The following is a 280923-nucleotide window of genomic DNA, read 5'->3' on the forward strand; positions in this document are numbered from 1 at the left end:
TCCCGCCTGCGGCTGAAGTATCTGGATGCTTGGGCTTTGGATCTGTTTGCCAGAAGGTCCATGTCCGATGTCCCCCACCGATCCACTATCATCTTGAAGGCTATGGACGACAGCCTCCATTCTCCTGGGTCTAGACTTTCCCTGCTGAGGAAGTCTGCCTTGATATTGTCTTTCCCGGCGATGTGGACGGCAGAGATCTCCTGGAGGTTTGCATCCGCCCACGCCATCAGGGCGTCTATTTCTAGGGACACCTGTTGGTTTCTGGTTCCCCCCTGCCGGTTGATGTAGGCCACTGTCGTGGCGTTGTCAGACATTACTCTGACCGCTTTGTTTTGAAGTCTGTGAGCGAACTGCAGGCAGGCTAGCCTGACTGCCCGTGCTTCTAGGCGGTTGATGTTCCATCCCACCTCTTCTGCGTTCCACTGCTCTTGGGCGGTTAGCTCCTCGCAGTGTGCTCCCCATCCTTGTAGACTGGCATCTGTGGTGAGTAGGGTCCAGGTTGGGGAGGATAGTCTTGATCCCCGGCTCATGTGGCTGGCCTGCAGGCACCACCGTAGCTGGGTCCGAACTCTGCCCGGGAGTGATAGATGTAGTGTGTAGTTCTGGGACAGTGGGCTCCACCATGATAGGAGTGAGCGCAGTGGCCTTATGTGGGCTCGCGCCCATGGCACAACTTCCAGTGTGGATGCCATCAGTCCGAGGACTTGCAGGTAATCCCATGCTGTGGGACGAGGATCGTTCGAGCAAGGTTTGCAGTCTGTTCCACAATTTTGATCTCCTTGTGGGGGTCAGGCTGACCTTGTCCTCTTTGGTGTGGAATCGGACTCCTAGGTATTCCAGCGACTGTGAGGGCTGTAGGGAACTTTTGTTTGTGTTGACTACCCATCCTAGGCTTTCCAGTAGAGTTATGACTCTGCTGGTTGCTTGGCAGCTTTCCTCCGGTGACTTTGCTCTGATCAGCCAATCGTCCAGGTAAGGGTGAACGAGGATTCATTCCTTCCTTCCTCAGTGTTGCTGCCACCACCACTATTACCTTGGTGAACGTCCGGGGTGCTGTGGCTAACCCGAAGGGTAGTGACGGTTCAGGACTTTGAAGCGTAGGTAGCGCTGATGTTCCTGATGAATGGGGATGTGCAGGTAGGCCTCCGCAAGATCCAGGGATGTAAGAAACTCTCCTGGTTATATTGCCCTTATAACAGATTGTAGGGTTTCCATGCGGAAGCGAGGGATCCTGAGGTGGCGGTTGACAGACTTGAGGTCCAGGATGGGCCTGAATGTTCCCTCTTTCTTGGGAATGATAAAATAAATGGAATAATGGCCAGTATTTAATTCCTGTGGAGGCACTGGGGTTATGGCCTCGAGGGCCAGTAATCTGGACAGTGTAACTTCCACTGCCGCCCGCTTGGAGGGGTCGTGGCAGGGGGACTCTACGAACTTGTCCGGAGGAGTTCATAGGAGATCCAGGTAGTACCCCTCCCGAATGATGGCTAGGACCCACTTGTCTGAGGTTATTTCGACCCATCTGCGGTAAAATAGGGCTAGTCTGCCCCCTATGGCTTCTTCCCTTGGATGGGTCGGCTGAATCTCATTGTGGGGTGCGGCTGGGCCCATACTAGAGCTGGTTCCCCTCTTGTTGTGCTTGGTCCGAAAGGACTGGTTCCTGCCTGTAGGGCAGGGCGCTTGATCGTTGCTCCTGTAAGGATTGAAGTGCTGCGAATTTCTGCCCCTGGAGGACCTGGGGAAGGGACGCTGGTTTCTCTTCGTCTTATCTTCCGGTAGTCGTGGCAGTGGGGACTCGCCCCATTTGTCGGCCAATTTCTCTAGTTCACTGCCGAACAGGAGGGATCCTTTGAAGGGCATCCTTGTGAGACGCGTTTTGAAAGATGCATCGGCCGACCAGCTTCGGAGCCAGAGTTGCCTCCTGGCAGCCACTGCAGATTACACTCCTCTGGCCGCTGTGTGCACTAGGTTGGAGGCAGCGTCCGCTAGGAATGATACTGCTGGTTCCATGTCTTCTCCCGGGGTGTTGTTCCTGGTTTGTGATAAGCAAGCACGTGTCACCACGGTGCAGCAGGCCGCAATTTGTAGAGACATAGCGGCAACTTCAAATGACTGTTTATGGACTCCAGGCGTCGGTCATGTGCATTCTTGAGCGCAGCTCCTCCCTCCACTGGGATAGTGGTGCGCTTAGAGACCGCGCAGACCATGGCATCCACTCTTGGGCATGCAAGAAGATCTTTGGTTGCTGGGTACAGGGGGTACAGGGCTGCCAAGGCTAGTCCCCCTTTGAATGCGGACTCCGGAGCATTCCATTCCAGGTCAATCAGCTGTTGTGCTGCTTGTAACAGAGGGAAGTAGCGAGGAGACTGTCGAAGACCCTCCAGCAGGGGGTTTGGTTTAGGTTCCCCCGAAGTACCTGGGCCCGGGATAGCGAGCTCCATCAGACATTGATTGACCAGGTCTGGGAGCTCATCCTTTGTGAAGAAGTGTCTCATGGTTCGGTGAGGCTCTGTCCCGGGGGGGGGGGGAGCTCCCCCTCTTCTAGGGGTTCGGCTTCCTCCTCAGAGATGTCCGAGTCCCCATAGGTGGGGCTTCTGGGTAATGGAAGCCTGTGCCTAGGTCTTGAAGGGCCTGGGGCATGTGGCTGGTCAGCCAGAGGTTCAGTTTGCAAAGGCATGAATCCCCTTGAAGAACTTCACTCATGATTTGGATGCTGGGTCAAAGCCGAGGAGCGCTGGTTCCTTGGGGGCCCCAGTCTGTGGAGTGTCCCCCGGGCTAGGTCCAGGGTGCCCCCTGAGGAGCTAGAACTCTTCCCCTGGGTGAGACTGGCCCTGAGCTGGATCTCCCAGGGCCTCCTCGCACTGCGCGCACAGGGTGTCAGCCTCCTCGCTTTGTGTGGCTCTGATGTGGCATGCTGGGCAGAGGCCTTGTGCTTTAATTTCTGTTCCTGGGGGTGCCATGGCTGTCGGCATGTAAATCTTATGTGCTCCGGTGCGCTTAAAATGAGCACGTAAGTTGTGCGTGCGGCTGTGCCGTAGATATGCGCTTGGCTCTGTGCGTGCAAGTTAAGTGTGCAAGGATTTATTCGCACGTAAGTCTATGCGCACAAGTGCTTTGTGCGCCTGACTCGGAGATGTGCGCTTGGGGGCGAACGGCACGGCGAGTAGGCCAAGATGGCGATGGCGAGCACGCGGGCCATATGGCGACCCCCTCGGAGAGTCTCCACATTGGTAGACTCTTGGAATAGCCGGGGCCTGGCCCTGCTAGGGCGGATCAACCCAGTGGCACTGGTCCCGGTCGGTGACCTGTGCTCCTCCTCGATCCTCGGAGACTGGATTCAAGTGGAAGATTTCTACCTTACCTTGTCTTCGGCGCTTCCGGTTTCGTCCCGATTGGTCTCCGGCTGCAGGGGGAGAGGGCAAATACCTTCACCGCTACACTCGAGGGATCGGGGACTAGGTCCTCGCCGCGATTCGGCCGCCGGACCGAGGCTCACCTCCGAGGGACCACGGAAGTCACCTCGGGAATCTCAACTGGGGAAGGGCCCCAAGGGTATCACCACAGGAGAGCAGGGCTCGTCTTCAGGTAGGTTTTCTTCTTTAAATTTTGGATTTTCTTCTTTGAATTTGATCTAACGTTTGAGAGCGTGCAGATAGTCCCTAACTGCTATGGAGACAGAAAATACTGAAGAGCTGCACTTCCTGCAGGGGTATATGTACTAGGGGCTGACGTCAGATTGAAATCTGATCAGTCTCCAACTGCTAGCAGGAGTACACTATACCCATTGGTCCTGAGTCCATCTGCTACACGCTAGGAAACAGAAATTGAGAGACTCTGCCTGGGGGGCAGGGTGATAACTATAGCTGCACATGCTATGTAGGGCATGTTTGAAAGTTCTAGAATCTTTGAGATCAAAGTTCCAGGCTCCATTCGATGATATCCCCCATGTGAGGACTACCATTCTGCTTGTCCTGGGAAAAATGGTGGCATACCCCAGAACATCTCTGGGGCAGAGTTCCTTTTTTTTTTTTTTTACACAAGCAAAGTTGCTCCCAGACTGCGATTTACAGGTGCATGCGGTGGTTTAGAAAACAGCACGTTTTCACATATGTACTATTTTATGCATGCAAGTGCTAAATATACACATGTACAGTTTGAAAATTCACCTTTATATTGGGAAGGATAGTGGCCGGCCAGCTTCAGGCCTTCTCTTGCAGCACCTAGATTGGTCCGGTTAAGTTAGCTGACTAGCATTACAAATCAATGCTAGCCCCATCCTAATCTCATCCCCAAGCCCACCCAGATTTTAAATCTGCTAAATGATTCTGGCTGGCCCAGTCAATTCGCAAAGACTTTGGTCTAACCAGGTAAGTCCTTACTTACCTGGTTAGATCTGTTTTAAATATTGACCTCTTAATATCTGGACTGATGAAATAAAGAACTTTAGTTGTAATGGAATGAAAGTGAGTTAAGGATGGATTTGGGGAGGGACAAGAAGGGTGCAAAACTGACATCTTTCAAAAAGAAATGCATGGGGGTATTGAATTGAGCCTATCTACAATGGCACACTTTCAAGGTGTGTGGTTATAATTAAAAAGCAATACATAAATTGTAAATTTATTTGATAGCTCTTTCATCTCATTTGCCTAATGATTTTTTTTTTTGGTTACTTTACTTGTACGTGAAGTGTCTGTAGTTCCAAACCCAGGTAAGAGGTAAATCCCACCCTTGATCACACTTTATTCATTGTAATAGTGCTATGCAATAATACAATGAAGAAAAATACTCTCACATTAAATCACTGACCCCCACTTTACACAATATGCAGCCATCTTGTGTTGGAAAATTCCACTCTAACACAAATAAGCAGGAACTGGTTACTGAACCCTAGAACCAAACATTTAATTGAAAATAATGAACTTATGATAAAAAAAAAATCTAGTGTTGTTTATGCCATCTATGTGGAAGTTCAGCTAACTCCCTAATCCATGCCAGAAATAATTCTCTCTTCAGGCTGTCTGGAATAAAGCCAGCATTATACATTGTCACACAGTAAAATTATATATATGAAATACCTGCATGATATTGCAGAAATAAAATAAATTACTACGAAGTGCTTTAAAACACTCAAGGTCATTTAATAAAATTAATATAAAACATGATTTAAGGAATTTTTATGTACAAAAACTTTACTACATTTTGAGGCATAGTAATTCATCAGGACACTAAAATCCAGACAGAAACATAGACAATTTTGTATGGGCTGCACAATATTCATCAGTGCTGCATGTTGCCCTGTCATTGTAGTTCTTCCCTTGAGCAATTAAGAGTGGTGCCTTTGCTGAGTGAATTCACATTTTGGCTTTTTTTTTTTTTTTTTTTTAATAGGGGTGGCGTTCTTTTTAGGTGTGACTATTTTTTACATTTGAGGGGGGTTTTTTTTTCACTCTTCTTGTAATTTATATCATTCAGTTTAAATTTGTCGCCCCACAAAAATTCACACAAACTCTGGTACCCATATCAACCTGTGATGGGGATAAAAACATCTGCACTATCAAAATTGAATAACTAGGGCCCCTTTTAAGCAAATGAAAAGTATGCAAACCAACCCCATCAGTTAACCCTGCAATACTTATTAGATGGCAGCTGTGTCTTACAGCTTTTAGCATTGTGATGAGACTATTCCAAACTAGCTAACATGGTGACTGACACAGATGTTTACACCTAGATTTGACTGTTTCCTTCCAGATTGAACAGTAGCTCATACCTATTATAGAGATTTCATGGTCCTCTGCTGTCATCCAGAGGAAAAGCTCCACTGCAGGCTGCTAAAGTGTTCCACATCTGGCTACACCTGAATGCAGTTATGAATTTACTATCGTCATTTCTAAAATAAGGTGTACTTCATTTTCAGTAATTTGTAAGCATAAAGTAATTACCCTGCACCCAAAAAATATTAAACCAAGATTTGGTAGCATTTACAGAGAGCCAGTGAAGGAATAGGATTGCTACTAGGTTTTGGAAGGGGCAAAGGGAATAATGTGCAACAATGTTCATTGTCCAGTCAATCTTGCATGGTTTTAAATTCTTCAAGCATCTGTCGAAGTATAAAAACATGTGCTCGGAAAGAATCCATCTTCATCGCTTTGCCATCCGATTTACTTCCTTGCGAATGGATCAGACCACACTTTTAAGCCTACAGACAATACAATGCAAAATAGTTGTGGATTACAGTAAATTATACAAAAAAAACCCAAAATTAAAATAAAATATCAGTATTACACATATAAATGACTACTGGAATTTAACACCCTCTTTCATCCATATGAAATCCTGATGGGCTTCATAATTTAATGGTCTGGCAACATATAGCTCTGGAATAAATAGCCAGGCAGCATACTTCTAGTGGCAGGTCTACATGAAAGATTCCAATGGGGACTGAACAGAGGGAACAAAGCTATTATTTATTAGCAAGTTACAGTTGAATAAACTGGATGGAGTACAGTGACTTTTCCATGGGTGACACAGCAGCTAAGTGGAGAAGAAGTCAAGATGCAGGTTTTCTCTAACACTCTGGTTCAGTGCTCTAAGCACAAGCCTACATTCAATCTCAGAATATATTCAAATACCCTTTACTGCTTAGGAAAGCACAAACCATTAATGTTAAGCTGTTGATCACAGAGAGTTTCTAGTACACAAACCCCGTCCAATGGGGTATATATCAGTCACAAAAGGCAGAATATAAATACATTTCCTTAATTTTTTATATTTAAACACTGGAGGATAACAGACAGCAGGAACAGGACTCAAGATTTCCTGTATTATTTAAAGCTGTCTGATAAAATGTATACAGTTTGCAAACCAAATGGCATGGAATTTGTGTGTTCTGTATATCTTGCTCTAAGATTTAGATTTAAAACCACCTAGGAATTGGATTCAGATGGACAGCCAACATTAGGCCCTGACTTTTACAGTCTGTGATACTGATAAGCAGACCGAAGGGAAAAGCACAGAACTGCTTCTATGACCAAGACCAAAAGCAAAGCACATCAAGCAGCATTGTCTGAATTATCAAGGCTGCTCACCCCATAAAAATGTTGTCAGTAGTATTACTACCCTTCACAAAGTTTGAGGGTAACCTGCACAGAGCGGCAGTCACTACCATAAGATACCTGCTGGGTAGATTGGATAGACCATTTGGTCTTTTTCTGCCGACATTACTTTGTTATTATGGGTCTTTGTCACACCTAGAAGAACTTTTAAAGGGGCGGGGAGTCAAAAAAAAAAAAAAAACCCAAAAAGGAGTACCAAAACCCATAGGGGTAGATTTTAAAAAAGTGCGCCTTCGCGTACTTTTGTTGGCGCACCAGGCGCAAACAAAAGTACGCTGGATTTTAGTAGATACGTGCGTAGCCGCGCGTATCTGCTAAAATCCAGGATCGGCGCGCGCAAGGCTGCCGATTTTGTGCAGCCGGCGTGCGCCGAGCCGCGCAGCCTGCCTCCATTCCCTCCGAGGCCGCTCCGAAATCGGAGCGGCCTCGGAGGGAACTCGCTTTCGCCCTCCCCTCACCTTCCCCTCCCTTCCTCTATCTAACCCACCCCCCCGGCCCTATCTAAACCCCCCCCTACCTTTGTCGGGGGATTTACGCCTCCCGGAGGGAGAAGTAAATCCCCGTGCGCCAGCGGGCCGCTAGCGCGCCGAGACGCGACCTGGGGGCGGTTCCGGAGGGCGCGGCCACACCCCCGGCCGAAACCACGCCCCCCTGCCCCCGAAATGCCGCGCCGATCGGCCCCGCCCCCGACACTTATGCGAGTCCCGGGGGCTCTGCGCGCGCCGGCAGGCCTATGGAAAATAGGCCTGCCGGCGCGCAAGGCCCTGCTCGCGTAAATCCGCCCGGATTTACGCGAGCAGGGCTTTTAAAACCCGCCCCTTAAGGAATAAGGCAGACCTATCACAAGCATATACAGATTGCTGGTGAAACCCCATTTTGAGAACTTTGGTCAGTTCTGGAAACCACATCTACAAAAGGACATTGAAAAGGTGGAGACAATGCACTACAAGCCATACGTAGACAAAACTTAAGAGTTAAGCAAATATTCTCTAGAAGAAAGGCGGGAAGGGGTAACTGTGCTAAACACATGCAAATACATTCAAATATTTACAAGAAGGTGGAATTTTAAGCTCAAAAGGAAAATAAATGTCTTCATTGAGATGGGGTGGTGGGCACCTAGAATGGACTTCCAGCAGAGGTGGTACGAATCAAAAATGGCAAAATGCAAACAGGCTTGGGACAAACACAAAATAATCTTATATCTTTTGTTCCTCCATCCCCTTCTCCTATTTTTGTGAATTACTGAGAGTTTGTGCTGTGTGCTTTTACTAATCTTATTTTAGAGTGCATCTTGCTGAAAGAACTAGCCAAAAGTATGATCATGGGCACTTGTCCCAGAGACAATAACACCGCCTTATTCAATTACCAGCATTTTTCTTCTTTTAAGGCATCTTAAAAGTGCCTGGTGATCACAGACTGGAAAGTCTCATCTGTAGCATGTGTAAAATTCTCAGCTGACCATGAAAAATATTTGTGAATTTAAGATGACTAAAAAGCATAAACAGTTTCTGAAGAGCTCTTCCAATTACTAGAGATCCACTTTGTATTTGTGTATATAAATACACACACACAAATTTCAACATCTGCATATCAGTAATGGAGATATCGCTAAACTGGTAGAGTGCGCAGCCACCATGGAAAGGAAACTGGTAGGACTGCCAATGACAATTGTGCCAAGGCTGCTGGGGGAGTAGTGCTAGTAGGCTGCAGGAGCTCTGTTGGGTCCCACTAGATGGTGTGGTGGGACAGCTGTGGGGCTGGTGCAGTGGAGATTGTGTGGCTAGGGAAGTGGTGCAGGTGAATCAAAGGGGATGCAACAGGTGCAATGTTGGGCAGCCAAAGGAATAACCCCTAACTATATGCCTCAGATTTAAAATGTAGAGATTACTTACCTGATAATCTCGTTTTCCTTAGTGTATGCAGATGGACTCAAAACAAGTGGGTATTGTGTGCTCGTGCTAGCAGTTTGGAGACGGATCTGACGTCAGCACGGGTACATATACCCCCGCAGGACGTGCAGCAATTCAGTAATCTTCCTTGCAAAAGCTTTATGGATATGTGTGTAACTGACCGATCGATTAAATGAACAGGATTACCCTGACCGATTGATAGTAGCTGGAGACTGCCAGTATTCTCAACCGGAAGGCGTCGACACCCGGCAGGTGGATGCCCTATTATAAGAAAAACATGGCTTACCATGAGTCTGTGAATCCCCATGTATGTCGGCAGCCGGGCGGGATGCTGAGTCCATCTGCATACACTAAAGAAAACGAGATTATCAGGTAAGTAATCTCTACATTTCCTAGCGTGTAGCAGATGGACGCAAAACAAGTGGGATGTACAAAAGCTACTCCCGGACTAGGCGGGAGGCTGCCTGAGGTCCGTTCAGGATTGCCCTCGCGAATGCTGTGTCTTCCCTGGCCTGGACGTCCAGACGGTAGAATCTGGAGAAGGTATGGAGGGAGGACCACGTCGCCGCTTTACATATCTCTGCAGGCGACAGCATCCTAGTTTCTGCCCAAGAGGCTGCTTGCGCTCTGGTAGAGTGAGCCTTGACCTGTAGAGGCGGTGGTTTCCCTGCTTCTACGTAGGCTGCCTTGATAACTTCTTTGATCCAGCGGGCGATGGTTGCCCGTGAGGCCGCTTCCCCTTGCTTCTTCCTGCTTCTGACATTTCCAGGTATCTGGACAACAGCCTGCCGATGTAGAGATGGCGCAGTATTCGACCTTCTTCCAACTTCTTCAAACCTTCCGTGGTTGGCAAGGATATGGTTTGGTTGAGGTGAAAGTGTGAGACTACTTTGGGTAAGAAGGAAGGAACCGTGCGAAGATGGATAGCCTCTGGAGTGATTCTGAGAAACGGATCACGGCAGGACAGTGCTCTGAGATGTGGCGTGCTGAACACACAGCCAGCAAGAACACCAAGGTTAACACATGGAGAGACAGGCCTCAAAGGGGTCTGAAGGCGGATCCCGCTAGAAATTCCAACACTAGGTTGAGGTTCCACAGGGGCACTGGCCACTTCAGTGGCGGACGAATGTGTTTGACTCCTTTCAGGAAAAGTGAGACGTCTGGGTGTTTGGCAATGGTGTTGCCGTCACTCCTGGGACCGTAACAAGACAGCGCTGCCACCTGAACCTTGATGGAGCTGAGGGACAGACCCTTCTGAAGTCCATCTTGCAGGAAATCCAAAATGATAGGGATTTTAGTGGCATGTGGATTGGTGCTGTGAGTGTCGCACCAGGCTTCAAAAACTCTCCAGACCCTTATATATGTGAGTGATGTGGAGAACTTGCGTGCTCGGAGAAGTGTATCTATTACCGGCTCCGAGTATCCCCTTTTCTTCAGTCTAGCCCTCTCAATGGCCAGACCGTAAGAGAGAATTGAGCTGGATCCTCGTGTAGGATGGGACCTTGCTGCAGCAGGTCCCTGTGTGGAGGCAGGGGTAGTGGATTCCCTGCCAGTAGTCTTCTCATGTCTGTGTACCAGGGTCTTCTTGGCCAATCCGGGGCCACTAGAAGAACTAGGCCTCTGTGCCGCCCAGCAGGGGCCATGGGGGAAAGGCATATAGCAGGATCCCCTGAGGCCATGGCTGTACCAGGGCATCGATCCCCTGGGATAGCGGATCCCGCCTGCGGCTGAAATATCTGGGTACTTGAGCGTTGGACCTGTCTGCTAATAGGTCCATGCCCGGCGTCCCCCCACTGATCCACAATCATCTGGAAAGCTGTGGGCGACAGCTGCCATTCCCCTGGATTTAGGCTTTCTGTGCTGAGGAAGTCTGCCGTGGTGTTGTCCTTCCCGGTGATGTGAACGGCGGAGATGTCCTGGAGAGTCGCTTCCGCCCAAGTCATCAGGGGGGCTATTTCTAGGGATACCTGTCGGCTTCTGGTTCCGCCCTGTCGGTTGATGTATGCCACCGTGGTGGCGTTGTCTGACATCACTCTGACCGCTCTGTTGCGAAGTCTGTGGGCAAATCGCAGGCACGCTAGACTGACTGCCCGTGCCTCTAGTCGGTTGATGTTCCACCTCGACACTTCTCTGTTCCACCGCCCTTGGGTGGTGAGTTCTTCACAGTTTGCTCCCCATCCGTTCAGGCTGGCATCTGTAGTGAGCAGGGTCCAGGTTGGGGAGGACATTCTTGACCCCTGGCTCATGTGGCCGGGCTGCGACCATCACCGTATCTGATTCCGCACTCTGGCTGGTAGAGGTAGGTGTGTGGTGTAGTTCTGTGATCGTGGGCTCCACCGAGATAGGAGGGCGCGTTGTAATGGTCTCATATGAGCCCGCGCCCATGGTATCACCTCCAGAGTGGATGCCATAAGGCCGAGGACCTGTAGGTAATCCCAAGCTGTGGGCCGGATGGCGCTCAGCAGGGCCTGCAGACGATTCCGGAGCTTTAATTTTCTCTTGGAGGTCAGGCTGACCATTTCTTCCTGGGTGTCGAATCGGACCCCTAGGTATTCCAGCGACTGAGAAGGCTGTAGGGAACTCTTGTTCAAGTTTACTACCCATCCTAGGCTTTCCAGAAGAGCAATAACTCTGTTGGTTGCCTGGTGGCTCTCCTCCGGTGACTTTGCCCTGATCAGCCAATCGTCCAGGTAGGGATGGACGAGGATTCCTTCCGTCCTGAGTGCCGCTGCCACTACTACTATGACCTTGGTAAAGATCCGCTGCGCGGTGGTTAACCCGAAGGGTAAAGCTTGGAACTGGAAGTGCTGATTCAGGACTTTGAAGCATAAATAGCACTGGTGATCCCGATGGATTGGGATATGCAAATAGGCTTCCGACAGATCTAGGGAGGTGAGAAACTCCCCTGGCTGTACCGCATTCTTGACAGACCGCAGAGTTTCCATGCGAAAGCTGGAGACCGTAGGTGTCGGTTGACTGACTTGAGGTCCAGGACGGGCCTGAAAGTGCCCTCCTTCTTGGGTACTATGAAATAAATGGAATAATGCCCAGAATTTATCTCCCCTGCAGGCACTGGGATTATGGCTTTTAGGGCCAGGAGCCTCTGCAAGGTAACTTCTAGTGCTGCCTTCTTGAGAGGTGAACAAGGAGATTCCACAAACTTGGCCGGCGGAAGCCGAAGAAAATCCAGGTAATACCCTTCTCGGATGATGGCGAGGACCCACTGGTCCGAGGTAATCTCGATCCAACTGCGGTAGAAGAGGGTTAGCCTGCCCCCTATGGCTGCTACCCCCAGATGGGTCAGTTGATTGTCATTGTGGATTGCGGCCGGGACCAGAACCAGAGCCGGTTCTCCTCTTGCTGTGCTTAGCCCGAAAGGGCTGGTTTCTGGCCTGAGAACGAGGTGCTTGGTAGCGAGCCCTGTAAGGGTTGAAGCGCTGAGAGCTTCTACCTCTGGATGGTCTAGAAAAAGAACGCTGGCTCCTCCTCGACCTGTCTTCTGGTAGACGAGGTAATGGAGAGGCACCCCATTTATTAGCCAATTTCTCGAGATCGTTGCCGAACAGTAGGGCTCCCTTAAAGGGCATTCTTGTGAGGTGCGTCTTGGAGGAAGAGTCGGCCGCCCAATTACGTAGCCAGAGCTGTCTCCTGGCTGCCACTGAGGATGACACTCCCTTGGCTGCCGTACGGACGAGGTCGGAGGCTGCGTCAGTGAGGAATGCGAGAGCTGATTCCATGTCTTCTCCAGGGGTGTTGTTCCTAGCTTGTGATAAACAGGAACGCGTCACCACGGTGCAGCAGGTCGCGATTCGTAGGGACATGGCTGCTACCTCAAAGGCTTGTTTCAGAATGGTGTCCATGCGCCGGTCATGTGCATCCTTGAGGGCCGCTCCCCCCCTCAACCGGAATGGTGGTGCGCTTCACAATTGCGTTAACTATGGCGTCTACCTTGGGGCACGCCAGCAGCTCCTTGGACGCCAGGTCCAGAGGGTACATGCCTGACAAGGCCCGACCCCCTTTAAATGCGGCCTCCGGCGCAGTCCATTCCAGATCGATTAGCTGCTGTGCTGCTTGTAGGAGGGGAAAATGGTGAGCCGTTTGGCGCAGGCCCTCTAACAGGGGGTTCATTTTAGGGTCCCCTGGGGTGTCCTGGCCCGGAAGAGCCAGTTCTGATAGGCATTGTGAGACCAGGCCTGGAAGATCCTCTTTCCGAAAGAAGCGTCTCATGGTCCAATATGGTTCTATCTCCGAGGGAAGAGCTCCCTCCTCGGGGGGCTCCTCATCTTCCTCGGAGCAATCCGAATCCCCAAAGTGGGGCTTCCGGGTGGCGAATGGCCGTGCCTAGGTCTCGAGGGTCCAGGGGCCGGATCATCCGGAACAGAAAAGGCCATTCGAGGAGCAGATTGCATCTGGACAAAGGCGTGGATCCCCTTGAATAATTCCACCCAGGAGAGTGAGGCCGGATCTGGCCTTAGGGGCACCAGGTCTCTCGGGTTCCCTGGCTGCTCACCGCGGCCTGCTAAGTCCGGAGTGTTCCCTGAGGAACCGCTGGGCTGGGACCGGTCCTGTCCTGGAACTCCCATGGCCTCCTCACATTGGGCACATAGTGAGTCTGCTTCCTCGCTCTGTGTGGCTCTGAGGTTGCATGCTGAGCAGAGGCTTAGAGCTCTTATGCCTGATTCTGAAGGTGCTGGCTCTGCGGGCGTATGGGCTCTCTTATGCTCCATATGCTTTGCAATATGTATCGCCTAGTAATATGCGCTTGTCTTATGAGTGTGCGCTTATCAACCTGCGCTTAGCTGCATGCGCCTATGAACAGGCGTTTTATGGACGTGCGCCTACAAACGGGCGTCTTATGGACGTGCGCCTACAAACGGGCGCCTACCAACGGCGTCTTATGAACGTGCGCCTATGAACGTGTGCCTACCGATGGGCGTCTTATGAACGTGCGCCTATGAATGTGCGCCTAACCTAGCGGCGTGCGCTTAGCCAGCCTGCGCCTATCCGCATGCGCTTAGCGACGGGCGCCTATCTCAGCGTGCGTACAACAACATGCGTCTAGGTGGCGAAGGCGAGTAGGCAGGTAAATGGCGACCTCCTTGGCGGGCTGCCACGTAGGCAGGCCCCGCAAATCCTCACTTCCTCGGAGACCACAGTAAAGATGTACGCCTTACCTTGTCTTCGGCGCTTCCCGGCTGCGACCCGGGCGGTCTCTGGCTGTGGGGGGAGAGGGTAAGTACCTTCACCGCCGCGCTCGAGGAAGTGCACCCGCTGCTTCTAGGCCACGCCCAAACTCGTCTCGCTCTGGGGCCAAGTCCTCGCCGGGACCGAGGCTGCCTCTATGCCACGCCCGAGCCCTTCTCACTCAGGGGCTAGGTCCCTGCCGCAAGTCGGCCACCGGACCGAGGCTCCTACCTCCAAGGGACCACGGAAGTCAGCTTGGGAAACTCAACTGGGGAGGGACCGAATGGTATCACCGCAGGAGTGCGGGGCTCGTCTTCAGTAGGTTTCTTCTAGGAATTTAGTCGTTTAGAATTTGGAAACACGCTCAGTGAGCGTGAGGTAGCTCCAAGCTTTGGAGACGGAAATTACTGAATTGCTGCACTTCCTGCGGGGGTATATGTACCCGTGCTGACGTCAGATCCGTCTCCAACTGCTAGCACGAGCACACTATACCCACTTGTTTTGAGTCCATCTGCTACACGCTAGGAAAATATATTTTTGTAATCTGAAAGAGCAAGATAAGACACTTCATACCTCAAAGCATATAGTAAACAAGCAAACAGAATCACAAGCAGAGATGCCAAGTGTAGAGGTGGAAGTTAAATTCCAGGGGCTGCTAACATTACTTGCAGGACAGTTCAGGAAAGGCAAGGACTTTGGCAGGTCTCATTTCTTTCAACAGATACCAGAGGCTACCACCAACTGAAGGATGGTTGGGAAAACATGGTATCATCAGAGCTGTCACCACTTCTACTGCTGTCCAAATAGATTTCCTGATCCACAGTGAGGAACCGGTTTAGTGTGAAAGATTATGCAGATCAATTCTCTCAGGAAGCAGGTGGCAGAACTCAGAAAGGAGGTGGCAAGACTGAGAAGCATCCAGAAGAATGAGGACTACATGGATGAAGTGCTTACCAAGGCATCGAAGATGGAGAGCTCAAGCAGAGGGGGAAGGTCAAACTGGACCACGAGATGACAGCTAGACCCAGATTACTACAGTTACTAGACCCTATACCATGGCTCAGATTTCCCTTGAACTGAAGAACTGGTATGCAATCCTAGAAATGGAGGAGGAACCAAAACATGCAAACCCCCAAACTGCGGGCTCAACAACCACGACACTTAAGAGATGGAGGGTAGTGGTGGTTGGTGACTCGCTTAGGAGGGGCATAGAGGCATCCACCTGCCAACCAGACATGGTGTCCCAGGAAATGTGATGTCTGCCAGGTGCCAAAATCCAAGACATTACAGAGAGAATGCCGAAAATCCTCAAGCCTACTGACTACACTCAGCTGCTGCTCATCTATTTTGGCATGCACAATACTAAAACAAAATTAAACATGCAATGTTAATTAGTAACTTAAGAATCATGCTGTGATAATATGAACACGAGTTTCTTTTCGTACAAGGACCATCATAACACCCTTGCCAGATTACTTAGAAATTTTTCACCTTATGACAAATTTTAGGTCTGTTTTAATCATTGGTCCCACCTTAGTCCTTTTTGTTAATTTTTTTATATTGCACATAAAAGCAAAGAAGCACTTCCTTGTATTTCTGAAAGATGGAAGTGCCCATCAAATTCCTTGATAAGAAGGACATTTCCATCTATTTAGGTTTTACTGCTAGAGGATTTCAATCAACTGGATGCTGATTGGTACGTGCCGGCTGCAGTGTCTTCCAGAAGCAGGGATAGCCTGGATTCTCTGCAAGGAGAACTGTTGTGTCAGCTGGTAAGGAAACCCATACAGGAGGGGGAATACTAGATCTGGTGCTTATCAACAGGGATGGTATCTCTGATATAAAGGATGTCATCTGGCATCTAGTGATCACCGGATAATATGGTTCAGTATAAGGGTGCAAGAGATGAAGATTCATTCAAAGGCGAGGGGCCTAGACTTCAGGAAAACTAACTTTCTTAAAAAAAAAAAAAGGGGGGAGGGGGAGGCCAGAGTACCTCAAGCAGTCATTAATTGGATGGGGAAATCCTAGGGAAGATGTCCAATGAGCAAAACTAAAAAGATTTTATAAGGGCAACTAATCTTTTTGTTAGGAAAACAGGAAAGAGGCTGCTATGGTTTTTTGGGGGTTTTTTTGTAAAGAAGAACCTGAAAAGGTGAGGGAGAAAAGAATCATAGAATGAGGACGACAAGTGACAATACCTGGGAAAATTAAGAGAAACTGGGAAAGTAGTCATGAAAGCCAAAACTGAAATAGAAATAGAAACATAGAAACATAGAAATGACGGCAGAAGAAGACCAAACGGCCCATCCAGTCTGCCCAGCAAGCTTCACACGTTTTTTTCTCTCATACTTATCTGTTTCTCTTAGCTCTTGGTTCTATTTCCCTTCCACCCCCACCATTGAAATATCTAGCTTGATTAGTTAGGGGTAGTAGGGGTAGTAACCGCCGCAATAAGCAAGCTACACCCATGCTTATTTGTTTTACCCAGACTATGTTATACAGTCCTTATTGGTTGTTTTTCTTCTCCCCTGCTGTTGAAGCAGGGAGCTATGCTGGAAATGCATGATGTATCAGTCTTCTCCCATGCTGTTGAAGCAGAGAGCCATGCTGGATATGCATCGAAAGTGAAGTATCGGATACAATTGGTTTGGGGTAGTAACCGCCGTAACAAGCCAGCTACTCCCCACTTTGTGAGTGCGAACCCTTTTTTCTTCTCCCCTGCCGTTGAAGCAGAGAACTATGCTGTATATGCATTGAAGGTGAAGCATCAGGCTTATTTGGTTTGGGGTAGTAACCGCCGTAACAAGCCAGCTACTCCCCTCTTTGTGAGTGTAAATCCATTTTACCACATTTCCTCTTGCTGTTGAAGCTTAGAGCGATGTTGGAGTCACAGTAAGCATGTGTATGTTTATTGAATAAGGGTATTGTCTCCAGGCAGTAGCCGTCATTCTGGCGAGTCACCCACTCTTCATTGGCGGCCTCTTATATATTAGTGATAGATATATATATTAGTGATAGATATATTAGTGATAGAAGGAAGTGTAAAAGAAGCAGTGTGAGACTGTTAAAGGGGAGGAATATGTAGACACTGATAAGGAAAAGGCAAAATTGCTTAACAAATTTCTATTCGGTGTTCACTGTGGAAGGAGGCCTGGATCAGGACCACATAAAACAAACATAAATAAGACTGAAAGCAAGGTAAACCTCAAATGATTTTCGGAACAGTGTGTTTGTGAGGAGCTAATTAAACTTAAAGTAGATAAGGCAATGGGTACTAGGGGAACTTAGAGATGTCCTGGCAGCTCCGCTGACCTTTTCAATGCTTCTTTAGAGTCAGGAGTATTTTCCAGAGGACTGGAGATGGGTGGATGTGGTTCCAATTCATGAAAGTAGAAGTAAGGAGAAGGCTGGGAACTACAGACCAGTCAGTTTGATCTCTGTGAAGCAAATTAAGGAAATTGCTGCTAAAACACAGGACAGTGAAGTTTTTGGAACCCGCTGGTTTGCAAGATCCAAGGCAACATGGTTTTATCAGAAGTAAATCTTGCCAAACGAATCTGATCAATTTTTTTGATTGGGTGACCAGAATGTTGGATTAAGGAAGAACACTGGATGTAATATACTTGGATTTTAGTAAGGCCTTTGATACGGTTCTGCAAAAGAGACAAACTGAACATGCTTGGTATGGGACCTAAAGTGACTGACTGGGTTAGAATCTGGCTGAGTGGTAGGTAACAAAGTACAAAGGATTGTCAGGAAAGGTGAAATTCTTTTAGGCACAAAAAAAACAAAACAAAACTGGATCTTAGGGTGATTATAGCTGATAATGGCCAAACAGGTGGATAAAGTGATGGCAAAAGCCAGAAAGATGCTTGGCTGCATAGGGAGAGGAATGGTCAGCAGAAAAAGGGAGGTGATATTGGCCCCTCTGTAGATCCGTGGTGGGACCTCACTTGGAATACTGTGTGCAATTCTGGAAACCGCACCTTCAAAAGGATATAAACAAGATGGAATCAGTCCAGAGAGCGGTTACTAAAATTAGCAGTGGTCTTCATTCTAAAGCATATGGGGACAGAAAGATCTAAACATCTAAACTCTAGGGGAAAGTTGAAATAGTGGAGATATGATCGAGATATTCAGATATCTCAAAGGTGCACAGGAGGTGAGCCTGGTTTGGATGGATGACAAAAGGTTAAACTTTAGAGAGCCAATGAGGAAAATACATGCCAAAGGACAGAATGGTGGATGACTGCATCAGGCTTTTAAAATGGTGTGTGAAAAGGGTATATAGCAACCATTGTTACAACTCTTAACATCAGTGGTTATAGCCGCTTTAGAATTACACAAAAATCTAGGGTAACCAGTATGGAACAGTCATGGTTACAACTAACGATGACGATTTTTGGGATACAGAGAGGACAGTGGTGGGAAAAAGGGTTGAGAAGATGGGTAGAAGATATTACGAGTGCTGATAATTTAAGTATAAGAATTTATATGCTCATCTATCCAAAGATATAAAAACACAAAAAAATTCAGGTGGGCAGACAATGGGCTAAATGGCCCCACTTCCTCCCCCCTCCCCTCACTCTCTCCTCCCTCCCTCCTCTCCTCCCTCCCTCCCACCTCGCCTGGTGCGCGAACAAAAGTACGAGATCACGCAAATTTATAAAATCTACCCCTATATATTGCAAACCAGTATGCTCTTGAAGTAAATTTTCAAAGTCACAATTCATTATTTCTCTGCAGTTTTGTAAAGTAAAATTAAAAATGGAAAAATGCTACTTGCATAACTATTCAATTCCTGGGTTGTAGAAGGTACAAATTCACATAGATGAAAGATTTTGCCCTAACAATTGGCCTCTACCTGTGAATCATTAAAAAAAAAGAAGTCACCTTTTCTGGATAAAAGACCCCTAAATTCCAGAACCATTGGTCAGATTGTGAATCTGAAGGAAAGCTGTGAAAATGAAAACCAAAAAGCATTCTAAGGAAATTAAAGATAAAGTTACAGACATTAACAAGAGAGGAAAAGGCTACAAAATAATATCCAAATGCTTCAATATCCCAGTGAGCACTGTTAGATAAATTGTGAGGAAATGGAAGTTGCATCATACCACCCAGACACAGCCTAGACAAGGCAGTCCCTTAAAACTCAGCGGCGGAGCAAGGAGACCTATGATGGAAGCCACATAGAGGCCAACAATCACGTTGAAGGAGCTACAGAGTTGGTTGGTTTTTATATACCGTTGTTTGGTGCGAGCCTTCACAACGGTTTACAGAAATAACAGATTACATAAAACATAGCAAAACTGATTAAATAAACTGATTACATTATGACAAAAACTTCAATGGTGTATAGAAAAACATCCGTTTACAACAAAACTAGAGTACTGAATACATTATGACAGCAAATTAGGAAGGTTATGGAATGGGGAACATTATAGGTAGTGCAAGGGGATATGGGTAATTTGTAGGTTTGTCGAAACTATAAGGGGAGTAATAAGTAGAGGGGAGAGAATTATACTCTAATGTAGTAGTCCATGTTAATTGATGGGGGGGTTTGGGAGGGTGTAGATCTGTGCTAGTGGTGATTTTTTTTATCCTATGCCGTTTATATAAGTTTGCTCGAAGAGTTTTCTAAATAGTTTTATGTTGCTCTGCTTTCATAAGTTTTCTGGTAGAGTGTTCCATAAGCTTGGTCCTGCTAGAGAGATTGCTCTGTCCCATACTGAGGTAAGTCCGGCAGAAGTGATTGTGGGTATTGCTAGTAGTGCTTTAGTAGTTGATCTTGTGTTGTGCTGTGGGGTGTATATTTGGATTACAGAGTTTAGCCAGTCGATTTCTTTTCCATAAATTGACTTGTGTAATATGGATATTTATTTAGTGGCTGAGACTGGCGTGGAGGTGCACCAGTCATCCATATCAAGAGCTCTGCATACAACTGGCCTGCATGGGAGGATGGCTAGAAGGAAGCTATTACTGAAGAAAAGCATGCCTTAAGTTTGCCAGAAAGCATCAGAGTGACCCAGCTAAAATATGGGATAAGATTTTGTGGTCAGATGAGACAAAAATGGAGCTTTTTGGCCAAAATTCCAAATACTATATATGTGCCACAAACCTAACACTGCCCATTCCTCAGCAAACACCATGCCAATGGTAAAGATTGGGGGTGGCAGCATCATGTTGTGTGGATGCTTTTCCTCAGCAGGGATTGGGCATCTTGTTAAAATTGAAGGACGGCTGGATGGTGCAACATACAAGGGATACTGCATGATAACCAACCTCAGTCTACTAAAAAACTAAAACTTGGGAGAAAGTTCACCTTTCAGCAAGACAGTGATCCCAAGCACAAGGCCAAAGCAAGACAGGAGTGGTTGAACAACAAAAAGGTGAATGTTCTACAATGGCCAAGTCAAAGACCACATCTCAATCCAATTGAGAATCTGTGGCACCATTTGAAAATTGCAGTCTGTACGCATCATCCAACCAACCTGAATAACCTGGAGCAAATCTGCCAGGAAAAAAATGGCCAAAAATCACTCTGAAAGCTGGTAGAAACTTACCCCAACAGCTTAAAGATGTTATTGCAGCAAATGGCAGGTCTACCAAGTACTACTCTGAAGGAGTTGAATACTTATGCAAGCAGTTTTCAAGTAGGATTTCAATACATTGCCATAGACAAAATAAGATTCTATTGGCCTTCATTTTTACATCTGAAGAATATGAGCATCAGAAAATTCTTAGCTTGTCAATTTGCAGATGATAGAGCAAGGTGCTTAGTATTAAAGAAAACTTTCCTTTAAAAAAAAAAAAAAAAGTTTCACACATCACATAATTAAAGTTGCCATATTTAATTAAAATGGGGGAAGAAAATTAGAGAGTATTTTCTGCTTCATAACAGCACCAGCAAAATATTTAGATTTTAGTGAGTGAGTTGCAAGGTTATAATGTCTGTCAGAATCCCTGATAAATTATGAATGATCACCCAAAACAGAGAACTAGCTTGTTTTCTGATCAATGGCTAGACAAATACATCCTTGTTAACTTTACCTGGTGGCTGAACATTTTCTTGAATTATACCAGATCGATTTTCTGCCTGTTCTTTTTCTGATAGGAAAAAAATGTAAAAACACAAATAAGCATTTGTAGTTTTTGTATTTCAAGCCTGTGGAGCTGCAAATTAAACAGTTGATATAGGTCAGCCCTGTATTTTAAATCCAAAATAACCCACTCAATTCTGTAAATTCATAGACTGGACAGGTTCTGTAGTATTACATTGAGAATGAGCAGACTAGAGGGGCTTTGGTGTCCTTATCTGCTGTAATTTTCTCTGTTTAACTGTTGCTGTCCAACATTCTTGCACCTAAGGATCCTCCGGATCTCTCCCAGGCTTTCTGGAATGCCGTTACTATTTTGGATTCCACCATTCCCACTGGGAGCCTGTTCCATGTATCCATCACTCTGTGAAGAAGTATTTCCCGAGTCTAAATCCTTGACCCAGGTGGACTTGGCAAAGGCCCCGCTAATTCATGGGAATAAACAACAAGGAATTGGATCTGCTCTTTGGGAACTGCCAGGCACTCCCTAAAGACCTGGATTGGCCATTTTTGGAGATAGGATGCTGGGCTTGATGGACCTTTGCTCTGACCCAACATGGCACATTTTATGTTTTTATATACCTCTTCTACAATTTCCTTTTATTTGAAAAATGTTTATTTTTTGCAATATTTATAACTTTCAAATATCTGAATATATAATTCTGTCATCTCTTTCAGAGTACATAAATTCAGATCCTTAAGTCTCATGTGCAGACTCTTCTGCTCTGTCATAGATTACCATATTTTAATACAACCTCCAGACCTAGACACAGTTATAGAGGCACCTGTACAGAGGCATTATTTTAGCTACAGGTAATACTTATGCACCCTAGCATTCCCCTGGCTGTTGTCCCAGAGTCTCGTCAACCACACAGCTAGCACTGTTGATTGGTTCATGATGTTGCTTTATCAGAAGACTTGGACACAGCCACTATACATTTATGAATTAGTCTTACAATGTTGTGTATATTTTGTCCATTGCTCATTTTCCTGAGACAGCATCATCATCACAAACTACCATTGGGTCTATTTTTAGTGGCTGGTTGGCACTACTGCATTGCAAAACTGGCAAATTTCCCAGTAGGCTGGTGCAGAAATTCAACTCTGCTGTCTACTTTCTCTCCTTCCTCTTTGCAGCACTGTCAGAAGCTACTTTTCTGCCCACACTCTCTCCCATTCCATATGGCGGTGAAAAGCCACTTCACTCTCACTGTTGGAACTTAGTGACCATAATATGCAGATCCTGCTTCCAGCAGGAGATGGGAAACAACCCATGGAAAGATAAACAGTGCCTGTAGGGTAGGATGGGAGGGCCAGAGAAGCAATCAAAAGCAGACTTGCAGGAATGAGTTTTCTGGGATGGATTGTGAAAGCAGTTCAAAAGCCAGTTACTTCTTAATCTGGTTTTTACCACATCCAGTTGAAATACATGTACATACTTTAAATTTGTAAATATGAGTGATCCTAATGATGATGATGGTTCAGGTCGGCTCTAAGTAATATAAAAAACTGGTAGGGATCACATAGTTTTGCCTTGAACATCGCCAAGACAAATATTGTGTGGGTAGAGAAACTAGCACCCTCCCCCGCCGGTCTCCAAATAATATGGGAAGATTACAATATACCCGTGCAGTCTGAAGTTAGAAATAATATTAGATTCTGGCCTCACTTTGCAGTCCCATGTAAAGTTAGTAGCCAGGACAGCATTTTTTAAATTGAAAATGCTGAAACCTTTAAAATGTCTTCCTCCCACAGATTTGTTTAAATCTATTCTCTAGTCTAGACTTTAGTACTGGGGCAGCTTGACTACTGTAACCGTCTATGGGTTGGTTTACTAGGTAAGCTGTTTCGGGTACTGCAGCTCGTTCAGTATGAACCTGCTAAACTTGTTAGTGGAAGGAGATCTTGGGAGCGTATCACCCCTGCATTAAAGGAGTTCCTTTGGCTCCCTGTTAAGACCCGCTCTCATTTTAAACTAATGGTTTTACTGCATAAATTGTCATACATAGGGAATGACTGCATAGTAGGCAGCAAATTTCTGAAATATGAGCCCTCTGTACACTGCACTCTGAAGGGATAGGGCAACTGATACTGGGACGGAGTATACAGACAACTCCCTCTATTCTACCTTAAGGTGCTCAGTTCAAGGTTTTAACCTCCTTAAGGCAGAACCCAGGCCTAGAAAGGCTTGAGGAGGCCCCAGGGAGCTGATAGGACCTCGCAATACACCAAATCAGTGGACGTTTACCTGTTAAGTTGTGTCAGACGCAAGGTGAGCTATTATCTTGATTCTTGTATCTTTGAAGCACTGTAAATAACTATCTGCACCATAACTAAGTTGGTCCAGTTTTAATATATTCATGAACTATTCCTGCAGCCACAGCAGACCTGAATATGCTACTTGTGATGTTAGGAAGTGGGATTTTTTTTTGTGCTTAAGTGGGAAGCACAAGTGAAAAGCTTCCAAGAAGAAGCTTGCTTGCAGAGTTTTTTTTTCCTGGGGCTTTCTGAATTCAAATTTCTACTACAGCAGGCCAAGGGGGCTATCCACTGGGCAGAAGGGATCAAGAAGTAAGTTAGTGCCAGACAGGCCAGCAGGTGTTTTTTTGTTTTCTCTGCCTTGTATAAGTTATCTGTTTGGGAGCTGGTACCTAAAGGGAGATAAAATGGTCACAGAACAGCAATAGCTGTTTGGGAGCTGGTACCTAAAGGGAGATAAAATGGTCACAGAACAGCAATAGCTGCAAAACACTGTACTAACACAAATAAATAGACAGTAGCGGCTACAAGCCCAACTGACACAAGCTGCAGTCTTGACTCAGCTGGCTGAGGCCCTGAAATTGGCTATGTTCAGTGGAATGAACGCAAACCTAACAAAGCAACTGATGCTCAGCATCCACAAATGCAATTGTGATAACCTTCTTAATCCAGCAGACTATTGTAACCTGCGATGCCAGCTCACCCTGTTTACTCCAACCATAGAGTATAAACAGCCGGTCTTTCTTCCTGAAAGGTTTAGAAACCTCCAATACCTCATCATATGTCATTTGATACCCTAGGTCCGTAACAGGCGCTATTCATCCACATCTCTCTCCCTGTCCAGAGTTGGCAGGGAACTGATTGATTCAAGTGACAATCTGAGACAACTTTGGCCAAAAAGACGGAAATGTTTGCATCTGGGCTACCTCCCGGAGACGCTCACAGAGATGGTTCCCGGAAAGACAGAACCAGAAGTTCAGAAACTCTACACTCAGAACACCATCCTCTGGTAAGTAACTTCAAGAAGAGGTTACATAGTCGTTGAAAGGTGGGACCCACCAGAAATCCAGAACCAGATTAAAACTCCACAGGGCACTGCCAGCTACAAGGGGGGATGAAGATGCTTCACCCCTTTCAAGAACCAGGCCATAACTGGATGAGCCAACAAGGGTTCACCATTCACATGACCTCAGAAACAGGCAAGAGCCATCACCTATACCTTCAAGGAATTAAGGGTCAAGTCCTTAAACAACCCCATCCTGCAAAAATCCAACTCAGTGGGATTTAACCAAACAAGGATGAACCCCTCGTTCCTCACACCAAGGCTCAAATACTGGCCAAATGTGAACATAGGCTAAGGAAGTTAATAACTTTTGCGCTCTAAGCAAGGTGAAAATCACAGTAGTGGACTACCCATGCTTCAGCAACTGAGCCCTCTCAAGGACCACATTGTAAGACAAAAATAACCTTTGAGAAGAATAGGCCCTTGTCATAACAGATCCCTTGTAGGCCTGTAATCGGAGAGGAGAGTCCATTAGAAGCCTCCGCAGATCTGCATACCACAGCCACAGAAACGGGCAGTCCCAGCGCCCACCATGAGCTGGAATGCTTTGTTATACAATCATCTTTCTCCTGGTCTCCGTCTCCTGCTTTGGGAGCATGCTTGCTAGTGGCTGTTTACCTTTGTGCTGCTTGCTGTATTAAGGTATATTAGCTTGGCATTCCCCCTAACTTGTGTCAGCGCTGCTTGGAGGCTCAGGGAGAGTTATCTCTGAATGCTTTTACTGAGCCTGCCCTTCCCAGCATGATGGGGGAATGGGCCAGTCAGAGGTTTTGCATGGTTTTGGGGCTTCCCCTAACTGGATCATCAGCAGGGGAAGGCTTCTCAGTGGGCACCGGACAGACACCCCCTGGTTTTGGTATGGACCATGGCAGCATTCACGTGCTTTTCTTCACCAAGTCTGCCGCAAAACAATTTGGTGGCTTGAGCAGCCTTTTGGCTAGGCCCCGCTCGCAGGTTTTGCTCAGTCACCAACGTGGTAGGCCTAAGAGTTCAGGATTGCAAACTGTGGATCCCTGCATGCCTGGTGCCACAGGTAAGCATCTGAGTACGTCTACACCTGCTGCAGGTCACGCTGATAGGGACCCAGTTGGCACGGACTGTGAAGGTGGCCCTTACTCCCAGGAGGATGGGAAATTCCTCCGGGGTTAAAGCTGTATAGAGAAGTGTTGCGCTTCTTTCATAGAGATGAGTTGCCAGCTTGGATCACCCAGGCACTGAAGATGCTGGGGGTGCCGGATGCTGAAGCCAAATAAGAATTCCATTTAGATTCCGTACATAAAGCATTATGGATGCTATTCAAGAATTGATTGATCCTGAATGGGGTGCCCCGGAAGCTAATTTTAAAGGGAGATGAGCCTTGGTAGCGCTGTACTGCCTGGAGAGAGAGCAGTTGCGCTTTTTGAAAGTGGATGCACTGGTGTCTACTGTTACCAAACTCCCTGTGGAAGGGCGAGTGTCTTAAAGGATGTGCAGGATAGGAGAACTGAGGCTATCCCTTAAGCAGGTCTTGAGGCGGTGGCAATGAATTGCAGATAGCCTCTTGCTGCTCCCTGGTGGATCGCTTTTGCTTATGCTCTCTTAGAAAGTTGATGAGTCTGGAATGTCAGGGCAGTGCCCTACGGCTTCACCACCCTGGATACGCCCGATCTCGTCTGATCTTGGAAGTTAAGCAGGGTTGAGCATCAGCCATAGCTGATTAATTGGTGCTGAGACAATTTCAAAGGCTAATCTTACGAAATGGACTTTTAAATGATCACTCTTGTTTGGGAGTGAGTTAAAAAAATAAAAAATGGCCAATAAGTGGTTACCAGAGGATTTAAAGCAGGAGCCGCGCTTCTTCGGCACGATATGTCATGCTAGGGGTGTTCAAACATTTTCGACCTTACAGAGGAGTGACTTTGGGTAGGTCTCCGTCCTTCATCCCAGGCAGCCCAGATGGGGTGCGGCCTTGAGTGGTGGTGTCCCCCACCCCCCGATCCCCTCAATAAGGGTGTGCTGAACCACTCCCAGGAACAGGAGGATAGGGGGTCGCCTGTCTCTCCTTTAACTCAGTGGTGGATCAAGATCACGTCAGACCATTGCGTTCTGGAGAGAAGAGATGGCTATGTTCTGGAGTTTCTGGTGTCTCCCTTCAGCTCTCCATAGAAGAGAGAGAGGAGTGTCATTGTCAAGACTCCTCAGTCTGCAGGCTGTGATCCCAGTTCCCATGTCACAAGATAAAGCAGGCCAATAATCCAATTACTTCATTGTACCCGTGAAAGGCAGATCCTTTCGCCCATCCTGAATCTCAAGGGAGTCAACCGGCTTTTGCAAGTGACTCGTTCCCACATGGAAACCTTATGCTAGATGATAATGGCAGTACAGCCGGGGGAGTTTCTTAAGTCTCTGGATTGTCAGAGGCATATCGGCATATTCCCATTTGGCTGGAGCATCAACAGTTTTCTGCGTTTCGCTGTTTTGGGTGACATTATCAGTTTTGAGCATTACCCTTCGGTTTGAACACCATGCCCTGAACCTTCTCCAAGGTCATGGTGGTGGTAATGGCAGTGTTGAGAGAGGATGGCATTCTGATCCACGTGTACTTCAACGATTGGCTAATTTGGGCAGAGAGCCATGAAAGAGAGTTTTCAGGCCTCACACAAGGTGATTTCCTTGCTGCAGGAACTAGGTTGGGTGAACTTGGTCAAGAGTAATCTGCAGTCATCCCAGACACTGGAATATCGCAACGTTCGTTTTTGACACAAAGCAAGAAAGGGTGTTCCTGCCGGGGGGGGGGGGGGGGGGGGGGGAGAGGGTTGTTTGCATTCAGAACCGATGGTGCAGGTGCCACTACTGACAGAAACAATAAACCCAGTGGTGTGGTCTTATGGTGCATGGGTTGAGGGCAACCACCCGAGAGGTGGTTCTGTGAGCAAGGGCGCATGTGTGTCCTCTTCAGTGCACACTATTTGCACATTAGAGTCCACAGTCTCAGGTCTACTTGATACAACTTCAGTTACCAGTGGAGATCAGCATACATTACAATGGCTGTTGCAAGGCATCATCTAATGAAGGATGTTCCCCCTACGAACACCAAACGTGCTACTACGCATGACAGATGCAAGCCGCCAGGATGGGGGGCTCACAGTCAGGAGTTGACAGTGCAGGAATGCTGGAGAACAGAGGAGTTCATCTGAAGCATCAATCAGCTGGAAGCCTGTGCTGTTCGGTTGGAATGCTTGTGAACTGTCAACCACTTGCAGGGTCGAGTGGTCCAAAAGATGTTGGACAATGCGATGACGATGGCTTGCATCAATCGCTAGGGAGAAGCCAAGAGCCAGGAAGTGTTGCAGGAAATAGCCCAACTCATGGAATAGGTGGAAGTACATCTTCAGGAGGTCTCAGCCTCATACATTGCAGGAACAGACAATGTAAGAGCTTTCTCAGCAGACAGTCTTTAGGAGCATGCTGCTTTGTGCTTTTGCATGCCACATAAACAAGCGTGGACAGAGCACCCAAAAACTAGGCCTGTCCAATAAGCATCCAAAATATAGGTGCACAATACATGTACAGGTAGGCATCCACCTAAGCGCACGCTGCCAGACACTGTTTCGTGGCAGACTTGTGCGCAGGAAAGCGCACAAATGCCACTTTGGCCTACCAGGCGGTGTCTAAGCAAAGCCTGACAGTGGAGCCTAGCCAAAAGTCTGCTCAACCCGCCAAGCTGCCACGACTCCCCAAGCTCCCTTGGAAGAGGGAAGGGATGTTGGATCGGCGAGTCAAGGCTCAGAGACCAGAAGAGGAATGTAAACCCCCTTTTTTTTTAATTTATTTTTTTTTTTAACTCTTTACCTGAGCTTTACCTGTCCTAGTACAAAGTCAGGGCCTTCATTGCTGCACTCAGCTTCCTGCACCCACTAGCCTCTCAGCTGATTCTTTCTCTACAGCTAAGTCCATGCCAGAAAACCAGCTATCAGACAGAGGGACTCATCTGAGGGAAGGAACCGCAGATATCATCTCAGGAAAACTTGACTGAGGGAGGGACAACAATGTATCACCACAGGAGACCAGGGCAAACTAATGTCCTTCTTTTCTCCGTTCATTTTCTATTTTTTTTTTTTTTTTAAGCAATCTCCAGTAGGGAGATGCACTTGCACCATCTGCTGGAGCCAGAGTATACTGGCGGGCTGATGTCAGTGCAGGGTTATATATACCGTGACATCAACTTTGCTCCTTCTCCATCTGCTAGTTGATTAACCTGTCTGAAACTGATACTGTGCAGTAGACTGGGGGTGCAAAAAGAGAGGGGGCTGCTGATAATGCTGGCAGGGGTGTGTGGGAGAGAGGGAACTTCCATTGCTGAGCAGATAGGGTAGGTGAGGATTAAAAGGGGATGGAGGACAAGCAGTGGGAGGAGGGGTCAAGTAGAGAAAGAAGAAGACATAGGGCAAGAGGAAGGGGTGATGCAGGGCAAGGAGTATGGGGAGAAAGAGGACACAGAGTCGATTGGGGGTGCAGGGCAAGGTGTGGGGGAGAAATAGAAGAATTCAGGGCACACAGTGGAGGGGAGGAAAGGGATTACTGGACATGGGTTGGGGGAAGAGAGAGACGGATACTAGAGAGAGGGGTACTTTATTGAAGCTACCACCACTATAAGGACAGTTGTGCCTTTGCTACTAAAGAAGATAGTACTGTCAGAGAAGACACTGGTAAATGAAAAGGGGTGAGGGAGGAGGCTAATTCTGTATATCTCCCCCGTGCAGAAAAAGCTAGTCCCAGCTCTGCATATTCTTAGAATGCAAACTCCTTGGGGCAGAGACGCTGAAACGGGGTCAATTTATTTGGTACAATGCTCTGCACAAGTGGGGATAATAATCAATTGATCCAGCCTTTTCCAGCACATAACTCTCTACTATGAAGAAACACTTTTGTGGACAAGTCTGAGCCGGTCATTAAAATGTCTCCCATTCTGTGCCCATGAAAACTCAATCAGCACACACTAATAGAAACTTAACGGGACAATTTCCTTTGATCAGTTCAGTGCCTTCTAACATCTTCTTAGGTGGTAGGAACTTTTTTTTTCCCCACTTAACACACACACACACACACAAACAAAATCCAGATATACTTTTCAGAAGCAAATTCTATTTCAGTTGTTAAACTCCTTAAGTTTGAACTAATCAGTTCTTCCGTGCATCCAGGTTTAAAGAACAAAAAGTGACTGCCACTTACTGTATTCTTCTATGTACATCTTAGGACGAAAAAATATTGGGTAAAACACAGCTGCTACAGCTGCCGTAAAACCACCAAAAATCAGCACCCCTCTGATATTCCGTGACATCATGAAGCACCAGATCGGAGTCCCGGAGCTCTAAAGCGGGGCGATTAATAGCAGCAGTGGGGAAGCATGGGCTAGCCGCGCCCCCTCACGTCCTATGTAAACTAGCTTCTGATTGGTCAGCTGGGTCCGTGAGTGGTACATTCTGATTGGCCGGTACTATTGTGCTACCGGGTTCTCGTTCTCTTCCTGTTTGCACAGGACCTGGTCTGTGTCTGTCTGCAGCTGGTGCAAGCTTAAACTCTTAAGGGGCTGTTTCAGGTGGAGGGCTATTCATGTCAAATCACTGAATTACTGTTACATTAAAAAAAAGATTTGTTAGGATTTCCAGCTAAAAATATTTTGTCATACTGGATCCTTGTGTTTCTCTATTTTACGGGGCGAAGGATCAGTTGGTAAATGACGGGGCGCAAGGAGAAGTAACAGCGCTGGTGTTTTTAGGAATACATTTTTTTAGGGCTTCATTTGTAGTTAAAAAGGAAGTAGAACAGTGGGGTGGGGGTGAGGGATGAACTCTCTCACACACACATATATGCAAACTCATTCTTCATACTCTTCCTCATCTCAGTGATTCTCCAAACCCAGCTCCCAATAGTGCTCAACCCTTTGTCATTCTTCGCTCACCAGTGGTCAATAAGCACTGGTGGGTGAAGGACAACTGGGTCACTGAGATAAGGAGTGTATAGGGACATTCCACATCAAGTGGACCAGTTTTTAAAATCGTCCCCACTCGACCATCTCTGATTTTGCTGAAAATTTATAAGGATGTACATGTATGTTTGAAACGAGGTTCTGTAAAGTTTTAGGGCCAGATATCAAATACTTGGGGCACTGTTGCCCTTTCACTGGAGGTCCCACCAAGCCCCGCGGCTTCAGCTACGAGGATTTTGCAAACTTTGGCACATAGCCATTATAGAAATATAGTGGCTATGATGCTGAAATTGGACATACTAGCTCAACTTTTGCTGGTGAACACGAAAAAATTAGTACCAGCAATCACAAAACATGTCGGTCTTAATTTAGTGTCAAAGTGGCTTAAAAATCACGCGACATGACATTTAAGCCATACTTTGACCAAGTATAACTCAAAACCAAAAACCACTAGTAACTGGTGCTTTACCCTGTATACCAAACAGCTACATGACTTTGCATTGCTGCAATATCAGGGTCAAAGCATATGTATTTGTGGAGATATTCACACCCACATATGATGAAAAACGTTTAATGATCAAATCTGACCTATTTTCAAGGTCAAATATCTCAAAAAGGGTACCCCTAAAATCTATTTATTTTGATATCAGTGGAAAGAGCAAATTTTTCTCTACAAGGATCATCATTTTCTTTTTTGGAGTCTCTCAGTTTAAGAAAAGAAAAATGCCACTGAACATGGCGTTTTTTAATCATATGCAATGAATGGTAACTGCACTATTTAAACCCTTGCGTTGGTCCATGGTGGTTATACCACTACCAATTCCCTAAGAATTGGTATTATAATCCTATTAAGAATTGTAATAATGCCAAGTCTTTTGAGAATTGGCAGCCCCATCGCCTAGGGGCCACGCCCAATAGCCGTGCAAGGCCAGCCACGGGCGGTCTCTTTATCGCAGGTTCCGAAGCCTCAGGAGCCTCCCATTCCCGCAGGATAAGGAGCTTAAGCATGGGGTGGAAGGGAAAGGCCGAGCCCGGAGCCCTCCCAGAACCGGGTTCATATCCTTAGGGAGCGAGGCCATGAGATTATCCACGGAGGGACTCTCCAGACCCAGCTCCTGCAAAACAAAAGGGAGGAGGGGCTCTAATTCCTCCTTACGAAAAAGACGGAGGGCTCTAGGGTCATCCCCTTCTGGGGGGGGGCATCCGCCGAATCCGAGGAAGCAGCGGGGTCCAAGGACACGGGAGACACCGGGGGAGGGGGGGAGGAGCACCCCCGGGACCACCCGCACCAGTCCCTGGGGCTCCGCGGCCGGTCCAGTGGTCAACGGCGCTGAGTGAGGGATTTTTGGTGGGGGGGGCAAGGGGGGGGCTTTTGTCCAGCTCATGCAGGCTAGCTAGATAAGATTTGTGCATGAGGAGGACAAAATCCGCTGAAAAAGGGACGCTGGATTTGGCGGGGGGGGGGGGGGGGAGAGGGAAGGTCAGGACCCCCCTCCTGGGCACTTTATGGCTTGGGAACCAACAAAAGATACCCAATATTAGGCTTGGGATCCTAGGCTAAGACACCCACCCTCAGGCTTCGGAACCTGCGATAAAGAGACCGCCCGTGACTGGCCTTGCAAGGCTATCGGGCGTGGCCCCTAGGCAATGGGGCTGCCAATTCTCAAAAGACTTGGCATTATTACAATTCTTAATAGGATTATAATACCAATTCTTAGGGAATTGGTAGTGGTATAACCACCATGGACCAACGCAAGGGTTTAAATAGTGCAGTTACCATTCATTGCATATGATTAAAAAACGCCATGTTCAGTGGCATTTTTCTTTTCTTAAACTGAGAGACTCCAAAAAAGAAAATGATGATCCTTGTAGAGAAAAATTTGCTCTTTCCACTGATATCAAAATAAATAGATTTTAGGGGTACCCTTTTTGAGATATTTGACCTTGAAAATAGGTCAGATTTGATCATTAAACGTTTTTCATCATATGTGGGTGTGAATATCTCCACAAATACATATGCTTTGACCCTGATATTGCAGCAATGCAAAGTCATGTAGCTGTTTGGTATACAGGGTAAAGCACCAGTTACTAGTGGTTTTTGGTTTTGAGTTATACTTGGTCAAAGTATGGCTTAAATGTCATGTCGCGTGATTTTTAAGCCACTTTGACACTAAATTAAGACAGACATGTTGTTTTGTGATTGCTGGTACTAATTTTTTCGTGTTCACCAGCAAAAGTTGAGCTAGTATGTCCAATTTCAGCATCATAGCCACTATATTTCTATAATGGCTATGTGCCAAAGTTTGCAAAATCCTCGTAGCTGAAGCCGCGGGCTTGGTGGGACCTCCAGTGAAAGGGCAACAGTGCCCCAAGTATTTGATATCTGGCCCTAAAACTTTACAGAACCTCGTTTCAAACATACATGTACATCCTTATAAATTTTCAGCAAAATCAGAGATGGTCGAGTGGGGACCACTGGTCCACTTGACATGGAATGACCCTATAGAGAATGGGATTCTCTCTCCATGCTCTTCCTCTTTTGCCCTGGTGATCCTGCTTTTCCATGCTAAGTGCCTTCCAATGAGTCCCCCAGTGGTCATCTCAATTACACCTCACAGTCCCTCCGATCCTCTCACTCACACCCCAGAACACCCTCACTCAGTTTTTCCCTTCCACATACAACCTATAGCCCCTAATGACTTCATTCACTCTTTTGTCCCCTACTCCTCACTTGTCCTTCCCCCTTCTGATTGCTTCACTCATTTTTTCCCTCCAGATCCCCTCGCCCATTCTTGCCCATCACTCCACCCTTCTCTTCCCTCTGATCTATTTATTTATTTTATTTTTTTAAAAATGTGTATACTGTCATTCATAAAAATACATCATAACGGTTAAAAGAAAGGTCACATAGAACACGAGGTATACATTGAAAAATATAAATACAATAAAATTCTTACATTAAAAGGGGAGACAATTTAAAAACAAAACAAAACAGAATAGGCATAAAAACAAGCTTTATATCTTAATATGGTATTTATTTATTTAGTGATTTTTATATACCACGGCACGTATAGATATACATCACCTCGGTTTAAAGTAAACAAATTAGCAACAGGCTTTACATACAACAGGCTTTACAGGAAGTAAACAAATGACAGCAACAGGCTTTACATAAATAATGGATTTCAGGAGTGCCTAATATAACTCCTTTAACTATTAAGAACAAATGCATATTCTAATTCAATAACGAAGCAGGAGAGATAATAAGCAATTAACCTGCTACAGGCCCATTCCATTAGTTAATATCAAGTATTATTATTAGTATTATTATTATTATGGTATTATTATTAGTCTTGTCCTAGATAGGCTGAGTAAGCTTGTTCGAAAAGCCAGATCTTCAAAGCTTTTTAAACCCATTTTCGAGTCTTAGTTCGGCTGGCAAAGTGTTCCAGAGTGTGGGTCCTGCAATGGAGATAATTCTTTCACGTACTAATGTAAGATGGGCAGTATTTACGGATGGAATCTGGAGTAGTCCTTTATTCGCAGATCTTAAAGTTCTGTGAGGGGTATGTAATCAAATGGTAAAATTCAGCCAGTCGTTTTTCTGGCCGTAAATTGCTTTATGGAGCAAACAGCAAGTTTTATAATATATTCTTTGTGTGATTGGGAGCCAGTGCAAATTTATCAGAATGGGCGTAATATGGTCACGTTTTCTGCAGTTTGTCAGTACCTGTAGCGGATGTAAGGTGGTTTGTGGGAGAGCCAAAAGTAAGGAATTGCAATAATCCAAGGAGGAAAAAATTAAGGCCTGTAGTACAGAGCGAAAGTCATTCATCTCAAGTAGTGGTTTTAATCTTCTAAGAACCAGCAATTTATAGTAGCCTTCATTGAAATGTGTTTCTTGAAGTTTAGCTGACAATCAATGATTGTCCCTAAATCTATACACTCACTCTCCTTTACACAACATGCCATCATTTTCTCTTGCTCCTTTCCCCCTTCACCATAGTAGTTATCAGTGGCAGTGATGGTGGAGCCAAGGAAGCCAGTTTAAGTAGCAATTAGGATAAGAAACAGATACACCCGGTAGTGGCAGAAGCATTGGGGCCAACAAGCATTCACCTTGTTCAAAATGGAGCCACTAGAATGAGCAACCCTGGATGATCCACATTTCTCCTTAGTACCTTCTCCACCATTGGCCAAGAAGGGAACATGTAGAGTAGCAACCTCCCTGGCCACATTTTTGCCAGCATGACTATACCATTGGAACTCCATTCCTTTCTTTGGCTAAAGGGCTGTTTTGCCTTTGTTGCCATTAGATCCGAATGTTGGAGATCCCACCTGGCTACTATTTGATTGAAAGCTTCCTCAGCCAATTCCCACTTTACTGAATCTAGTAATTGGTGACTTAGGTAGTCTGAGTGCTGACTGAGTGTTCCTGCTTTGTGAATTGTTTTGTCTTATCAGATATTCATCTGCCCATCTTAAGAGATGACTTGCTTCCTTTGCCACTTGCCAGCTTCTTGTTCCTCCTTGGCTGTTAACATATGCTATTGCCATAGTATTGTCTGAATAAACTTTGCTTTCCTTTTCCACATCAGCAGAAAGCTTTTTAATGATAATCTGATTGCTTGTGTTTCCAGATGGTTCTCGAGAAAGACTCTTCCGTGTTCCACCATCTCCCTTGTGCCACTTCTCCTATGCAGTGTGTTCTGCATCCTATTCTGCTCACATTTGTGGCCACCTTCTCTGCCTGAGGAGGCTCTGGATTGTTTCCTCTTAGCAGATTGGCCTTGACTAACCACCAGTCCAGGCTTTCCCTAGCTTATCTGCTTAATGGTACTGTTCTGTTGAGTTCCTAGCTTTGTGGTGATAATTTGGACAACAGATTCTGTTGTAGAGGGTGCAAGTGAGCCCTTTTTGTTGCTTTCATTGAGCCTAGACATTGGAGATGGTCACATGCTCGTGGGAAAGCTGAAATCTGCATGGCCCTTTCATGGGCTTGCAGCTTGTGGATTCTTTTGTCTGGTAAGAATACTCTCCCTTTGAATTGAATTGAATTGGAGTCTGAAGTAGGTTAAAAACCGGATGGTCTTTATTTACTACCCATCCTAACCTCTCTAGGGTTTGGATTATTCTTGTAGTTACCTGGCACCTTTCCTATAAGAAGTCAGCTCTTATCAGCCAGTCATCCATATATAGATGTAATCTTACTCCCTCTCTGCGCAGTGCCACTGCTACTACTACCATTATCATTGCAAAGGTTCTGGGAGCTGTGGCTAGAACAAAATAAATACAGAAGGAAGATGCGGCCGCGCGCCTAGGGAGAGTGCAGGAAGCTGTGCAGGACCGCGGACAGCGGCCTGCACCGTCGTCATCGCAGAAGACGTCAGAAGAGGCAGGGCTGGCCTGGGACGCAGGCCCAACGTCGGCAGCGGCTCCAGCCGCTGCAGGAGGCCCCAGGGGCGACTCCAGCCGCTACTCCAGCCCGGGGCTGCGGCCTTAGCGCCGCAAAGAAGGAAGTCAGCGTCGGGGGCGGTCCCAGCCCCGAAGAAGGCCGCGGCTCTGGTCGAGGGAGCCAGAGGAAGCACGGGTGGCCTCTGGGCCGCGAGGGCAGGTCGACGACGGCATCCTGCCGTGTCGGCAAAAACGGCAGCGTGGGTAAGTGAGCGGGGGGACCCGCGGGCAGCATTATTCATGACACCTCCTATCTTCCGGGAACCTTCAACACGCTGATGAATCATCTCAACAGAATATTCCGACCTTGTGAGTAGTCCTTATAACAATCATCAACCAATGAACCATTCATTTTAGGAGATCAGCCGTCGTTTGACCTGTGTGTGCCACTATAGAGCAGATAACTAGGTTGTTTTGTTCTTATTTCTACACAGCAATCTCTGACTGGCTTAGGTGGCTTTCATTTTCGATTGGGGGACAAGCCTCACGGTCTCTTTTCCACCATTTCCGCTGATTGCCAGGATAATGTGAAGAACATAAAATGTAATACTGAATCAGAGCAAGGGTCCATCAAGCCCAGTATCCTGTTTCCAGTAGTGGCCAATCCAAGTCACAAGTACCTGGCTAGTACACAAACAATAAAAAGATACCAGGCTACTAATGCTGGTAATAAGCAGTGGTTATACCTTATTGATTTATAGCAGTTTATGGATTTCTACAGAACTTATGCAAACCTCTGTTAAACCCAGCTACACTAATTGTCTTAACCAGATCCACTAGCAACGAATTGTAGAGCTTAACTGTGCGTTTAGTGAAATAAAACTCACTACGTCCTAGCTTCATGGAGTGCCCCCCAGTTCTTCTATTACCTGAAAGAGTAAATAACCAATTCACATTTATCTGTTCAAGTCCTTTCATGATTTTGTAGACCTCTATCATATCCCCCCTCAACCGTCTCTCTCCAAGCTGAACAGTCCTAATCTCTTTAGCCTTTCCTCATAGGGGAGCCGAACCATGTCCTTTATCATTTTGGTCACTCTTCTCTTTACTTTCTCCAGTGCAACTATATCTTTTTTGAGATGTGGTGACTAGAATTGCACACAGTATTCAAGATTAGGGATGTGAATCGTTTTTTGACGATTTAAAATATCGTCAGATATATTTTAAATCGTCAAAAATCGTTAGAAGCGCGATACAATAGGAATTCCCCCGATTTATCGTCAAAAATCATAAATCGGGGGAAGGGGGAGGGCGGAAAAACCGGCACACTAAAACAACCCTAAAACCCACCCCGACCCTTTAGAATAAATCCCCCACCCTCCCGAACCCCCCCAAAATGCCTTAAATTACCTGGGGTCCAGAGCGGGGGTCCCGGTGTGATCTTTTACTCTCGGGCCTGCGGTGCGTTGTAGAAATGGAGCCAGCGCCATTTTGTTTTTTGTCCCCCTACGTCAGGAGCGTAGGAGATCGCTCCCGGATCCCCGCTGGACCCCCAGGGACTTTTGGCCAGCTTGGGGGGGCCTCCTGACCCCCACAAGACTTGCCAAAAGTCCAGCGGGGGTCCGGAACGACCTCCTGCAGTCGAATTGTTTTGCCGGCCGTGGGAGATGAGCCGGTGCAGGCATGGTGAGCCAGGCGAGTACAGACGCAGGGGGTAAGGAGCGGAGTCTGACCCTCAGCGGAGTCTGACCCTCAGCCGGACCTGCACGCCCATGGCAACCAACACTGGGATGTTGATTGATGAACGGTCCTCCGACTGTTCCAAGCCCTTTCGGACCTGCCGCTGGGTACGGCATAGGGCGGCAGGCCAGACAGAGGCGAGGGCAGACAGTCCTTAGCATACTGAAGACATCAGACGGGGGCTGAAGCAGACATCCAAGACAGGGCTGAAACAAGACATCAAGGCAAGGGCTGAAGCAAGATACGGGCACTGTCTCTCAGGGCACCCTACACAGCCAGCACGGCTGGACTGGTCACGGACCACCCTGTCCTACAATCGCGGGAGTGGACACGTGCAGGGAAGAGGAAGCGGTGGGTTACTGCACTCCTGGCAGTCAAGGCAGGGTAGGTTGCTGCACTCCTGGCAGCCTAAAGCAGGTTTTGCTGCACTCCCGGCAGCCTAAAGCAGGAAGGAAAAGCAGGAACTGGATCAGGCACTGGATCAGGAACAGACATCAGGCAACATCAGGAACAGACATCAAGGCAGAGACAGGACGAGGCGCCATCAAAGCAAGCAAGACCACGGAGGACCTGGATTGAGGAAGAGGTTACAGGCAACTGTAGAACCCAATCCGAAGGCAAACTGGAACTGAAGAGGAAGTCCTTTTATACAGCTGATGTGGGCAACTCCCTGGGAGGAGTTTACCTGGACCGCCCCTCACTGGCCCTATAACTGAGGTGGAGAGCTGCGGGCCGGCCCCTAGGGAGAAGGGCGTGGCCAACCAGGAAGTCCAAACAACCAAGCAAGCCACAGGCAGGCCTCAGGAACAGCTAGGCCTCCCAGGCCCTGGAGCAAATCCTGGATGGTACACAGGCGAGGCCCTGGCTTCCAAGCAGCCTCCAGTGGAAGGTGAGATACCACCTGTAGCGCAGCAACAGGGGGGATCATAACAGCCAGGTTCTTGTGGCCTGGTTTGGCCTCTGTTGGAAACAGGATGCTGGGCATGATGGACCCTTGGTCTGACCCAGCATGGCAATTTCTTATGTTCTTATGTTCTAATACAGAGGCATTATGACATCCACTGTTTTATCGCCATTCCCTTCCTAATAATTCCTAACATTCTGTTTGCTTTTTTGACCACCACAGCACATTGAACCGAAAATTTCAATATAGAAACATAGAAATGACGGCAGAAAAAGACCAATCTGCCCATCTAGTCTGCCCAGCAAGCTTCCACACTTATTTTCCCATACTTATCTGTTTCACCAACCACCAACTTCAGGGTTCTTGTTGGTAACTGTTTGATTCAAATTTCCTGCCATCCCCTATCATTGATGCAGAGAGTAATGTTGGAGTTGCATCAAAGGTGAGCATAAGCTTATGGTTAAGAGTTATAAGCGCCACATCAAGCAAGTTATCCCGATGCTTGTTCACCCAGATTGCACAGATCGATGCCTTGTTGGATGATGTCTGAATGTAAATCCTGTTTTCCTCTCTTCCCCCCTACCATTGAAGCAGATAGCAACGCTGTATATGCTTTCAAACTGATGTATCAGGCTTAATTGATTTAGGGTATTAACCGCCGTAATAAGCAGCTACCCCCACGATTGTTTACCCAGATTGTGAAGTTCAGTCCTTGTTGGTTGTTGCCTGAATGTAAATCCTGTTTTCCACTTTTCCTCCTGCTGTAGAAGCACTGTATATGTATTCAAAGTGATATAGCAGGCTTAATTGGTTTAGGGTAGTAACTGCCGTAATAAGCAAGCTACCCCCACGCTTATTTGTTTACCTAGATTTTGAAGTTTAGTCCTTGCTGGTTATTGTCTGAATGCTAATCCTCTTTTCCACATTACCCCCTGCCATAGAAGCAGAGAGCAATGCTGTGTATGCATTCAAAGTGATGTATCAGGCTTAATTGGTTTAGGGTAGTAACCGCCGTAAAAAGCAAGCTACCCCCACGTTTATTTGTTTACCTAGATTGTGAAGTATTATCCTCCATGACGCCTAGATTTCTTTCCTGGGTGGTAGCTCCTAATATGGAAACTAACATTGTGTAACTACAGCAAGGGTTATTTTTCCCTATATGCATCACCTTGTACTTGTCCACATTAAATTTCATCTGCCATTTGAACGCCCAACCTTCCAGTCTCACAAGGTCCTCCTGCAATTTATCACAGTCCACTTGAGATTTAACTACTATGAATAATTGTGTCATTTGTAAATTTGATCACCTCACTTGTCATATCCCTTTCCAGATCATTTATAAATATATTAAAAAAAAACACTAGTCCAAGTACAGATCCCTGAGGCACTCCACTGTTTACCTTTTTCGTCTGTGAAACAGATCATTTACTCCTACTGTCTGTTTCCTGTCTTTTAATCAGTTTGCAGTCCACAAAAGGATATCTCCTATTTCATGACTTTTTAGTTTTCTTAGAAGCCTCTCATGAAGACTGCAAGACTGTGCTCCCTTACTTATAACTCCAGCATGGCCTGGACAAACCCAGCATGCATATTCTATACAACTTTCCAGCACTGCCCCCCTTATATCTGGGGATAGACTCTACTAGGGATGTGAATTGTGTCCTCGATCGTCTTAACGATCGATTTCGGCTGGGAGGGGGAGGGAATCGTATTGTTGCCGTTTGGGGGGGTAAAATATCGTGAAAAATCGTGAAAAATCTAAAAATCGAAAAATCGCAAAACCGGCACATTAAAACCTCCTAAAACCCACCCCCGACCCTTTAAATTAAATCCCCCACCCTCCCGAACCCCCCCCAAATGACTTAAATAACCTGCGGGTCCAGCGGCGGTCCGGAACGGCAGCGGTCCGGAACGGGCTCCTGCTCCTCAATCTTGTTGTCTTCAGCCGGCGCCATTTTCCAAAATGGCGGCGAAAAATGGCGGCGGCCATAGACGAACACGATTGGACGGCAGGAGGTCCTTCCGGACCCCCGCTGGACTTTTGGCAAGTCTCGTGGGGGTCAGGAGGCCCCCCACAAGCTGGCCAAAAGTTCCTGGAGGTCCAGCGGGGGTCAGGGAGCGATTTCCCGCCGCGAATCGTTTTCGTACGGAAAATGGCGCCGGCAGGAGATCGACTGCAGGAGGTCGTTCAGCGAGGGTTCCGGCGCCTCGCTGAACAACCTCCTGCAGTCGATCTCCTGCCGGCGCCATTTTCCGTACGAAAACGATTCGCGGCGGGAAATCGCTCCCTGACCCCCGCTGGACCTCCAGGAACTTTTGGCCAGCTTGTGGGGGGCCTCCTGACCCCCACGAGACTTGCCAAAAGTCCAGCGGGGGTCCGGAAGGACCTCCTGCCGTCCAATCGTGTTCGTCTATGGCCGCCGCCATTTTCGCCGCCATTTTGGAAAATGGCGCCGGCTGAAGACAACAAGATTGAGGAGCAGGAGCCCGTTCCGGACCGCTGCTGTTCCGGACCGCCGCTGGACCCGCAGGTTATTTAAGTCATTTGGGGGGGTTCGGGAGGGTGGGGGATTTAATTTAAAGGGTCGGGGGTGGGTTTTAGGGGGTTTTAGTGTGCCGGCTCACGATTCTAACAATTTATAACGATAAATTGTTAGAATCTCTATTGTATTGTGTTCCATAACGGTTTAAGACGATATTAAAATTATCGGACGATAATTTTAATCGTCCTAAAACGATTCACATCCCTAGACTCTACATTGTTAACTCAAGACAAAATTTTCTTCTCACTCAAGTCTACTGTACCTCAACCCAATGGGTTGAATATTGAATGCTCAGTACTTGATCATCTTTCCTTGTCTAAAGTGATTGAGGACTTTTGGTTCCAGAGCACAATTCACCAGGGAGTGTTATATCTTCCCATGGATCAGACAGTCCAAACAGTACCAACTGAAATTTTTCAACCCATTTTCTTATGAGTTTGGGCTCTTGATACCGTATTTGCTCCTCCTCTCTCATTCAGACTTGCCACACCACTGGTGAAACTACATTTCAATGCCTTATTGTCTTCTCTGTTCATCCATGGGTATCTAGCATTATCCCTCCCCCTCCATATTCCGTGGGACTTGACTGTTGTCCTTTTTCAACTCATGGGGTTGCCATTTCAGTTCACTGCAGAAAGATTCTCTTCTTCAGTGTATTATATGGGAAGTAGCATTCTTCACTGCTTGTACCTTAGCTCAAAGAATCTGCAAGCTTCAAGCTCATACCTGGTATAGACCAAACATACAATTTTTCCCAGGGTCAGGTGGTTCTTTCCACTCAACAAAAATTTCTACCAAAGGTTGTCTCAGCTTTCTATATCAGTGAATCCATTGTATTGTCTACCCTTTTTGCTGAGATTGCGTGTCCATGAAGGAGAAAGAGCCCTTCATACCTTAGATTATAAGAAAATAACTCAATTGCATCCCCAGACTTCTCATCTGTTGGTCGTATGCAATACTAACCAACGATGTAAAAGTCGAACCTCCTCAGCTCAGAGCTCTGGCTTCTCCTATTATACTCTTAAGGTACTATGCTAAGATGAACATTTGCAAAGCTGCAACTTGGTCACAAATTTGCACCTGTATGTCCCGTTGCTTCCTGAATAACCTCTCAAGGACTGGCAATAACTTTGGACAAGTGGTTTTTGCTTAACCTGTTCTTGCAGTAGTCTACCTTCCATGAGGGATCACTGGTTGCTTACTCAGTAATCCCTAAGCTGCAACCCTCAGCTTGGGACACCCTATAAATCATGGCTAATTCAACCCTGCTTATCAAGGGAAAAAGCAAGTTTGCTTACCATAAACTGTGTTTTCCATAGTTAGCAGAATGATTTAGCCATGAGATGCAGCCCGCCTTCCTGAAGAGTCAACTATCTAGTTTTATATTTAGCTATGATATAGACTGAAGAGGTTCTCGAGGCAACTCCCACACATGCTCAGTAAAGCTCAAAGTTCTATTAGCTTGGAGAGACAAGTTTGTTTGGTGCCGCCACATGACACCACCCACAGATAATGGCTAATTCATCCCATTTACAGAAAACACCATTTACAATAAGCAGACTTGCTTTACAGTTACTCCATTTCTTCATTTCTATCCTTTAGCCACTAGAGATCCTCATTTGTTTATCCCATGCCCTTTTGAATTCCATTATTATTGTTTTCACTGCTTTCTCTGGGAGGACATTCCATACCTCCCCTACCCTTTCTATGGAGAAATACTTCCTGACATTGCTCCTTAGGTTTACCCCCTTGGAGTTTCATAGCATGATCTCTAGTTCTGCAACTTTCCATCGGAAAAGGTTTGATTTTTGTACATCAATTCCTTTCAGGATTTTGAAAGCCTGTATTATATCTCCCCTTTCCCTCCTCTCCTCCAGGGTATACTTATTTAGGTCCTCTCAGTCTCCTCTCATAAGTTTTCCAGTGCAGACCCCACACCATTTTGGTTGCCTTTCTCAATTGTGTTAATCCTCTTTTTATCCTTTTTGAGATATGGTCTCTAGGACTGAACACAGTATTCCATGTGAGGCCTCACCAAAGATCTAGTCAGGGGCATTATCTGTACAGGTCTTTGGTGATGCCTCATCTGGAGTACAGGGAGATTGCAGCATACCAGAGAGTGACACATATTGGGGTCTAGGAAATGCTTGGCAGTGCTGGATTTGGTGGTAGTAAATGTACTGGTGATACCTAGAGAATAAGTAGTACAGGGCAGGGCAATATTGCACAACATGTAGTGAGTAGGTAAGATAATCACAGTCTGTGCATTAGCTGAAGTATAAAGCATAGGTAGATACAGAGCAGGTGCAACAGGTGATGGATAGATATACTGGGGGATAAGGTATAGAAGCAATATGATCAACCAGTAGTAGCCAATGCAATACTTACATCAAGGAGGTACTTGGGTAATGAATACTCCTTGTAGTGCTACACTAATGTGGGTTGGCTGCAGTCTCAGTGGCTCAAGAAGATCAAGCAAAGGAGTATGCTCCTTTGATGCACAATACCCTACCCAGTGATACCCCACTGAATTTGCTAGGCTACTTCTTCAGGAGGCAGCCTGGTGATGTCAGTTGGAGATGGAACTTCCTGTGAAGTTGATCCAGAGACTCGGATCCTTCCCAGCTTCCTCATTTGGATTTGTGTCCTACTGGACAAGTGCAGGTTCACCAGGGGGATACATGGTCTCGGGCAGCAGCAGGTGCACAAGAGGCCAGCAAGCAACTTGGTGCCCCTTAAAAGCTGCCAGGCCGCTTCTTCAAGGAGCAGCCCAGTGATGATCATTGGAAAGTGGATCTTTCTACGAGGACCATTCCGGAGGCAACAGCAGCCAGCACAGGTTCATCATGAGGTGGAGGTTTAAATGTCCTGATGAATGACTAAACAAAAAGAAATATATAGCTGATAATGCAAATAGTCCTAGCTATATTGATTAAATGCTGCAGGGAAGTGCTGCACATACCTGTGTTACATAACTAATACAAGTAGAGGGCAAGTAGTGTGCAACTCTGCCTTAGTAAAAACGACATAGAAGTTGGTAGCATCTGCTAGACTAACATTCAAAGAGGTATAAGCTTTTGAGGATAAGACTCCACTTTATCAGATGCTTGAAGAGTAAGGGAGGAGGTAGTTACTGTATATCTACTATACTTGAAAATGATGGGGGAAGGATACAATTTGTCAATATCCACTTCCTCCACTAAACATGAATTCAGTGGGTTGCAGGATTCAAAGCAGCATGATTGCACCAGAGGAAAATCATAATCAAGCAAACCCGATCACTGGGTTTTTTTATTAGATGACCAAAGAATGTCTGAGGCAAGCACTGGTTGTGGATTGCTTGGATTTAAGTAAAACCTTTGCCATTATCCCACATAGGAAATTCATAACTATATTGAGCAGCCAAAGAATGGGCTAACATAACATAAAACATCTAAAAGATACCTGTATTTTTGCTTTGTTTGGCAGAGCTTACCAATACATGCCCAAAGTGTCAAATATTTCTTTGCTGAAATCCACTTTCACAAAGAGTAAATTTTGTCCATATTTGATGACAGAGTTTAAAAATATGTGGTGAAACTTGTACTGCAGTTTGCATTCTGCAATGTTTGACCTCATTATAGTTTGAAGGCAGGTCTCATAGTATCAATCTCCAAACCATCAAAAACATTTTCTCTGGGTCTTAACCAATGCTCTGTCTAATTTTTTGTGGACTGTGGGCACTATTTACTAAAGGTTTTCTCCCATTCTGTATCTATGGAAAAAAATGCTTAGTAAATGATCTCTATTTGCAAAAAAAGTTCATGTGTGCAATGTTCTCTGAAACATCATTCTATTTTAATTTTCTTGTTAGTGCTGTGTTATCCTATGTGCAGTAACTTCATGACTTGTATCTGTGCCCACATCTTAAAAAAGCATTGGTCCTAACAAATTGCCTGTGTAAAATTGCAGAACATTCTTTTGTTTTCAGCTTGCCTGTTCATAAAAAAATAAAATCAGTCAAGCTGGTTTACTCATCCCCAAGCACCACCACAAATACTCATAGCTTTCCCTGTACGTACCAGGATCAGTCCAGACTGCTGGGTTATGTCTCTCTTCCAGCAGGTGGAGTCAGAGAGAAAAGTTCTTGGCACCTCCTAATATCCCAGGGTGCCTCCTGCGATCCTCCAGTATTTCTCTGACTCCAGCAGGTGAAGGAAGACATCCCCTGCGGTCCTGATCCTTTTGTTAGCTGAGTGAATTTACTTTTTCTGTTCAGTCAAGGGATTTTTGTTCCCGGCTGATCTTTGACTAGACCTACTTTGTGTTTAAAAAAAAGTGAAGCAGTTGCTGTGTCTGCAAGCCTTGTCACCCGGAGGACCCCTCTAATTACCGGGTAGGGGGGATTTATCGGTGGGCCGGTCCCTCCCCCCTTCAATTCCAGAGAAGTTAAATTCCTCTGAAGGGAGCTGAATTGTTTACTATATTCCAGGGAGGTTGTTATTCCCCTGAAGAGAAGGATCCATTGACTATGTGAAAGATTTTAATAACAGGCTGAATTTAAGCTACAAGGCAAAATTGGTTTTCACTGGGACACAAGTGAGTAATTAATTAAATTATTGTAATTTAGTTTGGATTTTCAGAGTTTTCCTCAGACCTTTTCTTGTTGTTTCTTCTTTCCTCTGTTATGCCGCGGGGCTCCCGGTGTTCTGCCTATGGAGAGCCGGCAGCGCGGCTCTCCAGGGACAGTCTTTGTTTTTGCTGCCTCCCTGGGGGTGAGGGGCCATCAGAAATGCCTCTTGCAGGTAGAAAACGGCCATTACCGTGTGCGTGCGGCTCGAATAAATCTCAGCCTGCCCCCTGCATTGGCCGGCCCCGTCCCCGATTTGCGCGGGAAAGGCGGCCATTTTGGATTTCCCCGACGATTACGTTGATCAGCCGTTGGGGGGAGGGGCGCTTCCTCCGGTGTTGTCCCCCCCCTGCATTAAGTCCAGAGCACCCGATTTTGCAGGAAACCGAGCCTCTTTATCCTCCTTTACCCCCCCCGGGGGGGGGGGGTTTAAGATATCCATTTTCCTCTCAATTTATTTTGTTAATGCACAAGCCATATTTGGAGGCTGAAGCAGATGCTGGGGGTCAGCAGCCACTGCCAGCTAAGGTACCCAGACCTACCGAGGGGCCTATTCCACATCTTCAGCCTATGTCTCAGGACACTGGCTTACAAGACCCTCTCCTGGGAACCTCGGGGGATGCGGCGGATGAGGAGGTTACGGAATCGGCTCTGGTGGAAGGGGATGATCCCCAAGTGCTGCGCTTGTTCTGCAAAGAGGAGTTAGATCCTCTTATTCCTTTTGTTCTCGAAGAGCTTGCAATTCCAGTGTCACAGCCAGTGGCGGACTCTACTCCCGGGGACCCTGTTCTTGCAGGGCTTAGAGCCCCACCTAGGGCTTTCCCCTTTCATCCTAAACTTCGTCAGTTGCTTACTCGGGAATGGGATGTTCTGGAGGTCAGCCTTAGAGTTACTAGGGCAATGGACAAGTTCTACCCACTCCCACAGGAATCTCTGGACTTGCTGAAGGTCCCTCAAGTGGATTCTGCAGTTTCTGCCATCGCCAAGCACACCACTATTCTTGAGCCAGTTCAAAACATCCTTCTCGCAGCAAGGAAACCACCCACCAGACTGAATTACAGTTTCAAATGGTGCTGCTACTCCAATTGGTACACACAGAATGTTCTAGGCCCCTTTACGTGTGAGCTCCTACGCTTACTTTTGTATCTACCCTACCTAATATGGGACTCACAGCCACGTTGGTAAGAGTACATCTAAGTGCAATAGCAGCAAATCATCATTGAGAAGATGAAGCATCATTCACCACACACCCACTAATCTCCCGATTCATGTGGGGTCGTCTTCACCTACAGCCTCAGTTGAAGCAACCCCCTGTTCCATGGGCCATAAACATTGTCCTGGCATCTGTAATGAAAACTACTTTTGAACCCTTTGAATCAGCATCTTTAAAATTCCTCACCTGGAAAATCCTTTTCTGAGTAGCAGTGACCTTGGCTCGAAGAATAAGTGAGATAAAGGCTCTAGTAAATTTTCCACCTTATCTCCATTTCTTTCACCACAAGGTTTCCCCTCCATCTCCACTCAAAGTTCTTACCAAAAATAGTATCACCATTCCATTTGAACCAGAACATCTCACTGCTGAGGAATCCACGAGGTAGGGATTCAATATACCAGTTAAATTACAGGAAACAGTTTTGGATCTTTCACCTCAATACTGTAAAACCTGATGGCCTCAATAATGAGATAGACTGGTACTCGTTATTGTGACGTGACAGAGAGCCTCGTTTGATAGCCTGTAACGGTGCTTGATTGACAGGTTGGGGCCTTCAAAATAACTGGTCACTCTGACGATAAAGTTTGATGTCATTTCCGATTTAAAACCACTATGCGAACGAGTTTCCTGAATGGCACTAAAATAATTTTTAATGGCATTCTTTAATAATAAGTAAGAGATTGATTACAATTTTGTTTTTACACCGGTATCTGATGAAGAACTATTGTTCAAAACACGGTCCTGTATTGCACTGAGAAGAGATGGGCGATTTGAATTGAGAACAGTTTGGTGTTTTATGCAAATGAATCAGCCTGCAAAAGAATCATTCTGTGGTGGCTATTTGATATTTATCCATATATGATAAGCCATTGGACTATTATCATTTGTTTTGAAAAATCAGCATTTATTTGATATACATTTTAAAAGTGCATAACAAAAAAAAAAATAAGTGGGACATTATGGTAGACCAATGATTATATATAAGGCAGAAGATAGTCAAAATGTTTGATTACATATTTCTGATGATGCCTATTATGATGGTCTAACATAATATTTTGATTAGTTGATGAGGGGGATTATCTAGGCACATTTGCTAAACAATAACATCAAACAGCATGTCCATTTAGGTGATATACGTAGTTCCTAGAACATTCAGCTTGAAGTAGTCCAGATGTGTTTTGTATAATAACAAGACATCAAGCGAAGGTTGGCATTCTGTTTGTAAAACAGCTTGATATCAGACCAAACACAAAATATTTTCAAGACAGAATAAGAGAGAACAGAGAGCAATATGAAAGAAAGATACCCTTTCCATTAAAGTTCTATTGTTCAGACATAAAATATATAAGCTCTGATCTGTAATTATGCAAGGATGTCCCGCAAAAGTGGGCATTATCAAGACAATTTTCCATACTAATATTCTGATGTCCCACATTGAACTGAAGGTGAGGGTACTTGCTGTTAGGGCATACTAGATAATCGGGGCAGATATCCTAATAGTCAAAGTAGATAATTGCTTATGGGCGACTACCCCAAGGGGGAGGAAGGAGAGAGTGAGATCAGCTGCTCTGCCTCTATTTCTATTGGCATGGCACAGACAAATTCCAGCACACACGTGCTCCCAATCAGTTTATAAAGAGGAGTTTGAGCAATCCCAGTATTCTAAGAAACAGAGAAACATGATGGCAGAAAAAGACTGTATGGTGCTTCCAGTCTGCTGCTCTGTCCAATTAATTTAGCATTATAATTCTCATCACTTCCTTAGAGATCCCTTGTATTTATCCCATGCTTTCTTGAATTCAGATACTGTTTTTGTCCCCACTGCTTCCACTGGGAGGCTGTTCCACATATCCACCACCCTCTCTATAAAGAAATATTTCCTAAGATTACTCCTGAGTCTAGCCACTTTCAAGCTCATCTCAGGACCCTGCATATTAGAGCCTCCTTTCCATTTTTCCTGGGCAGGGAAAAATGTTAGGGATGGTCTTAGAATGTACAACACCCCCCTTCTTCGAAATTTTTGAAATTTAAAACACAAGGGCCGATTTTAAATTTTACGCGTGCGGGGTACATTTGTGCGAGCTACCCAGCACGCACAAATGTACACCTGATTTTATAACATGCGCGCGCTGCCGCGTAAGTTATAAAATTTGGGGTCAGCGCACACAAGGGGGTGCACACTTGTGCACCTTGCGCGCGCCAAGCCCAAGGGGAGTCCCAATGGCTTTCCCCGTTCCCTCCAAGGCCGCTCCGAAATCGGTGCGGCCTCGGAGGGAACTTTTCTACTGCTTCCCGCCCCCCCCCCACCTTTGTTGCAGAAGTTACATCTGCCCGAGGCAGGCTTAACCTGCACGCGCTGGCCGGTTGCCAGCGTGCCATCCCCAGTACAGGCCCCGCCCCGGACCGCCCATTTTTGAAAGCCCCGGGACATATGCGCGTCCTGGGGCTTGCACCACCGAGCCTATGCAAAATAGGCTCGGCGCGCGCACGGGTAGGTTTTCGGGGGTTACGCGAGTAACCCTTTGAAAATCTACCCCAAAGGAAATAAAAAGAAATCCTTATAAAATAAGTTCCCAAAACAGTAGGACTTCAGGATGTAAATAATTATCTGTAAATTTCCAAACAAAATCATTATAAAGAAAGAGGGTTGATAGCATTAAAGAATCATTATAACTCCTAGCGTTCATAACTATCTTATCACCAATAAACCCCATGGATCAGAAGTAGAAGATTTGAAGGAAGAGAAGCTGAATATTGGAATCCTGGCACAGGCTGTGAGAACCCAGAAACCAGGTCAGCCTGTAGACCTTTTTGTCCACATACAATTCTATATTTACAGTGAAAGTGAAAAGGAAAAAACAGTCACAATATGGTGTAGATTTTCAAAGGGTTACGCGTGTAACCCCGAAAACCTGCTCCTGTGCGTGCCAAGCCTATTTTGAGGCGCGCGCAAGTCCTGGGATGTGTGTATGTCCCAGGGCTTTGAAAAAGGGGCGGGAAGGGGGCGTGGGCATGGTGCTTGGCAGCGGTCCGGGGGCGGGACCGAGGCCTCCGGCACAGCAGCTGTGCCAGGGGATGGTGCGCCGGGCAGCCGGCCAGCGCGCAAGATGGCAGGCGTAAATACTTGAAACAAGGTGGGGGGGGGATTTAGGTAGGGCTTGGGGGTGGGAGGAGTGGAAGAAAAGTTCCCTCTGAGGCCGCTCCGATTTCGGAGCGGCCTCGGAGGGAACGAGGAAAGCCATCTGGGCTCCCCTAGGGCTCGGTGTGCGCAAGGTGCACAAGTGTGCACCCCCTTGAGCGCGCCGATCCCGGATTTTACAACATGCGCACGGCAGCGTGCGCATGTTGTAAAATTGGGTGTACATTTGTGCGCCCCCGGTAGCGCGCACAAATGTACCCCGCGCGCGCTTCTTTTAAAATTCACCCCTATATCATTATGATAATTAGAAAGTCTTTTGCTATGGGACTGGGCAGTTTGAGTCACATCTGGGTAAATTGTAATATTTAAACCAAGAAAATGTTGATGATTGATTCTGAAATAAATCTCAAGATTCTAAAACGAAGGGCACTAGTAATGCAGCCTTTTCTACTGAGGTAGGCACGAAATACTGTGGTGGCTCAAGTCTGCTCTCTTCAGCAGGTATTCAATGCGTTTGGCACAGTCTCCTGGTAAACATGAGGTTTTCCAGGCAGAAAATGCCCTTCTACTAAAACGGAAGAACAGAAGCTTCAAGAGCCTGATGTATTTCTTCTGCATAACTTTTAAACAGAGCAACTGGGCAATTTCGGAAAATTCACACGATGCACATATTTTGATTTTCTGGAGTCCTCAACATTTTCTGCTGGTTTTCTCAAAGTGATAGTAGCAGAAGAAAGTGAACCAGAGTAGCTTGTAAAGTTAATGTAAGCCAGAAGCATAAGATGCTGCTCTTGCTCTGACTAGCAAAGGTGAATTAAATTGCAAAGAGAAGAACAGTAAAGGCAAATGATGACATGTGAATTACTTGGCAGGACCTCTGTTGATTGAGACAGAGAGGGACCAATGCAAATTCTTTCCTTTGAAGTCTATAGAAGTCCTTCTCACTTATGAAAATGTTAAATTTCCCTCTGGCTCCACTACAGGGGGGGGGGGGTAGGGGTGCCATGGCTGGAAGCCAGTGATAGTATCCCCTGACACCAAGTGGACCTGATTACAATTTTTAGGATTAAATAGATATTTCCGCAGAGGGAAAGTTTTGAGTTGAATGGACCTATGGCATTTCTTGGAATCAGAACTTGGGGTGTAATCCCAGACCAGAGCCAATGAGAAGCAGGGGATCTATTGCTACTGAACTTTTTTTTAAAAATAGGTATAAAAGAAAGGTTGTCTTATGTGTACAGACAGGCAGAGCAAGGAAAAGACAGAAGGACATAGTAATGAGGTGAGGTTCCTACCCCAAGCTACTACAAAGGAAAGAACAGTTGCAGATATATGGGAACGTTCCTCATGGCCATAGTCTGTAGAATAGTAATTATATAGCAGGTTTGAGAAAGCAGGGGTTTGTTATTTTCCAATGTGGAAAAGGGTATTTTCTGACATTTTGTTTCATTTATAGCTAGAACGATAGTATTTAGAATTCAGTATCAGGCTGACTTAGTTGCAGGAAAATTTGAAAGATTTATCACGATTTTATATAGAATAGAGAGGGAATTTTTTTTTTTTTTGTGAGGACCTGGACTTCCAATCTCCTGCAGCAAGTGGATCATGCATCCACAGGAACTCAAGCTTCTGCATCGGTTTCATCAAGCACACAGTGGAGCAGCATGTCTAAAAAATAGGAAAACAGAACTCATGTGAGATTTAACTGAGAACTTATGTTATTATTCTGGCCAGAATGGAGGTGGGAGTTTGAAGTATTTTGTATGTTAACTGAACTGAGAAAGAGAGAAGGGTTAGTGATTTTTCTTTTATTTTTTGCGCTGTCCCTATGACTCATGTGCCGCAATTTACTTCAACTTGGTGCACGAAGTAAGTAAAAAAAAAAAAAAAAGGGATAGCTAGGATAGATTTAGGAGTCGGGATAGAGAGGGGAAGAGGTAGGAAGGGTAGGGTGAGGGATAGGAAAGTTTCCTCCCAGTCCGCTCCTTAATTGGAGCAGACTGGGAGGGAACTGGGAAGAAGCACTAATGCATCCCTGTGCGTAACTGAAAAAATCCACCCCCCCTACGCACGGAGGCCACCCACCCATATATGCATGTGCAGACATTAAAATCTGGTGCTCATGTATGTGCAGGAAACGTATTTTATAACATATGCGTGTTGATGCGCGCACGTTATAAAATCGGTGCATCCATGTGTGTGCACTGGGAACCGCGCGGGTCTTAAAATGGACACCTAACTGGTTTGAAATATTTATTCTTTTTACAGATATGATTTTGCTATTATGATTGTTTTATATTTCTTGATTTTATTATTTAATGTTTTATGAAGAATGGTAATGTTTCTGTTTTTCCATTGTTGCTCTGCCTGTAGAGCCTGGCGTTTTGTGGGTTCCAGTTCAGTTCTTCTCAGCACATTTGTTTATAGTTTCTGATCTCTTCATTCTGAATTTGGTGAGGTTCTGTTTGTGTTCTGTATATGTGACTGAGGTGAGTGGATGGGGACATATAAGTTTTTAAAAATATAGATCGCAGGAGGGAACTGGGCTTTATTTGATGAGCGGGGACAGAGCCTGAATAACTTGGGGGGGGGGGGGGGGGGGAAAGCACAGTAATTGTTCAAATAGGGCAGCAAAAAACTTAGCACCGGCCCTCTATCTGCTGCAAATAAAATGGGCCCTCTACACTAAAGTTTTTCTTCAGTTCTGGGTCTATGGGTAAAATGCTAGGGCCTGGTTTTAAAAAGCATTTAATGGCTTAAAATTCGGTTTTATATATAAATGCAGTTTATCTATGAAAGAAAGCTTTTAAAACTGCTACAATATATGCTATTGAACTGTCAATAGGATAGGCACGTGTATAGTTTTACATATGTAAATTTTTTTAAATTGCTAAAATAGTATGTTACATGTATGCTTGTAAATCCTTTTAAAAACTACCTCCTTAGTGAATTAGGGCCAAGGCTGATTAAATGTTTTATTACAAGTTAAATGGACATCATCTTCTATTTTTGGATGTTTATAGATACAAATGAGGCACAAAACTTAGTAGCCATATGTTACTGTGGCTGTGTGCATGTTTCTGAAAAAGCAGGATTAGAAAGCATATTTGAAAGGTCATATACAAAGTTATTATAATAATCTAACAGACACTTATCTCCAGAGGACCATCTCTTACAATTCAGATAATCAATACAAAAATGAAAACATATTTTAAGTCTCTCTATCCATTCTCCTAGTGTACAAACCCGAAGTCCCGTCAACAAGTTTATTTATTAGTTCTTTAAACCTGCTAAATCATACAAGTCTGCCGAAGCAGTGTATATAATTTAAAATACTGTATTTGGTTTTATTGCTTGTAACAAAAAACATTCAAATTACATAACATCTATCTTAAAACAGCTTTCCTCACTAATGCACAAGAATCCCTAGTACTCAAATTCAGCACATAAAAAAAAAAAAAAAAGACACCAGAGAAAATTAATTTGTGGTTATTAAAATGTTTGCTTTTCATAATGTTTTCAGGTCTGTATGTAGTATTCTGCCATTTATTTTTTAGAATATTAGAATAAAGTTCGTTTTGAAAATGTTTCACATTCCACATGAAAAAGGCTAGGCAGAAAGTAAAACACATTCAAAGTGAACTTTATTTTAACAACGACCTAAAAAGTAAATGGCAAAATGCTACAGCCCAGAAAAAGAAATAGCTTGGTTACTAAAATGTTTATTATTTTAATTCTAACATCAAACACTACGTATTGATACAGCGTTTTAAAAAGCCTCCCAATTCCCTTCAAAAACATTCAAGATACCGCGGGCAGAATCACCTCAATCTTGGAAAAGCTTTTAGCTGCAAACATGGCCATATCTTCCTCAAGCAGCTTAAGCGATATTCGGGCAGGGCTGACGAGATTTGGCTCTGCCTTGTACCCATTTTTTTTTTTTTTGCAGGACATACCAATATGGATAAAGCCCCGAAGCAGAACAGGAAATGTGTCCACATTACAAACTATAAAATTGACAGCCCCCTCCCTCTTTCCCTGCACCTAGCAGGGCGTGCGAATTCAAGAAAGTTCCTTAAGACCTTGACTCTTTATACATGTGCTGCCAAAATGATCAATTTGAAGTGGCTTATGTTTAGCTATACCTAAAGTTAAAATTACAAAGCACAGGAAGGCCAGATGCGGTATTCTTTTCCGCGATTTAAAAGCAAAAAACTGGAGCCAAGGTCAATCCACGTAAGAAAGCAAACGCCCACACCCACACCCTGCTCGGGCCGCAGGCTGCCTACGCCGCGCAGGTAACACCTTCCCGGTCGGCGGCGGCCCCTGGAGGAGGAAGCGGATCCGAGCCCCGGGCACAGCGGCACTGGATTAGAGGAGGATGTCCCCGCCGCCCCGGTGCGATCTGGGCCGCCGGCTCCGGCACCTGCTCCTCCTCCTCCTGACCGGCCTGGTGAGGATCTTTCCTTTCCGCTCTGAGCCCTTCTCCTGCCCTCCCCGGCTGCTCGGTGGCCGTGGGGCTGCGTTCAGTCCCCTCCCCCGTGCTCTGGAAGGAAGCTTAGCCTGCCCTATGGGCTTTCTCCCCTTTGGAGCGCCTCGGTTGCTTGCACGTGAAATTCCCTCTTTCTGCTGAGCTTCCGACTGGGTAACCCGGCGCTCTCCGTCGATCAGGAAGGAAGTTGGTTAATGAACGCGTCGAGTCCTCGCCAAGCGTGTGCGAGACCCGGCAGAAGAATTGGTGGTAGCCCGTACACGGGGGTTATGTATTTATGCTCTCGGCCTGTGGAGGGCAGATCCAAAATAATGGGGTAGCATCGCAAATTAAAGGCGTTATGGGAGCAATTTTGAAACCTCCATAGACAGCTTGCAGGTCCCTGGATAGTGCAAACTAATTTTCAAAGTGAAACTTCCTGTACATATATTCTGTCAAAATTCAGGAGTGGGGACTGCGCATTCAAAAGTACCCCTGAATTTTGCAGCTGCTTTTTAGCAGGTGTAAAGTATGTGTGATGAGGCAGGGGCAAGGATTTCAAAATGAAATTGCCACATGAGCCTGCTCGGGGTCCTGGCCTTTTTTCACCATAGCTGGAAGTAGATGTACTGTGAAAAAGCCTTAGTAGCTGGAGAAAGGCAATTATCAGCCCATGGAATCTGCCTGACTAATGCTTAGTTCCCTGGGCAAATCCCTTTTGAAAATAGTCTTTATACTTTTGGGCATCTAGCTACCAGAACACAAACCTACATTCTGGCTGAATACCTAAACAACCCTCCCCACTAAGGGCCAATTTACTAAAGCTCTTTTCCCATTCCCATTTATAAGCAGACTAGATGGGCATCATAGTCCTTATCTGCTGTCATATTCTCATGTTCTATTCTGTGTCTTGGGGAAAAAGCTTAATACATTAGTTGTTTGATTCTGAAACTGAAGAACACTGCTGTCTTGTGATGCATTTGGCTGGCGTCAAGTACATGAGACTCAGTAGATGTGTTGAGTCAAACAGTGTTGGTTCCACAGTTTCAGACACATCAGCCATATTTTAGTAATTTTGTTTTAACAATACTTTTCACTATGTTACCTGGCACAGATGTCAGATATATTAGTCTGCAGTTACTTAGGTCACCCCGGAGCTCCTTTTGAAATTTAGCATTGCATTACCCTGGCCCCGGTTTAAATCAGGGTACTCACAGTTCTGTCCTTCTTGCGGTTGCCCGTGTTGTCCATGAGCTGTCTGTTGACGTGCTGGTGTCTGGGTGTTGCCAGCTGAACTGTTGGAGCTGCCCGCTGCACCGTGCTGTGGACCGATGGGCACTGAGCCAGGGGATGGGCTAGTGGTATGCGTTAAGGCATCCAGCATTGCCTTCACCCTGTCCGTGCCATGGATAGCAGCCGCTGACAAGGTTTGGTCCATGAGCTGACGCAGCTGTCGTTCGGTAACATTGCCGAAGTTCTCTCGTGGCGGTGCTGCAGGGGTCGGTGCTGCAGGGGTCATGCCCCGTGGAGGGGGCTGCTCCGGTACATAGCAGCCCAAATGGCTGATGCTACGCGGTTGTCGTGTGCTTGCGGATTTCCTCTTCTTATTCCTCTGTGTCTTGGTCTTACGTTTTTCGACTTCTGGCGTTGCCGCGAAGTTTTCCTGCAATTTGCTTGGCTTCCGACGTGCTCGCTTGGCTGGAGCCTGAGCCTGGTCCGGCATAAGTGCGGACGGGGCAGAAGCCATAGCAAACTGAGTGGTAGCCATGCTGTGTAGACATATTAAATGGTTAGATCCCGCACAGTTTTGGGGGGGGGGCATATGAATAGGTAGCCAAACGTGGGTGTGCGCACACCTGCTAAGGGGGTGGGTGGGGGAGGGGGCAGCCGGGGTACGGGGGGGCGCACGTTTGGGCCCGGCAAGTTTGGGGGGGCTGGACGGGAATAGGATGGGGGTGGGGGCAGCTGAGGAAGGTGGGGGGGGGGAGGGGCGGCCGGACTCTGTGGGGAGGCGGGAGTGCCGGCGCATGGGGGGGGGGCCTGGGGAGTAAAAGAAAAGTAATAGTAAAAGAAAATCCTGAAAGTCCATGTGCTGACCTCCAAAATGGCCGCTGCCATGTGCTGACCTCCCAAAATGGCCGCAGCCATGTGCTGACCTCCCAAAATGGCCGCTGCCATGTGCTGACCTCTGCTGGCAAGCCCTTCCCATGAGAACCACAATACCATGCTAAGATGTAAGCCGACCTTTCATTAATATTTTAATTTACTTTGTATAGAGCTGCATAGCGCAGCCTAAATCATATCTATCAAGCTGAGGGTCCTGTACCCCTTATAATTCAGTATAAACGTGCACATGGGACAGCTGTCCCTTTAAATGGTAACCGAATACTAAATATCACCTTTAGGATTAATATAAAAAACATCCTGTTAACCTGGCTGAGCACTCAAATGCCATACCGCTGTCCCATAGACATATCATCAGAATTCCCAACTACGGGATGCTGGCTACTTTTTAATTGTCAGATTACTTAGGTATAACAAAGCACATCCACAGGTTGTTGAGGTAGCATGGTAGACATGAAGCCTGCCCACTTCCTAGCAATTTAGAGAGCGAGGGGTAAAGCAATACATAGAAAACGTCGATTTTAAAGTAAAGCAAGCCTACAAGATCAGTGCTCTAACCACTGAGCTACCAAGCCTGCTACTGCCAGCCATGTGCTCTAACCACCTATGCATTCACCATGTGTAGACCCCTTCAATGGCGTTTCTTAAGAGGCTACAAGTGAAAGATAACCAGCCCTGCACTCGCTGCCCTTTCAATAAATACAGCAACATGCAGAGCAAGCATTGTGCTGAAAGCCAGCCATGAGTTCATAAAATATATATATAATAACAGGTAAAGTGTGGCCATGTGCCCATGGCGTTTCACTAAATATATATTAGTTAAAATATATATAACCAGCCATGTGCTAAGGCATTTCCTTAAATAAAATAACATTCCAGGCAGAAGCAGCCCTGCATTCAAAGCCTTTTCATTAAATAAAGTACTGGAAATGCAGAGCCAGTTCAATGCAAAAGGGGGGAGGGGGTGAGCATACCTTCCAGACCTTAGCAACACAAAATTACCATTAATATTCTCAACATTTTGCCTATAAGCCACAAAATCTATGTACTTTACCCAATGATGTAATCAAAGAAATCGTTCCTGCTCCTTTAGCTGATCTGCTCCTCTTACAGCACAGCCGTGCTGGAGGCAAAGTGAAAGTAAAAGCAAAACTGTTGTAGCACAGCCCTGCTGAGGTCAGCCTGTTGCTCTCGCTTCCAGGCTGCAAATGTGCTCCCCCCACCCCGCCCTACCTCTAAGTACCCGAGCTCATGCCCAGGTTTGAACTGGCCCCTAATCCCATTGTCCGCCCCTCTCCGCACCTAGGCTGTGCCCCCCTCCCTCTTGCCTGCCGCACGTCTGCCCAGTTATACGGCCCATGCCTCGAGAGGCGGGCCTCCTAAAGTTAAAATTACAAAGCGCAGGAAGGCCAGTTGCGGTATTCTTTTCCGCGATTTAAAAGCAAAAAACTGGAGCCAAGGTCAATCCACGTAAGAAAGCAAACGCCCACACCCACACCCTGCTCGGGCCGCAGGCTGCCTACGCCGCGCAGGTAACACCTTCCCGGTCGGCGGCGGCCCCTGGAGGAGGAAGCGGATCCGAGCCCCGGGCACAGCGGCACTGGACTGGAGGAGGATGTCCCCGCCGCCCCGGTGCGATCTGGGCCGCCGGCTCCGGCACCTGCTCCTCCTCCTCCTGACTGGCCTGGTGAGGATCTTTCCTTTCCGCTCTGAGCCCTTCTCCTGCCCTCCCCGGCTGCTCGGTGTCCGTGGGGCTGCGTTCAGTCCCCTCCCCCGTGCTCTGGAAGGAAGCTTAGCCTGCCCTATGGGCTTTCTCCCCTTTGGAGCGCCTCGGTTGCTTGCACGTGAAATTCCCTCTTTCTGCTGAGCTTCCGACTGGGTAACCCGGCGCTCTCCGTCGATCAGGAAGGAAGTTGGTTAATGAACACGTCGAGTCCTCGCCAAGCGTGTGCGAGACCCGGCAGAAGAATTGGTGGTAGCCCGTACACGGGGGTTATGTATTTATGCTCTCGGCCTGTGGAGGGCAGATCCAAAATAATGGGGTAGCATCGCAAATTAAAGGCGTTATGGGAGCAATTTTGAAACCTCCATAGATAGCTTGCAGGTCCCTGGATAGTGCAAACTAATTTTCAAAGTGAAACTTCCTGTACATATATTCTGTCAAAATTCAGGAGTGGGGACTGCGCATTCAAAAGTACCCCTGAATTTTGCAGCTGCTTTTTAGCAGGTGTAAAGTATGTGTGATGAGGCAGGGGCAAGGATTTCAAAATGAAATTGCCACATGAGCCTGCTCGGGGTCCTGGCCTTTTTTCACCATAGCTGGAAGTAGATGTACTGTGAAAAAGCCTTAGTAGCTGGAGAAAGGCAATTATCAGCCCATGGAATCTGCCTGACTAATGCTTAGTTCCCTGGGCAAATCCCTTTTGAAAATAGTCTTTATACTTTTGGGCATCTAGCTACCAGAACACAAACCTACATTCTGGCTGAATACCTAAACAACCCTCCCCAGTAAGGGCCAATTTACTAAAGCTCTTTTCCCATTCCCATTTATAAGCAGACTGGATGGGCATCATAGTCCTTATCTGCTGTCATATTCTCATGTTCTATTCTGTGTCTTGGGGAAAAAGCTTAATACATTAGTTGTTTGATTCTGAAACTGAAGAACACTGCTGTCTTGTGATGCATTTGGCTGGCGTCAAGTACATGAGACTCAGTAGATGTGTTGAGTCAAACAGTGTTGGTTCCACAGTTTCAGACACATCAGCCATATTTTAGTAATTTTGTTTTAACAATACTTTTCACTATGTTACCTGGCACAGATGTCAGATATATTAGTCTGCAGTTACTTAGGTCACCCCGGAGCTCCTTTTGAAATTTAGCATTACATTGGCTATCCTCCAGTTCTCAGGTACACAAGCATATTAGAATGATAAATTACAGACTACCGGTAAAAGGTCTGCAGTTTTATTTTTTAGTTCCTTTAGAACTTTGGGGTGAATACTGTCAGGTCCTAGTGGTTTGCTACTATTTAGTTTGGAAATTTCCTTTAGCCCCTCTTCAAGATTCACATTTATTTGTTTTAGTTCCCCCCTGATTATCACCTATAAAGAATGGTTTCAGTGGCCTTATTCTCCTTCAGTACCCCTTTTACCATGGGCCATCTAATGTACTGTTTTGCCTTATTCTCCTTCAGTACCCCTTTTACCATGGGCCATCTAATGTACTGTTTTGCAAGCCAGTCGAGATTTTCAGGATATCCTTAATGTTTGGTTAGGACTCAATGCATTCATTAACCATTTTCCTTCCTGATCGACAGAGAAAAGGTACAGAGAAGGGCGATGAAAATGATAAAGGAACGATTTCTCTATGAGGAAAGACTAAAGAGGTTAGGACTCTTCAGCTTGGAGAAGAGATGGCTGAGGGGAGATATGATAGAGGTTTATAAAATGAGTGGAATGGAGCGAGTAAACAATCAGTTGTTAACTCCTTCAAAAAGTACAAATACTTTCATTGAAATTCCATTGAAGTTACTAGGTAATACATTTAAAACTAATAAGAGAAAATATTTTTTTATTCAACGCATTCGTTGCCAGATGATGTGGTGAAAGCTATTAGTGTAGTTGCGTTTAAACATGGTTTGGACAAGTTCCTGGAGGAAACATCCATAAACCATGACTAGGGTGGAGTTGCAGATATCCACTGCTTATTCTTGGGATAAGGAGCTTGGAATCTATCTACCACTTGAGATTCTGCCAAGTATTTGTGACTTGGATTGGCTACTGTTGGAAACAGGATAGTGAGCTTTATGGACCCTTGGTTTGACTCAGAATGCAAGTCTTATGTTCTTATAATATTCATGAGATAGATTTGCAAACATTGGAGACATTGTATGCATATCTATCTGATGCATATTCATTGTATTCATATCTATCTGATGCATATTCATTGTGAAATCTTGAGAATTTGACTGGATAGGTATACCTTGAAGAGAGATGTGAGAAGCACTGAGCTAATGATCCAACTAATTTCCTCACTGATTTTCTGTTTTCAGTTTACTTGAAAAACATTATTTTAAATTAGTTTTGCCTCCTTTCAAGCCTCTTCTCAAATTTTCTCTTAGCCTGCTTTATTAGTGTTTTACCTCTAACTTGCCAATGCTTATGTGCTGCCTTATTTTCCTCATTAGATTCTGCTTTCCATTTTGACTTTAATGGTTTCTTTTATAGCAGCATTTAACCATCCTGGCAGATGCTTGCTCTTCTTTCACCCTTTTTAAATTTGTGGAATACATTTTATCTGGGCTTCCAAGGTAGTATTTTTAAACAATTCCCATGCTTCAAGCAGACTTTTAACCCTTGTAACTGATTCTTTTATTTTGTTTCTAACTAGTTACCTAATTTTATCCCTGTCTCCCTTTTTAAAGTCCTATATTACTGCAATAGTTTTATTATTTTTTCTCCGGTGATTATCTCAAATTGTATTGCATTATGGTCAGTATTACCAAGCAACTTTAACACCATTACCCTTTGTACCAGACCCTGTATTCCACCGAAAGCTATATTGTTTATAGAGCTAGTTGCTCCATGAATCAATCATTTATGGTGACTTGGACTTCCTTGATATGGCCTGGTGAGACATTTACCCAATCGATATCAAGGTAATTGAAATCTTCCATTATTATTGTGTTTGCATGTTTGGTAGCTCATCTTATCTCCATTAGCATTTCACAATCTGTTCGACCATCCTTGTTGGGTGGATAACAGTAAACCCCCACTACTAAACTCCTTGTCTCTCATGGAATTTCTGTCCATAGAGTTTCCAGGAACAGTTTGTTTTCTGCAGAATTTGTATCCTGCTTGACTCTATGGAATCCTTAACATATGATGCCATGCCACCACCACTTTTCTCTGCTGTGTCATTTCAGTATATTTTATGCCCTTGTTTCACTGTGTCCCATTGGTTGTCCTTTTCACACAAGGTCTCTGAGATGGCTGTTATGTCAATATCCACAAAACAAATGCAGGAGCGAGGAACTGCACTTCAAGCATTCAGCAACAACAAATCAGGAAATGCAGTAGGATTTAATGATTTGCAAATCATAATATTTACAAGCGCAGTGCTGTCAAGCTTATGAACTCTGCTTTAAATACGTCCCTCCCGATGCAGCCGCGTTTGGCGAAGGGGGACTCTGTCTAAAACTGTGCCTTTTCAAAGCAATGGAGTTGCCGCCAATAAAAAGTTAATTTTACAACTATTCTTATGTTGTTTGGGACTCATTAAACCCTACTGCATTTCCTGATTTGTTGTTATGTCAATATCTTCATCTATTGGCATGCATTCTAACTCTCCCATCTTTTTTGTATACATCTTGCATTTGCATAGAGACACCTAAATGCATTCTTTTTCATCACTCACTTATTAGTTGATTAAGATAATTTGGAATCAACTTTTCCCACATCCTGTTAGGACATGCTGATTTTCCTTTCTAATGGTATCCTTTGTAGATACTCTCTTCTGAACTTGTGTGCTCTTGAGTGACTGTCAGCTTTTCCCCGATCTAATTTAAAAGCTACTTTTTATCTCTCTTTTTAATTGCTAGCATTAGCAGCAGGGTTCCATTTGCTAAGGTGGAATCTAGCCTCAAGATTAGGCTTCCCCCCCCTTCCCGAAAAATTCCCCATTTAATAACAAATCTGAAGCCCCACTCCAAGCAACATTGTATTATCATACATTGAGACTCCAGAGCTCAGCTTGCTTCTGGGATCCTGCGCGTGAAACAGCTGCAAGAATTCTGACTGGTAAAAATAAAAGAGAACACATCACTGAAAGCCTAATGGAATTATATTGGTTACCAATTGAGCAAAGAATACATTATAAAACACTATGTACCATACATAAATTAATACATAATGATAAAGCCGATTGGCTAAACACAGCACTACACGTGCACGAACCTAACAGAAACCTAAGATCAGCTAATAAAGCTTTACTGACCATCCCCTCAATCAAAACAGCCAAACTAACCCAGGTAAGAGAGAGAGCACGTTCCTTAGCAGGTCCTATGCTATGGAACTCCATGCCTGTCAAGATCCGCTTGCAAAGAGACATCAAAGCCTTCAGAAAACATTTAAAAACATGATTATTCAAACAAGCGTACAACAAAGGGAAAGGTGAGTAGAACACAGGGATAAAATGGCGACTGGCATTTTACACCCAAACTCAATAGCCAATTATACCCAGGTATTTTGCTCCATTTTTTATTTTTTATTATTATCTCTATTCTAAATCCGGTTCTATAAATACGGACAAGATACAACACGCTCTTCTAAGTATATATAAAGATCTTTGTTACCGTAAAGTCTTGGCACATGTTTAATGATAGAATTTTTGATCTATTCCTAATAGTAATATTTGTGCCTTATTGTAAACTGTTATGATGGTACCCAACTGAATGACAGTATAGAAAAGTTTTAAAATAAATAAATTATGAGAATACTACTCTGGAAGTTCTAGATTGTAGTTTACTATGTAGCATCTCCCTCCTGTACCTCTGTGATTGATATACAAATGGACTACTATAGATGGCTCCTACCTAGCACTGTCTAAAATCCTATCTAGGTGATGTGTGAGGTCTACTAACTTTGCCCCAGGCAGGCAAGTTACCAAGTAATCCTGACTGCTGCCAACCACCCAGCTATCTATATTCCTATTAATTGAATTGCTAATAACAATGGCAGTCCTATCCCTATCCTCCTGGTCATATAAATTTGAAGATGCATCCTCAATGCAAGAGGTTAAGACCTTCTGAAGAGCAATCCTAGCTACATGATCTCTTCCTGGTACTGACAGGTGATGCTCCCTTTCCTGGCCACCTTGCTCCTACAAAGCTGCACAGGGGCAACCGGAGTGGAGATAAATTTGCTCTACTATGTCCCTGAAGGTCTCTTCTGTATACCCCTCTGTCTGCCTCAGCTCCTGCAGGACAACAACTCTATCTTCCAGAGACTGTATTTGTTCTCTAAGTGTTAGGAGCTCTTTGGACCATGTACACACATCTGCGATTGTGCGACTGGGAGAATCCACACAATTAGCCAGTTGCCGCACAATTTACACTCTGCCTCATAATCAGCATTCCTGAAACTTCTCCATTTCTTAATTCATTCATTTTAAGAAAGCTACAAGGTGCATACTTTCAGTCTCAGTTCTCTCTCTACTTCTCTTTACCCTTGCAAACAACCTGCAGGGAACAGGAGGGGGAGATGAGGATGAGGCTGGAGCAAACAGAGCAGATGAAAGAAGAAATTCTCTAATCCATCCCCTCTCCTCCTGCTGTTCCCCTCTTCCCTTCTCTTGTCCTGAAGGAAACAGGAGGGGAAGGGTGAAGTTGGAGTGAACAGAGGAAGTTTGTGTTCTCAAAGATCTTATATCATACCTGATGATTTTGATAGAGTAATATCCATTTAGAAGAATGTCATCTTTATACAAAGGTTCTTACAACTCCATATATGGCCAAGAATACACCAGCTACAAAGACTTGCATGTGTTTTTGGAAGTCTGCAAATGATAGTGTCTCACAACTGGTAAAGAGGGCATTAATTTCAATTCATAGAAGCCTTGATGTTTGGAATTACTGCTGACAAGTTTTAAACTTGGGTTATTTCAATCCCTTTTTGTGTCTGTTACCGTATGTCAAATATATGCTCACATTATCTGTGTAACTAACAGCGTGACAAACTGTTGATTATGTCGGCATTTTTAGATACTCTGAAAGACAAGGTCTTTTTCAAGAAATGGATGGTTGCACTATTTCATTTCAGAACAAAAGTGACATTTTACAGTTAAAAGTTGGTAAACATTTCTTGGTAAATTGTACATTTTTGTACTTGGTAAATTCTGTATTTGTATATAGTTTGAATATTGTTCAAAAACAACATGAATGGTTTTCATTAAAAGTTGATTTTTTTTTCTAAAGTCATGCAAATTATGAAGATTTGACACATAGTTGCCACAGAATCTTGAACAATCTGCAGCAGGAAATGGGGGCTCTGTATATAATCTCTCCAACAGGAAGATAATTGTACATGTAGCACTCTGTTCAAAAGAATGGATAGCCCCCATCTTGCTAATGAACTGCATATTTCTTTTTTTTCCCCTCAAATTGGAGTTCTAGGTAAACTCAGCAAATACAAGAGTTCTGGCATCACTTTGATTTTTATATTTGTGTATTTTTTATTCTGTTTTGTAATTTTATACTGTTCGCTGTTGCTGTACACCACTTCGAGTGGCATGTTCAATGAAGTGGTATAGTAACATTTAAAATTAATAAATAAGGGTTTGATTTTCAAAGCATTTTATGCACATAAAGCCCTATTTTATGGGTGTAAATCCTGTTTAGAAAATCAGTTGGAAGAAAGGTGTGGTCTTGGTGGAAGAGGTCCATAAATAGTAGTTCTGCGGTGTCACCCTTTCAGACTTGGATCGGGAATTTGGATTTTTTTGCCTGGCTTGGGTAACTCAGATTCTCAGGGGTGGTCTAAAAAAGGGATCCATAATTTGGCTTATGTGGTCGATTCAGAAGCTTCTTGTTTGTATGTGTTTGTACAAATGCGGGAGGATTGGGACATACTGCAAGCTCGTCATTACTGTTCAAATGTACATGCAGGTGACATTTCCCAGATTATACCGGCTGATGGAGAGGAAAGCTTTTTGGAAACACCTGCTAAATTTAATAAAATTGCTATATGATCAAGATAATTGGTAAGTAACTTGCCTGTGCCACACATTTCGCGCTTGGCGGTGCTGTGGATTGAGGATCTGGGAGCCGCAATTCAGGATGAGCTACTGCTTCAGGCTTTTCCAAAGCTATATCGCCATTATGTATTGGCTAATATGAGGGAGATTCAATTTAAAATTCTTCACATATATCTCTGGTTCTGGAGGTGAAAAAGTGGGACACAGATCTTTGTTTGAAATGCAAAGTACTCCTTGCTAGTTTCTGTCACATGTTTATAGAGTGTCAAAAGCTTCAACCCTTTTGGATCCTAGGCTATGAAGTTCCTTGGTCTGGAGCAGTTGTTTATCTGGGTATTTAGGCAGGCAGATTTGTTTTACCTCAGGGAGGGAGGAAATTTCTTACTGGGGTTCTCCCCTTGGTTAAAAAATCTGTGCTGGCGACTGGAAGAAGTCCCAACCTTTGGTCAATGGAAAACTCTGATTCAATAGAATGCACAGTTGGAAATGGTAAAGAAAATGGAAGCCGCTACCAGGAGGTCATTCCTCTATACGAGGGGATACTGTGAATTGTGGTCGAAATAAGGTTTTATTTCTCTTTTAAAATTCTATGGCTGTATTAGACTAGGATCTAGGCAGAGCTCTAATATGACCAATGAGTGGAATGCAAGTGGGTGTGACTGAGTATGGCTGTGTGTTATGGGAGCGCTGAGGGAGCGGTCCCACTCGAGGGGATTGTGTGCCCTTGAGCCTCTGCACAGTCCCAGATGAATCCAAGAAGCACCGAGGGTAGGCGAAGCACGTCCCAGCATGGGTGGAAGCTGACAGTCCAACCCTCTGCCGGACCTGCATGCTTCTGGAACCAACAATCATGATGCTGGTAATGAACGCCGACTGTTCCCGGCCCTTTCAGACCTGCCGCTGGAATGGCAAGAAGCAGCAGGCCGGACTCCGGACGAGGGCAGACGAAGGCTCAGGACAAAGCACTGGAAACGAAGACACAGGAACAAGGCACTGAAGACAAGGACTCAAACGAGGCAAGGTTCAAGGTATTCAAGAAATTCAGGCAAGGATTCAGAAGCAAGCGAAGTACTGGGTTGAGGCTGCCACGCAGCGCGCCCTACACAGCCCACCATAAACGGGCAGACCCAATGGGCTGGTCACAGACCATGCTTGAATGAGAAGCAGGCTCTAGACGAGGTGTGGAATAGCTGAAGCTGGAACATGGCGAAGATACTGTAGAAGCCTGTACCAAGGCGCGCCCTACACAGCCCATCCTAGGCTGGTCGCAGACTACGTGGGAATGGCACAGGTTCAGTCAGAGTCTTAGGCATGGACGGAGCAAGCTCAAGTATCCGAGGGCGAGACAGAGTTCAAAACACAGGACCAAGACGGAACTTGGCTTCAGGCAAGGATACAGGACCAAGACGGGACTTGGCTTCAGACAGGAGGGTCCTTCCAGAGGCTTGAGCTGCGGACAAGAAGAAGGATGGCGAAGGAGGAACCAAGGGTAGGAGGCATCAGGACAGGATCACGGACATCAGGAACAGAACTGGAACATGAACATCGGGAACAGGTAACACAGGACATGAAGCTCCAATGAAGAACATGGACCTGATGGAGCGCTGGAAGGCAAGACTTCCAGGAGCAGGAAACTCTGATGCAAGCAAGGCAGAACTGAAAGTGAAGCCCTTTTATAAGCTAGAAAGCAGGCAACTCCCTGGGAGGAGTTCTGATGGGCCACACCTGGCTGGCCCTATAAGTATAGAGAGAGACTGCGGGCCGACCCCTTAGAGAGAAGGGCGGGGCCCAAACAAAGTCCAAGCTGAGACTGGAGCAGGCTTCAGGAGGCCCCGATGACATCGAAGGCCTCCCAGGCCGTGGAGCAAAATCTGGAAAGCCAGTTCAGGTGAGGTCCCAGCTTTGGAGCGGCCTCCAGAGAAAGGTGAGAGGCCTCCCGTGGCTCCAGCTACGGGAGGAATTGTAACACTGTGTGTGTGAAAGGGAGGTTCATATTTGTTGATGTTAAAGAAAAATTGCTAGGTTGATACTTGCGGTTTGGGAGAACTTTTGATTAATACTGTTGATTTGATGGCTTAGAGCTATTATGTGTATTGACTCAATAAAGAGAATTAAAAAAAAAGAAGAAAGTTGCGGCTTTGTGGGTAAATGTATGCCCGAATGCTGATTTCACGTATACTTTTATTCTCACTTGTATGAGCAGTCTGGGCAGGGAAAGGTATACTTTTGATTTTTAAAAGTCTGCAGATAAAGGGACATACAGAAAGTTACAGCCAGCTACAAGTTGTTGTCTGCACCTGTATTGACAATAGTGGAATTCAAAATTCACCAGTACTTCATAGACCCATCATTGTGAAACAAACATATGTGACCATCATATAAAAGACATTATTGTCTACTTATTAGTAGAAAAAGTGGTCTTAAGTTATAATCATTGGTCATATGAAGGTGCTTTTTTTGTTTTTTTTAAGAATTTTTCTGTATGCAATTTTTAAGAAGAATAGAAAGTATGAGAACTTAACTTCAAACTCCTCTTGTTCTAAAAGGAGAGCCGCCGTCTTTTATATGATGGCCATATATGTTTGCTTCATAGACCTGAATTCCACTTTTGTTCGACTATTTACCCTTCGGTTTCATTTCCACCTATACTGAGACAGCCAACAGATTTTCAAAGCGGACTTATGTGCACAAGTTCGCTTTGAAAATTCAGACTAAAGTCTGCAGGTACAAAAAACACACTGACTTTAGACTTACACAGGCTGCTTGAGGAGAAGTTACAGCCAGTGAAGATCCTTACAGAAAGGGAAAGCCCGCCGATTACAAACAGAAACAGTGTCATGGGTGGGAGGGAGGGAGAGGACAAAAGACTGGCTCAAATTCCAGGTTGCACATTCAATCCAGCCCCAACAGATAACTGAAAACAAATATATAGTTTAAACTAGCAAGGTAACACACACCAGCACATTTTAAACAAATGAAAAATTCAGATAGATCTAGGCAACAGCAGAATGAGAAACTCAAAAGATATAATCAGGAGATTTAACCTTCCTCTCGCTTTTTTCAGAAATGGGAGGTTGATGTCATACTTAATGTGGGGACAAATGACATGGCTAGGAGAAGTTAGTGTAGTGAAGGAGAGGCTCAGGAAATTAGGGGAGGGTTCTAGGCAGTGGATAGAGACAATTTTCTGAGTGTCATGTCACTACCCTCCGAGTATTTAAGGGGCCAGGCATGTCCCATGCACAGGGGCACAAGTCCGGAGCGGGCATGCTCAGACCAGTTCAGGCACCGGGTGACATCTGCATGGACCTGTGGATTACTAGTAAGGATGAGTGGATAACAAGAGCTTGCAGTTTACTAGCAGATGGGGCCTGGAACTGTATCTTAAAAGAGAAACTGGTAACAGGAAGGCTGGAGCAGGAGCTAGCAGCGAAAACTGACAAGAAGTCTGAAACCAGGGAATCTTGGCCATAGGGTCTTGGCAGCAGGAGATTCAGTAGTGAGTAGGTTTGGTAACTTTTCGGTTGCTGGGAACTCCTTCCTGGTTCCTAGCCACCCCATTTAACTGAGTTCCAGCCAATCCGAGGGGCGTGGCCATAAGGGCTATTCAATGTAGTCTATTCTTTTACGTTGAAATGCTCCATGTCGGTAATTAGTCCAATGGCAAACTTGTCTTGCCTCCCTAACTGGCCTCCGTTCAAGCTTCAGTTGGTGGCATGCCTTGACACGGAGGTATCTCCTGTGTATGAAAAAGGAGGAGGACAGGCTATGTTGCACCAGGATCTTCAATGTATGACCGAAGAAATGGGGTGAAGAAGGGTGTTTTGTATATTTTGCTGGGCTAGTACATGACAAGATAATCTATCAAGTCAAAAAGTGGGAAAACACACCTTCTTATATGATTTAAAAACCACCAACTAATCTGCAACTAAAGACCTTTTGTTTAAAAAAAAATGGTGTGATTGTGTTGGCATCAGCAGCAGAGACTGGGCACTCTGACCAGTGCTAAGCATTTAAGAAGCAGCCCGATGCCAGCGGCATGCTCTGAAGGTGTACAGCAAAGGCGTGTTCCTTTACATTCCAGCTTTGCTGTCTAATTCTGTGACATAACTGGTTTTTTTTTTTTTTTATGCTGCAGTTTTGGTGACTGTGAACTGCCGCATATGATTTATTTTTGACTACTTTGCTATTTGTGAATTCCACCTGTTGATCTCTGCTACCTGCCTATGTTTTGTTAAGCACATTTCTTGCTGCAGTGGTTGAAGTGCCTTGTTTGGCACCTTCTATGTTTTTAAGCAATTTGTTAGTTTTGTTTTATTGTTTTTAATTTGATCTGTATCTATTTTTTTTACAGTTTGATATGTGTTCAATTGTAGGTATGTCTGTGAAGGATTTTAAGATTCCATTATATGGTGTTCAATGTTCCATGATATATCTCATCCTACCACCTTATCAGTGCCCCTCATCTTTCTAGTCAAGAGACCAAAACATTGTCAAACCTCACTTCAAGCTCTTGCTCTGAAATGTAAATTTTCCTATATAAATGCAGGATATATCAAGGGTAAATTACCTATGATCTTTGACTTGTTTAGTGATTTCGCTTTGGACATTGCTTATTGTACTGAGTCTTGGCTATTAGAGACTGACTTAATCCTGTTGAATGAATTATGTCCATTAGGCTTTTGTTTCAAACACTATTCCAGTAATGTTATGTGGCTAACAAGCCGCTGTGTGCCAAGTCTCCGGTTTTATGTTTAAATTTCTTTAATGAATTTCAACATCAAACATGGTAAACCAAAACTTTGATATATAAACATTGACTCAAAAACATGATCAGGTGCACTGGTTGGCACTTCCTAGTGTCCCGTTACCATGACAAAATCGTATTTCCCCATAACTATAACCTACCCCCCACCCCCATCACTCATCCCTCCCCAAGCAACAGCAACACATTACAAGGAACTCCTACCCTTCATATTCCCATCCTCCATCCCTAAGCTTTTACTGACAAAGTATCTATGATCTTCCGTAATCATTAAGAACTTCTAACTCTATAAGACAAGGAGAGTCCCAGATCTTTAAAAAGACTTCTTTCTTCTTATGTAGATCAGTTTCTTCCATATATTTCTCACAGATGCACATTTAGGGGAGCTAGTTCCTCCATTGGGTTAATGTCAACAAGTTTTCCCTTAGCCAGCATTGCAATATAACCCTTTTTGCAAAAAAGAGCTTTAAGTATCCAGAGTCTCAAAAATGTTTGTCCAATGGCAATTCCTCCCATATTATCAAAAAGGAGTACTTTCGTTTGGAAAGGTAACATTATATTTGTAACCCGGTAAATATAATTGCTAATTGTCTTCCAAAATTTATTGATAAGAGGACATCCCCAAAATGATGCCCCATAGTTGCCGGTAATAGCTTACATTTAACACATTTGTAGCCTCCGGTTTTAAAATACAGAGTTCTGCGCTGTTGGCCCCAACCCAGAACACCCATGCCTCGCGCCTTTTCGGACCCTTAATTTTTGCTCACGCATATGCATATATGCATGTAAATTGCAGCTTTTAAAATCCGCGTTGTTCATGCACAGCCCACATAATAACATATATGAGCATTTTTGCACGAGCAACACTTTTAAAATTGACCTCTAAGGTTATAGCATTTCTTAATTTTGTTCTTGAATTATTGTGTTAATATCTTATTTTCTGTCGAGCAATTTGCTTGTAAATTCACATTAAAATTCAATAAATATTAAAGAAATAAAATTTATACGATGAACCATGAACATGAGGATTATTACCAACAGATTGCAAATGCTGTGAATAGAAGCTTTTTTGCTGCATCAATCTATATCTTATATTGTCGTATCAATCATAGATATTCCTCCTTTTCAGCAAGCTTGTTAAAACTTCTGCAATGCCTCTTGTCCCAGCTTGATTTTAAAACAAACAGTATCAGCAGAAACCGATTGTTGATACACCTATAAGCTTTGGGGTAGATTTTAAAAATTTGCACGATCGTGTACTTTTGTTCGCGCACCAGGCGCGAACAAAAGTATGCTGGATTTTATAAGATACGCGCGTAGTCGCGCGTATCTTATAAAATCCAGGGTTGGCGCGTGGAAGGTGGTGCACATTTGTGCAACCTGCGCGCGCCGAGCCCAGCGCGCGCTGCCTGTTCCCTAAATCGGAGCGGCCTCGGAGGGAAAGTTCCTTCGCCCTCCCCCCACCTTCCCCTCCCTTCTCCTACATAACCCACCCCCCCGGCCCTATCTAAACCCCCCTTACCTTTGTTGCATGATTTACGCCTGCTAAAAGGAGACGTAAATCTGCGTGCGCCAGCGGGCTGCTGGTGCGCCATCACCTGACCCGGGGCTGGTCTGTAGGCCTCGGCCACGCCCCCGAAACGCCGCGTCATTTGGGACACGCCCCCAACATGCCCCTTTTACAAAGCCCCGGGACTTACGCGCGTCCCGGGGCTCTGCGCGCGCCGGCAGCCTATGCAAAATAGGCGCGCGAGGGCCCTGCGCGCGACAATCCGGCCGGATTTACACACGCAGGGCATTTAAAATCCGCCCTTTTATGTAGACTAAAAAAAAAAAAGCAATAACATCTAAAATCTTAACAATAGATGTATTTAGCAATCAAATAATTCTTCAACAGAAACATAAGAATGTTGCAGGCTAATTTTAAAATTAGCATGCAAGTGCTCATACACATGCTTATAAGCGCATAAGTGGGGATACGCTGGAATTTTAAATCATATGCGCACTTGCTTGTGTATGATTTAAATTATGCCTACCGCACGTAACTATGCTGCTAATTTTAAGCCATTACTTGAGCAAAACTACGTCACGTATCTTCCTTAGGACTTTGCTGGCTTTAATGCGTGTATGTAAGCAAATTTTAAAAAATGCTCACGCAAGGGACATACCCAGTTTTTCTAATTACTCCACCAGTTTGCACAGTCAATCTCGAGGTCATCGAGACCTCTCTGTTTCTTCATCCTGCATATCTCCCAGTTGACCCAGACCTCTTAACTTGTGTAAGCTCTATAACGTGATTTCTGTAGACTTGCTCCCCATCAGAAGTAGCAGTAAATAATAAATATACATGGAATATTCTTGTGCTCAAGTGCAGTTTTATCAACAAAAACTAAATTTAAGATATTTCCAACTTTATATGTAGGAAAATGGATAGTTTGCTTGAAGCCAAGCACTGTCATGGCCACCACAAACTACACAACTCTAGGAGAATCAATAATGTCTAGAGAGAAATTTAAAATCACCTAACACTAAAAATTTACTGGATAAAATTTTTAGTGTCAACCAGAAATTCAATAATAGGTGACAAATTAGAATTAAAATAGCCAGGAGGATGATAGCAAATCAATAAATCTCAATCTCATGCAGCCAGGGTAGAAAATTGACAAATTCCTACAGTAGGCATTTGGCGCTTCATCTATCCGAGAGTTACACGATAAATAATCAGTGTGCCACTGCCTTTCATGTGTGTGTATGGGCACATGTGTGCTCATTTAAAATTAGCCTGAATGTATATATCTTCTTGTAAGCTCACAAATGTGAGAGGATCACATCAGTAAAACAAAAGAGGCAAACATATATTGTAAAACAAGTAATAGTACATAGGAAATAGTACATAAAAAAATGTGTTGACTGAAAGCAAAAATCAAAACTAAATATAGCTGCTAATTCAGCCCATATTAAACCTGTTCTAGGATAGAGGCAAGAATCACAGCAATCCTACCATCTAAAAAGGATTTCATCTTACTAAGTTCATAAATGACACATCTGCTGACAGACATTTTAATCATACATTTAGCAGGCTATCTAAGATAAAATCCCTGCTCCCTATCCCCAAAGCTAACATTTTTCATGCAACTGATGGAAAGATTTTCTTCTGCTTTGCATTCATTTGCAGACATCTGGAAATACCCAAATCTTCTGACCTATAAAGGAAACTTATCTATTACAAAAGAACGATCTCATAATAAAGATTTTTATTTGCTTCAGAAGCACATAAAATCAACAAAGTAGCTCAATCTTTCACACCTTCATTTCAGGGGAAATTGAAGCGGTAGCCAGAACATTTTTCTTTTTCCCTAAATGGCAAATGGAATATCTTGTTTAGATGGGGTAATGAATCTTCAAATGTACATAAAACTTCTCTCATATATTTCTTTATTAGTTCCCTAGGATCGATTAAAGGATCTGGAAAAGGTACAAATCCATGAATTTAAACTCCTCTATCTGTTTTCAAATAATTCAAACTTTCTATGAATAGCAAAACTATCCTTAGCAGAAACTGCTTTTAAACTCTTGAAAAGCCCAAGATTAAGATTCCAACTCCTTGATCTTCCCATCATGGCCAGAACTTTCAAAGGCAGAGATTTGTATTTTAATCGTTTCCAAAGACTGCTCAAAATAATCCATTCTTTTACTGGCTGTTAGCTCAAGATTCATTACCATCTGCCAAATATCCTCAAGACTGAAGATCTGAATGTCTGAAGTAACAAGGCATCAGGGGAACTTCTGGAGACTGGAGAATCAATAGAGATGTGAATCGTGTGCTCGATCGTCTTAACGATCGATTTCGGCTGGGGGGGGGAGGGAATCGGATCGTCGCGGTTTTGTTTTTTTAAATATCGTGTAAATCGTAAATCGGGGGAGGGCGGGAAAACCGGCACACTAAAACATCCCTAAAACCCACCCCGACCCTTTAAAATAAATCCCCCACCCTCCCGAACCCCCCCAAAATGCCTTAAATTACCTGGTGTCCAGAGGGGGGGTCCCGGTGTGATCTTTTACTCTTGGGCTTCCGGTGCGTTGTAGAAATGGCGCCGGCGCTACCTTTTCCCTGTCATATGACAGGGCAAAGGTAGCGCCGGTGCCATTTTGTTTTTTTGTCCCCCGACGTCAGGAGCGTAGGAGATCGCTCCCGGACCCCTGCTGGACCCCCAGGGACTTTTGGCCAGCTTGGGGGGGCCTCCTGACCCCCACAAGACTTGCCAAAAGTCCAGCAGGGGTTCGGGAACGACCTCCTCCACTCGAATCATTTTGCCGTACAAAATGGCGCCTGCCATACAGCGTATGGCCGGCGCCGTTTTGTACGGCAAAACGACGTCAGGAGCATAGGAGATCGCTCCCGGAACCCCACTGGACCCCCAGGGACTTTTGGCAAGTCTTGTGGGGGTCAGGAGGCCCCCCCAAGCTGGCCAAAAGTCCCTGGGGGTCCAGCGGGGTTCCGGGAGCGATCTCCTACGCTCCTGACGTTGGGGGACAAAAAACAAAATGGCGCCGGCGCTACCTTTGCACCGGAGGCTCGAGAGTAAAAGATCACACCGGGGACCCCCCACCCCACTGGACCCCAGGTAATTTAAGGTATTTTGGGGGGGTTCGGGAGGGTGGGGGATTTATTTTAAAGGGTCGGGGTGGGTTTTAGGGTTGTTTTAGTGTGCCGGTTTTCCCGCCCTCCCCCTTCCCCTCCCCCTTCCCCCGATTTACGATTTTTGACGATAAATCGGGGGAATTCCTATTAAATATCGCCTCTAATGATTTTTGATGATTTAAAATATATCGGACGATATTTTAAATCGTCAAAAAACGATTCACATCCCTAAGAATCAATATTGTTTTCTTGAGCTCCCTTCTTGCTGCTAAAAGCAGAGGGGGTGTTCACCTCCCAAAAATCATTTCCATTGCTCCTCCTGTGCTTTCTGATTGTTTAAAAACTATTATTGCCTGGATGAGTGTGAATAAATTATCTTTAAATATCAAAAAATTGATTCTTTGTTGGTGCATCTTTCTACCAGTATTGCAAATTTGTCTGCTTTTACATTTGATGATGTCACAATATTAATATTGTTGCGACCGTCACTTCCCGACGGCTTCACTCCGCCTACCTTTCCTTTTTTGTGGCTCCTCCTGCTCTTCATGGATGCCTGGCCGCCGTGGCATCTGCCTGCCGCCTCTCCGGCATCCCCAGACCGGCTTGGGGGCTGCCTCCCGCCATGTCTGCGCCGCGAGGCCCTCATTCTTATTTCCTGATTGGCGCATTCCTCAGGGGCATCCCCCTGTGATGACGTCACGCTGCCCGGATATTTAAGCCTACAGTTTATTGCTAGCCATTGAGTTAGCAAGGGTGATTCTTACGGATGGGATTCGCTCTCCATACCCAGCTACTCTGCCTTCCAACTTCCATTGGACTCTTTCTGCTAACGGGGTACCCGCTCCTCGGGGGCCTCTTTTGCTTCTTTCAGGTCATTATCAGGTAACCGGTACTCGCTCCTCTAGGGTCCATGTTCCCTGACCCGCTGCCTGCTTCTATCTCCTCTTCTACTTGGAAGAATTCGCTACAGACACCATCAGTGAGTACTACTATCATCCACTCCTCACAACTGTCTCCTGGAACCAGGTACTCGCTCTTCTAGGGCCTGCCTCCGTTCCAGCGCCATTGCCATCTCCTACATGGAACCTCTGTGTGAGTACTTTGCCAATGAGTCTCCCTGCTCCCAGGGATCTGGTACTCGCTCCTCAAGGGCCAGCTCTCCCATTCTCTGGGCTTCTCCAAATTTGGGACTCTGTGAATGTTCTATTGTACTCACTTTCTCAGTTTTCTCCACTACGCACTGCTACCGGAGAACTATCTATGTTTGTGTGTCCAGAGCTGAGCCTGACCTGTGGCCCCTCACGGGACTCCCCCCGTGGGCGTGGTCAGCTGCCACAGTGTCCAAGGTTCCACCCAAACCTCACTAACTATAACAAATATCTCCTGACTTATGTTATCGCTGCATTGTTTTCGATTAATATTTAATTAAAATTGCAGATTAAAGCTGTCCCTAAAACTGCGTTCTTTATGACTTGAGTCAAGCCTATTTTAGTGCAACAGATTTCTGCACATTTGTTCAGGCTATAGTTCTTTCACACTTTGATTGTTGTGATGCGCTTTATCTAGAATTGCCTATACTTAATATGCTTCAACTAATACAGAATGCTGCAGTTAGCATCATTACTGGTGTTTCATATTTTGGAATATATTACTCCCAGCGTGCTTGCTCTATATTGCCAGTATCATGGCAAATCTAGTTTAAGATCATTTTGCTTATTTTTAAAATTTTTGCCTATATTCTTTTCTTGTATAATCCTTTAGATTATAAAATTGGATGTTCTGTCTTTTAACATTTATCGATCAGTTGAAATTAGGGAATGTGCTTTTGTGATTGCTGCACCTACTTTGTGGCATTCTCAGCCAGTAGAACTTAAGGGGTAGATTTTCAAAGGGTTACGCGCGTAACCCCCGAAAACCTACACCTGCGCGCGACGAACCTATTTTGCATAGGCTCAGTGGCGCGCGCAAGCCCCGGGCTGCATGTATGTCCCGGGGCTTTAAAAAATGGGCGGTCCGTGGGCGTGGCTGAGGTGTGGGCGGCGGGGCGGGGGCGTGGCGGTGGTCTGGGGGCGGGCCAGAAACCTCCTGCACAGCGGCCTGTGCCGGGGGATGGTGAACCGGCGCGCGCAAGTTACGCCAGAGGCAGGCGTAACTCAATGAAATAAGGTAGGGGGGATTTAGGTAGGGCTGGGGGGGTGGGTTAGATAGGGGAGAGGAAGGAAAGGTGGGGGGGACCAAAAAAGTTCCCTCCAAGGCCGCTCCGATTTCGGAGCGGCCTTGGAGGGAACGGGGAAAGCTATCGCGCCGACCCTGGATTTTATAACATGCGCACGGCAGCGCGTGCATGTTATAAAATTGGGCGTAGATTTGTTCACCAGGGTTACGCGAACAAATCTACGCCCGCGCGTATTTTTTAAGATCTGGCCCTAAATGTTCTACCTGCTATTTTTTAGAAACAGGTGAAAATGTATTTATTTTCTCAAGCTTATCTATCTTGAGTACTAATATTGTTTTATTTGTATTTTGTTTTGGTTTTGAACTGTTGTTTGTGTTGTATTTGCATGTTTTGTACTCCACAAGATCTTTTTTGGATTGCCGAACTAGAAATGATAGATTAATAAATAAGTAATTGGATACAACAGTTATCCCAATATCACCTTCAGTAGATATAATCAATTGGCAAACATAATTTTAAGTCATTTGTAAACTAAAAAACTACAGGATTTATAACTGTGTTTGCCAATTGATAATTGTCCAGTCGTTGATGATGCCAACATAGTCTCACACGCATTTTTTAAACAAAAAGTCTTAACATACAGATTAGTTGGTGGTTTTGAATCACATAACGAAGGTTTCCTTTTCCACTTTTTTGATGTATCTTCAGTGTAGGTATTCACTTCTTCTTCAAGTTTATTTGATTGAAGACTATATTTATTTATTCCACAAGTGGCCTCAGCATGGATTAATAAACAAGTTTTTATTCAATAGTTACAGTACATTGGTTGAAGGTTATTTACATTCACAGTTGAATTAAATTTACCATGGATAGCATGAGAGCCAAGGGTGTAAAGCTTAATAATCCTTAATTGACAGTTCAAGTCGATAGGTTGGAAAGACTGAGTGCCTCTGCTGTGGGACTCTACGGGAAGGAGTGATCAAAGAGCTATGCCAGGGGTTGGGAACCTTTTTGGCTGAGAGAGCCATGAACGCCACATATTTTAAAATGTAATTCCGTGAGAGCCATACTAACTACAACCCCCCACCCTCCTGACTCCCCCAAGACCTACCAAATTAATTTACTACAACCCCCTACTCTCCTGACGCCCCCAAGACCTGCCAAATTAATTTACTACAACCCCCCATCCTCCTAACCCCCCCCCCCCCCCAAGACCTGCCAAAAGTCCCTGGTGATCCAGCGAGGGTCCAGGGCTCGCAGACAAATCTTTAATAAAAAAGTAAAAATCTAACAAAACCCCCACCCTCCTGACGCCCCCCAAGACCTCCAAAATTAATTTACTACAACCCCCCCCCAAGACCTGCCAAAAGTCCTTGGGGGTCCAGGAGCGATCTCCTGGACTTAGGCTATCGGCTGCCAGTAGTCAAAATGGCGCCGACGGCCCTTTGCCCTCACTATGTCACTGGGGTTGACCAATGGCGGCGGTAGCCCCTGTGACATAGTAAGGGCAAAGGGCCATCGACGCCATTTTGATTACTGGCAGCCGACGGCCCTTTGCCTTTACTATGTCACAGGGGCTACCGCCCCTATTGGTCGACCCCAGTGACATAGTGAGGGCAAAGGGCCGTTGGCGCCATTTTGACTACTGGCAGCCGACAGCCCAAGTCCAGGAGATCGCTCCCAGACCGCTCCTGGACCCCCGCTGGACCACCAGGGACTTTTGGCAGGTCTTGGGGGGGTCAGGAGGGTGGGGGTTGTAGTAAATTAATTTTGGAGGTCTTGAGGGGCGTCAGGAGGGTGGGGGATTTTGTTAGATTTTTACTTTTTTTATTAAAGATTTGTCTGCGAGCCAGATGCAGCCATCAAAAGAGCCATAGGTTCCTGACCCCTGAGCTATGCCTTAGTTTTTTTCCTGAAAGTGAGGTAATATGGTTTGAGGCATACAGGGAGCAGTACCTACCTATATATATAGTATAGATGGCCTGCATCTGTCTGAGAGAGGCAGTAGAATCCTAATTAATATCATGAGAAGATTTGTGCTTCTCTTCTAGCTTCTGGATGACACAGAACACCTAGGGAAAAAAATGGTCCAATACCAGGTTAAAACTCCTCCAAAACCATGTTCTGAGCCAATTGTAAGGAAACCTCTATGGTTACCAAAACTGGGGGGGTGGGGGGGGGAGTCAGAACCAGACCTGGGCACAGAAGGCCGCTGAGGAAAAACTGAGGGACACATGGAAGCGGAGCCAACAAGGTAACCATTCCCGCCAGAATCAGTGCACCTGAAGTTTCTTCACTGATACAATGGCCCTCAAGGCTTTTCCTGATGCTGAGTTTGGATGACTGTTCATAGTCCCTGGATGACCACTTTAGTGATGGTATCAGCACCCATCTCTGTCAAGGGTGTGAGTTGCAAGTGTCTTTATACTTCCTGAGCCTGGTGACCTTACAATAAACAGTCTGGATCTCTAAAGGCTAGAGAACAGAAATGAGAAAAGCATTCATGGGGTAAATTTCTGGTGCAGCGGTTACTACTCTTAGCAGAAGGCATGAAGATTGCTACCCTTAACCAATAAGCCTTGATGCTTTTAATAAAACAGCAACATTGCTCCCCACTTCAACGGCAGAGGGAACAGGGGAATTGGATTCAGACAAACACCAAGAGGGCTCCGACTTCTCCAGTCTGGGATACTGGTACGCAGACCTAAGTGAAAAAGCACAGGACTGCTGCTATGGCCAAGTCCATAAGCAAAGCTGTCAAGCAGCACTGTCTGAATTTTCAAGAAAGCTAATCACCCAGTAAAAAAATGTTGCTGGTTGCAGTTTTTTATGAGTTATCATAAGGCTTGGGAATAACTGCATGGAGCGGTAGTTACTACCCTTAAGAGAAACATGAGAGTAATCTGCACAGAGTGATAGTAACTATCTTAAGAAGCTTGCTGGGCAGACTGGATGGACCATTTGGTCCTTTTCTGTTGTCATTTCTGCATTTCTCTGTTTCTGTGCTCCTGTCTTTCCCCCCTTGTATATAAGTAGCTTCACTTTCCTGGGTGCCACTTCAGTGCTATTAACAGCAGTGTAAATTTGTTTTCAGTTCTATTTTATGTGTAGACCGAATGTGTGTCCATTTTATTGTATATGTTCCCCTGTAATATGCCTAGAACAGAAGTCTCACATAAATGCAAAATTAAGGGATCCAAAATAGCTGAAAATAATAAAATATAAAAGTACAAGGGATTCAGCTCGAAAGAAGCAAGGGAATGTTTGTGAAAACTCTGGGGAAACCTCATATAGTGCCACTAGAGGCTACAAACTGATATAAACAGCTCTAGAAGCGCTAGGGCTTTTGAATCATTGGAATCCCAGAGAGGATGATTTTTGCAAAGCTATCATATGCATAGGTATAGAGAACCCGCTTGGGACCTTATGTTTTCTATGTTACCAGTCCTGTAGAGTTACAGTCAGACCATGCCGGGTTTTTTTCATAGAATAACTTATGCGATCTGCACGCAGTCCGACATTGCAATGTTTCGGGAGATCCTTCTTCAGGGAAACAAAAACTGCTAGATGCCGGCAGATACGACTGGTATATGACCTATGGTAAAAATAACAAACGACCCTTTTTGAAAAATGTGCCACATCTTCTGTTTGCCTGCCTTTGATAAAGATGGTTTGCACAGGTTGGTATTTCTGTATATTTCTGTGTAGAATTTTCTTTTTCATTAATATTCTAACAGTACTGCTGATATATTTTGGTACTATTGTCTTTTTGAAGCTTTCTTTACAGTGCCAAACTTTTCCTCAACCCCCTATCAAACAAGGCCACTTAAGTGTTTTTCAGATCCTGTCAAGATACAAAGAATATATCAAATCAAGGTATTATAATTATCAACAACGGAGATTATATTTTCTTTATAGAGCTGTTGCCACATTAAGAACATAAGACGTGCCATGCTGGGTCAGACCAAAGATCCAGTGAGCCCAGCATCCTGTCTCCAGCAGTGGCCAGACTGGGTCATAAGGAAGTACCCACAGATCCCAAAGAGTAGATCCCTTGTTGCTCACGCCTAGGGATAAGCCGTAGCTTTCTCCAAGACCATTTGGCTAATAACTGTTTATGGACTTTTCATTCAGGAACTTGATCAGACCCCTTTTAAACCCAGCTAGCTTGAAAAACAATAATTCGTACTATCATAATTTCATGCTGATAACTTTAATATTTTACATGTTAATTTTTTTTACAGGGTTCAGTTCCCTCTTTTAGCAAAGAAACCACAGCTGTTACTGAGCTGTCTTCACAATACCTGAATTATGCGGATTTTGTTCACCTTTCTGGCACAGGAAGCACTCTTAATGACTCTGAAGTTGCAGTGCACTATTTGTGCTCCAGCCCTTGCATTGTCAGCATTGAAGTTGTGGCTTCATCAGAATCCAGAACTGGAATTTCAGTCTTCAAGAAGAGATGGAAGAGTGAAAGGCACCTAAATGTGAGCAGATCTCGAAGAGTGGTTTTAAAGTTTCCAAGTATTATGGTTTACAGAGATGACTATTTTATTAAGCACTCTATCATCTTGCAGTCTGTTTTGTAAAAGCCAGGATCATTCACAAGGTTGTTGAAGAGCAAAGTTCCAGAGAAAATGAAAAGGCACACAGTGTTGCAGAGGCCGTTGCCATCTTAAGAACAGTTACACCCTTCAAACGTCCTTTCAAAGATCACAAAAAGTGTCTTGCATGGAACATTGAGTTTATGTGGAGACTAAAAGCAAACAGAATACCTCAGTGCTCTTATGAAAATGGTAAGTTGGTTTACTGTGGATCTCGTGTTGCCCTATCACTGATATTTCTAGCTTCAGGAAATCATTTTTGTATTCTTCCTTGAATGTAGTACACTAGAGTGGCCCGTTATGGTTTATAGTTCGGTTTTTATCTGCATGTTTGTATTACTATTTTATGGTCACTTTTTTTTTATTTTGAATTTGGTGAGGGTCTGTCCATGTTCTGCATGTGTGATTGAGCCTAAGTATTGCCGTTTCTATGTAGGGATCTATTGAAGCCTGGTTTGTTCTGTTTTCCTAGTAGAAGATATATTGGTGTTTTTAGGTGCCTGGTGTAATATTTGCAGGGTCACCTTTGCATAGGGTTGTAACTGTTTGAGTGCTGGCAGTTAGTGCTGGTTTGGAATGGGAGGTTTATTATATTGTAATTTAGTTTGATCAAAGCTTTCTGAGGATCAAGTCAACACCCAACATGCTACAATAGATCTAATTCCATATGTGCTACAAGGGTCTTTTGGGCTTTTATGCAGGGTTTTCTGGTTGCCAACACAGCTAGGCATGTAGGTAAAATATACTTGCTGTTGTGATATTTTTACTTCAAAAGAGTGTGTTTTTTCATGTAAAATCTGTTATAAATGAATAATTTTGAAATTGTGTGTAGAGAGCGCTGTGATAGGGGGGAAGGCTGGGCACAAAGCTGTAAGATTCACTTAGGGTGCCTAATACACTTACAATGACTGTGATTAGTAAAAGAATACACATTTAAATGTTTAAAAAAAAAACACAGAATGAGGAGGAGCTAGCCCAGTAATTGTTTGCATAGGGTGCAGAGAAGTTAGCTCTGGCTGTGCATGGTGACGCACCCTGTGGTGATGCGCTGGCAGGGTTCCCAACTCTCTCCAATGAAGAGACCCCCGCGCAGTGGTGCCGTGTGGTGATGCGCTGGCAGATAATGGGAGGAGAAAGGGGGACTGGCAGGGGGAGACGTGCTTTCGCCCCCTGGCGAAGACCCTCGCTACACCTCTGCTTGTTATCTCTCTGTTTCTCTTTTTCTATTCTGTCTGCATACTTTGGGGCCGATACAATACATTTTGCGGAAAGCGGGTGCTGACTTTTCAGCGCCCGCTTTCTTAGCGCATGCATGGCGCCCACAAGGGGGCGCCATGCGATATGCAAATTAGGGGGTCACGCTAGCAAGGAGGCACTAGGGTCACTTGCTCGACCTTAGCGCCTCCTTGCTAACGCGACCCCGCGGCGGCTGCCGGATATGAAGACAAACGCTGGTAAACTTGGCATCGGTTTTCATAACCGGCCGTCTGCCAGTAATGAAAACAGACACCAAGTTTATCCAGGCAGGCGTTAATATCTGAGCGATAAATGTGCTTCTCAGATGCACATTTATTTTTTGGAATATGGAGTGAATAAGTAATAGCCTCATTCACATGCATTTACATGTGATGAGCGCTAACTCATTCACTCCGCGTCAGATGCACGTTAAATAGGCGCTAATCCCCCCTATTGCATTAGGGGGTGGATTAGCACCTATTTAACCTGCATCCGACAGCAGGTTAAACAGTGCACTCGTGTGAGCGCACTGTATTGCATCGGCCCCTTTGTTCCTTCTAAGGTACATTATGGGCTTCCCTATCTCTCCAAAAACTGCCTGGTTTAAACCCAGACTTAACAAAGTAGGGAAGTTCCATAGGTTAGTTTGGACTTCAGTAATTTTTATTCTGCAGCAATTGGCTAGGTTGAATGCCTGCAAATGAGACCCTGGGATTGGCTACAGACAAATATTTAATTAAAATATCATCTCCCCTGATGAAATGATGTCGCCCTTTTATTGGCTTGGGAATGGAAGAGGAGAGAATGATGAGGTGAAAAGGAAAGAGTGGGAGAGGCTCCAAGAAAAGAGGGAATGCACCCCCACTTTTATTGCCCCACTTCAAACTTTGCTTCTCATGTAGGGTTGCCAACTGTCCTAACGTTTTCTGGATTGCATACATTTTTGGATCTTTGGATGCTACTCTGTATTCAGTATGACGGCGACTTTTAAACAGGCGCGCGGGCACACGTGTGCACGTTCATCAGCCTGCGCCCAGGGGTGCAGCCGTTTTATAACAGTCGCACATATATGTGCAAGCTATAAAATAGCCTGACCACACGCACATGTGCACGCAATTTTAAGTGGACGTGCGTGCAAATCCCACTTCTACCCCGTAAGTGGAGAATTTTCAAAGACACGTGCAATGATGTCATTGCCAGTTTTCCCAGTTCATTCCCAGTTCGCCCAGTTAAGGGATAGGACTTCCAAACCCCCATAGTTTAATAGCCCTCCTTCCCTCCTGTTAGCCCTGACCCTTAAAAAGCTGCTGATCTGTTAAGTTTTTTTTGTTTTATGACTTACGCGGCAAGGGACTCCAGTGCCCACTCGTATGCATAAGTATTTACATGCAAATCCAGGAACGCCCATGCCCCGCCCTGACTACGCCCACACCCTGCCCCTTTTTTTGGAACTTTTCATTTGTGTGTGCAGCGGGAGATATGCATGTACTCGGGCAGCTTTTAAAATCCGCTCGGTGCGCACCAGCCCGACACATTCATGTATCTCCTCGTTTTGGCACACATCAGGCTTTTAAAATTCATCTTTATGTGCTGGATATGTTTATTTTGTCACTTATATAGATTTCAGTTAACGATTTAATCAGAGGCCTAAACAATTTTATAAAACAGTAGTTTGGCCCCTGGGCTGATAAAAGCAAACCTTTTTGGGGACTAAAGAACCTTGAGAACTAGTGGTCGTGTTATCAGACTCCAGAGGGGTAGATGCAGCAGTAACATCAGAAAATATTTCTTCACGCAAACTGTGGTGGATGCATGGGACCTCCCAATGGAAGTGATCGAGACAAAAGCAATAGTGGTTCACAAAAGCCTGGGATAATGATAGAGGATCATTAATGCAAAGAAGGGAAGGGAAAAGTCAGAGATCAACCAAGATCTATGGCACCGTAGCAGGAAGTGAACTAGATGGGTCCTTATCTCATATTATATGTTTCTGTATTTTTCTATTAGTGGAAAGTGGGTTTATGCGTGTGCATAAACCCCTTCAGCGAAGATATTAAATAGCATCTCCAAGTGTTCAGAAATTTGATGGTTAAAAGTTGACAGCCCTATTTCTATGATATGGTTAATAAGGCATCATTATTTGCTTTTATCACTTGAAGTGACACATTGGAATCTATTCATTAAGTAGTGCAACATATTGCATGAAATTGAGTGATACAAAAAGAAAGATTAGGTTGCACTAAAAACAGGCATTTTTACCTTATTCATTAAGAATTAGCTCTTCAGGAATAGCATGTCTAAGGCTTTTCATTTGTTTACCAAATGGTAATACATTTTACAGTGGCTCATGAGAACTGCATTGCAGTCCTATACATGCATACACTGGTATTGGGATAGCATCCAAATATAGGCACTCTTAGGATTCTTTACTATCATGGTTGAGAAAATGGTATAGTAAATCCGTGGGGTGAATGCTTCACTGGAGAAGGCTGACCAGGCTTCTTTAGATGTTAAAAGTCCCTTTTGGCACAGGCCTAGGATTTACTTTAGGGGAACCCACTATAACTTCACTGATGGAGAAACTCTCAGACAGGTAATAACAGGATGAGTCAAAAATAATGGTTCCAACACGGTCTCTTTTATTTACAGAAGTAGAGATATTTATAGCGTTCACATCCACAGGTACATCTCAGTAAAGTTAGGACATCCATAACTACTAGAAAACAGTTGCAGCACAAACTCCAGTTCATTTTTCCAGCTAAGTTCGGGACAGCCACATCGATGGCAGGATTAAAAAATTCCCGCTTGCTGAAAACCTGTCAGTTATCTGGATAAGTAATTAGCTGGGTAAACATTTGCCATCCAACCCAGAGGCATTTCAGGGGCAGAGCTTAGTTATCTGGCTTACATTAGATGGATATCACTGATTTTCAATGTTATCCAGCTAAGTTCACTGGATAACTTTAGGACTTCATGAAAGCAGTTAACAAAAGTTAGCTGGATATATTCATCTGGCTGACTTCCTAATAGGTCAATATATTCAGTGGTGCCCTGCGCCATTGGATATCTGGTATAAGTTAGCTGGATAAGTTTATCTGTCTAAGTTATGTGTTTCACGCCCAGCATTTCACTACATTTTTGTCTCCTATAGGAGACAAAAATGCCGAGTCCAGACTCACATTAAAATCATGATATATTGCAGTCGGTTAGGCTGAAGTCCCTATGCCCATGAGCTAATGTAACGTCCCTTAATTTCCTTTTCTGGGATTCCCAGACATATCACATCAATTATCATCATAAAAGTTCTGAAGTTACTCAGCCCTTCATGTGTAATATCTGGTAAACCTTCTTGAAGGAAGAACTTTCTCGAAAAGTCATCTGTGTATTCCTCCTAGGGGCTTTTGTCATAGGCCCAAACTGTAGGAAGAAGGAAAGGAGCTGGAACTCTCCATGATGAAACAAGAGCTCAGCACAGCTGGTACTGACTCTTCAGCCTGTATACTGGACACAGAAGCAATGATTTATAATATTCAGAGATCTTATCAGACACACGCATACACAAATCAGGAGACTCGTAAGATGACTAGCAAAGGCTTCAAGACGCTTAGTTATGCTGTATAAGCAGGGTCGCCAAAACAATTCAGAGCATCTGGCAATATTGTGACAAGGTTACAGTTACACATGGCTGACCACAATTTTTCCTACCCATGTAAAATAAACAGTGCAATCAAATAATTAGCATGCAGGCGTCAGTAACGTATAAGAAGGTTTCCACAGAAAAAGAAATGTAAGGAAAACAGGCCATGATATGAAGTTGGAACGAGACGCTCAAACGAAATATGAGGAAATATTTCTTTACTGAGAGGTAGAAGAAACCAAAGCCATGACAGAATATAAAAGTGCTTGGAATAGATACAGAGGCCAGTGGAAAGACTAGGGGCGAGTAGAGGTTGATGAAAATAAATGAATGTCTAGGTTTTGCTTTAAGAATGGAAATGTATATGTATATCTAAAAAAGGGGAGATAGCAAAACTGACTTAGCTCGAGTGATCTCCTGCAGGCAGTTAAGCTTGTACAGCTGAGAGCTGGGAGAAATCCTTAGCTGAGATAGTGTAAGTGGGAATATGGGACATAATGTATGGACAAAATGGCCCTTTTCTACTGGTATCTTCACCTTCTCTATAAAGTTTCCTGACTTTGTAACATATTTTAGTCATTTGGATTTTTGTTGCAAGTAATTAAAGATGTATTACAATAATGTAAGATATATAGATTGAAATATATATATATATAGAATGATATTCATTATTCAGTGCTATTTATCCAGCTAAGTTTGGACTTAGCCAGACAAACAGTGGGATTTGAAAATTCTGCCATGCTGACCGGCCCCAAAATAGCAAGATAATGTGTTATCTGGCTGGCTTGGAGTGGGATGGGGGCGTATCAGGGTGGAGTTGGTTATCTGACTAAAGTTAAACAAAGTCCAGTTTTCAGCATTATCCATAGCCTGTTAGGTATGGATAACGTTATACATAGCCTGCGTTATACATAGCCTGTTAGCATTAGGACTGCCAAATAGCAGTCCTAAAATTGGCTGGATTAATTTATCCCGCTAACTTTAAATCGTTTGGGAATATCCAGTGATGCAGGCACGTTGCTGAATATCCTGATGAAATTAGCCAGTGGCTGAAAATGGACCCATGGTTGGTGCAACCATTAGGTGGGATTAGGCGGTTGCCTAGGGTGGCATCAGTGGGCAGGGTGCCACCAGGGTACGAGAGGGCGCCATTTTAAAAAAAGCTTCCTCCTTCATTGTTCTTGATGCAAGGTCTGAATTTCTAAATGCTGGTAGTTTTTGTGGTGTTTTAGAATCCAATGCTGTTATATGTGATATTTTTGGTGTTTGTTTCATGTTACTAGTTTAGGTATGTTCTATTGTAAATCGCCTAGGCCACAATTTTGTTGTGTTAAGCGATTAATAATTTGGGGGGGGGGGGGGTGCTGGTGCTACAGACCCTTGCACCAGCCCTGAATGGACCCCCATGCTTTTTTGTACAGGAAATCATTTAAAAACAAGCAAAGGGCTGTAATCTGCTATCTGTCCTTACTTTTCTTCCAGAAGAAAAATCTATCCAGGTTGTTTTAACTCCATCTGCTAGCTGCTGATAACAATTTTATATAAACCCTCCAGACCACTACGTTCCGTAACCAAGAATTTTCTGGAAGTATCAATTGTTAAATTAGCAAAATTAGACATCATGGGAAAACATGCAATCTCCGTTGCTGAACTACGCTTGTGGAACTCCATACCAACGGGCCGATACAGTAAGGTGCTGTAGAAAGAGGTGCGTTAGTGCCCGGCGCACCCACGTTTGCCGCACACACAGTTCGGATCACCTACCACCCGATACCACCCGTAGGAAAAAAATCAGCAGAACCAGGGGTCATGATTTGAAGCTCCAGGGAGGAAGATTCAGAACCAACGTCAGGAAGTATTTCTTCACGGAGAGGGTGGTGGATGCCTGGAATGCCCTTCCAGAGGAAGTGGTGAAGACCATAACTGTGAAGGACTTCAAAGGGGCGTGGGATAAACACTGTGGATCCATAAATTCAAGAGGCTGCCAATGAAGAGTGGGTGACTCGCCAGAATGATGGTTACTGCCTGGAGACAATACCCTTATTCAATAAACATACACATGGTTACTGTGACTCCAACATCACTCTAAGCTTCAACAGCAAGAGGAAATGTGGAAAAAAGGATTCACACTCACAAAGAGGGGAGTAGCTGGCTTGTTACGGTGGTTACTACCCCAAACCAAATAAGCCTGATACTTCACTTTCAATGCATATCCAGCATAGTTCTCTGCTTCAACGGCAGGGCAGAAGAAAAACTGATACTTAACACATCCAGCAGAGCTCTCTGCTTCAACGGCAGGGGAGAAGAAAAAAGGGTTCGCACTCACAAAGCGGGGAGTAGCTGGCTTGTTACGGCGGTTACTACCCCAAACCAAATGTGCCTGATACTTCACTTTCGATGCATATCCAGCATGGCTCTCTGCTTCAACGGCATGGGAAAAGAAAAACTGATACTTCACGCATATCCAGCATAGCTCTCTGCTTCAACGGCAGGGGAAAAGAAAAACTGATACTTCACGCATATCCAGCATAGCTCCCTGCTTCAATGGCAGGGGAAAAGAAAAACTGATACTTCACGCATATCCAGCATAGCTCCCTGCTTCAACGGCAGGGGAGAAGAAAAACAACCAATAAGGGCTGTATAACATAGTCTGGGTAAAACAAATAAGCATGGGTGTAGCTTGCTTATTGCGGCGGCTACTACCCCTAACTAATCAAGCTGGATATTTCACTTGGATGCAGCTCCATCACTGCTCTCTACATTAATGGTGGGGGTGGAAGGGAAATAGAACCAAGAGCTAAGAGAAACAGATAAGTATGAGAGAAAAAATGTGTGAGGCTTGCTGGGCAGACTGGATGGGCCGTTTGGTCTTCTTCTGCCGTCATTTCTATGTTTCTATGTTTCTAAATGGCATGCAAATGCAAGCCGCGTCCAACGCGTGTCCAACGCGCGTCCATGAAGCGCAATCCATTTTACTGTATAGGCGCTATACAGCGCCTATACAGTATCCTGGGTGTGCTGGTACCTGTCATTTCAAATGATGTTTGAAATGACAGGTACCAGGAAGTGGATGGTTCTCCTACAGACCCCGCTGCCTTGAGCGCCCGGCGCCAGCAAGCCCCAGCAGCCGGCGATCGGAGGCAGGGAGCGCAACAAAGCACCCTCCTTCGGACGGACAAGAGAGACGAAATTTCACAGTCCCAAACCAAACCAATCCAAGCCAAGCCAAGCCCCAGCAGAGAGAGACGAAATTTAGCCACCCAGTCCCAAACCAGCCCAATCCACAGAAAAAAAATGCTTCTCGCACTTAGCCGCCCAGTCCCAAACCAAACCAACCCAATCCAAGCCCCAGCAAAGAGAGACGAAATTTCACAGTCCCAAACTTTCCCCCAGCCCCCACTCACCTGCCCTGGCCGCGGCCACGCAAGCCCCCAGCAGCAGCAGTAGAAGGGCGGCGAGAGAGAGCGGCTTCAGCAGCCCCGCCGGCTAAAGTGAATACGTGCACGCCTGTAGGTCCAATATGGGCACTCAAGGCAGCAAAGGCGCATGCGCACACGCCGTGACCGGCTGGACTTCGGAAGTCACGGCGTGTGCGCAAGCTCCTTCGCTGCCTTGAGCGCCCATATTGGACGTACAGGCGTGCACGTATTCACCTTCGCCGGCGGGGCTGCTGAAGCCGCTCTCTCTCGCCGCCCTTCTACTTCTACTGCTGCTGCTGGGGGCTTGCGTGGCCGCGGCCAGGGCAGGTAAGCGGGAGCTGGGGGAAAGTTTGGGACTGTGAAATTTCGTTTTTCTCTGCTGGGGCTTGGATTGGGTTGGTTTGGTTTGGGACTGGGCGGCTAAGTGTGAGAAGCATTTTTTTTTCTGTGGATTGGGTTGGTTTGGGACTGGGCGGCTAAGTTCACCACACTAACGCAAGGGTCAGGGTAGGCGGTAAATTAGTAGGTTAAAGACGCGGCAAGATAGCAGGTTAAAAAGGCGATAGTCGGGGCGCACTTTACTGTATGGGAGGGAATAGCTAATCGGATCGTTTACATACATATACATGCTGCGGGCGATAAGGGATACGCGTCGAGTTAAAGAAGCGGTAAGGATCAGTAAAAACAGATAGTGAATCGTGGGTTAGACTTACGCGGCGAAATTGTGAGTACACAGCGGGTTAGAAACGGGGTAACTGCGGCCGTGCTTTACTGTATCGGCCTGCAAATTATTGTGCATTTCCCCCACCCTGAAATCATTTAAAAAGCTATTGAAACCTTACCTTTATCTCTAGCTTTTAAAAAAGATGCATTGGTTGCATGCAGTGATTTTTTTTACTTTATATAGATATGTATTGTTTTCTGTGTTTTGTTTCTTAACTATTTTTAATTATGTATGTTCCTATGTGAGCTGCTTTGAACCACTCTGAAATATGCAGATTACAAATTCTAAAAAATAAATAGGCAAAAAATTATGATATTTTATCTCCGGCAGCTGCTTCTCTTTTTGTAGCAGCCCACCTAAATTTGAAATCAAATACATGTGCAAGCTACATCAATTTTCAAAGCAAACTTGCACAGGAAAGTTGATTATGAAACTTATCTCGCTAAATCTACCTGCACACAAGTGCACTTGCTAGTTTGTGTGCAGATTTTTTTACTTTTGAAAATGCAAAAGGATCTGTATACATGCAAACCTCTTCACAACCCTATACCTAGAAATGCATCCCTCAGCCCAGGTAAACTTTATGTGCATTTGTGACATACATGCAAAAGTTTAAATGCATATCACTGGACAATTTTGTAAAAGGCCATCTCTACAACTGTTTTAGCTGCAGAAATGCCTTTGAAGATTAACTTCTCTGTGAATAACTGCAGAATATTTAAATTTGCGATAATTGTGAATTAGAATGCTGAAAAAGAAAATCTTTTTTGAAATTATGACAGACTAAAACGATGAGCTATTTTTAGACTTTCATTCTTTAGTGAATGAGGAGATAATTTAAATAGGTGATACTTGGTCTTATCACTTGCTGAATTCTCTCTCACCCTTTTCTGTAACCTGCTGCCTAGAATGGGCGATAGTGCATGCTAGGAAATTTTAAATAAATAAAATAGAGGCCATTGTCTAAAAAATTTTTTATATGAGGTTCCTTTTTCACTTTGTTAATACCAAGTTAGTTTTAAATGTTTTATGTTGTCAGGTTGCTATCCTATTTTGCCACCTGGCTGCTAAAGACTTGTCTAGCTCCTAGATTTCACGGTGTATTCTGACCCTGCCTGTCAGTTCCTGGCTATAGGAGGTTGATGACTTGGCAAGGTCTGTGATCAGGATGTGCCGCTGCAGTTCTCCAGGTTAGAATAGGTTTCCCAGCTGACTTCAGTATCTCATTATAAATTCTGGCCCTGGCTAGGACAATAGGAAGCAACTGAATTATCCCCACAATGATGCGAGGTATTAGTTCCTGCAGAATTTGTTGAACATAACATCTAAAATGTACTGCTAAATCAAAAACCGTTTGCTTTTCACTAGATATGACACAGCTCCTTAGTTTTATCTACGCATCCAATGGAGAGAGAAATGGGATTATGAAAAAACTGGAGAGATTTAAAAACCGGGAACTTGAGGCAAGCAGGCAACAGCATGCTGACTACCCAGTGTAAGTAAATATTGATTAAACACTTAACCAGAATATTTATTTACTAGCAAACAGTGTCCAGCATTGCTCAGGAAGTATGGTCTATGTGTGTGTGTGTTTGTATGTGTACATGGGGGCCTGCACCTGTGTGTGCTTGTGTGTGTAGGAGGGGGCCTGTGTGTAAGTGTGTGCATGCCTATATGTGTGTGTGTGGGTGGGGAGGAGCCTGTTTATATGTGTGTGTATGGGTGGCTTATATGTTTATATGTGGTTTATATGTGTGTATGGGTGGCTGTGCCTGCATGTGTGAGACTGTGTGCAAGCCAATGTGTGAACAAGTGGAAGCCTGTGTGTGCTTTTTTAAGCTTGTGTGTACTTGTGCAAGCTTGTAGGCGCTTCTGCACACTTGCTTGAGCTTGTGTGTGCAGCTGTGTGCACTTGTGTACCTGTCCCTGTGCGTGGAAGCATGAGAGACAGGGCGACTGACATGACCAGTTGACCAACACAAGCCTTTAATATATATAAATATATATATGTAACTGTTTTATATTTCTCAATTTCCCATTTGTCTAATGCAGATTACAAAGCTACATAATAATACATAGAATGAAACAGGATAAAACAAAAAACTAGCACAATAAACAATAAAAGTCTGCAATTGAATTACATCAATATACTTTACAGACCATCACTATCACTCTGTCACCTCCCATCAGGACTTAGTTTGGATAAGCCTGGACAAACAAAATTGCTTTTACTCATTACAGAACTTCAAATAATCACATTCATTATGAATGTCCAAAGTTAAAGAGGTCCATAAAATTACAATGGCAACAGAAAAAGACTTCTCTCTGGTTTCCTGAAAATGATATACATTTATAGGAGAGACAGCAAGCAATTTCTGCAAGGAAGAACATTATGTTCTTAATGGGGCATTTCCAGGTGAATCTATCAGATAAATAATAGGTATCATCATATACTGCCCTATGAACTATAGTAAGCAAGCACCTTAACAGTAACCTTCCAGAAAACTGGCTGCCAGTGCTACACGTTCATAAATGGTGTTATCTTTGTGTTGCAACCGTCCCTTCCCGATGGCTGCACTCCTCTTACCTCTCTGCTTTTGCTCCTCCTCTTGCTGCTAATGAACGCCTGGCTGTCGCGGCGTCTGTCTGCCGTCCTCTCCAGCGTCCCCCAGACAAGCTTGGGTGCTTCCTCCCGCTATGCTCCGTCTGTACCTTAGGGCTGTGCGGCCCTCGCTCTTATTTCCTACTTGGTGCGAACCTCAGGGGCGTCCCCCTGTGATGACGTCACACTGCCTGGATATTTAAAGCCTTCACTGTTTGCTAGCCTTTGAGTTAGCAAGGGGAATTCTACGGATGGGATTCGCTCTCCGTACCCAGCTACTCTGCCTCCAATCTTCATTGGACTCTTAACACTAACCGGGCACCCGCTCCTGGGGGCCTCACTTGCTTTTCAGTTCGCTATCAGGAAACCAGTACTCACTCCTTGAGTGCCCATGTTCCCTGACTCGCTGCCTGCTCCTACCTTCTCTTCTGCCTGGAAGGATTCGCTATCTTCAACACCAGTGAGTACTACCATCTCCACTTCAGAGCTTTCCCTGGAACCAGGTACTCGCTCCTCGAGGGCCTGCCTCCGTTCCAGCCCTGGTGCCATCTCCTATGTGGAACCGCTGTGTGAGTACATCTCCTTTAAGCCTCTCGGCTCTCAGGGATCAGGTACTCGCTCCTCGAGGAGTACCTGCTCTTCCTATCCTGGGGTTCTCCATACTGGGGCTTGTTCATATTCCACTGTACTCATTATTCTCAGTTCTTTCCACTACAGAATTGCTACTGGAGGAGTTGCTGTTCCAGCGCCTGAGGGATACTAGCCCAGTCGGGCTACTTCAACTACTCATCACTGCCACCTCTGGTGGCTACACAACATTGTTTAAATAAAGATCAATCTCTGTGTTTGTGTGTCCTCAGCTGAGCCTGACCTGTGGCCCATCACGGGACTTCTTCCCATGGGCATGGTCAGCTGCCACAGTGTCCAAGGGTCCACACAAACCTCACTAATTGTAACACTTTGTTCCCCATCACAGCCAATAGACAACATACACAGCAGTGTTTTGAACCAACACAAAGGAGATACTTAGGCAGGCCCAAATATATTGTTGCAATAATCTAGGGCACCAAGAACTATTGCTTGTAAAGCTAGTGAAAACCTAAAACTGATCAAATATATTACAAAGGTTTAAGTAGACACAATTTTAAAAAGGCTGTCCTAGCAATCTTTTGCTCTTGAGATTTCAATGTCAACTGAGAATCAATCAGCACACCTAAATTTCTAACTTCTTTTTGTAAGGCATCAGGAAAACCTGCAGGAACAATATCTGATGGAACTAGAGAGGCATAAGTTTCCCCAGACAAAACATCATTATTTTGTTTTGTCACCATTTAATATCAAACCATTCTGTGTCATCCAATCCTTTTATCAGGGTAATAAATTGATAAAAATTCCATATAGGAAATTCACCCACTATAACACTGGGGATAAAAAAACTGCACATCATCGGTGTAAATTTTATATATAAAACATTACCCAGCGATCTTATGTGTACTTTAAAAAGGGCAGTAGGCAGCACTGAACCTTGTGGTACACCCATACCAGTCAGATGAAACACCATCTCACTGTCTTGCAAGGATGATCAGAACCATTGTAAAACAGTTCCAGCCTCTCCTATTTGCTGCATAGCCAAAATTAACTTAGCATGACCAATGGTGTCAAAAGCAGAGGATATATCCTACTGCACAAGGACCCCATACCGAGAGTGTTCCAATTTTAAACGTACATCAAAGAAAGTAACAAAGATTCAGTACCCAGATTCCTCCTGAATCCATAGCGCTCTTTATCCAGTAACTTATGTTCCTCTGAAAAAAATTGTCAAGCTGGACTAATATAATTTTCTAGTATTTTTCTCAATGAACATAAGTTAGAAACAAGGCAGTAATTTAAATAAGAATCAAAGAAGCTGTTGAATCTTTTAAGATAGATCTAACTACCGCTTTCTTTAACACTGGGGGAAGGAATATTCCATTAAGAAAAGATTTACAATTTTTATTAAAACATCCCCCAAGGAAAATAATCATTATTCAGGAATCTCAGTGGACATGGATTCAGGCTACAGGAGGTAGAGTTTACCTTTGAAATTACATCCATTAAACGCCTCCATGTAAGCTTATTAAAAGTGGACCGCTTTATCACCTCATTACTTTAAGAAATACTCAGGATCTCCCCCTCCCCCCCCCCCCCCCCCCAATCCACTTGGGGCTCAAATGACCCCTCTAAATAACCCGCCACTGAAGATCCTCGAAGCTGTGTGATCGTTGAATGCAACGTTGTACTACAGGAGTTTGTATCTTCTGTCTCTGTATACAGCCTCTGATGTATACAGCTTCAACGAGTCCCTTTCATATGAATCTTTTTGTGCATCCCACATACCTTTTTAGACAAGGACATATGATCATATAGACTACATTAGAAGTAGTGCAGCCCATGTGATCTTGTGCCCATATTTAATACCTGTATAATCATCCTTCCATGTCGAGCCAGTATTGGCCTGCTTGTAAAATGAATACCCCTGACATGGCCAATGTCCTAATAAATTAGGTATGCTATTAGCATCTTGCAGATTGTGTGAGGGCATCCAAGAGTGAACCACATAATCCCGTATACTCTTACCACAAGTTTAAGTGACCAATTGTTTATTTGAAAAGACAGGGAGTATCTGCAGAATTGGCCAGTACAGATGGATTATACCGATGCGGACCTTTCAGAAAATTTCAACACACATACTATGGCATTCTGATCATTACTGGCTATGTTATCGAGCAGTAACCACTGTTGCTTGTTTAGCTTTTTTGAAAGCTCACTTAATGATCTTGTACGGATAACCATGGGCTAACAGTTTTCTAAACAGGAATTATGCGTGTAACAGATACTCAGCTCTACTGGAGCATGGTCTTCGAAGATGTAAAAATTAGCCAACAGGTAGGTGACTCTTGAAATAAGGATGAAAACTGTGAAAATGAAGTAATGTGTTCCTATTACTTGGCTGCCTATAGATGGAAGTGCTCAACACGGAACCTACTTTTTAAAATTTTTATATCCAAAAAATTATTAATACAAAATCATATGTCCATTGTGAAATGCAAATGGCTATCCAGAGTGTCTGTTTACCCATTCAACAAAGGACTGTAGACTCATCTCATCTGACTGCCACAGGATAAATATATCATCTATGTATCATACCCATAGGGATATAGATTTCAAAATGGGATCCGCATATAAAAATTGTTCCTCAAATCTGGCCATATATAAATTAGCCAGATCTGGAGTCATTGCGGCACCCATTGCTGTGCCATCTATTTGTTTGTAAAAGATGTCATTGAAACAAAATAGTTCTCACGTAATGCTAGAGTGGCAAGAGTCCTTAGAAAACTAGTTGGAACTCTAAGGAGGCGTGGTCTAGTGTCCAGAGCTTCTTCAATAACTTGGAGTGCCTCTTCCTGAGAAATACTGGTATAAAGTGCTTTAATAAAAATGTTGCTAAGTACATATCTTGTATATCTGTGACAGCGTCAATGATTCTCAACATATGTTTTTTATGTTTGTTATATTAATGAGCAAGGGGGACCAATGGTTGAAGAAATTGATCTACTTATATTGATTAAGGGGCAGATTTTTAGAGGAGCGTGCATGGGGTACATTTGTGCATGCTACCCGGTGCGCACAAATGTACACTCAATTTTATAACATGTGTGTGCTGCCGCGCTCATGTTATAAAATCCAGGGTCGGCGCACGCAAGGGGATGCATACTTGTGCACCTTGCGCACGCCGAGCCCAAGGGGAGCCCCGATGGCTTTCCCCGTTCCCTCCAAGGCCGCTCTGAAATCGGAGCAGCCTTGGAAGGAACTTATTTTTCGGTCATCCCCACCTTCCCCTCCCTTCCCCTATCTAACCCAGCCCTAACTAAATCCACCCCCTACCTTTGTTTCTGAAGTTACGCCTGCCCGAGGTAGGCGAAACTTGTGCACGCCGGCCAGCTGCCGGCGCGCCATCCCCTGGCACAAGCCGCTGTGCCAGAGGACTCTGCCCTGGACTGCCCCTTTTTCGAAGCCCCGGGACATAAGCACGTCCCGGGGCTTGCGCGTGCAGGGGTAGATTTCAGGGGTTACGCGCGTAACCCTTTGAAAATCTACCCCTAAGGTTCCAGAATAGATCCAATGGCAGTGACTATGGGTCTTCCTGGTGGATGTTGCATATTCTTGTGAATTTTTGGTACCATACAGATTGTTGGTATTCTAGGGTGCTTGGTAACTAGAAAGTTCACTGCTTTATGATTCAAAAAGCCTTGTACATGACCTATCTCAACTTCTTCTATAATATGTTGTTGTAACATTGATCCTGGATCTTCAGCCAGGATGGTGTAATTAACTCAATCTGACAGTTGCAAATATACTTCCTTTAAATATTGTGTCTTATTTTGTCCTACATTGACCCTACCTTTGTCTGCTTGCTTTATGACCATTTCAGAATTGCATGCCAAATATTCAGATTTAGAAACATTGTATCAGGGTTTTAACTATTCTCATTCAAGACGGTCTAAATTGTGGAGAACCAAATTCATGAATGTCTTGATATGAGAATCTATAGGGCCAGGCGGCAATCAGGAGATTTAGAACAAACAGAGATGTCCACACCAGTGGGATGTTGTAAAAAAATATAATTAAATTTGTAACTTCTTGAAAAAATGATATAAGTTCAGTCTACACAAAAAAAAATCATAATGTTGGTACAAAACATAAGACAAACCTTTTTCAAGGATACTTACTTGATCTCTACTGAGTTCCACATCCGATATATTGACTACAATTGTTTGCGTGACATCTGGGAGCGAATTTGAGGATGTCTCTCTATCTCAGGTCACTGAACCTCGCGTATTGTGCGATATCATCCCTGGAGGTGCCTGTGTCCTCTGGAATCGCTCCATCATCCACCTAAAATTGGAGTGGAGTGGAGTAGTAGCCTAATGGTCAGAGCAATGGGCCCTGAATCAGGTAAACCAAGGCTCAATTCCCAGTCAGGGACTGCTAAAGACAAGTTACCTCTCCCTCTGGCTAAAATAAATGCAGTAAATAACCTTTTTCTACCCTTAAGAGAAACATGAGGGTAACCTGTATGGAGCGGCAGTTACTACCCTTGAGTTTATGGATCTTATCCTGTCTTAAGCTATTTCTAAATTGATCAATAAGCTGATTATACTTATGTAGCTTCTGTTCATATGTGAACAGGTTTTTATGACTCTGTAAGAATTGTTTAGCTTCTTCTGAAAGATTTTTCATAGTTTCTACCAGCAATAACATGATATATAGTGAACATTTATCTAAAATAGATATCCACATCTGGATGAGCATTTCATAATCAGCAAAAATAGATGGTTCTAAATTAATACATAGACCACGTGGGATCATTTCACCTTTAATATATTATAGTATTGTGGCTATGTGTAATTCTGAATGGGCCTGATGTTTCTGTAGGGCTAATAAATTCACCCAAATTGTGGCTTCCGCGGAATCTGATAAATCATCCAATAGTAATTGTCCTTGCAAAGCTTGAGCATGTGTTGTTCGGAATGACTGAAGACATTAGACCACATATTGTGAGAGCAGGAACTGTCAAACTAATAAGTAATGGAAGGAAGTGCTACTGCAGTATGTCAAAAAAACACTCCTCACTTCCATGACAATAATGTTGAGGTCCGGTGGATTTTTAAAATCAGAATACAAAATAGTCCTCCTTAGCCCCTTAAATGTTTTTCTTAGACATATTTTACTTCATCTAGATGCTAGATGCAATGATTTAGATTGCCTAAACGTCAATGAGGAAAACGTCATTCAAGACAAATTATTGATTACTTCAACTGAGAGAATACCAATCAATTTCATTGTTAAATCCATATGGGTGTTCTATACTGTACTGTGTTCTTTGTAGTTTAAGACACACATTTGAACACTTAGTCATCCCCTTAACCACTGAAAACAATTCCAAAGGACAATTCAGGGAATTGTTAATTAAGGCTGAGAAACAGACCTTTCTAGTAGCATATATGTCATGGTCAGGCAAGCTGGATTATGTTATTCCCCCAGCAGTAGTACAGGACTTCAGGATAGAGCAGGACAAGGTCTTCCACCTGTCCTGCCCCTCCCCCTTGGGTTGAGCCTGCAGGTTCTTGGGGCCAGAAGGATTTTCCTGGCATGGTATATGATAGTGGTCAGCCAGGATAGGAACTGGAGATAAGGTTGGAATGGAAGGCAGAGCTGGAACTGAAGACTAGGCTTGGAACTGGAGACAGCAGGAATTGATGTCGGGGGCTGGGGCTGGAGACATGGGCTGGAACAAGAGACAAAGCCTGGAACAAGACAGGGCAAGGCAATAGTGCGAGGCAAGGGCTGGAACTGAAGGTCTTCAGGGCGCATCGGGCAGGACAAGATAAGGGCTGGATAAGACCAGGACTGAACAAGACAAGGACTGAAAAAGACTAGACTAGATCTGGACAGGACAGTATTGGAATGAGACAGGACACAGAAACAGGGCAAAGAAAATATAAACATACAAAACACAATGGGCTAGATTTTAAAAGCCCTGCACGCGTAAATCCTGCTGGATTTATGCGCGCAGGGCACTCGCGCGCCTGCGCGCCTATTTTGCATAGGCTGCCGGCGCGTGTAAAGCCCTGGGATGCGCGTAAGTCCCAGGGCTTCGTAAAAGGGGCGGGTCCGGGGGCATGGCGACGGTTCGGGGGCGGGCCGGGAGGGCGGTCCCGAGTCCCCCAGCACTGCGGCCTGTGCCGGGGGATGCCAAGGCGGCACGGGCAAGTTACGCCTGCTTCAAGCAGGCGTAACTTGCACAACAAAAGGTAGGGGGGGGGGGGATTTAGGTAGAGCTGGGGGGTGGGGTAGATAGGGGAACATTAACAACATTTTTTAGTTTTAATCAATATCTTAGATCTTAGTGATATTTAAAAAGGGTTTTTATTTTTTATAAAGATTTTTTAATATTTATAAGATCTTAATGATGTTGTTAATTTTTGTATCTGTTGTTTGTAAGAAGATAGATATTGATGTTAACTTTGTATGATTGACTTTTGTTTGGTTTGCTTGTAGCCCCTGAGGCAGCGGCTTTTGAGCTGCGAAACTCGGCCTGAGTCGGGCATTTTATGAACATGTCTCTGTTTTAATAAACATTGACAAAGATCAAGGCATCTATTTTTGTGTTTTCCTGACGGCTATTATAGATCGCCTACCTCTTTGTTTTCTAAGTGCCAAACTTAGCCACACAAACGCATTGAATATGAATCTCATTGTTAAGAGAGTTTTTAGAGCTTTTTTTTCCCCATTGTTTGTTTTATGGTATATATTTTTAAGTATGATTTTATTCCATTATTAAAATATTTTCTTGTCATTGTTTATTTACCCCCTTTGTGTTACTTTTATGTTTTTGTTTCCACCACACCTCTCTGATATATCTTATGTTCTGACCATGACTGTCTCCATCTCAAGGGATGTGTACGCTGCCTCTGCAACATCCTCAGTCAATCCATGGAGCAGAAGATATGACTCAGGGATCGAACTGGTGTACCTTCTAAATAGCGTTGCACTGTACTTCCACCTGAGCCTCTGAGCCAGCTCCAGATATTTTATTTTTAAATGAAAATGTTTAAAATTAAAAGATTTTCAATTAGAATAGTATTTTTTGTGCATATTAACAAATATAATATTTATTTATTTATTTTTTTAATCTGTTTTATTTGAGCCAACAGACAATCAAAACATCAGTAGACATATTAATCAACAACAGTCAAAGAGCTGAACAGAAAGAAAACACTATCCCTTGAGTGAACAAACTTAGGCTCAAATATTTGTTTATGGCAATTTCAATTTCCTCAGGCACTCACAGTACAAGCATACCTCCGTTACTCATACACACAATCATTCATGCAAACGATGAATCGGGCATGTTACAGATTCTAAAGAGCTATGCTGCAGAATTTTCTTGCCATGCTATAGAATCTATATATGATACTTGACTACATATATTATAGATTTACATATAATAAAATATCTTAACAGTTAAATAGCATTCATGCAAAATTATGTTTTTTTTGTTTTAAATTTTATTGAGCTTTTCTTTCTCTTTTTTTATGTGTTTTACTGTATGTATTAAAAGGGCAATTTTCAGTCATTTACTTGGATAAGTAGAAATTTACCCCAGAAATTTGCTATCTGAAATTTGTCCTCCCAATCTGCTTAAAGGAATGTGGATCAACACAGACACCTTTTGAGGCATGTATGGGGGTGTGTTCAGGTTGGGGGAGGAGAGTATGTGCAGAGATTTCATTTTTATCTCTGCACACTTACTTTTATAGCAAAATTGTATCTGTACAAAAAGCAGATGCAAATGTCTGTGGGTACTTTGTACATATGGCAAGATTTCAAGTGAAAGTTTCTACATACTGTTGTGGGAGATGTGGGTAGCGATCCCATCTCGTGAGTTTTTGTGTGCCCTGGGCCCCGATACAGTCGCAGAGGAGCTCTGGAAGCACCGAGGCAGGTGAGGTGACCCAGCATGGGCTGAAGATGGAAGGATGATGACCTCGACCACAGCCACACCTGTACACAGCAAAGAGAGACCCAAACAACACATGTTGGTCTCATGCGTGGTCCTCTGACTATTCCAAGCCCTTTCGGACCTGCCCCACAGAGCAGCAACTGTGACAGGGTGGATAGTGGTCAGCGGATGAGGACATCAAAAGACGAAGGCTTGAAGTGAGACAAGACTCAGGATACGTGAAGTGGAACATCACTCTGGATACAAGACTTCGAAACATGAAGAGATTAAATCTCGATATGTGAGTGAAGAGGAACTCTGGTCACGTATATAAAGAAACTCTGGAAGGCCATGAGTTGCTTGAAGATAACTGAGTCGGTACTGGACATCAAGCGCCCTACACAACCTAGCCGGACTGGTCTCGGACCATGCAGGCACACCCTACACAGCCGGGGTAGGCTGGTCGTGGACCACGCTAGTGGTTCCCCACACAAGTTGACAGAGCTGAGTCAGTACTGCACATCATGCGCCCATATACTCAGCCAATGAAGACAGGTCACGGACCACGCTGGTGGTACCCCACACAGGGAGAAAAGGAGATGAAGTGAAGACTCTGATGAAACCTGTTCCAAAATGCACCCTGCACAGTTGATAAAGGCCAGGCAGGGCCAGGCCGGAACGGATCGGATAATAGAGTTCATTCATGAAGAGGAGGCAGGGTGCAGACTCCAAGGATCCAGACAAGATTTAGGACTCGAGGGGATGCCTTTACGACGAAGGTTAAAATAAGAAGATGGAACCTTATGGAGACTTGCGCTGCCAGGACGAAGATCAACCGGATAAAGAAGACATCAAGATGAGACATCTGGAGACCTTGAAAGATGAAGAAATGGCGTGAGGACATCATGAAGACACAGGATCCTACATAAAATGATGTGCCTTGAGAAGCAGAGGATGAGAAGTCCTAAGGAGGACTGGCTACTTGCGAAGGCAAAGAAGGAATGAAGCAGGACATTTATATAGGCAGAAGAGGCGACTCCCTCGATGACATCACTGGTGGACCTCCTCCCTCGCTGTTCCTTTTAAAATGGAAAGAAGAGCCGGCCTCGCCCCCTAGGAGCAAGCAGAAAGCAGTACAGGACCCTGGACAGCGGCCCTGCTGTGACGCTGAAGGCTGCAGAAGGAGAAGCAGGCCTCAGGGCAGGCCCCGGATGGATGGCGGCTTCCCTGCCGCGAAGGATGGACCAAAGGCAGCTTCCTGAGGGCCCCCAGAGGGCCCAAGGTAAGATGGTGGTTTCCGGCCCACATGGGAAGCTATAGGTGTTGCAGCTTGGCTCCAGCCACAAACAAAGAACAAGGGCAGCTTCCGGGCTGCAGAGGCTGCAGTAACGCGGCTCCTGCATCGGCGGCTCTGAACAGCGAGGGTGGAAACAGAAGAGAGGAAAAGGGGAGAAAAAAAGGTGAAGATACTGCCCAAACAAGGCAGAGTCCACAGGACTTTGACCCAGTGCAGACAGTTTGAAAATTGCCTCCCACATGTTTTCACATTAACGTCCACTTTTATGTTTATGAGCAAATGTGGGAAAACCTTCTATTGCCTGTTTTTGGTTACTGTTCTTCAGAACATTTTCTGACAGATATGTGAATTTAGTTAGGAAGTAGGCAGTGTTGTCCCCTTTTGCATAGGACAACTTCAGAAGAAACTTCAAGTTCTTCGATTCCCAGATGTTGCATGTTTATGGACAGATGTATTAAGCATATTCTTCCATAAATACAAATGGAGAGGTCCCATGGTTCAGGATGCAGCACAGGGGATGCAGGTTCAGATTTTCTGTCTAGCAAGGGCAGTTGTTCTTGGACACTCTGATGAGGAAATAACTTGCTTAGGCCTAGGAAATGTTAATCCTGTTTCTTAAATAAACAGTTCAGGCAGTCTTTTAAACTTAAGCAAAATGCTTTATTAGCAAGAGATGTAAGAAAGCACTACAGAATGTTATATAAAAACTAAATAAAATCAATCAGGCAAATAAAGCACAATCAGGCCTATCCTGTAACGTGCGGCCGCGTTTACCCTGCTCCTAAGCCGCTTTTAACTCACGTTCCGGCCGCGTTAGCCCTTCCTGCGATCCCGAATCCCCTTTAACCTACTCCTACCGCGTCCTAAATTCCCCGGGTAACCCCTTCCGCCCGCGGCATGTATATTGCATGCAAACGAGCGAATTAGCTCGATATTGCATGCAAACGAGCCAATTAGCTATTCCCCTAGCATCCCGTAACCCGCGCCCCGACTAACGCTACCTTTCCCTGCCGTTTTGTCGCGCGTTTAACCTGCAAACTTACCGCCTACCCTGACCCAGGCGGTAGAGGCATGGGTAAGAGTAGGTGGCAAGCTTTCCCCCAGCCCCCGCTCACCTGCCCCGGCTGCGATCATGGGTGCCGGTCTCTGTGGCAGCCCCAGTCCTCTCCCCTCCTCCCGAAGCCAAAAAAAAAAAAAGCTTTTTTTTTTTTTTTGGCTTCGGGAGAGGACTGGGGCTGCCACGGAGACCGCTTTCCCCCGTGCAAGTAAGTTGTTTCGCCGCTTGTCTCTTCTCCCCCCTCCCGGAGCAGGGCGCGAAAAGCTGCCTTGCTCCGGGGGGAGGGGGGGGGGGGAGAGATGACAGCGGCGAATCCAAAAAATAAGCGAAAAAAACTTAAAAGCTAAAAGTAAGTTGCTTCGCCACTGTCATCTCTTCTCCCCCCCCCCCCCCCCCCTCCCGGAGCAGGGCGCGAAAGCAGCCTTGCTCCGGGAGGGGGGAGAAGAGGTGACAGCGGCGAAGCAAAAAAAAAAAGGGGAGCAAATTTTGTTTTTTTTCAAAAGCGACTTACTTTTGGGATCTGTCAAGATCCCAAAAGTAAGTCGCTTTTGGACGCCGGCAAAACGTATCTTTTTTGCAGCCATCAGCCATCAGCAGGAACACGATCTGGCTCCCTCAGCTCCTCCCGACAAGATGGCCGCCTGCACGGGGAAAGCGTGCAATTGGCCGCTGAAGACGTGACGTCACGACATCACGTATTGAGCGGCCATTTGCACGCTTTCCCCGTGCAGGCGGCCATCTTGTCGGGAGGAGCTAAGGGAGCCAGATCGTGTTCCTGCTGATGGCTGATGGCTGCAAAAAAGATACGTTTTGCCGGCGTCCAAAAGTGACTTACTTTTGGGATCTTGACAGATCCCAAAAGTAAGTCGCTTTTGAAAAAAAACAAAATTTGTTCCCCTTTTTTTTTTTGCTTCGCCGCTGTCACCTCTTCTCCCCCCTCCCGGAGCAGGGCGCGAAAGCAGCCTTGCTCCGGGAGGAGGGAGAACAGACTGACAGCGGTCAGGTTGGGTCCGGTCGGGTCCGGGCTGGGGGTTCGGGTCGGGTCCGGGCTGGGGGAAAGCTTCGCCGCTGTCATCTCTCTCCCCTCCTCCCGAAGCAGGCCTTGCTCCGGGAGGGGGGGAGAAGCGCTGTCGGGTCAGATCAGATGGAAAAGTAAGTTGCTTCGCCACTGTCATCTCTCTCTCCACCTCCCGGAGCAAGGAGGAGAGGAGAGAGATGACAGCGGCGAAGCAACTTATTTTTGCATCCGATCGGACCAGACTTCCTGGTATCTGTCATTTCAAATGACATTTGAAATGACAGATACCAGCGTGGCGTGAAGCCTTAGGCCCGCGCACCCAGGATCCTGTATAGGCGCTCTATCCAGTATCCTGGGTTGCGCGGGCCTAAGGCTTTTCGGACGCGGCTTACATTTACATATAATTAGGCTTCAGGATCGAGCGGTAGGTGAGCTGCACTGTGCGGGCGGTAACCGCGGGTGCCGTAGGCACTAACGCAGCTCTTCCTACCGCTCGGTACTGGATAGGCCTGAATAAGATTCTGTAGTGACTAATATCCAATCTGCCATGCTGTCCAGCCAAAAAGTTAGCAGACGTGAATACCAGACAAATGATTCCTGTTCCAGCCACAGTTTTTTATATCTGTTCCCATCTCTATTACATTCCTGCATCCTTATATGGTTCCTCTTCTTAATGTGTATTCTCTTCCTGCATCCTGAGAGCACATCCATCACAGTGCTTGATATCTGTGTGCTACTTGGTGTAATTTAGGAAGTCTTTTGTTTGTCAATGATAAGAAGACTTCTGTGATTTTTAGGGCTAGAGGTTTACAGTTTGTTAGTGTTTCCTCATTATAGTCTGAGGATCAATATACAACTTATTATTCCTCAGAAGGTTGGGGGGTGGGGAGATGTCAGCCACTATAGTAGCAGAGGAGCAGGCACCCCTCCAGCCCTAGAGTTGTCAAGGAATATCTGGCTGCCTGGGCAAAACTGAGGAATGGGTGGGATGGGGGCTAATAGAGACCACTAAGGATAATCAAGGAAAGACCTAAAAACAAAAATATTCTATGGGAAAAACTCCTTCGCCCATCTGAATCATAGTATAATGCTTCCAAAAGAGGTAAATTCCAGGAGAAAATGTTGGAAAAGCAGAAAGGTCAGAAAATTACAGCCTTCAAGCTGTGTAATTTGCAACATTCTTACGCATTCTTTTTCTAATCCCTATTCCTGGTCAAGGAATAGGATGAGAAAGGAAAGCCAAACTAAGTTGTCCTATCCTGAACCAAGATGATGAGTGAGGCTGTTAAATATGTACGGCATGGAATATTTAGCCAGGTCAACCAACAGACTGACCACACTACATCCCATGATTTGCCTTGTATTTTTCTTTCTAAGACAATGTGAATAAATCAACGATTATTATTCCAGGTTTACCATTTCGGCCTGGCTGTATTTACACCATTATTGCAAAAGCCCACTCTGTGGAATTGTACACCACATTGATCCAAGCAACAATTATGCAACGCCTCTGCTGTTTCTTACGCAGGAAGGTAAGTTCAGCAGGTGATATCACCAAAGCTAACATCTGAGCTTTACTTGTGTGTCTGCATCAATAGCATGGGATCTGTTTAATGTTTGGGTACTTGCCAGGTACTTGTAAACTGGATTAGCCACTGTTGAAATCAGGATGCAGGGCTTGATGGATCCTTGGTCTGACCCAGTAAGGCAACTGTTTATGTTCTTAGGAGAAGGGTGTTTTTTTCCCATTCCTGCTCTGGGTCTAATAGCAAGAATATTCCTCATGACACTTTTGTTCCTCAGAAATTTAAAGTGTAGAAAATATCTAACTGCAAAATAATATTTTACTCCTGGAGTAATAGCATGACAATAGACTTCTAAAGCGCCTAATATAATTAATTAAATAATTAAATGTAACAATCTGTTTTAATCAAAATAACTTTTCAGAATTTGAGCTGGGCTTTGGTTACTGACTGACGAAGTTTCGTTTTCATTTTTGTCCAAATGGGATCAAATTTGAGTAGCTCAGATAGCTGCACTTTTTAACATGTGTGCTGTATTTTGAAAATTAAACATATGTGAACTGTTTTCCTCTTCTGACCTGGGGATGCCTCCTTGCAATCCAGCTCACAGCGTGCATGGCATGGCAGCCCACACATGTTCAGCATGGATTTACTCATGTAAATCTCTATTTACCCAGGTGAATGGCTTTGACATTTTCTCTTAGTATGGATAGTTTCCATCATATCCTCTTGTTTTCTTTGTGTCTCACACTCCCCTTGTTAATATTCTCTTAATGTCATTCTAAGATAGGAATGTACATAATAGATCTTCAAAAATGTCTATGGAACATTCCTCAGATCTTTTCCATTGGTGGACTGTTCCACAGCATGAGCCTTTGGTCAGCAAAAATCACAATCCCTTGAGTGCATTAAAAGTATTCATGGTCAGTTTTACTCTATACTGTTGGCTTCTCTTTGTATGACAGTTTCAGACTTTCTTAAAACTGCTTTTTTGATTTTATAGGCTTAGGGGTAGATTTTAAAACGTTGCGCACGCACATGGACGCCCGATTTTATAACATTCACGCGCAGGTGTGCGCATGTTATAAAATCGGAGGTCGGCGCGCGCAAGGGGGTGCACAATTGTGCAACTTGCGTGCGCCAGCGGCCTTCCCCCGTTCCCTCAGAGGGAACTTCCCAACCCCCTAACCTAACCTCTCCCTGACCTTTATTTTACCTGTTGCACCTGCCTCCATGCAGGTGCAAGTTGCGCAGGCCGGCAGCCTGTCGGCATGCGATCCTCCGACACAGTGGCAAATGGTCACTGTGCCGGAGGCCTCTGCCCTCTGGCCCCGCCCCTCCCCGCCCTTTTTTTGAAGCCCCGGGGCTTTACAAGTTTCACCGGGCCTTTCTAAAATAGGTCCGGCGGGCGTAACCCTATCTATGAGCATAAATCCAATGGATTTACGCGCGTAGGCTTTTTAAAATCTACTCCTCGGTCATTCACATTTCTTCATACTATTCTAAAATGTAATATAAAATGTAACTAAATTGCTCAACAATCTTTTAGTATTAGATGAGCTGAAATTCTTCCCTTATTCTTACATCGTTTAGTATCATCCTGCTGTAAACAGGGAATACGTTAACTTTCCTATTGAATAATGCTTGCTCTTCATTTTGATAATGAAACAACAGCACAAAAAGACCTTTCTTGTTTATTAAATACAGTACTGCAAAGATGGCGAGTTCCCCTGAAGCAGAGAGTTGTTAGGGCAACTGGTTGAATTTCTCATCTGCAATAAAAACTAAGTAGCAACAAATGAGTTGAGATAAAGAAAATATTTTATTTGCAATTGAAAAATTTATAAAAAAAATATTGGCCTTTAAGAGACACAGCTCCAGTGATGATAGTGTTTCCCCACAATGGTTCCGGCTGTTGAAGTGTAATTATTTGAGGAACTGTGTTTAATAAACAAGAAAGGTCTATTTGTGCTATTGTTTCATTGTCAGTTGTGGAAGTTACAGTTTTTCCTTTGTGTGGTATGGGAATAGTTAATGCACTTCATTTTAGACACCTGAGATTGTTTATTTTTCTATATAGTTTAGCTAATATCAAATTGTGCTAATGCACATTAACACATGTTAATATGCATTAATAAATAGGCTCCATTGAGATTAATAGGTATTTACTAACAATGCAAACTTGAGCAATTTGATACATAGTTCCCATAATTCATAGCAAAAATTGGAATATCTCATAGTGCTGTACTGTGGGAGTCATAAAATATTCCCTATTAGTATTACACCATAATGTTATACGGGACAGTATTATAGTAAATGCCATTTTTTATTACAACTGAGTCTTAAAACGCATTGTAGTCACTTTGTGTGCACTTGTATGTTAATTTCTCTGCACTTGTATATTTTATTGATTTTTACTGTTCATTTCTGCCTCCCCCTCAGGGCATGCTCATATTCAGATGCAGTTGGTCAATGGGACTGATGTTGCTGTGAAAACCCTCGTCAAGCTTCCTCAGAAATGCTGGTTTCGACTAGACCTTGCTTTCAGTGGAAGACAGGTATACAGATACTGCAAAATATGTCTAGTACTGCCAAAACCCACAACTAACTCCTGTCACTAGGGATACTTTGGCCATTCTGGTTTTTCATCTCCCAGATCCATGTATTTTTGTATTGGCAAAGCAGGATGCTGAATCCCAGATTGTTGTGAGATAGACATACAAAAACCAGGACTGGTTTAACGTGATAGGCTGGAGTATAATGAGGATTCAGTGTTACTGCATGATCCAAATCAGTCCTGATGGGAAGATCCAGTTTCTGTTTTCTTGAACCCCCATTCCAATACATTCTTGCTAAAAGGATTTTTAATCGATGAGCAGGCTGAATTAGCTATTGTATGTGAATGACGTCATCCGAAAGCAGCAAATGGACTCATCTCTCCAAGATGATAGAACTTTGAGCTTTACCGAGCATGTATAGGATTTGCCTCATGATTCTCTTCAAAACGCACAGCATGTACGTGAACACTGTCACTCTGATATTTTTTCTGTAAAAATCCTTAAAACATTTTCAATTTGATATTTTTTCTTCAGTCATTTTCTTATAAAGTTGCCTCACTGCCTCTGCAGCCCCAAAACAGCACTTTTCAGTACTACCAGAAAATAAAAAAAACCCTTCATAACGGCGAAGCATGGCCTTCTCTTCCACTATGTCTGACCAAGAAAAGAAATCAATTACGAAGAGTCGTTTCAAAAGTTTTATCTGTGGAGAGATAATGGCCCTTATCAATGGCCATGAATCATGTTATCAATGCCTCAGTTCATAACATGATCAGAAGAACTGCTATGCCTATGGATGGATGTCTCTACGCTTGCCGAGTTCGAGTTCCCTCATATTGAGGAATTGTGTAAATCTCTCTAGAGTCTCAGTAGGTCCTCATCATGTAGAGCAGCCTTGTCTGCCTCACCAGGAAAAGAGTTAAGCAGGAGCTCCTCAAACTCTCCCCCGTCCACTCAGGCCAAAGCCGTAAGGTCAAGTTTCATCAGCCATCCTGTCTCAAAAACATAGCCATATCAATCACTGGAGCCATTGCAGCATGCGTCAAAGAAGCACAAACATTCTAAGCATAGTGATTTGTCACTGGTGCTAGCAGCTATCATTGGCACCATCGACACTAACAGCACCAATGATGAACAGCTTACTGACTTGCCTGATACAACATCCACGTGTGCCAGCAATGCATGACATATTGAGGAGCTTGATGCAGAATGCACAGAAGTGCTTGATGTGCAACTTACTGATGCACTCAATACTCATATCTCTGATGCACGACACACTCATGCAAAGCACACTGATGCACTTAAAATGTGACACACTGATGCATTCAACGCATGATGCACTAATGCATTTGATGCTTGATGCTCCAATGTGCTGGAGCATGCAGCCTCGATGCATATCATTGAGGTCACAGTGTTCAGGGTTCTTCATCATATGAACCATATTGCACAGTGTACTGACCCACAGCGCAGCTCTGATGCAGCCAATGCAGAATTGTCAAATCTTGCCAGATTCCTTGATGTGCATCTCAAAAGTCTCGTTGAAGTATACAAAGCATCCATTGTAACCAAACACTTTACACCATTGAATCCATCGATGCATCTACTTCAGACTTGGATTTATGAAACTGCTTTGCCAACACAGCTCTACACATCCCATCCTAGATCTACAGGAGAAGGAGGCAGATTGCCCCTGCCAGTGCCAGGGCACTCATCCCACCTAGACTTGTGGCAGAAGGACCACTTGGAGATAGTATAACCAGTGACTTTCTTAGCTTATTGCTAACAGGCCACCCATTCTCATGCAAGAATCTATCCTATTCTCAGAAGAGAATGTCCCATCACCTACACCAGGCCAGAGGGCACATTAGTCTCATGACCAAATCGCAGACTTAGTATGGAGTTTCTTTACCTCTCTGACCAAGGAGACAGAAGGCACTTTCCAATCTCTTTTCTACAGTTGCTATGGCTATAACACTGACAGGAGTCCTGATATCACCTATTGGGTGAACTCATCATCAGAACCCTTGCTCAGGGATTCTTTACTGTCCATCGCATGGGATTCTAGCACATCAGAGGTATGTCAGACCAGGCCGCTACTCCTCTGAGAAAACTGGAAGCCCTTACTAGTTTGCTCTCATCGTCACTGGAATCCTGGGTAAGCAACCTAATACTTTTTAGGGTCGGATGAAAACTCTATCTGCAAACCCTCTGACTCTCTTCTGGATCCTCTGGACCAAACCTCACAACCAGAGGATCTTATCTTTTTCAGGTCTGTGGAAAAGATGGCTACAATGCTGGGTATCTGTGACAGCAATGACAAAGACCCCTCCTCTGAACTCTTGGGCTTCTTCAAATATTGGACACGCCAGCCAAACTTGCCGCATTTCCAGTTGACAGCATCCTCAATGTTCTACAGATGAGAATGTGGGAAATGCACATTTCAGTTACCCGAACAGCTAAAGAGTTGGACCTCAAATTCAGAGTCTAACACTCATCGGGCATTGGTGTAATCCAGCTGCCTCACCAGTCCAAGATGGTGCAATCCTCAATGAAAAAAGCAAAGAAGACACACATTCCCCCAAATTCTACTCCAGGAAAAGACCACAAAGTTATAGATAACTTTGGTAAGACATTTTTCAAAGTTTTATGCTATCTGCTCACGGTACTATCCACTAATTCTACACGGTGAAGTATATTCATGACTGCATTCAAAAGTTTAAACTTTTCTTACCTGCCTCAGAGCAAGGCAATTACTATCCACATCCATTCCTAGATGTGGAAGAGGGCATCTGCCATCTACTTTGATCAGTATACAAATACTTTGATTCCATTTCACGTATCTCCTCCGCCTCTATTGGGGATAAATGTATGGCATGGCTTTAAACAAGTAACATCAGGGAGAGCGTCTATGAAAAACTTACAGACCTCCCCTGCTTAGGGGACAGTCTTTTTGGTAAAAAGCTCCAGGAGATGATCGCTCAGATAAAGGACCAGAATATGGCAGTGCAGTTGCGCTCAATGGCTTCTGAGCAATCCTCCACAGTGTGACATCACTTCCAACCATACAAATGACCATACTTCTAGAGGAATCCTTACTGGTTTTTTAAACAATACTGTCTTGTATCCCTTCTGTTCCGGCATAAACAGCCACTTCTGGCCAGGCCTTGGCAAAGAGAATGTGACAAGCAAAAACTTCACAACAGGCCCAGTCCAAACTGGGGCCTATTTTTGACCCCCCAAACAATCCATTTCTGACTCTCCCAGTAGAAGGAAGAATCCAATATTTTGTGGAAGAGTGGCATCAGATCACCAAGGACAATCTGGTTCCTCCAAATTGTGCAGTCTGGGTACCAGTTACATTTCTCCCAGCTTCCATTCCTCCCACAATATTCAGCATTCCATCTGGATCCATCTAATTTATTGCAGGTCCAACTGGAAGTCCAATCACTTCAACAACGAGCAATAGATCCAATCCCAACCTCTCAGCATGCACTCGATTTCTATTCCAGTTACTTCCTTGTTCCTAAGAAAATGGGGTGACTGCAGCAGATTCTCGACTTGAGATACCTGAACAAACATATGCTCTGAGAGAAATTAAAAAAGAACTCACTCAGCATGATCCTGCTTTATATACAAAAGGACAAGTGGATATGTGCCTTAGATCTTAAGGAAGCATTCATTCACATACCTCTGTTTCCAGGTGGATACTTCCCAGCACCAATACAGAGAACTCCCATTTGGCTTCTCATCAGCCCCAGTGGTCTTTATGAAATGTCTCACAGTAGTGGCAGCTCATTTCTGTCACCATGGAATAGAAGTCTTCCCATACCTGGATGATTGGCTTATCACAGCAAACTCAAGGGACAAAGTATTCCGCTATCTGAGCTCAACCATAGCTCTTCTATAACACACATAGGGACTGATTTTAAAAGCATTTACATGCTTAAAACAGGCTTTTACATGTGTAAATGCACTTTACCCGTGCGGTGGGCTTTTGAAAATTGCTAAATATATGCCATTCAATTGTCCATAGGATATTCACATGTAAGTCACATTATGCACGTAAATGGCTTTTTAAAATTGTTACGCTATACATCTACACGTGTAACTCCTTTCAAAATTACCTCTTTAGGTTTTCTGATCAGTTTTGAGAAATCGAGCATGGAGCTCACTCAGAGTCAAATTCATTGGGGTATGGATAAACTCGACACAGGAAAAAAAGTTCCTACCAAGCGAACACCATGATATCATTCATTCGCAACCTCCTCTCTTCTCCACGTTTGTCCGCCAGAGGGCTCCTAGTAGTCCTTGGACACATGGCAGCGGCCATTCATGTGGTTCCATTGACCTGTTTTTTACGTCTACTACCTCCTATGGGACCTGCGTACCCAGTAGAATCAACATACTCTACTGTTGTCATCTCAATTGCAAATCACAGCACCTATGAAATGGGAGCTATGGTGGTGGCTATACATGGGTAGAACTGGTATAGCGCTAGAAAATCACAGATCCTTGTAGTGACTTAATCAAAGAAATGAGGACTTAAAGCACGTGTTTACATCTTTTATTCAGGAATACATAGAGCGAGCTTTTGGTCCCCCCCGATACGGACCGTGTTTCACCACATGGTTAGTCACCACTAGTTATACTGCTCGTCTTCTCCATCTCCTGTTGGCGATGACTACACCTGCCATGTCTCAAGGAAGGAGCCCCTCTTTATTCGCTCCACTATTAAGAGGTTCTGGTGATAGATACCTCCTCCAAAAGGTGGGACGCGCACATCAGAACTTTTTGAATGCAAAGCTTTTGGAATCTTCGTGCGAGCCACTATCAAATCAGTCTTCTAGAGAAGAGATCAATCAGATACACTCTATCTTTGTGCATCTTCTTCAAGGGAAGATCATCCTGATTCAAACTGACAACCAGGTTGCAATGTTTTCATCAACAAGCAAGGGGGAACGGAATCATGGCCTCTCTGCCTGGAAGTCCTAAAAATCTGGAATTGAGTGGAAAGAAATCGAACTGCTCTACAAGCCACCTATCTGCTTGGCATCGCCAACATTGCTGGCAGATCAGCTTAGAGTGTTTCAACCACACAAATGGTCTCTACAGCAATCATTGGTTGATGAACTCTTTAGCTTATGGGGTCTACTGTCGGTGGACCTGTTCACATCACAGCAGAACATAAAACTAAATCATTTTGCTTAGTTCTGTCAAGCAATCACAGGATAGCTCAAGATGCTTTTCTCCTTGATTGGGAACAAAACCTCATGTATGCTTTTCCAGTTACAGTTTATTATCAGAATATGCAGAAGGTCCTTCAAACTATGCTCGTCGAATCTTCATAGCCCTTGCATGGCCCAGACAGATCCAGCATGCATATCTCATACAATGTTCCAGCATTCCTCCCATATATCTGGGAACAGAACCTATGCAGTTGATTTAGGACGACAGGATATCATACCATCCTAACCTTTCACCTCTCAACCTCACAACCTAGATATTGAGCACTCAATGATTGAGGATTTTCACTTACCTACAGAGATTTTGGACATATTGATCTTCTCTAGAAAACCTTCCACTAGAAGAAATTGTGACTTCAAATGGCACAGGTTCTGCAAATGGTGTCATCAAAATACTTTGAACCCATTTTCATGCAAGCCTAAGCATCTGCTGAAATACCTGCTCCAGCTTTCTGACTCGAGCCATGCCACATCTTCCATATGAGTGCACCTCAGCACTATAGTGGCGTACCATACTCAAATAGACAGCAAACCAATCTCTACTCATTCAGTGATCTCATTTCATGAACATAGTAACATAGTATCATAGAAAATGTCGGCAGAAAATGACCCAAGCACTTTATCCAGTCTGCCCAGCAATATCTTTTTTTTTTTTTAATTCTTATTTTATTTTATTCTTAGGGTAATTGTTGCTATGTGTGCTTACTCATCATTTAGCCACAGAGAATCCTATGTGTTTATCCCATACCCTTTTGAATTCCATTATAGTCTTTGACCTCACTACCTCCTCTAGGAGGGAATTCCTTGCATCCACTACCCTTTCTGTGAAGAAATACTTCCTGACGTTGGTCCTGATTTGACCTCCTTGTAGTTTCAATTTTTTTTCCATTGAAAAAAGTTTGATTCCTGTGCATTATTAATACCTTTCAAAGTCTGTATTATATCACCCCTGTCTCTTCTACCCTCCAGTGTAGACATATTTAGGTCCTTCAGTCTCATAATTCTTTTGGTGTAGACTCCATACTATTTTGATTGCCTTTCTCTGGACCTCTTCCATCCTGTCTCTATCCTTTTTGAGATGCAGTCTCCAGAACTGAACACAATACCCCAGATGAGGTTTCGCCAGGGGCATTATTGCATCCTTTTTCCTGCTGATTATGCTCTATGCAACCCAGCATCTTTCTAGCCTTAGCTACTGCTTTGTCACACTGCTTTGCCATCTTCAGGTCATCAGACACTATTATCCTGAGGTCTCTCTTCCAGTCCATGCACATAAACGTTCACCTTCATCATGCACAGCTTCTTCGGATTTCTGGACCCCAAATACATGACTCTTCACTTTTTGGCATTGAATATATTGATATTTGTTTTATTACGTGATTGGATCTTATGTTTCCGTTAAGTGTTCTGTATTTACTTTTTAAATGATATTCTGTATTTATAAACTGCAATAAATAAAAAACAAATTTATACAGATTAATAAGGCATTTCTCATGTTGGTAAGTGCTTGAAGTAATAGAATTAAAATATTTTAAAATGTTACTCATGAATCATGATGACTGTTGCAGACTATGCAGAAATCCATTGTAGGGTGCAAGCTAAGACATTATTTATTGATAAGAGTAAAACTAGTAGGGCCTAGATCTGTATATCTACTGCCCTCCTCCCCTCTGTTAACCTTGAGCCCCCAAAAAATTAAATTCTGGCTACATCTCTGTTTGAAGCGCTGAAAAGCAGAATAAAAATCTAAATAAGTAAATAAAATAAGCTAAAGAGCCCTAATCTGTTCCATTCCAATATTTGTGTTGCCTTTCTCTGCACTTTTTCTAGGTCTGCTTGATCCTTTTTGAAATGTGGCAAACATCTTATAGATTATTGTGAGGTCCATTTTCAAAGAGATCTAGCCAACTGAGTAATGACTTCTCTAGCTAGATCAAAGCTTTTGAAAATTACTGGGCTAGCCTTCCTAAATTTAATCATCTAAATTTCAGAAGGGGGCTACATTACTCAGTCAAAATCTATGTGGTCCTGGGGGTGGGGTTAGAGTAGAAAATTAGGTGTTTAATCCTGATTTTCAGCCCTATATGCCTAATTTAGCTGGTCAAATCTAGGTATTGAAAAAGCAGGCCTAAACTTGTCTGGCCACCATCCTTTCTGATTCTTTAAATGTGAACAAAATGACTCCGCTGGTAGAGTCTCCTCTCTGAGCTCCCTTGCAATTCTTAAATTAAGACAAAAATGACTCCCTTTGCCCTACAGTGGTATCCACTTCCCCTCCCTTTTAAATTAAAGAATTGCCTCCCCCATAGCACTGTAATAGTTAGGGAGGGAGGGAAGGGAGACTTTAGCATGGGTGGAATTAAAGAGCCAGAAGGGAGGGAGCGAGTAAAGGAGGACCCCCGAAATTTGGTTAGCTGGCTCATTTCTTTTAATTTAAAAGAGGAAGGAGGGAAGAAGGGCCCTGTCACACTTGAATTTAAGAGTCAAGGGAGGGAGGGAGGGATGGGAGACATGCCATGGGTGCATCTTTTAAAAAACGTACAGTGTGAGGAAAGAGAGAGGGAGCGATCACTGTTTGTTAATTTTCAAGAGGACGTTGCCACTTAGTGCCTGATTTTCAGCATTAACCAGCAAAGTTTAGCCAGGCAACCTATGTGTTCCCACTTTGACCCACAAGATTTAGGAAAAATTTCAGCTGAAAACCTAACCAGCTAGATAAATCCATGACAAGAGGTTGATTCCAAACATTGTCTAACTCCTAAGGCTTTCCCAGAGGCCAGGCCTGTGTTAGGGATGAACTTTATCCTTTGGTTGATGCCCTCTGTTCTTCCTGCTTTAAATTTCAGTTTTTCTCATAGCCTGCTATTTAGGATAAGGAGCTCCTCAGCCAGGAGGTGGGCAATGCTGACATTGAAACTGATGTGTCTTAATTTTAAATCGTTTTAGATTACAGTGAAAATGCACGTTGGGGAGAATTTGAAAAGCTACTGCCATCAGTCTTTCAAGTAAGCCAAAAATAAGAGCTCTAAGGATGATGAACTACTATTTATACAGATGTGAAATAATTTGTTAAGCAGGATTTTTCAATTAGATCTTTTAAAAATAAATTCTTTTAATTTTCTGTATATTAACAAAGATAATTATTTAGTATTTAGAGATCATAGATACATTTCCTTTCCTTTTCCCTGTTACAAACTGTCTGTGTTTCCTTCTGTACCCTTCCCTCGGATTAGCCTTCCACAATTACTACACCTTAGCACATAGACCCCTTAGGAGGTAATTTTGTAACATCCCACGTAAGAATGTTGGCATATACATGTATAAGATACATCAAATTTCAAAGGGAACTTAACGCACATATGTTCACTTTAAAAGTTATCCCACCAAAAGTACCTGAACACAATTACACTTGCTGATTAGTGCACAGATTATTTTAGGGAAAATGCCCATACTTTTGAAACTGCAAAATATGATGGTAACTTTCAAACCGATGAGCAGGTGCACTTTGACGTGTGTGTCCGTCAGCGCATGCCCAGATATGCGGCCATTTTGCACGCATATATGTGCACATGTTATAAAATAGCTTGACTGTGCGCATATGAGCACCCATGTGCATAAATCCCACTTCTACCGCGAACGTCAGGGAATTTTAAAAGGGGCGCATGTCCACGCCATTGCCAGTTTCACCAGTTCGACCAGTTAACAGCTAGTTCCTTCAAACCTCCCAGTTTGATAGTCTGCATTCCCTCCAGTTACCCCAGACCCTTTAAACCCCTGAGAAACAGCTCTTTCCTTTTATTTTTAAACTTACTTCTTCTCCATAACAGAAGTAAACAGAAGTGATCTGGGTACATGTCCAGGCATGTAAGTATTTAAGCACACATCTCTTGGCCACACCCCAAAATGCCTATGTCCCATCCAGACCACGTCCATGCCCCACCCGTTTTTGAAAACTTTTGAGATGTGTGTAGAGCTGGAGGTAAGTAGCCGCATGTATCCATTAAAATCCGCGGTCTGTGCACGCAAGGCTGCCCACAATCGGCAGCCTGCGCACGCCGAGCCGCGCAGCCTGCCTCCGTTCCCTCCGCGGCCGCTCCGAAATCGGAGTGGCCTCGGAGGGAACTTTCCTTCCACCCCCCGCACCTTCCCTTCCCTTCCTCTACCTAACCCACCCCTCAGGCCCTATCTAACCCCCCCCTACCTTTGTCGGCAAAGTTACGCCTGCTGGAAGTAGGCGTAACTTTGCATGCGCCGGCCGGCTGCCCCGCTCTGTGTTCTGGTCCCAGGGGCTGGTCCGGAGGCCGCGGCCACGCCCCCGGGCCGAAACCACGCCCGTGGCCACGCCCCCTAAATGCCGCGTCACTCGCAGCCCGCCCCCGAAACGCTGCATCATTCCCGGCTCGCCCCCGACACCCCTCTGACACGCCCCTCCATGCAAGCCCCGGGATTTACGCGCATCCCGGAGCTTGCGCGCGCCGCCGAGCCTATGCAAAATAGGCTCGGCGCGCGCAGGGGGGGTTTGGAGTAGGTTTTCGGGGGGTATGCGCGTATCCCTTTGAAAATCTACCCGTTTGTGTGAAGTGTCATCACTTGAAAAATGACCGTTGGAAGTGTATCCAAGTTTAACCCCTAGAATTACTGCAGCAATCATTAAGAAGACGACTTCTCGCTCGCTTCGTAAATCCACCTTTTCTATATATTTCTCGTTAACATACATAAGATGTAATTGATTTCGCAGCTGAGTCATCTTTGGGGGATCCTCCCCCAACCTGCATTGCAAAATAATTTTTTTTGGTTTTTTTTTTATTGCCAGTACCAACAGTTTTTTAATCCAGATTCACGCATATTTGTGACTATAGCTACTCCTTGTAAATTATCAAAAAGCAGTACTCTCGCCTGTGGTGGTAACTATAACCCAGTAACTGGGTGGGCAATTTTAATAAAAAAAAAACATTTCACCCATGGAAATTCTTTTGAAAATTATCCTCCCTGCGTACAAATGAAAAGTTTTGCTGTGCTCTGTACTACAAAGTATTATTATAATCCATGTAAATATCTTATTAACATATCAAAATGTTAACTATATCTTCTATGGGCCATCTCGGATAACAATTTTTTGTACTGATAAACCAAACCAAGATGTCTCTCCCATGTCTCCTTTGTATGTTCCCAATTTAATCACCTGAGTTTTTCACCAGGGATGATTTAATCCGCATTAATAATTGGTTGTATCACTGCTTTTCTAGTCCCTTGTCTTTTATAAAAGTTAAGGATTTCCTTTCCTTTTTTCCCTATTTTTATTGAGGTCTTAAGGAAAGTAGTCTTCAGAGGGACTTTGGTGGGTAAAACAGTGCTTTATAAGCAAAAATGGCCTTTTACAAAATTGCCTGCCCGATATGTGAGTAAACGAATGCACATATGTCCTGTTTGCACTTAAGTTTATCCAGACTGAGCAGAGGTATTCTCAGGGGCGAGGATGGGGAGGGGTTTGCACTTATGTGTATACTTCTGCATTTTCAAAAGTGGGGAGGTAATTTTAAAAGCAGTTACGTAGTAATTTAGCAATTTTCAAAAGCCATTTACCTATGTAAAGTGTATTTACACACGTATAATTTACATGGATAACATGCACTTATACATGTAAAACCCAGCTTTAAGAGTGTAAATGTTTTTAAAATCAGGCCCTATATGTATAATTTCTGCACATAATTTAGCCAGTAGAATTCTGTGTGGGTACTTTTGGTGGGATAGACTTCAAAAAGGGAAAATATGCACATGCACATACTTACATGTGTATACATTCCCTTTGAAATCTGTTTTAAATTATGCATGTATTTGCCATTTAATTTATGTGGGACCTTGTAAGATAATTTATGTGGGACCTTGTAAGATAATTTTCAAAACTACTTCTGCGGGTAAACCAGTTTTTTACCTCCAGAAGTGGGATTTTAAAAAATTACCCACTTGATGTGCAGGTAAGTTTACATGCATATGTCTTATGTTCACATAAGTTTTCGCAGACTGAGCAGAGGCGTTCCTGGGGATGGAATTGGGGAGGGCTGTGGGCTTACATGTATAAGTTTAAAAATTCCAACATATTGAGTAAATTTTCAAAGAGGTTCTCCATAGAAAAATAGCTCATACATGCAAATATATGTATGATATACGCATGCACACCAGATTTTCAGAACACAAACAAAATGAGCTTATTTGGAACATGTTGGTGCATGATTTGCAAGTATTTTGCTATTTTATGAACATATGTATCAGCATCATCAAGAATGTTCAAACACTTTTACACCTGCTATTTAGCACACCAATTTCAAATCTGCATTATCTCTTTGGACAGGTGTTTGGCGTACTGGCTTCTCCCAGTGAGTGGAAATGACAGCTGGCTAGGAGGAGAGAGGGGGGTAGGGGAGAAACTGGGAAATCTTAGTCCTTGCCTAGAAATGTGTTTGCCTAGAAATGTGTTTGCTGTAATGCTTTTTTTTATTGACTTTATCATTCTGTTTGTTACAAGGTTTGCTTCTATTCTTTTCGGAACCTTTCAGTGAATGCAACTGCATTTCTGAGAAAGTGTGTGTCTATATGATGGCAGGGCAGACTGGGGGGGGGGGGGGGGGGGTGAGAGTGTGTCACTGGTGCATATTGGGGTAGACCATAGTATACCTGTGCCTGCATTAAAAGCAGCACCTATGCCCTTCCACTCTGAGAGGCCATGCCTTGCCAATACATCTCAAGATTACTATGGCCTTGGCCTTTTTGGCCACCAGCACTTTCCAGACACCTTCAGGAGTCACGACTGGAATAAGCCAGTTAGGGCCACCTTCAAATGTATTGGTCAGTTTCTGGCAGCAATTCTCAGGAAAACTCATCACTATATATTTTTCCATCAGAGCAAGCAGCAACAGTAACAAATTATGACTGATGTCTACCAAATTTCATGGTTCCCCTCTGTTATGGGGGCTATTGATTGCACTATAAGGACACCTGCAGGCAACGAGAGCACCTTCTACAACCACAAAGGCGTCTATGCCCTCAACATGCAGGTGGTCTGGGATGCCAAGTGGATCATCATGGACGTCGGGCCCAGGTTTCCTGGATCCTGTCATAATGCCTATGTCCTCTCACAGTCAAGAATTCATAACTGCTTCCAGGATGGTCTCATGATGGGGGGGGGGGGGGGGGTTTGGCTGGCTTCTAGGTAGGTATGCTGCTCTCACTTCAAGCACACGGCAGCTAATCTCTGCCCTTTCCTCTCCAAGGTATTTAGATGGCCTTACTGCTTTGGCCCAGGAGGCCAGCTCCAGCCTCTACCAGAGTCAGCCTTCCGGTCTACAATCTTAGGATATCTTCCTCTGCTCTCCTTTGATAGAGTTATTCACTCAAAACCTGGTTCATCATCCTGCTGGCATACCCACAGCCTGCAGAAGATGTCCACTACAACAGGGCCCACGGAAGATAATGGCAGTCATTGGCAGAACCTTTGACCTATTCAAAACAAAATTTCTGCTGCCTGGACAAATCAGATGGATTTCTTCTCTACAACCCTACAAAGGTCTGTGAGATCTTTCTAGCCTGCTATAAGCTTCATAACAATAGCCGAGAACTGCCTCCTCCAGAGGGACAAGATGACCATCTTACATGGCCTCATAATGAAGAAGAGTAGGAGGCATGCAATGTGAGTGCGGAGGAACTGCAGGAGATCCATTGCCAGGCTCATCAGCAGGCTGTAGAGAAAAGGAATACTCTGATTCAAAGAAATTTTCAACTGTGAAAGTGCATTTATTTACAGTACTTAGTGATATTTGTGCATAGCATAACAAAATTGCTCCAATTTAGTGCTTCTGTGCAATTGTATATGGTCACTACTCACAATGCCTTCAGAGACCGTGAAACAATGAGAGCAGTGGCAAAGGGTGATAGGTGCAAGAGGGCTCTGGAGTGGAGAGGCACTCCTGAGAGCTGACATTAGGGAGACCTGAGGATGGACACCTGGCAGCACTGATGTGCCTCTTATCTTCAGCTGTTGCCATCCCCATGTTATCAGAAGGAGGTGTCCCTACTTTCTCTGTTGTGGTGGAGGTGTTGTAGAAGGATACATCTGTGCAGGCGGTGTAGCCATAGTTGGATGAGATGGCATCATAGGTGATGTTGGACACAAAGGGGGAGCCTCTCACTGGACTGGCGGAACTATAGCAGGTGGAGGAACATGCCAGAATTGTGGTGGTGCAAATGCTGAGGGAGGCATCACCCAGGTGCCCTGTGTCTACCTGGGAGCATTCCATGCTGTCTGCGGTAGGCATGGAGGCATCCACTGGAGCATCTTCCTGCAGACTACAGTCATGGATTGCTGTTGGATTGCAGTTCTTCTTGCAGCATCTGGCCAAGATCCTGCTTCTCTTTTCTTAAATCCTGCATACCTTCCTGCATCAGTTCTTTCAGGTCCTGTATGACCTACAAGTAGTTCTGCCACTCAGTCATTTTATTGTTGCATGTGGCTATCAGCTCGAGTGCAAGGCATCTCATCCCCATTTCTAGCAGAAAAGCTGACCTCTTCCATTTCTCTGCCTTCTCACTTCATCAACAGCTTGTTGCAAGACATCAGGAGTAGGTAATTCATTGTATGTGGGCATGGGCTCATAAAGCCTGGGTGGGCTCTTCATCTGTAGCTACATCCCTTTTAGGCTCCTGTCTGTCAGCAGCAGACTCCCAGATCTCTCCTTCTGGGCTTTCCTGCAGCACTTGTGGATTCCACCAAGCCCTTCCCAGGCCACTGCATCCAGGCCCATCTGAGTCATGTTTATTGTCTTCCCCTGCAAGAAGGTAAAGTGCACAGTCACTATGGACACTATCTGACCTTCTCTCTTCTCACCCACAGGATCTTCCTTTATAGGCATGGAGAACAATTGAATGGGTCCCACTCTAGAACCTCCAGCTACTCAACAAACCTTTAGTCTAACATTCCCTTGGGTGTCAAAGCTACCATTATGCACTTTTTATTAATCTACTAGCATAGACAGACAGAGGACTGACAGGTGTAGCTTTTTACTGCAGGTCCTATCGGCCTTTTGGACCATTGAATATTCTTAAATATGTATGTATTTGTATGGATAAAGAATGTATAATAGTTACTATATGCAAGAACCTTTTATCCTTTCTTATAAACACTGTTCATCTTGGCCTTGAGAGTGTGAGGTGTCCAGCTCTCCACCCCTCTCACAGCAGCTTCTGGTATGATACTGAGGACCATCTATTCAACTTGGATAAAGGTTGTCTGGTTGGCAGGCCCCTCAGCCCTCATTCTGGCCTGTTTATCCTTTACTTTGTGTATGAGCTTTTCCACTTGTTATATTTATTTATTTAAAATTGATTTCTTGTCCACATACTTCCAGTAGTTCATAGTGGATTACAGATATTAAAAAACAAACCATTATACAAACATGTTAAAAATACAGCATACAAAGCATAGAATAAACAAGCAAACAATATATACTAGCCTGTCAAAGAAAAAAAAGTACTTTCTGCTTTTAAATGCCTTCAAAAGCTAATTTAAATAAATAGGTCTTTAAGGTATTTTTGAAGGATTTGCAGCATGATATGAAACATAACTGCTTAGGAAGTCAGCTCTATAGTGCCTGTGCTGCTAATGAGAAAGCCCTTTCCCTGGTAAAGTAGCCGTGCTACTTTAATGGAGGGTACCTCTAAGAGATTCTTGTTCTCAGATTTCGAGGCTCAATTGGATTTGTAAATTTGCAATATAGAATTGAACCATAGGATGGAATCGTTCTGCAAGAGGTTATGGACCAATGAAATTATCTTGTATTGAATTCTGAATTGAATTGGGAGCCAGTGTAGAGCTGTGTGTGTGGGTGTATAAAGTTTTCGTAATTTCGTTCCTGTAAATAATCGAGCAGCAGAGTTTTGGACTTTTTGAAGAGATCTTAATACAGGAAGGCCACTTAATACTCCATTACAATAGTCTATGCCGGTCAAGATTATTGCTTGATGTACTGTACGAAAATCTTATGGATTTAGGAGGGGTTTCAGATTTTTTCACCATATGTAGTTTGAAGAAGGAGTTCTTAACAATATTGCAAACTCCTGTTATTGTGGAAGTCAACATTCAGTCTATGGTGGAGTTTCTCCCAGATCTGCTCTTTTCTATAGGATCCTACTTTCTTGGATTTCTTCCAATAAAGATGTTCTGGACCTTCATTATCTCCGTGACAAGAAGATCCATCTCCCATGACTTGGTAGTCAGGCTTTCTAAGCAGCGTGAGATAGGCTATTATACCCACATTAGCGCGTAAAAGTGATATGAATATGCATATAAAGGGACAGGGTTTGCGCATATAAAATCACTTGCAATTTTTTGCATGAAATCTGTATACACATATATTCACTGTATATGTATAAAGAAGTGGTAAATACGTATAATTTTCTTATATGTGTGTGTAAATTGTTGGTTCAAAAACTTAGTATAGGGTGTAAGGTAAGCAAGATGTGTGGATGATTAACTAATTAGCTGAAGCCTTGTACTTTCTTTTCCTGGTCTTAACATTTAATTTCCATAGCTGGTATTTAATCGGAGAGGGAGAGACCCTTCAATAGTTTCTATAGATCTTCTTTGCTTATATCTACATTATAACTTCCATTTAGTGTAATTGATATCTGCATATGAAGCAGGTAAGAGTAGGCATGGGAAAATCTAGGAAGAAAACTATTTACATAAATTAAAGGGCCCAGGAAACTCTGGAGGCCAGGTCCTAATGGACCTAGGCGGCTGGGGGCTATGGTGGTTGCCTCATGCCCAGTAGCTCGAGTACCCATAAAGTCTGGGTGAGATGCTCCACCACGTCCACCAGCCTCCTGAATTCTGCCTCTAGCTCGCAGTCATCCTCCCCCCATCCTCCATACTGTTTTTGCAATAGCTGCTAGAGCCTGGGCCTCTGGCTTGGAGCTGGGCCTCTGGCTTGGAGCCTGGGCCTCTGGCTTGGAGCCCCCCTGTGTATCCATGGGGTTGCAGACCAAAATCCGGGGGAAGCTGCCCTGCGAGCTGCAACCTCCATCTCCCAGCAGTGGTTGGGCACCCTAAGGACGTGCGTCCAGATTTCCCAGGGCAAAATGGGAAGGACGCCGTACAGGGGAGGGGAGAGGATGTGGCACCTGATCAGACTGAGATCTGGGCCACCAGCTGGAGGTATGTGGCTGCTATGCTGCTGCACGGCTGCAGACCGGAGCGAAAGGGCTGAGGATAGTACTTCCTCTGGCGAAAGAAAGACTTCTCCTGCCCCAATCACACCAACCTCCTAGCTGTGGAAGATGGGTCCAGAGCCCTGGTGGAGAGTTGTTGGAGGGTTTTATGGTGGTCGTGGAGCTAGGCCACTGCATCCCTCACCCTATCTCTGAAGAGATTATTCTTGGTACACAGCATGTCAGCGAGTCTTTCCTGTACCTGTGGTCGGAGATCTGAGGCCCACAGCCATGTCATTGTGTGTGCGCCGATTCCTGCTGCAGAGACCCTTGATGCTATCTCGAAAACATTGTAGGTTGCTCAGACCTTATGTTTCCCACATTCCAGGCCCTTATGCACCAGAACATGAGGGTGTCCTGTTGCTGCTGAGGCAACTGCTTGGCCACCTCCTACACTTGCTTCCAGAAGTCCTGCAAGTACTTGCTCATATAAAGTTGGTAGGAAGCAATGTGGACAATGAGCATGGCTCCCTGAAAAACCTATCTCCCCAAAGTGTTAATTTCTTTGTGATCCTTCCCTAGGGGTGCCAAAAAATGGGTCCGAGACTGCTTGGCTTTCTTGAGAGCAGATTTGACCATCACCGACTGTTAAAGCAGCTGTCACTTATCTAACCTGGGAACTGTCTCGTCAAGGTAAACCTCGTCAGCATTCTTATTCACAGGAGGCACTGAGAGGGGGGTGCTCCCATATCCTCAGCAGTAAGTCCTTAAAGATGTCATGTACCGGGACCACCATGATCTCCTTAGGAGGCTCCATGAACTGGAGGATTTCAAGTATTTTGTGCGTGACATCCTTCTCTGTCAGTAACTGAAATGGGATGGCCTCCGTCATCGTTCTCACAAACCCTGCAAAGGTTAAGTTCTCAGGTGGAGACTTCCTTCACTCTTCTGGAGGAGAAGGTTCTGAGGAGAGGTCCTGAGAACCATTGGAGGAGGATAAGCAGTGGTGTCATCCCAGGGGTCATAGGGGCCCTCATCCTCACTGAAATTGGCAGGGGATGGGGCCCTAGGCACGCGACCTTTATCCAGAGGTTCAGGCACCAGCGGAGCTGGATAGGGAAGAGGGGCTGCAAGCCTCTGCATCTCAGCTGGAACGTCCTCCTCCGAGGAACCAGCAACGACCACCTTATCTGCAGGGGAGCCTGTGGTGCCCCAAAGAGCACAGATGCAGGCCCAGGATCTGATGCTAGCTCGGTCAGTAATGTGCCGATGAGGCATGGAGTTTCTCCAACAGTAGCTCTAAGATGGACAGTACTGACTCCGGTGCTGTTGGTGCCACAGGACTGATGCCCTGCATTGCCTGCTCGACCACCAGTTGAACTCGCCACTCAAGCTTCTCAAACATTTCCGATACCAAGAGGGAGAAGGAGGGATGGCCAGATCCTCTTTGGGACCAAGAGAAGGATCATTGACTGGCATCAGGACTGTTGGAGACTGTCGTGAACCCCTGGCACTGATGGAGGGCTGGTGCTTCTCACCGTGGGGTCACTTTGGGGGCATCTCAGCATGAGTTGGCACATCCTCGTGCATTGAAAGGGACCAGTGCCGATGTTCTTCAGCTTCCCTCAGTGCTTGGCATGGACTTTCCCCAGTGCCGAGGTCAGTGCCGAAGAACCAGATATCCTCAACCTGGAGGAACTTGATGGTGGCAAGTCTCTGGTGCTCCTAACAGCCAGTGGCACCGATGGAATGACCATCCACTGATGTCGATGGCTTGATGTCCATCAGTACAGCTTCATGGTCTGCCGATGCTGATGGCTTGATCATCTCCGGCCCGAAGAGGCGCTCCATCTTATTGAGCTGAAGATGATGTCCCTTTGGGGTCAACAGAGGATACATTCATCATGGGGTCCATGATAGACATGGTTCTCTGGCACCAAGGGCATCGCTTGAAACCAGACGTGGCTATGACGGGAAAAAATAAATGGGAAGCAAGATCAAAATCGATGTTGGCGGATGTCGAAGGCTGGCAGTCACCAAAGCACTGCCAGTACGGGAAATCGACTGCGAAAGGAAACTTACCAATAAACGAAGAAAACCCTGACTAGGAACACTACGGGGAGGACCGAGAGGGACCCAGCATTGAATGCAGGTAAAGAAAATTGTGTTAAAGTGAAAATTGGAAAGTTCTCCAAAAACAGCCAAAGTGAGCTCACCTTCCACCATGCTGCAACTCCGCAGAAAAAGAGAGACTGAAGAGGGACCCCGCGTGGATGCACGGTATAAGGCATAGTAAGCGTACCCTGTGGGGAAGTCAAAGTTCTAGAAATTTTGACTTACGTTTTCTGTGTCGGGGCTCCATCTGATGTCATCCATTTGTGAGGACTACAATCCTGCATGTCCTCTGTGAAAGGTTTTATTATTTTTCCTCCAGAAACTTGTCCAAACCTTTTTAAATCCCAGCTACACTAACAGCTTTTACTACATCCTCCAATAATGTATTCCATAGCTTAATTTTTTGTTGAGCAAAAAAATTATTTTCCTTTGTTTTAAATATACTACTTAATAACTTCATTGTGTGTCCCCTAGTCTTTGTACTCTTTGAAAGAGTAAACTGATTTGCATTTACCCCTTCCACTCCATTTATTTTATTATAAACCTCTTTCATATCTCCCCTCAGCCATTTCTTCTCCAAGCTGAAGAGTCCTAACATCTTTAGCTTTTCATCATAGGGGAATCATTCCATCCTCTTTATGATTTTGGTTTCCCTTCTCTGTACCTTTTCTAATTCTGCTATATATTTTTTGAAATGCGGTGACCAGAAGTGCACGCAATACTCAAGGTGAAGTCTCTATTTTATTCTCCATTCCTTTGCTAATAATTCCTAGCATTCTATATGCTTTCTTGGCCACTGCCACACACTAGCTGAAGAGTCATCAACATACAGTAAACCACTATTTTTTAGGGTTTTACTGGAAGAAGACTGCAAAGAAACAGGTAAGAATGTGCATTGGTGATTCTGTAGGCTGTCAACAATAAAGTTATGGCTTAACTTATTTTTCTAAAATGAAGGTGTCCCAAAGAGGTCAAATTTGAAACTGCCCAGGGAGGTGGCAGGCCCACAAAGCTCATTTTCACAAGGACAAGCCCTCCCTGTCTCAAAACAGCATAATCAATTTTAAATTTTAGTGCTTGTATAGTGTTTTTTACTCTTCTGTGCAAGTTTGAGAGAGAAGTTTTTTTGTTCATGTTGAACATGAGGGCTGGATGTAAACTATTTGAACTGAAGAGGAGATGAACCCCTTCATCAGTTAATGCCAAAACATCAGCTGTGAGATGATATATTTTCTCTACTTTCTTAATATTCTTTATGAAGTCTATGATAATCCATTTTGGATATTGTGATGATTTTATGTCTGTTTTTGAGACAGCTGAGCCTCCTTGTTTGAATAGTTTTTTTGGATATAGGTGACCTTTTTGCACTTTGTAGTTTTAATCATTTAAAGATACCAGTCTTCTTTATTTTTGTTTCACATCTTGTTTTATTGTTCAAAGCCTTGGGCCACTATCTTAGTATCTGTTGGCTAACTTCTGTTGTGGAACAGGTTTGGTTGCAGTGAATTAAGGGATGATTTTTCCATGTTTGCATCTGCTCTTGATAGACTGTAACCTACCGTTAAAAACAATCGCTCTGAGGAAATGGTGTGGGAACTAGTCCTCCATCATACCTAGATACCGGCAGTGAATTTCCAGGCAGTCTGAAACAAAGCCCTTGCATCAGAAAGATCTGCACAACTGATTTATCTGTACTGACTTTAGTTTTAAGGAGGAGATATACTTTGATGACACATCTGGGCACCTTGTCCTTGGAGGCAGCAAGTATGTACCTGGTATAGAAGGGTTCTTTGGAGCTGTGACGTACTATCGCCTCAGAGCCTTGGAAACAGAAGAGGTACTGTGCATGCTTGCCTTACGTATTAAGAATATGTGCATGCTTTACACCCAGCAGAACTAGAGATGTTACATCTCTTCAAGCATTATATGGAGAGCAGGTGGAATAATGATTAACAGAAATGAGAGATAAAGGAACTTTTAGCAAATTTGTGATGTATCACAGCCATACGGTCCATTGGGGCCTCATTACTGAAGTCTATAGTCCTACTGCTATCAGCAGGTTGTGCTTAAGTAAACTATTGTGCAATACTTTTGCATTCAGAGTGAATTTATTAGATGACTGTGGTCGCGTTTAAAGATTTTGTATTGCCGAAGTGAGGATATAAGATTAACAAGATTGAGGTAAGTCCTGTTCTTTTGCATTAACAAAAATTTATAACAACTTATTAGAGACCTATGATTGTACTGAAAATTACCAATAAAACTGAAAGAATGATCTTCAGCATTAATCGGTTTCACATATAAAAAAGTGTTAAATAAATAAATAAATAAATAAATAAATATGAAGGCCTCTTACTCCTTTAGTATTAAGGTTGTGACTGCATAACACAGTGTATATATATATATAAGGAAGAAGTCATTTGATAGAAAGAAATACTGCTTTAAATAGCAGAGTATCAGCATGGCAGGTATTAGTCCCCTACCGAAACACACAGCTCCAAACGGAAAGAGATGATTGTTTTGTGACTGCAACCAGAATCTGGGGTCTGAAATCGAGCTTGGACCTGTTACCTACGTGATGTTCAAATTCTCATCCACCAAGCAGCGTAATACAATAAAAGCAGTTATGTTTCCACTTCAACTTAAAAAGGAGAGACTGATCACTCAGCAGTAGAAATATCTTCCCAGTGTAGCACACACAAATCTCATGATTATTCTATTTATAGAATAAAAATACAGCATATCATATAAATTAAAGACTGAACGGCTAACAAGAAAACACTTTGTTATGCTGATTATCACCTTTATAAAATAAAGTATTTTATATGTGCATAGGTAGAATGAGAGACGGTAGTATAGATACATACATGCGTGGTACATGCAAGATAGTAGTATTTTTGTAAACCAAGTATCTCTTCATTTTCATGTATTGAACTTGGAAGTTTTCACTCTTGAACTTTTTCCAGGTCAGTGCCTGGCAAAACTCCCTGCTAGTATTTAATTTAACTGCCAACAGCATGCTTTTTTATTTCCAGATTGTTAACCCTCTTGCTGATAAGCAAACCAACGACCAGATTGAACTGTACTATAAAAGATGTACTGACATCCGAGAAATAGTGTTCTTGTATGAATACGTTGTGAGGAAAGGGCTGGCATCACACACAGAGTGTAAGTATGGATATGGTGCCCTGGAATATTCCTGGGCCATTTCTACAGTTAGCTCTGTTGTATTAGGGTTCCTTTGGGCAGTTTTTTTATATTGCTGTGTACAAATAGCAAGGTTACTAATCACCAGCTAGAGGAAATTTTAAAACTCTCACTGGGTAGCAGTTTGAGTCATTCCAGCTTTTACTTTGAGTTCTGTAGCTGTATCTGAAATTTTTGTTTTTTTGCTATAGATGCAAAGCTAAGAATTTCTAGGTAGAGTTAATTGAACGTACAATAAAAGCTGGAATGGCTTGAACTGCTAAGTACTGTCAACCCTAAAAATATTTCTTGTCTTTAGTGAACCTTACATTTCCCATGCCACCAATCAAGGTAAGTTATTACCCAGCTATAACTTAACCAGATAAAAAAAAGAGGTTGTTTTTTCGGGGTGTGGCTAAAATGTATGTGGCTAGCGCCAATATTATTAGCCAGGGAAGTTGGGTAACTTTAGCCAGTTATATTCAGCAGAACACTTATCTGGGTATGTTCCACTGAATATCTGGGTAAACTGCCTGGTTAACTTTCCTGCTTTCTGACTTACTCAGTATGGACCTCTCTGTGTTTATTTAAAAGGACGTGTATATCCAGCATGGCACTTTTTTTGGCAATCTTTCCCAGCCTTTTCAAGCTCAAGGCACACCTCAGTATTAACAGCAATGTTATGTGGCACACCAGCTTCCATGGGGTAGGTAGTGGGGACATGGAGAGGACTTGAATGACCCAAAGAAGAGCTAGGGAAGCACTGAAATTCTTACCAGTCTCTCTTCCAGAATTTAAGACATAGGGAGAGAAGGAGCAGAGACACACGTGAACTTGTCAGAATGGGCCATTTCCCTCTATACACAAATGCAGAAGGGAGAATTTGGTGTGCTTATGGGCCAGCCAGTTCAGTTCATTACCTTGGCTGTTTCATGTGGTTGCCGAAGCTCCTCCACTGCCGCATCCCCTCCCAGCGCTCAGAATGAGTCGCATGCAGTGCTTACTGCACACCCTCCCTGTTTCTCTTGGCCTGGAGATCAGGCAGCAGCTGGAAGGACTCAAAGGAGGAAGCTCGGGAGTGGGAAGATGAGGAAGCACGTGCAATGTGAGCTGCGTAAAGCAGGGCCCGGCTACTCATACCCTGCATACTGCCCATTGATTACCACGTTCCAGGGCTCATGTTGTACCTAGCAAGAAGAGGCGTGCGTGATTATACAAGTTCCATGTTTTTAAGTACTACTGCGGGTGCCTGTTGTTGCTGTGAGGTGCTGGTCTGCATATGAGTAAAAGGCAGTGGTGACTTTTCCGTGGCATACCAGTGTGCCATAGCACATTGGTTGACAGTGGTCTTATGCTCTTATTTTATCTCCACAAGAATCCAAAAGAGTCCTCAATTGGTCAGAATAAAAATACTGATATTTTGTACCTTGATATATAATTTTACATTTAGCGGATAATTTCAGTGAAATAGAAGGTCCAATATTTATGGTTTGTAGATGTAACAAGAAAAATTTCATTTGAAGGGCTTGAATGGTTTAGACACATTAGGAAACAGATGTAACCAAAAAAGATTTTGCTTTGAACTGAAAATAAGTTTTCAGGATCAATTCCCTATCTGTTTAAAGAGCAAATTCAAACAACATCATAGCCTTATGTGGATTTAGCTGACACACATCGTCCTAAATATTAGAAAAATTAATCTCCAAATCATCTAGTGTTTGAGTCATGGGATGTGAGCACTACAGCTGTGGTGGGATTGGCACTGCCCAGCAAACCAGCTGGGCCCCACCGACAGAAGGCAGACTCACTTAAAGTGGGACAGTAGTTAGGTTTCATCTGTACCAGTCTCTTCCCCCACAGGTTGAGCCCTTGAGTTCTGAGGACAGCAGGGTTTAGGCGAGAGTACTGAGGAGAGCGGACAAGCGGAGTTGGTAAGGTCAGGGCAGGCAGAGATCAGGCAGCATTTGTATCCAGGCAGTGGTCATATCCAGGAGGCAGTCCGAGATGGAAGGCAGGGGAGAGAACTAGGCCAGGGAAGGACAGGAGCAAGGCAAGGCTTGAGAGGAACAAGGCAGGCAGGAACAGGACTCCAGGAGAGGCAAGGCAGGGTTGGAACCTGACAGGCAGGAACTGGGCAGGCTGGGCTGGAGCAAGATCAGGCAGGCTGGATCAGGATCAGAGCAACATGTATTACGGAAGGACCTGTTGCTGAGGCGCTGGCTGGGAGCCCAGCCTGGGTTTAAGTACCCAGCCGGCGCTGATGTCATTACTGTGTGCCTCTGCCGGTTTCCCAGTGTGGGGCCTTTAAGTGCTGGCAAAGTGCACACATATGTGCGTCTAAGGTAGCCTGCGACAGGACTGATGGTGGTGTCGGGGAGGGAGCATCTGTGAGTGCAGCAGGCTTGGTGGCATAAGGCTGAGTGAGGTCGGCCATGGGGCATCCTACAGACAGCCAAACATTACAGCTTGCCTAACCTCAGGGCCCTCTTATCTTGTGCCAGAGTCAACACTAGCTAAATATTTCTTTTGAGATATTTAATATGCTCTGGCTACTGCAATACAGAGCTGTCAAGAAGTTTTAAAATCTCTAACATATAACTTCTAAATTAATCCGCAAAACCTATAGAGTCTAACTTTGAAAAGTTAATTTACATAAGGTTTTTAAACTTAAATCTGTTCTCTAAACTCTTCATTTTCTATGTTATTTATTTATTTATTTAAAAGATTTATATTCCGCTAATCCGCAGATCTCAGCAGATGCCGGACTCACATGTATAATAAAATACATTAATACATCAACACAAATAAAACGTAAACTAACAAAAAGATAACAATACAGAGTACATGTACTTAAAATGTAAGAAACAATAAACATCACAGAGCATGGAGATCATAGAATAACACCCGCCCAATCATGATCCATCTGGGAATGCCGGCTGAAAGAACTGGGATTTCAACAGCTTACGGAAATGAAGCCAATCATTCTCTGATCTAATAAAATCAGGTAATTCATTCCATAGAATAGGCCCAGCAATGCTAAAGATCTGACTGCGGGACAAATTTTTGTTTGTATTAATGAAGGAATTTCTAAAAAATGTTTAGTGGATGATTGCAAAGTGTGGGTAGGATAATAAGAGCGAATTGATGAAGCAATACAAGCTGGTGCTGTCTCATGGAGGGCCTTCCAAACCAGAGTTAAAGTTTTAACCTTCACTTCTCCAGACAATGGGTAGCCAATGTAAGGCAGCTAGGATGGGTGAAATGTGTTCGTGCAGTCATGAACCAGCAATCAGTCTAGCTGTCGAATTTTGGATTAACTGCAGAGCTTGAAGATAGGAATTTGGCAAACCTAGCATCAGGACATTACAAGAATTCAACGAGGACAAAACTAGAGATTGCGTCACTGTCCAGACATCAGAGATAGTGAGAAGCGGCTTCAAAGAGCTCAAAAGCTGGAGTTTGTAGTAAGCAGATTATACTACTGAGGAAATGTGAGCTTGCATAGACAATGAGGAGTCAACTATCACCCCTTATTACGAGCGCTTGATTGGATTGGAATAGAATGCCCATCGAACTGAAAATTGGTAGGAGATTCTTCTAAGAGTGTGTGGGATAGGATCAGGATCTCGGTTTTCTTAACATTAAGAGAGAGTCTATTTTCCTTCATCTATTCATTAATCTTTAAAGGCAAGCAGACAGCTTCCTGAAAGCCTGATCAATAGAAGTAATGATAGGGAAGAAAAACTGAAGATTATCTGCGTAAAGTTTAAAAGTCAACTCTAACACAGAGAGAACAGAACAAAGCAGGATCAAGTAGATATTGAACAGAGTAGGGGAAAGCATGGAACCCTGTGGAATACCTGTTGATAGAAGGAATAGATTTGAAGAACAGTCACCCATCTTCACCTGATAGTAGCAGTCAGAAAGAAAAGAAGAAAACCAGGAATGGACTGTAGCAGAGATCCCCCAAACTTTGCAGAGGGCCAAGTTGTAGATTGTGGTTAACTGTATCGAAGGGTGAGGATATATCAAGCAGCACTAGGTGGTATTGTACCCCAGAGTCAAAACCCTGGCAAATTAAATCAAACTTGAGACAAAGAGAGACTCAGTGTTGTGATGCAGGCAAAAGACAAAGATTATTATCAGTTAAGAACTCCTGTAACTGGGAATGAACAATTTTTTCAATGACCTTAGCTTAATAGAGGTAATGAAGAGATGGGACGAAAGTTGGCAAGATCTGTGGGGTCCAGGCTCACCTTTTTTTAAAACTGGCCTGATTTTATTAGCTCGGATGGTACCAGTCCCTCAGACAAAGATGCATTGAAAACATCAGCGATAAAAGGGGAAACTTCAGACTGTAGGATCTTGATCAGGAATGAATACAAAAAAGCTGTCTTTCATCTGATTACGTATCGAGCTTACCTCAGAACATATTGTTAGAGAGAATTCACACCAAGAGGTGGAAGTAGAAGAAGAATTAGGAGTAATAATAGGTAGTAGAATCGAATGATTCCACTACACAATTTGTTTTATGAGCAAAGAGAGAAGCAAATGACTCGCATATTAAATGAGTGGGAACCGGAGAGTAGCCCATGGGGAGAGCTGCTGAAGAATGAACTATCCTGAACAGTTCACGGGGATGAGATGCATCTTCATTAATTCTTGTTATGACTTCATTACATTTACAAAGAACTTGGCATTTTCCCAAATTTGTTTCAATCATTTTAAATTTTTTCAACCACTTTAGATGTAACATTTTCCTGGTAACTGATTTTATTCCTTAAATCGCCCACATCTTGATGTAGTAATCCTATCCCGGAGTCACTATTTCTTTCAAAGTAAAGATAGCCTGCCATAAAGTTTCCAAAGCTATTTCTTTTGGAATAGTCGTTCACCATAGTATCCTGAGAAGAATCAGGAAGGACAACAGGAGAAAAGTCCATACAGTGTCCTTTCAGATTAAATAAGGAACTAGTGAGCAATACTGGTATGCCATGGGGGTCACTTTGGAGGTTTGTGTTTCTTTTGGTAAGTTCTAGAGCTATTGGAGCTTTAATGGGGTGACTGCTTTCCAAAATTCTGATCTCTGTATTCAAGGCTGGCTGTCGGTATTTCTGTATTTAGGATCCTGAGACTCATTTATTGTTTGTGTTTGACTGCTGGTATCCCAAAGATAAAATAACGTTTACAAGTTATAACCATAAACTATTGTGTGAGACTTCCATTGGATCCCCAAGGTTTTGGGTTTGAGAAAGAAGAGGTGTTCTGGAGGAGATCGGAAAGGGATTTGTCATGGTCTGTGAGCCCTTGCACTGAGGTGAGATTGGAGCTGCCTAACTATAAAATCCAGGGTCAGGGATCAGGTCAGGGTATCACCTATACCTGCCTCCTCCACCGCAGATTGAGCCCTTGGATTCAGAGGAAGGTCCCCTGGATACCAAACAGGCCTAGATCAAGGCACTGTCAGTCCACGTAAAGGTTGAGGCAGATGGAGAGTAGGCGATGTCAGGTTCCAGGCTGTGGTCAGGACAGGTAACGATTAGGCAGCATCAGGTCTGGGCAAAAGTCAAAGCACAAGGATTCAGTCCAGTAGGAAGAGCACAGGACAAATGCAGGAGAAGGACAAGACAGACAGAAAGCAAGGTAAAACAAGGCTGGGTCAGCAGGAATGAGGCAAAGCTGACTGGAATGAGACAAGGAATGGAGCAAGGCAGGCAGGAATGAGCAGGAACAAGACAAGATCCAAGGAGCAAAACACACTGCACAGGACGGCAGGGAACCTATTGCTGAGGTGCTGTCAGAAAGCACAGCTAAGGCTTAAATCCCCAGCCCGTGCTGATTTCATCAAGTGGCGCCACTCCTAGTTCCTGCCACGGGTCTACAAGAAGTTTTGTGAGCAATGCGCATGCTTGCCTGTGGAGGCCCTGCATGTCAGCAGCGTCAGAGGTAGTATGGTGGCATCTTGGGGTGAGTACAGGCCGACTGCTGTGTGTTGTCCACAGTCGACCCAACGTTACAGGATTGTTGAAGTTATGCTTTGGGGAGGCAGTTAGGTGGTCTCAGGTGAGAAAGATGTTTTGTCTTGCTTTTTCTTTTTCCCTGTCCTGCAGAGAAAATCAAGCCACTTCCATCTAAGCCTGGTCAAATCCAACTTCTTATGCAGCTGCTGTTTTTGTTTTTTTTAACCCACTCACAAGTGCTGAGGAAGGAAACCCCTCAGCATATGGTTTCATTTTATGTTCCTCTATCAAGGGTTACAATTTTTTCTGAGAATACCACAAAATTGGCAACTTTTGCCATCAAATTCTCCATTTCCTTAAAGCTTAATTCAGTAAGACCCATGTCATCTAGTGGGGCTCATCAGGAAATCAAAAGTACTTTCAAACCTAAAAAATCCCATAGCACTTTTAGTACTCTAGATTTTATTTTCTCTGTGGCTAGAGGCCTTGTGGGCCTGGGTCATATAAGAATACTTTAAAGAGTCTGAGGAGTGGCAGATGCAAGGGCCTCATCTTTAATTTGCAGAAGGAATTGAGGAAAATGGTCCCCTTTACCCTTTTTTTTTTTTTAAACAGATCTCTACTTAACCAGATCCCTTTGAAGGTATCCGGTTAAGTAGCTAGTTATTTGGTATATCCAGGCTAACCTAGTTGAATATACCCAGTATTCAGCTAGATTAGCTGGATCTCTCAGCCTCTCCCTGGAACGCCCCCGAAATGCCCCTTTTTTATCCAGCTAAATTATAGCCGGATAACTACTTGTACATTATCTATGTAAATGGCTTTTGAATTTTGACCTCATCAATGTATCAGATTTTGCACTTTTAAAATTTACCAGCACTGAGTACATCTGGGCCCTTAGTTATTTATTTAAATTATTTATTTAAATTATTTCTGTACCGTTTTAGCAATTATATAATTGATCAAAGCGGTTTACATAGTCAAAGTAAAATAATGACAGCTAAAAAAAAAGTAAATACAATAATTGCAAATAAAAATGCACTGATTACTTTGTCTTTGTTTAAACAAAAAATAAATATCTAAAAAATCAGGCAAATATAAATAAAAGAAAACAAAGATAATAAAGTTAGAGAGAAATACAATTCATTTCAAATCCCTGTGCTAATCTTACTTGTTTCTTTATGAACTAAAAACCTGATACAGTTTATTTAACTCAAGTACAGAGAGAAAACGAAGAGTACAAAAAACCTAGAAGAATTTTTAGAACAAAATGCCTGCTCCAATCTGGTTCAAGTATATAACCTATTGGCCTGTAGATCCAAATGCCTCTGTAAAGAGATGTGTTTTTAATGATTTTTAAAAATTCTTTATGGTTTGACATTTGTCTTAATCTTACTGGTTGTTTTTATCTACTAGGATGTATTCTGTGTATGTGAAACCAGTGTAATAGAAGTATTTTTCCTCTCCTCCCATAATGACATCAAAGGGGTAATTTTTAAACTGCCTGCCTCGGTGCAAGTCTGTTGGGGTACTTTTCACCTGCGGGTTTTGTCACTTATTTTCCTAGAAAAGCAGCCTGGCCAAGATTACACCTGCTAATTTGTGTAGATAAGATTTTCCCCTGAGAAAAATTGCATGCATACTTTTGAAAATTCAGAAGTATGCATGGAAGGGCTAACCCCTTCCCAAGCCTGCCCTGGAAGGCATCCCCTTACTGTAGATAAAAGTGCACTCAAAGAGACACAAATCGTATACTTTTATCTACATGTAGGGTGTGCAATTTTCTAAAAAGAAATCTCTGCAAGTAGAGCACACTCTCTCTTACCCGTGGAAATGGATTTGAAAATTACCCTCCCTGAGGGCAATTTTTAAAAGTCATTCACCGATGTAAATGGATGTTCACCCAGGTAAAAGGCAATTCGAAAATGACCTCACCAGTATGCAGATAAAATTGTGCATGTAGTTCTGCAGCTAGCATACTTTTACCCACATTACATGAAGGTGTTCCTGGAATGCGATTAGGCCAGGGGGATCACACATAGTTTTGGATGGAAAAAGTATACACACACAGAAATATAAAAAAGCTGCACATCTCTGCCGGTACATTTTCCTTTTGCAATTTTCAAAAGGCTAAAGAAGTTAGGGCTGTTCAATTTGGAGAAGAGACGACTGAGGGAGGATACGATAGAAGTCTACATAATCATGAACAAGTTAATGTAAATTGGTTATTTACCTTCTCAGATAATAGAAGGCTCAGGGGGCACTCCATGAAGTTAGCATGTAGCTCATTTAAAACAAATCAAAGACAATTGTTTTTCACTCAGCACATAGGCTCTGGAATTCATTGCCAGAGGATGTGGTTACAGAAGTTAGGGTAACTGGGTTTAAAAAAGGTTTGAATAAGTTCCTAGAGGATAAATCCGTAAACTGCTATGACAGTAATTAATTAATAAGCAATAGTAGCTTGTGATCTATCTAATGTTTGGGTACTTGCCAGGAACTTGTGACTTGGATTGGCTACTGTTGGAAACAGGATACTGTGCTTGATGGACCCTTGGTCTGACCCAGTATGGCATATCTTATGTAACTTATGAGTACTTTTCCTATGAGAACTGATGCAAAATCAGAAGTCAAAAGCGCCTGCAGGCTTTGCACCTGCCGGCTTAGTTTTGAAAATTATCACCAAGTTGACAAGCTTTCTGTTCTAGAACCTCAAGTTGGAAAAGTCACGCCCCCTCAGTTTCTGGATTTTCTTTTAGATTGCATTAGAAAGACACATGGTTTAAAGTCTCTTTATAAAACTTGCTTGCATGAACGTTCTGTGATTTACAGATCATATCAGATGAGCTTACTGGTTAAAAATCTCTTTTTCCAAGTCTCATGTATTTGCACAGTCAAACTGTGCTCAGACTTTAGATGGTAACACCATGAGACAGAGCCTTCAAATTATCTGCTGGTGTCATCCCGAGCTCTGCGTGTCAATATGATTCATTTTTATCATGACATTTATGTTAAATGGGCAGGTTTTTCCCAGGAAGCTCAAGAAGAATTTATAAGTCTTCTGCCGTTTTGCTTTCTGCAGGTATTTCCAACAACTATTATGGCAGATATGGGGACATGCCAGTGTGTCTTGCTTTTCCCTGGAGGAGGGAAACGATGGATAAATACCGCAGTTTATTTAATCTGCTGCATGAGATGGATTTGAATTTCTCATTTGGTAAATACGCTGCTCTTTCTGTCAGAAATATGCTCATTAGTCATTTCTAAGACCTTGCTTTAACATATGCTTTGCCCTGTTTATTTTCGAAGGCAGCCATTAGAAATGTGTGTCTAAAATATACATTGTGCCTTTAGTGTCAGAAGACCCATATGATGTAGTTGTAGAAATTGGTCGGAGGATATTTGAGAAAACTGCGAAGAAACTGTCTAGCAGTGCTGGCCTGCAGGATGCAGTCTCCTTGATTCCTTCACTAATAGAGTCCAGCTGCTGTGGATGTCACGAGGCCTCCTATTACCTAGCAGTCATCTACGAAACAGGGCTGGGTGTAGCTGTGGATCCTGTCCAGGTATTTCCTTGAGCACTATATTATCAGCAAAACTTTTTTTTTTTTTATTGTTGGGGGCTTTTAATGCTGCTGTTAGTAAGAAAGTGACCTGTTAGGATTTAAGTTTTGTGTATCACAAAACATGATGCATTTTTGGAAAGTAGAAGTCCCTTTCATTTGTATCAAGATTGATATTTGCTTTAAGGAAGGTGTTGGGGCTTGTTGCAATAAGCAAGATATTCTCGACAGAGCCATTTTTTTTTCAAGCTGTTCTGATGTAGAAAGAAACACGTATATTAAATATATCTGCCCTATATTTGCAATGGTTTAATGGCAGCCCCATCTGTAACTTGAAGTACTATATATTAACATGTTTCTAGCACGAACCACTTCCTTCACTCTTCCCTTTTTCTGTTGTTTAACTTTATAGGGGCGCTTGTACAGTTTGGTCGGAGCTCAGGGGGATGAGCGGTTTGCTGTGATGAAACTTGGCTATAAGCATTTCCATGGCATTGATAACTATCCAGTGGACTGGGACCTGTCATATACTTATTACAGTAGTATCGCAAGAAAGACAATTCAGGATCGTCAGACTGTGCAAGGAGAGCAGGTACAATGTTTTTTGCCTGAGGCCAGGAAATCAAAAGCACTATTAAATTGTAAAAAAGGGAGTCAAGTGAGATTTGCTGGGATTTTAAAGATTTCTGTGTGCTTGACATTGAAAATAATTTCAAATAAGAGATATGCCAGGAGGATGAGAGGATTTATAGTAGAGTAGTCAACTCTCTCTCTCTCTCTCTTTTTTTTTTTTATTGGAAGCTATTTCTTAGTTTGCCAGAAAATGTACCATTTTGATTTTCTGTCTCTCAAATTTTCCCTTGTTGTTTCTCTGTATAGATTTTAGTCTGAATAAAACCATTTTGTCTGTCAAGTTCAGCCTTTTTCCAATTGACTTACAAACCCTGTCTGGATTTTGATCTTTATACATCCATGTACTCATTGATAATATCAGCTAAGGAATATGTCTAATTTTATAGTATGTATTTTGTGGAAGATGGCTTAGATTTTATTGTTTTATGAGGAATGGTAATATTTTTTTCCATTGTTGCACTGCATACAGAGTCTGGCTTTTTGCAATTTCCAATTCAGTTTTTGTCTGCATATTTCTATTTTTACTTTATGGTCACTTTATTCTGTATTTGGTGAATGTCTGTGTTCTAATGTGTGATGGAAGTGTTGTATTCTGCTACTGTGTAATTTCTATTTAGGGATCTATAACAACCTGTCTTGTTCTGTTTTCTTAATAGGGGATGTATTGTTTTTTTTAGGGCCTGGTGTAGTATTTGAATTGTTATATTTTCATAGGTAGAGTTCTTACTTTTTGAGTGCTGGATGTTACTGCAATTTTGGTAAGGGAGGATTACTATATTATAATTGTAATTCAGTTTATTCATGGCTTTCTTGAGGACTAAGCCCAAACCAAACACATTTTTACAATAAGCCTAATACCACATGGGCTCCAAGTGTCTTTTTTACAGCATCTCCTCACTGGCATCACAGCAGTGCCATGTTGTTGTAAGTGATATTTTTACATCAGAAGACTGTACTTTGAAAGTCCTTTTCCCCCTAAAATCTGTTGTTAATCATAGTTTTTTAAATTGTGCATGGTGAGAGCTTGGGATAGGGCATAGAAGGCTGTAAGGTTCACCAAGCACCTAATACTCTTGCATTGGCCATAAGAGAGTACACAACACAATAACACATAGACCCTCACCATTCATCCATCTCCCACTTCCCAAGGGTGCAAATGCTGGGGAATGGTGGTGTGTAGATGGTAGGCTTAAGATGTGTGGCAGGATTGCCAGCTTCTTAGAAATATCCCTGACACTCTTATCTGCCACACCTCTGGGAACTCTCATCCCTGCATGTGCACTTCCCCACCATTTAAATCATCGAGAGGACCAGACTCCAAAGGGGACAACACCTCCTTGCTATCTCACGGGCCGATACAGTACAGTGCGCTCCGACGGAGCATACTGTTAACCCTTGATTGGACGCACGTTTTCGACGCGCTAGCGTTACTCCTTATTCAGTAAGGGGTCAAACGCGCATCCACCCCCCACCCCCCCACCCCCGAACCTAATAGCGCCCGCAACATGCAAATGCATGTTGATGGCCCTATTAGGTATTCCTGCACGATTCAGTAAGTAAAATGTGCAGCCAAGCCGCTAATTTCTTCTGGCGCCGGGGAAGTGCACAGAAAAGCAGTAAAAACTGCTTTTCTGTGCACCCTCCGAATTAATTTCATGGCGATATTAAGTCGGAGGTCCCGAAGGGAAAAAAAAAAAAAGAAGAAAAAAAATTTCGAAGTAGGCCGGCGGCTCATGGGTTGAAAACCGGACACTCAAGTTTGCCGGCATCCGGTTTCCGAATCCGTGGCTGTCAGCGGGCTCGAGAACCGACGCCGGCAAAATTGAGCGTCGGCTGCCAAACCTGCTGACAGCCGCCGCTCCTGTCCCTAAAGAGGCGCTAGGGACACGTTAATGTCCCTAGTGCCTCTTTTTATCTGTTTCTACCGCCGGACCTAATTTGCATACTGTATCGTGTGCTCAGGAGAGTGTCCTGTGCGCGCGCTGGGAGAACAGGTGTTCGCCCGCTCTCCCGCGGACTTTATTGTATCGGCCTGTCAGTGATATGACCTACACTGCACCATGCCACGGGGTGAGGGGAGCGCCATCTCTTCCCTCGCCTCAGGCAGAAGATTGCCTTGAGTCACTCCTAGTTGCACTTAAAGGGCTGCATGGCCAAAAGATGCTTTTGCACTCATGAGCTGTGCTGCAAGGAGGTTGTTGTGTCAGTGGAGCCACATGGCTGAAGAAAGAAGGTTGATGTTCCTTGGAGAGAGAGAGAGTGAGTATGTATATGAGTAAATAGAAAATAAGACAGAATGTGTGTGTATGTGTGAGAGGCGTTGCACAAGCTCAAGCAGCATGTTTCTGTTATTGGTATGGTATGTTCCGGGTAGAGAGAGCGAGCAAGTGTTTGTGTATCTGTGTGTGAGAGAGCATATTTGTGAGCAGACAGCATGTAAGAGAGCATGTGGGTGAACATGTGTAGGAGCATGTGTGCATGAAGGAAATAACATGTAAGACTGCATGGGTATGTGAGAAAGAAGCTGTGCAGGCCCGAGGAAGACTCTGTTTGTATGTTCTGGGGAGAGAGGGAGTGGGGGAGAATGTGTGTGCATGTATGTGTGTGAGATAGAATGTGAGAGCATTTGTATGTGAGAGAGAAAGCATATATATGAATGTGTATGTGACAGAGCATATCAGAGAGAACATGTGTGTGAGGATGTGTTAGTAAGCAAGTATGAGTGTGTGTGTGTGTGTGTTCGAGAATATGGGTATGTGAGAGAGGACAAAGTTGTACCACTCCCTTCCCAAACGAATCTATGCCAGTCTCAGGGTGACTTGATATCAAAAGTTCCCAGATATGGAGAGCAGGGGATTTTTTTTTCTTATTAGTTTTAATAATTGGGTGTTATTTGATGTCTTCTGTTTTTAAATATTTTATTTATTTGGTTTATATTCTGCTTTTAAGGATATTAAAATAATTATTAAAAAATAATTATTGGGTATTCTTTTCATCAGCTGTTTTGAATATTTATTCTTTTTATGATTATGGTTTTACTATTATGATTGATGGCTCATATCTTGATTTTATTATTTCATGTTTAATGAGGAATAGTGATGTTTCTGTTTTTACATTGATGCACTTCATATGGAATCTGTCTTGTTATGGTTTTCAATTCAGTTTTTGTCTGCATGTTTCTAGTTATACTTTATCTCTTTCTTCTGTATTTGGTGAGAGTCCATCTGTGTTTTGCATGTGTGACTGAGGTGAGGTATTTTACAGCATGTAGAGTCAGCTTGACTTGTTCTGTTTTCCTAATATCAGGTGTATTGGTGTTTTAGGGCCTGGTGTAATATCTGAAGTGCTGTCTTTTCATAGATAGGGCTGTTACTGTTTGAGTGCTGGCAGTTAGGGCGCTTTTCGTATGGGAGGTTTATTATATTATAATTAAGTTTACTTTATTTATTTATTTAAATTCTTTTAATATACCGATGCTCAAGACCAGGTCTTATCGTACCGGTTTACAGTAAACTAGGGGGAACCAGTTAACAGAGCAAATAAACAAAAGTTACATTATAACAGGGAATGTAGAACTGGGCTGTTAGAGAAAAAATAAGTTAAACAAATTATAACAAATTCTAAAAATTAAATTAAACAAATTCTAACGGGAGAGGAGGGCAAAGGGAGGAGAGGGTGCTTATAGGATAAGAATTATGTACAAATTTATCTAGTGTATATGAAATTAAGCAAATTTACAGATTTATTCTAGAGTATATGAAAGTAAGCAAATTATAAAATAGTGCAATTAGTCGGACAACAGTTCCTTTGAGTTGTGGAGATGGACGCATTCGTGAGGCAGGAGACTGGTGTGGGTGACCCTGAGTCTTTTTTAAGGGTAAGCTTGGGCGAATAGCCAAGTTTTTAATTTTTTTTTTCTGAGGGCCGACATGCTTTCTGAGGGCCGACATGCTTTACAATAGTCTCAATACCATAAGACTGCAGGCGTCTTTTTTGCAGAGTTTTCCAGTTGGTACCACAGTAGTGCATGTAAATAATATACATGTTTTAGAAAACTAAATATTCTTTTTCATGTAAAATCTATTACTATAAATGCATATTTTTAATTTATTTTTGGCAAGAGTGGAAGCAGGAGTGTGCGCAAGGCAGCAAGGTTCGCCTATGACACCTAACACACTCGCACCAGCACTGGCTGCACTGGCTCCACAAGAGAAAGCAGGATTCCATCTGGAGCTGTGCTACTGTGGGTTAGTGGCTCTACCCAGTCTCAGCCAGGGCTTAATTTTCTCTTTTTATAAGCCCAGGGAACAGTAGGGATCACTTCTTGTCCCCTCTCACCTGGAGTTGGTAGGCAGAGCAGAGCCTGGGGAACTATAAAAGCAGCAGACTGTGTAGCCTGCAGTCAATGGGAATGCACTAGAGTGGTGGGAGGGTTGCAGAGAAGTGGAGGCAAGCAACAGGCACAGGAAGGAAGGGGGTAAGCCAGGAGGAAATGCCTGTGCAGTGTTGGGGAAACTTCTGTCTGAGGTGACTGCACTTAGCTCTGAGAGAAGCAGCTGGCTCCGGAACCAGTGAGACTGGGAAAGGGAGGAGGCTGCTGCAGAATGGGGAAGGGCTGGCAGCAAGCAAGAACTTTACACCATGACGCAGCAGTGCTGGACTGGGGGCACTCACTGTGAGAGCACATAAGCAGCAGCACAACAGTAGCATGGCAGAGAGAGTAATTGTGTGTCTGTGTCAGAGAGAGTGAGAGACACATACACCCATACACAGTTTGTCTGTGAGAGAGAGAGAGTGTGTGTGTGTGTGTGTGTATCTTTGTCTCTGATACAGGCATACACACAATTTCAGTGTGTGGATGTGTCTGAGAAAGAGTATGTGTCTTTGTGGTTTTTAATATGTATGTGCCAATAAAGTTTCTGCAGTCTAAAAAAAATCTGTTTGTGACTGAGCATGTGTGTCTGACAGTGGCTGGCAGTGTCATTACTTGCAACTGGTTCAAGAGTCAGAATATATCTCTGTAAGAGATATAAGCAGATATATAGGTGACCCAACCAATTTGCATAGATGGCATGGAGGCTGCAATTCTGCTCACCCATGGTCTCTAGAATGTGTTCAACTTCTTAGTTATTTAGGAAAGATTAAGTTTATTTTGAGATATTTTGGCTCAATTCTGCTCGGTTTCAGGGTTCACTTAGTGTGCTTTTGGAAGCTGTTGATACATGTGCTGCAGGGAAAGTGTTTGAAGGCGTCACATACCCTATGGGGCCAGTTTTGAAAAAAGTCCCCATGGCCAATATTTTCCTGCAATTCGCCCCTGGATGTCAGTGAAAAGATCAGTCCCTTTTTTTAGAAGACTGTGCTTTCAGAATTCTGAAAGGAGATTGGTCCTTTCAGTGACATGTGATAGTGGAGGAACCAATCAGCTGCCAGTGAGTGAAGAGCCCTGCTGGTGAAAGGGGTGGGGCAGGGACTTGGAAGGGTAGGATTAATGCTGAGCTGGATTTATTTTTAGGTGAGAGAGTGTGGGCTGGGAGGGGAAGGAGGACCTACTGGACCAGGACCAGGACCCAGATCTGCCCCCACTGTTTTTAAAGAGGTGAGATGGTTAGGCATACTTGGGAGGGGAGGGAGGACTCAAATGGCCAACCATGACTTGGCCCACCTTAGTGGAGATTTGTGGACTCCTCTTACTGCAGGAACATTAACTCCTGCCTCTGACCAGGCATTAAATTTCCCACAGTAAAAGGAGGCACATTACCCACTAGTGTGCCTTCTTGCTTTGCAGGGTAATAGCTAATAAGATTTATTATCCTGCAATTAGCATGAGCCGCACTGATCATATCGCAGGGTTTTTAGTGTTTTTTTTCAGTGCTAAAAGCTTTATTACATGCCCAGGTAAGGTTAATCTTGAAAAACCCTCGCTAAAACATGAGTAAAAACTCATGGTAGATTCTGCGTGGCTTATTACATCAGCCCCTTAATTTCTTCTCAGCTTTCAGGAAAATGAAGAGGAATCCATCCTTCACTAAACAGAGCAAGTTCTGTGTAAGAGTTTCAGATTACCTACGCTAAGGTGTTTCTGTGAACCTATTTCTCAAAACTTCCTGAGGAGTAGCATGTTAGTCTGGAATAGTAAAAATGACACAGAGGCTGGTGGCATCTAATAAACTAACAAATTTATTGAAGCTTAAGCTTTTGAGGACAGGAATAGATGATGATGATTATGATGGCATGTAAGGAACAATCGGTCCCTAATTTGCCTGGCTGTTCCCATCTATTCCTCTTTAGTTAAGGGTCTATCCCAGCTTTCAGCCATTGACCAGTTGTAGGATACTACTTGGTATGCAAGTCAGTTTTATTGTCTTCCTTATTTAGTCCCTAACCATTCTGGGCAGGTAATCATACAAGTTTAAACCAAGCTCCTCTCAACCTTATTCTTAACAATTGCCCTCTTTGTCTGTCCCAAGCATGCTTAATCAATATGAGCCCAAAACTCTAAAAGTCCAGGTGCCTAACTTTTGAAATAAAATATTTGCCAGATCTGTGTCCTTAAATTTAGATGCCTTAAAAGAGGGCAGGGCTAAAGGTATGGCCAGGGCTGGGGAATGAAATTAGGCACTCAGCACAGATATCCAGTGCCTAATTTAAAGATCTTAATTTAGTCCATCCCTAGACCTGACTTTGCTTTAGGAGCCAATGCACTCAATGAAGGATAAGATGTAATTTTATATTCCCAAATGACTCACTCACTTTGTTGTCAGTTATAAATCTTTAATATAAATCTGACATCTATAAATGCTGGAGATTTCTACATTACACAGCTCACTTCCAGCATTATTACCTAACCATTGTTCATTCATTCCTGTTCATTCCTGTTCATTCTCCAGTTCTTTCTGTCCTTAATTTCCTGGCTACTCTAGCCCCCAAGTTTAATATCCCTGTTATTTGTACCTGCGCCTCGGCCTTCTTGTTATATTGTTATTGTTAAGTTAACCCCAAGTTCGATGTAAACCGGCCTGATATGAAGCTTGTCATGAAGGTCGGTATAGAAAAATGTTAAATAAATAAATAAATAAAATAAAATTACCTAAGTAACGCTGGAAGCCTACGCCGGGATTGCACAGCAATCCCGGCGTAGGATTTGAAACTCTCCCCTCCTGTCCTGCTGGACAGGAGGGGAGGACAGGAGGGGAGAGTTTCAAAGTAACCAGGTGGGTGGAAGGGTGCCTGGCTGGGTGGGGAGGGGGGGGAGGTGAGTGGGTGAGTGGATGTATGGGGGGGGGGCAGAAAGGATAAAGTGAAGATTTTTTCACGCGGGAGGACTGGAGACCAGGGCTGTCGGCACTCATCTTTTGGAAATTTACATTGGATTTTTAAGACTGGGGCACATTTTTTGTGGTGAGCAAGGGCGAGGTGGGGTTCGACACAGTTGGTGGGGGTGAGCATGGGGCCAGGAGGCCCGCAACTTGGTGCTTTTTTTTTCTTTTTTTTAAATGAATGCAGCTTACCTGGATACCTCTGAAGATATCCGGGTAAGTTGCTAATTATCCAGCCACATGAGGCCGGATGACTTTAGACCTTTACACCTAACTTAGCCAGATATATCTGATATTCAGCTAAGTTAGCCCAATAGCAGGATCTCTTCCCGGAATGCCGGATAAGAGGCTGAATATGCCATATAAGCCATTTAGATGGATAAGTGGTGAGTTATCCATCTAAATGGCTTTTGAATATCCCATTGTATATAGACACCAACTTTAATGTTTAAATTAGTGGCCCCTATTGAGGAACTCATTCCTCTTTTGAATATCGGGATTAAGAAGTAAACTCTTATTTTCATATACAAATTGCGAGAAGAAGCAGTCAAACTATAGTCTTATATGGTTTTATTTGTTCCTACAACATTTAGATGAGAATAAGAAATTATTGATAGAATGATACTTATATCCTTCAGTCCTCTAATCTACCTTATAAATGGGCTCTGACCGACAGCCCGCAAATTCTCAGTAGAGAGCAGCTCTACCGTGCATGCGCGGGCGAGCACATCGGTCAGAGCTTGCCTGTTAACAAAAATGGCGCTGGGAGGACCAGTAGTGGCGGCGGCACGCGCAAGGGAGGGAGAGAGGGACCTCCTCCCCCCCCCCCCAGGAGATCTTCCGTCTGCGCCATCCGAAGGGGTTGTGAATGAGCTGGGAGGGGAGGGGATTGAGGGGAGGGGAGTGACTGAGGGGAGGGGGAGGGAGGAGAGAATGAGGTGAGAGGGAGTGGGAGGGAGAATAGAGGTGGGAGGGGGAGGGGAGCTGGAAGGGAGAATGAGTGGGGTGGAGGGAGAATGAGGGGGTGGGAGAATGAGGGGGAGGGAGGGGGAGGTGGAAGGGAGAATGAGGGGGAAAGGGAGGGGGAGGTGGAAGGGAGAATGAGGGGGAGGGACAGGGAGGGGGAGGGAGAATGAGGGGGAAGGAAATGGACCGAAAATTTTTTTTTAATGTAGCCCGTTGTTACGGGCTTAACGGCTAGTTAAAGATAAATAGCCTTAGAGTTTTCAGAGTTTCCCTTAAGTGTATGTTCAAAGTTGAAGTTCAATAATGCGTGTTTAGGCTATTTCTTATGCGATAGTTTCCTATAAACTTTTCTTCGCTTTTTTCAGGCATATGTTGAGACTGTAAGACTAATAGATGATGAAATGTTAAAATCCCAAACCAAAGAAAATGGCGATATCTTTCTGTGGCTCAAGCATGAAGCAATAAGAGGCGATGCTTTTGCTCAGGTAAAGTCTGCTGTATCTAATGTTATTAATATAGAAAGTTGCACTGTGATGGCAAGAAAAAACTTGCCTCATATGCATTATTTGTTACCCTGAGGTATTTAAATGTATTTATTGCATAAAGAAATGCTACGCTCAGATGGGGGTTCAAACCTACAAGAAAGAAGAAAATTTGAAGAAGGGACTTGTACAGAAGCTCATGTACTACTTCATCTTTTGTATTTGTCCAATCAAATATATAGTAGAGAAGGCCTCATGATCTCCATTAGATAGCCCTAGTTTACAGCCTGGGGTAGAGAAGATATGAAAGGAGTGCACCATTTTTCACAGGAACATCTTGTGTGGCTGTAAGGTCCCTCACCTCTAGTCTGAAGCACCTCTGGCATCATACTGCATCCAAGGAACATGGCTGAACTTCCTGCAGCTCCTGAGCTCTTTTATAGGTCTTTCTGGCTGGATTTCCTGTGACATGCACAGATGATATCACGTCCTGCTTAGTATAAAGGGAAGCTCAGCACTCATTCTGCAGTGCTCATTCTGCAGTGCTCGGTGCTTCAGCGATTTCCTGCTTTGATTCCTGTTTTGTTCCTGATATTCTTGCCTTGTTCTTGTTTTGTTCCTGCGTGTTCCTGCCTTGCTCCTGTTTTGCTCTTGAGTGTTCTTGCCTTACCCACTCCTCTCTGTTCTGCTGTGTCCTTCCCCCGGACTATCTTCTCATGCCTTGACCTCAGTCCGGATCTTGACTTCGCTTTTCTCTGTACCTGCCATGATCTCAGCCTGGACCTTGACTTCACTGTGCTCTCTGCCTTCCTCAAACTCAGCCTGACCACCGACCTTACTTACTTCTACCTTCTTTGTACCCAGCCTGGAAAGTCCTGCTGGCCGCCAGAACCTGCGGGCTCAACCCAAAGGGGAGGTGGCTGGTCAAGCAAAAGATCTAGTCTCATAGTCTATTAGCTGCAGCCCATCTTGTGCTCACACAACATAGGCTGTATAAACTTATTTCTTATGGGATTATTGAGCAGCTAAGTACAATTAGGCTAAAGCTAAAGCATCTTTGATTTTGAAGTCTGTAATACTGTGCAACAACGGCAAAATGCGGATAACAGCATTTAGTATAAAATTAGATTTTGGGGGCGATAACGTTTTTCTTCATATTAAAAATTATTTTATAAAAATATTTAAAAACATAAAAAAATGTACTGTTGGTGGCACTGCAATACATAAATATTACAGGGAGTTGGTGGTTTGTTTGTGATTATAAATACTTATACTATTTGGTAACCGGGATGGTACCTATAAATAGTATTCATATGAAACTACCACCATTCACTTTTTAAATCATTTGAGCACAAGGAGGAAATTTAATCCACCACAATATATAAAAGGTTTGGGTAGGTTTTGTTGGTTTGATAAACTTATTTCTTAGCTTACAGACAGGTGAATCCAAAGCCAGCAGATGGAGATGGAGCAAAGCTGACATCAAGATATATATATATATATATATATATCCCTGCAGTGACATTAGCCCGCCAGCATTCTCTGTCTCCTGCAGATGGTGGACGTGCATCTCCATACTGGGGTTTGCTTAAAGTTTTTAGAAGGAGAAAAGAAGAAAGAAAATGAATTCGCCCCACTCTCCTGTGGTGATACTATATGGTCCCTCCCTCAGTTGAATATTCCTGAGGTGATTTATTGGAATTTCCCTCAAATCAGTGCCTTGGTCCAGTAGCTGGTTTTCAGCCAGCATGGATTTAGCTGTAAAAGAGAGTTGAAAGGCAAGCAGGTGACCTTGTAGAGGGGTTAGAAGGAAACATTTGTCTTTTGCAGATGGTACTAAAATCTAACAGAGTGGATATTCCTAAAGGAGTAGAGAGAATGAAAAGTGTTCTAAGAAAACTTGAAGAATGGTCAAGAGTATGGCAGCTGGAATTCAGTGCCAGGAAGTGCATTTGGGATGCAGTAATCAAAAAAAGATGATCAAGACAATTAAATATTTCAAAGGTTTCCATGCACAATAGGCAAATCTATTTCCAGGGAAAGGAGGCTCTAGAATGAGGAGTCATGGAATGAGGGTGAAAGAGGGTAGACTCAGGAGTAATCTTAGGAAATGTTTCTTTACAGATGGATGAATGGAACAGCCTCCCAGGGAAAGTGATAGAGACGAAAACAATATCTGAATTCAAGAAATCATGGGATTTCTAAGGAAATGATGAAAATTATAAAGCTAAATTAATTGGGCAGACTAGATGAGCCATACGGTCTTTTTCTGCCATCATGTTGCAATGTTGATACTCCCTGTCGTCTGAACCTATCGAGACGGGAGTGGTGCAACAGCACCATCAGGGCATAAGGGCAGTAAAATCCTAAATCTGTCACTGCTCCTGACATGTTACAGTAAAATATTTCCTCCAGCAAATTTCTTATCAGTGTTACCACTTTACTCAGGCTGAACCATTCTTGATTTTGCCCCATTGCATCTTTGAATTTTCAGATTCAGTTTCTCTTAAAAAAAAAAAAAAAAGATAGGGTTGCATCCTTATTTCCTGTCTGAACTAAGAATGTGCAAAACGTATAGAAGGTAAAACTTGTGTAAAGAAACTGTTACTTTTGTCTAATCCTTGAATGTGGCTCAGGTATTCTATAGTTTCTCTTTATATATTTCCTATTTTAGTTTGTTTTTTGTTTTGGTTTTTTTTAGCAACGGTTGGCACAGATGCTGTTCTGGGGACAGCAGGGCGTATCAAAAAATACTAAGGCAGCATTAGACTGGTATCAGAAAGGTGCCCTGGAGAATAAGGATCCTGTATTAATGTACGACTATGCTATTGTTTTATTCAAGGTAAGGTATGCACATAGCATTTGATTGCTTGTTAGAATGCTAAGCCTGTTGGTCGACAGCACATGGAAGGCATGAGGCTAGATTATTTAAAGAAGTCTGCATAAGTGAAGTATGTATCTATCCTGGGATCAGGAGTTTGGATATTTCCTGGGACTTAGAAAACTACAGATCAAATTCTTTCATTAGTTCATAGGCAAGCTACTTCCCTTCTCAATGCCTCAGTGTACCCAAATGCAATTGAATGTTCCTAATACTAACATTGTTTTACTCCCATCATCCCTTTTTGAAAATCTGCATGTGTTCAGGCATCAGAAATGTGGTGACAAGTGATTTACTCCACAGCTCTTTGTATGAATGTTTCTGAAGTAGTAAGATGTGTTAAGCCTATTAGGTTCCTGTTTTCACGAAAGATATTATTGTGACAGAGACGTCACTGTGCTGGCCTCAGGTGAGAAAGAGGGAATTCAGGATTGCCTCAGAGAGTAAAGGAAAACCCCCAGAGCAGGACAAATACAGGAGAGGAAAACTACAACTCCCATCTTGTTTAGTGGTTGGGAAGCTGGAGAAAGCTTTGGAGGCAGGATGGATCTCAGGCAGCTGGGCAGGCCTAAGTCCCAATCCCACAAACACAAGTGGGGCAATAAAAAGGAGGAAGGAGGTCTGGTTTCCTCCCTTAGAACTATCATAGAGGGAAAGCCAGAGAGGAGTCTTCAGTCAGCTTCAGCTTAAAAGACTTCCAGCTGCAGAGGTTATACCAGAAATGGGCAAATATTTTTTCAGCTGGGGCTACATTAGAGCTCCTTGAGCCAGGGTGGGGGTGGGGCCCCTTAAAGCTCTCGCGCTCACTCATACACTCTCGCCTTTGCATACCTCTGTCTCACACTAACACATGCTCTCTTCCTCTCTCCTCATTTACACACTCCCTCACTTCCACATCTCTCACTTCTCCATGCTCTACTCCTCTCTCATATACTTCTCTCCCTTTCTCTCTCATCAACTGTCTCACTCACACACACACTCTCTTACATTTACTTCTGCCACAGAAAGAAATTGTGTGAGCCTTGGCAAGATAATTTTACTCTATATTCCATTATTCTCAGCCCTCTCAGACCTTTCCCAGTGATGAGCAGCCAGTTTCTTATTAAGAGGCACATATCTGCTCTATTTTACTCTCCCCTACCCTGCACCTCCTCATCACATCTCTAACTTTTTCCATGATTTAGGCATCAGCCAAAGCATATATATGAATTGGACCCCACAGTATTCAGAGCCCTTCAGTCCATAATGACATTGTACCTAGTAGTGTACACTACTATAATGGATTGATACACAACATTATTTTCCTATGTTTAACATCTACACCAAGCCTTGCAGACTCCCATTGAATGTACTTACTACAATTTACCTTTCATTAAGAAAATTAAGCTAAGAATCTGCTGGAGAAAGATTTGCACATGGGGAGATGTGGTTCTTGTGTGTGGAGGTAGGGCTTGCACCTGTATTTGTGCTGGACATAGGGCAGCCTGCATGCTAGCTCTGCCTGTGAAGTTCAGTCACCAGTCGCTGTTCGCGGGTAGATGGCATGGTGGGCGTTTATGTATGGAAGTTGATGGTATGAGCAACTTCATGATTCTCTGGCTGTGAGTTGGTTCGTAAAAAGAAGCCATCACTGCTATCAGGAAGGCTATGGGTGCCCTTTTGGCATTTGCCCTTCACAGTTTGGTGGGGGGATATCCACACTGATCCACTGCTCCGGGCTGCGGCCCCAAGCTGATCCGGGTGATGGCACAGGAAACCTAACTTGGGGAGACAGAAACGGCAGTTCTCTTTCCCTTCCATTGGGTTCATTGGAACTGCTTCTCTGCAGCAGCACGTCATCCTGGATGCCAATGCGACACTGCTGTCTTCCAGCAGCGTACCTGAGGCGCAGCCCGATATCATCAACAATGGCCCACGTCACGCATTACCATGTCCTTATACTCTATCACTGGTAAGCCTGTGCAGGATGGAGAAAGCTTTGTCTGACAGAAATGCCATTCTTCAACTGCAGTAGTAGAGTAAAGAAAGACTCTTAAGGAGTCAATATTCAGCAGCATTTAGCTCAATAAATCACGTTATTCGGCTAAATGCTGACTTTTCAATATTTCTCCTATTTATCTGGCTAAAGTTTAGCCAGATAACTTATTATCCATCTAAAATAGGCATGCCTTGGTGAAATTGTGAGCCGGCTAAGTTATCTAGTTGACCAAATTTAGCCAGATAATTTATCCGGCTAAATTTGGTCATACCTTTTGAGTATGGCTGCACCACTGAATAACCCTCCAAAGTTAGCCAGGTATAAACTAGCCAAAGTAACTAAATGGGCCCACAGTATGAAGGTGGGACACTGTAAATTGCTAAATAGGTTTGTTGTGTAAAAGTGAATGGCAAATGCTACATGGGTGGTAGGGCAATGCTACCCAGGTTGAGAAGGCACAATTAATAAACTGTTTAACAAAATTGAGTTACGTTTCAAATAAACAGTGTAGTAAAGGAATATGAGGGCCCAAGATCATGTTGAAGGGCTCATACCAAAAGAGTCCATGAAGCTGAAACAGCCGAAGGACATTAGTTTCAGATTTCACAGTGGATGTATTAAAACTCTGGACAGTGGAATGGACTGAAAAGAACTATAGATATTTTTGCCCCTGAGATTATTATTATTCACCAAGGCATGCCTATTTTAGATGGATAATAAGTTAACCTAGTTTTTTTGTTGTTTTTATTTTTCTCAAAGGTAGCAGAATGGTAGGCTAAAGATTCAGGGGGTACTTCACAGTTTTCCCTGTGCTCTGAAATAAATAAACACCTGGTATATTGCAGTCACATTGCTGCTTGCAGACTCGGTTATGTTTAGCTTGAGATAAGCTCAAAATCGAGTGGGTGTTTTCTTATGACAAGTACCTATATAAAAATCATGAGTAAGTAATAGTTTGTGATGTCAGGGAGATTTTCATTATTATTTGCCTTAATACTCATTTAGAAGATGTCTTCCCTAAATTTGAAATTAGGATGCATTTATCTCTGTTGTCTTCCAGAGAATATCTTGAAATAGGGATGGGGTGAGGGATTTTCAGCTTTGAATCATAGATGGTGATCAGCATAACAAATAGAGGCTTATCACCAGGTAAATTATGGAGCTGAGGGCTGAAAATCTGAGTAACATTGAAAAATAATAATACTGCATTTTATTGTCGCCATTCAGGGTCATGGTGTGAGAAAGAACCGAAAACTGGCTTTGCAACTTATGAAAAAAGCAGCCTCCAAGGTAAATAATCTTTTTAACTGTTTTTTGTTTTTGTCACTGAGCAGTCTTTATGCCCTGTCTTGGATTTATGCCCAATCACTGGAAACACCATACACATACCAGGATGTAGCAAAAAAGTGTTTTATTCCTTGCTCCACCCTGTAACTTCACAGATATGATAAAGTTCCTTCCTGCTTAGAGTAGCAATCTGTGCACATTCAGTAGGCAAATTGATTTTAAAAATATTATAAAATAGGCTTTCCCAGCAAGCCAGTCTCTAATAGAAGACAAATATTTCTCAAAAAATGTCTGTAAAATTGAACCATTAGTATCACAGGGAATAAACAACTGTATATTGTCTTGGATAAATAAAGTAAACAATCCCCAAAGACGAGAATAGAACCCAAAGGGGACAAATGTATATTAAATAGAATTTGGGACAATGCAGACTTTTGGGGACTCATGAACTAAGGGGTCTACAGAATGAAAAAGTATTCTCCCAAAGACTATCAGGGAGCGATTTCCCGCCGCGAATCGTTTTCGTACGGAAAATGGCGCCGGCAGGAGATCGACTGCAGGAGGTCGTTCAGCGAGGGTTCTGGCAGTCCTCATGATGTCCCCACAAATACCGGTATATAAAAGTTTCTAAATAAATAAATAAATAAATATAAGGGTGACATTATTGAATGGAGCCCGCATGGAAAACTTATGTCAAAGTTTCTAGAACTTTGACTTAAACCTAACTGAGCATGCTCAGGCATGCATTATATCATGTGTCCACATGGGACCTACAGGTCTCTTCTTTTCTGCGGAGCCTGTCATCTTGCAATTGGGTGAGAGCCTCACTTTTGCCATATTTTGGCCTACTTTTGTAAAACATCTTTTTTTGTGATTTTTTTTTCTGGCTTGTGTAATTGATGTGGGGTCCCCTTGGTTCATTAGCATCCTAGATAGGTTTTTCGATGTTTATTGGTAAGTTTATTTATGTTGTTGATACCCTTGGGGCAGTGGTCCTCTCGGTGCCCTCCCTGCAATTGATGACCACTGCCATCAATTTCGATCTCGTTTCTTTGTTAATTCGTGATGATATGTCCACTTCAGGTTTTAAGCGGTGCCCCAGGTGTACAAGGACCATGTCTATCACAGACTCCCGTGATAAATGTGTCCTCTGCCTTGTGGCATCACACAGTGTCTGGGGTTGCAGCAAGTGCACCAGGATGCCCCCAGAGGGATGCAAGATCCAGCTCGACAAGATGGAGCACCTCTTTGGGTTGGAGAAGACTGATCTATCAGCATTAGCATTGGAGGCATTGGCATCAAAGGACCTCAGAGCCACACTGGACACCGAGCCAATGACATTGGTGGGGGCCATTGGTTCCATCAAGGTCATCAGCAGAGAGGGATGCTGGAGACTGGCCATTGTTGTGCTCTTCCAGATCGCGGATATCGGGTTCGTCGACCTCAGCACCGGGAAGGACTGAGCCGAGCATCGAGGGAAGCCAAGGAAGCATCGGCATCAGTCCCCACCGATGCATGGTGCTAGGCACGGGGATGCATCAATTTCTGCTGTGTTGCCCATGAAGCGATCCTGCGGTGAGGAGAATCAGTCCTCCAATGCTGGGGATGCAATCACAAACTCCTTCGGTCCTGATGCCAGCCACCAATCTTCCTCTCTGTTCCGAAGAGGATCTGGTTACACCTCCTGTGTCACAGCCTGTTTGGCATCGGCAATGTTTGAGGAGGATTTGGAGAGGCTTCTGCAGCTGGCCATTGAGAAGGTGATGCATGTCCTCAGTTTTGTGGCACTGACAGCATAAACAAAGACACTGTCGGTCCTTGAGCCACTGCTGGAATCCCTACATGCGCTTATTGGCATGTTACCGACCAGCCAGAGTGGGTTCCTAGGGATGGCATTGATGCCCTGTGGGGCACCACCACTACCTACTACTGATCCTGTTGCTGGTTCCTCGGAGAAGGAAGTTCCCCCAATGATGGAGAAGACATCAAGACCACTTCCAGTGGTGCCTGCACTGCTGGGAAAAGGCTGATGCCTAGGGCCTCATCCTCAGCCGATGAAAGTGGGGTCGAGGGCACCTGTGATCCTTGAGGGAATGACTCATCCGTGGTCTCTGTTGATGCTTCGGGGGGCGGGGGGTGTCTCACCTCAGATCCATCTGCTCCAGAGAAGCAAAGGAAGTCCCCATCAGAGGAACTCTCCTTCACAGATTTTGTTCGGTTGCTGGCAGAGGCCATCCCCTTTCAGTTCATGACTAAAGAGGATACCTGGCACAAAATGCTGGATATTCTTCAGTTTGTGGTTCCTCTCAAGGAGATTGTGGCAGTTCCAGTGCCCAAAATCTTTGTGGAGTTAGTGTTAAGGATGTGGGAACACCCACTCACAGTGCCTCCCATTAACAGGAAGGTGGACGCGATTTATTGCATCCAAAAAGCTCTTTCATTCAACAAGTGTCAGCTACCTCACCAGTTGGTGGTCATCAAATCTGCTCTCAAGAAGATCAAATGCTCTAGGACCCATTCCTCGGTGCCTCCAGGGAAAGACCACAGAGCAATGGATAATCTTGGGAAGAAGGTGTTCCAGGATGCTATGCTTATTGTCGGCATGGCTGCCTACCAGCTCTACATGAGTCAGTATATGTGGGACATCTGAAAGCAGGTGCAGGATGTTGCTGATCAATTGCCTCAGCAGCAGCAAGACATATTCCTGTTGCTGGTGCATAAGGCCTGAAATGCGGAACATATGAGATCAGCTTGACCTACAATGTTTTCGAGATGGCATCAACGGTCTCTGCAGTTGTCATCGATGCCTACACTCTTGCATGGCTGCGGGCCTCAGATCTGAGATCAGAGGTGCAAGAGCGACTTGCTGACATGTATGGGAGAGAATGTCTTCTGTGATAAGGTCAATGATGCAGTGTTCCAAAACTGGGACCACCATGTGACCCTTCAGGAATTCTCCACTAGCACTCCAGGCCTAGGAAATCCTTCTTCTGTCCAAAGAAGTACTATCCTCATTCCTGTCAGGCTCATCAGGGTTCTCATGGCTGATCTAGGCAACAAAGAGCCCTGAAGTCCCAGCCAGCACCTCAGTCAATTCCAGGGGCAGAGTTTTGACTGGAACATAGCCCAGTCACCCATGCCCGGGAAGATGAATTTGCCAGTCATGGGAAAGCTACAGTTCTTTGTGAACTAGTGGCCCAGTGTAACCTCAGATCTTTCCATCATGCACCATGGGTACCGATTGAACATATGGGATTTCCCAGCAAATTTCCCCCCTGATCCCAATCCAGGGCCCATTAGTGTATTAAGAAGTATGAGTGGTGGAGCTTCCCTCCCTCTTAACATCCAGAGCGGTCAAACCTGTTCCACCAGGGCAAAGAGGACAGGGATTTTACTCCTGGTACTTTCTCATACCAAAGAAAACAGGAGGATTCCATCCCTTCCTAGACCGAAGGGCCTTGAACAAATTCATCAAAAAAGAAAAGTTCAAGATGATTTTCCAGGGCACCTTGATCCCTTTCTTGCAAAAAGGGACTGGCTATGCTCCCTGGATCTGAAAGACGCTTACACCCATATCGAGATCTTCCCAAGTCACTGGAAGTATCTCAGATTCATGGTGGGAAAATAGCACTTCCAGTATCACATGCGCTGTTTGGGCTTGATTCAGCCTGACATGTCTTTACAAAATGCCTGGCTGTGGTGGCGATGCACCTTTACATGTTTTCCTGTATTTTGATGATTGGCTGGTCAAAAACACCTCTCATGTGGGAGCTGATGAGTCCATGTGCTTGACCATCCGGGTGCTGGAGAAACTAAGGTTTGTTATCAACTACCCCAAGTCCCATCTCAGCCTGTCACCTCATTTGGACTTTATTGGAGCCCTGCTAGACACAGCTCAGGCCAAGGCCTTCCTGTCTCGCTGCGGGAATTCAACAGAGCCAGCAGGCTTCAGCTTGGCACGTTGAGCCATATGACCAAGACAGTTCATGTCACTCCCTTGGCACATTTACACATGTGAAAGGCCCACTGAACTTTCAGGTTATAGTGGTATCAGGCCACGCAGAACCTCCAGGATCGCATCAGAGTTGTTTCATCTCTCTGGGACTCTTTGTCTTGGTGGTGAGTAATTTAAAATCTGGAATGGGGGATCTATTTTCAAAATCCTCCTAACCAAATTCTCCTAAACATGGATGCATCCACCCTGGGTTAGGGAGCTCATGTAGATGGGCTCAGCACTCATGGTCTATGGTCCATCCAGCAATGTCTTCATCAGATCAACTTCTTGGAGCTCCAGGCAATCAGGTATGTGCTATAGGCTTTCAGAGATCGACTTTCCAACAAAATTGTCCTGATCCAAACTGACAACCAAGTGGCAATGTGGTATGTCAACAAGCATGGAGGTACAGGATTGTACGGCTTGTGCCAGGAAGCAGTCCAGATCTGCTTTTGAGCATGAGATGGTGCTCAGGGCCATGTATGTGGCCGGAATGGAGAACGTAATAGCAGACAAGACTGAGTCATGCCTTCAGATCCCACGAATGGTCTCTGGACCAAGGGTTCATGAATCAGATCTTCTGACTCAGGGGAAGCCCTGATATGGATCTCTTTGTAGCGCCTTGGAGCAGGAAGGTTCCTCAGTTCTGCTCCTTGTGCCTGACATGTGGCAAACTAGTCTCCGATGCCTTTGCTTAGCACTGGGGCAAGGGTGTGAATCCTCCAGTTCCAATGCTAGTGAGGATTCTTTTGAAACTTTGCGAGGACAAAGGGGCTATGATTCTCATAGCCTCTCATTGGCCAAGACAGGTCTGGTTTCCACTGATCAGGGAGATGTCCATTGGACATACCCAGATCTCATTACTCAGAATCGAGGCAGGTTGTGACATCCCAATCTCCAGGCTCTGTCACTCACAGCCTGGATGTTGAGTGGTTAATATTGTAACAACTTGATCTCTTGGAAAATGTGTCTTGGGTCCTGCTGGCTTCCAGAAAGCCTTCCACTAGAAAGTCCTATGGACTGAAGTGGAAGAGGATTCTGTGTGGTGTGAGCAGAAGGCCCTATATCTGTTTTCCTGCCCCCCACAAAAACTGCTTGACTACCTTCTACACCTATTGGAGACTGGTTTGAAGACAAGCTCTGTTAAAATTCATCTAAGTGCAATTGGCAAATACCACCATAGTGTAGATGGTATGCCCATCTCTGTACAGCCTATAGTTGTACATTTCATATGGGGCCTGCTTCAGTTGAAGCCTCTTCTAAGGCCTCCCGCTATGCCTTGGGACCTCAGCGTGGTGTTAGCTCAGTGATTAAAAGCTCCCTTTGAGCCACTGTGCTTCTGTGACCTGAAGTACCTGACCTGGAAGGTCATATTTTTGGTGATGGTCAGTTCAGCATGCAGGGTCAATCTGTTCCAGGCCTTAGTGATTTATCTACCTTACACTGTTTTTTTTCATGACAGGGTGGTATTACGTATGCACCCTTCGTTCCTGTCTAAGGTGGTATAGAACTTCAATCTTAACCAGCCCATTGTCCTGTCAACATTCTTTCCCAGGCTCCATTTGCAGCAAGGCAAACAAGCCCTGCACAGTTTGGACTGTAAAAGGGCCTTAGCCTTCTATATGGAGCAGACAGAAGCCCATAAATAGGCCACCATTTTTTTTTGTTTTTCTTTACAGGAATAAGTTGGGCATTGCCGTTGCAAAGCAGATGCTTTCCAGTTGACTAGCAGACTGCATTTCCTTCTGGTATGCTCAGGCTGGACTGCATCTTGGGGGCCATGTAAAGGCTCACTCTGTTCAAGTCATAGCAGCATCATTTGTCCACTTGCGAGCAGGAGATCTGCCGAGCTGGGATGTGGCGTTGTCTCCACACATTCACATCACATTATTGTTTGGATAGGGATGGCCAACACAACAGCAGGTTTTGCCAGTCTGGCCTTTGGAACTTGTTTCAGGTGTACAACTCAACTTTGTTCCTGCCTAGAGCTTATTGTTTTTGTTCAGGCTGCCCCCCCCCTCCCCCCGTTACCAACAAAACTGGTTGTTGTTGTGCCCTTTGGCACTTATTGTGTGTTTTGTTGGTCCCCTTTTATGTTGGGGGACAGCCTGTAGCTAGGGATTCAGTGATGTGTGAGGACTGCCATCCTGCTTGTCCTGGGAGAAAGCAGAGTTGCTTACCTGTAACAGGTGTTCTTCGAGGACAGCAGTATATCAGTCCTCATGAAACCCTCCCTTCACCCCAAGAAGTTGGGTTTTCACTATGTGGGTTTCATCTCCTTCATTATTTTCTTCTTTTGAATTCTGTATTACAAGACTGGAGGGGTCCCCGCAAGGATGAGTTGTAAAATGCATGCCTGATCATGCTCAATGTGACTCAGTCAAAGATCTAGAAACTTTGACATGTTTTCCCTGCAGGCTCCATCCGGTGATGTCATCCTTGTGTGAGGACTGACATCCTGTTCTTCCCAGAGAACACCTATTTCTGGTAAGCAACTCTTGCCTTCCCCAGCTGTACCCATTGTCCTCTTCCCAGTAGGATAAGACTATTAGGGATGTGAATCGTGTCCTCGATCGTCTTAACGATCGATTTCGGCTGGGAGGGGGAGGGAATCGTATTGTTGCCGTTTGGGGGGGTAAAATATCGTGAAAAATCGTGAAAATCGTTAAAAAATCTAAAAATCGAAAAATCGAAAAACCGGCACATTAAAACCCCCTAAAACCCACCCCCGACCCTTTAAATTAAATCCCCCACCCCCAAATAACTTAAATAACCTGCGGGTCCAGCGGCAGTCCGGAACGGCAGCGGTCCGGAACGGGCTCCTGCTCCTGCATCTTGTCGTCTTCGGCCGGCGCCATTTTCCAAAATGGCGCCGAAAAATGGCGGCGGCCATAGACGAAAAAGATTGGACGGCAGGAGGTCCTTCCGGACCCCCGCTGGACTTTTGGCAAGTCTCGTGGGGGTCAGGAGGCCCCCCACAAGCTGGCCAAAAGTTCCTGGAGGTCCAGCGGGGGTCAGGGAGCGATTTCCCGCCGCGAATCGTTTTCGTACGGAAAATGGCGCCGGCAGGAGATCGACTGCAGGAGGTCGTTCAGCGAGGGTTCCGGCGCCTCGCTGAACGACCTCCTGCAGTCGATCTCCTGCCGGCGCCATTTTCCGTACGGAAAATGGCGCCGGCCATACGCGTATGGCCGGCGCCATTTTCCGTACGAAAACGATTCGCGGCGGGAAATCGCTCCCTGACTCCCGCTGGACCTCCAGGAACTTTTGGCCAGCTTGTGGGGGGCCTCCTGACCCCCACGAGACTTGCCAAAAGTCCAGCGGGGGTCCGGAAGGACCTCCTGCCGTCCAATCTTTTTCGTCTATGGCCGCCGCCATTTTTCGGCGCCATTTTGGAAAATGGCGCCGGCCGAAGACGACAAGATGCAGGAGCAGGAGCCCGTTCCGGACCGCTGCCGTTCCGGACCGCCGCTGGACCCGCAGGTTATTTAAGTTATTTGGGGGGGGTTCGGGAGGGTGGGGGATTTAATTTAAAGGGTCGGGGGTGGGTTTTAGGGGGTTTTAGTGTGCCGGCTCACGATTCTAACGATTTATAACGATAAATCGTTAGAATCTGTATTGTATTGTGTTCCATAACGGTTTAAGACGATATTAAAATTATCGGACGATAATTTTAATCGTCCTAAAACGATTCACATCCCTAAAGACTATTCCATTCCCACCAGTCTGGTGCAACCAATCAATCAATATGGTTTGCTTGATGGTATCAAAGGATGCAGAAATATCTAACTGCACTGATATATTGGAACACCCCTCCCCCCCCATTCAAACAAACTAGAGGAAATCTAATAAAGATAGCAACAACAGCTCTGTGTTCTGACCCTTATAGAATTCAAATTGGAGGTTATTCAAAACAGCCTGATCCTCTAAATAATCATTCAATTGGGACAAAACACATTTCTCCATCACCTTTGCCAGTATTGGGAGGTGAGATATTGTACAAAAATTAGTGAGTGCATTTAATGGTAGATTACCATCTTTCTGAACAAGTCTTAACAGTAGCTAATTTCAATTGATCAGGGACCACCTCCTCCATCAAATACTGGAGACCGTAACTCAAAAAGAATAGAGGTAATGCGGAAGTGGTCCAGAGAAGGGCAATCAAAATGGTGGTGGGGGGGCGGGGGGGAGGGGTCTGTATCGGAAGACTTAGGAGCAGAGGCTGAAGGATATAAATACGTATATCCTGGAAAAGAGGAGGTGCTGGGGAGATATTTACAGGCCTTCAAATACCGAAAGGTTTTAATGATGCACGGTCCTCTATCCTTTTCCACAGAGTATCTTAAGCTTCTCCTTTTAGGGTTTGTGTTGCAGGCTTTTTATCATTTTAGTTGCTCTTTTTTGAACCACTTCTATCCTCTCAATGTCCTTATGAAGGTATGACCTCCACTACTGAACACGATGCTAAAAATTGAGTCTCACTAGTAACCATTATAAAAGCAATATTACTTCCTTCTTCCTGTTGATAATCCTCTCCTTATACAAACAAGCATATTATTTGCTTTCCCTGTTTTATTACATTGACTAATTACCTTGAAGTCATCCGAGATGATTATTCCTAGATTTCTTTCTATGACACTTTCACATTGTTCTAATTGCTATGAAACTAATAGATTTTTCCATCCCAAATGCATGATTTTACACTATTTAGCACTGAAGCTCATTTATCAAACCCTTTACTATTATTCTTGTTTTTTTTCAATTCCCCCCCCTTTTTTTTTTTTTGTTAACCCTTTCTGGTTTTTCTACTCTATTATGGATTTTTGTATCATCTGTAAACTAGCGTATTTTTCCCCCAAGTTCCTCAGCAATGTCTCTAATAAAGGTACTCTACTGGTCACTTTGCCTTCACCAGAGTGAACTTTAAGTAGAAATGAAAACTCTTCCTCTTGTTCTGCATCCTTCAGGTGGCATTACAAAGTTTCTGGGACTTCCCGCAACAACAGGAAAATGCAGTCTGGTTGAGTCCAGGCAATGCAAAAAAAGATATTTTTCATTCATAGAAACTTAATGACAGAAAAAGACTATACAGCCATCTAGACTGCCCATCCACAATTGTTCAGCTCTGCAATCCTTATTACTTACTTATTTATTTTATTTATTTAAAATATTTGTATACCACATATCAGAATTTCTATGCAACTCATGAATCAATAACAATGACAAACAAAATAATTATAACTAATAAAATCATAAAATTAAAAAAATTAAAAGTAATACTACTTTCATTTTATACTACTCCATAATGCTGATAGCCCATTTTTAGACTAATCAGCTATACATTTTCAGCCATTCAGCTTGGTCTTCCAATTGCTATGCATCCATGAAGGCCCTAGAAAATAAGTGCGCCTTAAGATGCTTTCTGAACTTCAATAAAGATATTTCTTCCTTTAGGTAGAGGGGGGAGGCAGTTCCATAATAATGGGCCCTGAACATAAAACAGCTTTTCTCTCGTCTCATCGAGACAAATGATTTTTGGAAAAGGTACTGTCAGTAGGTGTTGACTTGAGGACCTCAGGCTGCGAAATGGTTGGTATAATTTCAAAGCTGCATTAAATCTAGGGGGAGGGGCGATTTTATTAATGCCCTTAAACACGAGCATGGTGGTTTTAAAAATAATTCTCCATTTAATTGGTAAGAAATGTAAAGCAATTAGAATCAGAGTAATATGTTCCTTCAGTAATGTCCCTGTAATGACCCTAGCTGCTGAATTCTGTACCAATTGCAGCGCTCTTAAAGATTTTTGTGGGAGTCCTAAGTACAAAGAATTACAATAATCAAGGGGGACAGTACAATAGACTGTATTGTAGTTCTTAAATCTGTCTCACTTAGATCCGGTTTTAATCTCCTTAATAGCTGTAATTTAAAGTATGATGTTTTTTATGACATTTGAGGTTTAAATGACAGTGTGCTGACCATTATAAATCCTGAATTTCTAGCCTCTCTTACCATCGGAATTTTCTGATCACCTAGTGTTAAGGATTTAGGGAGTTTAGGATCAGGAAATCTAGCTAAATGTAGGATTTCTGTTTTTGATACATTCAATGGTAACTTGTTTTTGAAAAGCCAATCTTTCAGGACATTCAGGCAAGATGTAATCCTCTTCGATGTGCATTCAGTTGATCCTTCGATTGGTACATAAAACTGAATGTCATCCGCATATAATGGATAGCCCACATCTAGGTGTGCCAATACTTTGCATACTGGGGCTATATGACAAACTGTGAACAATCTTTTAAAAAAGAAGAAAAACAATTCAAAACTGTATCGCCTATCCCAATATTAGCTAGCCAATTAATTAGGATAAAGTGGTCAATGGTGTCAAATGCTGCACTTAAATCCAAAAATACTAGGAAAAACCCTTTACCACTATCAAAGCCTTGCCGAAAAGTATCTACAAGGGTTAGTAATAGTGTCTCTATATATTATAACTTGGCCCATGCTTTTCTGAATTCAGATACTGTCCTTCACCACCTCCTCAGGGAGGCTATTCCATACATCCACCATCCTTTCTGTAAATAAATAATTCCTTATATTACACCTCAGTCTACCCTCCTTTCACCATCATCCCGTGACCCCTCATTCCAGAGTCTCCTTTCTCATGAAAGAAAGCCACCTCTATGCATTGATAATTCTGAGGTATTTAAATGTCTCTAGCATATCTCCCTTTCTCACCCTTCCTCATCATTTGGTAATTAGAGGCATTTCAAAAAGGTTTCTTAATGGAACACCAATGCAAAGCTCTAAATTTGAGCACAAAAGTGACACATTGAAACAATTTTATGCAGATCAGGGAAGCTTTCAGTTTATCAAGCTGACAGTAGAACACACTAATAATTAGATCACTTTCATAATTTGTATAGATTTCTTTGATTGTTTCTGTTAAGATGAAGGAAGTGTCAACTTCAATTTCCTATGCATTAAAATGATAGTTTCTAAATACTATTTTTGTTTTTATACATATAGGGATCGCATCAGGCCGTAAATGGCTTAGGATGGTACTACCATACTTTTAAGAAAGACTACGTCAAAGCTGCAAAGTACTGGAGAAAGGCAGACAGAATGGGAAATGCAGACTCAGCACATAATCTGGGAATCCTATACTTAGATGGAACATACCCTGGAGAGCTTGAGATAAATGAAGTGAGTAACATGTTATCTGTGATGTAATTTCTTCCTTGGCAACTAATTACATATTCTATTTTACATATCCTAGGTTTATTCCTGGGGCATGTTTGTCTTGTAGAACAAGGCTTCCTAAACCTGTCTTGGGGACCCCACAGACAGTCTGGCTTTCAGGATATCCCCAATGAATATGCAAGAGAGAAATGTGGATATCATGGAATCTCAGTATAATCAAATTTATCTCATGCATATTCATTGAGGATATCCTGAAAATCTGACTGACTGTGGGACCCTAGGATAGGTTTGGGAGTCCTGTTGTAGTGGTAGTTTGACTCAGCTTACTCAGAAAAACTGGCGAGTCTAAAATGCGGAGAACACACAAATTCAAGCACACGCATTCTTACAAAACAAATACAGGGAGATCACACCATGTAAAGAAACATAGAACATGATGACAGATACAGCCCATCCAGTTTGCCCATCCACATCTCCTGCTCAACCTTATAGTCCCTCCTGTTCCTCAGAGGTTCTCTGTGCTTGTTCCATGTTTTCTTGAATTTTGATATGACCCTTGTCTCCACTACCTCCACAGGGAAGCTGTTCCATGTGTCTACCACCCTTTCTGTAAATATATATTTTCTTGTTTCTGCTTCAACATATTTTGCTGAAGCTGTGGCCCTAAAGTCAGAAGTAGGTGGTATACAGAAAAGTAGAGACTACTAGGTTGTAACTGGAGCAGGAACAGGATGTTTTCTACCTGTGAAGCCACCTTCCCATCGGCTTGAATCCACAGATGCTGGTGGACAACAGGAAACACTAGGCACACATGAAGACAGGGATGAACCTGGAGGCATGAAGGTGGCTACAGAGGCAAGGCAGAATTGCTGTAACAACACATGATACATGAAGCAAACAAGGACCATACAGAATCACTCGATATACAAAGCAATCAAGGACAAAACAGGGACAAGAAATGTAGGCTGAAGAGTGGGACCAAATGTAAGGCCACAAAGTAGGGCCAAAGAAGACTGGAATCTAAGACCAGGAAGTAGGAGCAAGACTTGACCAAGCTCTGGCCAAGAGCAGACTATGAGGCTGAAATACCACTGAGTCCAAACAAGAACAAGATGGCCACTAGCAGGAGGCACAGACCATATAGCTGGGAGGACTAGACAGATAGACCAAGAGAGCCACTCAGCACCTCTGCTGGTGGGAGGCAAGAACTGCTCAATAGGTCCTCAGCCTCCTTTCTGCTGAAAGAGGTCTGTCTCTTGTGCATTTATTCCTTAAAGGTATTTAAATATCTCTATCATATTTCCCTCATCCCGCCTTTCCTCTAGAGTATACATGTTTAGATCTTTAAATCTGTCCCCATATGCTTTATGAAGAAGAAATAGCATAGGCACCCTATTCATTAATTTGATGACAAAAAGGGTTATCTAATCACAGAATCAATTATATGAGTAAAAGGATTATCTAATCATAGAATCAACAGATCTCTCTGCCGATATCAGATTCCAGCTGTGCCTATCATCCAGTTTGCCGCTAAGCGTAGAATTTAAAAAATACAGACTTTGTCAAAATTCTGTAGAAAGAACTAGAAGACTGGGAGAAAATGGGGGAGTTAGAACAACAGGGGCCAAATTAAAAGGAGCTATTTCTTAGCGTCCAGTCAGATGAATCCAGATGAGTGGGTTATGCACCTCTACCAGCAGATGGAGAGGGGCCAAACTGATATCACAGTACATATACCCTTGCAGTGACATCAGCCTGCCAGTATTCTCTGTCTCCAGCAGATGGTGGAAGTGCATCTCCCTACTGGGGATTGCTTCATTTTGAAAAAGGAGAAATAAAGATATTAATTCACCCCACTCTCCTGCGATGATACCAAAAGGTCCATCCCACAGTTGAGAATTCCTGAGGTGATTTCCATGGTCTCACAGATGAGTGCCTTGGTCTGGTAGCTGATTTTTCAGCCAGCGTGGACTTAGCTGCTTAAGCTGCTGAAAAGCAGCGGGTGCAAGAAGCCGAGCACGGTGGTGATGGCATATGTCCTGTCCCCCCACAGCCAGAGAACGTCTCTGTACTCAGCCAGGTAAGGCTGAGCTTAGGGAAGTTTTAAAATATATATATATTTACAGAGGCATAAAAGGAGGCTTTTGTAGCTTGGGGCTTCCTCCTTTTTCCCAGTCTCCATGCCCGGCATGCCGTTCTGGCATTCGACCCACTCCATGGGAGCTCAAGGAACATGGGCAGCCTGGTGAATTGAGCTGCCTCTGTAGGCTAAGCCCCACTCTGAGGCTTTTTCCCTGCACGCTGCATGGTTGGCCGCAGTGGCATTTCATACGCTTTCTTAGGCTGCCCTCTACAGGATTGTCGGTTCAACATATACTTCTATCTGTGCGTCCAGTTTTTGGACACTTATTTGGGTCTTGTATTATGTGCGTCTAGGTTAAGCGACTCCTTAAGTAGTCGCACACTTATCTGTGCGCACAGGTTATATTGTGCACTTAAATTGTTTATGGCTCTTATTTTTGGAACGCTTAAGTTTTGGATGCCTAGGCATTGGAATGCCTAGATGTGAGACACCTAAGTATCGGATGCCTAATTTTTGGATGCCTAGGTTGGGCGCCTAGTATTTTTGGACGTACAAAAAAACAAAGCTAGATGCATGCCTCTGGCCACTGCTCAAGCACACTGTCGACCATAATGGCACCTATGCCTAAGAAAAATAAGCACCTTTCTCTTTGCACTGCCTGCATATTCGGGCATCTCAGCTAGGAGTGCCCACTAACTTGTGCCAGCACTGTTTGTAGGTTCAGGGAGAATTGCCTTCCTCTGATTTCGCTAAGCCTGGTTCTTCCCAGCCGGATATAGGCCTGGGTACAGACAACTCAGGGGGGTGCCTGATTTTGGAACTCCCCTAACTAATTCTGCAGCAGGGGATGGTAGTTCAGTGAGTATGCCTCAAGTATCTCCTGGATTAGATGCTCCCAACTTTTCATGGGTAGAGTTTTTCCAGGAATTTCAATCCTTTCTCCAGGTGCAATCTTTAGCCCTCTCTAATACTGCCAGAGCAGAGTTGCAAGTAAGAACCTTGCCGGGACCTACTGTTCAGCACCAGTGTACTACTAGAGCAGCAGCGGGACTTCTCGATTGAGGTCCGGATGGCACGGATGATGACGCCGATCCTGACTCCCTTGAGGATGGTGAAATTCCTCCAGGATTAGAACTGTATAGAACTATGCTATGGTTCTTTTATAAAGATGAACTGCCAGCTCTGATTTCCCAGACCTTGAAAATGCTTGGAATTCCTGGGGCAGACGCTGTGACCAAGCCGAAAAAAAATCCATTTTGGTTTCCTTGCATAAGGCCTCTTGTTTTTTCCCCATGATGGAAGCCATTTAAGAATTAATAGATCTTGAATAGGGCACCCCAGAGGCTAATTTCAAAGGGGTTTGGGTTTTGGAAGGCCTGTACCCTCTAGATCCAGTGGCAAGAGAGTGTTTACATTTTCTGAAGCTAGATGCACTTGTGTGTGCAGTTTCCAAGCAGATCACTATTCCCGTGGAAGGAGGAGCAGCCTTGAAGGATACACATGATAGAAGGATTGAGACTATCCTTAAACAAGCATTTGATGCAGTGGCGATGTCGTTGCAGATCGCTTCTTGTTGTTCCCTGGTGGCATGATCTTGTTTGCTTCTCTCCCAGGAGGTCGATAACTCTGGGGTGAACTCCAGAGCAGTTATGGAGCCAGTTGCTGCCTTTTTGGCAGATGCAGGCTGTGATTTGGTCTGCTCTTCAGCCAGACGAGTGGCTTCCATAGTAGCAGCTAGGCATCAGTTATGGCTGAAAAATTGGTCGGCCGATGCGACCTCCAAGGCTAATCTTACCAAATTGCCCTTTAAAGGCTCACTATTTGGGAGTGAGTTGGAAAAACTGGCCAGTAAGTGGGGCGAATCTCCAGTTCCTCATTTGTCTGAGGATGAGAAGTAGATGCTATGCTCTTTTAACATGAGTGATTGTACTAAAGGATCCAGGCGATTTTGACCCTATAGAGGAACGACCCTTCAGAGAACTTGACCTTTTGGTAGGTCTCAGTCCTTTCATCCCTGACTGCTAACAAGGGGCGTGGGTTCAGCTTGTTCGAGATCTCATTGGATTTGTGGGTCTTGGAAGTGATACGAGAAGGATATGCACTGGAGTTTTGCAGTGTTCCTTGGGACGTGCTCTGCCACATATCAGAGAAGAAGCAGGCAATGGAAACTGTATTGGCAAGGCTCCTCACTCTGAAGGCTGTGGTTCCAGTGCCCAATGTCTCAAGAAAATACGGGTCAATATTCCATTTATTTCATTGTGCCCAAGAAGGAAAGCTCCTTTCATCCCATCCTGGATCTCAAAGGTGTCAACTGTCATCAGCGGGTGATGCATTTTCACATGGAAACATTGCGCTTGGTAATAATGGCCATACATTTGGGGGAATTTTTTTTAATGTAAGGGGTGGAATGATCTAATTTTTTATAGTTTTGCTATATCCTCCAATGTAAAATTCTTAGAATACACTGCTGATTTTTGAGACATGCTGTACAGCTCTAAAAACACTCAGACCATGAGAACACATTGAGGTCAATATTTAGTCAGTATTTCCAAATATTTTCTTTAAGTTACAGGAGGGGGTGGTATCAGCCTTGCTTGCAGTGCTATTTTTTTAAGTGATGGGGGGCAGGAAATGGGATCAGGATCTACAGCCCCCACAATTTTTAAATTATTTTGAGGGGTGGAGGAGAATAAGACCATTGCTGGCCTGTAAAGATTTTTTAAACTTTCCCAGCTATATGCTAAGTAAACATATCCGAATAGCTTTAGACCTGCTCTGTACCATGATCAGACTTACCCGGATAAATTTATCTGGTTAGCAATTAATAATGGTGCTACTTGGCAAAATTTTAGCCATCCCCGCGGAATGCTTCTGATTTACCCCTTTTTTTTTTGTCTAGGTAAGTTGTAGCCGGATAATGACTTATTCAGCTAAAACTTACCTGTTTGGAGGGGCAGGAAATTCCCTGGGTTTGTCTGGCTAAGTCCCCAAGTTAGCCGGACAAACCCATGTAATATTGGCCTCTCTGTTTTTTTCATTACACTTTATCATATTATGCATAAAAGTGCAATATTGCATATATTTCCTTTCTTATAAAGCTTACATTATTCCCTGTAATTTTGTTAACTATATTTTTCTTAATGATTTTTTAAAGCCAATAAAATTTATCATACATTTTTATTGCTGAATAATCTGAATTAAGAAAGTTGATAGACATGTATCCTGTAATTCAGACTGTTACTATGATATCTGTATGATGATTATTTTGGATTTTATTTTTGTTTCTATGGTTTTATTGTTTTATTATACGATTATCTTTTATTATTGTACACAGCTTTCAGCGATTTTGCTTAAATCAGGAAAGTGGTCTATAAATTTTATTAAATAAATAAATAAATTTTCAGTAGATATACTTCAAAAGATTTTTCTTCTCAAAGGATGCATAGCATTAAAATATTTTGACAACTGGTATAGAGCTAAGTAAATGAAGGTGCGGTTTACCTGGGCATCATCAAAGCCTAGGCTAGTGTTTCGCTGATACAGCCAAATGTAGGTGTTGTTTGTGTTGGGACATTTAACCAAAATGTGGCATTAACTGTCAACAAATACCCTGTTTACAGGAAAGTATTGTTAATTTATTATTATTTATTTAGGATTTTTATATACCGACATTCTCGATACAAGTATCAAATCAGGTCGGTTTCCATAAAACAAAACTGTCGCGGATAAGGCGTTACATTAAACAGTGTTTCTGAACATAAGATCGTAAATAATAAATATAAAAATATAACAATATAAAAGTATAAAAGTATATAATAGACAACAATAACTCGTCAAATAACGTGAATAAAAGTATAAAAATAACTAAAAAATGGTGAGTTAAGTTGGGATAAACAGGTAATAGTGATGTTAATATATGCTAAACTTTGCTGACTAAGGGGGTTATTTACTAAAGCTAGCGCACGCGAAAAGGGACGTCCCTTTCTCGTGCGATAGCAAAAAAGGTGCAGAATTGGGATGGCATCTGCCCCGGAAGAGGAGGAGTCGGGGCAGACACTGCGAGGACATCGTGGACAGCGAAAAGGTATGAACCCTTTTCGCTGCCCACTTCGCGCCCCCCCCCCCCCCCCCCTCTGTTAGCGTGAGATTCAGGGAGCCCTGCGACATTTGTAAATCTAGGCCTAAGTTTTTCAAGGAGTTTTCTCTATGATATGTTTCAAATAGATGTGGTTGATATAAATAGTTAAGTCAATGATGAAGTGATTTTCTTGGGAGTTAACACCCTATGTTGTAATCTATCTGCTTATTTGAATTGAGTTTTGCATTTTATTTACCTTAGAATACTGAAGAGTGATCTCAAAAATATGCTTAACCAAGTTGTCTTTTAATTCTTCTTTTAAAGACACTCGCCTTTGAATACTTTCATAGAGCTTCCATAAATGGGCATCTTGAAGCAACTATTCTTTGCTCTCATTATTATATGACAGGAGATTTGGAAAACATTCCTAGAGATCCAGAAAAAGCTATAATGTAAGTAACTAAGTAATCACAATGAAAAATGTTTACTAGCCAGTAATGCTTTAAATTCAACAAAATATTACTTCAGATTTCTCAGATGATTCATTGGCACTAGTGGGCAGAAGCCATTGTCACTAGCCAATCAGAAATGGTAGATAATTGCAAACAAATACTTATGGTATTTATATCAGTCTTCATTTTTACTCTTCACAAATTTTTATCATTTAGCTCTTAGGTTTTTAATTTTCTTTTATTTTCAAAACTTTATTGACAAGTATAGTATAACGATACAAAAAGAGGAATGCCAGATATGAAAATTGTAAGATTGAGAGAAGAGGAAAAATGTGTGGAGGAGAATGAGGAAATAGCAGAAATGCTAAACAGATACTTCTTTTCAGTGTTGACTGAAGTAGGGAGTGGAGGTAGAGGTTGGCAAGGCTACTTATGCGAATGGGGTAGATACAACATAATTTACAAAAGACAGTGTTTGTATGGATCTGGTTAAACTAAGAGCAGACAAATCCATGAGCCAGATGGTATCCATCCTAGCATATTAAGGGAGCACAGGGGCGCGCAGTCCAGATGTATTCCACGCATTAAGAAAGGTGGAAGGAAGGCAAAACAATTACTGGCATGGTTAAAAGGTGAGGTGAAAGAGCCAAAAAAACATCCTTCAAAAACTGGAAGAAGAATCCATCTGAAGAATAAAGGATAAAACAAAAGTATTGTCAAGTTAAGTATAAAACATTGATAGGAAAAGCGAAGAGAGAATTTGAAATGAAGTTGGCCGTAGAGGCAAAAATTCATAATAAAAACTTTTTAAAATACCCAAAGGTAGGCGCTAATTTCTTCCTGCACCGGGAAAGTGCACAGGAAAGCAGTAAAAACTGCTTTTCTGTGCACCCTCTGACTTAATATCATGGCGATATTAAGTCGGAGGTCCCGAAGAGTAAAAAAAAGTTAAAAAAAAATAAAAAAATTGGAAGTTGGCCGGCAGCTGTCGGGTCGAAAACCGGATGCTCAATTTTGCCGGCGTCTGGTTTCCGAACCCGTGGCTGTCAGCGAGCTCGAGAACTGATGCCGGCAAAATTGAGCGTCGGCTGACAAACCCGCTGACAGCCACCACTCCTGTCAAAAAGGAGGTGCTAGGGACGCGCTAGTGTCCCTAGTGCCTCCTTTTGCCCGTTTCTACCGCCGGGCCTCATTTAAATACTGTATCGCGCGCACAGGCGAGTGGCGTTCGCCCACTCTCCCGTGGACTTTACTGAATCGGTCTGTGGAAGTTGAAGTCATCCTATTATTGTGGCTGTAGCAAGAATTGGATTAGGAAGGTATTATGTACTAGGCTCAGTATAGGCTTCTCTGTTACTGATGGCAATCTAATTGATACTAAAGTGGAGATTGTGCTGTGAATTGTTTATAATATTGGGGATAGGTTGGGGATAGGGGTACTGGAGAAGGGGCTAAATAAGAAAAGAGGCAATTGGTTTGTTAATGAGTGACTGAATATGTGAGTGTTTATGTAAATGCTTTTATACACGATAATTTGTAAATCTGCTGTATGGATGTGTTAGATACATTGTATCTGCCTTAGGCTTATGGCATAAAGGCACGTTATCAAATGGAAAGAAATAAATACATTAGTTAGTGGAATCACCAATTCACAGTGTGGGCTGAGTTCTTTGTTCCAGGGTTTGGGTTCACCTAAGGTGGATGTGCCTATGGATTGTCTTTGGTATAAGGATACAATTCATTTGGGGGTAACTCTGTTCATCCACAGAGGAGAGAAGTTTTCATGTCCAATAAAGAGCACTCTCTGAACCTAATCCATAACATCATCTGCTCAACCATTTTCAAAGATCTCAATGACCAGTGCAAGGTTTGGACTTCCAGCAATTTTATGTACCTTAAATAGGGGTTACAGCAATATTTTCTGGTTTTCTCTAGTGATGTTAGTTATTAATGGTTAACTGCTTCTAGATGTTTCTAGAGAAGTGAATTGTCAGATGGTTCCTAGCAAATGTTAATGTTTTATACATGAGCATTTCTTTGACCATCCCTGTGTGGAAAAGCTGATATTTTCATCTGGAAATGATTGAAGAGGAAGCAGGACAATGTTTGAGTAGAAGGCAGAGTCTGCATTGTTGTAAATTCTTAATAAAGAGTTAGCTTTTACACATGGCAACTTGAGAGTTGTTATGCCTTGTCTGATGAAGCCTAAAGTAATGAGGTTTCAGAATGTTTTTCTTTTTCTTTTTTATTTACAGTTGGGTAAAACATGTGGCAGAGCAGAATGGATATTTAGGGCATGCTATTAGACAAGCTCTAGATGCGTACCTGGAAATGTCTTGGTAAGTCTGACATTTATGTTTGTTTTCTGTTTACTAATTAATCAGACCTACTCAAACTAGAGCCCACCCAAGTCTTGAGATAACAAATATGATGAGAAAGAGACTAGTTATATATATTCAAAAGTGATCACCATTATTATTAAGCACCAGAAGTGCATTGTATCTCAAGTCAATACTGGTGTCAGCAAGTCAGATGCAGCAGAACAAAAGTTTTAACACTGCCGGTCTTCTCTATCATTCACCAAACAATACATCATTTTTCTTACAAAAATGTTAACTTTAAATCCATATAAAACTTTGTAAAATTTAAAAGTAATAGCTTCACCAAATAACAATGTCATTAAATTTGAAACAGACATTAGTGAGACATTCCAGATTGATGCTGATATATGTTTAGCCAGTAGGAACTCTGTCAAATGTTCAATACTCTCCAAACTCCAGCCTGGCATCAGCTGATGTTTCGTCCTGAGACTGATTCAGGGGACTCAGATGTAATAATAGGAACTTATCTGTTATCTATAGTTATGGTGCTCAAATGAGAACAGACATCTGTTTCAGTAACTCTGGGATTGTCTTGCCTAATTAATCCGGCCATAAAGACCAGTGGGTTGGACCTCATCTAGAATGCCTGTCTCAGACCATTTAACAAATAGGATTTGCTTTTCTCCGCTGTTATAAAACAAATCATAAAAAATTTCAAACCTTTGAAGTATTTTATTTTCTGTTTAGACAGAGAAAAAAATGGAGTTGAGGGTGAGCACCCAGACACAGGTTAAATATCAAAAAGGCAATCTAGCATTAAAAAATAAAGAAAGAAGAACCAATTAATAATATCCAAACAGATCTTAGGCACCTCTGTTAAAGGTGAATTTTAAAAGCCTGGTGCATGCCAAAACTGGGAGATAGGCACACAAGTCGGGCCAGCGCGCTGAGCAGATTTTAGAAGCCACCTGTGTATGTGCATATTTCCCGCTACATGCACAAATGAAAAGTTTCAAAAAAAGGGGTGGAACGTGGTCGGGGAAGAGCATGGGCGTTTCCGAATTCAACTTGAAATTAGTGCACAAATACTTACGCGGAAAGTGCATGCCGGGGTACCCAGCCGCGTAACTTTACTTCTGCTATGGAAAATGTGCAAGTTGTAAAACAAAAAATGTAGACGGATCGATGGGGCTTTAAAGGTTGGGTCTAACAGGGGAGAAGAGAAGCAAATTAAACTAGGAGGGATTGGAAGTTCTATTCCTTAACTGGGTGAAATGGTAACGAACTGGGAAAACGGATAATGGCATCGACATGCATCTTTTAAAACCCCCCTACTTACGCGGTAAAAGCGGCATTTGCATGCATAAGCATCTACTTAAAATTGTGCGTACATGTGTGCGATCAGGCTATTTCATAACATACGGCATATCTGCGCATATATTATAAAACGGCCGCGACCCCAGTTTGGGCTGACTATCACGCTCACATGTGCGCCTGCACGCAAGTTTAAAACTTATTGTATTAGTGTACACACTCATGCTCAGGGTAATGAGAAACCAAGAGAAACATAATAGAGAAAAACATTCATATAGGGGCAGATTTTAAAGCCCTACGCGCAAAGTCCCAGGACGCGCGTATGTCCCGGGGCTTGAAAAAAGGGGCGTGGCAGGGGCGCTCCGGGTGCGTGGCCAGAGGCCTCTGTAGGGCCGCTAGCCGGGGGATCGCGTGCTGGCACTCGGCCGGCGCGCGCAACCTACACTTGCCCGGAGGCAGGTGAAACTTGTAAAATAAAGGTTGGGGGGGGGGGGGTTAGGTAGGGCTGGGGGGCAGGTTAGGGAGGGGAAGGTGGGGCAAAAAAGAAACAACTAGAGAGGGACTCCATCTGTAGAGAACTAAACAATGAAACTAAATCCTAAATGTTTCGAACTGAACACAGTATCAGAAGAAATGCTCCAAGATTTAATCTACTGCCTCCCGCCATGCAGTGGGCCCCACAGTATCAGAAAACAATGCTATCCCTCAATCATTTTCCAGTTCAGTTATATATTGCCTCTCAACTCCATTTAGCAACTGAAACATTGGCCTTTGTTGGGGGTTCATAAGCAATAAGTACTGCACGGGGTTTATAAACTGTAAGCATTACACGAGAATGTTTACACATCAATTACAGTGCAAATAAAATAAGTAAAATTTGATTTGGGTAGATGTTGGTTTTTAAAAAAAATGTTTTTGTAAAATTATTAAATGGGGTTGAAAGCTGGTAAATGATTGAGCGATAGCGCTGTTTTCTGATACTCCTTGGGGCCCATTGCATGGCGGGAGGCAGTAGATTAAATCTTTGCATATTTTTTCTGATACTGTGCTCAGTTTGAAACATTTAGGATTTAGTTTAATTGTTTAATTTTCTACTGATGGAGTCCCTCGCTAATTGTTTCTTTTTTATAAAATTGCCCACCCAATATGGGAGTAAACTTACCTGTAAATGTAAGTTTACTTGAACTGAGCGGAAGTGTTTCTGGTGATGGAGTTGGGGAGGGGTTTGGATTTAAGTGTATCCCTTATAAAATCTGGCACTATGCACAAACATTTTTAGAAAAATCTGTGCACACCAAGTCTCATGCTTATTTCATGCAGAACATTTTTGGGGGGATAATTTTCAAAGTAGACTTATGTGCATAAAACTGCTTTAAAAACTGGTGTAACTTGGGTATGTTTTTGCAACTTTCCTATGTGGGCTGTTCAGATATATTTTTGCAAATAGGGAGAGTAATTTCCAAATGTAATTAAAATGTCCAAAATATGTATTAAAAATCTTTCTGATTGACATGTCAGACAATCGGACAGTGTATATCACGAAACTGCAATATCAAAGCTGGAAAATGATTGCTCTGAGATTAGGCAGGGGTGACTTGATCATTAGGCAGGGTGAGGCAATCATCTCAGACAGCAAAACTTTGGGGTGGCAGCAAGTGAACCCCAAATTATTCTTGCAGGGGCTGCCTTATTTGCCAAGAGAGTCTCTGTTGGCAGGAAGTGAGTCACATGGCCCAGTTTATTAGCATTAGCCCTCATTAACAGTAAGACTATATTCCACCCCAGCACCACTAGGCCCCAGTATGCAGAACAGCCACTGGTGAGGAGGCCAGGCTTTGCCAGCAAAAGAAGACCCGACTGGACCTAGCTACTGAGGAAGAGAAGGGAGGGAATGAGAGAGAAAGGAAGGAAGTGAGGAGAAAAGTGAATAAAAGGCAGGTTTGAGAATGGGAATGAATGAGAGGGGTGAAAGAAGGGTGCTGAGTGGGGTGAAGGAAGGAAGGGAAAAAAGGGCAGAATGGTGAATGATTGGGAAGGATAGAATATGAGGGTAAAGGGTGTGAATGGAATAAGAGGGAAAAGTGGAGAGTGGATGAGAGGGAACGGAGTGAATGTAAGGGGAGAAGGGTGAGTGAGAGGGTAGAGAGAGAGAGAATATGAGGGGTGAGTGAAGGGAAGGGACATAAGACCCATGCACCAGTGTGGTTCTCTCCTCCCCTATCAGAAGGAACAACCTAGAGTGGTGATGTCCTAATTTGCCAATAGGAGGAGGAAGAGGAAGAAGATGCTGGATGTGAGAGACGTTGAGGATGTGAGTGGGAAGGGAAGGAAAGGGGAGAAGGAGGCTATAGGTGAGAGGAAGGAAAAGGGAAGGGAAGGTGGAGTCATTCCTGGCATTACTGGGTAGCACAACTGGGGGCAGTGGTGAAAGAGAGGAAGAAGCCAGGTGAGGTCACCACAGCCAAAGAAAATAAGGAGAAAAAGAGAGAGAGGGCCAGCAGCCATAAAAACTATAAAGCCCATCCAACCTGCAGCAAAAGAAAGGAAGGTGTGAGAGGGGCCCTGGCAAGAGTGACTGTGTGTGTGTGTGTGTGTTTGTGTGTGTAAGAAAGAGAGGCAGCATGGGTGCATTTGTATGAGAATAAAAGAGATGGAGAGAACGTGTGAGAGAGCATATTTGTGAGTAGGAGAGAGAAGGAGGAAGCTTGTAAGTATGCATATGAATAGGAGAGAGGGAAGAAGCATGTGAGGGAGAGCATGCATATAAGCATGGAAGGGAAGGAGCAGGTGTGTGAGAGTGAGAGAGAGCATATGTGTGTTAGACTGTATTTCTGAGAGAGAGAAGACAGTTTATGCACCCCGCTAAAAGTCCACCACAATCTCAGGGTGACTGGAAACCAAATGTTCTCTGGTATGGAGAATAAGAAATATTTTTTATTGCTATCAGTTTTAATTATTGGGTGTTATTTGATATGTCTTCTGTTCTGAAATATTTTATTGGTGTTTGGGAAATTTTTAAAAAATGTTATGTTTTAAATTATTGAATGTTTTATTTGTCAGCTGTTTTATAAACTTATTATTTATTTTAGAGTAAAGTAAATAAAATATGGTCTTGCCTGCTCTTACCCTTTTAAGCCTGGATACCCCAGATGATGCCCTCCTGCTCATGGGTTGTTACACACACGTTACATTTATTATGTCTATAATATATGGGGTATATTTTAAAACCTCGGCGCATGTAAATCCCGGGGTTTACATGCGTGGCCGGGCCTTATACGCTGGGCCAATTTTCAAATGGGCCCGGCCACGCGCTCAAACCCCGGGTCACGTGTAAATGACTTGGCTTTAAAATGGGGTGGGGCGGGGCTAGAGGTGCCCGGCACAGCGACCATTTGCCGCTGGGCCATGGGATCGCGCACCTGCAGGGTGCCGGCGTGCGCAACTTGCTCCTGCTCCTTGTTAGGAGCAAAAGGTAAAACAAATAGGGCTAGATTTTAAAAGCCCTGCGCGCATAAATCCTGCCTGATTTATGCGCGCAGGGCACTCGCTCGCCTATTTTGCATAGACCACCGGCGCGCGCAAAGCCCCGGGACGTGCGTAAGTCCCGGGGCTTCGGAATAGGGGCAGCAGGGGGCGTGTCCGGGGTCGGGGGCAGTCCGGGACGGGTCCGGGGGCGTGGCGACGGTTTGGGGGCGGGCTGGGAGGGCGGTCCTGAGTCCCCCGGCACTGCGGCCTGTGCCGGGGGATGCTGAGGTGGCGCGCGCAAGTTACACCTGCTTCAAGCAGGCGTAACTTGCCCAACAAAGGTAGGGGGGGATTTAGGTAGGGCTGGGAGGAGGGGTAGATAGGGGAAGGGAGGGGAAGGTGGGGTGACACAAAAGGAAAGTTCCTTCCGAGGCCGCTCCGATTTTGCGAAAAATTTTGCGAAAAATGGCGCCGCCGTACGGCAACACGATTCGACTGCAGGAGGTCGTTCCGGACCCCCGCTGGACTTTTGGCAAATCTTGTGGGGGTCAGGAGGCCCCCCCAAGCTGGCCAAAAGTCTCTGGGGGTCCAGCGGGGATCCGGGAGCGATCTCCTACGCTCCTGACGTCGGGGGACAAAAAACAAAATGGCGCCGGCGCTACCTTTGACCTGTCATATGACAAGGCAAAGGTAGCGCCGGCGCCATTTCTACAACGCACTGGAGGTCCGAGAGTAAAAGATCACACCGGGACCCTTCCTCTGGACCCCAGGTAATTTAAGGCATTTTGGGGGGGTTCAGGAGGGTGGGGGATTTATTTTAAAGGGTCGGGGTGAGTTTTAGGGATGTTTTAGTGTGCCGGTTTTCGATTTACACGATTTACACGATATTTAAAAAACCCAAACTGCGACGATCCGATTCCCTCCCCCTCCCAGCCGAAATCGATTGTTAAGACTATCGATCACACGATTCACATCTCTACTATTTTATAAACTGTGCGGCTCCATCCACACTGTATGAAATACAGCTGTAACTTTAGACACGCCAACTTGCATGCATACGTGCTGACTTACCCTGACTACTGAAAATAACCCTCATTGAGCATTGTGAAGTTTTGAAAATGGAGCACCTTGTGTTCAAATTTTGCTTATACTGTTGCTTCAATCTGTTTCAGGCATGAAGCACTGCTGCACTACGTTTTAACTGCAGAGACAGGCATCGAAATGTCACAGACAAACTTAGCATTCCTCTGTGAAGGGAGGCCAGTAAGTCAACTCACTGGGAAGCTCTGCGTTTGTACATTGAGCGTTGTCTTTGTGTGATATTGCCAGATGATGTAAATTGATACAATCGTTCTTCTTCCAGGAGCTAGCAAAAAGATATTTAACCACTGACTGTATGAGGAGATACTATAATTTTTCAGTTTACCAGGTCAATGCTCCCACATTTGGTATGTATACATTAATTTCTTTTAATTCAAATATCGGAATCATATTTTCTTATTGATATGGCATGTACTCAAGAGACATGTTAAGTCTCATAAAAGTGTAATTGGAGACCCGAAACTGCTGAACTAAGTAACTTACTAGCCAACTTTAACTTACTGTTCACGCTTCTTGAGTCCTGTGTCATATCTAAAGAAGGGCCCCACAGAACTTTGATGGTTCAGCTACCGTAATACCTTTGGACTTGTAGCACGTAAAATTTGTAGGGTTCCCGCAGGATTGCAAGCTCATTTTCAAAGAAGCTCCCCACAGAGTTTCTGTTTGAAAAATGCAGCCAGCATGTACAATGCAGGGTATTTCTTTACTGTCTACTTTGCTCCTGCATTGAAGCAGGTGAAAAGTATATGCCTGAGAGTATGCACGATGATCTGGAAATGTAATCATTGTGCGTCCTTTCCTTTCTCTGACCTAATCCCGCCTTTTTTTTTTTTTTTTTTAATGCCGGTAACAGTTCATGTACTTTTACTTGCCTATGAGGGTGGAGCAATTTTCAAAACTGATTTTTCGCTTAGATAAATGTGTTTATTTTCCTGAAATGTTTCAATTATTGTTCCCTTTGTTCTTCCCTGGAAGTCCCATGAATGCACAAAAGAAATCCATGTTAGCAAAAGAGTGCCAGCGTTACTTTGAATCCACCTAACTCTTGCTGACTGTCGTGCAACAAACTCTGAACCATGTCATAAAGCAGTGTGTGGGCGATGTAATCTGTGACCACTCCAGAGTGTGCAGGGGACTTTCAGGGAAGTGTCTCCCATTAAACTGTATAATTGATTATTCAGGGCACTGACGTCTGCTGGCCATGCATGTTTTTGAAAAGTAGAATACATAAAGGGCAAAATTTTTCTTTTGCTGCAATTTTCCGATGATGCCTTAGTCTAGTTGGTCAGTATATAGTTTCAGCAGTGGTGTGGGCTGACCATTTAAATGTTTAGAAATCACACAGATGTAATTTATCCTTTTCTTTATCTGGAAAATCACATGCTGTGGCTCAAGAAATTACTAAACATTTTAGTGGCTGGTAAAGCGTGCCAGTAGTTTAAGTGACCTTTTATATTGAGTCCAATTATCAAGTGGGCTATGTTGCTTGTAGGTCTGCAAGCCTATTTTCAAAAGGAATGTTCCTGAGAATTGTCCTTTTGAAAATACCGTGCCACAGGAATTTTCTTTTTAGCACTTGCAAAATATGTGAAGTAAACAATGCACGTACTTCGCTGGGCCTATGCCCAGCCCACTCTTTTATCTGTGGGGAGAAATTTGTGCGCTATGGACATCTTACCTATTTTTCCCCACTTAGCGAGAGGAGGGGGAAAATTTCAAAGGTTTTTTTTTCCTCCTGGGTAAACATATATTTTTACCCACAGCAGTCCCTTTGGAAAATTAGCCCCATTATCCTGTGTGCATATAGGTATCTTCTGTCATGTGGAGGTACTCTTAAGCATTATATTTTTTTTACCTTTCACAGCTTATCTGAAAATGGGAGACATCTACTATTATGATCAGCAAAATCAGTCCAAGGGCATTGAACTATCAGCATGGATGTACACTCAGGCTGCTTCACAGGGAGATTCACAGGTATGCAACAACCGAAGAGAGGCTTGTAGGCTTAATATACCAGAAGACGTGTAAAGCACCATTCCAATACAAGTGAGCAAAACATCGCTTAGATAGAAGCATTTCCACACAGATGGGCCAGATGTATAAAGCATTTTTCCCGTAAACAATGAATTGAAACAAGTCTTTAGTACATTTGGCTTAAATAACTGGATGGGCCTTGCAGTGTTTAGCTGCCAACATAGTCTCTGTTTTATCCCTCCCTTCCCTCTCGTCTCTCATCCCTCCTTTTCCCTTCCCCTCTCATCCATTCTTCCCTTCTTTCTCGTTCCTCCTTTTCCTCATTATCCTTTTATCATACCTCCCTACCCGGCCATGTCTGATCCCTCCTTCCCCCTTCCCTTCCAGTCTTATCCTTCTCCTCCTGCCCCAAGGCTCTCCCTGCCTATCCTCTCCTGTAAAATGCTTCTGTCTTTCTCTGTCCTCCTGCCTGTCTACTGGTTGTTCCTGCCTTTCTCCTTTCCCTCCCTAAAGCCTGCCTGGTCACAGGGTGGCTTTCTTCAATAAAGAATTTCCCTAAGGTACAAAGTTGAATTTCCATACTGAACAGGTCTCCAAGGAGTTATCAGTTATCAGTAATAATAATAATAATAATAATATAACTTTAACTCCTTGTGGTTAAACTTTGAAGGCCTCTCTTGGGTGAATATCCTGACAGCGCATTTCTGGAGTCTGACTGCACAAAGGCTTCCAAATAAAGTGACTTGCCCAAGTTCCCACAAAGAGTCTGTGATAGAGGGGATTTAAATGTGTCTGTTAGGAGTCCAGTGATCTACTAGACCACCTCTTGCGTCATTGCAGAGATTAAATAGGTGCAGTATGGGAAACCAAATTCATTAATATTTTTCCAGTGAGTACGGCAGGAAATCGATAGCATTAGAAAATATTACAGTATGTGTAAAACAGTTTATAAGAAAAATAACGGTTTTGGCTGTTTGCTACAACACTGTGTGCTTGTTCTTGTTCTAGTATACTGTGTTTTTGGTTTCTGTCATGTTTATACATATTCTAGGGTTTCTTCAACTTGGCCATGCTTATTGAAGAGGGCAATGCCTTACCAGACCACATTCTAGACCATTTAAAAATTGACACCACCCTTCGCTCTAGCAACATCTCCATCCTTCTAGAGCTGTATGAAAGGTGAATTCATTTTGTATTTTTTCCTTTTTATCAGACTGCATTAGTTACATGCTTTAAGCTTTTGTCAAATTCTTGAACTCTTTACCCTGAATTAGGATTTTCCTAACTTGGTACAATAAACTAAAATGGACATGTTCACGAAGGAGTTTGGGTTGAAGAGGTAGGCTCATGTTAGAGGCAAGAGAAGGGAAGGGATGAGGGAGTTCCTAGTTTATGCAGAATTTATTTTCATCTGCAGCATGCACCTCATCTCAGTCGGAGTAAGCTTATTGGTCCTGGAGAAAACTGAAATCATATGATTTTTTTTTTTTTTGGGAGCCATTGTAAAAAGGATATAATTCTTGATCTTTTGAGACTACACAGGACCACATCTGAAGAAGGGATCCGTGTGGTCTCTAAAGCTTGGGTACTACAACATCTTTTTATGTTAGTCCCTTTCTTTTTCCGCAGATATTTTCTATAACCATATTGTAGGTTTTCATATTTTTTTATTGGACCATTTGGTGCACCCAATTGGACCATTTGGTGCACCCAATTGGCCCATTTCTGCTGTTACAGGACTCATTAAGATCTCAAAGAGGAAGAGCCAAATGTACGTGCCAGTGATTTTTGTTTGTGTTGCTTGGTATATTCTTCTGCTTTCACCAGTGGGGCTCTGGTGTGCTCACGCAAAAGGAATTCATCCTAGTTAAGTGCATCAAATCTGCATTCTGCCCAAAAGATCTCCAAAACCTTGTGAGGTAGGTCAAAAAGCTGTGCTGTGATGTCCTGCGAAAAGTGAGGAAACTAAATGCAGGAATTGTCTTTTTATTTGTAGGTGCCGGACTCACAGTGACCAAGATTCAGTTAGTCCATGTTCATTAACTCTGCTATATTTTAACCTGAAGGTTGCCTGGAATAACGTTTTGCAGTCTGCTGTGGTATGTTGCCAATATGCAATATCCTGCTGCTGTTCATGCTGTGCAATTCCAATAAATTGTTCAAGAATGTTGTAGAATGACCCCCAAACTCTGACCTTTTTTGCAGGTTTATGTTTTGGGAGCCCTTCTTTTGTCAGCTCTGATTGCGTTTGTGGTGCAGTATTTTCATTGCTTGTCAGGTAATGATTTAAATGTTTCCAGTCACAAAGTAGAACATAACAATGGACATCAGCAGATAAGGACAATTTGTCCTGCTCTAGCTATGTCATCAACCTTCCTTGCCATTACTATTTCCCTCAGCGCTAAGGAGATCTCCCAGTTGTTAGCTTTCTGAGAAAATTTTTACACGGGTAAATAGTGAGTTGCTCACATAAATCAGGCATCTGAAGATTGCCATCTCTTAGTGTGGCAAAAAATACACTCATACTTTTATCCACATTAAGAGGAGGCATTCCTGGGGATGTGTTTTGATAAGGAGAAGAAAATAATGTGCATGCTGTGATGCGGATAGATTACATTTACAAGCATGAAATCTAATGTAGTCACAGAGCTATCAGTTCATATTAGAAGAAAGATTGATAATAAGCAAATTATGGCTATGTTTATCAAAATATTCACTCAACTCATTTTATACCATTCTTCATAAAGCATTGTCACAACTATAGGCTGCTCCATACTTCATAAGTTTGTAGTATTTCAGTAGTAATAAAAATAGTCACAATCCTCAAGAAATTAAGGTCTTGTTAAATAAAGTGGAGGAAAGTGTTTGTGGTTGGTGGACTAATTTTTTATGTTTTAGGCACATTATACATTTTTAATTGTAAAGGGAATTTTAGACACTATTTCATATGACACAAAATTATACCACTGATGGTAGATGATTAAATCATCCAAATTTAAGCCCATAAGTATAGTTGAGCTAGTTGTAGGATTACTCAAAGTGAGCAGAGAGTTTATAAAAAAAAAAAAAAAATTCTAAATTTGTTACTAGTAGCTTTCTCATGATAAGACAACCTAACTTGTTTGATTGACGTAGACGCTAACTTTAAAACAAGTGTGCATGTGCCCACGTATGCAAGAATTTTAAATGATCTGCGCAAGTGCGCTTGTGCCACTTAAAATATGCATAGCACATGTGTGTGCTCCTAATTTTAAGCGGTTATGTGAGGAAGGATGTGGGTTTCTTTCCTTAGAACTTGTCTGTGTTTACAGGCATAAGTGAGCACATTTTGAAACATGAGCACGTGAAGGAAATAACCAGTTTGACCACTTAGTCCACCAGCTTGCCCAATCTATCTCTAGGTCATAAAGACCCCTCTGGTTCTTCAGGCTGCACTCCCACCAGTTTCCCAGTCCCCTCTCCCAGTCAGTTTTTGGCTAAAATGAATTTTTTTCTGACTTTTATATCTGAAAAAGAGCAGAAGTAAATAAGCACAGGTAACAGTCCCACACGTGCTGCATTTGTTGGTTTTAAAATCGGGATTTATGTGCATAAATGTTGGCCCCACTCCAGAATAACCCTGAGCCGCCCCAATATCCACCCCCTTTTTTTTCACGTGGTCTGTTGCTCATGCATGTACATATTCACGCATAATTTTCCAGTTTTAAAATAAGAGCTGCTCGCATTCTGCCCATATGCTCGCATATATGGGCCTTTTAACGCGAGCATCTCTTTTAAAATTCACCCCATAATTTTTTGTAGAATCATATTTTGCTTCTTTTCTTCTGTCTTTGTAAATAAAGAGGAGATATATTGAAAAGTGCACAACCCTCTGGTTTGAATTGCAGTCACCTTCAGTTTATACCTTAGAAGCCATTAACAACAATGAGAGTGCAGTTACCTCTAAGATGGAATGCAACAACAAATATTTATCCACCAGCTTAGTACATTTCATGTGGGGAAGGGAAAGGATGATGGCAAGCACAGTTAAGATAAGAACTAGAAAGATGCTAGTGCTAGTGAGCAGCATTTAAAGATGGACATTTGTTTTTCTCTTCTCACACCAATAATGCTCATGTTTGAAAAGTCATGATGCTACTCAAAAAAAGCATCCAGTTTTTTTGAACAAAAGACTCAGCCTTTTGGTATGGATTTAAGACCTAGCTATGCTTAGCTGATTTCCTCAGTTACACGGCAGTATGAACAAGAAAATGGCAAACACATCATACGAGGGGGGCAGTGCCAACACTTGTGTACATAAATTGCTATTTTATAAGACTTACACACTTATATTTGCCAACCTTCTTGCTTAATTTTACACCTGCTAATTATCTGGTGTAAGTGATATTAAACATAATTATTGTGTAGTACTAACTGGATAAGCAATCTGGGTGAATTGGGGGACTCTAGGCTGAAGAACCAGGAAGAGTTTGAAAACTTGGAGGACTGAGTGAACTTTTGGACTAATTGGTAAACTGGTTAATTTCATTTACAAATGAATGTTTTAAAATTGACCTTCTTAAGCAAGTATTTTGGGACTTGCACAAGTAAGTCCTACATTACTTTCAAGCCTAAAATATATGTGCTTATATTTTTAAAATAGTTAGGAAAAATACAGATGTTCAATGCATTCATATATATGGTTTCAATGCATTGTATTTATTCGCACATAAGCATACATACACATGTATATCAGGGGGTAAAAATACATGCATGCGTGGGTTATAAAATATTATGGTAAAACTATACGTGGCCATATATGTGCGTATCTGCCACCACGCGTACTTGTTTGAAATCCACTTAAGTTCAAACCCCTCCCCAACTCTGCCCCCAGATATACCTTCATTTGATCTGGGTAAACGTATGCGTGAACAGAACAAACATGCATAAGTTTACCTGCATAATGGGCAAAACTTATTGGCAAAGAACCTGGACCTCAACATGGAGAGTAGACTACTGACGAACAGGCTGTGCCAAACTGCATGTTCAGGCAAAGCCACTGCTTAACTGGATGAGTTGGAATTTATCCAGATAAGTGACCCGAATAACTGCTCTGCACGTATACTTTTACTTCTTACTTTAAAAATATACATAGGGAGATTTTACACACGTTATTTACATACATTTACCCCACCCCACCCCTCCCCACGTAAGTCGGCTTTTATGTGTAATAAGTCAGTAGATTTTACAGCATGTGCATGTGTAGAAAATTACCAGTTTTACCAATTAGTCCACTAGTTTTCCCAGTCCATTTGCAGGTCATCAAGACCCTTCTGGTTCTCCAGCCTGAACTCTCCCCCCTGTTCTCCCAGACTCCCCATCCACTTAGTACCGCACAATAAAGATGTTTGAAATCACTTACACGAGATAATAAGCAGGTGTAAATATATGCGAGTATTCTGCCAAATCTACATGCGTAAGTCTCTTATAAAACAGTAACTATTGTCCCCACCCCAGAACGCCCTTAGACTGCCCCTTTTATACATGTGTATATTTACGTGTGAATCCTATTTACATGTATATATTTGAGCTTTATAAAATAGCATATACGCGAGTACATACTGTTTTCACATATACAGGCTGATTTGGATGTGCGTAACATTTTGAAAAATCACTTTTTAGATCCTTGGAAGAATAGGTATAGGGAAACAGAGGGCTGCCTGGTACCTGAATGAAAATATCTGCCATCTTAATCTGTACTGCTCTTTGGGGTATGTCTTCCTTGTCAAATAGAAGATGCTGTGGACCTCTTTGAACAATGAAAAGAGGAATTTATTAAATATTGAGCTCCCTTAATATCAGGTTGAGTGAGGGAAGGGTCATAAGGTATAGGTATAGTAGTAGTGAGTTCTTGACTCAGAAATCGGAAGGAGAATCAACTTTCAGATAAGATAGAAGACAACTACCCAAGTGAATCGTGCTTTGATAATAAGGAAGTGCTATCCAAACATAAAGAACTTTATGAACAGTTCTTACCACTAACCACAGTTGTGAAAAACACAGCCAGTAGGTATGCCTCCCATGTTAGCTAAAATAAGGCAGGAGCAACTGTGTACATGATACAGACCTACAGATACCTGAAAGGTTTTAATAATGCACGAACCTCTAACTTCTTCCATTGGAAAGGGAAACAGTAGGAGTCATGAAATGAAACTTCAGGGGGGGGGACTTAGAATCAGCATCTAGAAATATTTCTTCACACAAACAGTGATGAATACCTGGAATGCTTCTGGAGGAAGTGGTGAAGACAAAAACAGTCAAAGAATTCAAAGGTACATGGGAAAATCACCGTAGATCCCTAAAAGCTAGAGGACAGAAATAAAGAAAAGAGTGCATGAGGATAACCCACTCGGTGCGACAGTTACTACCTTTATCAGAACCTCAACCAATAAGCCTTGATACATTTGATGCAACTGCAACATCACACACTGCTTTGACAGTGGGGGGAGAATAAGGGAATTTAATTTAGATGACAACCAAGACAAGCCCTGACTTTTATGGTCTAGGGGTACTGATATGCAAACATAAGGGAAAAAGCACAGGACTGCTTCTGTGGCCAAGTCCAAAAGCAAAGCAAGTCAGCATTGCTGGAATTTTCTGGAAGGCTTCTCACCCAGTAAAAATGTTGCTAAAAAGCAGTAATTTTTTATGGGGTTGACAATTGCTTGGTTTTTAATTGTAAATATTTAAAAAATCCTTATCATAAGGATTCGAGGTAACAGTACGAACTACCCTTAAGAAAAACCTGGGGTGACCTACATGGTATGGTAGATATTACCAAGAGAAGCATGCTGGGCAGACTGGATGGACCATTTGGCCCTTTTCTGCTGCTATTACTATAGGGCCAATTCAGTAAAAACCGCAGGAGAGCCGGCGCTCCAAGGCGAGCACTCGCTCTCCCGACACGCGCCCAGGCCACTCTCCTGGGCGCGCGGTTTTGTATTCAAATGAGGGCCCGTGGTAATAAGGAGGTGCTAGGGACACTAGCATACCCTCTTCCCTACCAAATCTCCATATTTATTAGACTTATATTTGGAATGTGATCCTAAGGGGCATATAGCATCCCATATGTAATTAAACCACCTTCATTCCCTCCTCTGCTCCCTGTATACCCATAAAGTTCCAAGTTACTTCCCTGCCCCTTCCCTTCCCTCCCACCCGTTATAATATCAGTTACAATGTAAAGCCCTTTTGGCTGAATTTGCTGTTATCTGGAAACCGATGTGATGTCTCGTTCGAATGTCGGTATAGAAAAATGTTAAATAAATAAATAAATATGTACAAGCTTATTAAACGTCTTAGTCAGCTACCTTAAAATCCTTACACAGCCTACGGTCCTCTGATTTGGAGGAATCACCCTCTACAGAGGTTTGGAATCATGTATGGAATGTTTCTATATGCATATCCCTCTCTTCTAGTTTGACACAAACATCCTTTTTTATCATGCATAGAGCGGTGTGGACCCCATGGAAATTATACAGGGCCGGACTTACTAAAACCCATGATTGTTGGACCTGTTCCGCACCTCAGGCTGCCCTACAACATATGCTGTATTCTTGCCCTTATGTACACGCCTTTTGGCTCCAAATTTGGTCGACTGTGTCCAATATATTACACTTTAGGTGCCTACTCTCCTATAGTATTATAATTCTTAAAGGTGCATACCCGCATCTCCCAATTACCACTCCTCAACGTAAACTTTTGGATTTTTTCCTTACAGTTGCGCAATTTAATATTTAATCTAATTGGAAACGAGGGGATATGTTATCGGAACATCTGTGGTAGAACTCTGTTAATCTGTATTGCAAATATGAAAAGGCCATGGCGGTCAAGTGTAACCAGCTCACCGCCTGGTCTCAAGTCTGGAAGCCACTAACTGCTTATTTAGCTTCTAAATGATCAGCTTACCACTTGTAACAGACCTATCTATTTCCGTAATATAGATGCACCTCTCTCCCTCCCCTCCCCCCCTACTTTTCTTCTTTCTCTTTTCTTTTCTTTTTTTTTCCTCTACCTTATATACTCTCCCTTTACCTTGCCTATTTTCTCTTCTTTTCTTTTTGTCCACTCCATTATGCTCTCTTCTTATCTACTATACTATCACTATCTCTTTTCTACTATTTATTTATTTATGTATTTATTTAGTGATTTTTATATACCGCGGCATGTTAATAACATCACCTCAGTTTACAATAAACAATAATTAGCAACAAGCTTTACAGACAATATTAAATAATGTGAACATATCATATATCATAAAACATCATTTATAAATTAAACACAAGTTAAGAACAAAGAACACATAAATAAATTAAACACAAATAAATTAAACACAAGTTAAGAATAAATAAATTAAAACACAAGTTAAGAACAAAGAACAATTAAACTAAAGATAATAATATTCTAATGTTAATGGCAATTTTAGATGATAAATGGGCAGTAAGAGACAATTAAAGTAAAAATTTAGCAGCGGTATAACATCAATGGGCGGTGATAACTACTACTTTCTCTGGCTTAATGACCCCATGCTCAGATTCTCGTTTTGTAATGCCATTTGTTAGACATCTTCTATATAAGTGCCTGGATAATATGTACTAGGGATGTGAATCGTTTTTCTAACAAATTGAAATATCGTACGATATTTCTAAATTCGTTAGAAATCGTAAAAATCATTTTTCGGGTTAGTGCGCACTAACTCATGTTAGTGCGTACTAACAAAAAACCGTTTTATTTTTGTTACTTTGTTACTTTTTGTTATTTTTTTCACTAAAAAAAAAAACCCGGGGAAACGTGGGAAAACAATTTTTTCCCGCAGACGATCCTGAAAGCGGGAACGATCAGGCACCCAATTCACATCCCTAATATGTACCTATTTTTTTTTCATTCTTGTTTTGATATCCAATAGTCTGTACTTTTTTTTATTTATGGTATTACTTGCAATGCTTTTTGTCTGCTACTTCTTTTAAATTGAATAAAAAGATTTAAACAAACAAACAAAAAAAATCTATCAGATTTGTCTGTCAGGACCTACCTCTGGTGAATCCATACTGCCTTGGATCCAGCAACTCACCGGATTGTATAGTTCATTATTCTGCTGAAGGAAAGAGTATCCATTAATTTTCCCACCACTGAGGTGAAGCTAATCTGCCTGTAGTTTCCAACCTCCTCTCTGCTTCCACTCTTGTGAAGCAGGACCACCACCACTCTTCTCCAATCTTGCAGCAGCATTCTTGTTTCCCGGGATCTATTGAACAGGTTTTTCCATGACCTGCCACCACATCTCTGTGCTCCCTCAGCATCCTGGCCCTATGGCCTTGTCCACTTTTAGTTTTCCTAGCTCTTCCCATATATTCTCTTCTATAAACAGAGTTTCATCTACTCCACCCCTATCTACATTCTTCTCAATCAGCAATGGTCATTCTCCAGAGTCTTCTTTAGTGAACACCAAATTGAAGTATTTGTTTACTATTTCCCCCATTTCTTCGTCTTTCTTCACACATTGCTCCTTATCGCCTTTCAATTTCACTATACCACTTTGGGCTTTCTTTCTTCCTCTGATATATTTGTCACCTCGCTTTACCTCTTTGGCAGTCCTTTCTTTCATTTGACCTTTTGCTTTCCTGATTTCTTTCTTAGTCTCTCTCAGTTTCATCAGGTATTCTTCCCTGTGGTCCTCTTTTTGGGATCCTTTATACTTCTGAATTCTGTTTTTTGCTTTATTTTGTCAGCCACCAGACCTGTGTTGTAAGCTGTTGTTGCTGGTTCAGAGCTGAAGTCACAAATGAATTCACCCAGAAGCAGGCTTGAGCAGGAGACTGGGGTTTGCAGGCCAGGAGTTCAAAATTCAGAAATAAGTTCACCCAGAAACAGGCTTTAGTAGGAAGCTAAACTTATAGACCAAAAGTTGGAGTCCAGAACAATTTCACATGGAAACAGGCTTGAACAGGAAGGTGCACTTGAAGACCAGAAGCTAGAGTCAGGAACGAGCTGCCCTTTTGAAAGAAACAGATTCTGTAGCAAGAGGCAAGTCAACCTTTAGGTTGGTGCAAACAGCTTCCTGCTTCTCAGTAAGCCCGTTTAGCTGAACCTCAGCTGTCCAGGGGTGCAGTCTAAAAGCCTCTCTGAACTGGTCTTCTTTCCTACTGTTTCTTTCTGCTTCAGGTGCCCAGCTGGTCTGAGAGTTAAAACTCCCATCCTGAACGCCAAATTTGACTTTAGTTCAAGCCCCAATAACAGGCTAGGACTCTTCATCTTGGAGAAGAGACCTCTGAGAGGGAATATGATAGAAATGTATAAATTTATGTGTATTGTGGAAAAAATAATAGGGAACAGTTATTTACTCTATCAAATAATACTAGGACTAGGGTGCACTCCATGGAACTAACTAGTAGAAGGTTTAAAACAAATTTAAGAAAATATTTCTTCAGTCAACACATAAATAATAGAATTTGTTACCACATAATCTGGTCAAGGCTAGTTTAAAATAGTTTAGGCAAGTTTTTGGGATACATTGTCAATTATTTGAAAGAAAGACTGTGATGCGTCCACCTCTTAAGTATGCATGGACTTTATCACAAAAATATAATTTTGTCTCTCTGAAGTGCAGTTAATTTTCTCACAATAATGTGTTTGTGAAGCAGTGCACTCACTTTATAGATAAGGAGCTTTTTTGCATAAGGTTTTATCTCATTACCTCAAAAGCATGGTTTTTCTATTTAAACTCACACAAACTAAAGTATGCTGTTAGCATACAAACACTTGGCTTTCACGTGCTATTTTATACCTGTGTGGTCACTTTTGCAAGTTTAAATATACTTTAGTTCATGGGCCCCAAAGTTGTCACTTTATGCTCTTACAATATTTATTAGAGTGTTCCCAGCAGTGATCAGTAGAGGGAGCTGGCATTATTTTTATCAGAAATTGCAATCATGTTTCTATTGAGCCACTAGAACAAATAAAACCTTAAAGGAATACTTTCAAACTATTTCTTGAGTAGATCTATGATAGTATTTTATAACCTGTGCATGATATGTGTACATGTATTATAAAATACGTGTATCTTTACCCTGAAACATACGCGCGTATATGTATGCTTTTGCATGAATACATGCAATGCAGTGGAAGCGAGTATTTCAAAGCATTGAACCCCTCATACCTTTCCTATCCATTTTAAAAATATACGTGCATATATTTTACACTTGAAACTAAAGTAGAACTTACTTGGTACAACCCAATGTATGCTTGTAAGTTGGCATATTTTAAAACATGCATGAGGATTTGAAATTAACGACTTTACTAATTACTCCACCAGTTTGCCCAGTCCTTTTCCAGGCCATCAATACCCTCCAGCCTGAAGTCCCCCCAGTTCACCGAAACCTTGCACCCAGTCAGTACTACAAAATAAGCAAGCCTGATATGAATTACAGCAGATAATTAACAGGTGTAAAATTACACGAGTAAGTTTCTGAATATTCGCATATATCTTTTAAAATAGCAACTCACGCACATAATTGTTGGGCCTGCCCCGAAATAGCCCTAGACGGCCCCTTTTTTTACGCACATACTTTTTACTTTTATAAAAAGCGATTTCACGAGTACAGGCTACTTACATGCATATATGCTATATCATTTCATTTAAGCACACATTGAGCCTGACTTTTCTTTACAGTACTTCATTTGCATGAATGTGCAGTGATTTATCCTAGTATTTTATAAACTGTGCTACGGATTACTGCACAGTTCATAAAACATAGCTTAGTTCTGCTCTGAAAGTACTTGCATATGTGGCAATGCAATGAAAATGCTTACGTTCTCTACCTATTTTAGCAACATAGTAGCAGAGTGAATGATGGCAGATAAAAACCAAAATGATCCATCTAGTCTGCCTAGCACATTTTTTAAAAATGTTGATTTCATTGTTTTTTTTAGGGCATTTGTAACTGCTACTCTGTGCAGGCCACCCCTAAGCCTCCTGTTAAGTATGGTAGCAACTGCCACTTCATGCAAGTTACCCCCAAGTAGTGATGGCAACTGCTGCTCTGTGCAGGCTACCCCCAAGCCTTCTGTTAAGGGCCATAGAAACTGTGGCTCCATGCAGGCTATCCCCAAGCCAAAATGTAAACTTTGTTCTTATTTGTTCAATTCCATTATCTAGCAAGCAGAGATCTTCTGTGTTTATCCTATGCCCTTTTGAATTCCATTACTGTTCTTGTCTTCACCTCTTCTGGAACATTATTTCATGCATTCATCACCTTTTCCATGAAGAAATATTTCCTGACATTGTTCTTCAGTCTTCCCCCTTGGAGTTACATATCGTGACCCCTATTTTTGCAGCTTAATTTCCATTGGAAGAGATTTGTTTTTTGTGCATCATTATTTCCTCTCAGGTATTTGAAGGTCTATTTCGTATCTCCCCTGTATCTTCTCTCTTCCAGGATATACATATTAAGGTTTTTCCACCTCCTCTCATATGGCTTTCTGAACATACCATTATGGTAGCTTTTCTCTGAACCACTTCCATTCTGCTCTTATTCTTTTTGAGATGAGGTATCCAGAGCTGAACTCAGTATTCCAGTTGAGACCTCACCAAGGAGCTGTACAGCAACATTTTATCACCTCCTTTTTCCTCTTGATTATTAGGCCATGTACATTCGTTGCCTCATTAATTTGTTTCAGTGGTACACGCATTTCTCACAAATGGATTGTAGGCATGCAAAATAGATGATGTGTGCAAATGTAGTCAGCAATAGACATATGCGCATACCATCTGTTTTGCGTGCCTACTATCCATTCGTGAGATACCATCTGTTTTGCGTGCCTACTATCCATTTGTGAGATACCATCTGTTTTGCGTGCCTACTATCCATTCGTGAGATATGCATGTACTGCAAAAACAAATGGAGCAATGAATGCATAACCCTGTTGCAGATTTTAGTGTCATCTGCAAAAAGACAACATAAGAACATAAGAACATAAGAAAATGCCATACTGGGTCAGACCAAGGGTCCATCAAGCCCAGCATCCTGTTTCCAACAGTGGCCAATCCAGGCCATAAGAACCTGGCAAGTACCCAAAAACTAAGTCTATTCCATGTAACCATTGCTAATGGCAGTGGCTATTCTCTAAGTGAACTTAATAGCAGGTAATGGACTTCTCCTCCAAGAACTTATCCAATCCTTTTTTAAACACAGCTATACTAACTGCACGAACCACATTCTCTGGCAACAAATTCCAGAGTTTAATTGTGCGTTGAGTAAAAAAGAACTTTCTCCGATTAGTTTTAAATGTGCCCCATGCTAACTTCATGGAGTGTCCCCTAGTCCTTCTACTATCCGAAAGAGTAAATAACCGATTCACATCTACCCGTTCTAGACCTCTCATGATTTTAAACACCTCTATCATATCCCCCCTCAGTCGTCTCTTCTCCAAGCTGAAAAGTCCTAACCTCTTTAATCTTTCCTCATAGGGGAGTTGTTCCATTCCCCTTATCATTTTGGTAGCCCTTCTCTGTACCTTCTCCATCGCAATTATATCTTTTTTGAGATGCGGCGACCAGAATTGTACACAGTATTCAAGGTGCGGTCTCACCATGGAGCGATACAGACGCATTATGACATTTTCCGTTTTATTCATCATTCCTTTTCTAATAATTCCCAACATTCTGTTTGCTTTTTTGACTGCCGCAGCACACTGAACCGACGATTTCAATGTGTTATCCACTATGACACCTAGATCTCTTTCTTGGGTTGTAGCACCTAATATGGAACCCAACATCGTGTAATTATAGCATGGGTTATTTTTCCCTATATGCATCACCTTGCACTTATCCACATTAAATTTCATCTGCCATTTGGATGCCCAATTTTCCAGTCTCACAAGGTCTTCCTGCAATTTATCACAATCTGCTTGTGATTTAACTACTCTGCACAATTTTGTGTCATCTGCAAATTTGATTATCTCACTCGTCGTATTTCTTTCCAGATCATTTATAAATATATTGAACAGTAAGGATCCCAATACAGATCCCTGAGGCACTCCACTGTCCACTCCCTTCCACTGAGAAAATTGCCCATTTAATCCTACTCTCTGTTTCCTGTCTTTTAGCCAGTTTGCAATCCACGAAAGGACATCGCCACCTATCCCATGACTTTTTACTTTTCCTAGAAGCCTCTCATGAGGAACTTTGTCAAACGCCTTCTGAAAATCCAGATATACTACATCTACCGGTTCACCTTTATCCACATGTTTATTAACTCCTTCAAAAAAGTAAAGCAGATTTGTGAGGCAAGCAGTCTAACTTTAGTTAGTCAGCCTGAGTGACTCACAGCTCCCTTGATTAACAAATGTTGTTCCCTATTCAAACCTAATCACACTACCTCAACACCTTTCCAAGGTGAGTAACTGAGCTGAACTATTCAACTTTTTTACTTTGGTATATAAAGTATATACAAATGTATATATAAAGTGTATATGTATGTATATATAAAATGTATATATGTATATATAAAGTATATACAAATGTCACCTTCTACTTACTCCACAATACTGTTTACAATAATATTGAATAGAACTGATCCCTGAGGAACTCCACTTCTTACTCTTCTTTCTTCAGAGTAGGTTCAACTTAGCGCTACTTACTGACATTTGTCAGTAAGCCAATTTGTAATCCAGTCCACCATCTTGGGAACCACTTCTAGACCCCCTTTTTTTTTTTTTTTTATGAGCCTCCTATGTGGGACCGTATCAGAAGCCTTGCTGAAATCCAGGTAAACCACATCAAGTGCGCTTCTTTGGTCCAGTTCTCTAGTTACCCAATAAAAAAAAAAAAAAAATCAATCTGATTCATTTGACAGGACTTTTCTTTGATAAAACTATGTTGTCTTGGATCCTGTAACCAGTAGTTCATTATCCTTTCCTTTAGCATTTATATGGCTATGTCATTGCTACTTGCATTGGCCACTGGGCAATTCTTTCACTTGTTAGTGAATTTCTGAGTAGACTTTCTTTTTTTTTTTTTTTGCAAAATCATTTTTTATTGTGAAGACATACAATATCCCAGTTACAGAAAAAACATAGCAGTGAACAACACTATCAATACGGTAACCAGTTTAACAAAAAGGTTATGGAAGCCTTCTTTTCTTTATTTGTTTATGCAGCATCCCCCACCCCTGGATAGTACTGAGAATCCCAATCCAATCAGACCAACAAATTCCCAAACGCTCCAAGCGCATCACTCGATACCCATTCAACCACCATTCGCACCACCCCCAATCATAACCACTCCCCTCCCCCCCAATCCCGCCCAATTGTGACATCTCCAGCTTCTCTTTGACAGTAGTTATTCAAAGTATTGCAGAGCACCTAAGCTTAGCAGTCCTTTCATTTCTCACAGGACATGCAGGATGGTAGTCCACACCTTTGGGTGACATCACAGGATGGAGCCCAATCACGGAACACTTTTGTCAAAGTTTCGAGAACTTTGACTGGCCCCTACTGAGCATGCCCAGCAATGCACCAACCCTGCATCCAGCAGGGGTCCCCCTTCAGTCTTCTTTTTTCCGCGCAGCAGTAGCCACGTGGTTAAGGAGCTCCACAGAGATTCCTGACAGGAATTTTCCTCACGGAATTACTAAAAAATTTCATACTCCACAGGGGTCCCTCCTTCGAATTTTTGAATCCGCAGTACTCCGGTAAGTTTTTACCCATTTTCGGTCAATTCACGTCGAGTTTGGCCCTCGCAGCCTACTGGCCGTCGACCATACCACGGCTCAATTTTTTTTCATGGCCATGGCGTCGGGGTTCCATCGGTGCCCAGACTGCAATCGCACCATGTCCATTACAGACCCTCATAAGGTCTGGATGTGAGCATGATGTCCTGACCTGCACCAAATGTGCCCTAATGACACCAAAAGGTCGCAAGGCCAGAATGGAGAAGATGGAACTTCTCTTCCGTGCTCATGGTAGGAGCACAAGATGGCGCCGGCCATCCATTGCTCCTACCATGTGACAGGGGCTGACTAATGGCACCGGTAGCCCCTGTGACATAGTAAGGTCAAAGGCTATCGGCGCCATTTTGAATACCGGCAGCCGAGGGCGTGAGTGCAGGAGATGGCTCCCGGACCCCCCCGCTGGACCACCAGGGAGTTTTGGTAAGTCTTGGGGGGTTCAGGAGGGTGGGGGGTTTGTTTAAATTTGCTCCTTTAGCGGCCGAATAATTCGGCGAAGATTCGTTGTATTCGTGGGGAATCGCGATACTTTTCGCTTTCCCACAACTACAACGAATATGGCCCTATACGTTGCGGATTACCAATATGTAGGAAACGAATGCACACCCCTAGTATATAACTGTATGCAAGTAACAGCCAATTTTAATGTAGCAGCAAAGGCTCTCAGCTGTACTGAGCAGATCTGTTTTTGGCACTCTTTTGTGCATGCAAATGACACCCTGCTTCTGGAACGGCAAACTTGTCTCTCAGTACTTAAAATTAATCATTTCCACTCACCTTGTTTTTCAGTCTGACCTGTGAGTTGTTGCCTAGTTTTGCGTAATTTCTGCTGCCTTAAGAAGTAGTAAGAGCTTCATTTATCTTTCCTTGAAATGTTTGAGGTTTTTTCATGTCTATCTTCAGCTTTTATTGTTTGTCGGAGTTTGCCCTGCGTAAACCTCTTCAGCAGTTAATTACCTTGGTGACACTCTGGGACAGTCAAATTACCTGCCAGTTGTTAAGCACATGCTAGATAAAAAGTTTTTTGATTTTTAGTACTGCATGAACTTTATGGCAGCCACTGACTGGCACATTTAGATAATTTCTGCTTTAGATATGATAATCGTGAGATGTTTACCAGCACTGCATGCAGTGAGTACTCTTGCTTCCCCTTCTGTATGTTGGAAGTAAATAACATAAGTTTTTTTTACACTTTTATAAATTACCTATTTAGCTGTATAAAGATGATTTTTTTTCATGTAAATTATCTAATCTTAGCCAGATTGCAAAGAATCTTCCTAGCTTCCAGTGTCTTTTAGTATACTCCAAAATTCATCACTTGGACATTCAAGTAACTTCCAGATGTGAATGAACATGCATTAGTTCCTAGTCACATGTATAAACAGATTGCAGATGAGGATGAACATTTGGATGCTGAGGGCCTGATTCATCCAGGTCTTTTCCCATTGTCGCAAAATGGAAAAAAAATCCTTAAATCAGGTCTTAAATATGTTTCAACTTTTTGTAGTCTGTCGTACTACGAATCTGGATACAAATATCTGCACTCATTTAGATGTCAAATACATGATTGAAAAATCTTTTATAACTTTGGTCTCCACCTTCATGATTTCTCTTGCTACCACCACAGGAAGCAGTATGTCATTTTGTTTCTAGGAATTTGACATATTTTTCAAGATGTGGAGTGCAGGAGTAGAGGTGCATTTGTACAGTGTGGGTACAGAAGTGATAGAAATGATGAATGTTTGAAGACAATTATTCTGTTTAAATTTTGAATAGAATATATTTGTAGTAGCATTTTCATTCTCTTTTTTTCATTAAATTTCCTGTTGTCCAGATGTAGAGAAACATCTTGCTTTGAACTGGGTCATGCAGGCACAGGTTAATCAAAGCAACTTGCACAAGATCACAACAAAGTCAGTCAATGGAGGGCCTTTATCTTATCTTAGAACCAGTTATGCTAAGCATCTTACTTATAAGTACAAAATGGAAAAAACCCTTAAGTTCATTTGGCCTAGTGTTATTCATAAATTAATCAAACTATATTCTTTTTTGTAAAAATAATGTATTTAGAATAATTTTTAAAGATTATGCAATTTATTTTCTAAGTAGAATGTTATACTCTAGACATGCATTTGTGAGATAAGGCAATGATTAGGGCCTGAGGGATGCTAGGCTGCACGGAGGCATAACCAGCAGAAAAAGATGATAATGACCCAGATCACTTGGAGTATTATGCTTAGTTCAGGATGCCATATCTCAAAAAGGATAGAAATAGCATAGAAATAGTCTAGAGAAAGACTACCAAACTGATGCGGGGTCTGTACCAGAAGACATGAGATGAGAATTGAGGGACTAAATATGTGTACTCTAGAGCAGTGGTTCTCAACCTTTCTTCTTTTGGGACACATTGAACACTTGACCATCACGGAGCTAAATGGAAACATATACTCTGCATCTAAAGGAACCTGCCTCCGCCCCCCCCCCCCCCCCATCCCATCCCCATACAATGGATGCAAAGCAGAACTAGGATATTCCAAATACAACTCGCTATATAAAAAAGAGATTGTGATTCTAGTGCTATCTCAGTAACAGAAACACAAACTCTCTTACTACCAGGCGCATTGTAAAATACAAAACCTGAAAAAAAAAACACTCAACATGTATAATATAATTATATTTATGTTTATGTTAATAATTTATCTTTTATTAATGTTATTTAGCTTTTTGCTTTGTTTAAAATTATTTCATTATTGACGTTTAAATGTATTAGACTAAGGAATTTTACTTCCTGCTTATTCTGTTTCATTGTAAACCGGTTTGATATGCATTTTATGCAGGAAAATCGGTATAAAAAAAACCTAAAAAAAAAAAAAAAAAAAATGTGTGTAGCAAACCTTCCATACCATTGCAACACTAATTCCAAGAACTCAAACAACATTAGCCCTTCCCATGAAAAGGCAGCAGTGCAGAACCAATGCATATCCTATTGAGAATGAGGAAATGCAACAAAGAAGATTGATACAAATCCCTACCTACTAGTGAAATACCTAACCTCAGACACACATACAAATCCGACCTTCACCAAATGCACAATAAAAGACCACAAATTACAAATGTGGAGACAAACTGGAATTTAAACCTCAAAAAGCCACACTGCATGCAGTGCAAAACTGGAGAGCTAGAAACAAATACATATCCTCCTATACTAAGCAAAGTCCAAAGATAGAAGAAATGCACATTCCCCAAACTGATATATTATGGCTCTTGCACTCCATCAACCTTCAATTTTCCCAAATACTCCTTTTCAATCATCCGCTCACGCTCATATCCCCGCCTAGCATTTCTGACCCCTAACACCTCCTCTTCCCTGTGCTCCCTCTCTCTCCTGCTTGACTCTCCCTGCCCATCCCATCTCCCTGCTTGTCCAGCTACCCCAACCCCCTGTTTTTCACCCCTTCTTGCTCAGTGGCCCCCACAACCTCTCTGTTCCTTCCACCTTCATCTTCCCAGAATCCCAAACCTCCACAGGGTCAGGGTGAAGAGATCAGCAGCAGGGGAAGATAAAGCTTGTGTCCCATCAGGCCCAGAACAGCCAGCACTGGCAATGTCTCACTTTTATCTGGGCGAAGGAGGGTCAGAAAGAAGAGAAGGAAGTGAGTATTCTCCCATCAGGCCCAGTGCAAGAGAAGTCAACCAACTCCCACCCAGACTGATAAGGAGGCAGCCATCTGCTGGCCTTGCGACACACCTACCAGGACCTCGCAACACACCTGTTGAGAACCACTGCTCTAGAGAAGAGGAGAGACATGGGGGATATGATACAGGATATGATACAGGCTTTTAAATATCTGAAAGGTATTAATAATGCGTAAGAATCAAACATTTTCCAGTGGAAGGGGCAGTGCAAAACAGAATGTCGGGGGAGGTGAGAGTATGAATGGGGGAGAGAATTGCAAATGGGGTTTGAATGCTTCTGGGGGGGAGTGACTTGAAAGGGAGTGAATGCTGGGAGAGTTGAAGAGGGGATAACTGCTGGGAAGCACTGAGGAGGAAGATAATGTTGAGATGATGTGAAAAGGTGAATGGCATCTTCCTCCCTGTCAACAGCAATAGGTATTGAGCTGTTTGGCACCTTATTCACGTAAGGTCTGTGCTGCCACATGCTCTGCAGCAGGTATGAGGAGGACAGGACTAGGGTGGGAAGTGAGAGAGAGCCAGAATAGGGAGTTGCACGAGAGCCATGTGGGAGGGAGGCTTTGTGTTAAATACTGTGAGGGAGTAGAAGGGGGAACAAGAAAGTTAGGAATGAGGAAGAAGGGGTTCAGAAGAACTGGAGGAAAGGCAGTAGAGGGGTGAGAAAAAGACAGCTGTGGTGATGGGGAAGGGGGTGATAAAAAAAAAAAAACAGAAATGGTGTCAGAGTGGGGTTGGGGCAGAGGTGTGTGAGAAAGCCACATGGGATGATGGGTGACAGAGAGCCATGAAGGGGAACTTTGAAACAGAAGACTTCAATTTGGACAAATATCATTTATAACATTTGGTGTATTCAAAAGCTAATAAAGAGGGTTTTTTTTTATAAATGAATTGAAGGAAGAAAATAGTCATTCTAAAGAATTGTTTGATATTTTTAACTCATTGACTATTATGACATGAGCTTCAACTATTATTAAGCTTTCTGCTTATCTTTGTTATGATTTTGCTCAGTTTTTCCAAAGCAAGATTTCTCAGTTAAGGGAGGGAGTTATTTCATCTATTCAGCACTTTAGTGGAGACGGGAATGACTGAGGGTGTCTCTGGGAGATTTTTTCTCCCAAATGATTGTAAATAGGATTTCTAGTGAGATATTTGCTGTTACCCTAATGAAAGATAAGCCTAGTGAGTATGCTAACTGTATAGTTGGGATGAGACAATGAAATGACCTGTTAATGTTGCAGGGTCAGCGCAACACGCTGTGCACTTGCACAGGGCGGCAGCGCAGAGGAGGTGGCGGCCTGGGTCCACAGTGGCCAAATTGAGTGGTGGCTGCAGGGCCACCTGGAGAACTCCACCCCACGGGCAGGCAAAGTAAATAAAAAGCCACGGGATGCGTAGGAGGCTTGCCAAACCCCCCTGCCTGATCCAATGTAGGGGGGGAAAAAAGCACATCCTCTACGCGAGCCAACAACAGGAGCAGCGGGGTCAGTCTCACGAGAGGAGCAGTGAGATTTCACAGCCCCTATCACGAGACTGGCTCTGCAACAGTAGGAGACGATACTACTCAAATGCTGCTCCTGCTGTCTGCTTGTGCAGGGTGAGGGAGAAGCCTGACACTAATAAACTGTGCTTGGAGTGGGGAAAGGAAGAGCCTGGGAGTGACTGCCTGAGAAGGTGGGGGAAGAGCATAGGGAGAGGAGAGGAAGAAAGTGATGAAAGCATAGAAAGGGGAGGAAAGAACAAGGGATGAGGGAGGGAGGGAAAGGGGAAAAGGAGGGAAAAGCTGAGGTAATGAAGAAATAAGGTGAGAAAGGGGATTCATCAGATAGTAAGGGGTGAAAAGAACAAGAATCTCTAGAATGACAGAAATGGGGGAAGAACTGAAGTAGTGTGAGAAGGGGAGAAAGGGAAGAGCCTCTAGGGGGTGAAAAATGGAGGAAAGAGGAAATTTAGTGAGGGAATGGGGAGGAAGAGCTGAGGTGGTGAGGTAAGGAGATGAGAAGTAAAGGAAAGAGCTAAGGTAGTGAGGCCATGGTCCACCTGGTGGACCCCATCATCTGCTGATGAACCAAGTAGAGAAGAGACATTGGGCTGCCAGTGGACTGCATCCCACCAGTAGCTCAAGTGGAGTGGATGCCACCTGTGATCCCAACCCGATAGAGGCCAAAATGAAGAGATGGGCCCAGAGATCCTAGGGGAGAAATTAGAAGAAAAGAAAAGGTGAAGCCCATGTGTGTAAGACAGCATATGTGTGTGTGTATGTGTGTGAGACAGCATGTATGTGTGTTTGTCCACACACTTGTGAGAGAGAGAGTGAGTATGTGCATTTGAGACAGAAAGCATGAGTGTGTGAGCATGAGTATGTATGAGAGAAAGAAAGTGTGTGTGCATATATGAGAGAGAGAGAGAAAGGAGAAAGGTTGTATGGTCTCCCTCCACTACTAATCCCCTGGTATGGAGAGTATGAATTTTTTTTAATCCTTATTAGTTTTAATTATTGGGTGTTTGATGTATCTGCTGTTTTGAAATATTTTACTGGTGTTTGCAAAATTAAAAAGAACAATTTAAATAAGTTTTTAAATATTGGATGTTTATTCAGCTGTCTTGAAATATTTCTTTTCGTTATTAATATGGTTTTACTATTGTGCTCAGTGGGATCACTGAGAGGAGAGGATCACCTTGCTGGTGGCTGAAAGGAATCAGTAAGTTTTTGCTTGGGATATGTTTGTGTGTTTGTGCTTTTGATAGTCAGTAAGGCAGTGAATAAACAAGTTAGACTGTTTGTATTTTTAAATAGTCAATAAGGCAGCTAGTAAGCAGTAGGTAGTGTGTTTATTTATAAAAGTCTGTAAGGCAGCTAGTAAGCAGAACTGAGTGTTTGTATTAAAAAAAAACAAAAAACACACAATTCTCCCCCCCCCCCCCCAAAAAAAAAAAAAGTAGCCAGAAGCTAGAAATAAGCTAGGAGCAGTGTATACCTAAGTAAAAAGGTTGAAAAGTTCAGCTCAGTTACTCACCTTGGAAAGGTGTTGAGGTAGTGTGATTTGATTTGAATAGGTACCAACATTTGTTAATCAAGAGAGCAGTGAGTCACTCTGGCTGACTAACTGAAGTTAGACTGTTTGGATTTCTCTGAAATGCTCCCTGTTCTACGTGCAGGTCTCAAGAGGCAGGCAGAGCTCCGGAGTCTCAATGCATGGATGAGACGATGGTGCAAGGAAGAGGGATTCAGTTTTGTTAGGAACTGGGGAACCGTTTGGGGAAGGGGGAGTCTCTTCTGAAAGAATGGGCTCCACCTTAACCAGGGTGGAACCAGACTGCTGGCGCTAACCTTTAAAAAGGAGAGAGAACAGCTTTTAAACTAGAACAAAGGGGAAAGCTGACAGTCGCTCAGCAGCGCATGGTTCGGAGAGAGGTATCTTCAAAGGATACTAATGATGCATTAGAATTAGGGCATCCCGACAGTGAGGTTCCAATAATAAGAAAAGTAGTCAAGTGCCTGTAACTAAAAACACGCCTGAGCTAAAAAATTCTAACTTATCCCTATCAATTAAAAAGCAGAATGAAAAAACAAACTTTGAAATGTTTGTATACTAATGCCAGAAGTCTAAGAAGTAAGATGAGAGAATTAGAATGCATAGCAGTGAATGATGACATAGGCTTAATTGGCATCTCAGAGACATGGTGGAAGGAGGATAACCAATGGGACAGTGCTATACCGGGGTACAAATTATATCGCAATATCAGAGAGGAGCACCGGGGAGGCAGTGTGGCGCTTTATGTCTGGGATGGCAGAGAGTCCAACAGGATAAACATCCTGCATGAGACTAAATGCAAAATTGAATCTTTATGGGTAGAAATCCCTTGTGTGTCGGGGAAGATTATAGTGATAGGAGTATACTACCATCCACCTAATCAAGATGGTGAGATGGACAGTGAAATGCTAAGAGAAATTAGGGAAGCTAACCAAATTGGTAGTGCGGTAATAATGGGAGACTTCAATTACCCCAATATTGACTGGGTAAATGTATCATCAGGACACACTAGAGAGATAACTTTCCTGGAAGGAATAAATGATAGCTTTATGGAGCAATTGGTTCAGGAACTGACTAGAGAGGGAGCAATTTTAGATCTAATTCTCAGTGGAACACAGGACTTGGTGAGAGAGATAACGGTGATGGGGCCGCTTGGCAATAGTGATCATAATATGATCAAATTTGAATTAATGACTGAAAGAGGAACAGTATGCAAATCCACGGCTCTCGTGTTAAACTTTCAAAAGGGAAACTTTGATAAAATGAGAAAAATTGTTAGAAAAAAACTGAAAGGAGCAGCTACAAAAGTAAAAAAAAGTGCAAGAGGCGTGGTCATTGTTAAAAAATACCATTCTAGAAGCACAGTCCAGATGTATCCCACACATTAAGAAAGGTGGAAAGAAGGCAAAATGATCACCGGCATGGTTAAAAGGGGAGGTGAAAGAAGCTATTTTAGCCCAAAGATCTTCTTTCAAAAATTGGAAGAAGGATCCAACAGAAGAAAATAGGATAATGCATAAATGTTGGCAAGTTAAATGTAAGACATTGATACGACAGGCTAAGAGAGAATTTGAAAAAAAGTTGGCCGTAGAGGCAAAAACTCACAGTAAAAACTTTAAAAAATATATCCGAAGCAGAAAGCCTGAGAGGGAGTCAGTTGGACCGTTAGATGATTGAGGGGTTAAAGGGGCACTTAGAGAAGATAAGGCCATCGCGGAAAGATTAAATGATTTCTTTGCTTCAGTGTTTACTGAAGAGGATGTTGGGGAGGTACCCGTACTGGAGAAGGTTTTCATGGGTAATGATTCAGATGGACTGAATCAAATCACGGTGAACCTAGAAGATGTGGTAGACCTGATTGACAAACTGAAGAGTAGTAAATCACCTGGACTGGATGATATACACCCCAGAGTTCTGAAGGAACTAAAAAATGAAATTTCAGACCTATTAGTAAAAATTTGTAACCTATCATTAAAATCATCCATTGTACCTGAAGACTGGAGGATAGCTAATGTAACCCCAATATTTAAAAAGGGCTCCAAGGGCGATCCGGGAAACTACAGACGGGTTAGCCTGACTTCAGTGCCAGGAAAAATAGTGGAAAGTGTTCTAAACATCAAAATCACAGAACATATAGAAAGATATGTTTTAATGGAACATAGCATGGCTTTACCCAAGGCAAGTCTTGCCTCACAAATCTGCTTCACTTTTTTGAAGGAGTTAATAAACATGTGGATAAAGGTAAACCAGTAGATGTAGTGTACTTGGATTTTCAGAAGGCGTTTGACAAAGTTCCTCATGAGAGGCTTCTAGGAAAAGTAAAAAGTCATGGGATAGGTGGCGATGTCCTTTCATGGATTGCAAACTGGCTAAAAGACAGGAAACAGAGAGTAGGATTAAATGGACAATTTTCTCAGTGGAAGGGAGTGGACAGTGGAGTGCCTCAGGGATCTATATTAGGACCCGTACTTTTCAATATATTTATAAATGATCTGGAAAGAAATACGATGAGTGAGATAATCAAATTTGCAGATGATACAAAATTGTTCAGAGTAGTTAAATCACAAGCAGATTGTGATAAATTGCAGGAAGACCTTGTGAGACTGGAAAATTGGGCATCAAAATGGCAGATGAAATTTAATGTGGATAAATGCAAGGTGATGCATATAGGGAAAAATAACCCATGCTATAGTTACACAATGTTAGGTTCCATATTAGGTGCTACAACCCAAGAAAGAGATCTAAGCGTCATAGTGGATAACACATTGAAATCGTCTGCTCAGTGTGCTGCGGCAGTCAAAAAAGCAAACAGAATGTTGGGAATTATTAGAAGGGGAATGGTGAATGGAATGGAAAATGTCATAATGTCTCTGTATCGCTCCATGGTGGGACGGCACCTTGAATGCTGTGTACAATTCTGGTCGCCTCATCTCAAAAGAGATATAGTTGCGATGGAGAAGATGCAGAGAAGGGCTACCAAAATGATAGGGGGAATGGAACAGCTCCCCTATGAGGAAAGACTAAAGAGGTTGGGACTTTTCAGCTTGGAGAAGAGACGACTGAGGGGGGATATGATAGAGGTGTTTAAAATAATGAGAGGTCTAGAACGGGTAGATGTGAATCGGTTATTTACTCTTTCAATAATAGAAAGACTAGGGGGCACTCCATGAAGTTAGCATGTGGCACATTTAAAACTAATCGGAGAAAGTTCTTTTTTACTCAACGCACAATTAAACTTTGGAATTTGTTGCCAGAGGATATGATTAGTGCAGTTAGTATAGCTGTGTTTAAAAAAGGATTGGATAAGTTCTTGGAGGAGTAGTCCATTACCTGCTATTAATTAAGTTGACTTAAAATAGCCACTGCCATTAGCAATGGTAACATGGAATAGACTTAGTTTTTGGGTACTTGCCAGGTTCTTGTGGCCTGGATTGGCCACTGTTGGAAACAGGATGCTGGGCTTGAAGGACCCTTGGTCTGACCCAGTATGGCATGTGCTTATGTTCTTATAGATTATAAAAGCCTTGTGTGCATGAAAATGGCCACATACATGTGTAAGTGGCCTGAGCAGAACTACACAAATTTTAAATAGCCAGGAAGGGCACACGGACATCTCTCTCTCTCTGTCACTCTCTCTATGTTCACTGGAATCCTGTGCCTAACAGGGAGCTGTAGCAAACTTCCGTGCGTAAGATATATGTGTACAGCTGTAGACATGCACGTGTGAAGAGTATTGTATACGCGCACGTGTGAAGAGTATTGTATACGCGCATAGGTACGCACATAGATTTTATAAACTATGTCGCATAGGTTATACAGTACTCTTTTATAACCTAAGGCAAGATGCGCGTGTTTATGTGCGCACGTGTGGCCTTTTTAAAATCCATGTTTTAAAATCCAACTTATAGCTGGTTAAGTAGTAATGCAAAGTAAAAAAAAAAAAGATTGCAGCTCTTGAGGCCCTAACTAGATCCCTCATCACATTTACGCGATCCCCTGCCTCAAATTGGCCATATCTTAATTTTAAAAAATAATAGGGCTGGGGATTAGTGCCTCATCCCCTACCCCATCCCTGCTCCCAGTTGCTGGGGTTTTTTTGTTTTTTTTAGATAGGTTTCTTTCTAGGTCCCAACCCCACTCTATCCCTCTCACCCCCCCTCCCCCGGTACCTTAAATTGAAGTTTTTATGCAGTCCTGATTGGAGCCGCATTCTACTGTGATCCAGGCCTAGCCACTCCTGCTTCTGCATTGTCCGTTTTATTTTAACTGTTTTAATTTTTTGTTATGTTATGTATTTAATTACTATTGTTATTTTATGTTATATGTTTTATTGTACTCCTCTTAGCAGGAGGTATTCTTTATAAGCAAATTATAAATTACAGTAAATAAATAAATACTTAACTGGCTATATTCTTTTGAATGTAGCCAGCTAAGAAGCAGGTTATCCAGCCACACACGACTAGATAACTTTGGACCTACTGTGAAGCAGCTCTAAAATCATCCAGCTAACCTAGTCAGATATATCCAATATTTGATTAAGCTAGTCTGATATCTCAGCCCCTCCCCAGAATGCTTTTTTTTTTTTTTATCCAGCTAAATTGTAGCCAGATAACTACTTATCCAGCTATACTTTAATCAGATAAATGGCTGAATATGCCACATTTGCCATATAAACAGATAACTTTTGAGTTTTCCGTCTAAATAGATTTTGAATATGAACCTCCATATTACCAAAGATTCATTGGCTTCCAGTTTCAGTTGGGAGTCCAGTTGGACTCTGAAACAGTAAACCATGGATCTCAGTTTAAGCTCCACATCATGAATTTGCAGAATATAAAGGAGCGGATAGTCACTGAAAGTAGTTCTAATTTTGATGGATTAAGTTTTAATGTATGAAGTTTGAGCCATCTTTGAGGCAGACTTTCATTTTGTCAACTTCTTCTATCTGGTTTTGCTCAGTATTCACATAGGGGTCGATTATAAAAGGGGCACGCCTGCAGTTCCCAGTGTGTGCAAATGGACGTGCCAATTTTATAACATGCGTGCGTCACCGCGCACTTGTTATAAAATATGATATCTGTGCTCACATGCGCGCCTGATTTTATTAAGGTGCGGACTGGGAGGGAACTTCCCTAACCCTAACCCTGTCCTTCCTCTCTCTTCCCTGACCCCTAAACTATCACTAAGTATCCCTACTTTTTTTTTTTTTTTTTTGCTACTTACTGCTCCTCTAGAACAGAAGTAATCTTCGCGCACCAGCCAGCTGCCAGCGCGCGCTTCCCCGGGACAGTGTTGAATGGCTGATGATGCTGAATAACATCCGCAAAGAGAGAAATCATATTATGATGTTGAATTATGTCAGCTAAAAGCCACATGTACAGATTAAACAAAGTGGGAAACAAGATAGCACTTTGAGAGACACCAAGAGTAAGTCGTTTGAGGACAGAGCAACCATTAAGCCATTTGGCTGCATAAATCTTGTTGGTAAAAAAAAAGATTGCATCCATTTCAGCACCAAGCCATCAGTCTCAATGCTTCTCAAACAATGAAAGAAGAGTATTGAAGGCTGCAGACAGGTCAAATAACACTAAAATAGATTGCTCTCCCATCCCTTGCCTACATACCTTGGAATATCATTTGTTAATGGTAGTAATACTGATTCAGTACAATGCCCTCTTTGAAATCCCAATTGATGGGATTAAAGGCCTGTGTGTCCTTTAAAAAAAATAATTTAACCAATTGCAATTAACTTTCCTAAGAGGGGGACATTAGACACCAGATGATAATGTTCAGCATTTTTAGTCAAGGCTTGAATTTTTTTTAAACATTTCTTTAAGCTTTGTTACAATAATCCCTTTTCTAAGATGGCATTTAATAATCATTAGTAGTTACAGAGATAGAACAATAATGCTAGCTTTTAACTAGGAATGATGGACTGAGGTCTAATCAGAAAGTGAGTGCTTTGAAAGAAACTATACTTTTCTGCAGTTTAGAAGCCATGACTGAATAAAAAACTTATTACTAATCTGATTTGATTTGATGCACAAAAGTAGTCTTGCAGATCTACTCCTTTTACATTTTCACTTATATCCTTAATGCCTCTTTTAATGTTCCACTGGTCCATAAAGATAAGGATAGAATTCCAAATAAGCTTAATATTCTTTTTAAAATACACTGCCAAATCTTCACAAGAAAGATATGAAGCTGACTGTATAGCAATATGATCTCCGGAATTTGTCAGGCCCATTAACCATCTGAGAAAGATTCCTAGGATAGTTTTCTGCTGTAGTTAATAATTTAGAAAAACATTTCCCCTTTGCTATCTTTATAGACTGCCTATTGTTTGTAACTGTCACCCTAAATAATTCATTATTAGAGTCAGATTGCTCCTTCTGTCATCTTCTTTCTAGTTGGCACATCCTAATGAAACCAAAGAGAATTATTCTGAGGGTTTAGATAATGTTTTGTGATGCTAGTAAATCATAAACTGACTGCATTAACTATTCCATTTCTCCACAAGCTGTTCAATTGATAACGTATCCAACATTAACTCAGGTATAATGTCCAAATTACTACTTAAAGTTGTAGGGGTAAGGTTTTTTTGTGTTTTTCCTAGTCACTAAAGGCGTAAGTTTATAACAGGCTGCATAAATATGTGGGCTATAATGTTTCCAAGTTACACTAATTTTTAAAAAGAATTTAGGCTTGTAAATTCACTTGGAAGATTATCCTGGGAGATCTTTGCACACATAATTATAACTGCTATTTGGTGTATGCAGTTTTGCTGACAGTTTCTGCACATACTTTTAAAAATCAAAAAGTGTGCAAAAATCCCGATCACTTCCCAGTCTATATCCCCTGGAACATCTTTCCCCTATTTGTAAAAATGTATGCATGTTCAGAGAATAATTTTCAATAGTCTGTATTAGTCATCAACATATATGCGTATAATAGGCATGTGCAGAGGAAAAATATTTGTTTTGGTTGTTCATTTGTTTCATGGGCACTTCAGTTCATTTCATTAGTTTAAAAAATATAGTTTATTCATTTTCCATTAAAGTTAATATTGCAGCCTATTTTGGGCTCCAGAATTGGGGTTTTCTCATCAATTCTAATAAAACTTCACATCAATTCATCAATTCTAATCAATTCTCATCAATTCTAATAAAACTTCACATCAATTCTAATAAAACGACATCATCAGAAGTGGGAAAGAACTCCAAGACCCCTAGACTGTGGCAAAGGGGAACCAAATGTGACATGAATAGCCTAAGGCACAGTGAAGAAGCAAAGAAGTACCAGCAGCGGCAAGAATTCTCCAAGGCATCACTAGAGGAACAAATAAGCAGCAAGAGGGGGGAAGAATACTTCAGGGCTTCAAAAGCGGGCACCAACAACTAGAGATGTGCTTCGTGTTTTGCTACCGGGTCGTTTTTTGACTCGGATACTTCATGGTAAAGTTCGGTTTTCCCCGTTTAGTTTTTTTGAAAAAAAAAAAAAAACTAAACGGGGAAAACCGAAACCGGGCCAAAAAACAACGCGGGAAAACAAAGCTAAAAAAAAAACCCCCACCCCACGCATTTAAATTAATTTTAGTACATTACATACACCCCCCCCATCCCGATCCCTCCCCCTCCCCAAGACTTACCAACATCCCTGGTGGTCCAGCGTAGTCCCCCCCGGGTGCCATTTGACCCTCCGTGGTGTGCCCAGTGTGCTAGTGCTAGCCATGCTCAAAATGGTGCCGAATAGCCTCTGAACTACTATGTCACAGGGGCTACCGGCGCCATTGGTCAGCCCCTGTCACATGGTAGGAGAACCGACCAATGGCGCCGAAAGCCCCTGTGACATAGTATGGGCAAAGGCTATCGGTGCCATTTTGATTATTGGCAGCCGACGACGACATCGCTCCCGGACCCCCGCTGGACCCCCAGGGATTATTGGCAAGCTTTTTGGCCAGCTTGGGGGGGCCTCCTGACCCCCCCAAGGCTTGCCAATAATCCCTGGGGGTCCGGCGGGGGTCTGGGAGCGATGTCGTCGTCGGCTGCCAATAATCAAAATGGCACCGATAGCCTTTGCCCATACTATGTCACAGGGGCTTTCGGCGCCATTGGTCGGTTCTCCTACCATGTGACAGGGGCTGACCAATGGCGCCGGTAGCCCCTGTGACATAGTAGTTCAGAGGCTATTCGGCACCATTTTGAGCATGGCTAGCAGGCACTAGCACACTGGGCACACCACGGAGGGTCAAATGGCACCCGGGGGGACCCCGCTGGACCACCAGGGATGTTGGTAAGTCTTGGGGAGGGGGAGGGATCGGGATGGGGGAGGGGGTGTTATTATATTTAATGTTTGGGGTGGTTTTTAATTAAAAAAAAAAAAAAAAAAGTGCCCCTCTCCCCACACAAACCGGAAAAACGAAGTTTCCCCGAAGTTCGGGGAAAATCCTTTTCGGGTTTCGGGGTCCCCGAACCAGGACGAATTAGGCAATTTCTTTGTAATTGCCTAATTCGTGATAAACGATTGCACATCTCTACCAACAACAGTGGCATAAGCCGTTGATTGGCAGCATGAGAGGCAAAGTAGTACTAAGAGTGGCATCAACATCCTAAGGCACCACGAAATAGAAAAGGGGGCAGGAAAAAAAAAAACCCAAGGCACCAATAAAGATATAAAAAAAAAGCACAAAGAGTGTCATTACCAAACCAAAGCACCATGAGAGCTGCAAAGCAGACGCCACAGTGGAAAGAACGCCCCAGAGTGTAACATTTATTTATTTATTTAGCATTTTTATATACCGACTTTCCAATAACAGAATTACTGATCAATTCGGTTTACATTTTAACAGAACAATAACATTGACAAGTAAATGTCTTACAAAGAACAGGTCGATATAACTTGGATAAGTAAATATGGGGTTAACCAGTAAAGATACATTGCCTAATATAGGTATAAGTAAAAGATACAGTGCCTAATGTAGGTTAAATAAACAGTTGCTAATTATAAGACTAGGTTATGTCTTCGACTGCCATAGATTAAGTGAGTTCTATAGATGATCTAAATAGCTCTCAGGTGGGTAATCATTGGCCGAGATGTTCCACAGGAAGCTGTTATGGGAAAGCTTGGTTGAACAACCAAGTCTTGAGTCTTTTTTTAAATGTAGATGAGCATTGCACTGCTCTGAGTTCTGGTGGGAGAGAGTTCCAGATTTTGGGGCCCGCTGTAGAGAAGGCTCTTTTGCTTAATGCTGACTTCATCGGTAGTGTATGTAGGTTGTTTTTATAGGCTTGTCTTACTGGTGTGGAATCTGAGAGGGATTTTGAGCTCGAGTGGTGCCAAGTTGTGTAGAGCCTTGTGGGTTATTGAGAGCACTTTGAATAGTATTCTGAATTTCACGGGTAGCCAGTGTAGGGTTTTCAAAATAGGTGATATGTGGTCTCTTTTATTGGACTTGGTTAAGATCCTTGCTGCTGCGTTTTGCAGCATCTGTAGGGGTTTTATGGCGTTAGCGGGGAGGCCTAGTAGAAGCGAGTTGCAATAATCTATTTTCGTGAGAATGATAGCTTGTAGCACTAAACGGAAATCTTGGAAATGGAGGAGAGGTCTCAACCTTTTCAAAACTTGTAATTTGAAGAATCCATCCTTTACGATATTATTTATGAGAGATCTGTAATTCATTTGATTATCAAGGATAACCCCTAGATTTCTGACTTGTGTGGACATTGTTAATTGAGAAGACAAGATGGTACTGGGATGTGTGTGGGTTCCGTCTTGGGAGATGAGTAGGTATTCTGTTTTGCTTTGATTTAGAATCAGATTGAGGCTCGTGAGCAAGTTGTTGATGGCTAGTTGGCAAGAGTTCCAGAAGTCCAGGGTTTTTTGGAGAGATTCAGTGATAGGAATCATTATCTGCACATCGTCTGCGTATAGGTAGTGTATGAGATTTAGATTAATGAGGAGCTGGCAAAGTGGTAGAAGGTATATATTGAATAAGGTTGGAGAAAGTGACGAGCCTTGTGGGACTCCTAAGGTGCAGGTGACTGTTGCGAAACTTCCTTGTTGACCTTGACCTTGTACTGTCTGTTCTGTAAGAATGATTTGCACCATTTGAGGGCCTCATCTCTGATGCCTATGTCTGACAGACGATCTATTAATGTGTTATGATTGACCGTGTCAAATGCTGCCGAGAGATCAAGTAGGATGAGAAGACAAGGGTGTCGGTTTTCCAGGTTTAGTAATATGGAGTCCGTTAGTGAGATAAGTAGAGTTTCCGTGCTTCGTGATTGGCGGAAACCGAACTGAGCTGGAGACAAAATGTTGTTATCGTTTAGGTATTCAGTTAGTTGTTTGTTTACAACACGTTCCATGATTTTTGCGATGAAAGGTAGATTTGCAATTGGGCGAAAATTGGATGGGTTTTCTGGAGAAAGACTAGATTTTTTTTAGTAGTGGTTTTACGATTGCCATTTTTAGTGGATCAGGTACTAGCCCTTGGGAGAAGGAGCAGTTGATGATTTGTGCAATGGGTTTGGAGATGGTTTTAGCGCAGGCGATGAGTAGATTGGTGGGTATGGAGTCCTGAGGGTGTGAAGAAGGTTTGAGCTTTTTTAAGATATTTTCGATCTCTAAGGATGAGGTCGGTTCGAATTCCCTAAGGCTAACCTTTTGTGATGGGACAGCAGCTCGAGGTGTAACTGGTGAAGTGTTGATATTATTCTTGGACTGAGTTAGGAGTTTTGGGATCTTATTTTTAAAGTAGGTAGCCAGTTCTTCTGCTTTGCTTGCTGCTTTATCATCTGGTATGGATGTCAAAGCGGGTTTAGTGAGTGATGATACCAAAGAAAAAAGCGCCCTGGGGTCGAAGATGAAGTGGTGAATTTTTTGCGAGTAAAAGTTTCTTTTTGCTTGTAGAATGGATATTCTGTAAAGGTGCATCGTGGACTTGAATGCTGTGATGTTGGTAGATGTAGGGTTTTTCCGCCAGTGTTGTTCTTTTTTTCTGAGCTCTTGTTTTAAGGATTTTAGATTTGGTGTGTACCAAGGTTTTCTATTGTCCTTGTTTGCTTGATGAGCTTTGGTGATAGTTGGGCATGTGGTATCGGCCACTTTTTTGGTAATGTTGTTCCAGGACGTGATGGCTGATTCCACGTTTGTAAGGTCTAGTTGGTTGAATTCACCTGATAGGCAATTGCTGAGTGTTTCTTGGCTGCACATTTTCTTGAATTGGATTGAGTTATTCTGCCTTCCTGGGGTTGTAGGTAGGTTTATCTTTAGTACGGTGTTGATCAGCATATGTTCTGACCAAGGAACTGGAATGCATGTAGGGTTAGAGGAATGGGTAATTTCCTGGTTAATGAAAATGAGGTCCAGCGTGTGACCTGCTTTGTGGGTGGGTTCTTTAATTATTTGTTTGAAACCCATGAAGTTTAGTGTGTTTAGGAAGGTTTCACAACTAGAAGAGAGGGGGGATACATCTACATGGAGATTGAAATCCCCCAGGATGATCGCTGGAATGATGGAGTTGATGTGTTTTACTATATTTTCAATCAAAGGTGAAGGGTCTGTTTCGAGGAATCCTGGGGTGGCGTAAATTAGCCCGATTTGAAGGTGAGAAGATCTGAAAACTGCGAATTCTAGAGAGTGTGAGGATATTGAGGTTTGCAGCGACATTCCCAGTGTTTTTTTTGCTGCAAGAAGAAGACCACCTCCTCTTTTTTTGAGTCTAGGGATAGAGAATATATTGTAACACCATACATTTATGGTGTTACTGCCGAACCTCAAGGTGCAAAATGATGGGTATGGCAGCAATGATGAATATAAGAAACCAGCAACTGCACCAGTTCTACGCCCGGGTGGCGAGCATTTTTATTGGCACATAGTTCGTGTGACATGGTATCGTTCAGCTTCAGCATGACGTTTTTTGGGTTTTTTTGCTGCAATTTCTTCAGCAGTTGGTGGTTGGTGGCGTTGAGGAGGCATATTTCCTGGCTGTCGCTGCTGGCTATCGGCGTTAGCTGCATCACGTTCCTCAGCCAAGTACGTTCCTCAGCGGTGTTTGCTTGGTGGTCCGGGAGCCGCCGTCGCCTGCGCCAGCTATCGGCGAGCTGGCTCCTCTCTGACAACTCTATGCGAGCACTGACAGACACGCTACCAAGCCCAATATATAAAGAGGTACTTCTAAGGTACTATAGGGCAAGGTGTATAGCAGCAAGGCAGAGTGACATGGGAGATTTTGTCTGTCTTCCTGCTGAAGCACTTGCCGCATGTCAGATTTAGTACAAGAAAACGATCTGTCGTCAGTATCACTTTTCTGACATAAGCTTTTGTTGCATTCCATAGTTGAAACTGATCTTGCTGCTGGCTGTGCAGTTTTGGGTTTCTTGTGAAATTTGCTTTATGACAGAAGGAGAGCTGAGAAGTGGGTAATGAGTGATGCTTTAAATGACTCTTTGTGTGTTAAGTTGGTTTGGGAGAACATGCTCAAAAAAGCTGATTGTGTATCTGAGTTTTTTTTTTTCATTGCCGCTCGGCTTTTTCTTTTCCCATGTACAAGAAGTCTTTAAAAATCCCAGATGTCCTCAGCAACAGTGTATCACAGTTGGGAACTATGTGTGTGTGTGACAGGTTATATACCCAGGAACCCTGGAAAACATTAAGAATAGGACTTAGCTCTCTGGAGCCGGTCCACCTTAAGTCAGGGAATTCTGGTATAGGCTGTCTCCTCGAGCCCAGGAGTATAATGTAGGCTGAAATGAGAGCAAATGGAGGCCCAGTATTCCAGAAACATGAATAAAACAGGATAGGCAGCCCCTAAAGTGTAGATGACCTGTTAGTGTTATCATATAAATTTGGAGAAGGCTGTTCTTTTGCATGGCTGTCTGCTTTTGTGTTTGTGCGAACTGTGAAGGCTGCTGGTTTTGTTGCACTGTAAAAATAAAGCACTTACTAGAAGACAAAAAGCCTTGACTGCTCATTTCTGGTATTAGCTTGGGGATTTTCTGCGTTAAGTAAGGCACAGTCAGAAATCCACGCCTGAGAACAGACAAGAAGTTTGTTTGGAAGTCCGTTTGCTCTAAATAGTTGCACAGAGCATAAACTGGTGAGCTGATAGCATCACAGAGCAGTGCCCAAGCCAGAAGAAAAGAGAATAATTTTTTCTTTTTCTCTTCCTGGGTCTGGCTACAGAGATAACCCAGGAGACCATTATAACAGGCCAAGGGGGCTATCCCCACTTGAAGTAGCTAGGAGAACAGTGAGTGAGTTACAGCCGAACAGGCAGGAATTTATTTTGTATGTTTTCTTCTTCTCTCCATGATAATGAATCAAAGCAGAAACTTTGAAGAATTGGGTGGTTGATTCAGACCCTTGCTGAGGGTCAATGGAGCGGGTGATTCAGACCATTATATAGCATTGGGGGCAGAACAACAGTTCCTCCTTCAGAGTTTACATACCCTACAAGCAACCTTCATTGCACTGCAGGAAAGTATGGCTAAGCAACATACTTACAAACTTAGATTGTAAGCCCTCTGGGGATAGGAAAATACCTACAGTACCTGAATGTAAACCGATGTGATATGTCAAATCGAATGTCTGTATATGAAAAAAATAGATAAATACATAATTTACAGAAGCTTTTCAAGCTGTTGCTGATGGTGTACCATGACCACTCCCATAATACCAAAGTTAGGGCTGGGAGAATATCCAGATACTTTTCTAATAAACTTTGAGCAGATCACTCAACTCAAAACCCCAGCAATCTTGTCCATTATCTCAAGGACCTTGAGTGGAAATGGCTATAGCCTAATGTGAAGTCAGGCCAAGAAGTGGTCGACTTAATCTTGCTTGAAAAATTTATAAGAATTTACATCCATTCATACAGTAATGGGAACGCCAACATACTAAGCTTACCCTGGACTTGGCCATAAAGTTTCTTAATACCTTCCATCAAGCCCAGCTTGCAACAGGGTATCCTAGAGTGCAACCAAAAATAGAGGATGCCCTGTCTAGATGCCTGATCCTCACAAAGAGATTAGGGGGATCCAGCAACTATCCTCAGGGCAGCAAGACCCTGCCTTCACTTTCAGAGGACAGCCAGCAAACTCCTCAACTTGTTTAAATTGTGGCAGGTATGGCCATTTTGCCAAATACTGTCAGAGTATGGCCATGAGGCCATACTCTGACAGTATTAACATTAGATTAACATCCATGGCCATGAGGCCATGGATGTTAATCTAATAGTCCAGCCTACCTGAGAGGCTGTAGAGCATGTTAACCAGAGACAACCTTTAAAAAAGCGATGACTCTGGAAAAGAGAAAAGACAGGGGTCAGAGAGGTACCCCTCCACTTGATGAGTGGTAATGATCCAGATCTTTTTTCCTTTTCTGTCCTCTGTGCAGGAAATGGGCATGTGGAAGGCTACTGCCCCTATGATAAGGAAAGTCTTGGGGAAACCCCCGGGAAAATTGAGAGTAAAATGAAAGAAGAGCTTAGGGAGTGCTCCTATTGTAAAACTACAGACTTTACAGATGAGTGTCTATGGCTGGAAGATCTGGAATAGGAATGCTGCCTAGGAGAGCTAAAGAGACTGCAGTCAACCAAGGGAAGAGAAAGATGAACCCTTGCTAGAAAATGGCTGAATTATAAAATAAATAAGCATGATGACAAGGGCAACTCTCACCTTGAGAATCAAGAGTGGGAATGAGAGTGGGCCCGTACTTTTGTGAAACTACAAAGCTGTAACCTGGTAGATGGTCCACACCTGAGACTAGCAGACTTTGTGGTCCCAGTTGAGTTAAATGACATCCCCACCCAAGCTTTAATAGATTTGGGATGTGGCAAGGCACCTATGAGCAAGGAGGTAAGTAGGCAAATAGGAGTTAGCCATAAGAGAAAGGCAAGGTTTGCATGTGTACATGGAGATCAAAACAGTATTCCACTGATCAGGTGGTACTGATAACTGCAGGACAGTCCGGTATGGAGGTTGGAATACTGCCTCAACTCCAGTATTCAGTGGTAATAGGACGGAACTACCCATAATTTGAGACTACTTCAGGATTAGCCCAAACGGAACAGACTAAAAAGGATACCTCAACCACAGAGGAGGAAACTCAACCTAGTCCTAGGTTCAAGGAATGTGGGGGATAAAGATCCCAGCTTGGTTAAAGAAAGGGGGTCAGTAATGATAAAGTGAACCTCTAGAGCCACATGTAGGGGAAGAGGGATTTCTTACCTCAGGGAGGTAGTCCTGGCATAGGCAAGCACTCAACCCTGATAGATTGAGGTGATGGGGAGGATATGTGGCAGGGTATATAACCAGGAACCGCGGAACAACTTAAGAACAGAGCTTAGCTATCTGGACCCTATACCTTGACAGAGAATTCTGGCTATAGGCTGTCTCCTGTGGCCTGGGGATATAATGTAGGCTAAGAGGAGAGCAAAGGGAGGCCTGGGACTCCAGGAACATGAGTAAGAAGAGAAAGGCAGCATCTTAAGAATAGCTGACTTGTTTTGTATAAAGTGGGAGAAGTCAGTTCTTTTCCATAGCTGCCTGCATTTGTGTTGTGCAAACTGTGAATGCTACTGGTTTTGTTGCACTATAAAAATAAAACACTTAAAAGAAGAAAGCAGCCTTGATCACTCATTTCTGTACCACAGTGTATCACTGGACTGTGGGACTGGAATTGTAATGTATAGTCATGCAGTTTCTCTCTGGGAGTTTAAAATTATTTTTTTTTCTCTATTTTATTTTAAGGAGTTGGACGCAGAAGGGAGGGGAGAGGGGTTAGGGAATGTGGGTGGGAGGAAAGTTTGGGCTAAATGGTTTTGGATGGTTGATGACACAACAGAACCTGTGCCTCAAGGGTCCTCCTGTATTGGTGGCAAGCTGGGTTTGATTTTGTTTTTTGTTCTTGCTAGATGTGAAAAGTTATGGAAGAGAGTTTTTGAGAAATTATTGTACAGCTTTTCTTTGCTGTTTATGGAGTTGGGGTTTTTGGAGTAGGGGCTGGGGGGAATTCTGTTTGGATGGGCTATATTATAAAAATGAATTGGCAAACTGGTATTTTTTTGTTTTGTAAATGATTACTGCATAACTATGTTTATTTATTTGTTTTCTCTATATATGTTATCCACCACATTATTTTTCTAATATGACAATGGATAAAATGCAACTGGAATTTCATCACAAAATAATTTTTCAATTTTTGAAAAGGCATAAAGTACAGGTGTCTTTATTGCAGGAAGTTCATCTAACAGATGATGAGCACGAAAAGTTGCAGAGGGATTGGGTTGGGCTAATATACTATGTCTCTCAAAACTCTAAAAGCAGGAGCATTTCTATATTTCTTCATCAAGCTTTTCCTTTAAATGTTACTAAATCATGTAAAGACCCAGAGAGATGATATGTATTTTTAGAGGGGGCTATATATGATCAGAAGGTGGCTATCCTGGTTATATATGGGCCAAATAGGGATCAAGATTTTTTTTATATGAATTTGGTCCCTGAGATTACTAGTTTTTCCTCGTATCCTATAGTAGCTGTTGGCAATTGGAATATGTGCCCTAACCTAATCATTGATAGCTCCACTGGGCATAATGAGGGACTCAGGTTTCTTATGGAAAGTATAGACTCATTGATGCTTGGCATATTTAATGCCCACAGAGGTTAGAAGCTTTTATCTGTTGTTTACAAGTACATCATTCATATAGTATACTGGATTTCTTTTTGTGCTCTGAGATTTTGTGTGGAAGAATGTGGTCATTGACATTTTACCTGGATCTGTCTCTGATCATAATCCATTTATGATGTCCCTTGATATCTTTCAGGCCCTGGGCTCAGGGAGGGAATTGAGGTTGAATTTATCTATCTTGGGAAGAGAGAGCCATCGTAGAGAGGAAAAGAAAACATACAAAATAAATTCCTGCCTGTTCGGCTGTAACTCACTTACTGATCTCCTAGCTGCTTCAGGTGGGGATAGCCCCCTTTGGCCTGTTATAATGGTCTCCTGGGCTATCTCTGTAGCCAGGCCCAGGAAGAGAAAAAGAAAAAATAATTCTCTTTTCTTCTGCTTTTTTTTCTGGCTTGGGTACTGCTCTGTGATGCAATCAGCTCCTCAGTTTATGTTCTGTGCCACTGTTTAGAGCAAACGGACTTCCAAACAAACTTCTTTTCTGTTCTGAGGCGTGGATTTCTGGCTGTGCCTTGTTTAATGCAGAAAATCCCCAAGCTAACACCAGAAATGAGCAGTCAAGGCAAGTGCCTTGTTTCTCAAGCCATTAAGGATTTCTTTGAAATTCACTCTATGGAAGATTATAGTCTGCTGTTATTATGGGAAACTCTAAAATCGGTTCTATGGGGTAACATTTTTAGATGCACCAGTCACTTTAAAAAGATGAGACAGAAACAACAACTTGAAGCTGAAATATTCACTCTGGAAACACAATCTAGAGACAGTTGCTCTCCTAAAATATGGAAGCATTTAGTCAAAGCTAGACAACGCTTGGAATACCTTCAGACAAAGCAAATAGAACTTTCTTTCAGATTTACTTGTCAAAACGTTTACAAGCATGCAAATAAAACAGAAGCACTTCTGGCTAGGTGGAGACAGGACAACCTGTTTGAAAGATTGGCGGGATAGGAATTTCATAAGAACATAAGAAATTGCCATGCTGGGACAGACCAAGGGTCCATCAAGCCCAGCATCCTGTTTCCAACAGAGGCCAAAAACCAGGCCACAAGAACCTGGCAATTACCCAAACACTAAGAAGAACCCATGCTACTGATGCAATTAATAGCAGTGGCTATTCCCTAAGTATAATTGATTAATAGCCATTAATGGACTTCTCCTCCAAGAACTTATCCAAACCTTTTTTGAACCCAGCTACACTAACTGCACTAACTACCTTCTCTGGCAACAAATTCCAGAGCTTTATTGTGCGTTGAGTGAAAAAGAATTTTCTCCGATTAGTCTTAAATGTGTTACTTGCTAACTTCATGGAATGCCCCCTAGTCCTTCTATTATTCGAAAGTGTAAATAACCGAGTCACATCTACTCGTTCAAGACCTCTCATGATCTTAAAGACCTCTATCATATCCCCCCTCAGCCTCATAATCTATTGGATCTCTTTAGAAGCTGGTATGTCAGAGGGAATGGATTTATCCTTTATACTTATATTGCCTCTTACCTTTTCTCGAGTCTGAATAGCTCTTAGATCTAGTTACGTGTTATCACATACTGTATGGATGTGGTGAGCTTTTTCTTAGGGCCTGGGGATAGAGAATGAAGGCTTATCTCCTTTATCTTTATTAAAGGAAAATCCTAGTATATTTGTTTTTACCTTTCAGAATGAAATGGAGGATTGGTGGAATGTAGGCCTGTGATTTTTAGGTCAGATGTGGGAAGAGAAGGGCTGGTACTTGTTTGCCTCTCTAAGGTCTGAATATGGTCTGAGTAAGGGTTCTTTGGTTATGTATATGACAAGCGTTAAGCCCGTAACAACGGGCTACATTAAATCATTTTTTTTCGGTTTGGTTTTCAGAAACGGCACTCTTCCTCATTTCTTCTCCCTCACTCCCCCTTCCCCTCTCTCATTCACCTTGGTCACTCACCCTCCTTCCTCCACTCACCTCCCTTCCCTCCCCTGCTCCCACTCAAACTCCTTTCCCTCAGTCTTATTCACCCTCTTTCTCCCACTGCCTCCCTCCCCTCTCACTGAAACCCCCTTTCCTTCATTCTCACTCCTTCCCCACCCTCACTCTCATCCTCTCCCGTCCCCTCTCAGTCACTACGCTATGTGACTCACTCCTTCCGTTGTGGCACGGCAGTCTGTTACTCTTTGCCCTTATTGGAAACCTTTTGTTTCTAATTTTCTTCCCCTCTGCCACTGATGCAGAGAGCAGTGCTAGAGCTCCATCAAAGTAGAGGCTTCCTTTGCTCTCTTTCTGGGAGACCTGTGCCTTTAAGAAATCTGCTCAGGGACTTGAGAGGGAGGAGGGAGCAGGGAGCAGGGCTCTGGCTTTCACTTTTGTTGCTCTGCTTTGTGGGGAGTGGGGGTGGAGGAATGCCCAAGTAAACTCTTCCCCTGGTGGCTGAGACCCCCCCACGGGTTGATAGCACTGCTCCCCCCTCCCGCAGTTGCTGAATGTTTACTTGGCTTCTCCTTATCGGTGGGACTCAGGGGGTGGGCTGACTCAAATTTTCTCCGTTCCATTGTCTTCGCTGTGCTCCTGCTGCTTCTAATCTGTTCAACTGGAGGTAAGGAGCAAGGCCCCTTTGCAGCACGTGGGTCTGTACTACATTTGCTGGCGACTCTTCTTTCCTCCTCCTGTCCCTGTTTGTGACGGTCCGGCCATCCCTCCCTACTCCCCCCCCCCCCCGGAGGAGGGACGGGCTCAGGCTCTTAACATATCGCAGCGGCAGCTCCCTGCCGTTTCCTCCTCCCCTCTGTCGCTCAGAGTTCTCTGTGCCGCACATGCGCAGTAGAGCTGCTCTCTACTGCGCATTTGTGGGCACGTCGGTCAAGCTTCATTTATCTAGTTAGATAATTTGAGTTGCTCTATCCAGGATGAAAGGGGTTCGTTGGGGTTGGGGTGCTGCACTAGGGTCGAATGTGTTTTAATGTTAGTGGAAGAGGGGTGTAAATTGATCTCTTTATTATTTAAAGCTATTATTCAGAACTATAAGTAACAGACTTCTCTTTTGCCTTTGGCTAGACAATAGAATTAAGACTTGGTATAGACACTGAGTGAGGTGAATTGGAAATGCATATGGAGACCTGCTCATGGTATATCATTATGTAGTTGCTGATCGAAACTAATGTATAAACTGGTGTCTAGAACTTATAGGTGTCCATTATTTTATTACCAAGTTTTCTCCATCCTTTTCTCAGCTTTGTTGGAGGAGCTGTGGCGGAGAGGGGCACATCTTCATGTGATGGTCTTGTGCTTTTATACTGTCTTTTTGGATGCAGGTGGGAAAAACAATAGCTGAAAACTGGAGACTTCCTTTCAACCAGATCCTGCTTTGAGTTTCTGGGACCTTTCAACCAGATCCTGCTTTGAGTTTCTGGGATCTTTAAATAAATACCACAGAACGTTTATTGGCTATTAGATTCATGATAGCACCTTTAATTTCACATTGGAAAAAGCAGGTACATGAAATTCCCTGATAGAAATGTTGACAGATGAGTTGAAGAATAGTAGTGCCATGTATGATATGATCTGGAGAAAGGACTGGAACTTTGTTAACAAATAATAGCTATCTGCTCTTTTGGATCTTTCCACATGTATATTCCTCTATTTAGTACTAATTATAATAAGGTGTTTTGCCCAACTCTTCAGATCGATGTGGTTGTTTCTTTTGTAATTTCCAATGTAGTCATTGCTTTTGTACCTTTTGCTGATTAAATAAAATTTTTCAAAAAAAAAAAAAAAAAAGCTGGAACTGTAGGAGCAGACCCATTCAGTGAGCAGAGTAGCCAAAAAACCCCTATGGTGTACTTGGAGGGCTAAGGCAGAGGACGAATGGTATGAAAAGCCTGAGAAATGGTGCAGCAGGCAAGCAAAGCAATGGATGATCAGGGCAAGAGTAAGAGTCAGCAATTTGGACAGAAGCTTCAAGATAGCCGGAGTGGGGGATGCCTGGCCCAGTAAGAGGAATTTGGTTGATAATACCAGTAAAGGTCAAGCCATGCATATATTATGGTTCCATCTATTACTTGAATAACTGTGGTGATTGTAGAGCTAATATATGCTTATGAGTGCTGACACCTCTATCTCCATAGACAGATCATGAAAGGGTGTCTGCTGCTCCACTAACCTCTGCAGCATAATATAGGTGGATTTCCAGCGAGTACCAACATCTTGAATCAGACGCTTGTGAGACATGTTGAATTCATGTTTTTCACAGAGAAGCTGCCCTGCTATTTCCCTACACTTCTTTATCAGCTGCTGCAGGAATACATTTCCATGGTCCTTGGAGCCCCAGGGCGTCCTTCATTGCCAGGTGCAATTAGTGTGCAAAATAACAGATACCCTGAAAGCCCCCATCATCTATTGCCTTAACCATATTTGCAGCATTGTCTGGACAATGAAACCTGCATTTAGACTTCAGGCTCTGTTCTAGCTGCCAACCCTCCAGCATTTCTCTTATGATTCAATGAGTTATGGCCATACATCAACTGGGATTACAGCAAAGCCCACTGGCACTCTGATGCTCCATCCCTGCTAGAGCTGCTACCTACCCCTGCCTCAGCCAGGTCCCAGTAGTGTGCTATAGGAAGAGGTAAAAATGTGTAGCATTCATGTTGCTCCCTTTATCACCGATGAAATGCATGCTACTCCCTTCTGCCTTAGTCAACAGCACCTGGATGCATCTGTGGTACTGGTTGTACAAGCTGGGGTTGATCTTCCTACTAATTGTAGTCCTGGAGGGGACTTTATAGTTTGTGGCTAATACCTACAGCAGATACTGAAAATCCCTGCTGACCAATACCAGCAATCATTTTTTTATGCTCCTCATTACAACTTTTGATGCCGCCTGCTTATGGCCCCAGGACAGTACTCCCAAATACCACCCCATTTCCTCCATGGTGGGTTGTACTTCAGATGCAGGGGGCTTCTGTCCTACCACCTGGCTGCTGGAATGGGCCATGGGATCAGCTTATGCAAATGTCTTTCTGTTATCAGCCCCTTTAATCCAGCTTTTAACTGGAGTGGCAGAAGGGGCCACCAAGCTAGTACTGCCACCCTTCCATGAAGCCAATGTTAGTGGGTGCTGCTTCTCCAGCTGATACTGCATATCAGTGTTTGTAAGATGCCCCTTTTTCTTCCCTCAACTTATATCCTTAATGCAGTGAATACAGTGAGTGAAACACTGGTCCTCTCTCACTTTGAAGGGCCTCCAAATCAAGGACTTCTCTGCACTTTCTCCAGTGCAGCTATATCCTTTTTGAGATGCAGTGACCAGAACTGCGCACAGTATTCAAGGTGCGGTCTCACCATGGAACGATACAGAGGCATTATGACATCCTCCATTTTATTTTCCATTCCCTTCTTAATAATTCCTAACATTCTGTTTGCTTTTTTGATCGCCATAGCACACTGGGCAGACAATTTCAATGTATTATCCACTATGACGCCTAGATCTCTTTCCTGGGTAGTAACTCCTAAGATAGAACCTTAACATTGTGTAACTACAGCAAGGGCTATTTTTGCCTATATGCATTACTTTGCACTTGTCCACGTTCAATTTCATCTGCCATTTGGAAGCCCAGTCTTCCAGTTTCCGAAGTTCCTCCTGCAATTCATCACAATCCGCTTGAGATTTAACTACTTTGCATAATTTTGTGACATCCACAAATTTGATTACCTCACTTGTTGTACCCCTTTCCAGATCATTTATAAATATATTAAAAAGCACTGATCCAAGTACATATCCCTGAGGCACTCCACCTTTACCTTTTTCCACTGTGAAAACTGACCATTTAATCCTACTATCTGTTTCCTGACTTTTAACCAGTTTGCAGTCCACAAAAGGACATCACCTCCTATCCCATTACTTTTTAGTTTTCTTAGAAGCCTCTCATGCCTTCTGAAAATCCAAATACACTGCATCTATTGGTTCACCTTTGTCCACATGTTTATTCACCCCTTCAAAAAAATGTAGGAGATTTGTGAGGCAAGACTTCCCTTGGGTAAATCCATGCTGGCTGTGACCCATCAAACCATGTCTATCTAAATGTTTTGTGATTTTATTCTTTATGACAGTTTCCACGATTTTTCCCGGCACTGAAGTCAGGCTCACTGATTTATAGTTTCCCGGATCACCCCTGGATCCCTTTTTAAATATCAGGGTTACATTGGCCATCTTCCAATCTTCAGGTACAATGGATGATTTTAATGATAGGTTACACATTTTTACTAATAGGTCTGAAATTTCATTTTTTAGTTCTTTCAGAACCCTGGGGTGTAAACCATCCAGTCCAGGTGATTTACTACTCTTCAGTTTGTCAATCAGGCCTAACACATCTTCCAGGTTCACCATGATTTGGTTCAGTTGATCTGAATCATCACCCATGAAATCCTTCTCCGGAACGGGTATATCTCCAATATCCTCTTCAGTAAACACTGAAGCAAAGAAATCATTTAATCTTTCTGCAATGGCCCTTTAAGCCCTTGATCATCCCGCAGTCCTACTGACTCCCTTACAGGCTTTCTGCTTTGGACTTATTTTAAAAAGTTTTTATTGTGAGTTTTTGCCTCTATGGCCAACTTCTTTTCAAATTTTCTCTTAGCCTGCCTTATCATTGTCTTATAAAAAAGATATGCATGACCTGTAAAAGATATTTGGAGTGCACAGGAGGCAAAGCCATAATAAACACTTCATTACACCCTCCACTTCACCCACAGAGGTGTTCACGAACACACATTCACCCAAATATGTACACACCTTTTGTTCATCTCTGGCAGCTTTCAGACACCAATATATTTACTCTTGCTGAGGCTGGCATAGATCCAGACCAGAGCTCTGCTGTAGCTGTATGGTTCTCATTACTTCCTATATAGACGATTCTGGCACTTTAAAAACTTTTCTTCTTGCAGAAAAAAAAAGCTAGATGCAACAAACATTCTTTTATTCTGTCACATAATACCTGAATATTTGTTTATCAACCATCCCTAATTTTAAATATTGGCTAAGGATTTTTATACAAAAAGGTCAATATGCTTGTTTTCAAAAGGTCAGTACAGCTTTTTACACTGCAGATTTCAGTGCTCACCTTTGAAAAACATTTTAACCAGCTTTAATGACTGTCTTGTTTATTTTTTAAAGTATGCACTCTGTCACTCTATTCCTTATTTTTCCTACATTCACATTTTACTTATTCTCCCTCATACACTCAATTATATCTCATACACTCAAACTTGTACTCTGTGATGGTAACTTTAAAATGAGTGTGCGCACTCACATGCTTTTGTGGACGTGAGCTCACAAGTGCATGGATTTTTAAATGGTGTGCCAAATTGTGTGCATATCACAGAAAATGCACACATCACTGCGTGCAAACTTAGGCACGTACTATCCGCAATTAGTCATGCTCATTGCAAAGCTCATGTGTGCGAGCAGGTTACATTCCTGCTCCAGTGATGCACAACTTCCAGATCCATAGGGGCGAACTAGCTAAAACATGCCTCCTCCAGCCCGGCAGCCTAATTTCATCATGGGAAACATCCAACACCTTGTGTCGTTGGTCGTGGAACATGAAAGGGATCTATATTTTGTTCATTAGGAATGGAGGAACCTCTGCGTTAATAAGAACACCTGGCGCCAGCTGTGCATCAAGTATATCCGTGGTGCCTCCAACCCTCATGGGGTAAATAGAATGAGCGGTATTGGCGGTGAGGAAGGTCAGGCAATGCATGGGGGGCTACTTAAAGGGGCTAGAGGAGGTGGGGAGAGCTGGAGAGAGTCAGACAATACATGGAGGGGCTACTAGAGGGGAGTGAGGGGGAAGAGTGGTGAGAGTCAGGCAGTGCATGGAAGAGCTACTAGGGAGGGTTTTTTCATTAAAAATTCTTTTAGTTATCTTCAATTAATTTCTGCTTTCACACAGCTGATGATCTTCTTTTAATATCTTCAATTAATGTGAACTTTTACCACAGCAAATAGTCTTCAACCATTTTACTTTATAGCCCTACTTTAGTTCCAGATGGGAAACCTTATACCGTTCTGAACTTTAATTAACAGAACATAGCTTTATATGTCCTATAATGTGAACTTTATCCCGACATCTTTTAACAGCAAGGCACTTATCTTTTTGCACGTTCTCAGTTGTTTTTTCTTCTGACTGAAACAATTGGCTAACAATAAGTTTCTGAGATAATCGGATCCTTTGCCAATATTGAGGTCTTCCTCTATTATAAAAAAGCTTTTCTTATAGTAATTTGAGAGATTAATAAAGTTTATATTTTTAACAGTTAAATTATACACTAGAGCAATAATAATTTCAACAATTCTTGACAGCAAATGGGGCATATTCATAACTAGTTATTTGTTGGATACTAATTGTATACTAGTTATTCCTAGATTACTCTTATGAGGACCACACAGACTGAAGCACTGGTAAGCCCAGCTCTGAAAAGAGATACCCTGAGGTTTGATACTCACCAAGAGGCCATCTGTTCCAGGCTATTCCAGGATCACTGTATATAGCAGGCCAATTGCACATACATCATTAAGGCCTACGAGACACATACTTCCAACATTGTCTGATAAAGAGATAGAAAGCTTTCTGGTTCAGCCCCCATGGCTATTTCACCAAATGAACCTTGTGGTGGCTAGCTACGTGGTAGAAAAGGTGAAAGGAGCCGTCAACCAATACAAGTACCATGTCTATATGACATGGTTTTGTCTGATTCAAAGGCTCTGTGTGCTTCTGTTCAGCCTGTTTTTCAGCCTTCCCTTCACCAGGGGTCCTCAGCGAGCCCAGCTTCCAGCCTTGACAAACTCCTCCTTGCTGCTCACACCACAACCAAGTTCCAGCGCCATTTAACTCTGTGCCTCTTCATAGAGTCACCCTTGGCTCTCAAACCTGGCTGCTCTTATCTTTCTCCTTGCCCTGTGGCCTCCAGGAATTCTCTTATCTTCTACCTTGACTTACAGCCTATCTAGGCCTCTCCTTGCCTTGTGACCTCTGGGCCTTCTTTTATTTTAAGCCTTGCCTTGTAGCCTGTCTAAACCTCTCTTTGCCTTATAACCTCTGGACCTTCTGTTTTCTTGTGCCTTATCTTGTGGCCTATCTAGACCTTTCCTTACCTTGTGGCCTATTGGTCTGCTCTCACCTTATATCTTACTCTGTGCTCTAAGTACTAAAGTAAAGTAAAGTAAAGCTCTAAGTAAGAAAAGGGAAGTGATTATTCCCTTGTACAGGTCCTTGGTGAGGCCTCACCTGGAGTACTGTGTTCAGTTCTGGAGACCGTATCTACAAAAAGACAAAGACAAGATGGAAGCGGTACAGAGAAGGGCGACCAAGAAGGTGGAGGATCTTCATCGCATGACGTACGAGGAGAGATTGAAGAATCTAAATATGTACACCCTGGAGGAAAGGAGGAGCAGAGGTGATATGATACAGACTTTCAGATACTTGAAAGGTTTTAATGATCCAAAGACAACGACAAACCTGTTCCATAGGAAAAAATCAGCAGAACCAGGGGTCACGATTTGAAGCTCCAGGGAGGAAGATTCAGAACCAATGTCAGGAAGTATTTCTTCACGGAGAGGGTGGTGGACGCCTGGAATGCCCTTCCGGAGGATGTGGTGAAGACCAGAACTGTGAAGGACTTCAAAGGGGCGTGGGATAAACACTGTGGATCCATAAAGTCAAGAGGCCGCCAATGAAGAGTGGGTGACTCGCCAGAATGACGGCTACTGCCTGGAGACAATACCCTTATTCAATAAACATACACATGCTTACTGTGACTCCAACATCGCTCTAAGCTTCAACAGCAAGAGGAAATGTGGAAAAATGGATTTACACTCACAAAGAGGGGAGTAGCTGGCTTGTTACGGCGGTTACTACCCCAAACCAAATAAGCCTGATGCTTCACCTTCAATGCATATACAGCATAGTTCTCTGCTTCAACGGCAGGGGAGAAGAAAAAAGGGTTCGCACTCACAAAGTGGGGAGTAGCTGGCTTGTTACGGCGGTTACTACCCCAAACCAAATGTGTCCGATACTTCACTTTCGATGCTTATCCAGCATGGCTCTCTGCTTCAACAGCATGGGAGAAGACTGATACATCACGCATTTCCAGCATAGCTCCCTGCTTCAACAGCAGGGGAGAAGAAAAACAACCAATAAGGACTGTATAACATAGTCTGGGTAAAACAAATAAGCATGGGTGTAGCTTGCTTATTGCGGCGGTTACTACCCCTACTACCCCTAACTAATCAAGCTAGATATTTCAATGGTGGGGGTGGAAGGGAAATAGAACCAAGAGCTAAGAGAAACAGATAAGTATGAGAGAAAAAAACGTGTGAAGCTTGCTGGGCAGACTGGATGGGCCGTTTGGTCTTCTTCTGCCGTCATTTCTATGTTTCTATGTAAGTACTGTTTTATTGAAACGGATTATAGCGCGCTCATTAATTTGCATAACAAAAAATATTTTTAAAATAACATTAAAGTGGACCTACAAGTTCTTTAGCTGTTTTCAATGTTTGCCATGTCGGTCCTACAAATATAATAAGAAAGCTTTAACATTTTGCTCATTTAAGGCCGAATTTTTAAATGGCCACACGTATAAAAATCGGCACTTATGCACGTGGCCGGGCTCTGCGCGCGCTGTGTGCATTTTCAAAAGGGCCCAGTCACACACATAAGTGCCAATATGCACACAAGTGCCAGGCCTTGGAAAAAAGAGGCAGGCCGGGGGGGGGCATGTTCTGGGCGGGGAGAGGCAGGGCGAGATGGAGATTGGCTGGGACAGCACGCGCTGGCCGGCTGCTGGTGCGCGCAAACTATTTCTGCTCTGGTGGAGCAGTAAGTCAGAAAATAAAAAATTTTCGGGTAGGTAGGTAGGGGGTTAGGGGTCGGGATGGAGAGGGGAAAAGAAAGGAAGGTTAGGCAGGGGGGGAACAAGGGAAGACCTGAGTACGCCTCCATGTGTAATTTGCAAAAATTCACACACCCCCCCCACACACACACGCCACCCGCAAATGCGCGTGTGGATTTTAAAATCCAGTGTGCATGAACACACAGCGCATGCATGATTAAAATCAGCATATCCATATGCATGTGCCGGGAACCGTGTGCATGTTTTAAAATGTACCCCTTATTTTGTTTAATTGAATAACCAGAATACTTATTGTATCTTTAATATTGTGAGAAGATGAGTGGTTTCTTGATTAAGATTTTGTCAGGGCAGTAATTTAGTGATTCTTGGATTATATGAAGTAACAAGGCATAAAATACATAAATGGATACATTGCAAGCAATTAGATAAGGAGTACATTAGGTAGGAATAATGAAGTTGGTGCATTGGATGTAAATTGCATATATATAGTTAAGAAATAATTAGGTAAAAATTTCATGTATATATGTGTGTTATCCCCTCTGGGTATTATGACTACAGGCAACAAGGGAGGAGGCAACACACTAGAAGAAATGATCACCCAGATCCCCAATAACAGTGAATGAGGAACAGGGTGTATAACTGCAGGTTCACTTACCTGTTGGGAAGGGAGATAAGGTCTCTAGAGCTACCCCAATACTATACTTGGGTAGGCAGTAGATGTTCTGGGGAAGAGCAGAATTAGCTGGTTAAGTTAACTAGTTAACTCCGATATTTGGAGTTAGCCAGCTAAACTATCCGGGTAACTCTGGTCAAGCTGCGGGGCTGTCCTAAAGTTAGCTGGTTAGATCTTGACTTTTTAAATACAGGAAGTGGTAGCAGGGGATGGAGGAGGGGGAATACATGACATTGGGGGTCACAGTCCTAGGACTTTTTTTTAATGTTAAAATCAGAGGTCTTTAGGGAGGTGGTGGCAAGTTCGGCCCCACAGGGCCTTTGGAGTTCATGTAGTAGGGAGACTTTTTTTTTTTCCACAAATGCTACTTAACCGGATATATTCTTTTGAATATATCCGGTTAAGTGCTGCATTATATGGCCACACAAAGCCACATAACTTTAGAATTAACCGGCGATATTCAAATGAATATCTGGCTAACTTTAGCCAGATAACTTGTCCATTAAATGGCCTATTGAATATTGGTCTCAATATATATTATGTACATTCACATGTTTGTGTGTTTTTCTTTAGCTGTTGGCTCTTATTCAACCACGCCTGGACTAGCTCAAGATGTGCATTCTTCCACAAGGAACACAGAGGATGTCACACCACCCGAAGAAGCAGAATTCATCCCGGCAGTCCCTCTCAGCCCGCACAGCCTGCAGAGGAGGCATTCCTGTTGGCTTAGATGGGACACTGTCTTCTTACTAACTGACACTTTAAAGCAAACTCTACAACAGCACAGTCATATAGGGGAATGGTTAGTAACTATGCTGGGAATTTGCATCTGTTTGTGCTACATAGCTTTTCTGTTGCACTTCCTGTAACTTAAATGGAACTGTAATGGAGAAATGGGATGAAGGTTTTTTAGTCAAAAGTTATAAGTATGTGTGTGAGGGTGAGAGTAGGATCTTTCACTTTTTTGAAACCACTTTTAAATCTTATGCCTGATTGTCTGCTTTTAGTCTTGTTAACTAGCTTTTTTTTCTTTTTAACTGTTGTCTTCCTTTATGAAGTACCCCAAGTCTCATTGTCCTGAATGTTTGTCTTATTAGATTGTAAGCTCTATCGAGCAGGGACTGTCTTTTTGTATGTTTGTACAGCGCTACATATGTCGTGTAGTGCTATACAAATGTTAAGTAGTAGGTAGTAGTAGGATCTCCTTGTTCAAAAGTGGGAGGTTACAGCGGGGGATGCTTTAATTGCTTCCCTGCAGAGAGAGGCAAATGAGTGACCTTCCTGTAGACTTGTGCTTCAACTTTCAATGACCAAACTGCTGCTATTAATTATAAAAATTAATAACCAATTGTAGATGGAAGGAGGCTGTGATCAGGAAGAACTTTGACTTAATAATATAAATTTTAAAAAGTAGCAAGTACACAGATTAAAAAAAATAAATAAACATGCTATTCATGCCAAAGCATTAAAATGTTTTATAATAAAAAGGTAAATGTTTATCTGAAAAGAAATGTATTAAAACCCAGGAGAGAAAGGAGAGAGAGAGAGGGGGTTGAGAACTGTTCCTGAAGGAGAGAGGACTGTAACTGGTTGGGGTGGGGTGCAGAGTGGAGGAGAAGGAGAGGGCTGCAGCAGGGTGGTGGAAGGTCTCATAGGGGTGGGGTGAGGAGTGGAGGAGCGGAGTCAAAGGGGCGCATGGGTAGTGGAGGAGAAGACTGTGAAAGGGCTGAACCAGGATGGGAAGCCCTCATGGTATGGAGTAGGGGCTATGCGCTCACCTTGTACTCCCTCCACCTTCCTTCTCAGCTCTCCCTAACCACCCAATCAAACAAACATTTTTTGGGGAGTAAGGAATACACAGAGAGTGCCTTTATCCCTGGCGAGTAAGTCCTGGAGGAATTTTCAGATCCTTTCATTGAAAAACATTTCTGTCAGTAATGCTGTGACAATTAAGTGCAGACACGTGGCACCCACCAGGCTTCACAAAGAACAATACAGGTCAGAAATGCTTGACAGCGGGAAAATAATGCTCTCAGCATTATTTGGCTTTTTGACAACAGCAATGAGATCTTTTTTGCTTTGCAGATGAGGATTTCTGACTTGCAATGCTGTTTGCATCCTGGTGAATGCTGTGAATATGCTCCATCTTTTTGGTCATACCAACATTGAATTCTCACATTACTGCAGCCCTAACGAACAGAGACTGCGTTTGCAGTTTAAACCTGCATTGGTCAAGCTGGCCTTTTGTTATAAAGCATTGTGATACTTTGGTATGTGAAGCTGGTTAATTTGTGCTGCTGAAATACAGTGCCATGCAAAAATCTTCACACCTTTGTACATTTGACACATTCTGCTGTCTAAAAAATACAAATCAAAATGCATTAAAGCCGTTTATTTCAGTGATCCACAGAACATACTCTACACTTTCATTGTGAACGAACAATTATAGAACTATTCCAAACGTAATTAAGAATACAAAGAAACAAAAAGTCTTGATTGCGTAAGTCTTCGCGTCCCTTGACTCAATACCTGGTGCAGGCCCCTGCTGCAACAATAGCAGCCATCAGTCATTTAGTATAAGTATCTACCAACTTTGCACAGCAGGATGATGCAGATTTTGCCACTCTCCTTGGCAGAAGAGTTGAAGTACTTTCTATTAGATTCAGTTCTGGGATTTGACTGGGCCAGAGCAGGACATTCACTTTCTTCTTGCCGAGCCACTCAGTTGTTGCTTTTGCTTTGTCCTATTGAAAGGTGAATCTTCCCCCCAGTCCCAGGTGTATGGGTACCTCCAGACATATTGTTTTCTGCACCAAAAGGATTTTGTGTGCACAGAAATCCATCCTGTAACATAACATAGTAACCTAGTGATGACGGAGGAGGGAGACCAGATGGTCCATTCAGTCTTCCCAGCATGTGTTTTATGGTAGTAGCTTCTGCTTCATGCAGGTTACCCCCATGTTTCTGACATTAGTGGCATGGGATGTATTTAATGTTTGGGTAATTGTAGCCTGGATTGTCCACTGTTGGAAACAGGATGCTGGATTTGATGGACCCTCGGTCTGATCCACTATGGCAATTTTTTGTGCTCTTATGTCTATGGCAGACTGGAACACGTTTTCCTCCAGGATCTGCCTGTGCTTTGCATCATCCACCTTCCCTTCAGTCTACACAAGCCTCTGCCCCCACTGCTGAAAAGCATCCCCACAAGATAATGCTGCCACTAACAGGCTTTACTGTAGGGGTGGTATTAGCAGGGTGATGTGCCGTGTTTGGTTTTTGCCACACATGTTGCTTAGTATTGGAATCAAAAGGTTTCACTTTGGTCTCATCAGCCTACAAAACCTTCTCCCACACAGGTGCAGTGTCCCTTAAGTGTTTCTTTGCAAACGTTGTGTGCAGGGGCGGCTCAAGGCAATCTGCTGCTTGAGACGAGGGATGAGATGGTTTACCCTGCCGCCCTCCCTCTGCCCCCCTTCCTTTTCCACACACACCCATACGTGCATATACACATATAAGCTCATTCACTTCTCTCCCTCTTCCATACACACATGCCCTTTCATTGTCTCTTCTCACCTCTACTCTCATTAGCCACCGGAGCCTCCTCTTTCCCCAGGCCCGTGGCACATGCGCTCCACTACCTCCTCCTCCAGTAGCATTAGCCCACTCTGCTCTTGTTTTATTTTTGGCACGCGGCCTGACACTGTTGCTCCTCCTCCTGCGTCTTCGGTTTCTTGTTTCCCGCGGAGGAGAGCGACGCTCCTGCTCATCTTTCTTGCTGCGCAGCACCGGGCTTCATGTTTTCTTTGAGTGAGTGCTGTTCCAGGCCCTTTCTCTTCCGGTCTTCTGCAGCAGGGCACCCAGAGTTTTCAGGTGTTGGCCCAAAGACCCAGCAATTTTTTCAGAATTCCGGACTCTCCGGGCCAAATCCGGAGAGTGCCCAGGAATTGAGGGTGAGGCAGCTGCGACAGGGACATTCTGAGAGGGGCATTTTATGCCACCTCAAAATTCTGCCTCCTGAAGCAGTAACCTCACCCTGCCTCATAGAACCACCCCTGGTTGTGTGGCACATCGTATGGTTTTAATTCAGCAGTGGTTTCCTTCTTGCCACCATCTTATAGAGGGCATGTTTTTGGTGTAATCTTGGAACTGAAATTCTTGAATAGACATTTTCCCCAGTCTCAGCTAGAAACCTTCATTCTTCATCGAGGAGTATTCAAATCAGCTCAGCTACTGTATCTGGACACAGGCCTTACTTAACTTATTATGGACTTTGTTAAAAGCTGTTTTTGAACTGGCGCCTGATATGGGTTTGCTGTGACAAGGGGTGTGAACATTTATGCAATCAAAATGTTTTATTCTTAGTTACTTTTGGAATATTTCTATAATTGTACTTTAATGATGAAAATGTAAAGTGTGTTGTGTAGATCAGTAAAACAAACTACTATTTTAATGCATTTTGATTTGTATTTTTTTAGACAGCAGAATATGAAAAATATACGAGTGTGAAGACTTTTACAAGGCACTGTATATGTGCCATTGGACATCAGTTCCTTGAACTTCCTTAGGTAGATTTTATGCTGTTTGATAGTGTTTCAAATTATTGGGAGTGATTTTATATAGATGCACTTTTCTATTGTATAATTAGCTAAATCAAGAGCCTATTGTGCCATTGGTGATATGCTGTATCTGAGCCTACTTGGATTAAAACTAAACTGCTGGTGCCTTAGACATGTAGCAAATAATTATTCTTCTGTCTAATTTTCTAAGAGGTAGGCTTGCATATGTTTTGCTAGAAAGATGTAATGTATGTTAAAAGTATACTGTAGAAGAATTTTCATTTTGTTAAATTTAATACATAGCTTAGTAATATAACAAATGTCAGCAGAAAAAGATCGAAGTAGTCCATCCAGTCTGCCCAGCAGTCATTTATTTTATTTTATTCTTAGGGTAATTGTTGTTCTGTGCAGCTACCCCAGTCAGCACAGGTTTCCATTTTCTTCATTTCTATCATTTAGCCACTAGGAATACTCTGGTTTTCCCATGCTCTGTGTGAATTCCATTACCATCTTTGTCCTCACTATCTCCCCTGGAATGGCATTTCACTCATCCACCACCTTTTCCATGAGGAAATACTTTCTGATATTGGTCCTAATTTGACCCCTTGGAGCTTCATATTATGGCCCCTTGTTTTATAGTTCTCTTTCAATTGAAAAAGGTTTGATTCCAGTGCATTATTAATACTTTTCAGGTATTTAAAAGTCTGTATCATATCACCCCTGTCTTGCCTTTCCTCCAGTGTATTCATATTTAGGTCCTTCAATCTCATCTCATAACTTTCTTGGTACAGACCTCACAACATTTTGATGCCTTTCTCTGGACAGATTCCATCCTGTCTCTATATCTTTTTAGAGATGCAGTCTCCAGAACTGAAGAAAGTACTCCAGATGAGGCCTTACTAATGACCTGTACAGTGGCATTATCCTGTCCTTTTTCCTATTGGTTATGCCCCTCTCTATGCAGCACAGCATTTTTCTGGCCATAGCTATCACCTTGCCACATTGTTTCACCACCTTCAGATCATCAGATACTATCATCTCGAGGTCTCTCTCCCAGTCCATGTACATCAGATATTGCCCCCTCCATCCTGTTTGGCTCCTTCAGATTTCTGCACCCCAAATGCACTCCTTGTCATTGAATCCCAACTGCCAAAACTTTGACTACTCCTCAAGTTTTTTTAAATCGCTTTTCATTCTCTACTATTTCAGGCAGATCTTAGTGTCATGTGCAAAATGATAAACTTTTTCCTTCTAATCCTTCCATAGTATCACTCACAAAAATATTGAATAAAACTGGTCTAAGAACAGTCCCTGAGGCACTTCACTTAGCATTCTTACCTCCTCAGAATAGGTTCCATTTATGAATACTTGCTGTCATCTGTCAGTCAACCAATTTCTGATCCATCCCACCATCCTGGAGCCTTTTCCAGGCTTTTCGGTTTGTTCCTGAGCTTCCTAGGCAGGACTATATCAAATGCTATGCTGAAATCTAGATAAATCACATCAAGTGCTCTTCCTTGATCCAATTCCCTAGTCACCCAATCAAAAAAGTCAGTCAGATATGTCTGACATGCTCTTCCTCTAGTAAAACCATGTTATATCATGCAACCCACTTCTTTACAGATAGTTCACTAGCCTTTCCTTCAGAAGTGTCTCCATTAGTTTTCCCACCATTGAGTTAAGGCTAACAGGCCTGTAGTTTCCAGACTTCTCCCTGCTACCAAGCTTGTGAAGCAGAACCACCACTGCCCTTCTCCAGTCTTGCTTGACCACTCCTGTTCCAAGGATCTATTGAACAGGTCTTTCAGCAGAGCCTCCAGCACTTCTCTGAGCTCTTTCAGCATCCTGGGATGAATCTCATTCAGCTCCATGGCCTTGTCCGCTTCCATTTTCGCTGGTACTTCCCATATGTTCTCTTCTATAAACAGAGTGGTATCTACCCCTCTCCTATCCGTGCTCTTATCAACCAGTATTGGTCCTTCCCCAAGGTCTTTCCTTGGTGAACACTGAAATGAAGTGTTTTAATGTTTCTGCCTTTTCTCATCTTTCTCCACAGCTTTGTATCCTTTCAGTCTTACAATATCACCTTTGACCTTCCTTCTTTCTCTTATATATTTGAAAAATGCTTTGTCACCTCGCTTTACCTCTTTGGCGATCCTTTCTTTCACTCGCGCTTTGGCCATCCTGATTTCTTTTTTCATTTCTTTCAGTTTCACCAGCTAAACCTTTTAGTGTAGGGCATAGTGTCATTTAGGACAGTGGTTCTCAACCATTTTTCTCTTGGGACACACCTGACAGATAATGCTTACAGGCGGGACACACTGAACACTTGACCATCACGGGGCTAAATGTAAAGATATACTCTGCATCCACAGGAACCTGCACTCAGCCCCTTCCCCTCCCCCATCCTCAAGCAATGGATGCAGAGCAAAACTAAGAATATTTCAAATACAACTTGCTATATAAAAAATATATTCTGATTCCAGTGCTATCTCAGTAACAGAAACACAAACTCCGTTACCACCAGGTGCATTGTAAAATACAAAAGCTGGAAAAAAAAACCCCACTCAGCACGTGTGTAGCAAACCTTCCATACCATTGCAACACTAACTCCAAGAACTCAAACAGCAATAGCCCTTCCTATGAAAAGGCAGCAGTGCAGCACCAATGCACGACCTATTGAGAATGAGAAAACACAACAAAGAAGATTGATACAAATCCCTACCTACTAGTAAAATACCTCACCTAAGTCTAAATACAGATCCAACCTTCACCAAATGCAGAATAAAAGACCACAAATTAGAAATGTGGAGACAAAAACTGGAATGGAAATTTCAAAAAGCTACTTTGCATGCAGTGCAAAATTGGAGAGCTAGAAATGGAAATACAAATCCTCCTACACTAAGCAAAGATATAAGAAATGCACATTCCTAAAATTGACATATTATGGCTCTCGCACCCTGTCACTCCCCTTCCATGCCTCCATCATCCTCCTCATGATTCTCCCTACCCCCTTCATCCCATCTCCCTGCCTGCCCAGCTATGCCAGCCCACTGTTTCCCACCACTTCCTGCTCAACAGCCCCCACACTCCCTATCCTTCCACCTTCATCTTCCCAGCATCCCCAACCTCCTTTCCCCAACCCTTCACAGGGTGAAGAGATCATCAGCTGCATCACTCCCAGACTCAGCAGGGGAAGATAAAGTTTGCCTCCCATCAGGCCCAGAATAGCCGAAGCTGGTAATGTCTCACTATGATCTGATAATGACAGCCTATACATTGCTGGTGTAGCAACTGTTAGATCCTTTCCATTTACCTTCTTTAATTTTGCTTTCCCATGTCAAGTTTATTGATTAAGTATGCCATTCTCCATGCGAAAGTAAATATGTAGTTTTACTAACCTGAACATCTATTGCATTCCCTCCTTTATTTGGGCAGAGAAGAGACATTTGCAGCAAGAATCTTGGACCAGTTCTTTTCCACATTTTCATAAGTGATATAGCAGAAGTACTATCAGAAAAAGTTTATATTTTTGAGGATAATACCAAAATCTGAAAACAGGGTAGACACTCAGGATGGCATTGAAAACATGAGGAGGGGTCTAGAAAAGCTTAGGGAATGGTCTAGAGTCTGGAAGCTAAGATGATAAAAAAAAATTCAGAATCATGCATTTGACCTGCGAAAACACAATAGGAGTGGTACAGTCTAGGAGGTTAAATTCGTCTATGCACAAATCAAGAGTGGTTCTAGGGGTGATCATATCTGATGATCTCACGGTGGCCAAACAGATGAATAAGGTGACAGCAAAAACCTGAAAAATACTTGGGTACATAGAGGAGGAATGGTCAGCAGAAAAAAGGAGGTGATATTGCCACTGTACAAGTCCCAGGTAAAACCTCATATGGAATACTGTGTACAGTTCTGGAGACCACACCTTTAAGAACATCTAAACAGGATAGAATCTGTCCAAAGGGTGGCCACTAAAATAGTCAGTGATTTTCAATATAAAGCATATGAGGACAGACTTAAAAATCCAAACATGTATTCCCCAGAGGAAAAGCAAGATAGGGGAGATATGATAGATATTTAAATATGCACAGGAAGCATATCTCTTTCAATGGAAATGAGTATCTGAAATGAAGGTCATGAACTGAGGGTGAAATGGGGTAATCTATGGAAGTATTTCTTTACACAAAGGGTGTTGGATGCATGAAACAGCTTCTCAGTGAAGATGGTGGAGACAAGGGCAGTATCTGAATTCAAGAAATAATAGTACTTAATTTAAAAGGATTCTCAAATGCCACAATGTAAACTGGCTTACCAAATCAATGAAGCTATTAAATCCCGCTGATCAGTCTCTCTCACACGTACACGTGGCAACAAGTCCTGTTTCTTTGTTAGTCATCATTTTTATAGCAGAAATAAAACCCACAGGTTGGGGCTGATCTGTTTCTTTTCCTTCAAAAAGTGAAGTCTGAAACTAGAAAGTCTCAAACTTCATTAAAATAGTTTTTTTCTTGTTTTAGCAAAAATCTGAAACAGGGGAGGTAACTCAACTAATTAAAGTGTTGCCTGACTTTTGAATTTCTACAGGCAGAACCAGGCAGAGACAGCTCTTGTTTTTTTTCTAATTCAGCGCAGCGATAAGAAATGCAGCTTGCATTATTTTTTTCTTCTAAACTTATAAGAACATGCTACTGTTGCTAGTATTAGCAGTGGCTCTTTACTAAGTCAATTTAATTAATAGCAGGTAATGGACTTCTCCTCCAAGAACTTATCCAATCCTTTTTTAAACACACCTACACTAACTGCACTAAGTACATCCTCTGGCAACAAATTCCAGAGTTTAATTATGCATTGAGTAAAAAAGAACTTTATTCAATTAGTTTTAAATGTGCCACATGCTAACTTCAAGGAGTGCCCCCTAGTCTTTCTATTATCTGAAAGAGTAAATAACTGATTCACATTAACCCGTTCTAGACCTCTCATGATTTTAAACACCTCTATCATATCCCCCTCAGCCATCTCTTCTCCAAGCTGAAAAGTCCTAACCTCTTTATTCTTTCCTCATAGGGGAGCTGTTCCATTCCCTTTATCATTTTGGTCGCCCTTCTCTGTACCTTCTCCATCACAAATATATCTTTTTTTAGATGTGGCGACCAGAATTGTACACAGTATTCAAGCTGTGGTCTCACCATGGAGCGATACAGAGGCATTATGACATTTTCCATTTTATTCACCATTCCCTTTCTAATAATTCCCAACATTGTTTGCTTTTTTGACTGCCGCAGCACACTGAACTGATGATTTCAATGTGTTATCCTCTATGACGCCTAGATCTCTTTCTTGGGTGGTAGTTCCTAATATGGAACCTAACATTGTGTAATTATAGCATGGGTTATTTTTCCCTATATGCATCACCTTGCACTTATCCACATTAAATTTCATCTGCCATTTCATCTGCCCAATTTTCCAGTCTCAGAAGGTCTTCCTGTAATTTATCACAATCTGCTTGTGATTTAACTACTCTTGTATCATCTGCAAATTTGATTACTTCACTTGTCATATTTCTTTCCAGCATGGACCATGCTTCCCCACCAATGTGGCTGGAATATATACATGTTAGCATCTCTGATTACAATGATTCAGGTATAATGACTCTTGGTCCTTTCTATAGAATGCTGATTTTATCCCTAAATGACCATATTCCTTATGCTAACTGGTACTTCCATCTCTGGCCAACCATTCAGGATCACAGACTTCCGGTTCTGTAAGGTCTCATTTCCTGTAATGTACTATATGATCTGATGCAGTCTGTGGTCAATGATATTCAGATAATCTGCTTGATTGATCTGTGCAATGTCCATTTGTTCCTGTTGCACCCACCCTAAGATGTTCAGGCCTTGCACCGGACTGTTGATCCTTTTCTGCTATACCTCTGTTAATTGTATCACTGATGTACATCTCAGGGTCTGGCTTATAAACAATACTGGTGTTGTAATACAGCAATGTAAACAGCAGGCTCTGAAGATGCTTGGGAACACATAATGGGGATTCTTGGATTGCTCTCAGCAGTTTATGGTCATTTTCTGTTGTATTTATATTACAGTCACAGAGGTAATGATTAAAATGTTGGCAGGCATATGCAATGCTCAAACATTCCTTTTCAATTTGCCCATAATTCTGCTCAGCTTGGAGTAAGTGCCGTAGAAGCAAAAACTATTTTGCTGACCCTCTTGAATCAAACAATATCCAAGCCCATTTTTTCTAGAATTACTCTGTAGCACATCAAGGCTTAATGACATCATAATGCTTTAACACAGGTCCATCTACGACCAAGTGTTTTATTTCTTGTACTGCATGGACATGCTTTGGAAGCCAGTGCCAAATGGTATTCTTATCCATAAGTCTTTTTAAGGGCTCACATATCTTTGACAGGCATGGCTTGAATTTTGCTAGTTAAGTCACAAACCCAACGAAGTGCTAGACAGATTTTGTATCCATAGGTTGTAGCTTATCCTATAAGGTTCTAATCTTATCTGAGTCTGCTTTCAGTCCCTGTAAGGACAGGATATGCCTATAGAAGTGGACTTCTTTCACCTTGAATTACAATTTCTTCACAATAAGTCTTACCTTCACCTGCCTGCATCAATCCATTAGGGCCAATTGCTTGTCATTATGGTCATCCTCTGTTTGCTTATCAGTCACCACAGCCCAAAATGAGGATGTTATTTTGACTCAATACCACCACTATTGACTCAATACCACCAAGCCCTGCTAACAGTTGGTGCTTCTTCAGGTGATACATCTCTGGTGGCACCGAGACTCCAAATGGTAATTTGAGCCATCTTTTTCTGCCCTAGTGGATCCCGAACAATGTCATTAGACTGATTTTCGCATTTAATTTACATTGCAGGAATGCATACTGTGCAATGTGCATTAACAAGCATAAACACTCAAGCTGTAGGCAACCTGTATAAAACATCTTCAAGTGTTGGCATGATGTAGTGAGATCTCTTCAGTGCTAGATTTAAAAACTTTGGATCTCTGCAAATTGTCAGCTTCTCTGGCTTCCTCCCTACGATCGTGTTGCTTATCCAGTCAGTCAGTTCAGTCACCGGTGTTAGATGACCATCAGCTGCATGCCTGTCCAGCTGGGCTTTTACCTCTGGCTTTATGGCTGCTGGTACACTGCATGGTGCACATTGAATAGGTGAAGTACTAGGATCAAGCTCAAAATGGACTTCTCCTGAAACAGATTCCAGATCCCGACTCTGTGCTTTCCACCCGGCTGCACAATATTCTTGGATTTTCTGAGTTGGTATGCCATGCTCCCTTTCTTGCTTTATTTAATTCCTGTCTTACCCATCTTTTTGAGGTTGCTTTTAAATCTTAACCCGATTGTCCCGCTTATAGCCTCATTTAAGTTTGAACCATTGTCTTAATAAATGAAATTCCCAGAGTCTTTTGCCCTGTATGTTTGTCTTGATTAGATTATAAGCCCTATTGTGCAGGGACTGTCTGTTATATGTTTTTTGTACAGCACTATGTATTTTGAGTAGTGCTATAAAAGTGTTAAGTAGTAGTACATAAGAATATGCCATACTGGGTCAGACCAAGGGTCTATCAAGTCCAGCATCCTGTCTCCAACAGTGGCCAATCCCGGCCATAAGAACCTGGCAAGTACCCAAAAACTAAGTCTATTTCCTGTTACTGTTGCTAGTAATAGCAGTGGCTATTTTCTAAGTCAACTTAATTAATAGCAGGTAATGGACTTCTCCTCCAAGAACGTATCCAATCCTTTTTTTAAACACAGCTATACTAACTGCACTACCCACATCCCCTGGCAACAAATTCCAGAGTTTAATTGTGTTTGAGTGACAAAGAACTTTCTCTGATTAGTTTTAAATGTGCCACATGCTAACTTCATGGAATGCCCCCTAGTCCTTCTATTATCGGAAAGAGTAAATAACCGATTCACATTTACCCATTCTAGACTTCTCATGATTTTAAACACCTCTATCTTATCCCCCCTCAACCGTCTCTTCTCCAAGCTGAAAGTCCTAACCGCTTTAATCTTTCCTCATAGGGGAGCGGTTCCATCCCTTTTATCATTTTGGTCGCTCTTCTCTGTACCTTCTCCATCACAACTATATCTTTTTTGAGATGCAGCAACTAGAATTGTACACAATTGTACACATGGAGCGATACAGAGGCATTATGACATTTTCTGTTTTATTCACCGTTCCCTTTCTAATAATTCCCAACATTCTGTTTGCTTTTTTGACTGCCGCAGCACACTGAACCGACTATTTCAATGTGTTATCCACTATGATGCCTAGATCTTTCTTGGGTGGTAGCTCCTAATATGGAACCCAACATTGTGTAACTATAGCATGGGTTATTTTTCCCTATCTGCATCACCTTGCACTTATCCACATTAAATTTCATCTGCCATTTGGATGCCCAATTTTCCAGTTTCACAAGGTCTTCCTGCAATTTATCACAATCCGCTTGTGAATGAATAATTTTGTAGTAGTAGATTCCCTTGCTTCATGAAAAACATTATCATATGATTTGATTATCTATTGTTTCAGCAGTCTGGTGTACTGATGTTCTGTATGGCTTAGCTTGGCAAGAATGGTGACGTGGTTCAACTCAAGAGCTCACATGTTGAACCAAACCGCAGAGATTTCTGATTGGCAGCTCATGAGTAAATCTACCTATGCTGAGCTGTGCATGAAAATGTCCAAAGGCCATCATGAGCTGGCCTGGATATAGCTTCAATGTGGTGCTACTTGTTTATGGTTGTACCCTGGGTGCCAACAACCACATCTTGTTTTTCAGAAACATAACATTACATGTTGCCCCAGCATCCAGCTGACAGGACTGTAGTGTATTAATTAATCTGAGATTCACAAACCATTTGTGCCCTGTTCGCATTGTGCCAGAGTATTCCTTTGAGAAGATCACAACAGTACTGAACATGTCTGCATTATATGACTCTATCTCTTACTTAGAAGTGGCACAAGAACAGTGAATGTCTCAGTACAGCAGATTCAAGGTAAAGGTTCAATATTGTTGCCTACGATTTAAAAGAAAACACAGGCGCTGGGTGAGGCACACTGCTTAAGCCAGACCTATTAGAAAGTACCTCTGATTGAGAACACTCTCACCAGTGGCAATTGCTCACCTATTCAAGTCCAAAGAACAAAAACAATTAGCAAAGCTTCAAGAACAAAACAAAATGCCTGCTTCTTACTGAGCTCTAATTGACCTTTAATTATCCTGTCTAAACATGCCAGCAGGCAGAGCTTTGGCTTGGTGAAAAAACAATAGTAAGTAGGGAGAAAATAAAAACCTCCACAAATACTAGCAGAGCTGGTTCATGTCTGTTGGGGTTCTAATAGGATGATCCTTAAGCGGCACACATAACCTAGGGGAGCCTTGAGATTTACTGCAGGGATATCTGCAAAAACAAAGACTGAACAAAGCAAGAAAGCTGAATAAGGAAGTTTAATGGAGTAGAGGAGTAGCTTAGTAGCGCAGCGGGCTACGATCCAGGGAAACCAGAGTTCAAGTCCCGCTGTTGCTCCTTGTAACCTTGAGTGAGTCACTTTACCCTCCTTTGCCTCAGGTATAAACTCAGATTGTCAGCCCTCTGGGGACGGAAATTCCTATAGTACCTGAATGTAATCCTCTTGGAAGTGGCTGAAAGATGGAATATAAATCAAATAAATAATGTCACTGTGCCCTCATAGCAAAAACAAGAAAAAGGCCAAACAAAGCAAGGTTTAAATATATAATCCAAAAATTGGACATCAAGGCAAATAAGACTGGAACAAGGATCTTTGGCAGAAACAAGGCCCTCACGACTAAACAGAAATAAAATGAGTAAAACGATGACAGTGCACAAGGTAATAGAATGAACTAGCACTGGGGCCAACCCAAAGTAAGGCAGATATACCCAAACCCACTAGGTGCTGGTCCACCACTGGGCCAGTCAGAATCAGACAAGAACAAGATAACCACTGTGAGAAAGCGAAGGGCACAGAGCTTCATCCTTTTGTTCCTTAACAAGGGAAACAATTGTTTTCTGTTAACAAGGGGCAGCGTATTTCCCTCTTTCCCTCTCAATTCAAATCCTGGAAACAGGTCAGTAAAGTTTAATTGACATTTTAGGACAATCAGAGCATGTTGTGATGTCCTTAAATATTTTTAAGTCTGGTCTGCATTTTCAAAGTTGCCGTACCATTAGTGCCTGCAGTCACCAGCTGACTTCATTTCTTACCACCTCCTATATGGGAAACAATGTCTCCAGTAGAGTCTATTACACATAAATTTATGTAATTAACTTCATCATAACCATGGGCAAAAAAAGACTAGGCATCTTGAAATGTTCACACGTTTTCTGGTTTATTTGAAAATCATTTTTTCATGTGGTATCGTATCAAAAGCTCTAGCAAACTCCAGATAAACTATTCAATCATGTTTGTAACTATTTTCAAAACCCTCCTCTCACTGAGACTTGTGTGCATGTGTTTATGTAAAAAGCACTATCTACTTTGTTTCTGTACGAGCAGCGTGCACACACTTGGTGGAGGGAGAGGTGGGAAGGGAGAGACGTTTGCATTGGGAGAAATAGAAGTGCGAGACAAAAAGAGAAGATATATAGGGAGGAATATGGGGTGGGGGATGGCTGTGTGGGAACACACATATACAGTTGTGGGGAGAGAGAAGCGTGAAGGAGGAAGGGGAAAATGAGGAGGGAAAATCAATGGTGGAAAGTAAGTTCAACGTGTTAGAAGGAGCAGGAGCCAACGGTGGATGACGGGACAGTCAGGGTGCTTGGAGTGTGTAGAGGAAAAGAGGGGACATGTAGTGAGGGGCAATACTGATTGGAAGGGACAGGCAACTGGAAACTGTAGGACACTGTGGGAGAACAAGATGCTTAAGTAACAACTGTCGTCAAAGGGAGTGAAGGGAATAAGGTCATCTTTGAAGGAAATGAGGAGGGGAACTGTGGTAGGGGGAATAACAGGTAAATAGGGAATGATTATTTACTCTTTCAAATATTACTAGGACTGGTAACAGAATTTGAACACATTTCAGAAAGCATTTTTTCAGTCAATGCACAATTAAAGCCGTGGCACTTGTTGCCTGAGCATGTTGTCAAACCTAATAGCATAACTGGGTTTAGAAAAGATTTGGGCAAGTTTCTAGAGATTTAACAGATAAGTATGAGAAAAATAAAAAATTGCAAAACTTGCTGGGCAGACTGGATGGGCCGTTTGGTCTTCTTCTGCCGTCATTTCTATGTTTCCAGTGAAAGTTACTAGCTAGGCAATCAGAGGGATCACCACCTCCTAAATCTGAGAAGGAAGGAGGTGATATTCTGGGCCTTTCCAAGTGATTTGGATTGGCCACTGTCTGAGACGGGACACTGGACTTATTTTGTTCTTAGATGCTAGGAGAGGGATTCCCATTAATTTGTATAAAGTTGTATGATTCTAGACACTGAGGTTGATATTAAAAACGTCGCTTGCGAAAAAGTGTATGTGGGCCACTTGAGTGCAACACAGATTTTAAAAGCCGCAATTTACCCATGCAAGCGCCAGAAACAAAGGGGCGAAAAACGGTGGGGCATAGGTGTTATGGGGCGGAGCTAACACCTAGGTGCATTACTCTGTATTTTAAAACCGGAGGCTATAGTGCGTGTTGGCTTGTTAGCAATGTAACTTTACTGCTGCTCCTGATGAGAAGCAAATGAAGATCTCAAGTTTTAGGGCTCATAGGACAGTGTGAGGGGTCCAGGTCAACTGGGGGGGGGGGGGGGGGGAGCATGCAGGATGAAGAACCAGAATGGTCTGGAAGACCTCGATATTGACTGGGCAAACTGTTGGACTAACTGAAAAAAATGGAAATGTCCTTCACACGAGCATGCTTTTATTTATTTATTTAACGTTTTTATAGACCGACATCCGTTAGTAACATCACATCGGTTTACAAGGAAGATGAAAGAAGCGGCAGAGGCTTTACAAGGAACTGAAATCAAACCATATTATATCTAAAATTGGAACAGTAACTTTAACAAACAGCGAGTAAACATTACAGTATCTGCTGACATATGTGTGTTAAACCTAGCAAAGTGCTATGGAAGATACATAAAGTAGGTTAGCTTGAGTAACCTCTTAAAAGTAGGAGCGTACTTGAGTAACCTCTTAAAAGTAGGAGCGTACTTACGCACAGTAGACTTATTTTAAATCAGACATGTGCAAGTGCGCACATGATTTAAAATTCCAGCATATCTCTGCTCGCGCAACAATGTGCGCATGCAGATGCGCACGCTTTCTCATTTTAAAATTAACTTGTAATTGAGTTGATGGAAGATGGAAATAAATCTATTCTTTCTGGAAGCCCTTTTTTCCGTCTGGAAGTCATAGAATTTATGAGTAATAGAGGTGGAGTTAGGGAATACATATCTATTTGTACTTAGGATAGGTAAAATACTTTCTAGATACAGCATTTTCTGTAAAATGTCATCTCAGATTTTCACAGGCTGTACTTTACTTATAGATACATTACATAAAGGTGAGAGTATTTCAGGACAGATCCTCAGGCAGTAAAATACATTTATCTCAGGACAAGGTGACATGGGGGCAGATGACTTCAAAACCTTAATCCTGCCTGCCAGCTATCTGCAGATAATCTGGGCAAGCCATAAAAGCTAGAGTATTTATAGCGTATCACATAAAACTTGCCATGTCAGTCCTAAATAATTTGTTCTGGTTTTCTTCCTTAGATTCTCTCTCAAACTAAAGTATAAAAGTGGAGCTTTTTTTTTTTTTTATTGCATAGTACTATAATGCGAATCAATTCAATAGAAAGGTAATTACTTTACAGATGCTCAGGTCAGTGAAACAAGACTATTTCCTGAGCTGGCAGATACAGGGATGCTGTTTTCAAAAGCCCAGGATTCCTGAAGACACCTAGGCAGCAAAGACCGAATGCCGGTTGTTTCTCCTGGTTTTTCTTCATGTTGCCTGGTATGGATAAGTGATGGTATTTATTTTTCTACACATGGGTGCACTTCATTGGGCACTTTTTGCTTTAGTGAGTCAATGATTTCACCATTGGTGGTAAAAGGTGTTCTATGCCCTCAGTCACACGCCCTCTTTTAGCTTTAAAGGCTTTTTTTTGTCCATTATTTTGATTTAACGGCCAGACACGTGTCTGTTTCTGCCCAAATCTCCACTACTTATATTATTTGGTGAACCTAGGCCCCCCTTTCTTCACACTCGTGGATTCGGGCCCTTCAAACTGGAATCATTCAAACGTTTGAAGCTGCAGCATTTAGTGCTCATCTTTGTCTCATCCTCTCACTCAAAGAACCAATAAGCAAGGAAGGAAACGCCAGACATGTAAGAGCCTGCTTATCCTTTCCAAGCATCCTTTAAAACCTCCTGCTCTGACCCCCAAATGTACTTGTTTTCCCAGGCTTCAGCCTTAGCCCAGACAGGGAACTTTCTCCTTGTTCTGTTGCCAAACTTACCTGATGCCCATTCAATCAAAGTTCAGGGGCAGTGAACATAATAAATCAAAAAGGGGAGGGGGAGGTGGGGGGGCATGGTAGGATACAGGCTAGCATGGCAGCTACACAGTGTGGCTTGTACAGACCGGTCATTGTGCTTCAATGCTCTGCATGAAACTGGCAGATATATATTTACAGAACACTTACAGGGATAGAGACGCACTGATTATCTTAGTGCAGTAATTAAAACATAAATGGTTGAAATCTTGGAAAGGGATAACTATAGCTTCACATTGCGAAAGGAAATAGACTGCAATACTAGTAAATATACTGTCACGTGGTTCAAGATTCTTCTTTAAAACAGAAAAAAAAAAAAGAAAAGCAGTTTCTTCCTGTTCCTTTGGGCTTCAAACTTGCAGCTACCCAGGCATTTTTTTTCACCATCATATCCAGTCTGGTCATTGCATTGACAATCTTTGGCTGGGGGCCGTGCACCAGGGCTCCTTCCCTGCAATCCTGAGTTCTATATCTGACCAGTAGGTGTCACCCTTGAGCAATGGCAATGATTCCCTTCCCCCCCATAGCTATGAATTCTGTTGGCAACATCCCCAGCCCCAGCCAACCCAGAGAATGGAAGACACAACTAGGCGACTGAACCGGGAACATTTTATAAAGTATTGTATAGCACTGCAACTGAGCAATCAGACCAGCTATTTTAAGATTCTTTAATGATGGTGTTAGCAACAGGAATGGCTACCTTTGTCTTTCTTGTAACAATGCAGCTCCTCTGTTTGCTCTGAAACAACACATACTCTGCAAACTGGCATCATGAAAGGGAGTCAATTAATATCCCTGTCCTGGACAAAATCAGGGCCACTGCCTGAAATGGAGCAAAATGTTAGAGGGTGATAAAAACAAAGCAACAAATAAGGAAAATGCCAACAAATAGGGAAAAATCTATTTGAATTCCTACCCTACACAAAATAGGAGAGATCTCAAAATAGTTTTCCTTATGTTTCATGGGGAGGGTGGAGGAGGAGGAAATCTAGATCTAATCAAAATTATTTTCATTATAGTGATGTAAAAAAAAAAAAACACAACAGTGAACTTGACAATGCTAGTGTAAAGGTTGTTGCAAGCAAAATTGTGCCCACCATTTGAAAAGTAAACTTCTGTTTATAAGTAATGTTTATGCCATTTTACAACAGATACTGACAGGACAGGAGCAAGTGGGAATCACTCCTGCCCATTTCTTCATACCAGACCCCATGGACGGGGTAAGTGGGAACTGGGAAATTCCCCGGCCCTGGCTCATTTGTGGGGAGGCCCTGCCTGGTCTTGGCTCAGCCCAGCTGGGTAGGCCCTGGGCCCTGAATATTGGCAGGGGTTTGGAGGGTTCAGAAGGACCCTGTTTTGGTTTATTTTGGTACGACAAAGGAACTAGACTGAAATAAATGCTTAAACTGAAAAAGATTTCCCCTTTCTCAAAATGAAAAAACAAACAAACAAAAACTGGACTATACATCCCTAATGCAATGAGACTGTGAAGATCTCCTACAAAACACAGCTGCTAGAATTTTAACTGGTAAAAGTAAAAGAGACCATATCACCAAAACCCTAATTGAACTACACTGGCTACCCATTGAACAAAGAATTCAATACAAGACTCTATGCACCACACATAAATTAATACCCAACGAAAAGGCAGAATGGCTGAACACAGCCCTTCACGTACACGTCCCTAATAGAAACTTGAGATCAGCAAACAAAGCCCTACTAACTATTCCCTAGTAAAAACAGCCAGACTAACTCAAGTAAGGGATAGGGCCCTATCCCTGGCAGGACCTATAATATGGAACACCATGCCTTTAGAAATCAGAACACAAAGAGACATCAAAGCATTCAGAAAAAGTTTAAAAACATGGCTATTTAAGAAAGCATACCACAAAGGGAATGAAGAGTAGAATCCAGGGAATTGTATGATGCAGTCCGAAGAACTCCCACACACACACACACACACATCAGCTTACTCGAATTATGTGTGTGTGTGTATTTTATTTTACTTTACATCTATTAGATTGCAACAACAGAGGACCAGACAAGTGTTAATTTATCATAGCCGATATACTTAAAGTAGACATGACTTATCACAACCACTAAGTAATATTTAATATGAAACTATGTTACAGTATTTGATTGCACCTGTTTAGTTAATATAATTTAGCACATTTGAGTTTGAAATTTTGTGCCTTTTTGTGAACCGTTGTGACGGCAACTAGCTTAACGACGGTATAGAAAAGATTTTAAATAAATAAATAATTCTGGGATCCTGCGCATAATACTGGGATCATTTCTGAGAATGCTACCTGGAGGTTCTGGATTTCAATCTTCTACTTAAAAGTCTAATTTTAGCTTTAACGAACTTTACTCTTGCACTTTTCCATGTCATCGGTATCCAAATGTACCACAACAGTGAGCTTCTCTCTGGTGATCTCTAAAATTTTATCTAGGGGATATGTGAGAGCTTTGCAGCAGACAGGCAAGTTACCAAGCAATCCTCATGCCCACCGGGCACTCATCCATCTATATTTCTAATGATCGAATTGCGAATAAAAACAGTAATCCTGAGCCAAATTGGTGCCGGCAGCATGATGGGTCTGAGCATCCCTCTTGCCTTTGATAAACTTTCCGTGATAGAATGCCTCATTCCGCCCGCAAAAGGAGGGCCAAGGAGCGCCAGGCCTCGGACGCTGTAGTGGTCAATCCAACTATGGACACCCATGTCCGCTATAGGACAGAGGTCGGGGCAGAGAGCTCGCTGAGTGATAGGAGGGGGGAAGAAGAGCCCTCATCCGCTCTTGAGCTGATGACATCACTCTCCGCTGGAGAAAGATCGCTGCCAGCAAACCCAGCCGTCAGGCTCTTGCAGGAGCGAGGAGGTCCGGGGCTGCCAGAAGAGGTTAGCCCATTTGAACCCCAAACTAGGCATATAGCCCTGCAGAGGTACCCTGCAGCTCAGCAAGCTAACATCGTGGCTGGCAAAATATCCACCAGAGTAGCAGGATCGGGGCCTGGATGGAGCTCAGCTGGATTTCCTATTCTGCAGTTCAAAACCCTGGTAAGAGCACAAACGTTTACACCGGAACTTATCTGGGAAGCAATTAATGATTTAAATAAAAACATGGAGTTTCAGATGGGAGCATTGGTGAATTCAGTGAAAGAAATGAAAATTAGAGTGGAGAAAATAGAAGAAGCAAATATTCAAACTAAAAGTAAATTGGTAACAATAAAATCAGACTTGGGAAAGGTAAATGACCTGCAACAAACTCTAATCAAGGAAAATCAGATTTTACAATTTAAAATTGAGAATATGGAAAACAGTTCAAAGATTTAAAATCTTTGCTGTATTAATTTTCCTAAGTCCCAATGACAACACCTACTCAACTCCGGCGGAGATACTTAATGGAAGTGCACAAAATATCTGAACCTACATTACCTTTTATTTCTAAGATTTATTATCTTCCACCACTGAAGAAAATTACCAGGGGGAATAATAATAATATCACAATGCAGGAATTACAACCTGTGGAGACACCAAGTATTGATGTTTCTGCAGTACCAGAAGATTCTGACAGCAATTTGGCGAGACCATCAACATTGATTGTGACTTTTCTGTTAGAATTCGGCAAAGAATGGGTGTTTAAAAAATATTTCCTAAATAGATCAGAGGTGTTCTTGAATTGTAGAATTCAAATGTTTCCGGATTTGTCCAGGCAATCCCAAAAACGAAGGCGACAGTTTCTATTGTTAAAACCTCAAGTGGTACAATTAGGAATGTTCTTTGTATTAAAGTTTCCCTGTAAATGTCTAATAAAGCACAGAGGTATATCATATGTATTTTTTCAGCCATCTCAGCTAACAGAATTTTTAGTTATTAGGGGTAGACCGCAGCTTAGCTCTTCACCATGCCCTGAATAAGGCACTCTTAAGGTGGAATCTAGATCTCTCAGAAAATTGAAACTATCCTATAGCTAAATTGCTTTGTTATAAATATAATTTTGTGAAGTTGTGTAATCTTGGATTCTATTGAGGGCTTGTAAGACAGGTGTGTCAGATAACAATTTCTAGAAGTATAATGTGAGTAGGAAGAAAATTCCTGTTTCTACTGTACTACCTGTATTTCTATTCAAGTAATGTTGCTTGATGATTATGTTTGTAAAATGCATAAACAGATTAAAAAAACAAAACAAAAAAAAAACAGTAATCCTATCCCTTCCCACCTGGGCTCACACTCCTGGAGACACATCCTTGGAATATTTAATTTATTTATTGGTTTTATATACCATCATTCAGTGTAAGAGAATCACTCATCAGCAGGTCCTAGCTACAGGATCACTTCCTACCACTCCAGGCAATAGGCTCCTTTCTAGAAACGTTGCACCTCCAAACCAGCACAGGTGCTGCCAGAGCAGAGGTGAGACTGATCTACTATGTCTCTGAAGATCTCTTCTATATACATCTGTCTGCCTCAGCTATTCCAGATCTGCCACTCTAGCCTCAAGAGTTTGGATTTATTCTCTGAGAGCTAGGAGCTATTTGCACTGGGTTCCGACATATGACCTCTCCCCACAAGCAGATAATCACAGTTTTTCCATTTGGTGCAAAGGACCGGGTAGACCCCCATGTCACTATTGAACTGTTTTCTGTATCCTTTTCTTTTTCAAATATTATGAACAATTATTTGTAAATTTACTTGACTTATACAGCCAAACATATACAATTCAATTAAAACTGACAAAAATGGATAGACAAACATTAGCGGGATATCACCACAGTCTCTATCAAGTCAAATTCCTAACTTAAGTCTAGAATCAAAGGAGAGGGAGAAAACTAAATTAATTCATGTCTCTAACCCCTCAGGACTTTGGTAGATGTCGGATGGGTGTCCTCCCTTGAATTATATCCTTACTCATAGTTAGTTGATTAATCTTCTGGTGGGATCCCTGGTGGTAGGAATCCTTGTCAACTGCACTCCTCGTACATATAAGATTTTGGAGGCCTATGCGGGGGAAGCCGAAATCTCTGGAGATGGACAAGATTGGGCAGGCCTTAAAATATTCATTCTTAAAATTTTACGAACACAGAGTCAAGCCGGGCACATTGCTTGCTAGGTTAGTTAAAAAAAGGGCAAACAAATCTCACATTTTTTTCCATTCGCGACACAAGGGGCTCATTAAACTCAAGCCCCAATGCAACTGAGCAAGCATTTGTGCTTTACTTTTCCAGTCTCTATGATTCACCACATATTCCTTCTGCTGAATATATTACGCAGTTCCTTGATAGTGTTCATTTGCCGTGATTGTTGGAGGCTCTGTTACAAAACTGTATATATATATGATGTACAGTCATATCATAAATTCAAAACAGCATCATATGTTAAGACAGAATAGACGCGCTAATCCCATGTAGTCTACAATTTCTCTTACAGAGTAAACCTCATATAATTTTATGGCGGGCTCATGTTATTAAGCCTTTATGCCATCTGTATAAAGGTGGTACATACATTCGTCACCACGAATGTATGTACCACCTTTATACAGATGGCATCACCACGAATGTATGTACCACCTTTATACAGATGGCATAAAGGCTTAATAACATGAGCCCGCCATAAAATTATATGAGGTTTACTCTGTAAGAGAAATTGTAGACTACATGGGATTAGCGCGTCTATTCTGTCTTAACATATGATGCTGTTTTGAATTTGTGATTGTTGGAGGAACATTGTGCAGGGCTGATTGCCCCTATTTTTTTGTTGGAGATCCAGGACACAGTTGTGAAATTGCCTGGGGGAAAATGTCCAGGTTCTGATGGATTCCATATTGAGTTTTATAAGAAATATCTTTCTGACGTGGCCCCTTTTCTTCTCTCTCTCTTCCAAGATGCGGGTATCTCATTAAGACTTTGCATAATATAACTGATGCCACTATTAATCTTATTCCTAAGAAGGGTAAGGATGCCCTAGACTGTGGTTCTTATAGACCCATTTCTTTGTTAAATTCTGATTTAAAGATTCTGGCAAAAATCTTGCAGATGTGATTAGAGGCTGTTTTGCCCATTTTGGTACACAAAGATCAAACTGGATTTGTTCTGGGCAAGGTTTCCACAGCCCATACTGTAACGTATTGAATGTGGCTAAAAGGGTGGGGAAGCCAGCTCTGATTGTCATTGGACACGGAAAAAGCTTTCAATAGAGTGAATTGGGCATATCTGTTCCGCACCCTCATGCATGTTGGACTGCTGGATCAATTTTTGGCGTGGATTCGAGCTGTGTACCACTACCATCGTCCCAGGGCACATGTCTTGATTAATGGCTCATTAACTCCCTTTTTTACCATCACTATGGGCACTCGTCAGGGGTGCCCGCTATATCCTTTACTTTTTGACATTGCTATTGAACCCCTGACTGCTGCCATACAGCAACACGGGGGTATTTGTGGCATTCGTTTGGATGGTCAAGACCAGAAGATACCTCTATATGTGGACGATGTTTTGATTTACATGACTGCACCTTCTGAATCTGGGACGAAACTGTGGTTCCTTTTAGTGAATTATGGTGCCATCTCTGGTTATAAAATAAATATAGACAAATCCAACATTTAACCCATCGATAAATTTAGGCCAATCCCTCAATGCCTTGCTAACTTTCATGTCATGCAGGATGGTTTTCAATATCTTGGTACATTTTTCCCTTGTAACTTTAAGAAATTGTTTGCAGTGAACTATAAAGATCTCATTAGTGACATAAAGAGGAGAATGATCGGTAGGGTAAAATGCCAATTTCGTGGGTGGAAAGAATCAATTTACTTAAAATGAACATCCTTCCTAGTTTGCTATACCATTTTCAACAAGTCTCTTGTGATAAAGCTAACAGAATTTTCACAGAGCTTCATGGGTTGATGGGTAGGCTCATTTAGAATCACAAACCTGCTCAGATCCGGTTAAGTCAGCTATGGTTGAATAAGCAATAGGGCGTTATGGCATTGCCTAACCTTCATATCTATTACTGGGCAGTAAGATTAGTTAGTTTGCAAGTGTGGCTTTGTGGCTCAGATGCATGCTGAGTAGCTCTTGAACAGGAGCAGGTGGGGATTGTTGGGCTTGCTATATTACCTTTTATGCCACGTGAGTTCCAGACATGTCATACGATATGTTGAAATAGTCCCATTTTGGCGCACACTCTACATATCTGACGCCAAGTCTTACATTTCCTAAATTTGAAAGGGGAGGAGATTTCTCCCATTTGTAACTCTATTCTGTCCAGTTGTACTTTTTCTCTGGCCCTCAAGGACTGGCATGCATGTGGTTTGATTTCTCTGGTGCATTTATGGAGTGACGAGGAGAGGGAGGGGTGGATCCATTCTCTACATTAGTTGAGAATTTCGCTATAGACCAGAGTTCAGAAGCCCACTACTCGCATCTATGTCAAGCTATATGTGGATGCGAACCTTTAGATCATCCTCCCTGGCCTTTGAATGGGATAGAACTGTTTTTAAATTACCCTAAAGCGAAGAGGAGTAGCAATGCTCTCATTTATGATGGTCTTCTGAGCTGTAAATTTGGTAGTATAACTGCCTCCGGACTTTTAAATGCTTGGAATGCAGATTTGGGCTTGGCCTTAACTGCTAGAGACTGAAAAGGTATATGGACATCTGAGCACTGAGTCTCCATCTGCACCAAGCGGGTGGCCCTTATGTTTTCATTATTACATCAAACATATCAGATGCCCCATTTTTTTCTCCACAATTTACTTGGCTGCTAGCAATACATGCTGGAAAGGTTGTGAGGAGGTTGGTACCTTTCGACACATGTGGTGGGACTGTCAAAGTGTCCAATTTTTCTGGTCGAAGGTCACTCAGGCAATGGCAGATGTTTTGGAATACCCAATTATTTTTTTTGGGCCAAGCTTAGGGTTTCTGGGTAGATGGGCAGGTTCGTCTGTGCTGCTAAAGCACAGATCGTTGGCCAGAGAGCTACTATTAGCTGCTCATTTTCAATTCACAACATTTGGAAAACTAACCCACATTTCAATTACTGGTGGGCCTTAGTTAAAGACCTGGCTGATATTGAGCAATTACTGTATGATCAATTAAATGCTCATTCAAAATTTCTGAATCTTTGGGGACCTTACTTAGAGTACTGTAAACAACAAAGGCACCTTACCTTAATTAATATTGCTTCTTATGTATTGTCATGCCAAAAATGTCTAACTTTATTATAATCAATCAACAGAAGCTTAATATCCTCACCAACCAATTCACTCAATACAAAAAAGGAGGATGTATTATAATCTTTTTATATATTTTTTAAATGATAAATAAGTTACCCTCATAAACTAATTAAATAGGAACAAATACCATCAGTATTAGTGCAGATAGAGTTTAATCCATCGCCTCTCGCCACGCAATGGGCCCCAGGCAAATTCAGCGATTAGTCAAGCACTAGGTCTATAATCATTTGGTATAGTTCCTCTATTCATTCAAAAAAGTTTTTTAATTTTTTAATCCACTAATGAAATTTTTTGTTTTATCCCAAAACCCAAAAACTCATTTATTTATTACTTCTAAAATCTCTATATTTAATTTACCCTTGTCCCTTACACCATTTAAATGTCCACCGTCACTTAATCTATTCAATCATTGAAATCCTAGAATAAATTATACTTAGCCCCACTGTAGATGTATTATTTCACAACTGTCCCACTGTAGATGTATTATTTCACAACTGTCCCGACATGGGCCATGTTTCGACTGTTTCCAGTCTTCCTCAGGGGATACTTTGTATATTTTTTATATCGCAATTCCAAAATCAATTTTGCTTTTCTGCCTTTCCAGCGCTAGTCATTCAATTTGACCTAGGACATATAAAAAATATTTTTGTTAAAAAATTAAAATAAATCTCACTACAAGTTCATATCCATTCACACTCCCCAAAAAGTTTCAAAATCCCTCATAACAGTTTTTTGTAACAGTTTCCTTCCCACTTTACGATGTTCTTACTCACAGTGTTGTTAATGCTCATTTCCTTTTCATGCATTAATGGCGCCTCAGCGTTTCTTATCATCTCCACTTCCTGCCCACGTCAGATATGAGAGCTGCCACCCTCAGCATTTGCAGTCTAATCTACCGATGGGACAATTTCTTAGACTTAGAAGAGTCTGCTCCACTGTAGAAGACTATAAGGTACGTGCAAAGGAGATGACACAAAGTTTTTGTTCAAGAGGATACCCTCCTTATGTGGTAAAAAAGGCCTACAAAAGAGCTCGGTGGGCCAATCGTGATTTACTTTTAAAACCATCACAAAGACAAGATAATATGGATCGGATGATTTGTGTCTTACCATATTCCCCTCAAATATACCGTATACAACGTAGTATTAAGCGCCATTGGCATGTCTTAAATTTACATCCCATATTTAAAAATGGCCCTCGTTTTGCCCTTAAAAGGGGCAAAAACATCCGAGATACTATTGTACATTCTAATTTTACGGATGATGTGAGTGGAATTAAGAATAATGAAGATTCAAGAGAGCCTGGACATTATCCATGCAATAAATGCTCGGTGTGTGAACAGTCTTATAATGGCCAAACATTACCTTTTTTTAATGATGGGTCATTTAAATTCAAGGCACCTACAGATTGCTCCACAGTGGGGGTAATCTACGGTATATGGTGCTCATGTCCTTTGCTTTATATTGGCAAGACCAAAAGGTGTCTGAGGATAAGAATGATTGAACATAGAAGTTCAATTGCAAGACAGAAGGTTGAAGCACCGTTGGTTCAGCATTGCGTGTCAAAGGGACATGATTTTTCTGATTTCAGATTTGCAGTCATAGAACGACCGGTATATCCTCAAAGGGGTGGGAATTTCGATCTAATTCTTCTACAAAAGGAGCAAAAATGGATTCTTTATTTTAAATCAGTGACCCCTAGTGGGCTGAATAAAGAAATTGACTGGTCGGTATTTTAGGAGGAAGTTTCTTGAAGAAGCTTTTTTGAAAGTGATTGACAGCATTAAGTTCCGGGGAGGATAGGTATAAAGACGTGGGCAGGAAGTGGAGATAAGAAACGCTGAGGCGCCATTAATGCATGAAAAGGAAATGAGCATTAACAACACTGTGAGTAAGAACATCGTAAAGTGGGAAGGAAACTGTTACAAAAAACTGTTATGAGGGATTTTGAAACTTTTTGGGGAGTGTGAATGGATATGAACTTGTAGTGAGATTTATTTTAATTTTTTAACAAAAATATTTTTTATATGTCCTAGGTCAAATTGAATGACTAGCGCTGGAAAGGCAGAAAAGCAAAATTGATTTTGGAATTGCGATATAAAAAATATACAAAGTATCCCCTGAGGAAGACTGGAAACAGTCGAAACATGGCCCATGTCGGGACAGTTGTGAAATAATACATCTACAGTGGGACAGTTGTGAAATAATACATCTACAGTGGGGCTAAGTATAATTTATTCTAGGATTTCAATGATTGAATAGATTAAGTGACGGTGGACATTTAAATGGTGTAAGGGACAAGGGTAAATTAAATATAGAGATTTTAGAAGTAATAAATAAATGAGTTTTTGGGTTTTGGGATAAAACAAAAAATTTCATTAGTGGATTAAAAAATTAAAAAACTTTTTTGAATGAATAGAGGAACTATACCAAATGATTATAGACCTAGTGCTTGACTAATCGCTGAATTTGCCTGGGGACCATTGCGTGGCGAGAGGCGATGGATTAAACTCTATCTGCACTAATACTGATGGTATTTGTTCCTATTTAATTAGTTTTTGAGGGTAACTTATTTAGCATTTAAAAAATATATAAAAAGATTATAATACATCCTCCTTTTTTGTATTGAGTAACTTTATTATAATTCATTGTTTGTTGATACACCAGAGGTCTGTGAAGTGATGTCTTGTTTGGGATATCCCTGTTGTTTCTGATAAAAATGTTTAGATAAAGAGTTAAAAAAACCCAAAACAAAACAAGGTTTGGCAGTAACCTTTTAGCTATGTGTATGTAGTATAAAGTTGTAAACACTAGGGATGTGCAGAACAAAAACATTTATGTCAGTTCGTTCATTCGGTTCATTGGGACCCATATCCCCTTCATTGGTCTATATACAACTTTTTTTTTTTGTTTATTTAATTTGTTCCTTTTGTTTTCCATTGAAACATATGGGGGGATTATTACAGTTTATAATAGGCTCTAGAATAGTGAGATTGTATATGAATTGTAATGAAACTTGGGAGAAGAAATCATAAAAAGGGGTAAAGAGCTGCACAGTACTTTAGAATGTGGCAAAGTGGCATCAAAAAAGTGGCATAAAGTAGACTAAGGTTCCACAAAGGGGTGCGAGGCTTACAGGATTGGCAGGAGTTCTCTAATGCAATGTAAGTGAAGCAAAGAAGCAGTAAGAAGAGGAAGAACCCCTAAGGTTTAGAAAGAGGGTGATAGCCCAGTAATAGTATCATGAACAGTTGATGGCATCACGAGAGGCAAAGTGGCACCAAAAGTGGCATCAGGACCCTAAGGCACCATGAAGGGGAATGAAGCAGAAAATGTGGCAGAAAAAATCCCAAGGTACAGATAAAAGAACCAAGAATCAGAAAGAGTGGTATCAAGAATTCAAAAGCATGGGAGAGGTGCACAGCATCACCCCAGATTGGCAAGAAGTCCTCAAAGTGTAAGACCTGGAGTATGCCAGGAAGATACAGGCAGAAAGCAGTTAAGAACATCAAGGTGTAAAATCTGTGCATGGCAGCAAGGCTGAGCAGCACAAGGATCCCAAGGGAATAGGATGAGGAACATAGCATTAAGGCAGAGTGGCTTGGGAGATGCCAGTCATTTCGTTGGAGCAATCAGATAACCATAGAGAGGGAGATGACTCTTCCTGTCAAAGTATGGCTGTACCTGGCTGATCCACCAGTCCAGTAGGATATGTTTATGTCATGGAGTAAGCCACGTACATCATAGGTAGGTAGGTACTAGGTACTCAAATACACAGTACAGTGAAAATGCTAGTGAGCCATGAAATCTGTTATGGCTCATGAAGCTGTGCCACAAGTGTGCAAAAGAATGGATAGCTGTGGCAAGAGCAAGAGATGGCAAGAATATGAGTACCAGAGATGAAAAATGGAATTAAAATCCCGAGGAGTGTTTCAGTAAGTTTGTAATGCAATGTATGACACGGGTCTCAGTAGTAATGGTTGGAACATGGCATGCCGTAGCTGTGACAGCCCTCAGTATTAACAGTGGTAACATGGCATACCGTAACTGTAAGTGACAGGCCTCAGTGGTTAGAGTTTGAAAATGGCATGCTGCAGCTGTGACAGGCCTCATAGGTAATGGTTGGAGCATTGCATGCCGTAGGTATCAGTGAAAGGCCTTGGTGGTAATAATTGGAACATGGCATGTTGTATCTTAAAGTGACAGGCCTCACTGTTAATAATTGGAATATGGCATGTTGTAGCTGTAAGTGACAGGCCTCTGTGGCAATAGTTGGAACATAGCATGCCGTAGCTGTAAGTGAAAGGTCTCAGTGGTCAAGGTTTGAAAATGGCCATAGCTGTGTCAGGCCACAGTGGTTAGGGTTTGAAAATGGCATGCCATAGCTCTAAGTGATAAGTCTCATTGGTAATGGAGTTATCCCTCAGTGGTGTATTTGGCAAACACCACTATTATTGCCTGATTCCACTGACCTCTCCTGCCTGCTTTGCCTCAACAACTGTTTGGAGTAAAGCAGGCAAGGGAGTTCATTAGAATCATGCCTCAATAGTGGCATTTGGGCTAATGAGGCAGAGGATCTCAGCGAAGTTATGCCTCGGAGTTTGCTTTTGGGAAAAAGGAGGCGGAGGAGCTCAGCAGAGTCATGCCTCAGAGGTTGCATTTGGTAAAGGGAGGCGGAGGATCTCAGCAGAGTCATGCCTCAGAAGTTGCATTTGGGGAAAAGGAGGCAGAAGAGCTCAGCAGAGTCATGCCTCAGAGGTTGCATTTGATAAAGTGGAGTCATGCCTCAGTAGTGACGCAAGCATACAGAGGAACTTGGTGGAGTCATAAGAACATAAGAACATAAGAAAATGCCATACTGGGTCAGACCAAGGGTCCATCAAGCCCAGCATCCTGTTTCCAACAGTGGCCAATCCAGGCCATAAGAACCTGGCAAGTACCCAGGTAATGGACTTCTCCTCCAAGAACTCATCCAATCCTTTTTTAAACACCGCTATACTAACCGCACTAACCACATCCTCTGGCAACAAATTCCAGAGTTTAATTGTGCGTTGAGTAAAAAAGAACTTACTCCGATTAGTTTTAAATGTGCCACATGCTAACTTCATGGAGTGCCCCCTAGTCTTTCTACTATCCGAAAGAGTAAATAACCGATTCACATCTACCCGTTCTAGACCTCTCATAATTTTAAACACCTCTATCATATCCCCCCTCAGTCGTCTCTTCTCCAAGCTGAAAAGTCATAACCTTGCAGTTGTGCTTGGAACAAGGCAGGAAGACAAAGGAAGGTGTGAGGTGGATAGCAATCTAAGAATACTGCTGGATGTGCTGCTGGACCCTTGTGCTGTTGGTGTAGGGATAGTTTAGTGTAAGGCTGCTGCAGGATGTCCTGCTAGACTCCTGTGGTGTTAATGTTGGAGTATGGAAGTAAAAGGCTGCTACAGGATGTGCTGACAGACTCCTATAGTGGCAGGTCCCAGTATTGTTCTTGGAGGACAAGTCAGGAGGTAGTAAGCTGAGTCAGACCCCAGTTTCAGGATCGGGGCAAGTCAGGAGGAAGTAAGCTGTCAGACCCTAATTTTGGTAGGGGACAAGTTAGGAGGCAGTAAGCTGAGTCAGACATGAGTTTCAGGATGGGGACATGTCAGGAGGAAGTAAGCTGAGTCAGACCCCTGTTTCTGGATAGGGACAAGTCAGGAGGCAGCAGGTAGAGACAGGCTCCATTTTGGTGGATGGGGACAAGTCAGGAAGCAGCAGGAGGTGACAGGCCCCAGTTTCTGGATGGGGACAACTCAGGAGGCAGCAGGGAGTTACAGGCCCCAGTTTGGTTGATAGGGATAAGTCAGGATACCGCAGGTAGTGACAGGCCCCAAATTGGAGGATGGGGACAAATCAGGAGGAAGTAAACTGAGTCAGGCCCCATTTTCTGGATGGGGCAAATCAGGAGGCAGCAAGGAGTGACAGGTCCCAGTTTGGTGGATGGGGACAAGCAGGAGGCAGCAGGTAGTGACAGGCCATAGTTTGCTGGATGGGGACAAGTTAAGAGGAACTAAGCTGAGTCATTCCCCAGTTTCTGAATGTGGACAAGGCAGGTAGCAGCAGGGAGTGACAGGCCCCAATTTTTTAGATGGGTACAGGTTGGGAGGAAGTAAGCTGAGTCAGACCCCAATTTGGTGGATGGGGACAAATCAGGAGGCAGCAGTGACAGGTTCCCAGTTTGGTGGGTGGGGACAAGTCAGGAGGCAGCAGATAGTGACAGGTTCCCAGTTTGGTGGATAGGGGTAAGTCTTTAGCAGGCGGATAGAGTCAGTGCATTCTGAACCCTGTGGTGCTGGTAAGGCCAAGGCAAGCGGATTGTGTCAGTGCATGTTAGACTCTGTGATGTTGATAAGTGAAAGGCAGGCAGATTGAGTCAGTGTGTGTTGGCCCTTGTGATGATTTTTGAGTCACAGCAGGACTCAATATGTTGTGTTATGGCCCTTTGATTGGCTTTTTGGGTCGGGGAGGCAGCAGCTGTGTGGTTGTTGTAGTGTGGCCCAACTGGTGGTGTTGGGGACACAGCAGGACTCAGTATTGCATCTCTTCCATCTTTGGATCTGGCATCCCAGGCCTGGACAGGAGCAGCAGTGTGAATGTTGAAGTATGGCCCAATTAGCAGTGTTGGGGACACAGCAGGACTCAGCAGTACATCTCTTCTAGTCTTTGATCTGGCATCTCAGGCCAGGACAGGTGGTTGAAGTATGGCCCAACTGGTGGTGTTTGGGACACAGTGGGACTCAGTATTGGTGGTTTGTGGCTCTTTGTTTGGCTTTTCAGGTCAGGGAGGCAACAGCAGTGAGGTTCTTGAAGTGTAACCCAACTGGCAGTGTTGGGGATACAGCAGGACTCAGCATTGGTGTGTTGTGGCCCTTTGTTTGACTTTTCAGACTAGTGAGGCAGCAGCACTATGGTTATGGTAGTGTGGCCCAATTGGCAATGTTGGGGACATAGTAGGACTCAGCATTGCATTTCTTCCAGTCCTTGATTTGTCATCTTAGGCCTGAACAGGAGCAGCATGGTCATTGCTGAAGTGTGATCCAACTGATGGAGTTGAGGACAGAGAAGGCAGATGCAGTTAGTCAGTCACAGTCACTGGATGTTGCAAGATGCTGGATTAGGCCCCATTACTATTAGGTCGATCCAGTATCGTCCGCTCGAGGATTGCCCGTCTGTAACGTGCTCGTAGCGCACAATTCGGGCGCGCAAGGCAATTCGGCGATACAGTCTCCAGTTTCACGCGTCCGTATCGCTTCTGAAAACAGACGCATAACCCTTTCCGCACCCGGCATGTAAATGAACGAAAAAGCTGTATAATGAAGGAATTAGCTATTCCCCTGCGATACTGTAACGGGCGCTGATATTATCTCCTCCGTAACCCGCTGTTCTGCCGCGGCCTTAACCTGCTAGTTTACCGCCTCCCCCTAGTAGGAGTTAGTGTAGTGTAGTGTAGGGTAAAAACATTGCTTACCCGCCCTGGTCCCGTCCGGTCTCCTGCAGCCCCGTCTGGACCGGACGGGGCTGCAGGAGACCGGACGGGACCAGGGCAAAAAAAAACAAACGAAAAAGTAGCAAGGCTCGGGCCTGCTATGGTAAGTTTAAAAAGTGTAAAAAACAAAAAACCTGTGTGTTATATAAAAAAATAAAACAATTTTAAATACCTGTCGGAGGGCCGTGGGTCCCGGTGGGCGGCGGGCAGCCATCAGCCATGAGAGTGGCTGATGGCCAATTGCACGGGAAAATCGTGCAATTGGCCGCTGAAGACGTGACGTCACGACGTTTGGCGTCACGGGGTGTGACGTCACGTCTTCAGCGGCCAATTGCACGATTTTCCCGTGCAGGCGGCCATCTTTACTTTGCCACCTAGCTGCCTGCCCGATCGAACATGCTGCCGCTGCTGGCTCCCCGGATCTCGCTGCCACCCCCGGGGCCCCGCTGCCGCTGCCCCCCCGGACCCTGCTGCCGCCTACCCGCCGCTCCCGGATCCTGCTGCCGCCCCCCCCCCCCCCCCCCCGCTGCCGCCCCGCCCGTGCGATTTTTGGCGCTCATCCAGGCAGGGGAGGGAGGGAGGAAGGGAGAAGGGACTACCGGATGCCGCTGATGGCTGCCCGCCGCCCACCGGGACCCACGGCCCTCCGACAGGTATTTAAAATTGTTTTATTTTTTTATATAACACACAGGTTTTTTGTTTTTTACACTTTTTAAACTTTTTTACACTTCCTGGTGCCTGTCATTTCAAATGTCATTTGAAATGACAGGTACCAGCGCACCCAGGTTACTGTATAGGCGCTGTTACAGCGCCTATACAGTAAAATGGGTTGCGCGGGCATAACCCTTCCCTAACGCTTCACAGCCGCGGCATGCATTTGCATGCGATTAGAGGAGAGTATCGGGGAGTTAGTGAAGAGAACTGTGCGTGCGGGGAGGAAGGGTGCGCCTGACACTACCTCACTGTTTTTACCGCGGCCTTACTGGATCGACCTGTATGTTTGCAGCACGGCAGGCAGAAAGGCAGAACAGCCTGCAGCTACTGGGCTTTCAAGTTCCTTTCATTCATCTTGCCACTCTCATGGCAAATCTGGAAAGCCAGGCAAAGGCAGATGAACTTTAAGGAACACTAGCATCTCCAACAATTGTGTTGACAGCCAGGAACAATGAGGGCTTATGATGTCTTCTCTCATGGAAAACCCTCTTTTACTTGGGAGACTTGGGGCCGGATTTTAAAAGGGTTACGCACGTAACCTGTCTTACGCGCGCCGGACCTATTTTAAAAAGGCCTGGCGACACACGTAAAGCCCCGGGACACGTGTAAGTCCTGGGGCTTGCAAAAAGGCGATGCAGGGGTGGTCTGGGGGCAGGGTCAGGGCCAGAGGCTCCAGGCACAGCGGCCATTTGCCGCTGTGCTTGGGATCGCGCGCCAGCAGTCGGCCAGTGCGCGCAACTTACTTCATCCCCAGGGCTGAAGTAAGTTTAGAAACAAGAAAAAGAAGAAAAAAAGGAAGGGGGGAAAGGGCGGGGGAGGTAGGAGAAGGGTAGGGAAGTTCCCTCCCAGGCCGTTTCGATTTTGGAGCGGCCTGGGAGGGAACAGGAAAATGCAGCGCAGCTCGGAGCAGGCTCAGCGCATGCAAGGTGCAGAATTGTGCATGCCCTTGTGCGTGCTGACCCCGGATTTTATAACATGAGCGCGCCTGCGCGCGCTCATGTTATAAAATCGGGTATACATGTGCGCGTGCCGGATAGCGGGTGCACATGTACGCCCGCTCGCTTCATTTTAAAATCTACCCCGTGGTGTGCAAAAGAGATAGTGCTAAGCAATTCTCACTAGGTCTAGCCATATGCTTGACCTGTAAGACCAATATGCCATCACATTTGTCTCCATGTCCTCAATGGTCTCAGAGAGATAGCATGTCACTGAGATTTGAGCTGCTGTCTCCTTTGCTGGTATTGGAAGTGTGTCTTTCTTCCCAGCTGCTTTGGTGATCACCTGGGGCAGAAGTGAGGGTTGTTTCCGTTTTACTGTGGAGGGTGTTCTAGCTGGCGATGACAGGGTGCTGTTGTGACTTGCACTAGTCTATCCTTGCCAATGATGGTATTTCCTCCTGTGCTACATCCTTCCTCTGCCTCAGCTTCTGTTGCTTTAGTTAACAGACCTCCTCTGTCAGTAGGCTCTTTATATGTGTCATATTTTTGGCCTCCAGTGCGAGTTTCCCTTTCACATGTGGATCATGTAATGTAGCAAGCATGTATGTGGGGATTCTGGTCAGAGGTCCTAGTCTCTCTGACACCTGCTTTTCCAAGGACACCAAAAGCACAGCACCTCACCTCTCATTTCCTTTTCCTGTTGAAAGCCCTTCAACCTTTCTAACAGGATGTTTACTATAGGGCTGACATTTCCCAAGATGGCACTTATGCACTCAGCTCCTCTGTAGCATCCTTAAAGGGCTGCAGGATTTTCACAAGCATCTCAAGCGTGAACGCTAGGGGAGCCTGCACATCTATCTCCATTTCCCAACACAGATCATGCAGGGTGTCTCCTGCTCCAGTAGGCTCTGCAGCATCATGTTGGTTGAATTCCAGAGGGTACCCACATCTATAATGAGATGCTTGTGAGGCATCCCTAATTCTTTCTGCTTTTCACAAAGAAGGTCACTCGTGATCACATTTCAGTGGAAGTTTCCAGCTATTTTTCTACACTTCTCTAGTAACCTGTGCAGGTACGCATGCTCTGAGTTCCTGGACCCTAGCCCCAGGGCTCCTTCACTGCTACAGATAGGTACAGGATGTGAACGAAGCATCATACACCCTGATATCCACCGTCTGATACTGCTTTGACCATATTGGAGCCATTGTCAGTGATAAAGAACTCTGCGTTAAGACTTCTGGCTCTCTGATCGAGCTCCCAGGCCTCCAGCATTTTTCTAATAGCAGCTATGATATTGGCAGGGGTATAGGAACCATCCACCAGGTGAGTGTGCAGCAAAGACAATCTGTGTCCTGTTGCTTGGGTCCCTTGGAGCTGCTGCCTGCCCCGACCTTGGCCAGGTCCCACCAGTGTGCCATCAGAGAGCAGAAGGAGTGTGAGATGTTTGTGGTTGTCCACTTGTGAAATGTACACTGCTCCCCTGTGCCTTCACCAATAGCGCCTGCACATGGCAATGACAATGATTGTACAAACTAAGGATGGCTTTTCTTCTGAAAGTGGTCCTGGAGGGCATTTTATAGTTTGGTGCTAAAAGCTGCAACAAACACCTGAGACCCACCTTCTCAACAACCTGCAGGAGCTGATCATCTAAAGTGATCATCTCACCAATAGTCCTTGTCACCACTTTGAATGTTGCCTGTCTCTTTCCCCATGACAGTGCCACCGAACACCACCCCATTTCCAGCATTGTGGGCTGTCGTTTCTTAGATATAGCTGGGGACTGCTACTGATGGCCTGCCACCTGACTGATAGAAGGAGCCGAACTCTTGGAAGTAGCTTCAGGAATACTCATCCTCTTTTCAAAGACTAGTGTACTCTGACTTGCAGAAGGGGTCCCCTGACTTCTACTACTACCATCCCCAGGTGTATATTAAGGGAATGCTGCTTCTTCAGGTGATGTTCCATCCCAGAATTCTTTAAGTGGCCCAGTTGCTTCCCTCGGCTGATGTCCTTTGTGAAATAGTTAGTGTGTAAAGCATGGGTCCTCCCTCATTTGAAAATGGCTCCATATCACAGATTTCTTTCGTGATCCCTCTCCTCTGTCTGCATCCTTGGGGATGGATTACACTGATGACACTTGGTGGTCACAGATGGAGCCTGAGGAACTGCAGCTGAGGATTCACTCATCCTCTCTTCATGCACTGTCAATGTGGCCTGCTCTTCCTCACCAGCATGAGCTCCTGCCTCTCGCTCCTCTGTCAGTGAAATGGAAGCTAGCACAGTACTGACTAAACCTCCTAGTACTGGGTCTTCAGCTAATGCATCTCTGCTTCAGGAAATCCTTTGAAGGGAGACTCATCAAGCTCTGATTCAGAAGAGGATGACAAAACTTATTTGATGGTCTCTTCTGCACTAAGGGTTTGTATTAGTGGGGCTTTAGGTTTCACCACTTGTACTTGTACTTCTATAGGCCCTGGTGATTGTACTCTGAGGCTGCTGCTACTAGTGCTTTCCCTTTCCCTCTCCTCTGACACAGCAGGTGTTGCACTGGAGGTGGACCCTTGGCCTGGTGCAGGATTGGTACGGCCCTCCAGTTGGGCCCGGAGAGGGCCTGCCACCAGGAAGCAGAGCACAGGAGGAAACAGAGGCTAGCTGGAGCTTCGTCAATAGCAACCCTGGGTTCCCTCAGGTTGAGCCCTTGGTTACCCGGGCCACCTGGTCATAGGTGGGCCTCGCAGGGTCTCCTAGAGAAAAAGTTCAAGAGAGTGCCCACCATGAACAAGGGTGCATGGTCAGTGTTCAAACAAGGAAATCCAGAGGTCGCAGGAGTTCAGAAGAAAGTGTCTGAACATATAGCGAGGATCAAGGCCAGAGTATCAGTCCAGAATGGTCAGCCAAAGCAGGGTCAGTAACAGTGGTCAATCCGGGTGTAGTCAGGTCAGGCAGAGGTCAAGTTCCAGGCGGTGATCAAGAGTAGTCGGAGTTCAGGCAGAGGTCAGGTCAGGCAGCAATCAAGAGTAGTCAGAGAACAGGCAAAGGTCAGTACCGTGAGATCAGTCCGAAAGGTACTACCAGGAACAGGAGACGCTGGAACAGGAGACACTGGAACAAAGACATTGGAACAGGAGACACAGGAGCAAAGACAATGGAACGCAGGAAGGCAAACTAGAGACATTGGAGTGTACAACCCGATTGCCAAGGCACCATTCAGGGGAACAGGCCTTCCCTTATATACAGAGGCAGTGTGATGTCATCGGGGAGCACCGGGTTCAGGTTTCCTGTGCTTGGCACTTTAAATATGTCAACATCGGCCGTGCTCGCGCCTAGGGGCAGGGCTGAGGAGCAGGAAGATGCAGAGCCCCTCCGGGAGCTCTGCTGCGAGGCCGGCATTGGAGATGGTGAGCAGGGGAGCCGGGGATGCCGCAAACACGCTGCAGCAGCAGAGGGAATGAGCCCGGAACTGGTAGATGGATGGGAGAGGTGAGCAGGACCGGCCGCGGAGCGGACACGGCCGAGAAGCGCAACAGCAGGATCTGGCTGAGACACTGATGGAACTGGCATATCCTCCCTAAATCTCAAAATCCTGCTGCTTGACATGCCTATTTCTCCTGCTGACATTTGGGATTTGAAAAAATCCTTCTTTATTTTAATTGGACTCACTATTGTCTGTCTAGCAAATTCCCTACAAGCAACTGCAGGCTATCCATGACCTTTGCTGCAGAGCTGGACAAAAGATGTTTTCAATTAATCTTTATTTCTGAAAATAAAGTGGATGTATATAGGACACACTGATGACACTAGTGTGACTACAGTGATCCTTCTGTGTTTAAGGTTGAACAATACACAGAAAGAATACACTACAGTAGAACTATTTTGCTTTGCTGACTAGCAAATTGTATGTAGACGCACACATAGAGAAAAAGTATAAGGGGCTGTGGACACGCCTACACACCCCGCATCCAACTGTGAGTTAAACAGTGCGCTCAGCTGAGCGCACTGTATTGCATCGGCCCCAAAGTATGGTATATTGCTCTATGTGTGGTACTGGTGGAACAAGGCATTGAACTAGTTTTAAATGCAGTAACAAAATAAATGTATCCACAAAGTAGCTGGCTGTACTTGTGGTGGTGACTGGCACAAACTGATCTCTTTGTGGATCCACTGACTACAACACAGAGACCCAGACACAGAGAGTTAAAACAGCCTCTCTAATTTGGATACTGTGGCACAGCTACAGTTCTAGTACTACCTGGTTAGCAACAGGTTTAAAACTGAATAAATCACTGCAGGGGATGATGGAAAAGACAAGCCTTTCTCTAGTTCAATGACAGCAACAGTGAGATGTTACAAAAAATTAAAAACCTGTGCATATTAACACAGTGTGATAGTAGGTAAAAGGATTAGAAAACATGAAATATTTCTAATCTTGAGCAAAAGCACTATTGATATAGAAGACTGAAGTAAAATACAGAATTCCCACACTACAGCAAAGCACAATGTATCTTCCACAAGTGAGAGATCCAACTGTAAGTTGTTAACAGTCTGGGAATACTATAAGAAGGATGGAAAGATTAGTGATTCACAGATTTAAAAAGATGCTTCGCTCTGATACGTTCTCTTGCTTTGTCAGTCTGGTTTCCTTGACAACAGATCCCGGTTCTCCTTTGACCTCACTCATGAGTCATAGGCATCAGGCTGGTTGCTTTGGAAACTCCCACTTCCTGCCCAGCCTCAAGCTCTATCTTTTCAATGCAGCCAATGCTTTTCAATGGAGAAACGTAAACAAATGGAATGAATGATGTTTCATTCGTGGGACTTGCTCATATGTTTTCGGGGGCAAACGAATCCAATGAATACAGTATATTCATCACAGATCAGCCATTCATTTTAAATGCATGCACATCCCTAGTAAATACTATAGCTGATGAAACCTAAGCAATTGTGGAAAATATCAGAAAGAAAGTGTCACCTCCAAAAGTCTAAATCTTTCTCAGTTACTATAGGAGACTATTATACAACAATTACCTTACCTAAAATGTAGACAACTACACACAAAATAACTTAGTATTCATTTTAATTAATATGAAGATATACAAAATAGGGACTGTAAATTTCAACGGGGCATACAATGCTCATTGATGTTATGCATCGGCGCGCATTATTTTATAACATACGCACACATATACGTGTATGTTATATAATACCTCTTGTACACTTATGTTTGTGCCTAATTTTGCAAGTAGGTATGCCCAATAGGGATGTGCAGAGCAAAAGTTTATGTTCATAAGTCCATAAGTCGAAAGGGGGTCCCATTTGCGGTCAATATGGACATATGGAGAATTCCATAAGTTGAGTCTATGTCCATACGTGCAAATAAAAATTTAAACCCCTCACCCTCCTTAATCCCCCCCCCCCCCCAAGACTTACCACAACTCCCTGGTGATCCAGCGGGGAGTCAGGACGCCATTTCTGAACTCCTTTGCGAGGAGCACGTGACGTCGGCGCCATGTCGGAGTGACGCGGCGTCACGTGATTCCCCGCGGGTTCGCTCCGGGACCCTCATTGGGCCCAAAAGGAACTTTTGGCCAGCTTGGGGGGGTCAGGAGGCCCCCCCCAATCGCGATTTCCAACGTATTCAACATAGCTATGTTGAATACGTTGGAAATCCGATCGTTTTCGCCTCATCACTTTTTTAAGTTTAAAAAAAAAAAAAAGTTGCGTTTTACATTTAAGTTCAAAACGAATGCACACCCCTAATGCCCAACTGCACAAATTGGGTTTCAGCCTTGTGAGGGAATTTTATAACTGGCGGCATCCATGCTATGACCAGTTTCACCAGTTCATCCACCAATTTGCCCAGTGAAGAGCTAGATCCCCCAAAACCCTTAGTTTAATAACCTGTACTCTCCCCAGTAACCCTAGATCCTTTAAACCCTCTCAGGAATGTCTGTGTTATGATATCGAGGTGTTTGGTGGATTCTCAGGGGCAACAGTGATGTTATCTCCTACGGAGAGAAGCCCCGTAGGGAGACTGATGCACCGGGCTAGACTCAATAGCACAGACACAGAGATAGTTTATTTTATTGTACAGCTAGGATGACCACCAGAGGTGGCAGTAGAGAGCAGGTTAGCTGGTAGCAGTCTGTAATCCTTGGCGAGGGAGACCAGTCCCACAATGGTGGTGTAAGGCCCTGATGCAGATGTCCAATAAGGCACTGTAGGAGAGACAGACTGGCAGATGTTAAACATACTCCTGTAGCTGAGTAGAGAGAATCCCAATGAGCAGTAGAGAGGATAGGTGTTTATTTATTTATTTATTTATTTATTTATTTATTTAAGGCTTTTATATACCGACTTTCTTGATACAAATCAAATCAACTCGGTTTACATCAAACAATGCAGTAACTGTTACCAAACCAAACAACAAGAGACAAATTGAAGGAGTATAAAGTTACATTATAACAAGGATGCCTTAACTGGGAGTAGGGAACAGGAAAGGGGGAAACGAAGATAAAGTGCAATATACAAGAGAATATGTGAGGGGCAAGGAGCCAACCTCGTGGTAACTTGAACATGATTTAGCATTTTAGGTGTTAGTAGTCTGTGGTCCTCGGCAGAGGAGACCATTCCACAGTGGTGGTGTAGGAACCGATGCAGAGAGGTAGCGAGGAACTGATGAGAGACAGACTGGTAGAAGTTGTACTCACTGTCTGTAGCTGATAGATGAATTTCCAGAAGGTTGAAGAATGGAGCAGGCACCAGGAAAGGCACACAGGCCCTCGAGGAGCGAGTACCTGTAAGAGGATAGGCACCTATAAATAAGCAGAGGGCCCCCGAGGAGCGGGTACCCAGGTTAGAGAACCCAGAAGGTGAAGATAGCTTCCAGTGGATAGAAGCGACAGAATAGCTTCAGACCAGGGCATTAGGGGTGTGCATTCGGTCCCTACATATTTGCAATCCGCAACGGATGTGGACATATTCGTTGTATTCGTGGGGAAGCGAAACGTATCGCGATTCCCCATGAATACACGAATCTTCGCCGAAATATTCGGCCGCCTAAAGAAACCAATTTAAACAAACCCCCCACCCTCCTGGACCCCCCCAAGACTTACCAAAACTACCTGGTGGTCCAGCGGGGGGTCCAGGAGCCATTCCCTGCACCCACACCCTCGGTGCCAGTTTCAAAATGGCGCCAATAGCCTTTGACCTACTATGTCACGGTGCCATCTTGTGCTCCTACCATGTGTAAGTGCAGGGGATGGCTTGGGGCGCCATACGGCCAAATGCAACGTATCTGCCCCCCGACGAATCCGAATCCAACATATGCCGTCCCTCTGCACATCCCTATGGGGCATACCGATCCATGCTAACTCGGCAAGAGTCAGCAAATGGGCAACCTTAAATATGCGGAAGCAGTGACGTCACTCGACGGGGACGCCCCCGAGGTTCGCGCCAGCACTGCAACAAAGGTAGGGACGCGTACGCGTGCACATCCTAGGAGGCCTCTGGTCAAGATGGCCGAAGCCACACCAGAGCCGCTCCGAGGAAGCCGGAGGGTGCGGCAAGGAGACGCCACGGACGCCAGTCTCCTGAGGCTGGTGGAGAAAGCTGAGAGAAAGGTGAGGCATGTCGGGTGAAGTCATCTGAGCCTGATGGACGCAACAGTCTGGTATTTCTTTTTTTTAATTTACACCTCCTCCGTAGTAGAAGTAAAGTTATGTGGTACTAGAACTGAGTGTGCACCCAGGCATATAAGTATTTGCCCCACCCTGGAATGCACATGCCCCACCCAGTCCCTGTCCAAGTCCCTGTCCAGATCATGCTTCTCTTTGATTCTGAGTGAGATATACACATATCAGGAGTTGCACGCACATATAGGTGCCTTTTAAAATCCAGGGACTGGACAGGGACTGGGTGGGGCACATGCCCCACCCAGTCCCTGTCCAGTCCCTGTCCAGATCATGCTTCTCTTTGATTCTGAGTGAGATATACACATATCAGGAGTTGCACGCACATATAGGTGCCTTTTAAAATCAGGTGGATACATGCATGCCTTATATGCGAGCACATCTCTCAATTTTGGAATGTGCCCATCTGTTAAAATTCACCTCATATTGTGAGGCTTTCTATAGGTCATGGCCATAAACAGTTAACATAAAATTCATAAACAACTATTTTAAACTATAATAAATGTATATTTATTGCCTGTTTTGGCATTGTTTTTTTATATATATAGTACTGCAATTGTACGTACATAGTACATATGCATTATTTCACCGTTACTAATACAGTTTGTGCATTTCAAGTTAACTATAAACAGCTACTATATTTTCTTTGTTCACTAGCCCTTCTAAAGAGTTCTATCTTTATGGAATTTAGCTTTCATTAGGTTTGCCTTTGACACAGTAGGCAGGTGCACTAATGAGCATATATTTACATAACTTCTACATTATAAAAAATGTGCATTAGGTTCTCAAAGAAGCAACCTCTTTTTATCGGCTGCTCTTGAGAGCTACTCAAGTAGGATGTTATAGTGATGTGTTATCAATATAACAGGAATTCATATGAGCTGCTTAGAGCCAAGGAAGAAAGTAGACCAGCCTTATGTCAGGTAGAGCTTGAGACCAATATATTTTTTTCAGATCATTACATCTTCAACTGAAAACCTTCCACGCTGAAACTGACCAATCCAAAAAATACATTGAATTCCACAAACAATGTCCAAGTGAGGAGCTAATAGAAATAATCCCCAATGCCCTGACCTCCCTCGACCTCAATGATGCAAACACCACCATCAATTCGTGGATCTCCATCAACGCAGAAATAGCCAAATCCAAATGTCCCATGATCTCAAAAAATATCAACATGGACAACCCACATAAAACTCCTTGGTACACCCCTTAACTAAAAATCATCAAATGTCGTCTCAGACAAGCGGAGAAAAAAATGGTGAAAACATCCTACTACTCTAAACCTTGACAGATACAAAACACTGCTCCACATATACAGAGCAAACACCAACAAATCCAAAAGAGAATACTACTCAAAGAAAATCCACCAACATCATCACAATCCCAAAATTCTTTTCAACTTTGTCTCCAACTTGACCCAACCAAGCCTCAACCCACTGTCAAAAGAAGACTCAATGAAAGCATGTGAAAATCTCGCCCAATACTTCATGGACAAAATCTCAAAATTAATACCAATCAACCCACCAGCAAGCCCGGAGAAGCCGAATACTCACGTCATAGCATCCACCACTTGGACCACATTTGACCTCATCCCCTCAACAGAAGTAGAAAAGATCATTAAAAAAATCAACCCAGCAGCCCATCCCCTAGATCCCATCCCAGTAATAACCCTCAAGCTAATCCCTGAAGTTATTGCTAAACCAATAGCCAACATAATAAACACATCCCTCGAACAAGGCCTCTATCCTGAAGCCCTCAAATGTGCAGTGATCAAACCCATTCTAAAAAAACTGCAACTGAACCCTTCCCTACTAACTACAAATCCATCTCAAGCCTCTCCTTCATTTCGAAGATCCTAGAAAAAATTATCAACCGCCAAATCTTGGATCACCTCGAAACACACAAAGTCCTCTCCCCCACCCAACACGCATTCAGGAACTCTCTCAGCATGGAAACCCTACTACTAACCCTCACAGACACTGCCCTGAGAGGTCTTGAGGCTGGACACTCCTACCTCCTAATACTACTGGACATCTCTGCCGCATTCGACACCATCAACCACAACTCTCTACTATCACAGTTAACAAAAATCGGACTTGGAGACAAAACTCTTAAATGGTTCGAATCCGACTTAACTAACAGATCATATAAAGTCCGGCTAAACAACAGCAAATCAAAACACTTCCCACTCCCTCATGGCATCCCTCAAGGCTCCTATCCTCCACCCTATTCAATATATACATGCTCCCCCTCTGCAAACTCCTCTCCAGCTTAAATCTTCACTACTTCGTCTACGCCGACGACGTTCAGATACTACTCCCCATAAAAGAAAACTTACAATGCACCCTACTGCAATGGGAAACCTACTCAGCCCAAATAAGTAATCTCCTCACACAGCTTTCCCTCACACTCAATCACTCAAAAACCGAAATACTATACATAACAAACAAGCACCACACAAAGAACAACCAAATTCCCTCACCCACCCATCCTCCCAGCTAATGCACTACCGAAGCAAAAGACCTAGGCGTTACACTGGATTCCGAGCTCAACCTAAAAAAACCACATCACCGCACCAATAAAAGACGGCTACTTCAAGCTACAAGTTCTCAAGAAAATCAAACCCCTCCTCTTCAGCCAAGACTACAGGACAGTACTTCAATCCCTCCTATTCTCCAAACTGGACTACTGCAACTCCCTTCTACTTGGACTCCCTTCTTCCACCCTCAAACCACTGCAACTTCTCCAAAACGCAGCAGCCAGATCCCTAACAAATATCAATCGTTCAGCTCACATTACACCCATCCTCAAAGACCTCCACTGACTCCCAATACCCCACAGAATCAAATACAAAGCCATT

General features: G+C 43.2%; 2 protein-coding genes across 2 annotated transcripts; one reads left to right on the forward strand and one right to left on the reverse strand.

Moving 5' to 3' along the window:
- Positions 1 to 5363: 5363 nt before the first annotated feature.
- SMIM20 (small integral membrane protein 20) lies at positions 5364 to 30032 on the reverse strand. The gene is made up of 3 exons (XM_029589804.1): positions 29840 to 30032; positions 21260 to 21316; positions 5364 to 6196 (listed from the first exon to the last, which is right to left on the reverse strand). The coding sequence occupies exons 1-3, from the start codon at positions 29949 to 29951 to the stop codon at positions 6159 to 6161; spliced, it is 207 nt and encodes a 68-aa protein (XP_029445664.1). The 5' UTR covers positions 29952 to 30032; the 3' UTR covers positions 5364 to 6158.
- Positions 30033 to 54317: 24285 nt separating this feature from the next.
- On the forward strand, positions 54318 to 239544 carry SEL1L3 (SEL1L family member 3). The gene is given in 25 exon segments (XM_029589818.1): positions 54318 to 54591; positions 81312 to 81648; positions 81651 to 81863; positions 92056 to 92182; positions 106617 to 106738; positions 109172 to 109287; positions 117477 to 117535; positions 129549 to 129681; positions 130880 to 131012; positions 140073 to 140207; positions 140345 to 140556; positions 140966 to 141145; positions 149837 to 149956; positions 152655 to 152795; positions 156040 to 156102; positions 167120 to 167296; positions 173779 to 173906; positions 176162 to 176245; positions 182179 to 182269; positions 182370 to 182454; positions 183972 to 184081; positions 185133 to 185260; positions 186078 to 186180; positions 186287 to 186359; positions 235389 to 239544. Coding segments are annotated over 25 exon segments (3438 nt in total). The 5' UTR covers positions 54318 to 54519; the 3' UTR covers positions 235685 to 239544.
- The last annotated feature ends 41379 nt before the right edge of the window (positions 239545 to 280923 follow it).

The sequence above is a fragment of the Rhinatrema bivittatum genome, chromosome 1, assembly GCF_901001135.1.
Source record: "Rhinatrema bivittatum chromosome 1, aRhiBiv1.1, whole genome shotgun sequence".
NCBI lineage: Eukaryota > Metazoa > Chordata > Amphibia > Gymnophiona > Rhinatrematidae > Rhinatrema > Rhinatrema bivittatum.

Bases quoted from the DNA above. Each gene is read 5' to 3' on its own strand.
- SMIM20 (XM_029589804.1), bottom strand. From the start codon at position 29,951: ATGATGTCACGGAATATCAGAGGGGTGCTGATTTTTGGTGGTTTTACG. The intron at 21,317-29,839 runs GTAAGTGGCAGT...TTTTCCTATCAG, and splicing joins GATGTACATAGAAGAATACA to AAAAAGAACAGGCAGAAAAT. The intron at 6,197-21,259 runs GTAAAGTTAACA...TATTGTCTGTAG, and splicing joins AGAAAATGTTCAGCCACCAG to GCTTAAAAGTGTGGTCTGAT.